Here is a 288,358-nt window from a genome sequence, read left to right as displayed (position 1 = left end):
TGTGAAAAATACAGAAAATAATATTTGAGTAACAGAACGGAGAAAGCTACTCCAGCTTCTCCAGATCCCACTCAGTTGCTCAGAGTTTGCTGAGAGGATCATTTTCTTTCCACCCCTAAGAGCCAACACAAGTTCCAAAGTGCCTTGTCACAGGGCTCAGAAGTCGTGCCTTCTGCAGCGACTAGCCTTTGGATGGGAAACGTTCCCCTCAAGGCAATGCCCAGGGAGTGGGGAATGGGCAGGGGGACAGGGAATCAAACTCTAGAAAAGAATGTGAGAGATTTTAAAATATATATATTCCTCAAAAGGTCTCATGAGAAATGTTGCATTTGGTATTTTTGCAGAAATACATAAATGCTTACTCAAATGTAAGTGAGAGGGGGATAGCATAAAAGCAAGGGCAGAGGATTGAGCTCAGGAGAGCTCCTGCAGCCGCCCACCCACCGCTTCCTCCCCAAGGCTGAGCAGCGTCCCAGGCATAATGCGTGACAGTATCAGCTACTGGTTATGGAGCTCCAACTAAGCAGTCTGCACTGGGCATAGAGCTTGATGCAAGCTGTCATAGCCTCTCAGCAACAACAGGAGGTAAATTATGATTGTCAGCAGCCTGTAAGTGAGGAAACTCGTAAAGTAAGTTGTCCAAAAATACCAGCTAGTGAGTGACTTTGCTGGATTTAGCCTGCATTTGTCTGACCCCAGAGGTTGCATTCTTAAATGTGATGCCAAATCCCTACCAAATAATCCCAAGCACCAGCTCTGTGCCTCACAAGTCTAAAGGCTTGATGGCATCAATTCATTCATGCCTCCAGACAGCTCCGTGTGTAGACAGCAGGGCTATGTTACAGTTAAGAAGACAGAAAGCACCTTCCCCAGAGATGTAAGTGCCAAAATCAGACCTCAAATTCTGATCTCCTTAAAGTCAAAGTCTGAATTATTTCCATATTTAGAGTCTTCCTTTTGTAAGTGAGAAAAAAAATAAAAACCAAAATCTAGAGGCTACTAAGCAGACCTGGACTTGCTAATTACGAAGGTGAGAGTTCGTCCTATGTCTCCTTCCTTTCTCCACATCCTTCCTCCCCTTTAGCCTTTTATCTTACCCCATCCCAGACTCATTTCCTTGAAGCACCTACATGCAAAACAATTCATCTAATCCCAGGTACTCAGAAAGCTAAGGGAAGATCACTTGAGCCCAGGAGTTCAAGGCTGCAGTGAGCTATGCTCGTACCACTGCACTCTAGCCTGGGCAACAGAGTGAGACCCCACCCCTAAAAAATTAAAATTTTAAATAATCGTCTTTTACACCTTGGTATACACTCAAGACAATACTTTACCTTTCTAGGGATATTCAATTTTAAGCCTCATTTCCAAACTGTGGAATAAACAGCCTCTCCCCCTGTTAGTTAGGGAATTTTAGGCAAAGATAGGTAGAAATTGATAGGAAAGACTCCAGAAGTTTTGCCATCAATTGTCAACTCACGTTTCTCTGGCTCTCTGCAATTGGCTGTCTAATAATTTTCTAAATAAGAATACTTATTATACATAACAGAAGTTTTGTTTTTGTTTCTTTTCAGGACAATTGGGAATAATGAGAAAAAAATATTATCTAGTCTTCTGTGTTAGGGCTTCAACTCCCCCAGTATCATTGAAATAATCCTGAAACATTCACCAAAACAAAACCCTGTTATTCTGCCCTTGGACACAACTTAGGCCTGTGCTGTTTTCTACACTGGTACAGCTTCTAGAAATTTTTCTAAACAGAGAAATGTTGGGTGTTCCCAGCTACAGTGGAAAAGATCAGCCTTCCAGAATGCTGGCATCTTCTCTTCTCGTTCTGCTTTAGAGACATCGTCATCACCTTCAGCATGATTTGACCTTACTGAGAGTCAGGCATTCAATGCACACAACCTTTCATCCTCACGCGCCAGAGCAACCTCCGGAATTACGAATTAGCTCATTTTATAACGAGGAATCTGAGACTCCTGCATTGAGAACCTGCCCTCTCTTCCACCTCTCTCTCACCTCACTCCAGACTAAGGGGCACATTAGATACAGGGCTCTCAGGGGAAAAAGCAACTTGCCTAATTAAGGAACAAAATTTGATCACTGTAGTTATTTGGCACCTGGTTGTCTAAATGAAGCTTTATTGACTGAAATCTCAAATCAAGTGTCCTGGACGGGGAGGGCACGAAAAGGCACTAAGCTTGTGTAAGACACACATCACACAGTAAATGCCCAAACTGATTATTCAAAACAAAGGGTAATTCTTTTTACGTTTCCATCCTCTCATTTATGCATAGAGGCTAATGTTTGCTTCTATTTCCTCCTTTTTATATTCTATTATATATTTACATATCTTTATAGAATATATTTTTCTATTCTGTTTCCTTGTTATATTGCTTCCTTTTGATAACAATGTCAGAGAAGGAAACGGCTGGTGAGTTGGTTTGCGCATTTGTGAATTGAGCCTGCCCTCCAGTGGTGAACATAGAAACTGCAGACACGCACAGTGTACGGTACGAGGTTAGGGCATGACAGTTAGTTAAGCCTGATTTTCCCAGAGCCATTTCTCCTTGTCTCTGCTAATTGCAACTTCCAGCTCCAAGACAGGAAACCATTTCTGGAAAACAGTTCCTTTAATCCCAAAGTACACTTATCTTTGACTTTGTTGAGCGGAAGAGAGAAAGCAGATGGAGAGTGGGGTTTAATGGATAGAGATGTCAGTGGAGAGAGACTCAGTGCCAAGTTTTAGGTTCCCCTTTCAGCCCTAAACCCTCCTGATATGGCTTGGCTGTGTCCCCACCCAAACCTCATCCCCAACTGTAGCTGCCATAATTCCCATGTGTTGTGGGAGGAACCCGATGGGAGATAATTGAATCATGAGGGTGGTTTCCCCCATACTGTTCTCATGGTGGTGAATAATTCTCACAAGATCTGATTTTTATAAGGGGAAACCCATTTCACTTGGTTCTCATTCTTTCTTGTCTGCTGCCATGTAAGATGCGCCTTTCCCCTTCCGCCGTGATTGAGGTCTCCCCCACCATGTGGAGCTATGAGTCCATTAAACCTTTGTTCTTTATAAATTACCCAGTCTCAGGTATGTCTTTATTAGCAGCTTGAGAACAGACTAATAATACACCTCCCTCACTTCTGCCGTCTCCATGCACTGAGGGTGTCAGCAGATGCCCGTCTGTCCAAAACTTCCACCTGCTGCCAAACTTCATCCACCGCCAACCTCCACCCACCACTGCCAGTGCTGCCCGAACAATCATTCCCTCACTCAATTCCTTGTAAGCACACAGAACTCAAATCCGCCAAGCTCATTATCTTTTCCCCCAAACTCATTCCTTCACTGGGGTTTGCTCTCTCAGCAAATGGCACCACCATCTGGTTACCCCATGACCTAGACATCTTCCTGTCCCACGGCACTCCCATCTGACCGGCATGAGTCCAGCCCAGGGGCCACTTGACTGTCCCCAGTTTCCCCATACCTCTCTTTTGCCACTATTAGTAAAGCCCTAAATGATCTTTCTGTCCCTATCCCTCTCCCATACGCATCCCTCACTCTGTTGTCTAGGTTGCTATCCAATCAACTTTGTGCAATCTGTGTTCCTTCTGTCTAACCATATTAGACAATGCAGCTAGGCATAATTTAAGGGGGGGAACAAATATTTCTCACAATATGTATGAGATCAACCAAAAAAGTGAAAATGTAGATGATTGATGCATGTGTGTATGTGCTGTACATATGCACACACAGACTGACACATAGGTGCATCAGAGTGGAAAAGACCTTTCTTAACATAATACAAATACAGAAGCCATAAGGAGAAGACCAATAAACTTGACTGCAGACCAATTTTAAAATTTAGTAAAGAAAAATTATATAATAAAGGTATGTGAGGGATTTCTTGGCCAAATATCAGAGGATATGCCCTTTCCTTTGGTATATTTTAACATAAATATATGGCAATAAAAAAATCAGAATTCTAAAAGGCATCAGTCAAAATCTAGTATTCAAATGATTAATATCTACTCAAATTATTATTAAGCAATAATCAGGTATCACAAAAGCTGCTTTCTCAAACTTCTGCTAAGAGGGGCTCTTTCTTTTCATCTATATGTCTGGATGATGGAGACCTCCATCCACCTGTCTTAAGAAGGACCAACGGAGAGGTTTGTCCACCACCTAAGCCCCAAGGATGAGAACGGTTTCTTCTTACCCAACAGTGAAGTTACCCAACCCCCTTTTAGAATCAAGTGGATAAGGAGGATGAGATGAAATTATAGCTCTTCTTACTGGGCTCACTTAAACCTGACTGAGCTTTCTCTAACAGTGATATTACAGAGTAATAATTCCTCAACGAGCAAAAGACTTTAGAAATTTGGAGTATATTTTATTCTTCTGTTATTTTCTCTTCTTATAACTTGAGTAAATTTATTTTTCAGAATGAAATTGCTCAGGTCTTGCTCAAAGAACAAAAAATGACAGTCTATGAAGACTCTCTCTCTCCAGGAAAAAAAGACTGTCAAGTGTATAATAAGGCAAAGAAATGTAAAAGGCCAATACCGTATGCCCTGGCCATGCAGGATTTTTCCAGAAAGAATCTCCTCACACAAATACCAAATTGTCAGCTTGAATAACAACTTCTCCACGAGCCCTGAAGGCCCCAGGAGAGGTCTGACCTGACTTAACTACCTACAGACATAACACAGAGAAGTTAAAACACAGGAGAGTACAGAACAGGGAAACCTGTGACACCAAACTGAGAAGACAAAGCTTAGTAAAAAGCTCTGTAGGAGCCGGAGACAGGAAACTATGCCATGCTTGAGCAGTGACCTCTGGGTAACTTAACCTCTCCTGACAGAAACACTTGATCCCAACAAGATGAGCCCCTCCCTGAAAGCAGGAATGGTGGAGGAGAAATTCCCTTCATAACAGCAAAAATTACAATGCAGAAGCCTTCCCTTCACCACTACCACCAGTAGCACCTCCCAATTCACACACGCACACATACACGCACACAGCCTTTCCTCTTTCACCTCAGCACCATAACAACCAAATTCAACATGGCTGCCTCTCTCAGGGGAGGAAGCCCACAGCATGTCAGGGAACTCTTGCTTCCTCTTTCAACCGACCTCTCCATCCATACCTAACCCTGATTCCTTGGGCTCATGTGGTTGAGATTTGTGTACCTAAAGGCTCTGAAATGGCCCAAACTGAATGTTTACTAAATTAACTTCAAGGCCAAACTGCACCCTGAACCAAAACTCACCCTACCTCTTTCCCATCTCAAATCATGCCTTGCTGCATGGTCTAATCTACCTCACCAAAAAGTGTGCAAGGAACACAAAGGACATTTTTAAATCCCCAAATTCTTTAGCAACTATATAACAGAATGTACCAAATTGAAACAATATGAATCTCTTCAAGTAGTAAGTGGATAGAGAGAAAACGGGCTCCAGAAATAAATCCTCTTATATATTATAGCTGAAAAAAATCAATCCCAAAATTTTCACCCTCTTCAAAATTCTTATTCTGCTTAGCCTTAGACAGGGAGTCTCACACTGATGCCTGGGAGGGTCAGGCCTCTGCTTCAGGAGACACAACCTGAAATGTCACAAAATAAGCGCCTTCATCACTTCCCAAGTTGAATTAACCAAACTCAAATCTCTCCCTTAAACTACTTATCCAAAGAATCAAAGTAAATAGAAAAATAAGACAGCAAGCCCTACCACCCCAGGCACAAACTGTAGAGAACACAAACAAATAACCAAGCCCCACCGTAGTTACTCCAAACAAATTATCTTCCCAAAATCTAGTATTTAACACAATCCAGAATCACATTAGGAGAAATATAACATAAAAAAAGCTAACTGTGGCCGGGCACAGTGGCTCACTTCTGTAATGCCAGCACTTTGGGAGGCTGAGGCAGGAGGATGACTTGAGCCCAGGAGTTCAAGACCAGTCTGGACAAGATGGAGGGATCCTATCTCTACAAAAAATTTTAAAAATAAAGCTAATTGTGAGGGGATGCACACCTTTTGCTAGGTAAAATAATTCACCTGTACATACTGCACCCTCTCCCAGAAGGACGTTTGAAACATCTCTGCCTTCCAGCAAAATACAGATATTTTTAAGGTGGTGCCTCCAAGTCTCCAGGTCTTCTCTGAGACTTCACTCTCCCAGCAATGCCCACCTTATCTATTTTAAAGCCTTTTCTTTTTTTTTTTTTTTTTTCCTGAGACAGATCCTTGCTGTGTTGCCTAGGCTGGAGTACAGTGGCACACTCTCGGCTCACCGCAACCTCTGCCTCCCGAGTTCAAGCAATTCTCCCTGCCTCAGCCTCTCGAGTAGCTGGGATTACGGGCACCCACCATCACGCCCAGCTATTTTTGTATTTTTTAGTAGAGACAGGGTTTCGCCATGTTGGCCAGGCTGGTCTTGAACTCCTAAACTCAGGTAATCCGTCCACCTCAGCCTACCAAAGTACTGGGATTAGAGGTATGAGCCACCAAGCCCAGGCTATTTTAAAGCCTTTTAATGTCCAGTTTCCCTTTGAGCCTTGTGTTCATACCACCTTCATACCTAATTGGTTCAGAATTCAGACAGGGAACAGTGACATTTATAAATGGGATGCCCTTCAAACAACAATCTTAACTATAATAAGATCCCCCTTCCCAAGCCCCATCTGTAAAGAAACACAGATATGACATATTTCATATCTGTCTGACCTGACTTGTAAGACCTCAACTTGTCTCCTAAGAAAATTCTTTCCTTCCTCCAGCTCAATTAACAACCTTTCCTTAGTTTTCCTTTCACTTCCCAAGTATTTCCATTCTAAAGTCAAACCCAAAGCCTCATTTTTAAACCATCTTATTTCTCCTTCAGTTTCAAGACAAACCTGATTCTTCCATTTCCTTTCATTTCCTTCTAAATTTTAGAGTTCAGAGTAATTCAAATGAATTTATTCTTGGCAGGGCATCGTGGCTCATGCCTGTAATCCCAACACTTTGGGAGGCTGAGGAGAAAAGATTGCTTGAAGCCAGGAGTTCAAGACCAGCCTGGGCATCATAGCAAGACGCTGTCTTGCTATGTCTTGTATAGACGTTGTATGTCTTGTATAGACGTTGTCTATACAAAAAATAAAAAATTAGCCAGGCATGGTGGCACACATCTGTAGTCCTAGCTACTTGAGAGGCTGAGGTAGGAGAATCACTTGAGCCCAGGAGTTTGAGGCTGCAATGAGCTATGATGGGACCACTACACTCCAGCCTGGGCAACAGAGCAAGACCCTGCCTCTTAAAAAATTTTTTTAATTTTAACAAATTTACTCTCATCTTCAGCATAAAAAGAAGAGGTAACCCCTATACTTCAATGACCTTCAGTGACCCTTGAGTTTATAACATTTGACACAAAACAATTGTAAAATGCAATGGTAACAGTAATTAAAGGAAATATGTGGGTTGTATGAGACCCGGCATCTCAAGAGGTAGTTTTGCTCCACCAATCAGTTTGTGCATATTTTTTTCCTCTAGAATTAATGGATCTCTTAAGCATATTTATACTGTCCTTCCTCAAAGGAAAGATCAGTATCTTCCCTTTTTTTATTTCCAGCTTTAAGCATAATATCCTACATGTAGAAAAGGCTCTGTGGAGTCAAGCACAGTGGCTCATGCCTGTAATCCCAGCACTTTGGGAGGCTGAGGCAGGTGAATCACTTGAGTTCAGGAGTTCAAGACCAGCCTGGCCAACATGGCAAAACCTTGTCTCTACTAAAAATACAAAAATTAGCCAGGTATGGTGGCAGGCACCCGTAATCCCAGCTACTTGGGAGGCTGAGACAGGAGAATTGCTTGAACCCAGAAGGCAGAGGTTGCAGTCAGCCGAGGCCGTGCCACTGTACTCCAGACTGGGCGAAAGACTGAGACTCCATCACAAAAAAAAAAAAAAAAAAAAAAAGCTCTGTGGACCAGGCATGGCGGCTCACAGCAGGACTACAAGTGTGAGCCACCACACCCAGCCCACAGCACTTTGGGAGGCTGAGTTAGGAGGATCGCTTGAGTACAGAAGGTTGAGGCTGCAGTGAGCTAAGATGGTGCCACTGTGTTTCAGCCTGGGTGACAGAGCAAGGCCCTGTCTCAAAAAAAAAAAAAAAGGAAATAAGAAAGGGCTCCGTGACTTGGGAAGCACTCCTATGCCTCCTAACAACAGCTAAAATCTGAGCCCTATATTCGTTGTGACCAATTTTCCCTGCACTTGTCTCTGAACCAAGAGAGCAGGGTCTGCTTTCTGCCCAGGAAGTAAGTGGTTGCATAACTCTGGAGGGTGCTTTCACCTCAGCAGGGCTTGCTTGCCTCAGTTATAAAATAAGTGGATGGAACTTGAGCTATCTCCAGCATCTCTTCCAGCTCTGTGTTGCCACAAGAATTACTCTTCCATCTTTTAAAGAAGTGGGTGTTATGTTTGGTTTTGTTTTAACAGCATCTCGCTCTGTCGCCAGGCTAGAGTGCAGTGGCGAGATCTCAGCTCACTGCAACCTCTGCCTCCCAGGTTCAAGTGATTCTCCTGCCTCAGCATCCCGAGTAGCTGGGACTACAGGCATGCGCCACCAGGCCCAGCTAATTTTTGTATTTTAAGTAGAGACAGGGTTTCACCATGGTGAGCAGGCTAGTCTCGAACTCCTGACCTCAAGTGATCCACCTGCCTCGGCCTCCCAAAGTGCTAGGGTTATAGGCATGAGCCACCATACCAGGCCAGAAGTGTGCATTTTGACAGTTAAGATGTTATACCTGTGGGAAGAATATAAGTCGTTGTGAAATTCTCATATAAGAACATTGATTGTTCACGCAGAGCAGTTAGCAGAGGTTCAAAAAGTACATATGTCATTAGACAGGGAAATATTGAGTTTAAAGTAGGAAAAAGTGGTACATGAATGTAGCTACCCTTCAGTAGAATTGTGAGCAGGCAACAGGCAGCCTGAGGCGCCCAGTGCTTCAGAAGGCTTATCCACAGAGGCAGAGGTTCTCAGGGGAAGGTAGCATGGAGACCTGGGCCATCCTCATGCTTGGCACAAGTCTACCAAGGGGCAGCCTTAGTTCTGCAAAGAAGAGGGAGTCGAACTGATTATTTACCTCTAACATGAACCAGGAAGCTAGCATTTGCAGATTCCCTTCCTTTTTTCTTTAGGTAGGTCAATAATTCTTTCATAACCGTGCTTTTCTGTCTTGCGTTCCTGCACTTTATCGGATCTGACTGTTGCCTTTAATAATTCAGCCCACAGTGGCATCCTCACACAGCTGGGTTCTCTCTAAGTGTTCTATAAATGGACATACTAATATCTATGGGGCTTCTCACAGCACATCTGCTTCCTTGGACTTTCAAACACCCCACCTTGGTGAGAATGCCCTCTCTTCCAATAAAGGACTAGGTGTCACGGCATTTCAAAATACAAGTCCTCGACACACACACACAGCACACTGTTGGTTCAGGATATCAAAGGGGCTACTGGGGAGGAAAGCTATTAGGGACAGCTGGCAGGCCTGATTCTATAAAACAGCAGGGTTAATGGCACATTTATCCAACAGCTAAGATCAGGAATTAAACCTTAATACTCTATAAGAAGAGCAAACAGAAACTCGATCAGGCTTAAAGAAAAATTGTGTATCACTGAGAAGTGAAAAATAAATCAATTCTTCAATCACATTCACAAAGTTTCCCAGGGAGAAACTCAGAGGGTTTTTTTTTGTTTTTTTTTTTTTTTAATCTATAGGCCCAAATTCTACTCACTGTACTCAACATGCACAAACACACAGACATGGACACACACATTCACATACGGCTACAAAATATTTAAATCCCACCAATTTCATTTACATACTTGATTATACCAGTCAACATTTTAGTGCTGATAAATACACAAAATTGTGTTTCAAATTTTTTTTATTCTATTTCTTCTTGCAATATTAAGTACACTGAATGGTGTTTTTGTTTTGTTTTGGTTTGGTTTTTTGAGACAGTCTTTCTCTGTCACTCAGACTGGAGTGCAGTGGAGTGATCAGGGCTCACTGCAGCCTCGACCTCCTAGTGAGAGGTGACAGCGTGCTGGCTGCCCTCACAGCCTTCCCTCACTCTCGGCGCCCCCTCGGCCTTCATGCCCACTCTGGCGCTCTTGAGGAGCCCTTCAGCCCGCCACTGCACTGTGGGAGCCCCCTTTCTGGGCTGGCCAAGGCGGGAGCCGGCTCCCCCAGCTTGCGGGAAGGTGTGGAGGGAGAGGCGCGGGCGGGAACCGGGGCTGCGCCCAGCGCTTGCGGGCCAGTGCGAGTTCCGTGTGGGCGTGGGCTCAGTGGCCCGCACTGGGAGCCGCCAGCAGCCCCGCAGGCCCCGGAAAGTGAGGGGCTTAACACCTGGGCCAGCAGCTGCTGTGCTGGATTTCTCGCAGGGCGTTAGCTGTCTCCCCGTGGGGCAGGGCTGGGGACCTGCAGCCCGCCATGCCTGAGCCTCCCCCTCCACCCACCGTGCTGTGGGCTCCTGCGCGGCGGAGCCTCCCCGACAAGCACCGCCCCCTGCTCCACATCGCCCAGTCCCATCGACCACCCAAGGGCTGAAGAGTGCAGGCTAACGGCAGGGACCGGCAGGCAGCTCCACCTGTGGCACCTGTGCAGGATCCACTGGGTGAAGCCAGCTGGACTCCTGAGTTTAGTGGGGACTTGGAGAACCTTTATGTCTAGCTAAGGGATTGTAAACACACCAATCAGCACTCTGTGTCTAGCTCAGGGTTTGAAAATGCACCAATCAGCACTCTGTAGTTAATCTGGTGGGGACTTGGAGAATCTTTTTGTACCTAAGGGATTGTGAATGCACCAATTGACACTTTATATCTAGCTAATCTAGTGGGGACGTGGAGAACTTTTGTGTCTAGCTCAGGGACTGTGAACGCACCAATCAGCACCCTGTCAAAACGGACCAATCAGTTCCCTGTAAAACAGACCAATTGGCTCTCTGTAAAATGGACCAATCAGCAGGATGTGGGTGGGGCCAGATAAGGGAATAAAAGCAGGCTGCCCAGGCAGCAGTGGTTACTGGGTGTGGTTCCCTTCTGCGGTGTGGAGGCTTTGTTCTTATGCTCTTTGCTATAAATTTTGCTGCTGCTCACTGTTTGGGTCCACACTGCTTTTGTGAGCTGTAACACTCACTGTGAAGGTCTGCAGCTTCACTTCTGAAGCCAGCGAGACCGCGAACCCATCAGGAGGAACGAACAACTCCAGATGCGCCGCCTTAAGAACTGTAATAACACTCACCACGAAGGTCTGCAGCTTCACTACCGAGCCAGCGAGACCATGAACCCGCCAGAAGGAAGAAACTCCGAACGCATCTGAACATCAGAAGGAACAAACTCCAGACACACCACCTTTAAGAACTGTAATATTCACTGCGAGGGTCCACAGCTTCATTCTTGAAGTCAGTGAGACCAAGAACCTACCAATTCCAAACACACTAGGCTTAAGCGATCCTCCCACCTCAGCCTCCTAAATAGCTGGGACTACCGGTGCACCAGCCTACCCAGCTAATTTTTTTATTTTTATACAGATGAGGCCTCACTTTGCTGCCCTGGCTGGTCTGGAACTCCTGGGCTCAACAATCCTCCTATCTCAGCCTCCCAAAGTGCTAAGATGACAGGCGTGAGCCACCGCACCCAGCTGAGTGGTGTTTTTTTAAGCTTACTGAATACTCAAGTCATAGGTCCCTCATCTTCATCAATAAGTCAGATCACATATTTTCCATGTAACCAATAGCTTTCAATTTAGTGTCCTAGATTACTACTTACAATCAAAAACTTCTCACCAGAAGAGGTTTTCCATTAGCTTTAGACTTCATGTAGAGTTTTGCCAAAACTCTGATGGAAATTCCAAGACAAACAGAGAGAGTGTCTTTCTCCATGTAGGAGATGGGGTCACTTGGAAGGGATACTTGTTAGATCAGAATCTTCATATGGAGGCTTTACTGTGAGACAGGGGAAAGGAAAAATGCTAAACACAACACTCTACGAGCCCTTCAAAGCAATAAACCCTCTAAACATAAAAAGTCACACAACCGGGCTGGGCACGGTGGCTCACGCCTATAATCCCAGCACTTCGGGAGGCTGAGGCAGGCAGATCACGAGGTCAGGGGTTCGAGACCAGCCTGACCAACATGGTGAAACCCCATCTCTACTAAAAATACAAAATTTAGTCGGGCTTGGTGGTGCACACCTATAATCCCAGCTACTCAGGAGGCTGAGGTAGGAGAATCACTTGATGCTGGTAGGCGGAAGTTGCAGTGAGCCGAGATCTCGCCACTGCACTCCAGCCTGGGTGACAGAGCAAGCCTGTTTCAAAGGTCACACAACCATGTGCAAATAACCAGAACACACACAGGAATAATCCTACACCAACTCTTACCAATCGTACATCCATCCACCACCTCAACTCCTTCCTCATGTCCCATCCAGTTGCAAAGATGTGACTGCCATCTGGTATGAAAAGACAATTATGATCTTGATTCCTTCTGGTACCTTCATACAGCCAGGTTCCTTCCATGTTTTCCATGAGTAACACACAGATATCCATGGGACTCTGCCAGCCACTTGCAGGCAACTCCCTCAACCATTGTACATCAGTGCAAAACACTCAGGACTTGATTCCACTCACTTCCTGTTAGTCAATCACATGCTGGAGGTAGGATCTTTAAGCCTGCTTATGAAAATAACACCACGGTTTGAACTATTCTGGGCTGAGGAACCCAGGAAAAGTAATCTCTTTTACAACTTCTTAACTGGTTAACATAAAACTTGCATTTTAGATATCATAGGATTGGGTATAAAACAATGAAGTTACTATTTAAACACTGATGCTCTTACAATCATAAGTAGTCTGACTACCTTATTTTTTTCTTAAAGTCACCCAGGCTGGAGTGCAGTGCCGCCATCATAGCTCACCACAGCCTTGAACCCCTGTCTTCAAGCAATCTTCCCACTCATACCCCAAACTAGCTAGGAATACAGGCACACACCACCGTGCCCAACTACAGGGATTCACTACATTGCCCAGGCTGGTCTCAAATGCCTGGGCTCACATGATCCACCCACCTCAGCTTCCCAAAGTGCTGGAATTACAGGTATGAGCCACCACGTCCAGCTATTTCTTTTCTTTTGGCTTATAAGTACACCCGTTATCTTTTTACAAAACGAGTAGCAGAATAGAAGTAATTCTTAAGCTGTATGTTAGTTATATCCGTATGCATGTAAATCAAGTTACAAATAATTAAATCATTTTAAGTGGTCTCACGAGAAGGTTTTTTTGAAAGTAAACACCTATAATTTGTGATACAATGATGCCCCTAAATTTATACCATTGATAAATTTCTATCTTTATTTCCTAAGATATTATTTTAAAGTAAAACCTGCTTGTATCAACTAAAAAATAAGGACCAATCATGAACTAGGACCTCTGACAACAAAAGAAAATTCATCTCTCTTATCCTCCAATGCCGGCAGTCATCTCAGAGAAAATGTTTTTGGATTTTAGGTGTAAGAAAATATAGGAAGGCCAAAGTAGGAGGATTGCTTGAGGCCAGGAGTTCCAGACCAGCCTGGGCAACATAGCAAGACCTTGTTTCCACAAAGAAACAATTTTTGATTAGCTACGCATGGTGGCATGCAACTGTAGTCCCAGTTGCTCAGGAGGCTACAGCAGGAGGATCATTTGACCCAAGAAGTTCAAAGATGCAGTGAGCTATGAATACACCACTGCACTCCAGCCTGGGCAACAGAGCAAGACCCTGTCTCAAAAAAGAAAGCAAAGAAAAAGAAAATATATGTAACTCTACTTTTTGCAACTAAAGATACAACAGGAACTTCCCCTGGAGAGCTTCGTCACAGTAACACTCCACTAGCAGAAAAGCCCACCATTCTGAGCCTCAAGGAAACTGAGAAAGACCTGAAGGATAGTTCCCACCTTGTTGCTGCAAAAGGCTAAAAAAAAATAAAAAATAAAAAGCAAAGTTCTGGATCACCCATCCTCACTTTTTTCTATGGCCTCTTAAAAAGAAGCTCCTTAAGACGTTTGCTCAGTTTAAAACTTTTAATAGTAAATGTTATTTAAAGCTATTTTAGGCCAGGTGCAGTGGCTCACACCTGTAAAGCCAGCACTTTGCGGGGCTGAGGCAGTCATATCGCTTGAGCTGAAGAGTTCAAGACTAGTCTGGGCAACATAAGGAAACCCCATCTCTAGAAAATATACAAAAATTAGCCAGGTGTGGTGGCACATGCCTGTAGCCCCAGCTACTTGGGAGGCTAAAGTGAGAGAATCACTTTGAGCCCAGGAGGTCAAGTCTGAGTGAGTCATGGTTGTGTCACTGCACTCCAGCCTGGGCAACAGAGCAAGACTCTACCTCAAAAAATAGTAATAAAATAAAAATAAAGCTATTTTAGAGCACTGTCATAAGGAACAAAGCTACTGTTTTCACTTCTGCAACTGTCAGAGGCGCTCAAACCAGAGCGACTCCATTTTGAGTGAGGGCTAGGAAAATGAGGCTGAGATTTGCTGGGCTGCATTCCCAGAAAATTAGGTATTCCTAGCCTCTAGATGTTTATGGTTAAGGGAACAAATTTATAATGTTTACTAAAACAGACCCAGACTTGGGAGTGTCCAGATATTTCTATATCTGGAGAACAAACGCATTCCTAATTTTGCTTTAAAGATAATACCGATTCTTACAAAATATAGTAATTAAGAAAATTAATCCTTTATCACATCACTCTTGCAGCAGAACACATCTCCGCATATATACAAGTATTGTACTTAGGGTGGACGCGTTCCTCTTCTTACTTTCAGGAACGTCTTACTCTGTCTATGGAGTAGCTGTCCTTTCACCACTTTACTTCCTTAATAAACTTGCTTTTACTTTGCACTGCAGACTCACCTTGAATTCTTTCTTGTGCAAGATCCAAGAACTCTCTCTTGGGGTCTGGATCAGGATCCCTTTCCTGTAACACAATTGCTGTTCTGAAGCAACAAGCAGGGGTAGCTGAAGCTGACCTTGAACCGTGTGTTGCTCGAGATCACAGGTTCTGGCTTTGTAAGGCATGGCATGTTAAACCTTAAAGCAGATGGCCTGGGCAATGTCACATCTGCTGAAGACTTTTCCAGTCATCAGTTCAGAGACTAAAGTGTCCATCCAAGAAATGTAAGTTCCAACGCTCTTGGGAAGTGAACCTTCTGGTGACCCCGAGTGGGTGCCAAAATGGACATTTGTTCTGCAGACAGATTCTCTTCTCGTTGCTTTCCTCATGACCTTCCCAGGAAAGCGTTTGGAGTTTGGATACTCACAAGATATTGAACAATTGGTGGGTTTCAAAGATGTGGAGGTTGGTGACTTACCACTATCTGAAAGAACATTAGTCTATGCTCCATAAACACCCTGGAAAATAGGAGACATCCACAGAGAACCCTAAGAAACAAGCATTAAAAGGCAGAAGCCTGCTTTTCCCCAAGAAGTGGGAACTTGTTTGAAAGAGAATGAGTCGTTCAGAAATAAAGATGACTTTCAGATGGAGTCTGAGGGGTTCCCCTGGAATCTGCTTAAGAAAGCTTGAGTGCCTTAAAAGTGGCCCCAGAAAAGGGAGTGAGTTACTCATTTCTCTCATAGATTAAGCACGAGGAAAGCCCTGGCAGGCACCATTTATCATGACAAAAGGCAAGAAAGCCTCTGCTAATTACAGCCCTGGAGGGAGGCAGCACTTCCTGCCTCTACACTGGGCTGTCACACAAGTGAATCACCCTCTGCTGTAGCCACCCTGGGAGGCAGCTCAGGGTCCCCTGAAACTGCACTATCTGGAATAGCCTAAGACCAAACGGTGACCGAAGTGTGCCCTCATATCCCCACAAAGTGTCCTTTCCCTCCTGCTTTCGGATCCTGGGCAGAAGCAGAACAGTAGCTCCTCTCACCTGAGATACAGGGCTTTTCTAGTTTGCCTTATTGCCAGGACATTTCTGGAAAAAAAAAATAGCCTAACTTCCACCTCTATACACTTCACAAGAACAGCTCCAATCCCAATCTACTTCTCTAGCCTGGAACTCACTCCTGAACTCCCAAATCTCTGTTTCCAAAGGCAGTCTCTTCTACATTGCTATCTGGATATCTTTTGGTGTGGGAGGGTTGTTGAGATTGTATGATTGTTTTGTTTTGTTTTTGTAGAGACAGGGTCTCCCTATGTTGCCCAGGCTGGCCTCGAACTCCTGGGCTCAAGTGATCATCTGCCTCGGCCTCCCGAATTGCCGGGATTACAGGCATGAGCCACTGCACGTGCAGTCAAAAATCCACATGTAATTTTTGACTCTCCAAGAACCTAAATACTTGTAGTCTGACTAGAAGCCTTGCTAATAACATGAACAGTCCATTAACATATTTTGTGTGTTATATGTATTATATACTGTGTTCTTACAATAAAGCAAGCTAGAAAAAAGAAAATGTTATTAAGAAAATCCTAAGAAAGAGAAAATGTATTTACCATTCATTAAGTGGAAGTGGATCATCCTAAAGGTCTTCACCCTCATTGTCTTCACATTGAGTATGCAGAAGAGGAAGAGGGATTGGTTTTGCTGTCTCGGGGTGACAGAGGCAGAAGGAAATTCAAGTATGAGTGGACCCTCACAGCTCAAACTTATGTTGTTCAAGGGTCAACCACATATCATAAATCTGGAAGAAATTTGACACTCATGTCTACCAGGCAGGCCAGCACTTGACACCATGTTGCAGTTAGGGCCTAGGCTGGATATCTTCTACTTATTCTATTATATTTACTCTCAATCTTTCCCCATACCAATTGAGCTCAGGAGATTGACCCCCATGAGACAACATCAATGGGATCCTTTGCCTTCTGGCTTGTGAGAGGATGTGACCAGTGGAAGGCACTGGGGAGTAATAGGGGAGAGGAATAAAAAGGGGTTTGTCACTGCATGTTCTCACTCACAAGTGGGAGTTGAACTATGAAAACACATGGACACAGGGAAGGGAACATCACATACCGGAGCCTGTCAAAGGGTGGAGGGCAAGGGGAGGGAGAGCATTAGGACAAATGCCGAATGCATGTGGGGCTTAAAACCTAGATTGAGGGGTTGATAGGTGCAGCAAACCACCGTGGCACATATATACCTATGTAACAAACATGTACATTCAGCACATGTATCCCAGAACTTAAAGTAAAATTAAATCAAAATTAAAAAAGAAAGATGGACAAAGGGCCCTAGGCAGTTAATTAGCACAAATAAACTATGCACTGCCAATAAACAGAATAAATATGAAAGAAAGAAAGAGAGAAAGAAAGAGAGAGAGAGAGAAAAGGTCTGTGGGGGGTAGAGCCAAGATGGCCGTATAAGAACAGCTCCAGTCTACAGCTCCCAGCATGAGCGACACAGAAGACAGGTGATTTCTGCATTTCCAACTGAGGTACTGGGTTCATCTCACTGGGGAGTGTAGGAAAGTGGATGCAGAACAGTGGGTGCAATGCACTGAGAGTAAGCCAAAGCAGGGCGAGGCATCGCCTCACCTGGGAAGTGCAAGGGGTCAGGGAATTCCCTTTCCTAGTCAAAAAAGGGGTGACAGATAGCACCTGGAAAATCGGGTCACTCCCACCCTAATACTGTGCTTTTCTAACGGGCTTAACAAATGGCACACCAGGAGATTATATCCTGTGCCTGGCTCAGAGGGACCTACGCCCACGAAGCCATGGAGCCACGCTCATTGCTAGCACAGCAGTCTGAGATCAAACTGCAAGGCAGCAGTGAGGCTGGGGGAGGGCGCCGGCCATTGCCGAGGCTTGAGTAGGTAAACAAAGCGGCGGGGAAGCTCAAACTGGGTGGAGCCCACCGCAGCTCAAGGAGGCCTGCCTGCCTCTGTAGACTCCACCTCTGGGGGCAGGGCATAGCCAAACAAAAGGCAGCTGAATCCTCTGCAGACTTAAATGTCCCTGTCTGACAGCTTTGAAGAGAGTAGTGGTTCTCCCAGCACGCAGCTGGAGATCTGAGAATGAACAGACTGCCTCCTCAAGTGGGTCCCTGATCCCCGAGTAGCCTAACTGGGAAGCACCCCCCAGTAGGGGCAGACTGACACCTCACACGGCCAGGTACTCCTCTGAGACAAAACTTCCAGAGGAATGATCAGGCAGCAACATTTGCTGCTCACCAATATCTGCTGTTCTGCAGCCTCTGCTGCTGATACCCAAGCAAACAGGGTCTGGAGTGGACCTCCAGCAAACTCCAACAGACCTGCAGCTGAGGGTCCTGGCTGTTAGAAGGAAAACTAACAAACAGAAAAGACATCCACACCGAAACCCCATCTGTACGTCACCATCATCAAAGACCAAAGGTAGATAAAACCACAAAGATGGGGAAAAAACAAAGCAGAAAAACTGGAAACTCCAGAAATCAGAGCGCCTCTCCTCCTCCAAAGGAACGCAGCTCCTCACCAGCAATGGAACAAAGTTGGACAGAGAATGACTTTGACGAGTTGAGAGAAGAGGGCTTCAGACGATCAAACTACTCTGAGCTAAAGGAGGAAGTTCAAACCCATGGCAAAGAAGTTAAAAACCTTGAAAAAAAATTAGACAAATGGCTAACTAGAATAACCAATGCAGAGAAGTCCTTAAAGGACCTGATGGAGCTGAAAACCATGGCACGAGAACTACATGATGAATGCACAAGCCTCAGTAGCCAATTCGATCAACTGGAAGAATGGGTATCAATGATGGAAGATCAAATGAATGAAATGAAGTGAGAAGAGAAGTTTAGAGAAAAAAGAATAATCAGAAATGAACAAAGCCCCCAAGAAATATGGGACTATGTGAAAAGACCAAATCTATGTCTCATTGGTGCACCTCAAAGTGACGGGGAGAATGGAACCAAGTTGGAAAGCACTCTGCAGGATATTATCCAGGAGAACTTCCCCAAACTAGCAAGGCAGGTCAACATTCAAATTCAGGAAATACAGAGAACGCCACAAAGACACTCCTCGAAAATAGCAACTCCAAGACAAATAACTGTCAGATTTACCAAAGTCGAAATGAAGGAAAAAATGTTAAGGGCAGCCAGAGAGAAAGGTCGGGCTACCCACAAAGGGAAGCCCATCAGACTAACAGCTGATCTCTCAGCAGAAACTCTACAAGCCAGAAGACAGTGGGGGCCAATATTCAACATTCTTAAAGAAAAGAATTTTCAACCCAGAATTTCATATCCCGCCAAACTAAGCTTCATAAGTGAAGGAGAAATAAAATACTTTACAGACAAGCAAATGCTGAGAGATTTTGTCACCACCAGGCCTGCCCTACAAGAGCTCCTGAAGGAAGCACTAAACATGGAAAGGAACAACTGGTACCAGCCACTGCAAAAACCTGCCAAATTGTAAAGACCATTGAGGCTAGGAAGAAACTGCATCCACTAACGAGCAAAATAACCAGCTAACATCATAATGACAGAATCAAATTCACACATAACAATATTAACCATAAATGTCAATGGGCTAAATGCTCCCATTAAAAGACACAGACTGGCAAATTGGATAAAGACTCAAGACCCATCAGTGTGCTGTATTCAGGAAACCCATCTCACGTGCAGAGACACACATAGGCTCAAAATAAAAGGATGGAGGAAGATCTACCAAGCAAATGGAAAGCAAAAAAAGGCAGGGGTTGCGATCCTAGTCTCTGATAAAACAGACTTTAAACCAGTAAAGATCAAAAGAGACAAAGAAGGCCATTACATAGTGGTAAAGGGATCAACTCAACAAGAAGAGCTAACTATCTTAAATATATATGCACCCAATACAGGAGCACCCAGATTCATAAAGCAAGTCCTTAGAGACCTACAAAGAGACTTAGACTCCCACACATTAATAATGGGAGACTTTAACACCCCACTGTCAACATTAGACAGATCAATGAGACAGAAAGTTAACAAGGATATCCAGGATTTGAAGTCAGCTCTGCACCAAGTGGACCTAATAGACATCTACAGAACTCTCCACCCCAAATCAACAGAATGTACGTTCTTTTCAGCACCACACCACACTTATTTCAAAATTGACCACATAGTTGGAAGTAAAGCACTCCTCAGCAAATGTAAAAGAACAGAAATTATAACAAACTATCTCTCAGACCACAGTGCAATCAAACTAGAACTCAGGATTAAGAAACTCACTCAAAACTGCTCAACTACATGGAAACTGAACAACCTGCTCCTGAATGACTACTGGGTACATAACAAAATGAAGGCAGAAATAAAGATGTTCTTTGAAACCAACAAGAACAAAGACACAACATACCAGAATCTCTAGTACACATTCAAAGCAGTGTGTAGAGGGAAATTTATAGCACTAAATGCCCACAAGAGAAAGCAAGAAAGATCTAAAATGGACACCCTAACATCACAATTAAAAGAACTAGAGAAGCAAGAGCAAAGACATTCAAAAGCTAGCAGAAGGCAAGAAATAACTAAGATCAGAGCAGAACTGAAGGAGATAGAGACACAGAAAGCCCTTCAAAAAATCAATGAATCCAGGAGCTGGTTTTTTGAAAAGATCAACAAAATGGATAGACCACCAGCAAGACTGATAAAGAAAAAAGAGAAGAATCAAATAGATGCAATAAAAAATGATAAAGGAGATATCACCACCAATCCCACAGAAATACAAACTACCATCAGAGAATACTATAAACACCTCTACACAAATAAACTAGAAAATCTAGAAGAAATGGATAAATTCTTCAACACATACACCCTCCCAAGACTAAACCAGGAAGAAGTTGACTCTCTGAATAGACCAATAACAGGCTCTGAAATTGAGGCAATAATTAATAGCTTACCAACCAAAAAAATTCCAGGACCAGATGGATTCACAGCCAAATTCTACCAGAGGTATAAGGAGGAGCTGGTACCATTCCTTCTGAAACTATTCCTATCAATAGAAAAAGAGGGAATCCTCCCTAACTCATTTTATGAGGCCAGCATCATCCTGATACCAAAGCCAGGCAGAGACACAACAAAAAAAGAGAATTTTAGACCAATATCCCTGATGAACATCGATGCAAAAATCCTCAATAAAATACTGGCAAACAGAATCCAGCAGCACATCAAAAAGCTTATCCACCATGATCAAGTGGGCTTCATCCCTGGGATGCAAGGCTGGTTCAACATACAAAAATCAATAAACATAATCCAGCATATAAACAGAACCAATGACACAAACCACATGATTGTCTCAATAGATGCAGAAAAGGCCTTTGACAAAATTCAACAACACTTCATGCTAAAAACTCTCAATAAATTAGGTACTGATGGGATGTATCTCAAAATAATAAGAGCTATCTATGACAAACCAACAGCCAATATCATACTGAATGGGCAAAAACTGGAAGCATTCCCTTTGAAAACTGGCACAACACAGGGATGCCCTCTCTTACCACTCCTATTCAACATAGCATTGGAAGTTCTGGCCAGGGCAATTAGGCAGGAGAAGGAAATAATGGGTATTCAATCAGGAAAAGAGGAAGTCAAATTGTCCCTGTTTGCAGACGACATGATTGTATATCTTTAAAATCCCATTGTCTCAGCCCAAAATCTCCTTAAGCTGATAAGCAACTTCAGCAGTCTCAGGATACAAAATCAATGTACAAAAATCACAAGCATTCTTATACACCAACAACAGACAAACAGAGAGCCAAATCATGAGTGAACTCCCATTCACAATTGCTTCAAAGAGAATAAAATACCTAGGAATCCAACTTACAAGGGATGTGAAGGACCTCTTCAAGGAGAACTACAAACCACTGCTCAAGGAAATAAAGAGGATACAAACAAATGGAAGAACATTCCATGCTCATGGGTAGGAAGAATCAATATCGTGAAAATGGCCATACTGCCCAAGGTAATTTATAGATTCAATGCCATCCCCATCAAGCTACCAATGACTTTCTTCACAGAATTGGAAAAAACTACTTTCAAGTTCATATGGAACCAAAAAAGAGCCCGCATCGCCAAGTCAATCCTAAGCCAAAAGAACAAAGCTGGAGGCATCACACTACCTGACTTCAAACTATACTACAAGGCTACAGTAACCAAAACAGCATGGTACTGGTACCAAAACAGAGACATAGATCAATGGAACAGAACAGAGCCCTCAGAAATAACACTGCATATCTACAACTATCTGATCTTTGACAAACCTGAGAAAAACAAGCAATGGGGAAAGGATTCCCTATTTAATAAATGGTGCTGGGAAAACTGGCTAGCCATATGTAGAAAGCTGAAACTGGATCCCTTCCTTACACCTTATACAAAAATCAATTCAAGATGGATTAAAGACTTAAATGTTAGACCTAAAACCAGAAAAACCCTAGAAGAAAACCTAGACATTACCATTCAGGACATAGGCATGGGCAAGGACTTCATTTCTAAAACACCAAAAGCAATGGCAACAAAAGCCAAAATTGACAAATGGGATCTAATTAAACTAAAGAGCTTCTGCACAGCAAAAGAAACTACCATCAGAATGAACAGGCAACCTACAAAATGGGAGAAAATTTTCACAACCTACTCATCTGACAAAGGGCTAATGTCCAGAATCTACAATGAACTCAAACAAATTTACAAGAAAAAAAAAAAAAACCCCATCAAAAAGCGGGCAAAAGACATGAACAGACACTTCTCAAAAGAAGACATTTATGCGGCCAAAAAACACATGAAAAAATGCTCACCATCACTGGCCATCAGAGAAATGCAAATCAAAACCACAATGAGTTACCATCTCACACCAGTTAGAATGGCAATCATTAAAAAATCAGGAAACAACAGGTGCTGGAGAGGATGTGGAGAAACAGGAACACTTTTACACTGTTGGTGGGACTGTAAACTAGTTCAACCATTGTGGAAGTCAGTGTGGCGATTCCTCAGGGATCTAGAACTAGAAATACCATTTGACCCAGCCATCCCATTACTGGGTATATACCCAAAGGACTATAAATCATGCTACTATAAAAACACATGCACACGTATGTTTATTGCGGTATTATTCACAATAGCAAAGACTGGGATCCAACCCAAATGTCCAACAATGATAGACTGGATTAAGAAAATGTGGCACATATACACCATGGAATACTATGCAGCCATAAAAAATGATGAGTTCATGTCCTTTGTAGGGACATGGATGAAATTGGAAATCATCATTCTCAGTAAACTATCGCAAGAACAAAAAACCAAACACGGCATATTCTCACTCATAGGTGGGAATTGAACAATGAGAACACATGGACACAGGAAGGGGAATATCACACTCTGGGGACTGTTGTGGGGTGGGGGGAGGGGGGAGGGATAGCATTGGGAGGTATACCTAATGCTAGATGACGAGTTAGTGGGTGCAGTGCACCAGCATGGCACATGTATACATATGTAACTAACCTGCACATTGTGCACATGTACCCTAAAACTTAAAGTATAATAATAAAAAATAAATAAATAAATAAATATATAAAAAAGAAAATGTGGCACATATACACCATGGAATACTATGCAGCCATAAAAAATGATGAGTTCATGTCCTTTGTAGGGATTTGTATGAAGCTGGAAACCATCATTCTCAGCAAACTATCACAATGACAAAAAACCAAACACTGCATGTTCTCACTCATAGATGGGAATTGAACAATGAGAACACATGGACACAGAAAGAGGAACGTCACACACCAGGGCCTGTTGTGGGGTCAGGGGAGGGGGGAGGGATAGCATTAGGAGATATACCTAATGTTAAATGACGAGTTAATGGGTGCAGCACACCAACATGGCACATGTATACATATATAACTAACCTGCACATTGTGCACATGTACCCTAAAACTTAAAGTATAATTTAAAAAAAAAAAGAAAGAAAGAGAAAAGAAAAAGGAAAAAACAAAAATGAAAACAAAAAAGGTCAAAGGGTTTACTTTTCCTGCTCCCTCCTTTGAGTAGCTTCCTCCTTCTCCCAAAGGCCAAGCTTTGACAGGCAGGTATCTGCCCAGAGCTTCCCTCTGCAGATCCAGGACCATCCTCCCCTTGCCTCTTCCAGCCGGTGCTGTCAACTCCCCACAGTTACTAACCCGTAGTCCTATAATAGCATCAGCTAGCTTCCTCAAACCTTACCTGCACCTCTAGACATAGTCCCCTATTAAATCCTCTTCCAAATAACTAGTTTGGGCATGCCATTTGTTTCTTGACAGGACCCTGACTGATAGAGTCATTGTTGCCTGGAGTGAAACTAGGAAAAAGACTTTCAAAACAGGATTCTTGGTTGAGCTTATCATACATATTTGAGAAGCTCACAAATAACCTCCTTGTTAACCTCCTTGTTAAAAGGAACTGGGGTTCTAGTAACCCATGGCATGTGTTGGCATCACCATTACTTAGATTATCACAGGTAGGGATGGGATGAACTGCAGGTAGGAGGCAAGTTGCTGAAAAATAAACTGTCTGGGATATATCATTGCTATGGCAACAACAGTACTTATAAAACATGTAGAGCTGATTAAAAAGATTATGGGACCAGCTGGCTTTTTCTGATTTCCCTAGAGAGGATACTTACGGGAAAGAAGAAATTGGAGTTGGTAATCATTCAACTCAAAACAAACATAGAAAACCAGGCCAGGCACAGTGGCTCACACCTGTAATCCCAACACCTTGGGAAGCCAGGAGGTTCACTTGAGCCCAGGAGTTCAAAACCAGCCTAGGCAAAGTAGACCCTGGCTCTACAAAAAAAAAAAAAAAAAAAAGTTTTTAATTAGTCAGGTGTGGTGGTACACACCTGTGGTCCCAGCTACTCAGGAGGCTGAGGGGGGAGGATTGCTTGAGCCCAAGAATTTGAGGCTGCAGTGAGCCATGATTCTACCACTGCACTCCAGCCTGGGTGACAGAGCAAGACTCTGTCTCAGTAGGAAGGAAGGAAGGAAGGAAGAAAGGAAAGAAGGAAAGAAGGTTGGTTGGTTAAGATTCCTTTGTCTTACACAGTAACAGAATGAATAGCTGAGGCCCAAGGGCAAGCCTGTTTTTAGGAGATGTAGAGTTGAAAAACCCACTAAGTGCTCAGCACTATCATGTCTGTTCACCAAGATAAGGGTATTGGTTGGTGATGAAGGAGGGGAAGCCTGAGATAGGGAGGAGGCCATCTGAGCAATCAGAAATGAGGTTGAGTGTGTTGAACCCCCAGATCTTTTTGAACCTTCCTTGAAAGTGGAATCAATCCCTCCCCACTCTGAGTTTCACTGCCTTTTTCCTGGGGCAGAAAAAAAAATTTAAATGATTGTACCGGGGGTAGTTGCTTCAAAAATGAATGTTTCTTATGCTCAGGACCTTGCCAGACCCTCAACCGTTCTTGTCTCCAAGTTCATGATGAGAGTTTGATCCTAACAGAGACAAGACAAAGAAGTGCAATGTCCCCTACAGGATTCTGAAGGGTATGTATGGGAGCAATTTGAAGGGCATGGCACCAAGAAACTGAAATATATAAAGCTGTTTGGACTGCATGCATTGATATGGGTATGCGTAACCCAGAATTAGAATTTAATAAACTGGCTTCAGTGCCAGGGAGTAGTGTTACCAGTCTACTGGATTGGTTAACTGAAGCCTGGACTCAAGAGTGAGAAGTAGTCAATGAGATTAACATGCTAAAAATCCTCTGGTTTACTGTAGAAGAAGGAATCCAAAAGCTCAGTGAGGTGGAGATATTGAAGCAGGTCTATTATGAGCGACCTCCATAGCCACTCCTACGCTTACCCACTAGAAGGACCTGAGGACACTGCCTTCACCAAGACATTACGAAATTAAGTAATTCCTTGATGAGAGGGGAAGACATTTGTTGGTGGGAAAGGCAGTAATCGGCATCTTTTAAAGATCTGCCGTAGCTCTTCTCCATAAGCCGATGATGATAGAGGGAAACGCTGCAGAAGAACCAATGCTCCCTGGCTTTGGTGGGGAAAATGGGACCCTAGCGTACTGGAGGACAGGCAGCAACCCTGACCACCACAGGCGAGGGGGGCACAATGATCACTAAAGCCACAAGAACTAAGTTGTTATCGGAGGGTTTAGACTCGCAGGATTCTGGGGTTGTCTAATAGATCGTGGAATCCCTGTCAATGAAAGGGGTGGACAGACTACAAGGATGCTGCTTGGTAATTATAAATGGAAGAATTCCAGGTCTGCTGGGCAGACACCTCACTCTAGCTGCTGTAGCAAGGAATTCAGGGCCTCTTAACTAGTTTCCACACCTAAGTGAGTTCACCTGGCCGGCCCAGTGGCTCACACTTGTAATCTCTGTGCTTTGGGAGGCCAAGGGGCAGGAGGATCAGTTGAGCCCAGGAGTTTGAGGCTGCAGTGAGCTTTAATTGCATCACTGCACTCCAGCCTGGGCAAGAGAGGGAGACCCTGACTCTAAAAAACAAATACATAGTATATACACCCAAAACCCTTTGACTGAGCAAGAACTTTGAGGAAGGATCCTGCAATGCAGCCACAGATATTCTCCCTAAATCATCTCCCAGGGCTTTCCCAGAGGGTCCTACTGCCATTTAAGAGACTATCTGGATATTGGGGAAAGTGAAATACCTGGCCTTCTGCGTTATTAGATATTGGCTGTGAAGACCAGAGACCCATTCTATCTATGGTCATTTCCCTAACCCCAGAATGTACAGTGGGAATAGATATATTTAGTAATTGGTAGACTCCCTACTGTGGTTCTCTGGTCTGCGAAGTGAGGGCTATTTGGGTAGGAAGGGCAGGGTAGAAACTTCTGGAACTGCTTCAGCCTTTACTGAGATCATAAACCAAACACAATGCTACATCCCCATGATAATTGCCACCATCAAAGATTTGAGAAATGCAGTGATAATTCTTTGATTGTTGTTTTGCTTTTAAAAAAATTATAAAAAACACATAACATAATTTACCATCTTACCCAATTTTAAGCACACAGTTCAGTTGTGTTATATATATTCACATTGTGTGATGGATCTCCAGAACATTTTCTTCTTGCAAAACTCAAACTCTACACCCATAAACAACAACTCCCTATCTCCCCCTTTTCCCAGCCCCTGGAAACCACCATTCTACTTTGTTTCTGTGAATTTGACTACTTTAGACACCCAGGGTGATAATTCTCAACACAACACCATTAAATGCATCTGTTTTCCCAATGCCAAAGCCAGAAAGGGCACAAAGATGACTACAGACTGTCACAAACAGTAGCAGATGGTGACGCCAACCACTGCTGCAATGCAAATGTGGTATCTTCACTAGAGAAAATTAACACAGCTCCTGGAAATTAGTGTGCACTTAGCAATTTTTTCCATCCTTATTAGCAATATAATCAGAGGTAGTTGCCTTCATATAGTAGAAAGAACAGTATACCTTTACTATCTAGTCTCAGGGCTGTATATATTTATAGATAGATATAGGTACCAACATTCAATAGACAGACAGGGAATAAAAAGACAAAGAAATTAAATATGAAAAATACAACTCAGTAAAAAAAGAAAGGATCAATCAGGAGATCTAAATCAGAAAAACAGAAATTCTTTGTAAAAAAAGGAAATAGAAAATAAATTATCTAAAAAGAATTTTTTAACATTCAGATTAAATAACATGAATTTCTCAATTTAAAATAGCCACAATTTATCATCCACACCGTGAATTTTTTTAGGAAAACATACACTAAAGCAAATCATCATGAAATTTCAGAAGCCCGGGGATAAAGAGGAGATCTTAAAAGCCTCCAGAAGAACAAAACAGTTCAATACACAGGATTTGTAATGAGGATGGTCTCAGACGTCTCAAAATCACTGAATGCTAGAAGGTAATGGAAACTTGCCTTCAAAATTTTAAGGAAAAAAATAATTGTAATCCCTAGCCCCCAGTGTGGCTATGTTTGGAGATGCGGCCTCTAAGAAAGTAATTGAGGTTAAATGAGGTCATTTAGATAGAGCACTGATGTGATAGGATTAGTGTACTTCTAAGAAGAGACACCAGAGAGCTCACTCTTGCTATCTCTGTCCCTGTGTCCACTCTTGGAAGAAAGACTTTGTGAGGACACAGCAAGAAGGCAGCCATCTGCAAGCCAGGAAGAGAGCCCTCACCAGAAACAGAATCAGCTGGAACTTTGACCTTGGACTTCCAGCGTCCAGAACTGTGAGAAAATAAATAAATGTCTGTTGTTTAAAACACCCAGTCTGTGATATTCTGTTAAGGCAGCCCAAGCTGACTAATGCAGAGTTGAAACTCATTCAAGTGTAAGAGTAGAATAAAATTATGTTCAAACATGCAAACTCTCAAAAAATAAACCTGTGATGTGCCCTTTTACATGATGTACCCTTTTACGAAAAGTTTCAGGGGGATGTGCTTGACAAAGTATAGCAATAAACCAAGAAAGGGTAAGGCATGGAATCCAATTCAGGAAAGAGGCAAAGGAAATTTCCACGGTGACAGTAGAAGGAAAACCAGTACTCAGACATCTTCCTGGAGAGAACTCATCCAGGTTGGAGCAGGGGAATCTGGGGCTACAGAATGAATGTTACCAGTGGGGGAAATGAAAAAAGAGAGAGAAGGGAGAGAGGAAAAAAGGGAGGGTAAGAGGGAGGGAGGGCAGGCAGGCAGGCCTGCCCACTACATTTGGATGTATTGTGGGGAAATTTATATTTTAACAGATAGAGTTTGGGACTAAATTAAGTAGGTGAGGCCAAGCATGGTGGTTCACACCTGTAATCCCAGCACTTTGGGAGGCTGAGATGGGCAGATCACTTGAGGCCCAGAGTTCAAGACCAGCCTGGCCAACATGGTGAAACCCCCCTCTACTAAAAATACAAAAATTAGCTGGGGTTTGTGGTGGATACCTGTAATCCCAGCTACTCAGGAGGCTGAGTCAGGAGAATCTCTTAAACCCGGGAGGCGGAGGTTGCAATAAGCCAAGATCGCGCCACTGCACTCCAGCCTGGGTGACAGAGCGAGACTCCGCCTCAAAAAAATAAATAAATAAATAGGCAAATAGAAAGGTTAAAAATGTAAAATAAATAGTATACTTGATCTATAGAAAGCAAAAAGTTGAATAAAAGTAAATGGAATTATAATACACTACAAGGCACAGCAATGGATACTATTTACATAGTCATAGTAACAAATACTGATTTATCAAATATGTAGTAATATTGGTAGAATAGGGTGTTACATGTGTGGAGGGGCGGGGGGAAAGTGTAAAAGTATGAAATCCTCACCTTCCATCATGGAAATTGGTGGGAAGGGAGGAAGAAGAAATAGTGATGTCTCTGCATTATTTAGAAATATGGGGGTGAATAGCAAAAAGAATAGCTAAAATAGCGAAAAAGAGAAGGTAAAGTGGAAAGTAGTCGGGCCTTGCCAAATGTTTTAATTTACAACTCTGGGCTTTTTCTGTTTTTAAATGTAATAATAATTATAATAGAGCACCAAAGAAAGAGAATCTTCCTTCAGAATTATCAAACAACAATTTTTAATGGTAGAATCTAATCCTTCCTCTTTAAGTTCTAACAGGAGCAATGTAGTTGATGGCAATTTTCTAAAAAGAGTAACTCTTTGAGTCCCAATGATTCTTTTGCTTAAATAAGCAAGAAGTTTAGCTTTTAGGATTTTTTATTTCAGATATTAAAACATCAGCACAAACACTTGTTTTTTTTTTTAACGGAAAGAAAAGAAAAAGGAATTCCCTCTGGTTAATTGTATGGCTTTAATGTCACAGATCAGGAGTGACAATAATATATACTTGGCCCTGCTATATATTGCTATCAGAAGGTGTTACTCAAGATCACCTATTCCAAAACAAAATCTGAGGTTGTGGTTCCATGTCTAAAAATCCCACATTGCGAGACTGTTTGGTTACTGAGGGGTATTTAATATAATCACTTCACCTTGAAGAATTCACCAAAAGCTAATATTACTTTCATTTAGATGTCTTCTTTTTCCCATTTATATTGGAAAGATTAAGGATATCATGATTATACTGTATTGTATAGAAACATGGAATTAATGGTTCCATTTGTTTTTGTATTGGAAAAACACCGACATTTTTTTATTTTATAAATAAGAATAAAATTACATCAAAATGGAATAAACAATGCACTTCATCCATGAAAACAACTTTTCTGAATTTGACATCTGGCTATGCCCACTGCAACTATCTAATAAAGTGTGTGTATCTTCCCCAAATTGGAAACCTAAAACACCATCCATCAAGAATCTATAAGAGTGTAATCTCACTATTCTGTCATCCAGAATATTGATCACAAGCTCAGTATCAAAGCAAGATTTCACGGGTAATTGCTTGATGATAAAAAGACCATTATTTCCTGATGATCAGAGAACTAGATACCAGGACCACATCACTTTTAATCCTCGTAGAATGACAAACACTGAATTGTGCAGTGGCATTGTGCCAGCTGCTTGCTTTGAAAGCTATAATAAGCAGCTACACAGAAGTCCTTATCATATCCATTTAACAAATTATTGATCAGCACGTATTTGTTATAAACCTCCTGATTCTGAAATATTTTTCTAAAAAATGTATAAACAACTTGCTCTAGGATACCGTTCCTGTATTTTCCCAATGTTCTGCATGCTATGATAAATTCTTAGGCAGTAAGAGTTGGCCCAACTCATGGTACCATCCACTCTCAGCCAATGAGCTCTAGCACACCACACTGCATCATTTAGTCAATGAGGGTGCTATCTGTGTTGTTATTCCATCTACTTTGTGTTCTAATGAACGGTTTTGACTCATGACAAAAATTGTGCAAGAGGCAGCACTCAACACTTCTGAAAGAAACAAAGGAAGACTATTATGGTGGATGTTAAAGAGGCAATTGCAGGCCAAGCATGGTGGCTTCTGCCTGTAATCCCAGTGCTGTGGGAGAATCGTGAGGCCAGGAGTTTAAGACCAGCCTGGTCAAGACAGTAAGACCCCCGTGTCTTCCAACTATATATATATATATATATATATATATATATATATATATCTGGGTGCAGTGGTGTGTGCCTGTACTCCCAGTTATTCAGGAGGCTGAGGTGAGAGGATCCCTTGAGCCCAGGAATTTGAGACTGCAGTGAGCTATGTTCACACCACTGCACTACAGCCTGTGCAACAGAGAAAGGCATTGTCTACGGGGGGGGGAATAAAAGAAACTTCATTGCATCTTAAGTGCTTTCAAAGAAACAACAACAAAAAAATAGAAAGATTGATACGTAATCAGAGGTTGCTGAATGCCCTCTTACATTTGCAGTGAATTATAATCATGACCATAGGACTGACCAAAAATCATCAGCAGAGAATCAAGACTTGTCACGGCTTCATGGCTTCCAGAAAATCTGAAGCAGCCCAATGAGCTATTGCCAGTGAATGATGGAGGGAAGAATGCATCTCCACAGAGACCGTGTTATAATAATCCTGTCTGCCACTGGCCAGGTTAGTGCTACCAAATTCAAAAAATTAATTTCCCACTACTCTCCAAAAGACAGATACCCAGACAGTGGTGTGAAGAGTGGATTAAGGGTGGCAAGACTGGAGGCGTGATTAATAGTTTGGCTGATTTTTAAAATGGGTTTACAATAGGGCTTTTATTAATCAGGGGAGGTTAACGTATGCTGCAGTAATAAACTCCAAAATCTCTGTGATTGAACAAGATAAGGATTAATTTCTCGCTCATGAAAAGTCCAAAGTGTGTTGAAGGTAGCTCTTACACCTCTTAAAACCGATGCCTTCCAAGATCTATGCAAAGGGGAAAGAAGAGCTGGAAAAGCGAAGTAGATGACATCACATCCATGACATTCCAATAGCCCATGCCCCACTGGCCTAACTAAAAGGGAGACTGGAAAATATAGTCCTCCTGTGAGCACAGGAAGGACAAATGGGGTTCATGAGCCTCTATCAGCCTGTATCACATCGATGTTGCTGAGGACATGAACACTAAGTCAATGAACTACTCTCTTTGTAAATCTCAGTACCAGGAATGGGCAACCTACTTTTAGTAGGGGGACTTGCATTTTCTTTTCCCTTTTTTTTTTTTCTTTTTTTTTTTTTTTTTTTTCTTGAGAAGGAATCTCACTCTGTCACCCAGGCTGGAGTGCAGTGGCACATTCTTGGCTCACCGCCACCTCCGCCTCCCAGGTTCAAGCAATTCTCATGCCTCAGCCTCCTGAGTAGCTGGGACTATAGGCGCCCACCAGCATGCCTGGTTAATTTTTTGTATTTTAGCAGAGACAAGGTTTCACCATGTTGCCCAGGCTGATCTCGAACTGCTGACCTCAAGTGATCTGTCTGCCTCGGCCTCCCAAAGTGCTGGGATTATAGGCCTAAACCACCGCACCCAGTCTAGGACATGCATTTTAGGGTATAATTTTACCCCAAGAGTCCTCTTTCTCTCCCTATCTACCCCCAGTTTCTTCACAAAATGCTTTGTTCTCTTGCTCTTTATTTTTATAAAGTATTTTAAGTTCTTTGGGAATGAGATTAAATACCAATGATTTTTTTTTTTAAATAAGCCAAACTGTTAATCCTGCCTCCATTCTTGTCACCTTTAATCCACTCTTCATATCGCCACCTGGGTGACATTTTCTAAGAAGCACATTTTCTAGTAAGCTGTTCAGTGGGTGGCTCCCTACAAAGTACAGGATCAAGTGTCAAGTCCTCAGCATGGCATTCCTAGTCCTGGTGATCCAGCATCAGCCTCCCCTTTCCACCCTTATCAACTGTCATTCCCAATTTTGAACCCTGTGCTTCATCCATACACACTAATCTTCCCAAGTGGTCTAGAAGTTGGGATAAAAAAAACTCTTTCCCTTTTTAAATTTTTATTTTTATTTTAAGTTCTGGGGTATATGTGCAGGATTGTTACATAAATATGTGCCACGGTGGTTTGCTGCACCATCAACCCATCACCTAGGTATTACGCCCCCCATGCATTAGCTATTTTTTCTAATGCTCTTCCTCCCCCAACCCCACCCTCCAACAGGCCCCAGTGTGTGTTGTTCCCTTCCCTGTGTCCGTGTGTTCTCATTGTTCAGCTCCCACTTATAAGTGAGAACATGCAGTGTTTGGTCTTCTGTTCCTGCATGGGTTTGCTGAGGATAGTGGCTTCCAGCTCCAACCATATCCCTGCAAAGGACGTGATCTCTTTCCTTTTTATGGCTGCATAGTATTTCATGGTGTATATGTACCACATTTTCTTTATCCAATCTATCAGTTATGGGCATTGGGGTTGATTCTATGTCTTTGCTATTAGGAATAGTGCTGCAATGAACACACATGTGGGTGTATCTTTGTGACAGAATAAATCTTGCAGTTTCTAATCATGACATGCAGCCATACCTCCACATTTCTCCATCATAATCTCTCTCCCTGGAGTACCCCCTTCTGCTTTATCCCAATTTCAAGACTCATATCTCTTCAAAGATTTTTTTTTCCAACCACTCTTTGCACTTTAAGGTAGCAGCTAGCACACTCTACTTGCTATTATTTGTCTACAGACTTTTATCCCATACTAGGCAGTGAGCTGCAAAGTCAATGGACAGTATTGTACCCATCTTAGAGCCTAACACAAAGAAACTGTTTAATAAATGTCTGGGGAATGAATGAGTGAATGAAATATAAATGAGGGGAATATATTTATAAAACCTTGAGGATAAACTACCTGACCTGAGAATAAACCTTGAAGTAGTTGAGGTTCAACCACTTGAGGTGCCATTTTGTTGTTTACAATAAACCCAAAAATATAAGAGAACCGTTATGGAATTGTTACAAGTCAGTTAATCACAATGCTTTCAATGTATGTTCTGTTCAGCTCATTAATCTTGGTAATACCATTAGAAGAAAGCCAGTGTGTGTGTGGTATGTCTCCAAGGGCAGGAAGGTGGCGAAGGGAGGCGAATCCGAGAGGGTAGAGGGAGGGGAAGGGCGGGAGGAGAAAAAGGTGGGAGGAGGACCAGCTGGGAGGGTGGTGGCTCACTCAGGACCCAGCAGGGGCAGCGCGATGAGGCGGGTGGCCCTGTTCCTGAACGGCAGCCCCCAAGAACAGAAGATCCTCAGACAGATTCTAAGCCTCCTGAAGGATTGTTAGGATTCCACACAGACTGGCTGACATTAAATGTTGCAGGGGCGGTACTTTACAACTACATGGAGCACTTCAGTGGATAAAGAACCTGACAGTATGCTGGCCCACATGTTTAAGGACAAAGGTGTCTGGGGAAATAAGCAAGATCATAGAGGAGCTTTCTTAATTGACCAAAGTCCTGAGTGCTTTGAACCCATTTTGAATTACTTGCATTTTAGACAGCTCATTGTAAATAATGGCATTAATTTATTGGGTGTGTTAGAAGCAGCAAGATTTTTTGGCATTTATTCATTGATTGAACACCTAGAAGTGGCAATAAAGAATTCTCAACCACCAGAGGATCATTCACCAATATCCCCAAAGGAATTTGTCTGATTTTTGCTAGCAACTCCAACCAAGTTAGAACTGCGATGCCAGGGTTTGAACTTCAGTGGTGCTGATCTTTCTTGTTTGGACCTTCGATTCACTAACTTCAAAATTGCCAATTTAAGCCACTGCAATCTTGCACATGCAAATCTTTGCTGTGCAAATCTTGAACGAGCTGATCTCTCTGGATCAGTGCTTGACTGTGCAAATCTCCAGGGAGTCAAGATGCTCTGTGCTAATGCAGAAGGAGCATCCCTGAAACGGTGTAATTTTGAGGATCCTTCTGGTCTTTAAGCCAGTTTAGAAGGTGCTAATCTGAAAGGTGCGGATATGGAAGGAAGTCAGATGACAGGAATTAACCTGAGAGTGGCTACACTAAAAAAATGCGAAGTCGAAGAACTGTAACCTCAGAGGAGCAACTCTGGCAGGAACTGATTTAGAGAACTGTCTGTCTGGGTGTGATCTTCAAGAAGCCAACCTGAGAGGGTCCAACGTGAAGGGAGCTATATTTGAAGAGATGCTGACACCATTACACATGTCACAAAGTGTCAAATGAGGATTTTAGGGGCTGGAGGAAGATGTAGAAAATGAAAATGTTTTCCTTATCACTTTTCTTTCTCCACCCACTCAGTTGTCTAGAAGAAATAACACTGTAAGGAAATTTTTAAAAAAACTTTCAGAGGATTATGCTTGTTCTCAGTGGTGCATAAGAGAAAAAACTGACTTTTTTTTCCATATTCTGATTTGTAACACAAAAGCACTCATTCAATAGATGTAGGGAAACTAGATATTGCTGCCTTTTGAACGGGGTAGGGGCGTTTACCTGGTTTTATGACCAGGAGTAGTATCTATTATATTTGCTTTTAAATAGGCATGATGTGGAAATACCATCTTGGTTTGAGAGGCATTTGAGGATTTTAATTTATGGAAAGCACAACATATGCAATTATATTTATTGAATACCTAGATGCAGTATGGATATTTAAATTGTTAAAACTTTATGAAAACTTGGAAAACGTTTTTCAGGTTCATAAATAGCTTTAGTGATCCCTCCCTCTTTAAATACCTGTCACACTGTATGAATATGGTGAGACCAGACTCCCTAAGATTTTTTTCAGGGCTCATTTTCATAATGTTTACTTTTTAGGACAAAACAGTAGCTAAATTAAAGTAATATCCAGTTCTTACTGATTGAGACAGAGTGGAAAGAAAGACATCGTTGTACATCACTGTCATTCCAAAGGTACAGTGGAACTCCGGATGGATGAAGAACTTACCTATCACTACAACACTTATAAATGAGAATTTCTCAGAATTTCATTCTAGGCAAGTTCCACTCAACACCAGACCAAGCAATTCTATCTATTTACACTATTAGCCTAGTTTTCTCATACAATCATCACAAGCATAGGAAGATACTTCAAAACCAAAAAACCAAGGTGCATCATTAATATTCATTTAATTCAAATACCAAATAGTTTATATAGGGCCAGCTTAGAAATAGATACTAAATTCAGAGCTACTGCAATCAAAACTTATATGAATGAAGATGGTAGAGTTGCCTGTTAAAAGGCAATGTAATATAATTGCAGCTAGAACCCCACAGTTGGGAATAAGGAATTTTAAATACATTTGATTACAGCCACCAAAAAAAATATATAAAGTAAAAATAAAGGCATTTGGCTGGTCCAAGATGTAATACCAATCAGTCAGCACCTGTGATTCTTTTACTTATTTTTTTGTTTTTTTTTTAAACAAATTTTAGCCCAGTTTTCTTGAGTCATTACCTCTCTGCAGCAGCAGAGGAAGGGCCTGTACCTCCCTACCAATGACCTAGTGTCCTTATTTCTACCCCAAGAGCAGGGATATTAGCTGTGTCCAAATGGGTTCTGAATTCTACAGACTCATCAACACGAGGCAAGGAATCATTGAAAAACCCATGCCTCCTTTGGGAGAATGACATATCTTTAGTATTTATGTAGCTTATTCTTCTATATCTACACATTCAAAGCTTTCCTTAACAGTAGAGGGTACATACACATAGTGGGAGGAGATCAGACCTTTACAAGTGAAGGAAAGCAACTTCAGAAATGAATTATTTTCTTTGCTTTATTATTTTTACCAAGACAGAGAAGTATTATACTGAGAGATAATCTATTTGCATAATCAATATGTGCCTAAATTATATTTAAATTATTTCACTCTATACTATGTTTTCAGGAATTATAGAATGTGTTATTCATTCACCTAAAGATACCTCTGTAGAAATAACCTAAAACTGCAGTAGGATATGAAAGATCTAAACATGGTGTGCTTAGAAACTGCAGATTTTACATCTAATGTATACTGTATTAATAAACAATATAAAGTGTTTTAAAAAAAAAAAGAAGAAGAAGAAGAAAACCAGCACCTGTTCACAGGAATACTAGGTGACTGTAGCTGATCTTGAATTCCATAAAAAGCAGAAATCTGATTCCCAGGGCTGACCATGAAGAATGTTACAAGGGGGGAAATGATTGTTGCCAGCATCAGATATCCCCCTGCCTTCTCACTCCCTTGTGGGATGACGCTAAATGATGCTAAGTGTTGGAGAAGGAATGCGCTTGACCACCCAAGTCAACCCAGCACTGCATTCTAGTCTCTGCCTTTCTCCAGCAACTGGCGGTGTGGGATCAAGGAGGTCACTTCTCCCTGGGCCTATTTTTCTCCCCTTAGAATGAAAGGTGCCCTAGAGATCTAATTCAAAATGCCAATTTTTACAGCCACACACCCAAATCTTTCTTTGTATTCTCTTTGACAGCAGACTCCTTCCTTGTGTCTCCCTGGAGGGCATTCATTTCACACTGATTTCTTGCCTCCGTAGGTTTCTGGCCAGGTGGAGTTGAGCACATGGTTGCAATGCCTCTCTGCTTTCTGTCCACCTCCACAAACCCTGAGCCCCTTACTTACTCCCTTATTTAAAATCCCTTTTCGCTGAATACCACGATAATCTTAGTGATCAGTTTCCATGATGAAAACAATTGCATTCTGTTTCTTAAAGGCTTGGTCCTGTTCATTTGAAAATTTGAGTCAATATTCGATCAGGTCTCTTTCTCTCCTTTGCGGCTCTAGTGGCTGAGGGTGAGAGGGTGGGGGATGCTGTAGGGGACACAGTCTGGGGTCTGTTCTCATGCACCTCCCCTTCCCTCTTTCTCTTCCTTGTACCTGCTCCTTTGGTCTTGGGATAAAAGGAGGAACAAGAGTGAACTTGGCATTCCCTCCCAAGGGCCATTAACTGCCCCCCTAGATCTCTGGTCTTTAGTGTCAGGTAGGTGGATAGACACTCCACAGGCCCCTCGGAGGGAGGGCTCATTCCCAAACAGATGGTGGCTCTTAGAGTGACTGGGCCAATCGCTGCTGGCTTTAATGTGCATTAATCTATCCCATAATGTAGCAGCCCAGGGCCTCTAGAGCCCCAATCTCTTCTTCCCTCATGGCCAATTCTTCAGCCAGTAGGCCCTTGTAATATCCAACTTCCGTAGTTGGCAATAACCTGAAGCTTGAGGCAGGGAAACATTGACTTCCTTCCCACCTGAAGCTTGAGGCAGGGAAACATTGACTTCCTTCCCACCTGCCACAGATCTCTCCCCAGAAAGCCTTTGTCCTGTTCCAGTAACACAGCAGCAGCCCAGCAAGTCTGCTAGATGAGCAGATGCCCGCTTAGAGACCCTACTGTATGTTACTTAACTTGTTATTAACTGAACTGTTCGTAAGAATATAAGGCAGCTCCTTCACTAATGGTTCTCTTGGGGGCTTCCCTGCCTTGGATTTGGAAAGAAAAAAATCCCCACTTTCCCTCCAGCTTGAGGAGGAGAAGGACAAGAATAGCTTCACACCTCAAACACTGCTGTCCTCCAAAAGGCAGCATTCCTCTTCCCCCTCCAGGTCCTCTTCTCATATCCAGAGGAGGGGGGCAGGTGTTGTGGGAGGCATTTAGGTCTGTTCTCTGAGTGCTTCCCAGGAAGTCCTGAGTGGTGTGGCTGGTCCAGAGCACTAATTGTCCCTCCAACTTAGAGTACAGAATGCTTGCTGTGGTTTTTCCTTATTGTGAGCCTTAGTAATCAAATTGAGAAAACAGGATCGCGTTCAGCACCCTACAGCATCTTGTTACATATTCGTGTGTGTTAATACTGCATTAATATCTGGCCAGGCCTGGCAGCTCACACTGATAATCCCAACACTTTAGGAGGCCAAGACAGGAGGATCACTTGAGGCCAGGAGTTGAAGACCAGCCTGGGCAACATAGCAAAACTCTGTCTCTACAAACAAATTTAAAATAAATAGTGGTCCCAGCAGTAGTCCCAGCTACCCAGGAGGCTGAGGCAGGAAGACCCATTGAGGCCAGGAGTTCAAGACTGCAGTTAACTATGACCACACCACTGCACTCCAGCCTGGGTGACAGAGTGAGACCCTGTCTCTAATAAATAAATAAATTTTACAATATTTCATTAATATCTGTCTTCCCTGCTATACCATAAGGCCATGACAGCAAGACCCATGTATGTATGCTTTGCTCAAGATTGAACTCCAGCTACTTAGAATACCTGGCCAAAACAAAATTTTTTGATGTTCAATATTTATTGAATGAATGACTGAATAAAACTCCTCTTACAGTCATTTTGCCCCCATGACCACAGCTGATTGGACCAGAGCTGGGGACATGACCTAAGAAGAACCAATACATGCCAATACCAATACTATGAGCCAAGCAAATGATGTCATGAGAGAACTGGATCCAAAAGACAGGAGGACCAGACAGCCTGTACTGAGTTCTTATTTAGTATCTAGAAGGCTACATGCAGCTCGGATGGGACAGCCATGTGCATGCTAAAATAGAAAATGCTGATCTAGGGCCAGGCACAGTGGTTTCCGCCTATAATTTCAGCACTTTGGGAGGCAAGGCAGGAGGATCACTTGAGGCCAGGAGTTCTAGACCAGGCTGGGCAACATTACAAGACCCTGACTCTATAAAAAATAGGTTAAAAAAAAAAAAAAGGTCCGGGCATGGTGGTTCACGCCTGTAATCTCGGCACTTTTGGAGGCTGAAGCAAGCGGATTGTCTGAGGTCAGGAGTTCAAGACCAGCCTGGCCAACATGACAAAACCCCATCTCTACTAAAAATACAAAAATTAGCCCAGCGCAGTGGCATCCACCTGTAATCCCAGCCACTTGAGAAGCTGACGCAGGAGAATCGCTTGAACCCGGGAGGTGGAGGTTGCGGTGAGCCCAGATTGCACCACTGCACTCCAGCCTGGCCAACAGAGTGAGACTCTGTCTCAAAAAACAAAAACAAAAACAAAAAAAACAAAACATCAACCAGGTGTGTTAGCACATGCCTGAGTGTAATTTCAGCTCCTTAGGGGGCTGAGTCAGAAAGATCACTTTAGTCCATGCATTATAGGTTACAGTGAGCTATGATCATGCCCCTTCGCTCCAGCCTGGGTGACAGAACAAGACCCTGTCTCAAAAAAATAAAAAAGAAAAGAAAATGCCAATCATGAATCAGGGAGATTAAGAAAAGCAAAGAAAATAGACTCCCTGGCTTCAGAGAAGAAGAGAGAATTTTCTTTCCTGATCCTCTAGTTATTGGTTTTAGCATCTATGAGGCCCATACCTACTTTCTCATTCCTGAGAGAGCCCAGTATCCTTCTAGTGATTTCTCTTTCAACCTAGTTTGATGGGACTATGATCCTTGCAACAGATCTTGACACTGAGAAATGGTGCTCCATGTCAGTGAATTCTCTAGGTTATTGAACTTGTCATTACTTGAATTGTTTGTAATAATCTGGTCTTTGTAAATTCATCCAATAGATGTATTCTTAGAATTTGTAGAATATAATTTAATATTTTTCTTAATCACTCAGAGTCACCTGTTATATTAAAGAAATAGTCCTTTGGTCTCCAAATTTGCTGTCAGCTGTCACTAGCAGAGCACCTTTTCTCTTAAAATGGTCCTTCTAATTCATTGCAAAGCTTTTCTTTTGAGGAACCAGCTCTGCAAGCTGATTCTACATGGGTGGAGACTGCAACAGGCCACTCTGAGGAAGGGTTTGCTTCCAAGTGGATGGTGGTTCTTGGCAACATTGCACTACCAGCTGCGTGCCACAGCTTTCAAGCCACACTATCACTGTTCTAAGCCATGTCTAATCACCTCCTTCTAGTCCTTCTTCCATTACAAACTTGTTACCTACATGCTCTTTTGCTTTGACTATTAAGAACTCACATACTGGCTGGGCACAGCGGCTCACGGCTGTAATCCCAGCACTTTGTGAGGTCAAGGTGGGCAGATCACTTGAGGTCAGGAGTTCGAGACTAGCCTGGCCAACATGGTGAAAACCCTAATCTACCAAAAATATTATTTTTAAAAAATTAGCCAGGTGTGGTGGTGCACACTTGTAATCCCAGCTACTTGGGAGGCTGAGGCAGGAGAATCGCTTGAACCCAGGAGGAGGAGGTAGCAGTGAGCTGAGATCATACCACTGCACTCCAGCCTGAGTGACAGGGTGAGAATCCATCTCAAAACAAAAAAAAAAAGAAAAGAAAAGAAAAGTATTCACACACTGTTAAAGTTCTTTTCTTCGATATCAACCTCCTTTCAATGAAGAGTTGATCTCACTTTCCCAAGGGGCCACCTGGTTGTCTACAGAGAGCAAAGCCCAAACCCTAATGCCTCCCTTTCAGAGTCCAAGCTTGATGCCAGCTGGCCTGCCATTAGGCTGCTTAGGTCAGAGATTAATTTTCCCTCCAACCAGCATGCAACTAAGTCCACTAGACATGCTTGCTTAAAAAAAAAAAAAAAAACGAATAGAGATGCCAAATCCAAACAAATCCTCGAGCTTCTAGGGGCAAAATTAAGTCAAGCTCATTAGCAATGAACCAGGCTCATCCCAACAAGACTCCTGTTTTCTGATGGGCAGCTTGAGGAAATAAGCTCAAGTACAGCTCAGGACCACCAGGGGTAATCTGAAGGCCAGGCCACGACCCTGACCTCTAGTGTGGTCCTAAAGTCTACCCTCCTTGAAGATCCAGGATATCAGTTATCAGAACCAAGGGCTCCAGGACCCAGGGAAATTAGAGCACCAGTGGCCCATCTTAAAACCCTCCAGAAACACTTTTACCAGTGTCCACTTTCCATAGGATCCACGACAATGTGAAAACAGGGCCAGTCTCCTAGAGCCCCCACATCAGCCACCATTTTCAGCAGTGTCTGTGCACAAGCTTATATGTCTAGCTGAGCTGGATTTTCTGCTATCTAGACCATAGGGGAAAAAGTCGGGAACTCATTTCTGCCAATATCACAGCATAATCTGGCCACATCAAGGGAAAGAAAATTCAGAGCCACTAATTGGAACTAAATTGGAATTCATACATATTCCCATAAACCCCCAAGTCACCAGTCTTAAATCCCATGCCGTCACCCTCCAGGTCAGAACTGGCTCTGTATAAGCGGCTGGTACAGACAACCAAAAGCAAAGGAATAAGCTTCAATGTGCTCAGGACACCAGAAGACCCAGGACAATCTGAAACCTAGACATGCCAGTTTTCTGAAGTAAAATTTTGAGCTTTTTCGAGTCCAAGGACAAGGCCTCATTTTGCCCCTAAGTCCCAGTCTGGAACACTGAAACAGATCAAGAGTAACTCAATGGACCAAGAGCCAAAGTTTCTGCCTGCTGTAATCTGGAAGTAGAAACCAGAGTTGCAAATTTCTCTACATATCTAGGTATTTTATAGGATAATTCTGGTAGGCTAATAGATCAGAGATATAAATGGGCATATATAGAATTTTATTGGTGTATGTAGAATTTCCTGGAGGAATTTTCCCATCAGACAAGGCTGAAAAGGATAGTGTAATTGACATGTGAACATGGCATCGTGATGGATAAAAGTAGATTATGGGATCCACAAAATAGTGCAACATGGGAAGAGAGCCTTCCAGAACCAAGGGTCTTGGGCCCAGAAGACAGATAGAATCAAAGGCATCAACAGGACACTTGAGAAATTAACACCAGAACCTACAGAGATGGGGTGTTGAAAAAGCCCTCCTGGAAGCCATCTGGAGCAAACGAAGAGACACCTGTCAGGCCTGGTGTCTGCTATAGAACCCTCTACCGACTATGTAGGTCAATTTCTCTACTTAAGAACTTGTGAAAATCAGGAGTCCTCAGAAATAAAAATGGATTAGGGCCAGGCGTGGTGGCTCATGCCTGTAATTCCAGCACTTTGGGAGGACAAGGCGGGCGGACCGCCTGAGGTCAGGAGTTCGAGACCAGCCTGGCCAACATGGTGAAACCCCGTCTCTACTAAAAATACAAAATTGGCCGGGCATGGTGGTGTGCACCTGTAATCCCAGCTACTCGGGACACTGAGGCAGGAGAATTGCTTGAACCCAGGAGGCAGAAGTTGCAGTGAGCCAAGATCGTGACACTGCACTCCAGCCTGAGCAACAGAGCTAGACTCCATCTCAAAAAACAAAAGTATTAATTAATTAAAGTGGATTCGTATAATAAAAAATACAGTATTAAACAAAACATGTGAGGAAATTATTAAGTCTGGGCATCACCTCTAAACCATGATCTGCTACTTATTTACTTTAAAGTATTATATAGCATTATGTGCCAGGCACTGTTTCCAAGTGGTTTACAAATGTTAACCCATTAACTCATTAACTGTGGAAATAAACAAGACCACCCAAATGAGAAAGCAAATGTAATTCCTGTGATTTGAATGTCCCCTCCAAAACTCACGTTGAAATTGTATTGCCATTGTAACAGTGTTATGAGGTGACACCTTTAAGAGGCTGTTAAGTCATGAGGGCTCTGCCCTCCTGAATGGATTAACACCATTATGGTGGGAGTGGGTTAGTTATCACAGGAGTTTGGCCCCTTTTTCTGTCTCACCCTCTTTTGTCCTCCTTTGTCATGTGATGCTTTCCACTATGTTATGATGCAACAAAAAGGTCTCTCCAAGATGCAGCCCCTCAAACCTGGGCTTCCCAGCCTCCAGGACTGTGAGCCAAATAAACTTCTATTCTTTATAAATTACACAGCCTGTGCTATTCTAACAGCAGAAAATGGACAAAGACATCTATTTATTCAAAGCTTGCTATAGCAAGGGAGTCAACCACTATCACTTGTGTTTTGGCAGAGACTCAAAGGCAGGCAGAAAAATGGGAAAGCTTCATAGTAGAAAGGGACAGCTTCTGGTATGCTCTGATTGGAGGACGTTGGTATGGGGAAGCTGTGGGTGGGCTGACTAGGAGCAGAGCATCCTATGGGGAGCATATTTAACTTTCCCTGGTTGGTTGCATATTGGAAGCAGGAACAAAAATTGGGGAAGCTGTCAGTCATTTATCAAGTCCTGGCCACTTGGGGCCAATTGTTACAGGAGTTATTGTTTGACTTCCTGGACTGTTTGTTAGAGATTGTGGTCTGATTTCATACAAAGCTGACTTGTAGGCAGGCTAGCTTCATGGGCCTAATGGGTTGATTTTTGGGCTGGTTGCTGCAGACTGTAAGGGTACTATTTCTGCATATGGTCTGGCCATTGTCTATTTGTACATTCAGTCTCTCTTAACCCTATAGAGTAAGTACTACTTCTGTTCTCATTTTACAAATGAGAGGAGTGTGGCATGGAGACACAGTAAATAGCAGAGCCAGAATGCAAACTAAGGCATTCTGTCCGCAGAGTCTATCCCCTTAGCCCCTGCATGAAGGTGCCTCCAATGTGGCTTGGTATTGAGTCAGTTCTGGAAATTTCTTTTCTATGAGAAAGTCTGAATCTCTGTTCTTCTACCCAGTTGTTTGGGGTTCTACCCACCCATTCTTGTAGCCCAGCCAAAGAGAATGAGAACTTGACCTTGGCATGCTAAAGCACCATCCTGTGTAATCTATTGTAATGCCAGTAATTTATGAGACTTTTTCTGTTTGGAGGGTTTTTACTTTTGTGTATGACTGTCTTCCATGGCAGAATTAAGAAAAGATAATTTGTACAGGTTAGGTTCCCTGGAGAGACTGTGAAACAGGGATTCACACGCAGTACGTTTATTAGAGAATGCTCATGGGATTAAGCCCTGTGAAAGGAGAAGAAGGGACCAGGACTGAGAGAGAGAAGCTGAGTAGCGATGCAGCCTCAACAAAGGCTTCAGCCCACTCCATGTGTTACCAGTGGAAGGTGACCAGGTTCTTGGCATTTTGAACAAAGAACTGGACAAAACACACAAAGCAAGGAAAGAATGAAGCAACAAAAGCAGAGACGTACTGAAAATGAAAGTACACTCCACTGAGGGGAGCCGGCTCAAGAGTTCTCCTTACAGAATTTTCTGGGGTTTAAATACCCTCTAAAGGTTTCTCATTGGTTACTTGGTGTACACCCTAAGTAAATGAAGTAGTGGTCTGCAATCAGAGGCTGAAGTTACAAAGATTACACCCTAAACAAGCGTCTGATTGGTTGTAGAAAGCAAGGTGGGGGATGCGGGGACGGGGGTGGGGGCGTTGCAAAGGAAGTAGCCTCTGGTCCTTTTGTTACTTCGGTGTGGAAAGTCGGGGCTTTCCTTTTATTTCTACGAAGTTGGCATGAATTGGCCTTGGTTTCCCTGCCTCCAGACCCTATTGTCCTGCCTCACATGGAGGCACAATAAAGCCAAAATGGACCTTCAGAATTGTCCTGCGTGGCAGCAGAAGCACCTGGCCTTAGATTCCTCCTAAATTAGTCACTAATGAAAGCTGCCCCCACCAAGAACAGCCATGGGCAATTTCCAGAGGGAGCTGCCGGCTGAGGGCTATCTTCTGACAACGTTATAGAAAACAGGTGTGGAGTATGTTTATGTCCTGAAAACATCATTCTCAGAAAGGAAAAGCTATAATTACTCCTCAGAAACTACAACTAATAAAACAGAAAGCACCAATTCCTGGCGGTGTATTTGGCAGCACTAAGACAGAGACAATCTCTGAGTGCTGATGTGGTAACCTCTGGGGAAAGTGAACCAAGAGAAGTATGAGCTCCAAAACGTCAGGGGTGGTGGAGCGGCCAGTTGGCTTCTTGCCCCAGCCTTTTCCAAAGATGCCTTGGGTCCCAGTTTAATCCTCATTCACACGACAAACATGGTGATTTCCTTACGACCAGTACAAGTGCATGAGACTTGGTTCCTAAACTGGAATTAGACCAGAGCATGAGCCAATCAATAATTTTTTGTAATTTGTGTATCTTATCGTGATCTCATTAAAGAGCCACTTTTCCACCTGCTCTGGGTTTAAATCTTGCGATCCCTGAGCCAGGGTCCTCTCCCTTGAACTCTGGCCAACTCAGGGGCAATCTGAAAAGAGGATGAATAATTTCCCTGAGAGGAAGGAGGAGGGACAAGGAAATGGCAGAAGGAAGGATGGAGTGGGGGGACTGAGAGGAGAAAAGGAAAAGAAGAACAGAAGGAAAATAAGACATTAAAAGACGATGCTTATGCAATGTTCTACCTGAACACAGGGGCAGATTAGAAGACACTTCAAGATTCTTTCCTCCTCTTAAGTCTAACAGTAAGTAGGTTTTGCAAGTAATTTCCAGTAGAGACCATATGCCTCTGTCCCCATCTACCAAGGCTGGCTGTGTATTTGGGAAACAAAGCATGTTTCTACCAACCAGTACCTTCCCACTAGAGAACATAGCAAAGCTTTATAATACTTTCTTCCTGTCCCTTTTAGCAGCTAATCTGCAGAAAGATATAAATCACACACTGATAAGAAACCCTGTCCACATATAATAAAGAAAATGGGCCAGACGCGGTGGTTCGCATCTGTAATCCCGGCATTTTGAGAGGCCAAGGCAGGCAGATCACCTGAGGTCAGGAGTTCCAGACCAGCCTGGCCAACATGGTGAAACCCCGTATCTACTGAAAACACACAAAAAAATTAGCTAGGCATTGTGGCGCACGCCTGTAATCACAGCTACCCAGGAAGATGAGGCATGAGAATCGCTTGAACCTTGGAGGCAGAGGTTGCAATGAGCCAAGATCGCACCCCTGCACTCCAGCCTGGGCAACAGAAGAAGACTTCGTGTCAAAAAAAAAAAAAAAAAGAAGAAGAAGAAGAAAGAAAAGAAAAGTAAAAGAATAAGAAAATGGCTGGGAGACAAGCCAGGAAGAGTGATACCCCATAACAACTGAGTAGTGAAAGCTGAAAGTATTTTTCAACTCACATTGCAAGTAAGACTATGAAAAAGAATCTTTTCAAGTGATTTGCTCTTTATAACAAAGTGTTAAACACACACACAGAAAATGCTTAACAGCTTGGAAAATAGCTTTGAAAGTTCACATAGGAGTATTTTCATTTTCTCAAAACATTATCTATAAAAAAACTGTATACCATTTGTTGGAGAAAACAGGCTATTTTCAAATGTTGCAGAGCCTGACATATATATCTCACTTTCTAAGTATCCTGATAGGAAATCCTTCTATTTTCTGAAAGATCCTTTCAGAATGTTAAGCATATGTTTCTTCCAAAAGCACATGATTTTGAAATTGGAATTTTTCCAATCTCACAGGTCTTTTAGCAAAACATTCAGGTTCTCTTGGCTTCCTGCTGACGTAGACAGCTGAAGCCTTTATAGGCTAAAGCAGGTTTTAGAAATTTGCTTTTTGCACTTACGAGACAGTTAATCCCATATTAATTTGTAATATGTCATTCTTACACAGATTTAGCTAAAACTCAGAAAACCTGAAATTCACACACTGGAAGGATGTTATAAAGTGTAGAAGAACAATTTATAACTTGTTTTATGCAACAGGATAATTTCCTCCTCTTAGTTTTATTGTTTGGAGTTCAGCTTATAAAAACTTAGAATATATGATGAATTCCTACAATGATTAAAAGTAGCTCAGATGTGTCAAAGATTTGGCAACCAATTAAATATTATTTATTCCAAGTTGTTAATTGTGGTCACCTCTGGAGAGAAGGTTGTTCATTTTCCTTTATTTTGCTGTTAGGAGTCTATTTGTTCATTTTCACCTTGCTATAAAGATAGCAAGACTGGATAATTTATAAAGGAAAAAGTTTTAATTTACTCACAGTTCCACATGGTTGGGGAGGCCTCAGGAAACTTACACTCATGGCAGAAGGCGAAGGAGAAACACATACCTTCTTCACAAGGCAACAAGAGAGAGAGTGACGGGGAACGAGCCCCTTATAAAACCATCAGATCTCGTGAGAACTCACTCACTATCATGAGAACAGCATGGGGGAAACCGTCCCTATGATCCAATTACCTTCCACAAGGACCCTCCCTCCACATGTGGGGATTATGGGGATTACAATTTGAAATGAGATTTGGGTGGGGACAGAGAGCCAAACCATGTCAAGACCCTCTTTCCTTTTTGCAGGGGAACTTTGATTTTTCTTATTAAGCCATTGAAGTGTTATTTACATACATAAACTGGAAATTTCACTAAAGAAATTTGTAAGGTTAAAGCATTTAGCTAAGAATATGCTGTAAGTTTTCACTGAAGGGGGAAAATATCAACAATTCATAATCCCCTTTTCTTTTAACACCATCCTTTTTTTGGTCTTTTCTTTTTTTTTTTTTTTTTCCTTGAAACAGAGTCTTGCTTTTTGCCCAGGCTGGAGTGCAGTGATGCAATCACTGCTAACTGCACCATCTGCCTCCGAGGCTCAGGTGACCCTCCCACCTCAGCCTCCTGAGTAGCTGGGACTACAGGCACATGCCACCATGCCCGGCTAATTTCCGTATTTTTTGTAGAGATGGGGTTTCACCATGTTGCCCAGTCTGGTCTCAAACTCCTGAGCTCATGCAATCCACCTGCCTCAGCCTCCCACCATACTTTATTTCTAACACCATCACTAAGTCTGCCTCAGCTGGGGATAATACCATCACTTTCTAAATGTAGCACATTTTGCTTCTCTTTATTTAGTGTTAGATGATAGTTATGTTGCTATTCCCCTAGACATAAAAAATGAGTTCACTTAGGCAACTCCATTTCCCAGACACCATAAAATATTACATAAGAAAAACACACTAGTTCCATCAGTATTCTGGGACCCTGGGATTTCACATCGTGGTGTCTCCAATTTAGCAACTTCTCCTTCTCAACAATGTCCTGAAATTTTATATGACCTATAACTTGTTCCATTTTGTGCAGTTTTATGTATCCCCTGCCAGATATCCCCTGGCAGGAAGAGGCCCTCAGAATAAAATAAAGTACTGTATCACCAGGAAGGCAAGCTCTGCAGAAAACACGGGGATAATCAGCACATGCAGTCTGTCACAGGCAGGGAGGGTAAAGAAAGAACCGTTGCTTCAACTGTGGTCCTGTTATCTAAATGCCAGTCTTGTAGAGGTGTGGACCCTTGCTGGGTGGTTTGTGATTTTAGTTCCCGAGGATGAGATTTTAATTTTCTTTTTCATCAAGTTTTGAAATGATTTTGGTCCACTTTTCCCAAGAGCACAGAGACTAATATAGATGCAAAAGAGACAACGGGGCTGGGTGTGGTGGCTCACACCTCTAATGCCAGCACTTTGAAAGGCCAAGGTGGGAGCATCACTTGAGGTCAATAGTTCGAGACCAGCCTGGACAGCATAGCAAAACTCTGTCCCTACATAAAAATTTAAAAACTAGCCAGGCACAGTTATGCACACCTGTAGTCCCAACTACTCAGGAGGCTGAGGTAAGACGATCCCTCGAGTCCGGGAGTTCCTGGCTGCAATGAGACATGATCACACCACTGTACTCCAGCTTGGGCAAAAGAGTAAGACCAGGTTTGTTTCATTGTTAGCAAAAAAACAAAAGAGAACAGGTTTAATTTTAGTGTTAGCAAATTATCCAAGATTTGCTTAGAATAGACTTAGTGAAATTTTGGGTAGAATTTGTGCTATGCTAAACCAATACTACAACCAAGATGCTAAGACAGTTTAGAGGGTTTAAGAAGTTTCCACTTGAGTAGATCTATGAAGGCTTCATGATGGAGGTGACGCTGGAATTTGGCCTTGAAGAGAGAGTAGGTTTCCCTCGATGGAGAGCATTCTGGGTAGACAGAGCAGCATAAACAAAGGTCAAAAATTGAGAGGCCGTGGGCACCATGGCAGGCACGTGGCTGGGTGCAGATAGACTTGACTTTCCAAACTCTTGGAAGATACAAAATATCCTTCATTCATTTTTAGTCGTAAAAATAGCCTCCATGCAAAAAAATCAAAATGTCTACTGTAATCCCATCACTTTGGGAGGCTAAGGCAGGTGGATCACTTGAGGTCAGGAGTTTGAGACCAGCCTGATCAACATGGCGAATCCCCGTCTCTACTAATTCTGGCTACTCAGGAGGCCGAGACAGGAGAATTGCTTAAACCTGCAAGGCGGAGGTTACAGTGAGCCAAGATTGTGCCACTGCACTCCAGCCTGGGTACATAATAAGACTCTGTCTAAAAAATAATAATAATAATTAAAATATCTAGTCTCTTATAACAGTAAAAGTTCTTAAACTTGGCAGGGCCAATGGCTTACACCTGTAATCCCAGCACTTTTGGAGGCTGAGGCAGGAGAATTGCTTGAGCCCAGGAGTTTGAGACCAGCCCTGAGCAAGACAGCAATACCCCATTTCTACCAAAAAAAAAAAAAAAAAAAAGGTGGGCATGGTTGTATGTGCCTGTAGTCCCAGCTACTCAGGAGGCTGAGGAGGGAGGATTGTTTGAGCCCAGGAGGTTGAGGCTGCAATGAGCCTTGATCATGCCAAAGTTCCAAAACTTAATTTAGCCTTAGATTTTTCTCCATCCCTCAATTTTTACTGGCTTCTCTTTGGTGGTGGGGAAGGGGGGTGTGGTTCCTCTGTCCCCTTCTCTCTCCCAGCCTACTTCTTCCCGCACTGGGAAGCTACAGTTCCAGACCTCTCCATGGTCAGAGCCACGTGGCAGCCAGTGAGGAAGTAAGGGATTCTTGCTGGCCTAGAATTCCCACGTGGGTCTGGCTGTTCATTGCACATAGATTATGGTGGTGCTTTCCATGGGAAATACAGAAGTTCCCATGACCTAGAGAACCTCTTACCCACCCCTCCTTCAACCCTTGGGCATCCTCTCTCTGCTGGTCAACCCTGTCCAACAGGCCCCAAGAGGACCCCATACCAGACCTCTCCCCTACTTGGCTTAAATGTGTCCACAGGAAATGACCCCACATCCCTTTCCCTGACGTTCTCTAGGAAGGCAGGCTGCAACCAGCACGGCAGCCACCCTCCCTGCTATGTCACCGGAGCAGCTCATTGGCCCTTCTCTCACCCTCTGGAGTTCCCACACAGGTGTGAGACCCCAGTCTTCTGTGTCTTCCTGCTGTGGTAAACACATTTCAAAATGATTCCATTGGCCTCATGGAAGCCGTCACAGGTTGGGGTCAGAAAACAATACCCTCTCAGCCCTTCACCAAAGGGGCCATTTATCTGTGCACATGTATCCATTGATGGATGAATAGATACAGATTATAGACAGATAGATAGGTAAAAGAAAGGACATTTACTTAAATGGGATCACACCGTTTTTAACAAAACCTATTTATTTAATTTCACTTGAATTTCACAAAGGAAAATCAACTGGAATTGTGAACATCAAATCGATGTTCTTCAGATATTATTTCTTAAAACAGACTTCAAAGGATATGAAAAAAGATTGAGGAAAACTTAGTTTTCAGTCATTGGGGTCTTTTTTCTTACATGTTTCCATTTTAAAGAATATTAACTAATTCCCTACTATGAAAGAACACATCCTCCCATATCCTCTCTCCAAACTCCTTAGATTTTTTTAAGATATATTGTTATTTACATTGTTTAGATTTATGCCACTTACTTCATTCTCTAATTATGACTCTTAGTGATTTTAGTAAGAGATATATATTTAAATGGACTCAATGAACCCTCAAGTCGTTTTATTACAGCTTCCCTCTTCGTTATTTTGGATCAATTCTTATTTTTCTAGATTCATTGGTAAAAAAATTTTCATGGAGGCTGTATTTTCTTCATGCTTTTATATTTATATTTTTAAGGTAACATACACTAGAAGTCTTTAGTTAAAGGACGTCTTTGGCCAGACGAGGTGGCTCACGCCTGTAATCCCAGCGCTTTGGGAGGCCAAAGCAGGCACATCACCTGAGGTCTGGAGTTTGAGACCAGCCTGGCCAACATGGTGAAACCCCATCTTTACCAAAAATAAAAAAATAAAAATTAGCCAGGTGTGGTGGCGAGTACCTGCAATCCCAGCTATTCAGGAGGCTGAAGCAGGAGAATCACTTTAACCCAGGAGGCAGAGGTTGCAGTGAGCTGAGATCGCACCACTGCCCTCTAGCCTGGGAGAGAGAGGGAGACTCCATCTGAAAAAAAAAATTATTCTAATAAATAAATAAAGGACATCTTCACTGAGTATATATTCTTGAGTCAAAATGTCTCCCCTCAGAATTTCATGGACATTGGAATTTCATTCCATTGTCACAGCATTCAATATTGGGGGCAGTGGAGATGGGGGGAGAGCAGCGGGGACCAGTCTGACTTTCCCTTCTAGGTGATTGGCTTTTTCTGTTAGGATGCAAAATAGAGATAAAGAAACAGGCATAAAGTTTGTCTGAAAAGAATAATTTGAAAGCTGTCACAGGTGCTGGGAAAGACAAGGGTCTTCACACTACAGCATCACCAGGGAACGGCTGTTGGTCTAGGCAGGCCCGAGGCATCCTCCACCTCTGTTCTAGGCTGTCTTTCTACAGAGGAGCAAAGGCCTGCAGAAGTATCACCCCAGGGCAAATCAGTGCCTCTCAGACCCTTCTGGCTAGTGGGGACAGCCCAGACAGAAATCTATCCCTTTCTGAAAGTTCTGACACATGCAGACTACTATAAATAGAATTTAAAAAGAAAATGAAGAACATTTCAATCAAGGCCTATTGAATATCTCTCAGTGGGAATATCCAATTCATCAGAATGATAGAGTCTTTAAACATTTGGGACAAATATCACTAAAACTAAAGCAGAAGTTTCTTTGATTCAGGCTTGATTTGAAAAAAATAATGCATATATACCCTCATGAGCCTAAAATTTACCAGTACACTTTATTCAAGGAAAAAAAATGAGGCCAGGTGTGCAGTGGCTCATGCCTGAAATCCCAACACCTTGGGAGGCTGAGGCGGGAGGATTGATTGAAGCCAGGAGTTCAAGACCAGCCTGGGCAATAGAGTGAGACCTTGTCTCTACAAAAAAATAAACAAAATTAGCCATGCATGGGTGGCGTGTACCTATAGTACCACCTACTCGGGAGGCTGAGGTGGGAGGATTGTTTGAGCCCAGGAGTTGGAGGCTGCAGTGAGTTATGATTGTCCCACTGCACTCCTGGGTGACAGAGCAAGACCATGCCTCAAAAAAGAAAAAAGAAAACAATGAGATCTAGGTAGTAGTAATTTTTAATAAGATTTATAAATTGAAATATTGTAATGAATTTCTAATGCAGCCCAAGAAAAAAATCAAGATTAAATAAAAATTGATTCAATATCTACAGTGACAAATTATTATAAAAATAAGTCCAAGTTGGCCGGGCGCGGTGGCTCAGGCTTGTAATCTCAGCACTTTGGGAGGCCAAGGTGAGCGGATCATTTGAGGTCAGGAGTTCAAGACCAGTCTGGCCAACATGGTCAAACCCCGTCTCTACTAAAAATACAAAAATTAGTTGGTGTGGTGGTGCATGCCTGTAATCCCAACTACTCGGGAAGCTGAGGCACGATAATCACTTGAACTCAGGAGGCAAAGTTTGCAGTGAGCCAACATTGTGCCACAGCACTCTAGCCTGGGCAATAGAGTGAGACTCAGTCTCAAAAAAAAAAAAAAAAAAAAATCTAAGTTATTACAGTACAAGCTCTTTTACAAAAAAAGAAAAATGCTTCTTTTTGTTTTCCATGTACTTGTTTTAACCACTCAAGCTGATCCTCTCTGGTGTTACCTGTAATTCCTAGTTGTGGGTTTTCTGTTGTCAGGCCACCGTTGCCCAGTCATCTGGCCAGGAGGAACAGGCTTTTCTTGGAGCTTTTTTCTTCTATGCCCGTTGGTGACTGTAGGTTGGAGCTTTCTGCAGCTCCATGTCCAGGATATAAGAGAGGTGACAAGGAAATCCAGGGAATTCACCACTGAATTGTTTTCCAAGTCCTGAGGTCCCTAGGCAGTCCACCTTCTCCTTTCACCTTTCAGAGCCTTCCACAACTTTCTGTGCTTTGTTCAGAATTTTTTGGCCACGAGGAAGAGGACCTGAGAAGAATGGGGTCATTCCTTCTTTGAAGCAACCAGAAGTCTGAAAATTTTTGATGTGTAAAATTTAGTTGTTGATATGGCTTTTATATAAATAAGCATCGGTGAGAAAAAAACAGTCCTGTGAGTGAAGATGCATAAAGTTAGGGAATAGCATATCCTCTGCAAAATATTCCAAACAATGAATTCAAGGAATTATAAGTGAATGGAATACTACTCAGCACTATAAAGAAATTAGCTATCAAGCCATGAAAAGACATGAAGGAATCATATTACTAAGTGAAAGAAGTCAATTTCAAAAGGCTACCTACTGTATGATTCCATCTCTATGACATCCTGGAAAAAGCAAAACAATGGAGGCAGTGAAAAGCTCGGTGGTTGCCAGGGCTTTCACAGAAGGGAGGGATGAATAAGGGGAGCATGGAAGATTTTTTAGGACAGTGAAACCATCCTGTATTCTGTATGACACTATAATGGTCAATACATTTCATCATACATTTGTCAATACTCACATAATGTAAACACCAAGAGTGAATCCTCACATAAGCTATGGAGCTTGGGAAATAATGCTGTGCTGACATAAGTTCATCGACTGTAACAAACATACCAATCTGGTGGGGGATGTTGATAGGGAGTGTATTAGTCCATTCTCACACTGCTAATAAAGACATACCTTGAGACTGGGTACTTTATACAGAAAAGGAGGTTTAATGGACTTACAGTTCCACATGGCTGGGGAGATCTCGCAATCATCATGGAAGACGAAGGAAGAGCAAAGGGACTTCTTACCTGGCGCCAGGCAAGAGAGGACTTGTGCAGGGGAACTCCTCTTTATAAAACCATTAGATCTCATGAGACTTATTCGCTATCATGAGAACAGCATGGGAAAGATTCGCCCCCATTATCCAATTACCTCCCACCGGGTCCCTCCCACAACACGTGGGAATTGTGGGAGCTACCATTCAAGATGAGATTTGGTGGAGGACACAGCCAAACAATATCAGGGAGGTTCTGCATAGGGGTACTATTTTTCTGGGAGCACTCTTTACTTTCTTCTCAATTTTGCTGTGAGCCTTAAACTGCTATAAAAAATAAAGTCTAGGTGTTTTTATTTTTTATTTTTAAGTGAGCAATAAACAGATGTCAACACCAAGATGAATTAGATACTGGAATTATATGACAAGTATTTTAAACGGATATTATAAAAGTGTTTCAACAAGTAATTACAAATTCTCTTGAAGCAAGTGAAAATTTCAGCAAAAATGGAAGTCATTGAAAAATAACCAAATGGAAATTATAGAACTGAGAAATACAATAATCAAAATTAAAACTGTGTGATTAGGCTCAATAATAGAGATGATAGAGGACAGAATCAGTGGACTTGAAGATAGATCAATGGAATTTACCCAATCTGAACAACAGAGAAAAGAAAGACCGAAATAAAATGAACAGAGAGTCTCAAAGACCAGTGGGACCATAACAAAAGAGAACATGGTATCATTGGAATACCTCAGGATGAGGAGCAAGACCATAGAACTGAAGAAATTCAGTAAAATTTGGTGGAAGACATAAACCTACAGTTTCAAAAAGCTGCGTGAACTATCATAAGCAGGATAAACTCAAAGAAATTCACACCAAGACATATCATAATTAAACTTGTAAAAACTAAAGACAAAGTCTTGAAGGCAACTAGACAGAAAACATCCATTACTTACAGGGAAATATCAGTTTGAATGAAAGTGGATTTCTCTTCTGAAATCATCAAAGACAGCAGAAAGTGGCATAACGTTTTTCAAGTACTTAGAGAAAAAAGAACTATCACTCACAAATTCCATATCCAGTGAAAATATCCTTCAGGAATGAAGGGGAAATAAAGACATTCTCAGATGAAGAAAAACTGAGATCTGTTGCTAGTTAATCTGTCCTTAAAGAACGACTAAAGGAAGTTCTTTAAACAGAAAGGAAATGATAACAGAAGAATGCTTGAAACTTTGGAAAAGAATGAAGAACATCAAAACAGGCAAAGATAGGAGCAAACATAATAGATGATCCTATTCTCCTGAGTGTCTTAAATTATATTTGAAGGTTAAAGTCAAAATAGCACTCTCTGGTGTGGTGATCAATCAATGTAGAGGGAATACTTGAGACACATGTTTTAAAAATGGGAAGAGTAAAGGAATCTAAATGGAGGTAAATTTTCCACACTTGCCTTCAACTGGAAAAACACTGACACCAGCAGAACGTGACTCTTGACATATGTATATGATAGCACCTAGGGCAACCACTAAGAAAACTGTACAAAGAGATGTACCCAAAATGCTACAAATAAATCAAGATGAAACCTTAAAAAATATTTAAATAATCCACCCAAAGTGAGAATAGAGGAATAAGAAACAAAGCAAATAAACAGAAAACAAAGAATAAAATGGGAGACAAGCTTTAACACATATGAAAAGACAAGCTACAAACTAGGAGAACATATTTACAAACCATGTATCCAACAAAGTACTAGTATCTAGAATATATTTTTTAAATTCTCAAAACTCAACAGTTTTTTAGAAATCCCGGGTCTTCTTTAAAAACATGAAGTATTTCACCAAGTGGATATACAGATGGCAAATAAGTACATGAAAGATGTTCAATATCATTAGCACTAGTGAACTAAAAATTAAGACCACAGTGATATTGCACTACATACATATTGGATCAGCTAAAATTAAAAAAAAAAACTGAGAACATCAAATGCTGGTGAGGATGTAAAGAAACTAGATTATTCATACACTGCTAGTAGGAATGCAAAATCATATAGCCACTCTGGAAAACAGTTTGGCAGTTTCTTATAAAACTAAACATACCATTGCATTCTTTGACATTGATTCATCTCAGAGAAATGAATCATATGTTCATAGCAGCTTTATTCATAATAGTTAAAAACTGGGAACAACCCGGATGTTTTCCACGAGGTGACTAATGAAACAAGCAATGCGGCATTCATACCATTCAAAACTAGGTGGCAATGAAAAGAATCAAACTATTGATACATGCAACAACTTGGATGAAATCTCCAGGGAATTATGCTGAGTGAAAGAGCCAATCTCAGCCGGGTGCGGTGGCTCATGCCTGTAATCCCAGCAAGTTGGGAGGCTGAGGCAGATCACCTGAGGTCAGGAGTTTGAGACCAGCCTGGCCAACATAGTGAAACCTTGTCTGTACTAAAAATACAAAAAAAAAATTAGCCGAGCATGACGGCAGGCACCTGTAATCCCAGCTACTTGGGAGGCTGAGGCAGGAGAATCCTTCAATCTGCGATTGGAGGTGGAGGTTGCAGTGAGCTGAGATCACACCAGTGCGCTCCAGCCTGGGCGGCAGAGTGAGATTTCATCTAAAAAAAAAAAAGAAAAGAAAAAAAAAAAAAACCAGGAAAGAGCCAATCTCAAAGATGAGAAACTGTATGATTCTGTTTATATAACATTTTTGAAACGACAAAATTGTAGAAATGGAGAACAGATTAGTGGTTGCCGGCATGAGGGATGGGGGTGGGGAGAAGGAGGCAGGTATGGCTATAAAAGAATAACACCAGGATCTTTGTGGTGATGAAAATGTAACTTGACTGTATCAAATGTATCAATGTCAATATCCTGGTTATTATATTTGTAAAATGCCCCCATTGGAGGAAACTGAATAAGAGAGGACACAGGATTTGAATCTACAATTGTCTTAAAAGTAAAAGTTCAGGCTGGGCGCGGTGGTTCACACCTGTAATCCCAACACTTTGGGAGGCTGAGGCGGGTGGATCACAAAGTCAAGAGATTGAGACCATCCTGGCCAACATGGTGAAACCTCGTCTCTAGTAAAAATACAACAATTAACTGGGCGTGGTGGCGCACACCTGTAGTCCCAGCTACTCAGGAGGCTGAGGCAGGAGAATCGCTTGAACCCGGGAGGCGGAGGTTGCAGTGAGCCATGATCACGCCACTGCACTCCAGCCTGGCGACACAGCAAGACTCCATCTCAAAAAATAAAACAAAGTAAAAGTTCAATAAAACATTTTTCAGAACATTTTTCTGAAGGTTGGGGTTACCCATTCCTATTTATTGGCCTATAGAAAAATTAATGTTTAGTTTCTAACCTAGGCACACGGAAATTCCAACGAGGCTGTTATTCTGGTCCCAGTGAAGGACAGTCAACTTGTTTCAACTCCACAATTGCCAAAATGAATATATATTATAAATAAGTTTTATGCAATACTTCCTAATCCTAATGGAGCCAGATGAAACCACCACCAATCACGAAAACACTGGGAGGCTGATAGCTTGCTTTTATACTCTTACTAAAGTCAGGAAGAGTAACACCCTCTAAAAAAACATAATTAGTGTGCAAGAAGACAGCATTCTGCTCTCAGCCGGGTGGCACTTTTGGCAGCACTCAGCTGATCACTTCTCCCAAAGCTGTTCCCGCCTGGCATCATTCTCTCATGATTTTTGTGTGCCTCATTGGTGCTCTTCTCAGTGTCTTTTACAGGCTCTTCCCCTTCTGCCCAACATGTCCATGTTGGAAATCTCAGAGCTCATTTCTGTATATAGAGCTCGTCTCTACACATAGTCTCTGCCTGAGTGATCCCATCTATTTCTCAGTATGTAGCTATCACCCTCATGTTGATGACCTTCACATTTTCTATATCCTGCCCATACGCCTCTTGCCTGAAGACCATACTCGTATCTCCGGCTTTCTATTCAATTATTTCACAGGCATCTCAACTTTAACATGTCTAAAACTAAAGACATAATTTACACACACACACACACGCAGACACACACACAAACTAGCCTGGCCAACATGGCAAAACCCTGTCTCTACTAAAAATACAAAAATTATCTGGGCACGGTGGTAGGTGCCTGTAATCCCAGCTACTCGGGAGGGTGAGGCACAAGAATCTCTTGAACCCAGGAGGCAGAGGTTGCAGTGAGCCGAGATTGCACCACTGCACTCCAGCCTGGGCGACAGAGCAAGACTCTGTCTCAAAAAAAAAAAAAGAAAAGAAAAAGAAAAAGAGTGAGGGCCCATTCTGCTTAGGGGAAGAACCTAAAATTCCCAGGAGAAATGAGGGTACAGGAAGAAGGAAAGGAACCTTAAAGCAGGGCACAGCATATGTACACACCCCTGGGAATGTGATGGCCTAAGGAGACTCTGGGGAAAACAGGAATAGCAAGGAGATGGGATTACTTGATGAGGAGCGTGCAGTGGAAACCCCTACACGTGAATACACACCTCCCTGCAGAAATCTTTGGAGTGGTCCACATGGCTCTTACAGTCTTACTGTGCGAATAAATTCTCTTGAGGGATAATAAGTTCTCTATTCAAACTAATTTGTGGGACAGGTGGTGGACAAAAGAGTCATGCCTTTTTTTTTCTGAGACAATGTCTTGTTCTGTCACCCAGGCTGGACTGGACTGCAGTGGCACCAGCATAGCTTACTGTAGCCTGGAATTCCTTGTCTCAGGCAATCCTCCCACTTCAGACTCCCAAGCAGCTGGGAATACAGATGTGCACCACCATGCCTGGTTTATTTATTTATTTAGAGACAGAGTCTCATTCTGTCGCCCAGGCTGCGGGGCAATGGTGCAATCTGGGCTCACTGCAACCTCTGCCTCCTGGGTTCAAGCGATTCTCCTGCCTCAGCCTCCCGAGTAGCTCGGATTACAGGCACACACCACCAAAAAATGCCTAGCTAATTTTTGTATTTTTAGAAGTGACAGGGTCTTCACCATGTTGGCCAAGCTGGTCTCAAATTCCTGACCTCAAATGATCCACCTGCCTCAGGCTCCCAAAGTGCTGGGGTTACAGGTGCGAGCCATGACGCCCAAGCTGAGGATTCTTGTCTTAACGCAGAAACGAAGTATATCATAAGAAGTTGGGATTCCTTTAAAAAAAAAAAAATGTGTCATGGAGAGAGTTCTCCAGTTTTCCAGCATGCACTCAGCGGAGAGTACAAGTTAATTACATTGAGATTACCGAGGAAAGGCAGGAGGTAGTGATCCACCAACATTTGGGGTACACTGTGTGAAGGTAGGAATTTGAAAAAAATTCAAAAAAACCTTTCCATCTTCAGGAGATTATACATTAAAAGAATTTAATCATATTTAGCAGTATCAGCATATTTAATACTGTTTATTGCTAAGTAAAGTAAAAATTAAAATTAGGTGAGGCCCAGCTGAATATCCTAGCATTCACACAGAGCAAGAAATGGCCCAAAACACTTCAGCACAACAGAGAGGACCATTCTTCCTAAGAGCAGAGCCATTGTCCTGCTAATAAGGGAAATATTTTTTCTTTATATAGGATTAGACTGTGATGTTTATTTAAAAATTGCCTTATAGGCTGGGCACAGTGGCTCACACCTGTAATCCCAGCACTATGGAAGGCCGAGGCGGGAGGATTACCTGAGGCCAGGAGTTCAAGACCAGCCTGGCCAACTTGGTGAAACCCCATCTCTACTAAAAATACAAAAATTATCTGGGCGTGGTGGCACACACCTATAATCTCAGCTACTCGGGAGTCAGCGGCAGGAGAATTGCTTGAACCTGGGAGGCGGAGGTTGCAGTGAGCCGAGACCGCGCCACTGTGCTCCAGCCTGGGAGACAGAGTGAGACTCTGTCTAGAGAAGAAAAAAAAAATTGCCTTGTATACAGTTGATTTGTTGATTGCCTAGCAGTTCTCCACACAGGAAAACTATGCTAAAAGTGAACCATTGTTCATCTTCCCTGGACTCCAGCCTGAAAACTTCTGCAGAAGCAAACATCATCTTTTTCAGTAGGCTCATGGACATGCAAGATGTACTCAGGTAGGAAGCAGGAAAGATCTCTTCTTGTGGAATGGGTATGGATTTCGTGAGGGAAGACAGGGTGTTAACTCAAATAAGAATCATAAAGAAGGCAGTATATAAGGCCTAAGGTAAGCCAGGCTTTGGCGGCTCACCCCTGTAATCCCAGCACTTTGGAAGGCCAAGGTGGGGTGACTGCTTGAGGCCACGAATTCGTGACCAGCCTGGGAAAAAAAGTGAGACCCCTGGCTGGGCGCGGTAGCTCACACCTGTAATCCCAGCACTTTGGGAGGCTGAGGCAGGTGGATCACCTGAGCTTGGGAGTTTGAGACCAGCCTGCCAGCATGGTGAAACCCCATCTCTACTAAAAATATAAAAATTAGCCGGACGTGGTGGTACGCACCTGTAATCCCAGCAACTTGGGAGGCTGAGGCAAAAGAATCGCTTGAACCCAGGAGACACAGGTTGCAGTGAGCCAAGATCACACTACTGCACTCCAGCCTGGGTGACAGAGCCAAACCCCATCTCAAAAAACAAACAAAAAAAAAAAAACACAATAAACAAAGTGATATCCCCATCTCTATAAAAAAAGAAAAGACCCATGGTAGGAGTCCGAGGGCAGGAGAGGCAGAGACAGAAAGACCCAATCTTTGTACTGCCTGTAGGCAGCAAAGGTCAACCTTTGGGAAGCGAAAAGGAAGGGGATCAAAAATAACAAAAAAGAAAAAAAAAAGAAGGAAAAGAAAGAGGATCAGTAACATCTGGAAAGGCTTGACACCACATTAGAGTTTTGTGTTTTATGTCTGACTTTGGCACTTGCTTCTGCCTACAGGCTCTAATCAAACACAAACAAAATCCTCCAATTCAGAGAGGCCGGAGCTTAAGCTGATGGTAACAAGGACTCAAAGCTTGGCCCTACAAGCAACTTAGAAAACAAAATGTACAAAGAGAGAGACACAGTGCCAACCTCATTTATCGTGGGTCAAGTGGAGTTGTTGCTGTGGGAGGCTCCTAATGGGAGTGGTCCAGGCACTTAGAGCAAGAGGCATGGTGTCTGCTGACTTTGGCTGCCACAATAAACATGGAAAAGAAGTCACTTGGCTCAGCTGTGAAGCTCTGGGCCATTCACCTGCCTTGAGCTATGGATCTCTTGATACTTCTCACAGTCAATTAGAAATTAAACGGCAAAATAAAACCACAGAAAAGATAGGCAGCCCTATTTCTCCTTTTCCTAAGACTGAAAGATTAAAACAGAGACTCATAGTTCTCTGAATCTCAAATTCTAACACTGGAAATACTGAAAATTATGTACCTGTAAGATTAAACTAACAAGAGAAAGTGCCCTACTTGTGGCTTAAAAGAAGTAGACCACTGGGAAACGGAAGTATATATCCATCCCCCTTTGAGATAACTTTTCTACAGGAAACATACAGAAACCTTCAAAATACCCTATTGCATTAACACTATAATTCAGAAGGACGTTGCATCTTAGATATAGGAGCAATTGGTTTTAGATATAAGGGAAATTATAGGTGATATGAAATATAATGGAAGCAGTAAATGAAGGAGTTTGATATCACAGGAAAATCCTGTAGAAAATTGGCAGTCCAACTTGAGAAACTTCCCCGGAACTCAGAGGAGAAAGATATCATGATGATGGATGAAAGAAGAGATGTGAAAGGCCATATCACAGTGGCATGGACTAGTCTAGGAGTCACTCAGGTCTGGGTTTGAATCCTGGCTCTGCCGCTTACTAAATAAGCAATCTAGGAAATTATGTAGCCTTCCTAAGCCTTATTTTCCTCATCTGTAAATTTGAATCAATAATAACAGGACAGGGGGTAGTGGTCACACCTGTAATCCCAGCACTTTGGGAAACTGAAGCAGGAAGATCACCTGAGCCCAGGAGTTTGAGGCTGCAGTGAGCTATGATCATGCCACTGCACTCCAGCCTGGGCAACAGAGCAAGATCCTGTCCCTAAAAAAAATAATAATAATTTTTAAAAAGAATAGTATCTGAGCAGTAGGGATTGGTGTAAGATTTAAATGAGAAAAACAGGGCCTGGCACTTAAAAACACTCAATAAATGTTACTGGTGATGCTGTCGTTGGTGCTGATGAAAATGATGACATGAATGACAATGAGCTTGTAAATATACTTGTAATAAGGATAGCAGAATGAGAGAATAAAGTAGATGGTGCCATAATAAATAAGATGTTTTGGCTACAAGTAATAGCAAACCCACTAAAGCAACTTAACAATAAGGAAACTTGTTAACTCACACACACAAAAAGAAGTCCCAAGGGAGGGCAGCCTCTCAACCGTATCAAGATCTAAATTCTTTCCATTTCTATATTCTACCAGCTCAGAGTCAGCTGCTCCCTTCAAGTTTGCCAGTTGGCTTCAAGAGCTACAGGCTTTATATACATCCCCCCACACCAAAATCCACACCAAGACAGGGACTTTTTCCTCACATTCCTCTTTTAGAAGCAAAGAAACCTTGACTAGAAGCACTTCTAACCCAATGGACTTCCCACGTTGTCTCATAGATCAAAATTAAGCTCCATGCTTACCCCTAAACAAAGAGAACAGAGAATTGGCCTGTTGTGATGTATATTTTGCAATCTAGGTGCTATAGCAGTTGGCATATCATTATTATTATTATTATTTATTTTTTGTTTTTTGAGACAGAGTCTCACTCTGTTGCCCAGGCTGGAGTACAATGGTACAGTCTTGGCTCACTGCAACCTCCTCCTCCTGCATTCAGGCGATTCTCCTGCCTCAGCCTCCCGTGTAGCTGGAACTACAGGCAGGAGCCACCATGCCCAGCTAATTTTTGCATTTTTAGTAGAGACAGGGGTTTGTCATGTTGGTCAGGCCAGTCTCAAACTCCTAACCTCAAGTGATCCGCCTGCCTCGGCCTCCCCAAGTGCTGGGATTACAGCTGAGAGCCACTCTGTCCAGCCGGTGTATCATGATTAATATACAAAAGCAGACTTTTGGCAAGCCGTATTCTCTGGCTGCAAGGTAATGTTTACATTAGCAATGCATTCAGCTGCAAATAACAAAAAACACAGCCAACAGCAGCTGGGCGTTCATTTGACTTATATCATCATCAGTCTGGCCAGTACAATGATGCCATCGGGGACACAGATCCTTTCTATCTTTCTGCCGTGTCATTCTTAGCCTGTTAGATTTTATCCTTATGCTTTCCTTTTCTCGTACCTCCAGACATAACACTTGCATGTCAGTGAGGACAAGGGGGAAAGGGCAAATGGGTTTTTTGCTGGTAAGCCTTTGCCTTTTTGTTCAGAGGGGACTCTGTCTCCAAGGACCTGCATCTCCATCTCTCTAGACAGAGCCAGGTAACTTGCCCTAACTAGCTGCAGGGAATACTTGAGCAATTTTAGCTGGAAAACATTGAGCAGTTTTAGCTAGTAGTTTGCTGCCTTCAACAAAACCTGAGCTCAGTTACTAGAGAAAAACAGAAGAAATGGGTGAGACTCAACATTAAAAAGGAGCCTAGCACTTTTAGAAGTCAAACTTCTTGCAAATTTAAAATCAGTCTCCTTAGTAATCCCTGGATGTAAGAAGGAGTAAGAACTATAATACCATCTATACCGATTGCAATAGTCATACTACATGCAGAAGCACACGGAAAGAATCCCACAGTACTCAGGAAAAGATTTGGGACTTTAAGTATTTTTATTATTAAGTTTTTTAAAAATGAAAAGAAATTAATTAATTGAAGAAACTAGAAAAAGAACACAAAATTAATCTACGAAAGCAGTGGTGGGAATTAGTCATGGTAAAAGCAGAAAACAATTAATTGTGAAATTAAAAAGAAATAGAATTGATAAATAAATACCAAGGCTGTTCTTTGAAAAGAACAGTAAAAGACACAAATCATAGGAAAGTCTAACCAAGGAAAACTGGAATGAAACGAAAATATGATGAATGAGAAATGGAATATAATCACAGAGATAAAGGAAAATTTTCAATTAGGAGATAATATCATTATACAATTTTTAACAATAAATGAAATGATTTTGATCAAACTAGTAATCTCTATACAGGTACAAATCACAACTGACTCAAGGATAAATTATTTTTTAAAACAAAAAAAAGTAGGAAATATCAATAAAGAAGAAAAACATCTCAATTTTTTGATAGAACTGGGATAGCCATATCCCAATTTCTTTGGCTTGTACATATGTGCATATGTATAAATCTGTATGGTTTATTTGGTTTGTATATATGTATAAATATGTACATATGTAAAATGATCATTACAAAATATATCAAAATATCACATAAATATAAATATAATTTTAAAAAATATAAATATTTATGTGATATTTTAATATAAGCATACAAGTTGTAATGATCAAATCAGGATAATTATGATAACCATTATCTCAAGTATTTGTCATTTCTTTGTGTGAGGAACTTCCAATTCCACTCTTTTCGTTATTTTGAAATATATAATAACCAGGCACAGTGGCTCCTGCCTGTAATCCCAGCAACTCAGGAGGCTGAGGTGGGAGGATTGCTTGAGCTCAGGAGTTCAAGACCAGCTTGGGTGAAGTAGTGAGACCTTGTATCTTAAAAAAAAAAAAAAAAAAAAAAAAAAAAAATTTAATTAGCTGGGCCCACCTATAGTCCCAGCTGCTTAGGAAGCTGAGGCAGGAGGATTGCTGGAGCCCAGGAGTTGAAGACTGCAGTGAGCTATGATTGCACCACTGCACTCCTACCTGGGGGACAGAACCAGACCCTGTCTAAATAAATAAATAAATAAATTTAATTCAATTGCATACAATAGTAAGAGACACTTTTTTACCTATCAGCTTGGCAAAATGCAAAAAGGTGATAACACCCAGAACTGATGAGGGTGAGGAAAAGACCACTTTCTGGAGGACAATTTGTTAGTACATATCAATAGCCTTCAAATGGGAAGTTTTGACCCTGCAAGTCTATATACAGGTACTTGTACCAAGAAGGTTTTTGTTTTTTAAAAGTATTTAAAAGGATGTCCATTGCAGCATTGCTTATAATAGTGAAAAGAAATAGGAAAATTTGAATTATCCAAAAATAGGACACGAGTTAGATAAAGCATGGTACATCATACAACAGAATGCTGTGTGACCATTACAAATGGCTTTGGGGACATGATGAGATATCAAAACATTTTTCAAAGTTGATTTCAAAACAAAACAGCTAACGTGCGCAGTGGCTCATGCCTGTAATCCCAGCACTTTGGGAGGCCAAGGAGGGCAGATCACCCCGTCTCTACTAAAAATACAAAATTAGCCGGGTGTGGTGGTGCTTGCCTGTAATCCCAGCTGCTGCTTGGGAGGCTGAGGCGGGAGAATCACTTGAACCTGGAGGTGGAGGTTGCAGTGAGCTGAGATCACGTCATTGCACTCCAGCCTGAGAGACAAGAGCAAAACTTTGTCTCAAAACAAAACAAAACAAAAAACACCAGCAAAACCCCTATTTGAAACCATGGTTAATTCTGAATGGGCTGATTATAGAAACTCATTTTTCTAATTGAACTTTTAATTTTGTATATTGTACTTGCAACTTTTAATTTAAGGAAAATTAATGAGTACATGAACAGAAAACCCTGCTCAAAAAAAAGCCTGTTGAGTCAGTTTTACAGGATGATTTGAACAATGAGAGACTCAGGGTGTATTAGTCTGTTAGGGCTACCACAACAAAATACCACTGGCTGGGTGGCTTGGACAGCAGACATTTATTTTCTCACAGTTTCTAGATGCTGGAAGCCCAAGCTCAGGAGGTCAGTAGGGTTGGTTTCTTCTGAGGCTTCTCTCCTTGGCTTGCAGATGGCTGTCTTCTCCCTGTGTCCTCACTCAGCCTTTCCTCTGTGTCTGTGTCTCTGTCCTAATCTCTTCTTCTAATAAGAACACCAGGCAGGGCGCCGTGGCTCACGCCTGTAATCCCAGCACTTTGGGAGGCCAAGGCAGGCAAATCACTTGAGGTCAGGAGTTCGAGACCAGCCTGGGCAACACGGTGAAACCCTGTCTCTATTAAAAATACAAAAAAATTAGCTGAATGTGGTGGCATGTGCCTGTAATCCCAGCTGCTCGGGAGGCTGAGGCAGGAGAATCGCTTGAACCTGGGAGGTCGAGGTTGCAGTGAGCCAAGATCGTGTCGCTGCACTCCAGCCTGGGCGACAGAGTGAGACCCTATCTCAAAACAAAAACAAACACAAAGGCACTAGTCATACTGGATTAGGACCCACTGTAATGACGTAGTTTTATTTATTTATTTTAATTTGTAGAGACGGGATACATGCGCAATTTTGTTACATGCATAGATTGCATAGTGGTCAGGTCTAGGCTTTTAGTTATGACCTCATCTTAATTCACTCTTTAAAGAATCTACAGTTACATCCTGACGCACTGGGGGCTAGGACTTCAAGATCAGAACTGGGGAGAGACACAAGTCCGCCTGTAACTCAGGGGTTATCCTGGGAGTGCAGTTGTCCCACCTGGGGATGGGTGGCCTGGTTCCATTCTAGGATGGTAAACAGCATGGCACTTACCCTGAGCTTCGGAAGCACTCTCTGCAGAAGTGCAGTTCTTTCTTCAAGGCACTTTAAAAATACATTATTATTATTTGAGACAGAGTGGAGTGCAGTAGTGCGATCTCCATTCACTGCAACCTCCATCTCCCAGGTTCAAGTGATTCTCCTCCCTCAGCCTCTGGAGTATCTGGGGTTTCAGGCATGCACCACCAGGACTGGCTAATTTTTGTATGTTTTTTAGAATCAGAGTTTCGCCATGTTGGCCAGGCTGGTCTTAAACTCCTGCTCTCAAGTGATCCACCCTTACCTCAGCTTTTCACAGTGTTGGGATTACAGGCATGAGCCACTGTGCCCGGCTCTTCAAGGCACTTGGAATCCAAGTTTGAAGACTAGAGGAGGCCATGAGGTTCACTGAACAAGGATTAAGCATTGTTCTCATGCTGTCTGTGAGGCTGTGGGCTGAGCTCTCTATGTTGGTTAGGAGACAAGGGAGTGGGGAGGAAAGTTAAAAAAAAACCCCTTTTTAGATTAGAGGGAGCCATAGAATGTTCTCACTACAGGTCAAAGGAAGTTCCAATTGAGAGCAGAGAAGTCAATTCAATTACACTCTGCACATAGGGACTGACAGACAGACTTCGATTCCAGTTCCTGTTGCTCTATAAATGAATGAACAAATTCCAGCTTCTCGGTGGCTGGTAGAAACTGGCCCACAGTGGACATCCCTCCCGTCCCCTGCAACTCTCAACACATCAGACACATACCCGAAGCGCAGAGCCTTCTAAAGCTCTGGGGTCCTAGACTTGCATCTGTTGCCTTTAAAAGACACTATTCCTTCTACATGATGCAAAGTAGTCATTTCAGGCAAAAATATCATCCTTAATTGCACACTGCTTTAAAGGCTTTGAAATGTATTCTCAAAAACAAAATCAATTATTGACAAGGCAAGGCCAGTCCTAGAACAGGAAACATTCACTTATTGTCTCTTTCCCCACAAATCAATACTTTCTTTCCCCCCAAAACAATGAATTTTCTCTTTCCCCACAAATCAATGAATTATCCTTATTGCATTCTGTTTTTTTTCTGCATGTGAGCAACACAATGAATGAAGTCCGCGACGTGAGAGTCAGGATTCTTTTTAACGTAATAAAGGTAGAGACAGGCATCTACGAATATGATTTCCCCAAAGCCTGCAGTGTGTTTGTCTGTGTGTGTATACATCTGTGCACATGTAGGTATACACACACACAGACACACACACACACACACACAAATGCTGATAACTAGAGAATCCTGCAACAGGGTGAATTTCAACAATGACTCCATGTTATCCTGGGTCTGCAGTTATTAAGGAGAGCATTTTCTTCAAGAGGGAAAAGAAGCCACTATCCTAAAGCAAGGAGATGCTAATTCTGTCCAGATTCCCAAACAAGCACTCATCTTTCTTTATCTTGCTATAATGACAGCCTCACTCTGATTCACTTTCCTGTTCTTGGGAGGCGGCTCTCCTCCAGCGCGGCCTTGGAAGGAGATCCTACGGCTGCCACCAGGCGCATCGCATTCCCTCCTCTCTATCTTGATGCCGAGTCTTCCCGGGTGTGATCTGCTTATCAAGCGTCCCCTCTAACAGATCTGAGACCAGCTTCCTTGACTTGCACTGTAATACCAGTGGCTGGTCTGTTTCTGTTGAGTGGGGGCCCTCTTGACTGACACAGTTCCTTGGTCCATTATTTCCCCTCCCCTTGAGAAGTCTACTGTCTAGGGCAGGGGTACCCAGCCCCCAGCCGCAAAGCAAGATGTGAGCGGCTTCAACTGTATTTACAGCAGCTCCCCATCCATCACATTACCACTTGAGCTCCACCTCCTGTCAGATCAGCAGCAGCGTTAGATTCTTATAGGAGCATGAGCCCTATTGTGAACTGTGTATGCGAGGGATCTAGGTTGCATGCTCCTTATGAGAATCTAATGCCTGATGATCTGCCACTGTGTCCCATCACCCCCATATGGGACCATCTAGTTGCAGGAAAACAAGCTCACAGCTCCCACTGATTAGACATTATGGTGTGTTGTGTATTTATACTACACACCATATCTATACTATACTATCTATACTACAATGTATACTATCTATACTACACACCATATCTATACTATACATATCTATATTACAATGTAATAATAATAACAAGGTACACAATAAACGTATTATAATGCACTTGAATTATTCCAAAACCATCCCCCTCTCCCCACCCATGGTCCATGGAAAAATTGTCTCCCAAGAAACCAGTCCCTGGTGTCAAAAAGGTTGGGGACCTCTAGTTTAGGGAATCAATGGAGTTCTCTCACTGAGGTTACCACAGGAGGACATCACCAAGGATGGGAGAGAGTTTCTCACAGGATAGTGCAAAGGTGGCTGTGATGGCACCCACAGGTACCTGGATCCTCCAGGGTCAAGCTAGGACTACACTTGAAGCAGCTGAACAGCTATCAACTAACTCCCTTCCCATGTTCTAGCAGATGAGAACTGATTCCTAAACATACATGTGCACTCCTCGGGAGTCTGGAAACACTTGGGAAGGAGAATTGCAAAAAATGACAGACTTCCTGCCAGTAAGTACTGGGGTTTCAAGCCATCGCAATGGCAGCATGATCATATTTTCTCATTTGTACTCATGACCCAGGAAAGCTGTGCATGATGACAATGTATTCATTCATTCATTCACACATTTGCTCACTCTACAAAGAATCACTGAGTTACTAGTATGTGCCAGAACCCATTTGTCTTAGTCTGTTTGTGCTGTTTTCATAACAAAATGCCACAGACTGGGCAATTTACAAACAACAGTAGTTTATTTCTCATAGTTCTGGAGGCTGGAGGTCCAAGATCAACGCGCCAGTAGGTTCAGTGTCTGGTGAGGGCTGCTCTCTGCTTCCAAAATGGAGGTTTGTTGCTGTGTCCTTCAGAGGGGACACACGCTGTGTCCTCACATGGCAGAAGGGAAGGAAAGGTGAACTCACCGTTCCTTATAAGAGGACTCAAGTCCTGTTATAAGACCCTAATCCCATCCATGAGGACACTGCCCTCATGGCCTAATTACCTTCTAAAATATTCTTCAACTGTTATGTAGGGGATTAAGTTTCAACATACATTTTGGAAGGGACACAAACATTCAAAACATTGCAGTTATGTTCCATTCTAGGTATTCGGCTGTGAATAATTCCAAGTCCCCACCCTCATCAAATTACATCCTAGTGGGAGAAACAGAGCTGTGCTGTCCAATACAATAGCCACTGGCCACATATGGCTATTTCTCTTTCTTTCTTTCTTTTTTTTTTTTTTTTTGGACAGAGTGTGTCTCTTTTGTCCAGGTTGGAGTGAAGTGGCTCAGTCTCGGCTCACTGCAACCTCCACCCCTCAGGTTCAAGTGATTCTCCTGCCTCAGCCTCCCGAGTAGCTGGGATTACAGGCGCATGCCACCACACAAGGCTAATTTTTGTATTTTTAGTAGAGATGGGGTTTCACCATGTTGGCCAGGCTGGTACTGAACTCTTGACCTCAGGTGATCCGCCTGCCTCAGCCTCCCAAAGTGCTAGGATTACAGGTGTGAGCCAAACATGTGGCTATTTCAATGTAAATTAATTTAAATTGCATTCAACTAAAATTGTAGTGTGTCAATTGCACTAGCCACATTATATAGTGCTCAATAGCGACTATATGAATACATGTGGCTCGCGGCTACCATATTGGACAGCACAGAAGTATAGAACATTATCACAGAACCTCAGGACCACAGGACGTGAGAGGAGAGGCTGGGATAGACGGTAGTGGCGCTGGAACCGCTTTTGGTATGGTAGTCAAGGAAGGCTTCTCTAGAGAGATGACAGTTGAGTGAAGGCCTGAACAATTACACCACTAAAAAAAAAATCTAATGATAACCTTAGCAAGAAATGCCAAGGACCTATATGAAAATAATGCTAAACTTTACTTATTGAACCGAATTTTGAAGGCCAAAGAAATCAAGAAGTGTAGCTGGTAGACCTGAAGTCTGGGCAAGGCAGAAAAATGAGTGGAAAGAAAACGAACAAGTGTGCAGGTGGGTAGCAGGATAGCAGGAAGGCCTGAGCCCCAGATCTCCACCCAGGACACCCCCTGTCCTACTTGCTGATTCCCGATCTTGACACACCCCACCCTGCACACCACGCTCTGGGTCAATCAATACCTTGTTACTAGCTGGGCGCAGTGGCTCACGCCTGTAATTCTAGCACTTTGGGAGGCTGAGGCGGGCAGATCACTTGAGGTCAGGAGTTCGAGACCAGCCTGGCCAACATGATGAAACCCCATCTCTACTAAAAATACGAAAATTAGTCAGGTGTGGTGGTGCATTCCTGTAGTCCCAGCTACTCAGAGGCTGAGGCAGGAGAATCACTCGAACCCGGGAGGTGGAGGTTGCAGTGAGCCAAGATTGTGCCACTGTACTCCAAACTGGGCAACAGAGCAAGACTCCATTTAAAAAAAACAAAAAAAACAAAAAAAACCTTGTTACTCCCCCACATGCCATTCCACGCCTTTTACGCCCCTGCTCTTCTGGCCTTTCCCCTGTTCTCCATCTGGCTATTTCTTTTCTTTTCTTTTTCTTTTTTCTTTTATTTTGAGGTGGAGTCTTGCTCTGTCGCCCAGTCTGGAGTGCAGTGGTGTGATCTCGGCTCACTGCAACGTCCGCCTCCCAGGTTCAAGGAATTCTCCAGTCTCAACCTCCCCAGTAGCTGAGATTACAGGTGCATGCCACCACGCCCAGCTGATTTTTTTTAAATTTTTAGTAGAGATGGGGTTTCATCATGTTGGCCACGCTGCTCTCAAACTCCTGACCTCTTCTTTATTCTTCCTTTTTTTTTTCAAGATAGGGTCTCACTCTGTTGCCCGGGATGGAGTGCAGTGATGCCATCACGACTCACTGCAGCCTCAACCTCTCAGGCTCAAGTGATCCTCCCACCTCAGCCTCCAGAGTAGCTGGGACTACAGGCATGCACCACCATACCCAGTTAATTTTTGTATTTTTTGTAGAGATGGGGTTTCATCATGTTGCCCCGGCTGGTCTCAAACTCCTGACTTTGTCAAGCGACCCACCGGCCTCAGCCTCCCAAAGTGCTGGGATTACAGGCGTGAGCCACCAAGCCTGGCAGCTATTTCTTATTTACACTCCTTAGATGGTCCAGATATCATCTTCTCAGAAGCCCTTCCTGCTCCAGCAGGCTAGGTCTGAGTTCTCTTTCCAGAAGCTGCTCTAAGCCCCAGAGCTACCAAATTTGGAGATGTGAGGTATTTGCATATTTGTCGGAAAGAGCCTCGTCTTCCCATCTATGTAACCAGAATGCCCAGCACACTAAAGAGGCAGAGCTACTTTCTTTGTGCCGGTTGTCAGGTTTGCTCTTCTCCAGACCAGCTGAGGTTAGAAGCTTAAAATCGGCTGAGCTCCCCATCTTCTATGACAGAGACATCCAATGCCCTCACCTGATTCCGCTGATTTTCACATTATTTTGTCCCCCCAAAAACCTGTATTGATAAATGGACCAAAACCAAACACAACCAAATCAAAATGCTCTTTGATTTTCCAGGGCCATAAAACCCGAAATTACCAAATCTGACCAGTAGATGGTGCTCTTGAACCAAAGAGGTAAAATATTCAGTTCCTCTCTGTGTGAGAATGAGACTAATTAGGGAAAAAGCCGAAGGGCTTCTGGTGTATGCTTAAAACAGTATACAATTCACGTGAGTCACTAAAAATAATAAACTGTCCCTATTAGGACCCAAAACAAAGAGGGTCTAGGGGGCTTGCCAAATCCTACCCATATCTTCTCTAAGGGTTACAGAGTTCCAGCAGCCACAGTCCTTGTTCTTCTTGCAAGTTCAGCGCTTCCTCCGCATCTTAAATGTCCCTCCCCTTACTCAGTAAGCTTTGGAGGAAATTTAAAGTAATTTGTATTCTGTGACTTTCAGACTGTGATTTACCAGATAACTAATTCATGAGCCAGAATATTTCACGAACTTCCAGTTATTTGATTATTCCAGTTATGTTCTTTAAAGGTTCTGCAATGCCCATATCTTGTATTCGTTGTTCATGAAAAGCAAGCATTACTCTGGCACCTCAAGAAATCTAGCCCCATGCCTTTAATTAAACATGAAAATTATCTAACTCCTCTTTCTTTGACCAAACCAGTAGGCAGCCTTCAGACTATAACGTGGCTTCCCCGATAGCTTTTCTATGGGCAAAGGATGAGAACAGCTGGCTTTTATTATTCCTGCGCTGTGCTAAATGCTGCACCACATTCAATTCTCCAACGACTTTAGCTAAGTCTCTATTTCCTCTTACACACAATGGTGTTAATAAAAGAGACTTAGAGTGGATCGACTTGCTCAAAGTTGCAGTTACATGTGGTCAAACCCAGGCTAATTCCAGAGCTCAACCCCCACTTTCTGAGCAAGGCGTTTCCTGTCCCAAATTGAAATAGTCCAAACCCCTTCCCTGCTGTGTCCTCCTATCGCTTTATCACCATCTAAGGAAGAATGTTTCACTTTTCTTGTTCATTGCTGTATTCCAGCACCAACAACAGTGCCTGGTGCATAGTAAGTGCTCAATAAATATTTGTTGAATATTTACTTCCGTCTCTGTCAACTTGGATAATGAGTCTGAATCTGCACCTGTAAGAAGGATCCACTTGGGGTGGATAATGAGTCTGAATCTGCACCTGTAAGAAGGATCCACTCGGGGTGTTGACACCCGATTTTTAATCAAGGCCAGTAAAGGGCCACACACCGGACTGCTGTGATTTTGCCAAGTAGTTGCCTGCCAAGTATTATCTAGCGAGACAGGCTGCTTCTCTCTGGACACCCAGCCACTGACACTGTGCCTTTTCTGTCTGCTATTTCCACAGCGACAGCTGAGTGAATACCAAACCATGTGTGACAGCAATTGTTAAATGGTCTGCAGGCATTGTATCTAATCCCAGCAACGTCCCTGCATGTTACAAACGAGGCTCAGAGTGTCTAAGTAACTTGTCCAAAGTCCCCTAGCTAGGAGATGGCAGAGCTGTGGCCTTTACTGAATGTGTGGCTGACTGCTGAGGTCCAGGGGTAGTAATAAAGGTATGCTATCTGGTCCATAGGATTGGAGACCAGATACAACCTGGACATCTTAACAGAGGTCAACATGAAGGGTAACTGGTCCAAGGACCAGATGGGATTGCGGATCTCAGTGGATACCTGCCTAGGAGGCAGAGATGATGAGGGTCCCTGTGAGTCCCTAGTTGCCAAAGCTTTGACCAGAATCCCGAAGCACTTAGGCATCCCCATTCATTGATTTATTCATGTTTATTTATTCAGCAGATATTTACTGAGTTCCTGCTGTGTGCCAGGCATTTTTCCAGATGCTAAAGACACAGCAGTGAACAAAACAGACAAGAATCCCCGCTGTCAAGGAGCTTACAGTCTAGTAGAGGGAGATAATATATCAACATCATAAATAAGTATTGGAACAGGTAAGAGAGAATGGGACAGGGCATGGAGATTTTAAGTAAGTTACTCATGGTATATAGTTCAAGACTGGAAGGAGTTGGCGGAGTTTGCCTGTGGTTATCTGGGGGAACAGCACAGCAGGTAAAAAGAGCAGTCAGGGCAAATGCATGTTACTTGGGCAGCACTAGTTGGTGAAATCACATTCTCCCCTAAGATGTAGCATGCCTGATGTCTTCCAGAAACAGTACAGGGTCTGGTATGGGTGAAGCAAAGGGAAGGACAGGGAGATGGAGTGACCGCAAGATGGTAGAAGATGAGTCCGAGAGGGACTGAGGACAGATCCCAGCAGGGCTTGCAGGCCTCTGTCAGAGCTTCAGGTTTTACTCACAGGAAGAGGAGGAGGAGGGGGAATCTTGAAGTGATCCAGCCTACCCAAAATAAACCAAGATGACTTTTTTTTTTTTTTTTTTTTTTAACTATCAGGAGGAATTGGGGTTTAAAATAGAGATTTCTGAGCAGGTATGGTGGCTCACACCTGCAATCCCGGCACTTTAGGAGGCCAAGGTGGGAGGATCGCTTGAGGCCAAGAGTTCAAGACTAGCCTGGGCAACACAGCAAGATCCTATGTCTACACAGAATTTAAAAATTAGCCAGGAGTGGTGGTATGCGCCTATAGTCCCAGCTACTCAGGAGGCTGAGATAAGAGGACTGCTTGAGCCCAAGAGTTCAAGGCTGCAGTGAGCTATGATTGTGCCACTGCAACTCCAGCTTGGGCAACAGAGAGAGACCCTATCTCTAAAAAATAAATAAAATAAAAGTGACTTCTGAGATATGGAAAGTAAAAGCAACATTTTTGAGTTGCTGAATTTGAAGCTTGTGGAATTCTATCTACCACGTACATAAAGGTAATATTTTACTTTTATTTTGCAAAATGTCTAGGAGGGAAGAAAATCTTTCCCCCTACAAAATCCACACATGGCTCTGATAGGCAATTCTAATAAGCTTGTTAGTCACGGTGTTCACTAAATAGCTTTTCATTGTTGGGTTGTTTGGGTTTTTGTTTTGTTGCAATTTCATAAATTTAGCACCACTATGGGAGGCTGGCACCAACATGTGATAAAAACATTGACTTAAGTTTCTTTTTTCATGTCTGCTTTTGCAAAGTTTAGTAGTTTGGAATGGACACCAAATGAGTCATTAATGGATAAGTGGGGATCTCCCTCTCTGAAGAAAATGTTCATGCCTGTTATTTTGTAACAAACGAACATGGATATGAATCATGGAGAAAAACATATTGCTATGTGGCTGTTTGTCTAGACCACTGGGTCTCACCACCTGTTGAGTTGGTATTGGATCACTTGACCCCAGGAGTTTGAAACCAGCGTAGGCAACATAGTGAGAACCCGTCTCTAAAAAAAAATTGTTTTGTTTTTAATTAGCCAGGCATGGTGGTGTGTACCTGTGGTCCCAGCTACTCAGGAGGCTGAAGCAGGAAGAACATTTGAGTCCAAGAGTTTGAGACTGCCGTGAACCATGATCATGCCACTGCACTCCAGCCTGGGTGACAGAGTGAGACCTTCTCTCCAAAAAATAAAAATAAAAAAGGGTTGGTATTGAATGAGTGGTGTGTGGCTGTAGACAGACAAACTTAGTGAGAAGATGAGGAAGGCAAAAAAACAAAAAACAGTATGCAAAAATAACGGTAAAATATATTGGTCCACTATATCAATATTGACTAAAAAAATCATACATTTTAGTCTTTAAAAAGTGGAAGTAAAATTGTAAATAACAGAAAACTAGGAATTCTCGTATACACAGAAAGCCAGGAAGGAAACATTCAGAGAACAGTGGAAGCTCGCTGAGGTCCTTGTGTCCAGGAGAACAGACAGGCCCACCTCTAATATATTTTTGGGACCCAAGGACAAAGGAACAAATGGAAGCCTAAATATGAAATATATAAATATGTCAGGCTAACCCCCTTTAAATACATTCTAGCCTCCTACCTAGACAAATACATAACAACCTGGAAGACCAGATTTGAATTTCAAATGCTCGGATTTCTTAGGGTTCTATCCTGTTGGTGCAGGGAGAATCAGCCCATGGACACAACCCACTCCTCCTCCTCTGGCTTCACTCTGCACCACCAAGAGGCTCCTGTGCATACGGACACTCGGCCTGGACATCAAGCCTTGTCCATAACCTCTGCAAACAGCCATTCTTTGATCGTCTTTTGTTGGAGGCCGAACTAGTGAGAGTCGTGATCAACTCAGTAAATCACTGGAGGCTATATGAGTAAGCAGCAAACTGTTCTCATGAAAGCAGGTTGTTAGCAAACTGTTCTCATGAAAGCAGGTTGTTAACAAACTGACAAACTGCATCTGCCGCCCAGAAGGAATGCTGAGGGCACCAGGCACAAGTGTTTCTTGTGATCAGGCACATCTGAAGCCTGTTAGCAATAATATGAACCTGTCATCAATCCAGCAGCTGACCAATCGTTACCTCCTCCTCCCTGCTCTTTCTACTCAATAAATACGAAGGGCTGTAGAAGCTCAGGGTGGCTGCCTTTGCTCATTAGAAGCAGGGAGCCCTCTTCTTCTTCCCTCGGCCCCTCTCTTTAACAGTTACTTTTGTCTTAAGTTTTCATTTCTGCATTCGTCCCCCTTCATTCAGTCTCGTAGTAACTGTCGCAATCTTTCAGACCAAGAAACGAACTCATCAGATGGGGAAACAAGGCCAGAAGCCCCTGCAGCCCCTGGAGGCTCAGGAATGTTTGGGCCAGGCATTCTGGGGTCCTGTGTACTGCAAGCATGGTCTAGAGGACAGAGACAGGTGTGAGCCAGTGAGCACGTCCCCTGGCTCCAAGGATTCTTCATCTCATGGAAAAGGTGGAGGACGTCTTCTCTTGAAGGCTCAGCTGCTGGAGAGTTTAGCAGAAGTAGGTAGTCAGGTCCATGGCTGCACCAGAATGATCACCCACTGGTGTCATAGAGTTCTCCCAGCCTCAGCGCTGGAAAGGATTTGGTCCACCTATTCAGCTTTTCCTTGATTCTTTGGGGGCCAAGAAGATCTAACATACTCTAGGAAACCAGGACCAATAGTTCCCTTGAGGTCCAAGAATCTCCTTAAAATCCTTCACGTTCATATCCTTGCCCTGGGGCTTTCCAGCCCTCCAGCCAGCACCCTAAGATCCTGCTTGCTTGCCAGTCCTAGGCATCAAGAGATGGCTCAAGAGAGGTGTATGGAGGCTGACATTCAGAATGGAGAGAAAGCAAATGTAATGGTTGCCCATCATCCCAGAAAGCCCTGCCCACTATATATTTTTTAAAAGCAGGGCCATGTGTTGTGGCTTATGCCTGTAATCCCAGTGCTTTGGGAGGCTGAGGCCAAGAGTTTGAGATTCATCCGGGCAACACAGGAAGACCCCATCTCTACAAAAATATTAGCTGGGTGTGAAGGCACATGCCTGTCGTCTCAGTACTCGGAGGCTGAGGCTAGTTGATTGCTTGAGTCCAGGAGTTTGAGGCTGCAGTGAGCTATGATCACACCACTGCACTTCAGTCTGGTGAGAGTGAGACCCTGCCTCTAAAAATAAATAAACAAATAAATAGGCTGGGCATGGTGGCTCATTCCTGTAATCCCAGCTCTTTGAAAGGTCAAGGCGGGAGGATCACTTGATCCTAGGAGCTCACAACCAGCCTGGACAACATAGGAAGATCCCACCTCTATTTTTAAAAAAGTTTTCAAAATTTAAAATAATAAATGCAATATATATTTGATTTAACAGAGACTATAGAAACTTAAACAGCTGGCCCTTCTACCTTTCTAATTGAGGTGGGAGGATCACTTAAGCCCAGGAGTTTGAGACCAGCCTAGGTAACAAAGGGAGTCCCTGTCTCTATTTTTTATAAAGTTCTTAAAATTTTAACTAAAAGAATAAATGCAATATATATTGATTTGATTTAAAAGACATGGAGATTATAAAAATGTAAATAGCCCTTTCCACCTTTCCAATTGCACTCCCCTAAAATAACAAATGTTAATGACTAGAGTGTTTCAGTCCATAACTTTAAAAAAAAATGCGCAAATCTTTCACATGATCTCTTTTTTTCATTCAGAGAGTCCATTTTTTCTCATATCTTATTATGTGAAGTAAATGTTTTCTTGTTTTCTTTTTTTTTTTTGAGTCGGAGTCTCGCTCTGTTGCCCAGGCTGGAGCACAATGGCCTAACCTCGGCTCACTGCAACCTCCACCTCCCAGGTTCAAGCGATTCTCCTGCCTCAGCCTCCTAGTAGCTGGGATCACAGGCACACACCACCACGCCGGGCTAATTTTTGTATTTTTAGTAGAGACGCAGTTTCACCATACTGGCCGGTCTGATCTTGAACTTCTGACCTCGTGATGCACCCGCCTCGCCCTCCCAAAGTGCTGGGATTACAGGCGTAAGTCACTGCGCCCGGCCGAAGTAAATGTTTTCTTTAAAATGTTTTGTTTCTTGTAGAAAAGTTTTTTGTGGATTTTTTTCATTGAATCTTCAGAGTAAATGTGTCCCTCTAAAGCATGACATCTGTGTTGCATTTTCTTCTATTTATTCCATCTTTCATGTGTCTAGCATGTTGTCTTGCATGCTACAAATGCAAATGTTTACTGAATGAAGACATAAATAAGTATAATACATACGTCAGTTTTTAAACATTGAGTTAGAAAATAAAGCTGATTGTGAGGCTAAAGTTTAATTAATTTTCTGAGACATAATTAAAGCTCTGGGTTTTAATGAATCGATATTAATAGAATATAGTAATTGTAGTAATTTAGTACTGATTAAGAGTAACCTATTAGATATCTTTCTCTTGCAAGTGAAATCTGTTTAAATACTTCTATGCAATAACAAAGTTAAACATTCATATGAAATATCTCCAGTAATAAAGGCAAATACCTTTCAAATGGCAGGGTTTCTACTTAAAAATCACAAGCAGATACTAATTTTTCAGTGATACATTTTACATTGGAGTCACAAGAGTAATCTGTTACTTGAGTAGGATAAATTATCTCAAGCATTACAAATGCTTAAATATCATATATGTACTTATTATGCCTTAATCCTAAAATATTACTACCAAAGATTTAATTTATTCTATATTCTACTTATTCTACAGTTTCTCAAGGTTTAAACACATTTACCCAGTAAGGAAACAAGTACATTATCTCAAATGATTTAGGGATTATGTTCCCAACCAAAATCTGGTAAATACCTTTTCAGATAGGTGAGACTGCTGAAGTCAGCTACCCCATCAAGGCTGTAACTAACCTTCTTCACTGTTCCTGTGGTTTTGCAATTCTTTTCCATAAGATACTTAAAGTCTATTAAGCTCAAAAACTACGTTGAGTTCATTCCATTGGATCTTTCATGCTCTTAATTATACGCAAACTATTTGAATAGGAAGAATCCTATATTCTTTTCTTATTCTATCTGGTAGGGCTACAGCTTTTTTGAATTCCATGTAACAGTCAGGGCTTTGTCTGAATCTACGGTCACAGGCTACACCTGGGGAATTCGCCTTCAGCTCACCTGTTCCTGTAGTAAATATTCCGTAATGTGCCGAGGTCCTTCTGGCCCAGCTACTTGCACCTGGTGATCAGGCAGGTACAAAGAGCCAGAGCCTCCAAACACACTCAGGTGGTAGGGACCGAGGGGAGGCAAACTTAGAAGATAATAAGTTGGTGCAAAAGTAATTGCTGTTTTTACCTTTAAAGTCCCGCCCCCACCGGACCTAGAAAACGATGGCGAGGGGGCCTCGTCTGACTCCGCCCTCCAAGGGGAGGGGGGTTTGCCTCTGAGCGTGGGAAGCATGACCAGGTTTGGATCTAGGGTGCTGGGGTCCTGGTGGCGCTCCGGTGGGCCCCCTCCCTGTACTCCTGTGACTCATCCAACCTCCCTACACCCTCAAATGACAAGTTCAGACCCCCAAAACCCCTGGTGACGAGTCCAGCCGTGCTCCCATTCTTCACACAGGGTGAGGACGGACTTTCAAAGATTCAGAGATCCCACGGGTGTGGGTTGGAGACCTTCCTCTGCCGGTTCCCAGCTCCCTTACCTGAGTACACGACTTATGCACCATTTAATTTTCCATAAGAAATCGCTCTCATGTACTTGTTCTGTGCCATTACTTCTAATGGCAAAAACACCAATTACTTTTGTTACCAGTGGAGGGTGTCCAGGCTCTTGGTGTCTTGAACAAAAAACTGAACAAAATGCACAAAGCAAGGAAAGAATGAAGCAACAAAAGCATGCATTTACTGAAAATAAAGTACCCTCCACAGGCTCCAGGACTCAAGAACCAATCGGAGGCTTAAGTGAAACAACCAATCAGAGGCTGAATAAAAATTTAAATAGCCCTTCCACCCTTCAACCACTTTGTGAAGTCACAACGGTTACACCCTATGCAAGCATCTGATTGGTTGTGGAAAGCAACCAATCAGAGGCTAAAGTGAAGTTACAAAGTTACATTTCTATGCAGACAAGACTTGGCCTGCAATCCGTCTGATTGGTTACAAAGTTACATTCCTACGCAGAAAGCAACCAGAGATACTTTCAATTTTCCATGTGCCACACAGAAAGTTGTGGGGGGAGGGGCAGTTGAAAGGGAGGAGCCATCTGGTACTTTTGTTATTTAGGTCTGGAAAATTGGGGTTTTCCTTTTGATTTAGTTCTAGGAAGTCAGTGTGAATCGGCCTTAGTTTCCCTGCCTCCAGACCCTATTCTCCTGCCTCACTTTTGCACCAACCTAATACAACAACCAATACAGAACTTGAAGATCCAGGAAGCCTCTGCCTCCATCCAGGAGCTGCTTCATCCTCTACTCGGTGTAACTATCTCTGAGATTCCATATCCTTTGAGATTAAAAACACTTTACATCTTCTGGGTCTGTTAACGGGTCCTTCCACCAATCACATCACCGTGCTTCTGTGACAACTGAACACAACTGGAAGTGAAAAACAACTCCTCATTCAAAGGGGTTTAACGTAAGTAAAGAGAAGTTAATGTCCCATGTTTCTGAAATATTCAGAGGTAGGGCTCATTTCAGGAAAGGCATGAACCAGCAGCTCAGCTGGCCACACACCTACCCCAGATCCAAACGCTGTTACTAGGGACTAGCTCAGAAGAGGTCACAGGTGCCAATCCAATATCCAGATAGAAATTATTCTCCTTGGAACGAACCCCAACAAAAATCAAGAGCCACGAAAAATGGGGAAAGAGAGAATTTATGCTGGGAAGGCATAAAGTCCACTACAGATAACATAACAACAACAACAAAATTCTCTCTCTCCCCCTCTGGCTATGATATGGTATGAGACTATACCATATTTCATTTCAAGAATGTTCAAAGCAGCTGGGCATAGCGGTGCACACCTATAGTCCCAGCTACTCAGGAGGCTGAAGCAGAAGTATCACATGAGCCCAGGAATTCAAGGCTATAGCATGCTATGATCATGTCTGTGAATAGCCACTGCACTCCAACCTGGGCAACACAGCAAGACCCTGACTCATTTTTTTAAAAAGGTCAAAGCAGTGCTGTTTAAAACAAAAAAAACTGAAAGCAACTTTAATGTGCAACAATATGAAGTAAGGTACATAATTCATGGTACACCTTTATAATAAAACATTACATCAGCATTTCTCAATCTCTAAGGTCTGAGAACCCTTCTATACTCAAAAAAAAAAAATCACTGAGGACCCCAAAGAGCTTTTGTTAATGTGGGTTATATCTATCACTACCACTTTAGAAATTAAAACAGACATTTAAAAATGTTTCTTGTTTTATTTAAAAATAGCAGTAGTAAACCAAGTACACAATAACATAAATACTTTTAAAAAACATATTTTTAAAAACTGAGAACAGCAGCCTTGTTTTACATTTAGCAAATCTCATTGGCTTAACAGAAGTGGCTGTATTCTCAGATCTGCTTCTGCATTCAATCCATTTTGATATGCTGTTTTGGCTGAAGTATATGAAAAAAATCTGACTTTACACAGGCACTTAGTTGGAAAAGAGAAGAGTATTTTAATAGCCTGTTCAGATAATGGTGGACATTGTTCTCTGAAATTTTACTGGACAAGTGATAGTTTCTTAAAGATTAGTTGCAGTGTGTAATCTGAAACTATATCAATAAACTTTTTCATACTCTGTTATATTCAAATCCATTGGTCCATCTTGTACTCTGAACAGATCTTTTACCCAGTCATGATTTCTTTTTTTATTTTTGACACAGAGTCTTGCTCTGTCGCCACGCTGGGGTGCAGTGGCACAATCTCAGCTCACTGCAATCTCCGTCCGCCTCCTGGGTTCAAGCGATTCTCCTGCCTCAGCCTCCCGAGTATCTGGGATTATAGGCGTACACCAACACACCCAGCTAATTTTTGTATTTTTAGTAGAGACGGTGTTTCACCATGTTGGCCAGGGTGGTCTTGATCTCCTGACATCGTGATCCGCCCGCCTCGGACTCCCAAAGTGCTGGGATTACAGGCGTGAGCCACCACGCCCGGCCTCAGTCATGATTTCTTAACATCACATATTAGTCATCCAGAACATACTGATTCACTGAGTTATACGGATCTTCTAAACACAGAAAAAATCTTTATATAATACCAAAAACTCACATTTGTTAATTACTATCCATCTCATTAGAAAAGGCTTTATGTAAGGCTGTGCATGGTGGCTCACACCTGTAATCCCACTATTTTGGGAGACTGAGGCGGGAGGACTGCTAAAAAGAAAAAGAGAGAGAGAGAGAAAGAAGGAAGGAAGGAAGGAAAGAAAAGAAAGAAAGAAAGGAGGGAGGGAGGGAAAAGAAAGAGAAAGAAAGGAAAGAAAGAAAGAAAAAGAGAAAGAGAGAGAAGAGGATGAGGAAGAAGAAGAAGAAAGAAGGAAGAAGGAAGAAGGAGAAGAAGAAGAATCAGAAGAAGAATTAGTAGTAGTAGTAGTGAAAGCGAAGAGAGAGAGAACTCTTTATGTTAAGGAAAGCTGTCAAGCTTCCAGTGGAGGAACACAACTTTTCCAAAATTATACATTTTGCTAGAAATCTCCAATTATCATTGGCACAACAAATACCAGTTGTTTTCCGTGAAGAGGCCAACTTAGTTCAATTTTGAGAAAATGTCTGCCAAACATCCAAATCTAATAACCAATCATCATTTTTCATTAGTCATTCTTTTCAGTGAAAATGGCATTCCATGAAAAAAAGCAGCAAATTCAATTGGCAACTCAAATAATCTAACAACTGCTTCTCCTGGAGACAGCCTGGTACCTAGGCATGCAGCAGACATGTCTGTGTGTACTTGCCACTCCATCACACAGAATATTCACAGGGTATTGCAGATGCACACACAAAAGCATGCAAATGCAGAAGCCATGGCTGGACAACTACATATCACATATTTAATAGGTGCCACTACCTTCTGGTAATGCAATGCAGAAAAATGGGAATATACGAGACTTTTATATTTTACCTAAAAACAAATGAATATAAAAAAGTCTGGCGGGATACACAAAAGAGGCTGACTGTGATTAGCTACTAGTAAAACTATGAATGATTTTTATTTTCATTTTTCTCACTTCCCTGGATTTTCTAGTTCTTCTATGACAGATATATTTGTTTCTTAACAAGTTATTTTTATTTACAAAAAAGCCAATCAAAGGCTTTGAAATGTATGGTGAACTGCTTAAATAATCATCGTTTACCCAACTCTGTCACAGTATAGGTTTTAAATTAAGTCACATGTGCTACATAAGAGAGATTAGAATCAAATTCTGACATCCTGGAAAAATAAAGGTACTTAAAGTAATTAAGTGAATGAAAGCTAAAAAATATATATATAATATTCAGTATGAAAAACATTGTTTTATTATTTGAAAAATAATAGAAATTGTATATAAAATACAAAATATACACTTGCCTAGTGCAATTGGTACCCATTTTACATTTTTTACATGTTTTTTCCCTATTTAATGGCACCCAAAATGTGGTTTCATTTTCATTGGCCTGGTCAACTAATACCATTTAACAATGTATTTAAGAGCTTCTTCAAAAGACAGTAAAGACAATTTGTAAAATAACTATGCTTTCTTACATTTACGAAACAGAATTTTGATAATATATGAGTATTTTATATCATATAATTACCATGTAACTACTAATCTGTTATCTATATCAAATGAGAGCACATAACATTTTCCAAATACACTGTTTTAATAAAGAGATTAGAAAATAGGACAGTAACAGTTCCTTAAAGCAATCTTACAGGAAGTCTAATTTAATATTCTGTTAGGTGATGTACTCACGTAGGCTCCCAGAAGACCCAGAAACTTTACATGAATTGTGGAAGGCTGATTTAAGATGCCAGTTCTTCAATAAACAGTGAACTTTGTAATTAGAATCACTTTTAAGCCAAAATACTATTCCTTACTCTTCAGAAATAAAATATAGCTATCTTTTTATAATACCGCAAGAAACATAATTGTTCTGGTAATTGCCAGCTTAACTAAAAAGACCTCCCCTTTTCGTTTTGTCCATTAATTTCTTGCTGGTATCACTTCCTTTGGCAAACCACACAGGTAATCATCTCTTTCTCTCTGCAGATGAAGTCTGTAGGAAATAGAAAGAAAAAGAAATCAAATCTTTGTACTACTGAGAAGGGGTATTAGTTGCAAAAAAGTAACATAGGTTCCTGAATATACACCCATCCTTTCTCCCCCATCCAAACAAAACAGTGGTATCTATATAATTTATTTCTGGATCAAAAAGTAAATAAATATAAGACACACAAAATCACCACATCATTTCTTCAGGCAATTACTTGCCATCTCATCATGTAGTCTTACACACTCAAGACACCTCATTCAGTAAGTAACAATCTGGACATTATTTCAGATCTGTGTCCCATGGTGTACTTGCTTTGAGTTGATCGAAATGGTGAATTTAATGTTCTGAGGAAGGAACATGCCTGGGTATGTATACATACACAAAGAGTTATATTAGGCATGTGAAAAGAATATAGCTTCTAACATCCACAGTGGTAGGTAGACAGACTGGTCCAATCAGCACCCTGTAGAGTGGCCAAGGCATAGTACACTTAACAAACATTTGCTAAATAAATGAAAAAAATAAAAGTTTCTTGTCTCATAGACTCATCTGAGAATCACTACAGATCCACTTTCCAGAAAAAAAGAAAAACATACACGTGCACAATACTTCCATACACATTTCAGCAGCTCACGTGCCAAAGAGCCTCTAACCCTCAGGTTAAACATCCTTGAAAAAAAATAATTTAAGGCTGGGTAAGCTGGCTCACGCCTGCAATCCCAACACTTTGGGAGGATCACTGGAGCCCAGGAGGTCAAGGCTGTAGTGAGCTATAATCACGCCACTGCACTCCAGCCTGAGCAGAGTAAGACCCTGTCTCAAAAACACACACACACACACAGGCGCACACACACACACACACACAAAGGCAGTGTTTGGGTACAATACCATCTGCACATGAAAAAAAATTAAATAATTTTAAGTAGCTAAGTGTTTCATAAGCCTAAAGTGGCATACATTTATGTTATCTCAGAGTACTAGATACTCAGGATAACATGATAGAGAAATCATTCCATCATGAGTACACCCTGGAATCCAGAGTTAATTTGGTTATTATTAATAAAAGTAACTGAGGGATTTTATGAGAAGGTTGGCCTTATCTAAGGTACAAGGTGTCTGTTGGCCTAAAATACAAAAATACCATTTATTCCATTTCAATAATGAAGACTATCTAGATATTGTTCATCAGCTGCTTGCTATGTTTGATTATATTTCCTATGTTTAAAAAAGGCTTTGAAATATTTAACAGTAGGAAAACAGCAAAAGATCCTTGGCAGAAGACTCTGAAACTTTATATTTAAAAAAGGTAAAAACTTAGCTGTTTCAGCTTAAGTAAAGAAATCCAGGGTAGAAAAAAGGGCTTTTTACACATCAGCAAAGGCTAAAGAAAAAACTGGCTAAGATTGCAACTTTGTTTCTAGGTACCCAATTGCAAGCAGGGGAGAGAAAATCAAAAGAACAGATGAGACTTATATACACTGTAAGATACTATGACTTAGAAATAATAAATACTGGGGATATAAGGTGGCATACAGAAAAGGCATTTTGCATTTTTCTAATGATCAGTGATGTTGAGCTTTTTTTCACATTTGTTAGCTACATAAATGTCTTCTTTTGAGATGTGTCTGATCAAGTCCTTTGCCCACTTTTTAATGCTTTTTTTTTTCTTGTAAATTTGTTTAGGTTCCTTGTAGATTCTGGATATTGGACCTTTGTCAGATGGATAGATTGCAAAAATTTTCTCCCACTCTGCCAAAAGAGGAGGACATCTGAACAGCAATAGAGCAGAGGAAGAAACCCTAAGTCATGTTGTAGCCTAATACCATGGAGTAGCATAGACTTTGAAACCAGGCAGAACCAGGTTTGAACTTTAATTGAGCCACTTGCTAAATGTATGACCTTATTATGCATGTTACTTAAGCTTCAACGTCTTCACAGAGAAATGGAAATAATAGTACATAACATCACTGAATTCTTTGGAGTTAAATAAGAATAAATGTAAAATCGCAAAACACATCCTGATTTCTTCTTCAAACTCATTAATTGGTAGCTAATATCATTTCAAGTCTTATCTTCTATATTTCTATAAATATGATCATCAGCATTTATAATGGAATTATAATAATGATCTTATTTCATTGAGAAAAGGGGGCAAATGCTTACTTACACTAAGTGTGTCTTTTGAGTGTCAACAATAAGTATTTCAAGTCTTCAGTATGAGATCTAAGTTACCTAATAGAAACGCCTTCCAGTGTCTATTTCCTTCATCAGTAGAAGACTAAAATTCCCAGCAACAAAATTTTAAGGGGCTCTTTACATCTTTTTAATACTCCCAACTCTGTTACCAAGCTATTACCATTAAGTTACGAATAGGAAACATCAACTCATTTGCTGATTATATGTGTACATACAGATGTAAGCAAATACAGAAATATGTAAGTTACGTTCACATTTAGTTTCATTTATAAACAAGATCAATCCATATATTTAGTTACCAAGCCTGATGCATTTGTCATGAAAACTATTTTCATAAGTCAATTTTACCTGTGAATAAGCATCTGTAAATAAATCTTCTACAAAATAATTTGTATAAAATATTGTGTATTTTAATTTATAATCAAACTCAGCAGTCAAGCAGGAAATGTCATACATTCTCTTAATACAGTCAAGAAAAATAAGAAGAAAAAAATGACATAGGAGGAGCGGGTACTGGGAAGAGGTAGCAGCAGCAGCAGCAACAGAGCTTTTAATCTTTCTGAATTCCAGAATTAAGACAGAACTAGATAGTAAAACCCAAAATCCATTGTCGACATTTACAATAAAACCAAGTTTAAAGGTATCCTTGGGAAACTAAAACTGTAAGAATGTAGGGGCAAACCACCAACAGCAATTAAGACCTGCACAGTACTGACATCTGTACGGGAGAACGCAGAGGCAAGCAGGGAGGTGTCTGATAACAAGAGAACCCCAAGATAGCCTACAGGCATACAATGGAAAGACAGATTAATGAGAGATTAATCTGATAATAGCATCTGAAAATGGGAGGGCTTTTGTCCAAGCCAATAGCAAGTGAGTACAAGGAATCCACAGTGGTCTCTTAGGTGAAGAGAGCAGCTGGCTACTCTGAACCCTGGGACTAGCCGAGGCTGCCTTCTAGGAGAAGGCTCCACATTCAGGAGAAACCACTGGGGTTCAATCAAAACCAAGCAGGACAGGTACAACAGAGACAAAAGGAAGAGAAAGCCCAGATTAAAACAGCAGAGTAGATCTCATAAACCAAGTTTCCATATTTTAGACATTACACAAAAACATTAGAGACAGATGTGAAATTGGGAAAGCCATCTTGAACCATGCCTTCTTTTGAAAGTACAGGAAAACTAATATCATACGAAAATGAGTAAAACAAAAGTATCAAGGTCAAATCTTTGACACCAGAAAGACTTGCTTAGATACAGAATAAAACTGTAGCCTTTCAAAATGAGCTGGAAAACATTAGGAAAATTATCTAAAACACAAAAGGACATCACAAATCAAAATTAGAAAAATTCAAAACTGAGGGGGAAAACTGAAGAATCAAAAATAAAAGAAAAAATTACAGAAGTCTTCAGTTAATAGTGTTGCTCCTTTGGTAAAAATAAAATAATATAGGTATATATAAATAAAAAAAGAATTTTTAAATCTAAAAAATGTTTTAAAAATAATTTAAAAATAAGTGAATACTAAGCTATGTGGAATATAGAAATAAATACAGCTGATTATGTTAAAAGAGAAATAGAAGGTGAAAAGGAAGAAAAAAATTTAAAGAGAAATGAAGAAATAAAAAGAATGCATGAAAAGTGACAAATATTGAAGCTGGGTAAAGAAGATCCAACATACATGTATAGCAGGAGTTCCTGAAGAAGAAATATGAAGTAACAGAACAAAACACTAAAAAGTATGATTTAAGAAAACTTTATAGAAATGAAATTTTAAAAAAACTATCATTTAAGAAAACTTTCCAGAAATAAAAGAATACTAAATATTTAAAGAATCCATCATGTACCTATGGATATTGAATCAGAATTATCAATGCCAAGACATCACCTTTCTGTTAAACAAAGACATGATTGAGCTTCTATCTTAATAGCAAACACAAGAGATATAAACATAACAATATGTCAATAAAAAGAAATTGTTCTAATGACTTTATCCTTTGTCATAATTATAAAATGAAATAGACTAAGGGGTATAAATCAAGTCAGTAGAGAAGATGAATGTTAACATATGACAGATTCTGAAAGTAGGCCTCCAACACTCTACAGAAATCAGCTTTTCATACAGGGAGGCTGATGAAGACATATGCTTTGGATGACTTACTCTCATCTCTTATCTACTTCCCAACCCCAACACCCTTGTTCCCCTAAATGGGGAAAAGGGGCCAAATAAGGTATACCTTTTAGAATCTAGCAAGCTTAGTAAAATTTCTTCCCACCCAACCCCCCCAAAATACCCCCCCATTCTCTTGTTGACATGTAATGTTACTGAAATAGGGAAAAATGTTACTGAAATAGGGAAAAAGCAAAAATGGCAATATATAGTTAAAATAATATTTCACTACAAATGTACTTCAATATTGAGGAAAAATAGTAAGTTACACCTTCTCCTGTACTGACAGGTTGAAGCTGGGAAAAAATAAGAGGGTCTTAGGTATCTGGTATAGATTACAGAAATAAAAGGCTGAGCATCAGAAGCTAAATTTCATTACCTCCACCCAAAATATGTTTTCTTTAATGTTCCTCTTATAGCTAGTTCAGTTATAAACAATATAAAGATTTCCAACTAATTAAGTTCCATTAGATTATCTAGGACATGACTTTATATACAAACGTAACTCAAGTACAGAATTTAAAAAGATCAGTTCCCTTATTTTTAAGCAATTCAAAAAAGTAGGGGTTTAATTGCTGGACATCCTATAAAGATTACCTTGGAACTACAGTGTAATTCCTAATTCTCTAATACAAAATAATCACCACCACCTACTACCACATTGAATTTACCAACTAAGAATTGAAACAATTTTTTAGTTAATCATTTCCAAAACATTTATAATGGAGTCATATAATTTTAGACCCGGAAGATACCGAAGGTCAAATTTTCAAATTTATGCCATCATTTAATAGAGTCATATTATTAAATAATATATCTGATTGCTATTTATCTCATGCCATACACAGAGCAATTATTTTTGAAGCATTTGATTTTAATAAAACATACCATCTAACATAATACTAAATTTGTAATCTTTCTCTCATCATGCAAAAGCACTAGGAAATGCTCAGAGCCACGAGCAACAATAATCCTTGTACCTCAGATATTCAATATCATAGTAACAGAGCATGAAGAATGATAGAATGATAATAAACCAGTTTGGGAGGTATTTATAATACAATTTGTTTTCACTTTCATTAACTACATAAACTGCCATATGCTTAAATCCATTAACTATACCTCCAAAAGAAAGATTTTCCAGGTTATATGGTCAATATGAGGTACAGGTAAAATTTAAGCTGACATTCTACACAATAAGCTAAACAGATGGACTAAACCTCCCTTTTACTGTCTTTTTTTTTTAATCACTTTTCTCAGATCATATTTATGAAAAGCAAAGGAAATGTAGCACATACAGAAAGTAATCATATCAGAATTCATAACAGTTCAAAAAATACAGCATTCTAGTACTAGGATATGCAAATTGAACAAACTGACACTGTATGAAAATTCTATATATAATTAATACCTCGGTATTGATGCCTACTTCTTCCTTGCTTCTCTTAGAACTTGAACAGATCTCTTCAGAACTGGGAAAACATCTCCTTTTGTTGACATCACATGAAGGTTGAAGTCTGCTGTCAGGACCATGTTTAAGGATCTCAATTGCCATGTGGATAAGGTACGTGTCAATGTTTTCAGGAACTAACATTCTGATTAGGTTAATTTTACTCATATCTGTAACAGATAAAAAAACTCCATTTCAAAATAAATTACAGATAATATTTTAGAAAACCTATGAGCTAGAAATAGTGAAATATTCTGTAGAAAGGAAGGAGGAAGGTTGCCAAAGAAAAGTTTCCTCTTTCAAATGCCTGTATCCTTACGGAATGGAAATGGAGTAAAAACTCCACTCGGGTATCACCTGAAGCCCCTGCCTCCAAGATCCAAAGTCAGGTCAGTACTACTGACACTGCATAAATTGTGTTTCAAACTGTCTTTTGTGGGCTGCCGTGAGAATCAAAACAACCATTCATGGAATTGTTCTAAAGGAAATTGTGCTTCCAATTCCAAATATCAATTATAATTAGTTTTCTCTTAAAATAATTTATTCTGATCACTTGGCCTTTTGCCTAAGATCAAGTATAAAAATAATTTATTTAAGTAGAAGCTAATCGTACCTGTAAATAAGATTCTAATAAAAAAGATTCTTTCAATGGCTATTATTGTAATAACAAGAGACATCAATGATTTTAAAAGCACATTAACTAGATGAGATTTCTGGGAACATATTTCTTATTTTCAGAATCAAGAAACTTTACATTTTTTGCAACTCAACAGAACTAATTCAGACTGTGTCAATTTCTTGACACCTTCTAAAATTATGCAGCACCCTCCTATAGACAAGCCAATAATTATGTTTCAGCACTTCCTTCCAACATCACATTCTTCTGCAATGCTCCAGAGTGCGGTAAACCCAAGCAGTTTAGAACCTACTCACTCATCTTCACCTAATTTACAAAACATAACAAACATTTGACACCCAATTCAAATCAGTGATCAGAAACCAAGTATTTTTCAAATGACAACCTGAAAAGACGTTCTTTAAATTATTAGTTTTCAGGTTTACATTTTCCTTTCTTCCAAAGATTACCTTGCTACTCCAAGACTCCTCAAAACACTGCAGTTAAAAAGCAAAAAACAAAACAAAACAAAACAAGAAAACAGGAAGAGAAAGTTACACAGCTAATAGAAACTAGGTCAGTGGGTTAACTAATTAAAGTTTCAAAATCTTAGAAAGGAAAAGATAACCTCTATACATAGTAAAATCAGCAACGTGATTATCACATCTCTCAACCAAACTAAAATTGTATTTGTCCCTTGGTCATTATATCATCCTAGTATCATCAAAATTCCCCCAATTTTACTATTTCATCATTTTTTAATGGCTGAGTATTCTGTTGTATGTATGTATCCAAATTTACTTTGAGTTCCCTTTTATTTGTCTTCAAATTTTAAAATATGTTTGGAACCACTTGGGCACATTAGTCCACATTGTTCAACAGTAAATTTTACAAAAGCTAAACACAGATCAAGTATTTCCAGTTAAAATTTAGCATCAGAAGATTTGTTGTATATATAAAGTATACACACCTGATTACAAAGGCTTATTACAGAAAAAAGTACGTAAAATATCTCATTAATAATTTTCATATTGATTACATGTTGAAATGATAACATTTTAAATATAGTAGACTGATTAAATTATATTATCAAAATAAATTGCATCCATTTACTTTTTAAAATATGGCTACTAGAAAATTTAAAATTGCATATGTAGCTCACATTGTATTTCTACTGATAGTGCTGTTTTAGAAAGACCATATAAATTTTCCCACACTCGAAACCAAGTAATACACAACTACATTCCATTAAATTCATTTTTTTCCGTGGGTATTTAGAAATTAGACAAATAAACTATGTATGATTAATTTCTTCATACTATAAATGTAATATTTATAAACCAATTTTTTAGGGAAAAATCACACAAGCTTGAGCTATTATCATGTAATGGGCTAAACAAATTAATTTTAAAAGAAAAAATAAGATATTTTATTCTCTTTTGAATCACTTTATTTCTAAAATTAGAATGTCTTTTGTTCATAAAATGATGATGCATAAACATCCGCTTATGGTGTTAAACCACTATTAATGATTTAAAGTTAAATGTATAAGGTTAACTTCTAGATATAAGTTAAAAATTCATATATTTTTCTAGTACATTTCTGTAAGTACCCTTTATATTTCTATGATAAATTCATCCTGCGTTTTATATATATATGCAAATAAGTGGCATTTAGCTTTACAGGTGCATCTTACTCTGCTCTAACTTCCCATGTAAATAAGTGCTGAAAATATCTACTGCAGAATTAACGACAACACCGGCTACACGCCTTTAGTGTTTTAAAAGAGATCATATTACCCTTACTTTTGTAGTAGATCCCTTGTAAGCCACTCTTAATTTTCCAGTTACATGCACATTAAGAATGGGGGAATAAAATTAATCAAAATACTGTCTAGGTACCTCATTCAATGCCTTAATTTATTATTAAGCATAGTTAGAATCCCAAATCCATAAACAGAGTTTAAAATTATATAAACAAGGAAAAACAAAAAGAATACAAAGGTACAAAGCTCCTTTAAATATGAACAGTTTTCCAGACAAAATCTACTTAACAAATAAGAGTATGAAATTAATAGCTATGCTTTCTCAATTCATAATTACTCTAATTTTAGGTAAAGATTGTGTCATAATAAAATACAGGAAACTTCTCAATTCAGGATTGTACAAAGTTTAGATTTCAATCAAACTTGTTCTTTAAAACTCTAAATTATTGTGGCATGGCTACAGTTAAATAAAATATGAAAATAACATATCTGAATCATTATTATAGTATGTATATCCTCATTCCTTGTTATATCATTTATAATCCAACAATGTTTTCTCCAGTAAGAGAACAAAAAGTATTTTATAAAGAAAAAATAAGAATCCAAAAGCACAATCTCACATCCAGAAATGATAGTTTAATGATTATGAGTGCACTATCAAAAGAAATAAAAGAGGGCTGGGCTCAGTGGCTCACACCTATAATCCCAGCACTTAGGCAGGCTGAGGTGGGAGGATCGCTTGAGGCTAGGGATTCAAGACTAGCCTGGGCAATCTAGTGAGACCCCATCTCTACAAAAATATTTAAAAATTAGCCAGGTGTGTTCCCAGCTACTTGGGAGGCTGAAGTGGAAGGCTTGCTTGAGCCCAAGAGTTCAAGGCTGCAGTAAGCTATGATTGTGCCACGGCACTCCAGCCTGGGCAACAGAGTAAGACCTTGTCTCAAAAAAAAAAAAAAAAAGAGCTCATGGTTATCACAACCTTCTTAACCTCCTCTATTCTGGATTTAAAAGTAGGCTACAAAAATACACTTTTTCATATTGTACGTACAACCTACATACAGTGTATTAACAGAAGGATAAGTTTTTAATAAGTATATCTTAAGAATTTTCATTATTATATTCTGCTTGATTTTAATATTTCTTACTTTAAAGGTAAGGGGTATTTAAAGACACTCAATAAATAAAGATATGAAACTGATTATAAATAAGTTAATTTGTTTCACTCATCAAGTTAGAGTTTACATACCCATATCCTATATCAGGATTAGAAATTGCATATTTCTTTCTTTTAAGTTAATTGGCAATACAACTTTAACACGAGTAAAAAGAGAAACTGGTTCAGTCATTAATCTTAGACATGGTATTAAAACAGTTTTATAACTCTCTAGGCTTCACATTCCTTCTCTCCAAAACAGGGTGGGGATAGGAAAGGGAAAGTGTAATGATTTCCAATTTCATTTCTAAATCTAAAGTTCCATAACTTTGTGCCTACATGATTTAGAAAGCAAATTAACAGCGCTTCAATTCTTTACCATAGGCAAATAAAACAGATGCTGTCAATACATGGCTGAATAATATAATATGAAATTTTTCTTTACCATTTCCCTCTGCCCATAATGAAGTGATGTTAGAATGTCCATTTAGGACATTCAGGAACATATGCCCAAGAATTCTTTAGTGTGAATGAGCACGCATGCGTGCGCACGCACACACACGCACACCCGCCCCCACCCCCTTACAACCTGTTTGAATTCTTAAATTGTATGTCTCTGTAAGATATATTTTGGGGAACATTCTTTCTTATATACTTATTAAGTTCATACATTCTTAAGTGCCTATTCAAAATGACAGACTATAAAAATAATCATATTTAGAGGGTACTTTTAAGACACCATAAAATTTTACCATCTGTGTCTTCAATCATCATCATCATCATCATCATATTCGCCACCACCATTTGCTATTACCAGTGTGCCAAAGCTTTCTGAACAGTATCTAATTTACAGTCATGCACCACATAATGATGTTTCAGTCAACGACGGACAGCCAACAGGAACAAGTATCCATTAGATTATCATGGAGCTGAAAAGTTCCTACCACCTAGTGACATCATAGCCATCGTAACATCACAATGCAAAGCATCACCCATGTGTGTGTGGTGGTAACGGTGTAAACAAACTCACTTTGTTGCCAGCTGTGTAAAAGTCTAGCATATACAATTATGTACAGTACATAATACTTGAAAATGATAATAAATGACTATGTTACTATGTTTATGTGTTTGCTATACTATACATTTTATTATTTTTTAGAAGTTCACTGTAAAACAGACAGGCCCTTCTGGAGGTGTCCAGAAGAAGGCATTGTTGTCATAGGAGATGACAGCCCCATGCATATGACAGCCCCTGAAGACCTGGTGGGACAAGATGTGGAGGTGGAAGATAGTGAGACTGACGATCCTGAGCCCACGTAGGCCTAGGCTAATGTGTGGGTTTTTGTCTTGGTTTTTAACAAAAAAATGTAAAAAGTAAAAACAAATTTAACAAAATCAAAAACAGAAAAAAGCTTGGAGAAGGATATAAAGAAAATATATTTGTATAGCTGTACAATATGTTTGTGTTTTAAGCTGTTATTACAAAAGAGTAAAAAAGATTTTAATTCATAAAGAAAAATCACTACAGTAAGCTAAGCTAAGGTTAATTTATTATTGGCAAAAGAAGATAAATTTTTTAAGTTTTATTTTAGTTTCAAGGGTACATATATGCACGTACGTTATACAGTAAGTAGACTCATATCACAGGGGTGAGTGTGGCCTAAGTGCACAGGGTTTATAAAGTCTACAGCAGTGCACAGTCCTAGGTCTTCACATTCACTCAGTGCTTACTCACTGACTTACCCAGAGCAACTCCCAGGGTGTAAGCTCCATTCGTGGTAAGTGCCCTATACAGATGTACCCTTTTTTATCTTTTTTTTTTTTTTTTTTTTGAGACAGAGTCTCGTTCTGTCTCCCAGGGTGAAGTGCAGTGGCACAATCTTGACTCACTGCAACCTCCACCTCCTGGGTTCAAGCAATTCTCCTGCCTCAGCCTCCCGAGTAGCTGGGATTACAGGCATCCACCATCACGCCCGGCTAATTTTTGTATTTTTAGTAGAAACGGGGTTTCATCATGTTGGCCAGGCTGGTCTTGAACTCCTGACCTCAAGTGATCTGCCTGCCTCGGCCTCCCAAAGTGCTGGGATTACAGACATGAGCCACCACGCCCAGCCTTTTTTTAAAAATCTTTTACACTGTATTTCTACTGGGCCTTTTCTATGTTTCACTATGTTTATATATACAAATACCACTGTGTTATAATTGCCTACAGTGTTCAGTAAAGTCACATGCTGTACAGGTTTGAAGACAGGAGCTATACCATACAGCCTAGGTGTGTAGTAGGCCATAACATCTAGGTTTGTTTAAGTCCACTCTGTGAGGTTCCCACAAAATGAAATCGCCTAACAACACATTTCTGAGAATTCATCCCCATCATCAAGCGATGCGTGACTGTATTTCTCACAATTCTATAAGACAGGCAATATTAACTCTCCCTGTCTTAGAGATGAGGAAATTGAGGATTAGGGAAATTGGGTCACTTGATGGAGGTCACATAACAATGAAATGCTAGAGCCAAGGTCTAAATACAGATCTATCTATTGACAAAGCCTTTGCTCTTACTGACTAGACCAACACCACCTGTAAGTTTCAGGAAATAAAGAAGACAGCTAAATGATAACAAAAATGCCAATAGAAAAAAAAAGGGGGTGGGGGGACCTGCACAAATTCCAAATTCCTTTTTTTTTTTGAGACAGTCTCACTCTGTTGTCCAGACTGTAGTACAATGACGCACTCTCGGCTCACTACAACCTCCACCTCCCATGGGGGTTCGAGCAATTCTCCTGCCTCAGCCTCCCAAGTAGCTGGGATTATAGGTGTGTGCCACCAAGCCCAGCTAATTTTGGTATTTTTAGTAGAGACGAGGTTTCACTATGTTGATCAGGCTCGTCTCCAACTCTCCAACTCCTGATCTCAGTGACCTGCCCGCCTCGGCCTCCCAAAGTGCTGGGATTACAGGTGTGAGCCACTGTGCCTGGCCTACACAAATTCTTTCAGAGAATATTGCCTATTACTCAACATCTCATCGAAAGATGCAAATGGCTTTAAGCCCTGAGACACAGTACATTTCTAAAGGAAGAAAAATTTCAGACTATAAGCATGAAGAAGACATCTGACTCTTTGGCTTTCCCTAAAATGCTCTCATTCTGCACTGGAGAAACAGAGGTTTTGACAACCATAAATCTAATCCTACAAAGTAATTACTATTTTCCTCTCTCTGCCTTGATTTCTGAAGTTAGGAAGATTAGAAGGTGACCAGGAGAGTTGGCCAGCTTTCTCATAAGATGCCTCTCTACCCTACCTTGGATGTTTTACAGCTTAGTTCAGGATTTGGCTAATTTAACCTTAGCAAATCGGTATTAACCAGGTTCACAAAATGCTAACTTATTAACTTACATCGTTAATTCATAAGTATCACACAGATAAATACTCAGATTAGCATGACTACTATGTCCATTCCTTACATACAGATCTGCATGGGAAGTTATCATCAGAAAGCTAGGAAGTGATATAGAAGCAGAATTCGTTGTTAAGATACTGTCAAATATAAATTTTTCCCAATTTTTAATGCCTTTCATTTCTTTTTCTTGTTGCTCAGATGACATTAGGTAATTTTTCTCCTTTTACCCTTATTGTGGTAATTAACATTTAAAGATTTTTCCAGTCTTGAGTCATTCTAGCATTCCTGCACAAACTAAAACTTGTCAGGGTACAAGGTCTTTTTTATTTTTATTTTTTTGGAGACAGAGTCTCGCTCTGTCACCCAGGCTGAAGTGCAGTCGCATGATCTTGGCTTACTGCAACCTCTGCCTCCGCGGTTCAAGCGATTCTCCTGCCTCAGTCTCCTGAGTAGCTGGGATTACAGGCGCGCGTCACCACTGCTGGCTAATTTTTGTATTTTCAGTAGAGACAGGGTTTCACCATGTTGGCCAGGCTGGTCTTGAACTCCTAACCTCAAGTCATTTGCCCATCTCGGCCTCCCAAAGTGCTAGGATTACAGGTGTGAGCCACCATGCCTGGCGCAATACCTTTTATATATATATATAAAATTTTTTTGGGGGGAGGGATTTATTGTGCTTATGGGTGGCTTTGGTCTTTTAATTTTCCATCTCAGACCTTTATTTTCTGATTTTATGATAATTGTTTTAAATTATAACTTTTATTTTAGATTCAGGTAGTACATGGGCAGGCTTGTTACATTAGTATATTGCAGGATGCTGAGGGTCGAGGTACAACTGACCCCATCACCCAGAGAGTGAGCATAGTACCCAACATGTAGTTTTTCAACCACTGTCCCTTCCCACCTTTTCAACCATTGTTCCTTCCCTCCCCTCAGTAGTCCCCAGTGTCTACTGTTACTTTTTTTTTTTTCTCCTTTTGAGACAGGTTCTCACTCTGTCACTCAGGCTAGAGCGCAGTGGCATGATCACAGCTCATTATAACCCCAAACTCCTGAGCTCAAGCACTCCTCTTGACTCAGTCTCCCGAGTAGCTGGGACTATAGGTATATGCCACCACAGCTGGCTAATTTTCTTATTTTTTGTAGAGATGGGGGTCACACTATGTTGCTCAGGCTGGTCTTGAACTCCTGAGCTCAAGCAATCCTTCCATCTAGGTCTCCCAAAGTGCTGGGATTACAGACACAAGCCACCACGCCCGGCCTGTTCTCATTTTTATATCCATATGCACCAACTTTAGCTCCTGCTTATAAGTAAGAACATGCAGTATTTGGTTTTCTATTTCAAACATGACATTGACATAACTTATAAATAGGTTATTTATTTACTGTACTTGAAGTCCCCTGGCCACTCCCCCGCATCCCTGGAACTTAGAGGAACACTACTCCAACTTGCCTCCGTGTCTGTCCTTTCCCTGTGCTTCCACCGTGATCAATGGAAGTGAAGGAGCTGTTCATTCTTTAGACCTTCAGTCAAGTCATGCTCAAGCCTAGAAATAATCCTGTCTTCTAAGTGACTTATTTTTGCTCAGATCCATTTAAGTACAGTATTGACTGTGCTTTCAGAGAGTGATCTTCCAAATTCTTGGGGGGAATTGTTCACAAGTTGTTCACAAGTGGGAAAGACTTTAAGGTAGTAAAAAGTATCTTCACTGCAGCTTTGGAGATGAGGCTGTTGGTATGGCCACTGCTCTATCCTAACAGTCTAAAGAAATTTATCAGATTTATTGAATTATAAGACCCCAAGTTTGTATTTACACATCTAGGAGAGAAAATCCTCTAACGTATCTCCTATTTACTTCTGTTAAAAAAAAAAAGGATAATAATTTAAAATATTTCTACAGGGCAAGCAAAGGGGCTTGCTCTCCACGAGCACAGCTGAGGTTCTGCAGCAAAGTGACAGGAAATCCTTCTATATGGCGGCCCACAGAACTTGGTCTGTCCCTTCCATGTCACAGTAACTGATACCAATGACTGTGCTGATTAGAAAGGCTACTCAAGCGAAACCAATGACAAGGACTCAGAAGGGTTTAGGGAAGTACTAGGAGTCAGGAAGCTACTGGGAATGAATGTGGAGAAAAATATGGTTTTTGCAAGTGATGAGGTAAAAATTAGAAAAAAAATGAAAGTGCACTGTTTTGGATGGTGGGGAAGTTGTAACCTTAATTAAGCTGAAAAGGAAAATAAAAATTTCTCAGTGTATTGGCCAGGTGCCATGGCTCACACCTGTAATTGCAGCACTTTGGGAGGCTGAGGTGGGCGGATCATCTGAGGTCAGGAGTTCCAGACCTGCCTGGCCAACATGGAAAACCCTGTCTCTATCAAAAAATACAAAAAATAGCTGGGCATGGTGGCACACGCCTGTAGTCCCAGCTACTCAGGAAGCTGAGGCAAGAGAATCGCTTGAACCCGGGAGATAGAGGTTGCAGTGAGCCGAGATCATGCCACTGCACTCCAGCCTAGGCAACAGAGCAAGACTCTGTCTCAAAAAACAAAACAGAACAAAAAAATTTCTCAGTATATTTTCCTCTGAGTGATAATGGGAAGAAAGATTGTTTTCCTAAAACAAGAAAAAGAATCACAAAAATAAGGTTTTCACAATAGCATAAAGGATTAATGCTGTTAAAAGTGAAAAATATAGTGGATTGCTTGTTTACTTCATCAAGTCATTAAGGGTGCAGAGCCAGGCCATGCTTCTCACCTGAGTTGACGGGAGGGTTTCGGATAACATCAGCAATAATCTTCTGAACCTCTGGAGTCAGGCCTGCTCGCTCCAAATCAAGGGGGCAGCCAGCTTTCACTGCTTGGGATAAGTGCATGCCAATTGTCATGAGAGGCAGAATCCTGCTCTCAGCTATGCTCTTCTAGAGAAAGAACAGCAAAAGAACCCAGTGAGTTGTAAAAGTGTCCACTCCAGTCATGGAAATAAAATGTCCAAAACATTCAGGTAGTAAATGCTCAGTGTGAAATAAACAATGAACTAAACCTTTACTTAAGTTTTTCATTTTCAGAATTTATTTAAAACTACCCCCATTATAGCTCTCTATAGGTTCTACCTTTTATACTTATTATAATGTATTGAATAAAACAAAATCACCCAGCTTTACCGAAGAATACAATCCTTGCCCCTCTCTATTCACTTTAGAAAGCCGTTAAGTGACAGAGAAGTCATTCTCTGTAAGTCTAACAGTTGTCACAACCTTCTGAAAACATAGTAAACTGCAACCCAATACTATATACACTTGAAATAACACATAGTGGTTTGGTTACACGAATTTTCAAGAAGACAAATCCTAAAATGCTTAGCAATAACATAAGGCTCTAGATGCATTCTATATAAGGTTCCTGAGAAGACTCTAATAGGTGTTTGAAATTGACTCTATTCATAAAATAATAATAACCACAGTTCCACAAGGGCTGTCAGCATTTTCCTACTATTGAACTTCACATGAACAGTGCTACATATTTATACAGTTCTTTAAACAAATGTGGCTCCAAATACATTTCAGATACTTATTAGGTAGAACATTCTTTTAAACACTCAGAAAGCTTTGTCACTCAGTTCTAACTTATTTCATGATCCTCTCTTTCAATACATTTTCAAAGTCTGAATTTAGACTGTATTTGCATAAATGTTGATACTTTCACAGAATAGAGCATTTAAGGCAATGTTTTTCATCCTTCAAACGTAGGTTTTAAATTACTTTCATTAAATGTCTACTAGAAAAGTGTGCACCATGTGTGCATAATATCAGGGTTATTTGATACCAGGTTTCAAATTACCTCCAACTAATTGTAGTACTGCTCCTGATTAATTAGTCCTAAGGATGTTTAATTCTGCGGTTAACTGGCAAGACCCTCTCAGACTCCTGGGAGGTAAGGATAATTATACCACCATATCACACAATAAAATACAACCAAATAATACCAAAAGACACAAATGAAGATATAACAGTCTTCACATTTTTAACCATGAATACATAAACTAACACATGAAACCCCATGTTACGGCTGAGCATTAGAATACACTTTATTCAGAAAATTTGGAGCCAATAACAAATTTTCTTAGTAACTGTTTTCATTTCTACTATACGTACATGGTCAAATTAGGTATATACAGGCATATTTAACATGTACATAGAAGTTATTATTTACATAAGAAACTGAACTTAAAATTCTGATTTATTATGTGTTCTATTTCAAAAACAGTATAATGGAATTATTTGGTTTCTTGGGCAATGGCCTTTGTAAGGAACTTTAAGAAACATGACTGTCAAATTAGAGCATTTATTCAGTAAGTAAGATAAGCTATGGACTGTTTATTCTTATTTACTTTAAATGATAAAACCTGAACAAAAGGTATGTAACACAGGCACTAGTGGAACAACAGACTATAGAAAAGCAGGCATTGGACCATATCACTTGTTCCAAATCAACGTTAATGTCAAGAGGATGTGAACTCAAATTAAACTTAACTGTAAGCCTCATTTTGTCCCATTCCATTAAAACTTACTCTCCATTTTGTAAACAAAAAACCTCAACAGCCTTAAAGATTTATCTTAGAACAATGAAGAAACATTACATATGGTCTTTTTTTTTTTTTTTTTTTTTGGAGACCGAGTCTTGCTCGGTCGCCCAGGCTGGAATGCAGTGGCGCACTCAGCTCACTGCAATCTCTGCCTCCTGGGTTCATGCAAGTCCCATGTCTCCGCCTTCCAAGTATCTGGGATGACAGGCATGCGTCACTACGCCCGGCTAATTTTTGTATTTTTAGTAGAGACAGGGTCTCCCCATGTTGTCCAACTGGTCTCAAATTCCTGGCCTCAAATGATCCGCCTGCCTCAGCCTCCCAAAGTGCTGGGATTACAGGCATGAGCCACCACACCCGGCCTACGTATGGTCATTTGTTACAGCAATTAGATTGTTTTCAAAGAGCATCAAAACAGTACTAGAAGAGATAGAATGAAAAGCAAGTTTTTAAAAACATATTTCCAGTTGCTTGGCTATGCTTCCAGAGATCCAGTGTGTATTTTTTGTACACATACAAGAATATGTGACTATATAAGCATGCATATGCACACACATTTACGTTTGTTTTTGTTTTGCACCTTCCTGTTTCTTAATGCATCTTGAGATTGTTTCTTAACACTGTGAATATTTATAGTTTTTAAACTATTAGTCCCATTTTAAAATATGGCTGATGCAGTATCCCTGAGCTATAAATGTGTTTATCAGTACCCCGATACAATCTCTAGAAGATAGTCATGGCCAAACTAAACCTGCTGCTATTACTTGACAAGGAGGCTTAACAGAAAAAGAAAACAACATTCTCTTTTAAAATTAAAGATAAACTGAGATTTATTGTAGGGTTGGAGGAAATTGATCCCAAGTCAGAGCTTTAATACTAAAAAGCTGATAAAACACAAGTTTAAATAAACTAAAAAAATTTCCTGTAACATGAAAGTCACACTTACCAAAGGCATCTTCTTTTCTTGGAATAAAGAGTATGTGATGGCCATAGACTGTGAAAGTGTGCATATTTTTTTTTTTGCTACCAGACTCGTCTTCTGTTCTTCTTGAGGTTTTGTACTTGAAAAGAGGTCTGTCTACAGAATTTTTAATGTAGCACAAATGATCAGTAATACCAATACAATAATAGAATATAAATATGATAATTAGCCATTAAGAAAAAAATAACACAAGTTAAACCTATAAGCAACAAATAATTCCCTTTTTATGGGGAGCTCAAAAAGAAGTTAGATTTTTAACGTATTGATTTAAAAAGGTAAAATAATGCTAGAGCACACAAAATTTTAATAAAATATTTGTAATAGCAAACATTTCCTAGTCTTCTCTTTAACCAATAAGAAGGACTAAAAAAAGGAACTATAATGTGAACCACTCTGTCTTTAAATAAGTCCCCAGTCCCCTGGAAGTGAATATTGAATGAATGAATGAATGAACAGAATCACTATTCAAATTTAGGTACTGTAACCACTAATATATCATAAGGAAATATATCATAACACTCTGTCTACATATCTAATTTTAAATTATACATCCCAACTAGAAATTTAAGTATTCTATAAAATCTTAAATATGGTTCCTTAAGAAATGTTTAAAAGAAAAAATGAGGAACGACTGAAAAACAAGATTAATGAAAAAATAATGTAATCTTTTTAAAGGCTGAAATAAAGGTAAAGAGATAGACAACTATGTTTTTAACTACACATAAAAGGTAGATGAAAACAGCATACTACAGTCATAATAAAACCTGTAACAAGCGAAATTAATAGTTTAAAGAAGAGCCTCGTCTCTTGATGAATGATATTGGTATGATTTTTATAAGGTTATTTATCATGTGTTCTACTATATTATGTATACATATATGAGGAAATGTGTCTATGAGCTCTTCTTTTGGAAAGAAATTTATTTTTTGTTTCCATACTCTGTTATTAGGGAGTTTAACAAATTTATTAGTTGAGTATTAATTTACTGCTTGGTGAGAAACATAAATGTTTCTGTTTTACTTTTTACATGCTATATAGATGATGCCTAATGTTTGAATTATCTGACCCAAGGCAATAAAACGTGCTTGCCAAATCTTTTGGGGGATTACATTTTACACGTGGAAGAATCTCAGAGCTAAACTCTCACATCAACACAAAAGATAATTTCAATCAAATAACCTTAGCAGTGGAGATTTCATGTTCTGAGCATATGGTGGGCCTAATAAAACAGTCCCAGGTGTTATATGTTTCTGTTTCTCTTTCACAGCTTCAGAATAGCTGCATTTTGCAATTTGTAGAAATCCCACCAAGACAAAATAGGTATTTATGAGGAAGCATTGTTGGCTGTTCAGACTGGTCACCCCGCTATGGCAATGCCATGGTCTAAGCCAGCATTTCAGCCCTCATCCTTGCAATCTCAAAAGTCTAATGTGTCTTGTTACAGGGTAGTTGGGTTTTGGGGAATAGAGCTGCACTACCCATCTATTGAACTTAGTTTTATGTGTATGTGCGTATAAATATCAGTGTATATATTAGAAAGCAAATTCATCAATTTATGAGGCATACAACTGGACAGTTTCACTTGCTCCAACCAGTATATTCTGTCCTACAGAAGAGTTATATAGGAAGCCAGCTCACCTGAAAGTTGAGAACAAGTTTGGAATATAACAAAGACACTTTTTTTTTTCCTTCCTATCACTCAGGCTGGAGTATTGTGGCACAATGATGGCTCAATGCAGCCTCAAATCCCCGGGCTCAAGCAATCCTCCTGCCTAAGCGTCCTAAGTAGCCCGGGATTATAGGCTAGCACCACCATGCCTGGCTAATTTTAAAACATTGTTTTTGTAGAGGTGGGGTCTCACTATGTTTCCCAGGTTGTTTTCTAACTCCTGGCCTCAGGCAACCTGCCTGCCTTGGCCTCCCAAAGTGCTGGGATTACAGGCATGAGGGATTGCACCTCGCCATGAGGGAACTCCTGATAGTGCCTTAAGTAGTCTCTTAACAAAGATGAAGTTGAGGCATTCTCCTTGACAATTAAACTATAATATTCAAATCTAGTTAGCAAAAATGTCTTTTTATCTGAAGAGTGCTTAGGTAAGCTTTGCCAACTTTTGTCCTTATTGCCTTTTCTATTTATATCTTCCTATAATTGACACTCATCTTTTTTTTTTAAGGTTTATTGTGGGATATATCAAACATATACACAAGTCGAGGGAATAAGATGGCTATCACCCAGTTTCATCAACTGTCATTCATAGCCAATATTATTTCATGAATATCCTTAGGTATTTTCTAACTACCCTGCCCCTACCCCTGGATTTTTTTTAAATAAATAATATTTGTACATATTTATGCCATACATGTTTATATAGTCTTTTTTTTTTTTTCTTTTTGAGACGGAGTCTCGCTCTGTCGCCCAGGCTGGAGTGCAGCGGCGTGATCTCGGCTTACTGCAAGCTCCGCCTCCCGGGTTCACGCCATTCTCCTGCCTCAGCCTCCCGAGTAGCTGGGACTAGACTATGATTTGATTAGATTTTTGCTTACTAGAATCACATTGTTGCCCTACCTTCCTAAAAGGATTATTTCAGATTACTTTGCCAAGTATTTTGGATATCCCTAAACCCTTTAATTGTACATTTATGGATTATATCATTACTTTGTTCCAGAAATTCTCAAAATTCTCAAAAAATGTATTTATAAAAAAAATTTTAGCATATTTTTCCTATATGGCCATCTTAATGTGTTTAATATATGTGTCATACTTGTAATTTTTAATGTGTATTGTAACAGCAAGAAATTTTACTTCAAAATTTAAAAAAATATATTAAAGGCTAATGAAACTCATGAATAACAATTTTGCTTAATAAACATTAAAAGTTTATTTTTTTTAAATAAATCGTTTCAATTTGCAGAATAACCCAAATATAATTTCTAATCACAGAAATCAGCAGTCATCTTCTCTATCCAGAAGGTTCATAAAGGTTTCATACCTATCCCTTGGGGGATTTACCTTTTCCCCTACTTCAGTTTCCTCTTCTGAAGGGGAGTTAGGAGAGATCATTCATTCATTATTAAATAATATCACTAATTCATGAAAGAAGATACTACTGTCAAGTGTCCAAAGAGAGGGAACTTACTCAATTACCGCTGGTAGGTATGATATTCTTTCTCAAACTATTAAGACATTATACTTTCATTTCCAAAAACTCAGAAAGAAAAAATAATTTTCACATGATGTCTTATATAAGAGTATGAAAAAGAAAATTTAAAGTTGCCAAAGATACTCTATATCAAAAGAGGGAAATGCTACATTCAAAAAGCAGAAGGGTTTTCTACTTATAGTTAGAGAAAGATTTTTCTAAAGTAGGATCCAACTGTGCCTGCCCAAAGCTTCCAGGAGCTTCTTGGAAGTAAAAAATAATCCCTTAATATTGCCTTGAATGTGTTTAACTCTTTCAACGTTTTATACTTATCCCATGTCTTCTATTTTTCTAATGTCATCTGTTGTTTCCTGGATGCCGGGGAGGAAGTGTCATTTCCATTGTGTAGCTGAGGAAATGGAGACCCAAGGAAATGAAAGGACATGTGCAGGTTCACCAGGTGAACAACTGTAAGGAAGAACTAAAGTCCTGATTCCGTGACTCCTAGTCCAGTAGTCTCCCCTCTACCTCCCACTGCCTCACCTTCTGCAGAGTACGCATCATAGAGTCTGCTACGTGGAGTTTAGAGAAAATCCCAAATGACATTTCTGGAAATGGTCACTCATGGCAGAACAAGCAATAATAAAAGGATATGAAGGAAACACTATTAAAACTGAAGAGAATAATATGAAATCCACTTATTATCAAAAGACAGCATTTCTGGAAGGGGAGGGAGATTAGAGAAGATGCTAAACCAAAAGAAAGTGGCTGAGCTCCTGACCAACCCATAGCAAGGATAACTTCCCAGCTTTAAATTCCAACTACCACATCTGAATGTAAAAATTATAATTTATCAACCTAAAATAATGTTTCCAATTTAAAAACAAAACCTCCCAATGAAATAGAAAGACATCAGCAGCCTGGACAACTACTTTTTAGTATCATCTTTAAAAGTAGATAACTGATATGTTTTTATAACAGATTGACTGTAAAAACAATTTTAATTCATTTTCTAAGTGTCCAGTATGGAAATGCAAATAAAGTGAGCAAATGTTGCTTCTGAAGGGTACTTTTGAAATGGTTACAAAAAATGCTTATTCTCTAAGAGCTCCTGCAAACCACAGTATTTTACCTGAACATTATTTGTTTGGCAGAAATGTTTGATGACTTCCAACAGAGGGGCCAACATGGCAGCTTTGCCTTCAGAAACACCATCAATCCTTTTTATGTTTTCAACTGTAGTTGGTCTGTGTTTAACAACAACAACAACAAAAAGGTCAAGAAACCACTGAAACAGTATCACTCCAGCAATATAGCTGATGTTCAGCTTCATAATGATTCTCTCAATAAATGTATAGATTTTCCAACAACCAAAACAACGTATAATACAACTAATCATGTTTTATAACTTCTTTCTTTGCTTTCCACCATTTAAAGATTTGTTTTGCCCCCATCACCACAAAAATACACTGTTAATTGGTAAACAGGACATTGTCGTAAAGGAACAGGTTAACATCTCATATATTCACTTTATTACTGATTTTATTATTATTTTTATTGTCATGAAAAGGAAAAATATGAGGCTCTAACTGGGAACAACTAAGAGGCTAAGAAAATCTCAAAAGAAAGTCTCATTCATTATTTTCTTCTACAAAGTGTTTACCTGTAACAGTATGTCTGCCAATTCCTTCAGACTTTTAGCTCAATATTTCTTATTGTGTCCAATATCCAAGAACCCATTCGATGCTCTCCTTCTAAAAATCTGCCAATCTAATGATTATTCTTTTTCATTAAATATCTCCTCTGGGCCAGGCACGGTGGCTCACGCCTGTAATCCCAACACTTTGGGAGGCCGGGGTGGGTGGATTGCCTGAGCTCAGGAGTTCAAGACCAGCCTGGACAACACAGTGAAACCTCATCTCAACTAAAATACAAAAAATTAGCCAGGGGTGGTGGCGCGCACCTGTAGTGCCAGCTATTCTGGAGGCTGAGGCAGGAGAATTGCTTGAACCCGGGAGGCGGAGGTTGCAGTGAGCCGAGATCGCGCCACTGCACTCCAGCCTAGGTGACAGAGTGAGACTCCGTCACCAAAAAAAAAACAAAAAAAATCTCGATTAAAGTATGGTCTTAGAATATTTATTTTTTAACAAAAGAATTAGTGTCAGATGTAGCACTGTGTAATGCCATTAGAAAATTCTGCACTCAAGTAACATCTATTGGATGTAATTTAGTGATAGAAACAATTTTTTAAAAGGAAGCAAAAGACAAATACAATTACCAAGCAACTATTCTTGGGAAATAATTTCTTCTAAATATTTAATGATCACCTCGTGTTTATGAGGCATTGTGCTAGGTGCTACAGGAGACACACAAAAAGATGAGGAGCTAGTATCTTTATTCAAAGTTTAAAATCTGGAAGATATAATAATACTTGCTTACCACTAATTACAAAAAAATAAAATATAGCATTGTGTGGTAAGTGCTACAGAAGCATCTTTAGAATTCATCTGAAAGTCCTCTATGAATTCAAGAGAGAGGAATTACTTTGCTGATAAGATCATGAAAGACCTTCTCATAGTCTTTATAGTAATAAAGCGAGAAAGTAATAAAGTGAGACCTTCAGGAATTTCTTAAAAGGAGTTTTGAGGAATCAAGGAAACTACAAGGACAAGCAACACTGTAAATAAATATGGAAGTTGAAAACGGGTCTTCAGCAAGTGATAAACAATTCAGGTAAGATAAACCATTTCAAATTTTGTAACTTAGATGGAAAAGTAAGTTTAAGTTCATAAATGGAGGGCCTTGAATTCTAAGCTAGAAAGAAACCATTTAAGCAGAAGTAAGATATGATAAAGGAAGATTTAGTTTGGTACTCATACATCGGATGAAACAGAAAGAGAGAATGAAGGGTTAATTGTTAAGAGGCTTCTGCAACAGGCCAAGGGAAAACAGTCAGAATTAACGTGGTGTCATTAAGGAGGAGGAGGAAGGCATAGACAGGCAACAAGGAACCCCTTTTACAAAAGGTATGAAAAGTATTTAAATAAGAAAAAGAGGCCAGGCACAGTGGCTCACACCTGTAGTGCCAGCACTTTGGAGACTGAGGCGGGAAGACTGCTTGAGCTTAGGAGTTCAGGACCAGCCTGGGCAATATGGCAAAACCCTGTCTCTACAAAAAATACAAAAATTAGCTGAGCATGGTGGCATGTTCTGTAGTCCCAGCTACTCAGGAGACTGAGGTGGGAGGATAGCTTGAGCCCAGGGGGTCAAGGCTGCAGTGAGCAGTGATCGCACCACTACACTCCAGCCTGGGCGACACAGTGAGACATGTCTTCAGACAAAAAAAAAAAAAAAAAAAAAAATGAAGAAGAAGAGGAAGAGGAAGGGGTTTTATATTGGAGGAGAGAAAATTCGGATCAGAGGTTTTAAGCATTAGGAACCTCTGACTAGGAGTGTGATGGTATGATAATCAAAAATACAGAATCCAAAAAGAGGAGTTTTGGCATTTGGATAAAATGCAGGGTGGGTAAATAATGAGTTAGATTTTATAAATATTGAATATGATTGCTGAAAATGTAACTGGTTTTTATTCATATAGAAACGTGGTACTAAAGCTTGGCAAAGAGATAAGCATCGCAGCAGGGGGAATCTAAGTCACCTCCCAGATGTGACAGTGGAAGCTATGGTCATATTATCAACTTAGATATATTTTCCAAATCTATTTTGTTAGAAGGAAATAAATGAGAACACATGCAAAAGATAGTTTACCTCATTTTGGCCATATCCACCAGTATCTTGTTTGTTGCCAGAATAGCTGGGGGAACATCCATTTTATTGGCATGTTTCTGCCTAGCTTCTACCAATTTGCCATATAACACAATCTGAACAAAAAACAAAGAAACAACACTTTCTAAAATGTACTTAAAAGATCTAATCCTTTATTTTTAGAGCTTCAGATACCACATTTTTCCTTAGAATGAATATAAACTGAAATATAAACTCAGACTCTTAGCTTAAGAACAATTTTTAAAATGCTGGCAAAATACAGAATTTTAAGCATGCATAGAATCATAACTACCCTATCATAAACTAATTACCTTTTTACAAAAGCCTTACCTGAGTTTCCTGCTCTTGTGACGAAATAGCAGGCTCTGAGGAACTGTAAGATTTTTCTGGTGACTGTACCATGATACTAAAATATTTAAAAGAAAATAAATAATAAAAGCTTTTCTTTCTCCTCATTTACTTTCTATTTCATCCCCTAAATGAGAATGTCTTTCCAAATCAGTACAAATATTTATTCTTCATGATACCAGTAAGGTAATTTGTTATTTAAATGACAACAGCCTAGATTTTAAACATTTTGGATCAAATACATTCATTATAATGGTAAAGCTAAAATTGCAATTTGAGTTCATCATAAAATTGGTGTGTTTTAAAAAGAGCATTTGTCCCATTCTCTTCCTCAAGCAACTGCTTTTGAAAGGAAATATTCTTTCATCCATACTGAAGATGACACGTAATGTCTTTTAACTTACTGGGATACAACAGATTTTAACCAAGGTTTCTTAACCTACTGGGATACAATGTATGATCCTTGCTATAACATCATAGATTTTTGGCTGGTGGGGAAGAAGAAACAAGAAGAGAACAAGAAGCATTCTTAGAAATTAAAAATTTGACAACTGAAATTAAAATGTCACTAGGTAAGAGGGGATAAAAGTCAAGGAACACTCCAAATGAGTAAACAAATAATGAGAGATTGCAACAGGAAAAAAGAAAATTAGTAAAAGGAATACTAAAAACCAAGAAAAGAAAACAAAGACAATCACCAACACAAGGAAAAAAACAAAGGTAGTGGTGGCCAGAATAACACGGTTGGGTTAGTAGTATAGATATAATATTTGTATAGTTATAATAATATAAATACAATATTATCATGTTATTATATTAAAAATATATATAAACAAATTATTAATATGACGAAATATAATTATATTGGAGGAGGAATGAAGGAGGGGAAATCTACCATAATAGGAGATGAGTAGAAAATTTCTAAAATTGCTAAGTCAAAAAAATAGTACTCTAAGCGTGTCATTCAGAAATAAGAAGGCACACGCCAGAGAAATCAGCTGGAAGATTTGAAGATGACAGCTTCTATGAATAAGAGCAAAGTGGATTTGGGAAGAGTGTGGGCTGATATGCTTGTCATAAGCCACTAATTTCCAATTAACTTTTTATATCAAGTATAGGTATTATTTTAAGGAAAATTTAAATATATCTTAAAATAATATTTATTCATATATAAGCACCCTGCTCACTTCTGTACACTAAGCCCATATATTTAAATTAATTTCTGGACTACTCCACAGGTATCCCAAACTCAGTATGTCTATCACTAAACTCTTGATTTTAATGAGAATCGACTTCTTCCAAATTCCTATTAATATTGATATTCTGACCTATTCTCCTGAATCACAAATATTTTTCATGACATCTAGAAAAGTGAATATTTTCCAGAAGGTTTTCTGGAAAACCTCTTAAAAACCTGTCTCTGATAATCACTATCTATGGAAGCTAAAGCATTACAAAATGTATTTCTTAAATAATAATACTTGAAAGGTTAATTTACTTCTTGATCCATGAGCTACAGAATGGATGTTAAGTGAGCAGGCATGAAAACAACGTTAGTCTCCTTGTATGTCTCCATTACGGATCTTGGTGACTAAGTGTTGTCAATGAGCAGTAACATTTTGAAAGGAATCTTTTGTCTAAGCAGGTTTCAACAATGGTCTTAAAGTATTCAGTAAACCATGCTGTAAACAGGTATCATCAAGACTTTGTTGTTACATGTATATAGCAAAGGCAGAGTAGATATAGCATCATTCTTAAGGGCCCTAGGATTTTCAGAATGCTAAATAAGCACTGGCTTCAACTTAAAGTCACCAGCTGCATCAGCTTCTAACAAGAGTCAGCTTGTCCTTTGAAGCTTTGAAGCCAGGCATTGACTTCTCTCTAGCTATGAAAGTACTAGACAGCTTCTTCTTCTGGTAAAAAGCATTTGGTCTACATTCAAAGTCTGTTAGTGCAGGTACCTTCATCGATGATCTTAGCTAGATCTTCCAGATAACTTGCTACAGCTTCTATACCAGCACTTGCTGTTTCACTTTGCACTTTATGTTATGGAGATGGCTTCTTTCTTTAAACCTCATGAACCAACCTCTGCTGGCCTCAAACTTTTATTCTGCAGCTTCCTCACCTCTCTCAGCTTTCAGGGAATTGAAGAGAGTTAGGGCTTTGCTCTGGATTAGGTTTTGGCTCAAGGGAATGTTGTGGCTGGTTTAATCTCCTATAAAGACCACTAAAACTTTCTCCATATCAGCAAAAAGCCTGCTTTGCTTTCTTATCATTGGTGTATTCGCTGGGGTAGCATTTTTAATTTCCTTCAGGAACTTTTGCCTTTGCAAACTAACTGGTGCAAGGGGCCTAGCTTTTGGCCTATCTCAGCTTTCGACATGGCTTCCTCACTAAGCTTAATCACTTTTAGCTTTTGATTTAAATTGAGAGACATGTGAATCTTCCTTTCACTTGAACACTTAGAGATGGGCCAGGCGCAGCGGCTCACACCTGTAATCCCAGCACTTTGGGATGCCAAGGCGGGCGGATCACCTGAGGTTAGGAGTTCAAGATCCACCTGACCAACACGGCAAAAACCCATCTCTACTAAAAATACAAAAATTAGCCAGGCATGGTGGGGGGCGCCTGTAGTCCCAGTTACTCAGGAGGCTAAGACAGGAGAATGGCTTGAACCCGGGAGGTGAAGGTTGCAGTGAGCCGAGATTGTGCCACTGCACTCCAGCCTGAACAACAGAGTGAGACTCAGTCTCAGAAAAAAAAAAAAAAAAAAAAAAAAACACTTAAGAGACTAATATAGAGTTATTAATTGGCCTAATTTCAATTTTGTTGTATCTCAGCGAACAGGGAGGCCCCAGGAGAGGGAGAGAAATGGTGAATGGCCGGTCAAGAACTACCAAAATATAACACAAAGACATGACAACAGAACGTGCTATTGGAAAATGGGGCTAATATGACCTGTTTGACACAAGGTTGCCACAAACCTTCAATTTATAAGAAATGCAGTATCTGCAAGTCACAATAAAGCAAGGCACAATAAAGCAAAGTATGCCTATATATATTTCATACAAAGAAAAATAAATAGTGTCTTGATGCTAGAGGTAGACAAACATAGATTTGAAAGCCAGCTCGGCCATTAGCTGTATGCTCTTGAACAAGTTTGTCAACTTCTTAACCCTTGGTATCTTCAACTATAAAATGGTGATAAATAATAACAGCTGTTAGGCTCTTGTAAGAATTAAATGAGATATCACATATAAAGTTCTTAGCGTTTAACATAATGCCTGACAAACAGTAATATCCAAGAAGTGTTAGCTATTAAATTAACATTATTATTTTATAGCTCACTTTGATCATTCTAATACTGAAAAGCTTATGTTTTAAATTTAACTTCCTTTTGCCAATGAAATAGCCCAACATCTGACAGTTCTCTCTCTTTAGAAAAAAAGTACTCATAAAGTAAGTATAGAACATAGAAATATGGAACTCTGTACCTTTTTTTAGAAATGTTACTCCCAGAAGAAATCTTATCACATGGTTTATAAGAATATAACTTCTCCAAGTTAGACTGCATTTAAACATATAAAGGTCCATTAAAAAAAGTTTCAAAAGACTTTTAAATGTGAAGAAAATAAGATACAAAAATCTCAAAATCACAATTTTTTCTTTGCCAAATCAAGCTGTCAAATTAATCACCTGAAAATAACCTCCTAAATTATCAGTTTCTAAAGTTCTAAAGGTAGTTAGAAATGCATTCCAATGTCTTATCCCTTCCAAAACTACAGAAAATAAATCATCAAAAGAATACTCTAAGATATAGCAAGTGCAAACTTATAAAAACAATTCAATTACATTCTGCATACTTCAATAAAGCAGAAAAAGTTCACCAGAAAATGTAATTCACTATGCTTGCCTATTATTCCAGTGTTCTAATTAGCTGAAGTCTGCCAGTGGATTAGTATTTAATCTGTAATAGTTATCTAAGATCTTAGATCAAAAAAAGCAAGAAAGTATGTGAGTGTGTGTGCGTGTGTGTGTGTGTGTGAGAGAGAGAGAGAGAAAGAATGTATGTGTGTGTGTGTGTGGGTCTTTAATAAGAACACTTAGGAATCAATTTTTTGATCAACTGTAAGTATTATAACGTGTGAATACTCTAAGCCAAATGAGTTAGAAGATAGGTTTAAAAGAACCCAAATTAATTCCTTTCTCAAATACCTCCAATTCTTTATTAGCCCCAGAAATTATATACCATAAATTTCAGTCTGTTCACATCACTTCCCTTGCCAAATTTTATGCTTTGTTATATATGCCATTTTCTCTTTAATTGGAAAGGAATTAAAATATAAAATTTTAAACAGAATTTGAATCAATAAAGAATGAAATAAATCAGAACAATTTCTTTAAAACAAACCTTCTTCTCTGTAGTTAATTCAACTGGTACTTGATTATAATAATGCTCTTTGGTGCCTGAAGATACAGTTTTCGAGCTGAAAAATAATAAAATTAAATTATTTCAAATGTTAAGATGCAAGTGTCTAATTCATGAATCATGATACTCCACTCTCAGAAAGATGAATAAGATATTACCCTTTTAGAACTAGTGATTCTTAAAACTGATTTTTTTTTTCCAGAAAAAACTCTGGAAGCTTTAAGATGTTTGAAAGAAAAAACTCACAAGTGACCAATCGCATGTAAAGGTACAAAAAAGTAAGCAACAAATGTATTCCCTTTCCACTTCTACACACAAGAAGTAAATACGATATATGGATTCCTCCGCATTGATTTCAATACTGCTTCTTTAATCAATGAGAAAGAAGTTTTCTAAATACCATGGTCAGCTACTTCCCATCAACCAAGAAAATGTTCTGGCTGGGAGCAGTGGATCATGCCTGTAATCCCAGTAGTTTGGGAGGCTGAGACAGAAGGATCACTTGAGCTCAGGAGTTCAAGACCAGCCTAGGAAGCGCAAGAAGACCCTGTCTCTACATAAAAAATTAAAATATATTAGCTGGGCATAGTAGTGCATGTCTGTAGTCCCAGCTACTCAGGTGGATGAGGATTACTTGGGCCCATGAGATCGAGGCTGCAGTGAGCTATGATCGCACCACTGCACTCCAGCTTGAGCGACACAGAGAGACTCTGTCTCTTAAAAAAGAAGAGTGCTCTATGACTTATCCTTTCCTCACAGATCCCTTCCCCCAAACTGACTAAAATAGGCATACAAAAACAAACAGGTAATTCATTTTACTTGTGAGAGGCCTATAAACTGGTGTAATTTGAATCTCATAGATAGCAACAAAAAACCCAGAAGTTACAAGAAAAAAAACTGAAAAATGAACCTAGGCAGAAGAAACTTCTTTGGACACAATTCTTCATTAGCTTGAAGGATGAGGCTCTGAGATTCTGTATTTGCTTTATGAAGCCAATTTCTACCCTATTAGAAGCAAAAAGGATATTTTAATACAGAGTGGGAAACAAAATTAAGTCAAACAGGCAGACTCCTACACTGTTTACCTTTCTCGTAAGGGTGCAAATCTTCACAAATTTGTTATACCCAGGAACTTCTACCAAGAATCCCTCAGTGATGAGCTGACGGGAAAAAGCCTTCCACCAACTCTCTGTTTGATCCTTGCCAGTGCCAAATAAACTGTGCCTGCGATATTGATCGGCAAGACGCCGAGAATTCTGAAATTAGGAATAAAATCAGTATCTAAAAATGCTAATTTAAACATATAGGTTAAGTAAAACACAGACTTGTCTATTGATTCTTTGGATTTACACTAAATTTCAACTTTAAAAACCTATAAAAATGTTATACCCATCATGCTCATTCTGAACACTCAACTCACAAATACATTATCAAAATAATGTTCCTTTTGTGTCTTAAATAATGGCAGGAAATTTCACATATAATTCAGATGCATTTCCCAATGTATAGGTTTGGATATGTGTTTGGAACACTTAGCTTTTGTTATTTAGACCTCTTAGCAAACTCACATTATTGTTTGAAACAGTGATCAAAATCCTACAGCTCGAGACTAGAACCATGAGAATTACACAAAACGCAACGCGTCATGCCTGTAATCCCAGCACTTTCGGAGGCCAAGGCGGGTGGATCACGAGGTCAGGAGATCAAGACCATCGTGGCTAACATGGTGAAACCCCGTCTCTACTAAAAATACAAAAAATTAGCCGGGTGTTGTGGTGAGCACCTGTGGTCCCAGCTACTCGGGAGGCTAAGGCAGAAGGATGGCATGAATCTGGGAGCTGGAGCTTGCAGTGAGCCGAGATCACGCCACTGCACTCCAGCCTGGGCAACAGAGCGAGACTCCATCTCAAAAAAAAAAAAAAAACCTGCAATGCGAACCAATAGCTACTCATCCATGAGTGCAGTGCAACAACTCACAGCTTCCAATGCATTTTTGTTTTTACTGTGCTTTTGCACATGATACACTGCAAAATTTACTTAATCATTTATAATTTAGCTGCTTCACTAAGATATACCAGGAAAAGCAGGTGCATGCTAAACAGCTGATGGTTTTAAGGTATGTTTTCCTAAGTGAAGGGAGAATTCCTATGGGAGGCTCTTCACAGCGATCAAGTTCTAGAAATGTTATGAAAGCTAGTCTGTCATGTGCAATTCTGTTGTTCTCTAACAGAGAGGACTCTCCTGCTTTCACTCCCTATAAAAGTACTTTTTCATTCACTTTGTCCTCTTACTGCCTCTTTCATTCATCCTACACATTTAAATACTACTTTAAATATATATAGTATATGGGCCAGGCACAGTGGTTCATGCCTGTAATCCCAACACTTTGGGAGGATCACTTAAGCCCAGGAGCTTGAGACCATCCTGGGCAACACAGTGAGACCCACATAGTGTGGTGGTTTGTACCTGTTGTCCCAGCTACTCAGGAGGCTGAAGCAGGAGCTGAGGCAGGAGAATTGTTCGAGCTCAGGAGATCGAGAATGCAGTGAGCTATGATGACACCACTGCACTCCAGACTGAGCAACGGAGTGAGACCCTGTCTCAAAAACAAAACAAAACAAAACAAAACAAAAAAACAAAGAAGTATACAAACATAGAGCTTTATGGAAAGTTACTCTTATTTAATATATTTGTGGTGAATGCGGCTGATTGTAATTCAAGAGTCATTCTAACTTCCATCTACTATGAATTCTTCTACTGCAGAATCTGGGACAATACAAATACTAGTTTTCAAACTCCCTTTCAGCTAGGGTTCTCGGTTCTGTATATTTGCATGACAGGTATAAGCAGGAAGTGAAGCCAAGGCTACTCCTCTGCTGTTTCTGCTGGCACGCATGACTGTGGAGGTATTTAATTTTTATAAGAAAGTATTAGCAAAGAACCCAGCATACAATGACGAGCTTCATAAGTATCAACAGGCATCCATTTTGTGGTTACAAATTATAGCAGGTTCACGTTGGTTTGCAGAGCATGCAAAGGTAGAAGCTTCCTGATTATTACAGCTTCCTACTCAATGTAGTCTGGGGTTAGGTGCTGTAGTGGAAGCTTCCCAAGTTGACAGATGGCTTCTTCATCACAGAAGAGGCCACAGCTCCCTTGGTGAACTACTTTGCAGTGGAACCTTGTCAACAATATTATAAGCCATTCAATACCTAGCAATAAATACCTTTCTGCTTAAATTCACTAGAATGATTATGAGCAATTTGAATTTCTATATAAAAATGCAGTATAAAATTTTAGAAAAAGGCAGATTATAACTCAACATTTTTACATTTCACATATATCCTAATGAAGGTTTAATAATCAGTTAAAAATCCAGGGATCAAAATTAAAAGAATATATAAAATGAGTTGCAGCAAACTTAGCTAAGGCAACTATAGGGCTCTCTATTACAAACATATTGGTTTTATTGAATTGATGAAAACATTATGATTACAGGTTTATCTTTTGGAATGTTAAAAATGTGAATACAAGCCTTCTAAAACAGAACAAGAACGACATACTTAAATGTAAAGATACATTGCTTTAATATTTGAGAATCTTCCCAAGTATATGACTGAAAACAAAAATAAATCACATCATAAATATTAATATGCTTATGTCATTTACTACTATTTCTAAGGTGTAGATTTGCCAAAAAATAGGCTAAGCAAGGGTGATCTTTCACAAAAAGGAAGCTGGGATGAAATTAGGTAAAGCAGGGTAAGTTCCCGACAGAGACAAACAGAGCAGTGCCTATATATTGGACTTAAAACATAGGCTTCTGATAGGCATAGTTAAGAGAATCTGTACCACGCTCTCCTAAATCTTAACAATAACAATAGAATAGAATTTTTTAATAGCTAAGGAATGAATTTTAGTGTCCTGATGATTATATTTATTAAAATATAATCAGAACAAGATTTAGAGAAATATAAACACCCAGGTACAATGTGGCACCCTCTTCCTTGTTAACAAGTCCTGTCTGTGCTAACCCTGACTTAGGGTTGATTTGAGTAGAATGTTTAAAAGTCAAACATACGTAGCATAAACAAGTCTAGAGATCGAATGTACGACATGAGAATTACAATTAATACAACTGTACTGTATTTGGGATTCCTGCTAAATGAGTGGATTTCAGCTGCATTTGCCACAAAAACAAAAAAATGGTTAACAATATAAGATGATGGATATGTTAATTAGTTTCATTATAGTAATCATTTTACTATAGGTAACCCATAACACCAAATTGTATACTTTAAATATACATAATATAATTTATTTTTATAAGTAAAATAAGATAAAACATCATAGAATTTCAGAGCTGGAGGGAATGTTGGAGCTCTTTGATCTATCTTAGTCATTTTTACCCATACTGTTAACAAATTATCAGAGGTTCAAAGATGTTAAATGGTAGCCTAATGTGTCACTGTGTAGCCATACTAAAGCTAGGACTAGAACACAGGCCTCCAGATAACTAGTTCTAATTTTTTTTTTTTGAGACACAGTCTCTCTTTGTCACCCAAGCTGGAGTGCAGAGGTCATCATAGCTCACCGTAGCCTCAATCTCCTGGACTCAAGGATGCTCCCACCTCAGCGTCCCAAGCAGCTGAGACTACAGGTGTATTCCACCATGCCCGCTAATATTTTTAAAACTTTTTTTGTAGAGGTGGGGTCTCGCTATGTTGCCTAGACTGGTCTTGAACTCCTGGGGTTGAGAGATCCCCGTGTCTCGGTCTCCCAAAGTGCTGGGATTACAGACATAAATGCTAATTTTTTCTTATTATACCACATGCATGCACAAGCACTTACACGCACCCCCCACACACACACCCAATATACATACATGTGGGGGCTCTTCAGCTACATTACCTGCGTTCAAGTCATAGCTCTGGCAAGTTACTTATCTTCTATTTCCTCATCTAATATGCAGGTATATTCATTTTTATCTCTTGAGGATGCTGTGAAGATTAAGTCCATAACCAGGACAAAGCCTGGCTCCGTAATATTAATCTGCTTTTTATTAGTTAACAGCTGATCCTTTAACTCGACCTGAATTTCTTAATCTAAGAGTAAAAAGCATGACTTGGTATCTAGGTGGGTTTCCTTCCCTGGAACACTTGTTAATGGTACTCTACGTCTGCTAGGGGTTACCTTGGTAGTAGTAGATTCTATTGCTTGCAAACTAATAACACCAAAGGTATTAAGTTCCCTAACTAGAATCACTAGCTCTCTAAACACTAAAAGTTACACTTCTGGCTTTTCCTTTCATAAGCATAAAAAAACCATTTATTAGTATGCAACAATGAGGTTTTATCTGATCAGCAGGGATTAACTGTCCCTTCCCCTCATGATCAATAACTATGAAAACTGTGTACTATTTGAATAAATTTACATTGTCTTGTTTCCATGGCAATCACCATGAAGAGGATGCTACACCTTTGCTTTAAAGCAGAGTATCTTTGTTTTAAAGGAAGCATATTCCTTTTTCAACTAGGAATCCAAACTAAAACAAGTAACATTAAAAAAAAAAAAACAGAATTAAAACAGAGTACAGTAAGAAATTTCAACAAGAAATGCTTAATGATTTCTCACTCTGAACAAGGCCTCCTCTGTTAATTGCTTAAGTGTTCAGTTAATTTTGTAGGTTGTCCACTGATAAGAGTAAAAACTGCCTATGATGAGAAAGCTGCTATACAGAACACAGCTTAGGGATTTGGGCATTCATTCATTCATTCATTCATTCATTCATTCATTTGAGACAGGGTATTGCTCTGTCACCCAGGCTGGAGTGCAGCGGTGTAATCATGGCTCACTGCAGTCCTGAATTCCTAGATTCAATCGATCCTCCCACCTCAACTTCCCACAAGAAGGACTACATGCACACACATCACCACTCGGCTAATTTTTAAATTTTTTTTGTAGAGACGGAGTCTCGCTATGTTGCCCAGGCTCATCTTGGACTCCTGGTCTCGAGCAATGCCCCCCACCTTGGCTTCCCACAAGTGCTGAAATTACAGGTGTGAGCTACCATGTCCACTGGGCATAAAAATACAAATTTAAAACTGTATGTTACAGCACAATAAATAGAAAAGACACTAGACTAGCAGGCAGGAAATCCATTTGCTCATCCTGACTCTGGCACAAAGTAACAGTATGACCTAGGACAGGTCATTCAGCTTTCAGTTTAACTCAATCTCAACTACAGTAAAATAAGGCAATAGGGTTAAATAGTCTTTTTGCCAGTGTTAGCTCTAAGCAGGTATACTTCTGTGGGATGCCATCTCAAAAAGAGAAATTTTCAGGCTGGCACAGTGGCTGACGCCTGTAATCCCAATATCTCGGGAAGCCAAGGTGGGCAGACCACTTGAGGCCAGGGGTTCAAGACCAGCCTGGGAAACATAGGGAGACCCTGTCTCTACAAAAAAGTTAGCTGGGCATGGTGGCATGCACCTGTAGTGCCACGTACTCAGGAGGCCAAGGAGGTAGGATCGCTTGAACTGGAAACTTTGAGGCTTTTGTGACCTATGATCATGCCACTGTACTCCAGAGCCTGGGTGACATATCACATTCTTTCCCTTTATAAACCAGGTGGAAGAATAAGGGTCACCAAAACTGACATATCATGGAATGTGGAAATCTAACTGATCGGTAAGTGTTAGAATAAAGAGAACTGACTGGCCAGGGTACATGACCCAACGTATCAGTTTCCGGTAAAAGCAAATTCTTTACAACCGTATCTGACAGAGTAAAAAAGAAAAAAGAAAAAAGAAAAAGAAGAGAGAAGAGAAGAGGAGAGAAGAAAGAAGAAAAGACTTGCCACTTCTCCATATTAACTTCTTTAAAAGTCATAATTGCTTTTTGTACTGTGAATGCCACATTCTTCTCCACCCTTCTTCCCTCATTCCTTCTCTGAATGAATGTCCAAATCCACAGTATCACACCAAAATCTACTATATATTCCACAAAAATAGGAAGTTCTAGTGATACCTTCACAAAGACTCCTCTAATTTCTCTAAACACTCTCTCTTCAGAACTTCAACAGCATTTATATGTATTCACATGTCCCTTAACTCATTCTCTGCTACATTACACTCATTTCTTCTTAAGTAACATCTTCCATAATAGATGATGCATCTCATCTAATTTAGCTTTGAATCCCCCCACAAAATGTAATACAGTGCCTTATACAAAAATACACGTTTAATAACTACTGGAAAAAATAGCCATAAACTCCAACTCAAGAAATTTTAAACTCAGCCTGGCACAGTGACTCTCGGTGCTTTGGGAGGCCAAGGGTGGGGGGTATCACTTGAGCCCTGGAGTTTGAGACAGGCAGGGCAACATGGGGAGACCCTATACCTACAAAAAAATTAAAAAATAAAAAAAATAGCTGGGTGGGGTGGCACCTGTGGTCCCAGCTACTCTGGAGGCTGAGGTGGGAGGATTGCTTGAACCCAGGAGTTCAAGGCTGCAGCAAGCTATGATCACACCACTGCATTCCAGCCTGGGCAACTCCTAAGTTCTTAAACTACAAAAAGCCCATAGCTATTGTTAAAAACACTTTAACTTTTTTTTTTTGGGGGGGGCGGTTGGGGGAGGACGGGGGTGCTTTTTCCCAGTCCCTACAGGCCAAAGAAGCTCACAGCTGCAACTTTAGAGCTTCAGAAAGTCATTGTGAACTATAATTCTATGTGCAAAATAAAACCAAAAGATGAAGTAGTGATAATTATCTCTAGGAATACATTTCATTCAGATGAAACAGCTTGTCTAGAAAACAGGATGGATAACCCTCTCCCGTTAGATAGTTTGAAAATTACAAGAGTGATTGAAACTACCAATAGTTTCAACAAATGTCTATAGTCAAATCATGCATTATCAAAACCACCGTCTAATTCTAGTGCTACGACAAGATTTGGCGGCATTCTGCTAATGTGATCAGAAGAGAAGTTTCACTTAATCTCTCAGTTATGCAAATTAATGAGTGTGTTTTTATTTTCTAATCTATAAAATTAAGGTCATTGCATATCTTATCACATATTTATACAGAATGTTTAAAGATTTTTACATAGCGGGTTGTTCAGACAGCTAAAACAAAGTTCCTTAAGTAATACCTTTACTGTTTAATTTCTAATCAAACTTGCAGCTTCAAAACAAAATTTTAAACTCTATTCACAAACTCCTAGATAGGCTACATAACTGTTTATACTATTCAGAAAAATCTTGTGTAAGAGAGAATTATATGCTGCTACTATATGTTATAAATTTATATACATTATCTCTTTAACTAAACTCCAATTATTCCCAGTTTAAAATGTTTATTTTACAGCTCAAAATCATGTACAAAGATATTAATTTTTCGTAAGTTGGTTAAAGGGAACATTTTACTAAATTCTCAAAGGAATTATAATGATAATTTTAAAAACAATATCCCAGGATACCAAGATCACTGAAATGGGGAGAAAAAAAAAACATTGCCTTATTTTCATTGCATTTAGTGTCTACAGATTTTCATTAAGTGGTACTTTTAGAAAAGTTTTATCTAGCAAGGGTAGTGTAATATTTCACAAAGGATAAACTTCTTAATTTGAGGACTCCCAGAAGAGACTGTCAGTGCAAGTGGTCTGATTTGGTTTTTTAATAGGTGAAATCTGATCTCTCTTGTGGCCAGTTCAAGTTTGTCAAGGAGCCTACTTAGACTTATTTGTTGATACTGGATATGGTGGGATTACACCAAATTAAAATAAGAATAATTTTTATAAATTATACATTCAACTGGGATACACAGGTTTTGAAGGTGATAGAGACAGAATACATTGTCATAGATCTCAATTATATTTAAGCTGTCCCTTACAACTAAAATTCTTGTTATAAAAAATACAGACAGTTTCACTCACAGCACCTAAAACAGTCCTTAGGCAACACTTCTACTATTAAATTTCTAATCCAACTTGTGATTTACAAACAAAATTTTAAACTCCATTTAGAATCTAAAAACATCAGTACATGAAAAATCAACAGAAGTTTTCAATATATTTCACTAAAAATATTTCACAACTAATTTAATAAATATGTTTCTTTTTTTTTTTATTGAGACGGAATCTCACTCTGTCGCCCAGGCTGGAGTGCAGTGGCACGATCTCGGCTCACTGCAAGCTCTGCCTCCCAGGTTCACGCCATTCTCCTGCCTCAGCCTCCAATATGTTCCTTTCTAAAAATACAAACTCAGAAAGTATTTACATGAAGCATTCGAGCATTTCACAAATAAATGCTTACCTATTCTACATTCAAAACGAGAATTTTAATCTCTATTTTAAAGTATATTTTTAATAAATATGCATATTTGCAAAGTATCCTATCTCTTGCTCTTGATTTATTCAGCCAATATCAGTGTGTAATCCTTAGCTTTGCTTTATAGACTTCTAAATCAGGGGAAAAAATCATATAAAGGAAAGGACTACAGAACAAGCTCTTGGACTGCAAGGGTCCTATCTTATTCACATTTGTACCCGTGGTTGTTTAGAAGAATACTGGAACATCAATCACTCCAAAAAAAAGTAGCTGAATTTAATTGATTATTTATTCATTAGTAAAGGCAAAAACCACAATTTTCTTATAACTTTAAATACTTCTGATAGGAAACAGAAGGAAAAATAAATATGTCCCAAATATTGTTACTGAAATTAGACATTTAAAAAAATAATCCCTATAACTAAAGTTTTCCTTGAAGAATTTAATAGTTTCCTGGACAAAAGGACAATTTTGTTCTACCTGTCCCTTGATACAATGAAAGTTAACTTTTCTTAATTATCCTAAGCAAGACTAGTCTAGGGATTCACCCAAATGCAATGTGATAAACTAACACAGTGCTTCCAGACTGAGCTGCAGAGCTGAACATCGGCTTGAACATGAAAACAGCAGAAGATGCCATACACACGGGTTTTATCCAAAGTAATGAATGTAGTGTTTAACTGGAACTTAGTAAGACTCTATGAGTTCCTAGTCACCCATCTGAAGTCAAAGCTACAATCATAATACTGCAAACCTCTGAAGAAAAGTGTAATAGAAGTAAAAGAAGATCTATGAAGGGAATTCACAGATATACTTACAGATCCTCGGAGAAATAAAATTGGAAGCCCAATTCCAAATTTTTCCTCTAAGATGTCCACAGCAGACAAAAGCTTAAATGCTTGTGGACCAAAGTCCCAGGATGTATCCTCTGAGTCATCCATGGAATAGTAATTATCCAATCTAAATAAAAATAATAACATTTGAAGAAAGCTTAGCAAAGGCATGTATCTTTAGAAATCAAAAGATTTAACATAACAATTAGCCAAGTAAAAAATAACTCAAATGTGCCAACTGCTTCAGAAGCTACGAATAAAGTTCATTATACCCGAGTATGTAAAGTATCTAAAATATGAAAAATAAACTATTGTAGTGTAACAGATATGTTATGTTGATGGTTCTCAATTCTAGTGCCCTAGAAGCAAGTTTCATGGGAGGCGCCTCAGACCACAGAAAGGAATAATGTTAATAATAGAACAAGCAAGCAGAGTTGCTGTATTTACAGCTAGAACAGCTCCACTTACTTGACCGATTATATAAATATTGGACTTTAGTGTTAAAGGTGTGTTGCACAAAAAAAAAAAAAAAAGCCTTTCAGCTTAGAAAAAACACATCTCAGTTGCTGCCTCTTTCTTCTGCCACTCCTGGTCCTGTTTAGGGGCTCACTCATTCGGGGCAGACCTGGTACCTCTTTTGTGAAGCAGCAGCTGAGGAGACTGCCACACTCACCAGGGTCCACAAAAAGCCCAAGGAAAGTCAAGACTGAGAACAAGGATAATGTTCATTTGAAGGTTCATCTTAAACTGTGGTGCAGTTTAAGATAAAGATAAGAGCTGAATGAGCAGGCCACTAGGGGACAAAGGGAGTCTTTTCACAGAACCAATGCTTCTTTTCCCCACCCCATCTCCACTGAAGTCAATCTAAACATATTGGCCATTTAGTTAAAAAAAAAAGAAAGAAAAGAAAAGCAATGTGCTTGTGGACATACACCAGTTACTTTATGTGCAATAAAAGAGTAGGAAGGGGAAAATGAAAGAATAGAGAAAACTATGTAGTCAGGATGTGGTGGAACCAAATTGCAACTTTCTCTTTCTTTTTTTTTTTTTTTCTTGAGACAGAGTTTTGCTCTTGTCACCCAGGCTGGAGTGTAGTGGTGGCCCCATCTTGGCTCACTGCAACCTCCGCCTCTCAGGTTCAAGCCATTCTCCTGCCTCAGCCTTTATACTCCAGGATGTTATTTTGCTGTCACAGTTTTAGCAAAAAACAATATAAAAATCCTTGCATACCTTGTTCAATTAGAGAATTTTAATGTTTTTCATTTATCATTGTAAAACCAAGGACAATTTTACAACTGTTTTTATGTAGCTGTTACTTGTGGGGCAATCTGTCTTTAAGTAGAAATAAATTAGTAATAATAACTCCAAGATAGTTTTCCCTTAGTCAAGTGTCTTGTTTAAATAAACTTCTTTAAAATGAAGAAAAAAAGAACCCAAATCCTATGCTATAAATTGTTAAACGCTAATGACTGTAAAATATGACACAAAGATTATAAACCTTTCATTTAAGTAGATTTAGAAGTTAAATTCCTAAGTCACCCTTTGGGTAGATCTGAAATTATCATAAATTCAAATGAGAATTATTTAAGTAGGTTGAGAACAAAAGGACTCATTAAAGAAAATCTACTATAGAGTTCAACTACCTAATTCAATTGCTTTCCTTAGAGTAAGTATCTTTGAAATAGCAATAAGAATGCATTCAATATTCCAGATAAAATAATGTTTGGGAAAAAAAAAAAACTATGCTTAGGTTTATTCTCCTAATCTCTTTAGTGAGATGCTTAGCTGATTAATTTTCCTTTCTATTATGAGTATTTCAAGCTATCAAACTCCCACAAAGTACTATTCAATGTTGCCTCTTACCAGTTTTTTTGTTGTTGTTGTTAAAATTTTGTAGTGATGGGGTCTCGTTATGTTGCCCAGACTGGTCTTGAACTCCTGGCCTCAACTGATCCTCTCTCCTCAGTCTCCCAAAGAGCTAGAATGACAGATGTGAGCCACTGGGCCCTCTTACTAGTTTTTGTTTTTGTTTTTGTTTTTGTTTTTTTGAGACGGAGTGTCGCTCTGTCGCCAGGCTGGAGTGCAGTGGCCCAATCTCGGCTCACAGCAACCTCCGCCTCCCAGGTTCAAGCAATTCTCCTGCCTCAGCCTCCCAAGTAGCTGGGACTACAGGCGCGTGCCACCACGCCCAGCTAATTTTTGTATTTTTAGTAGAGACGGGGTTTCACCATGTTGGCCAGGATGGTTTCAATCTCTTGACCTTGTGATCCCCCAGCCTCGGCCTCCCAAAGTGCTGGGATTATAGGCGTGAGCCAACGCACCCAGTCTCTTACCGGTTTTAATGTATATCATTGTAACTATCCCTAAGTTCTAAAAATGTTAATGCATATTAATGTAGTTATCCGTAGGTTTAAAATTTTTTTTAATTTCCAGTTTGATTTTTTCTTTGAATATGAATTGTTATTTTTAATTTCCAAATGCATGAGAATTTTATTGTTTATCCGCTTATTTACTTCTAACTCAAATGCATTATGGTCAGAAAATGTGGTGAGAAAACTTCCAAATTCATTGAAGAATTTTGAGACAAGCTAGTCTAGTACGGGGTCAGAAAACACTTTCTATAAAGGACCAGATAGTAAGTATTTCAGGCTTTATAGGCCATGATAGGCTTTGTAGCCAACTACTTAACTCAAGCAGCCCTACATAACACATAAACAAAAGGCATGGCTGTGTTCTGAGAAAACTTTATTTACAAAAACATTAGTCAAGCGTGATGGCTCATGCCTATAATCCCAGCGCTTTAGGAGGCTGAGGTAGGAGAACTGATTGAGGCAAGGAGTTTGAAAACCAGCCTGGGCAACATACTGAGACTCTGTCTCTACCAAAAAAAAATTTTTTTAATTAACTGGGCCTGGTAGTGCATGCCTGTAGCTACTTGACTTGGGAAGCTGAGGCGAGAGAATTGCTTGAGCCCAGGAATTTGAGGTTACAGTGAGCTATGGTCATACCACTGCTCTCCAGCCTGTGTGACAGAGTGAGACCCTATGTCAAAAAAATTTAAAAAAAAAAAAAAAAAAACAGCATGCAGATTTGGCCTACAGACCATAGTTTGCCAACCCACGCTCTAATACACAGTTTTTTTGTTTTTGTTTTTAGTTTTTTTGTTTGTTTGGTTGGTTGGTTTTTTTTGAGACAGAGTCTTGCTCTGTTGCCCAGGCTGGAGTGCAGTGGCGTGATCTCGGCTTACTGCAAGCTCTGCCTCCCGGGTTCGCACAATTCTCCTACCTCAGCCTCCCAAGCAGCTGGGACTACAGGCGCCCGCCACCACATCCAGCTAATTTTTTGTATTTTTAGTAGAGACAGGGTTTCATCATGTTAGCCAGGATGGTCTCAATCTCCTGACCTCGGGATCCACCCGCCTTGGCCTCCCAAAGTGCTGGGATTACAGGCATGAGCCACTGCACCCGGCCCAATACATAGTTTTTAGAAATATTCCATGTATGTTTGAGGAGTGAAGTCTTTCAGTGCTTCGCAATCAGTGTGCTACAAACAAGTGAGTTGTAAGAGTGCTGAAAGGTTAATCACTCCAGATCTTAGGGTTTTGGACAGAAACTGAACTCTGACAATTAGCCCAGTGTGTTATATACACATATCATTTGCTATGTGGGTCATGAAGTAAAAATACTTGAGATAGACTACTATAGTTGCTTGGTCTAGGGCTCTATATACTATGTATCTGATAAATCAAACTTATTACTATGTTGACCAAATTTTCTATAGTGTACTAATTTTTGGATTGTTTACCCTACCAATAACTTAAAATTATATCAAATTCTCCCACTTTGATGGTGGATTTGTTGATTTCTCCACCTCTTCTGTCAGCTTTGTGCTTTATGTATTTGCTAGATTTTTAAGTGTGTTTTTTTTTTAAATAGAGATGGGGTCTTGCTATGTTGCCCAGGCTGTTCTCAAAGTCTTGGGTTCAAGCAATCCTCTTGCCTCAGCCTTCCAAAGGGCTGGGACTACAGGTGTGAGCCACCACTCCCAGACTAGTTTTTATTATTATTATTTTTTTTTTTATGTGAGACAGTCTTACTCTGACGCCCAGCCTGGAGTGTAGTGGTGCCATCACAGCTCACTGCAACTGCAGTCTCGACCTTCCAGGCTCAAGCGATCTTTCCACCTCAGCCTCCAGAGTAGCTGGGACTAGAGGCACATGATGCTATGCCTAGCTAATTTTTTATTTATTTTTTATTTTTGTAGAGACACAGTCTTGGTTTTTTGCCCAGACTGGTCTTAAAAATCCTGGTCTCAAGTGATCCTCCCACCTCAGCCTCCCAAAGTGCTGATACTACAAGTGTGAGCCACCATGCCAGGCAAGTTACTGTTTGTTGGTTGTATTTTTTTTGTTTTTGTTTTTGTTTTTTTTTAAAGGTGCATAAAACAATTCTGCCTTCTTAGTGAAGGAACTATTTGTCATTACACAGAAAACAACTCCATCCCTAATAATGCTTCTTTTGTCTTACAGTAATGCAGCTATTGAACTTAGGTATGTAGCTAACCCAACCAGGTAAATAATTTGTTTTTATTTTATTTTTTCAATTAACATAGGCAAATTGGTTGTATGTATGTGTAAAGTTCTACAAATTTTAAGATATCCATAGATTCATCTAACTCCCATCACAATCAGGGCACGATAAATCTATCACTCCAAAATACTGCCTTGTACTATCCTTTGGAATCATACCTTCTTCCTCCCCCAATCTCTAATAACCACTGATCTTTTCTTCATCCCTCTAGTATAGTTTTATGTTTCAAAGACTATTATATAAATGGAATCATGCTATAGAATTGGTATTATTTTGTCTTCTAAATGTTTGGTAGAATTTGTCATTGAAACTCTTTGGGCTAGGGAATTTTATTTTCAGAGATTTTTAACATAGAATTCAATCCCTCTAATGGTTGTAACACTATGCAGGTTATCTAATTCACTGTAAGTTTAATTAGCTTGAGATTATCAAGAAATTGATCCATTTCATCTAAATTATTGAAGTTATGTTCTGAGTTGTTCATAGTGTTCCCTTATCATCCCTAGTAATACCTGGGGGGTCTGTAGTGAAATTCCCTCTTTCATTCCTGGTATTGGTCTTCTGTGTCTTTTCTCTTTCTGTCAGTCTTATTAGAAGTTTGTATCAATTTTATTGATCTTTACATAGAATGAGCTTTTGAGTTCTTTGATTTTCTCTATTGTTTTTCCATTTTCTATTCACTGACAATGAATGCTGCATGCTGCTTTGTTTTTAATTTTTTTTGACATAGGGTCTCACTCTGTCACCCAGGCTGGACAGCAGTGGTATGACCATAGCTTTTCTATTCATTGACTTATGTTCTCTATTATTTCCTTCTATTTGCTTCATTTTGATTCATTTTGCTCTTATTTGCTTGTTGCTTAAGATGTAAGCTTAGGTGTTGATTTGAGACCTTTCTTCTTTTATAACATAGGTATTTAATACTATAAATTTCCTTCCCAGTATTGCATTAGCTGCATCTCACACATTTTGTATTTTCATTTCATTCAGTTCAAAACATTTTCTGATTTGCCTTGAGACTTCCTCTTTGACTCATGGATTTATTTATAAGTGTGTTATTTAATTTCTAAGGTTTAGAGACTTTTCTGTTATCTTTCTGTTATTGTTTTCTAGTTTAATTCCATTCTAGTCAAAAAATATACAAATACAAGATTCTTAAATTTGTTAAGATGTGTTTTATGACTCTGAATATGATCCATGTTCATGAATACTGCATCTGCACTTGAAAAGAATGTGTACTCTACTGTTGTTGAGTAGAATGTTCTAAAAAAGTCAATGAGATCCAGCATGTTGATAGTCCTGTTCCTTTCTTCTGTCTTCTTACTGATTTTTTGGTCTGTCAGTTTTATTGATTATTGAGAGATGCTAGAAGTCACCAAATGTAACTGTAGGTTTCTCTATTTCTCCTTTCAGTTCTGTCAGTCTTGTTGTTAAGTAGATATATATATATCTACATATATATATGTGTGTGTGTATATATATATATATTTAGGATGATGTCTTCTTGGTTGTGATGATTAATATTATGCATCAACTTGGCTAGCCTATGATGCTCAGTTGTTTGGTCAAACACTAATCTAGATGTTGCTGTAAAATATTTTGTAGACATGATTAATATTTATAATCATGTATAGGAGAGTTACTGTCCTATAAGTATAGGAGATTACTGTCAATAATGTGGGTGGGCCTCATCCACTCAGTGGCAGGACTAAAGGGCAACAACTAGGTTTGCAAGAGAAGAAATTCTGCCTCAAGACTGCAACATCACCTCTTGCCTGAGTTCCCAGCCTACTGACCCGCTCTACAAATTTCAGACTTGCCAACCCTCACAATTTGATGAGCTAATTCTTCAAAATCAGTCCCCTCATCCCTCTCTCTCCATATTTGTTCTTCCTCTCCCTCCCTATATATATATATATATATATATATATATATATATATATATATATATATATATATATCTCCATAATATCAATGGTCCTGTTTCTCTGGTGAACCCTGACTGATACATTGGTGAAATGATTCTTTTACATCATATAATATCCTTCTTAATCCTGATAATATTCTTTGCTCCAAAGTCTCCATTGTCTGATATTAAAGTAACAACTCCAACTTCCTTTTGATTAATGTTTTCATGGAATGTAATGTTTCATTCTTTTTTAAACCTATCTACATAATTATAGTGGATTTCTTGTGGACAACGTACAGAACAGGGTCATGTTTTTAAACCAATTCTTACAATTTATGCCTTTAAATAATATTTTAGATCATTTACATTTAATATAACTATTGATATGTTTAGATTTAGGGCTACCATTTTATTGCTTTATCTATTTTTTAAGCAAAATACTTTAATATTGTTTGCTTTCTCTTATATCTAAACACACTCATTGTTTTGTTTAAAAAACTGAAATACTTATCATTCAACAAAAATTCAATTAAACATGAAAAGGAAGAGAAAGAAAGACTTTTAGAATGTCCATCTATAATAAGAAATCTTTACCTGGACCTGCAATTATCACAGCATTTTTCAGTTCCCATAATTCCCAAGGAGGCTTTTTGTACTTGTTTGTCCTCAAAATGAGACAAGATGATTCTACCCAAGACAAAATTTTAAATTAAATAAAAGAACAGAAACGTATATGTTAAGTTCATTCCTGAAAATAATGAGGTAAAATCATCATTAATTGATTCACTTGGGACTTCATTATTTGACTTCAGTTTACTCAGACACAAAGAAGTTAGCCTTAAAAATTCAGCACACATGTAACAGCAACAAAATATTTTTTCAAAATACTGATAATTATTTAGCCAAATTATTTTCTTAAAAGAGCATCATCCATAAATCCATACTATTAGCATAAAATAAATAATACATACTGTCTCCTACATCTGCTAGAATGAAGATACTTTTCCATCTTTGCCATCATCTTTAATTTGTATAATCGAAACTTCTCATTACGTATCTCAGTAAGAAGATGCCTGTCAATTAAAAACATCACAGGAATATGTAAAACTGTATTGGCAACTTTCTTACTTTTTTTTTTTACTTACTTTTTACTGTTTATTTTTCATTATCTACAAAACCCACACCCCATCAAGATAAAAAACATTTCTAGCATCTCAGAAAGTTCTGTTGTATTCCCTTCCAGTCAATGCCCCCAACAAGAGGTAAACATTTTTCTGATTTTATAAAAATTGCTTTTGAAAAAAATTCTTCCTGTGTCCAAGTATCAATTCTTTAGCTGCTTTGAAAAAGTATAAACTCTAAGGTTTTTCATTTCAATTTACATGTCACACACTTTTTGGCTTCAAACAATGCTTCTACAACTTATTAATTTTTACCTTTTCCCAGTAAAAAGGTTATTCTTTATTTTAATTTATTTTGTATGAGAAACTAAAAGCATTGAAGTAAGGAATACTGAAAGAAGCTCAAATTTGAACCTTTATCTCTATCAGCTCTTCAGGACTTCTCGCCCTCCAAAACTGTCTCTTAGTATTATGGGTTATTATGGGACACCAGTCAAGTATTAGAATTAAGTTCCTTTCTCAATCAATTATAACTGATTTGTTTGCCATATCAAATTTATTCAAAATTGTTAAATAACATTAAAGAGGTGTTTGTTTTTTAAAGTTAATGCAGCCATAATTCATCATGACTCTGTTAATTTCTACTCTTCTGTGAAGAAAGCCCATGAATATCAAATATCAGATGACGACGATCTCCCAAATAGCTTTGCGTATCTTTGCAAGAATAAATAAAAGTCCGTGTTAACTAGGTTTCAGATATTTCAAGGGACAGCATTAGTAAAATCCTCATCAAAATAGACTTCACTCACTAATAATTTCACTATTCAACCTTCTGACTGATTAAATACCTCTGCATAATTCTCAAGGAGTTCTGGAAAGTCTGAAGACACAAATGATCCGTTATTCAAAAACATTCTTGTCATCTGAAACCACCACCCACCATGCCCTTCCATGTAATTATCCCCGAAGTCTCTTCCAACTGTTGACTCTAGCTCCTAGGTTAACCATATACAGTTTCTCCTCATCCACAAGGGATACATTCCAAGACCTCCAGTGGATGCCTGAAGCAGCAGAATAGTACCAAATCCTGTATGTATTATGTTTTTTCCTATACATATATACATATGAAAAAGTTTAATTTATAAATTAGGCACAGTACTCTTGTGCTTTGGGGTCATTCTTAAGTAAAACAAGCGTTACTCGAACACAAGCACTGCGATACTGCAACAAATGACTAACAGACAGGGAGTAAACACAATGTGAATGCACTGGATAAAGGGATGATTCTAAGGGAGTCGAGGCCAACTGAGTGGGATGGCACAAAATTTCATTACAGTATTCAAAGCCACCATTGATTTAAAATTTATGAATTATTTCTGGAATTTTCTATTTAACATTTTGGACGTGGTTGTGAGTAACTAAAACATAGAAAGTGAAAATGCAGATAAGGGGGCCCACTGTAATCTCATTCTTTCTACCTCAAGGGATAAAAATCAGTTCTTTTTTGCTTTATTTTGTTTGTTTGTTTAGTTCACCTTGTTCCTCTCCTGTAGAAAAAAAAAACAAAAAAAAACAAGAAAAGAAACGCCCACACTCTCAGAACTGGGTCCTTCCTTGTATCTGGTTCAGATGACCTACATTTAACTAATCTCATCAGTGTCAGGACAAATTTGAGAAAACAAAACTACAACTCTTAATGCCAAATAAATAAATATTTATTCTTCTTTTGGGACTACAAAAATAAGTCCAGTATTCCACAGAATAAAAACAATTTGAAAATTAAAAAAATTCTAAACCATTCATGGAAATCATTTGGATCCACTGAAAGATCTATTGGACCGAGATTATTTTGCAAATTATTCTCTCTTAAAAAAAGATTACAATAACTTTGGGGTTTGACTATTTAAGGTAACAGCAAATGCAGACATTGGGACTTTGCCTGTGGTATGAATTCTGCAATTAAAAACATAAATTTACATGAAGATTACATGATGACTGGACAAGTTTCTTCTCTCAGTGATAGAATTATGGCATAAGATAGACTCTAAAAATTTTGTGAGTAACTGACCTTTCCAGGTAAGAACCAGCAACTTCATTTATTCTTAGACTTTCTAGTTTTTTCTAGAAGAGGGCTGTCACCAGGATGATACAGATCCCTCCTGAATCCTTGCTCAATTCTTTTTTATCCTGATTAATCCTATAGTTTTAGTTTCCTCAGGATTGATGCAAAGGGTAACCTGTCTGTACCCAAAATTCAAGTATGGGTTTCTGGCACCACTATTTGATTTGAATCACTGTTATTTCCTGTTAAATCTTAATGAGATAACCATTTAAAATATCTTTTAAGACCCAGAGAAACAAGAATTGTATTTATTGATGAACCTTAAAATGCACAATATAAAACTGGATATTAATGTCCTCAGTACCTTTAACAAAATACACAAATAAAATCAGAACTCGTAGGAATCAACTTATGTTTGATATATTCCATATTTAATAGTAACATGTACAGCTGTGTTCTATCCCAATTATTTAAATTAGATCATAAGAAGCTTGACAGATAAACTGTCTAAAGGAAAACAAGAATTGTTATGTACAAAAAAAGGATGGTTTTGTCATCTTCTATGTTAAGAAGGAAAAGCTACTGACTACTCAGAAGGAAAATCTTAAAATTTGCATCAAACATTTTTACCCAATTAATTCCTATTCTTCTTTCAGATTTGAACTATCACTTACACAAGGAAGCCTTATCTGACCTTTTTAACTTGGGAAATACCACACACCATTATATATTCTTACTATTCAATGCAATTTCCCTTCATTACACTTAACACAGTTATAATTTTAAATATGTTGCATGATTCCTTTTTTAAAAAATTTTGATTGTTGACATTTTCAAACACAAAAGGAGAACAGTAAAATGAAGCCTATGTATCCGTAGTTATGTGATTCTGTAAAGAATTACCATTCCCATTATACTGAATTCTATGGAAGCAAGTACTCTGCTTTTCTTTACTATTATATCTCTCACACATAGCATAGTTCATGGAACACAGTGGACACTCAAAAACACATTGTTTAATGATGCATAAAAAGAAAAACTGTAGTGGGAGGCACTCTCTTATCATTTTACTAAAATGAGCTAATATATCCATTCAAGATCTCAATTTATTCAGCTACACAAAGGTGTACTCTGAAAATACTTCATCAGCTTGGCAGCCCCATTGGTTACCATGCATAGGTTTTTCTCCTGAGATTCTTTTTCCTACGGATGAAGGAACAAAGTATTGGTAAATGCTGCCCCGAAATCTTTGCAGGATAATGTTTTCCTTTACAACAAAAAATCTCACAGAACTTAAGTGCCAACAAACTACTTGTTGAGTACTTAAGTAGAATGGTTCTCCTGCACTTAGATACTGAACACTTAATATTGACTTACGGCAGTCTATCAGTACAGTGCAACACAATGATTCATACACAGTCAAGGAGAACTGGCATGGTCTCATGGAACTAACCAAGAAAACAAATAGTAACAAGAGTCAAATAGGGACTGAGAGAGATCCTCTGGAATAATCACCACTGTAGCATGGGAAGAAAGAATCAGTAACAAAATCAGTGGTAGTTGAAGTAACTATAGCTGAAGACATCGCAACTTGACAGGATCTGAGGAGAGGAAAAGAACCTGTTCATTAATGCACAATGGTAGGAAAGTATTCCATAGGATCTCTGTGACAGGCCCAAGTATTGTCCTCATTTAGTTAATTCCTCACACTAACTAAGGCATGCTGAAATTAGCTCATTTCCAAGTGGCAACTCTTACCACAAATGTTCTTCTTACATGTCCTCTGGATTTGGGGAGGTTTTATTTTTCTTTTTTTTTTTTTTTTTTTTACTTTAAATGCACTCACAAATTACTTGGGATACTGGAAATAGCCTCAAACACTTTCGAGGTTTATATGGAAAGAAAGAAAGAAATCTGCAAGAGTAAAAACAATAAATATTTTTTTACCTATTTAAGTTAATGTCTGCAGGAGCCCAGAGGACGTGACAAGAACTTTGAAGTCCATCACGACCAGCTCTACCAATCTCCTGATAATATGATTCCATTTCCTTAGGAGCACCGTAATGAATGACTTGGCGAATGTCAGCTTTATTAATGCCCATTCCAAAAGCTATGGTAGCTATAACACACTGAGAATAAATCACAACACAGTTTGACAAACATATTTAGCAGAATGAAAACCTTACATTTATACCTTTTTGTAAGACTAATTTGTTCATTAACTTAAGTCCCTGGCACAAAGTGGAATTTAATGTGATTTCAACCAATCATTTATAGATTATCTGCCTGATTTACAGATTAAGGACTGGTGACTAGAAATGGGATGTCTGTTCACTCTCTATAAAAAATAGTAAATAAAGTGGTCTATCTGAACTCCTATGAATACAAGACACAAAAGAGGCTCAAAATATTTATTGTGTTAAAGAAAACTTTTGCATTATAATGAAGTTTCAAGCGTCCTTACCTGATTGCAGAGTTATCTTAACATTCTCTAATATTAATCTAAGATGGAAGCTTCTCATTAAAGATGGTGGGATGAAACACGATGCATTATCTCTGCATCTTTAAGAGGGTAAAATTGATAGAATGTCTCATATCTATGAATATACTGAGGTAAGTTTACACAATTGTGGGAAATTTTAGGGAAGAATTAGTGATAAGACACAGAAAATTTTTTTTTAGGTAATAACAATAAAAATACAAATAGATAAGAAAGAAAAATAGCCATAATATACTACATGGCTCAGAGATCATAAAAAGCATTTACAGAGTAATAATTATGTAAATCGTATACACTAATCTAGCCAAAATTATGACATAAACATATTAGGAGGAAAGGGGGTTAGAAATACATGGACAAGGTAAGAAAAAAGGGCAGTTAAGAATGTGAAAAAGAGCTAATCTTTCATCTTTCAGAGAGAGGAGTCAATAAATAATGCCTACAACTAATAAACAAATAAACAAAAAATGAAGTAGGAGCCATGTACGTAAACTATGGCAAGATATAGTGGTAAAGTACCAAAAGAATCAGCTAAAAAGGTTGTGAATGGGAAACAGAAGTGGGAAAGACATGAGGCCTTGAAGATTTTTACTGTAAGAACAGTAGACCTATCTGCATGCCATTTCATAAAGAAAGATTACATGCTAAGATGGACCAGGAATACGAAAGGAAGAGAAAAGAAAGACAAAAGAAAAGAAAGGAGGGAGGAAAGGAGGAAAATGCTGAGTAGGTAAAAGAAAGTATGAGTAACGTGAGAAAAAAGTAAATATAGGAATGAATATCATACTAAGTAAAAGCTCTGGCTAAGTAAGACTCAGCAATTTTTTACTATATGTAAGAGTCAATAAGCAACACAATAATAATTCTAATTTTAATTATATGATATTATTTTTAGGTGAGATCAACCTATTTTACAGACATGATTTTCAAACTATCCTTATAAACTCTCAGGTGTAAAGATATTTTATCAAATAACTTATTCACAACATCATTCGTAAAAAGAAAGGACTCAAGGCATCTTGAAAGGGGAAATGAAACACAAAAAGATACAAAACTAATAAAAGTGAGGATTAAAAGTAAAAATGAATGGTCAAGACTAAAAATGCCTATCTACGTGCAAATGTGGTTGGATCTGGTTATAAAAATAAGAAAGAAAAGTATACTTTTTTCTAAAATTATAAAAGAAAATTTAAGATTCTAAACATCACTCAATGTAAGACATTAAGAGCTACAGCTGTCACCTCCACTTTTAGAGCCACACTAAGGTATATAACAACTGTAAAAACACACCAAAGTGAATATCTAGAATTCTATACATTATGCACTCAGTAGGTATTCAATTCTTGGTAGCAAGTAATCAATTGCAAGAACACCTGACTATTCTACATAGATGATGAAACATATTTTCATCATCTTTACGAAGTGTTTGAGAACTTTCAATGCAAATATGAAGCTTCTGAATTCTTTATAATGGCAAAGTAGGAGTACATTGGGACAGCTGTCAGATAAAACAGAATATCTGATATCAACGTAGGGAGAAAAAAACAATATCAATTTTTAAATTTTCGTAATGTGGATAAAAACTTGTGACATCCTGCCACAGCAAGGGAGAATATTGCAACACATACATGCATATACTCTTCCAGAAATTAGGTGTAATTAATGATCACTGTGAAGTTTCCTAAGCCATATTTCAAAGCATTACTGTTTTAATGAAGCTGTGAATTGCCAGGAAAATCAGGCGCATCCAACAAAGTCTCCTGTCACAACGTAACATGAATAAAGTTTGTACTCTTTCATGTTCTGGGAGATGTTTTACTCTAAAAGAATAATTATTAACACATTAAGACAGAAGAAACCATTGGTCAGTTAATGGTTTGAAGATCGATTATTAAGATTCAGTAGTAGCAGTATCAGCTAATAAATGTTATTTGGCAATATTCAAGACACTGAAATAACAGAACAAAAATATAAACACTGAAGAATTTGGATAAAATTTCTACTCTAAACAGCTGTGAATGGTATTTCCTATCTTTGGAAAGAAGGGAAAGACAGACTAGATGCTTTCAGGCAGGTATGCATTACAGCATGGCTATGTGTAGTGAACTTTATAGACAGTGAATATGAATCATACTTAAGCTTTTCAACAACACTGATAACAACTAGATATCAGAAAAAGAGATGGAGAGAGAAGAAATGGATGACTAGTGGGACAGAAAATGCGAGAGCTGAAGTTAAATTCCTAACTTCAGGGGAGGGCTCTTCCCCAGACTTATAGTGACAGAGTGTGGATTTCATGTTGACAGTGTCAAGCTGTTGACTTAAACCTACTCATGTGCCTTGAACTTAAATCCTCCCAAATAAATCCTCTATGACACCCACTGAGCCAGTCCAATCAGGACAGGAATCTCAACTGTAGAATTTCACAATAGCTGCATCGATACCTTTTCCCTTCTTCAGTTTCTCTTCTTCAAATCAATCCAACTTATTGCTGCCAGTCTAATGTTTCTATAATCCTATTATCTTGTTTAAAAACACATGAACATTAAGTTGTTAAAATCATGATGGTTTTCAAATGATTCTGCGGCACTCCAAGGATTATAAGACCTCAACAGGAAGTGTCTTCAAGGTCTGGAGAGTCTTGGAACCCCTTTTCCCTCACATTAACTTCAGCCAGAGTTATTCTACTTTAATCCGTTTTACCTATTACATAAAATTGTATCTAAACTAAAAATTCTAAGGCTAAAGTAGTCAGGGAAAACTAACAGGTATATGACACCAAGCCCCGACTGCTTCTTCGCAAGTTTTAAAGCCATCTATAACCTGGCCAACCAACCCATTCAACTGTTCTCTCAAGTCTTGAACGGTTTCACCCTGCCTCTTTGTCCATACTTTGTGCCATTCCTACCCCACATTCTCTTTCCCTCCAACCATTCCAAACCAGTCACATTTCCTGAACCCAGTATGTGTTCTCATATCAAAGTGTCTTTGCACCTGCTAGTCCTTCTTCCTGGAATTCTATAACTAATTCCTTTCCCCTCATCACCTACTGGCCTGGCATACTTGGAAAAACTTCCATTTACATTTTTGGACTCTAATTGAATTTTCCTGGATGGACCACCCCCATTACACAACTACCTTGACAGAGCTATTCCTCCCTCCTGTGTGCACCTAAGCACTAGGTACAGATTGCTATTTATACTAATCTGCAAGTTTGTTCTCCCACATTTATCAGAGGGACTGCTTTATGTTCAACACAAAGAAAGTATTCAATAAAGATCTGGTAAATAAACATTTGAGAAATATCTACTTCCACTATGAGCAACAGAGAGCAATGATGATTGATCTTCATACCTGAATTTCATCTCTCACAAACCTATGATGAATGTCTTTCCTTGTGCTAAAACTCATGCCCGCATGGTATGTTCCACAGGATAGATTCAGTTTCCTAAGTTCAGCTGTAACTTGTTCTGTCATTTTTCTAGAAGGACAGTAGATGATTGTTGGACCTTCAAATTCCCAGTGGGAACTAAAGAAAAAGAACAAAAGAGCAAACATATATACTGTATACATGCTTCAGACCAGTTTGGTTTTATCTTATTTAATTCTTCCTTTCTACTTTCTAAAGAAAATACTAAAGGAAGAAAGCCTACCAAAAATAATGATATATTTAACTGCATGAAAATTTAAAACATTATGGAGAATCAAATATCCAAATGAATTGTGTGAAGTCCCCAAAACTCAGTTTTGACTGTTTCAGTTCAAATTAAAGCTAAAACCAGAAACAAATTTATTTGATAAAAACCTTGATAAAAACTTATAAACGACAGACACAAATACTTTGGGGAATGCAAGGCACCAGATTAACAATTAGTCTGGTGAGGGTTTACAAAGGAGTATGCATAAAACTTGTTACACTGTTCTTATTCTCACTTATGATAATAAAGTTGAGTTTCTAAATGTTTACTAAAGCAAGAGCTTTCTTATAATATTGAAAGATCGCTTTTACAGTTCAAAGAAGTATTTACTAGTAATCTTGAGACTGAATGTTATAGAAAACATCTATTAGAATGTATTTTGTAGAAACTTGTGCTTCTTTATTAAAAGTGTAAACAATTTCCATAGAAGTATAAACAACTGAAATGTTCAATTTCCATAGAACATTTTACTTAACACCTAAAAATATTAATTTACATAAGTGCATTCATTTATGCTGACAATATAAAAAAGACTATACTATTTTAGATTTAGGAAAAGTTAATCAATTTCAAATGCATGTAACTTTTGATCCAATTTCAATTTTAGGATTCTAATTTATAAAAATATTTGCTTATTGGCCAAAAGATAAATGTAAACAAATATTCACTGCAACACTATAATAGTAAAAAGTCATCTAAATGTTCATCATTATCTACATTCATACTATGAAATATCAAGCAAACATTTAAAAATTAAACATTAAAAAAATTATAAAACCTTTAAGGACTATGGCAAAAGCCACTGAAAACTTAAGCAGAGGAAAAAAGGCAATAATTTCACTACAAGAGTCATACTGAATAATCTGCTCAAATCTATCTTTGACAGCAACTAAATGGGCTTCAATATCAAAAATTCACAGTAAACTACTTAATGGAGTGAAAAAATATAAGTTTTTTTTTTAGTGTATAAAAATTTTATTTTAAGGCCAGCACAGTGGCTCATGCCTGTAATCCCAGCACTTTGGGATGCCAAGGCGGGCGGATTACCTGAGCTCAAAGTTCAAGACCAGCCTGGCCAACATGGTGAACCCCGTCTCTACTAAAAATACAAAAATTAACAGGGCATGGTGGCATGCGCCTGTAATCCCAGCTACCCAGGAGGCTGAGGCAGGAGAATCGCTGGAACCCAGGAGGCGGAGGCTGCAGCAAGCCAAGATCCCGCCACTGCACTACAGCCTGGGCGACAGAGCAAGACTCCATGTCAAAAAAAAAAAATCTTATTTAAAAAACAAGTTTTCAAAGAAGAAAAAACTACTCACCAAAACCTAAATATCGTAATATCCTATATATATTTAGGCTCTAATTTAAGAAAATGCAATATATGGAAAGATAGGAAAGATAGAAAAGATACTTCAAATGAAAAACATTTTGCATAAATAATGGATATAGTATGCAACTACTTCTGTATCAACTTAACAACAACAAAAAACTGCAACTGTATATCTGCACAGTAGTAGAGTCAGAGAAAGGAAGTCTATGTAACTAAATGCCAAAATACCAACAGTGATCACAACTGAAGTATGGAATTGGAAAACTGGAGTCCCTTTCAATTTATATGCAACAGTGTTGTTCAAACTGATATTGACCATATATCACTCTTTTTTAAAAAAGGTGGAAAATACGTAAAAATTTGAACTTATGTAACAGATAAATGAAAAGAGTAAAAATTCCTATTACAAAAGGAGTCATTACTTTGCCAAGTGATTTGCTAAAGACTGTTATTTCCTCTTAATTTTCTGAGGGGAGAAAATTCTAATCTAATCTAACCACTAAATTATATGAGAGGCTCATCTATCTCACTTAAATGTAATATGAATATATTATAATTAAGACTTTAACAAAATAGGGTTAGTTTAAGAAACAGCTTAGCTCAATGGATAAAAATATGCGAATACTGATAAATTAAAGGAATTTAGCAGAATTAAAGGAAGGGAAGAAGATGGAAATAACGGGCAATGCTCTGAAGCCTTAATTACCCTCTACCTCACTGCTCATGAAGAGGAAAGTTTCTGTTCACCTAAGATCTGTAGAAAGCGTTCTGACTCTCAGTGGTTTCCTGCTATCCTAAGTCTTCTTGGAGGATTAAAAATGGGTACAAAAACCTTTCTTGATCTTCTTTAAAAAAAAAATTCATATTAAATACCTAGATCTTCAATAGTGTTGAATGTCACACTGAGTCTGGTCTTTATTTCCTAGTAAGGAGTTCCAGAAGGGTATTCCAGACTTAAGGATGTGTTTGCAGATAATAATTTGTAAACTGCATAGAAAGCAACAAGGGGCACTGGGGAGAGGGGATATCTGTTGGGGAAATTATAATAGTCTGGGCTAAAAAGTAACAAAGACCTCAATTAGTAGAGTCAACATGAAAAACAGAAAGAAACATTTGCATAGGATATTATAAGAGGACCAGGACGTCAGAAAAATAGGAGAACAATATTACAAACAAAAAAGGCAAACTGCTTTAAAAAGGAGAGTGTTATTATGAGGGAAAGTGCCACAGAGAGTGTTATTATAAGGGAAAGTGCCATAGAGACTGAACACGATCGAAGATTACGAGGAGATAATGATCTGACTATGGAGACTCTAACCTAGGACAAATAGCCTTCTTCAAAAGAACTTTTCCTCTTTAGGATGAAAGGGAAGTGAAACATAATGAGTACTCACTTCAGAGAGCACTAGAATGGCCAGAACACTAGAATATATTCCATCCATTCTTGTTTTATTCTGAATATAGGACAAGAAAGCCAGGAGCAAATCCTACATTTAAATTATTCCTACATTTAAATTATTGCTTAAGGTCCTCAAGAATAACTCCAGGATTTTCTTGGCCTAGCATCAATCTTCCCTTTAGAGGAAAACACCAATGACATTCTTTAAACTCTATTTGTCTATGCATGCTTTGTGTTTGTGTTGGTAGAAGCAGCTTTTTTTTTTTTTTTTTTTTTTTTTTTTTGAAATGGGGCCTTGCTCTGTCATCCAGCCTGGAGTGCAATGGTGTGATCTCAGCTCACTGTAGCCCCAACATCCTGGGCTCAAATGATCCTCCTACCTCAGCCTCCCAAATAGCTGGGACTACAGGCATGCACCACCATGCCCAGCTAATTTTTGTATTTTTTGTAGAGACAGGGATTCACCATGTTGCCCAGGCTGGTCTCGAACTCCTGGCCTCAAGTGATTCTCCGACGTCTGCCTCCCAAAGTGCTGGGATTATGGGTGTGAGACTCCATGACTGGACAAGAAGCATTTATTTTAATGTTTAAAATTATAAACTGGCCAGGCACAGTGGCCAACACCTGTAATTCCAGCACTTTGGGAGGCCAACACAGGTGGATCACTTGAGGTCAGGAGTTCGAGATCAGTCTGGCCACCATGGTGAAACCCCGTCTCCACTAAAAAATACAAAAATTAGCCTGGCATGGTGGTGCACACCTGTAATTTCAGCTACTTGGGAGACTGAGGCAGGAGAATAGCTTGAACCCAGGAGGTGGAAGTTGTAGTGAGCCGGGATCACGCCACTGCACTCCAGCCTGGGTGACAGAGCAAGACACTGTCTCAAATAGTAAAATAAAGCCTTATAAAAAGTAAAATAAAGGCTTTTGAAAACTTAACATATATATTTAAAATGCCTTTAAACAAAATAAACAGAAAAACAGTACTAACATCAGTTTCCTCAACAGTAAAATGAAAATAACACGTAACTTACTGAGCAGTTACAGGGATTAAATTAGATCATTTATATAAAGCGCCTACAATAGTCTTTGGAACACAATACAGGCTCCACTGTGTTTGTAAGATGACCTTTTCTAAGCTCCTTAAGACTGAAGTCGTGTAATTAGTAAACTAGACAGAATTCAGATGAAAGAGTCATTTTATGTTTGCTTGTTTACTTGTCAATCATTAAGAGTATATGTCCTAGCCAGGCATGGTGGTGCAAGCTTGTAGCTCCAGCTACTTGGGAGACTGAGGCAGGAGGACTGCTTGAACCCAGGAGTTTGAGGCTGCAGTGGGTTGTGATCACACCACTGCACTCCAGCCTGGACGACAGCGAGACCCTGTCTCTACAAATAAATAAATAAAATTTTTAAAAATAAAAATAAACAGTATATGCCCTGTTTAAGCAACAGAATGGGGTATTAAAATATTAGGAGAAATAGTTTCTGCTTTTACAAATAGACTATTCTCAATCACTGAATTGATTATATAACATTATGCTTGACTTGAACCAAAACTAGGTGGAATTTGAAATATGTTAAATATGCATTAGAAGGAAATCGTAAATAACATAAAATACGTAAGTTGTTAAAAAAAAAAAGGAAATCATTACCAAAATTCATCAACCATTAAATCCTTACCTTGTTTTGACAAGAAATGGCTGCAGATCCTGAAGGATATTCCCTGTTTTTCGCCTAACTTCTAAATACAGGTTTGGTCGATCAAAACCAGTACAGGTGATCTGAGGATTTCTTAAATTTAAGCAACGTACAATGTCTTCCTGGATTGAAGAACTTGCAGTAGCAGTAAGTGCAACAATTGGAACCTGAATAATGTAAAACTGATATTTTAAAAAGGAAAGAGCTCATTTATTCCCAACATGTCTATTGCTTTCTTACAAAGAGACTGGTAGGACAACAGTTTGTGGTACAATGTTAAAGACACAACTGTAAAAATTTTTTGCAAAGAAAAAATCTCCCTACTAACTTGTTTCTCAGCTTTCTGGATACAACATTTACTTTTTAAAAATCAGAAATCATTTAAATAAAACATTAAATCCATGAGGTTTCCAAATGCCATTTACCTTGTCTTATTAAATTAAGCCTACTTGTTAGCTATTTACTTCTCCATTTATTATTTTTTAACATTACATTTGAAATGGTGCTGATATAAACAGGGGTGTATATTATGCCTTATATTTGATTAATGTATAATTACAAATGATAAACTCTCAATTCACTGAAAATCTAACTATATAAAGCAATGGTCTTTTTTTTTTTTGGGGGGGGCCTATTTTAAATATATAGGTTTATGGCTTCACAAATCTAGAAGCAAAGCTCCAATGACCCAGATAACCTCTCTTCAGTGGTACTGAGATAATCAATAACGTACTATATATAGGAAATATGTATAAATGAAACGTATTATTAATTGATTGCTAGCAAGGACTTCTTGACTGGACTGGCAGACAGAGCAGGAGACTCAGCAGTTATCAGGAAAAGCATGAATATGCCATCTTCCAGAAATTCTAAGGTACGGTAACAACATACCTCCCCTAAAACTAGATCTCGTGTTTTTATTCTATTATAGGAAATTACACTTAACTATGGTATTATTTCATAATCAGAAAAAGTGGACTGTCTTACAGTTGTTTCTAAATTATTAGCTGTTCTATCACCAAGAATATAACTTTCTTAAAAATATTCTTTTTGGCTCATGACAGATACAGGAAACAATATTCTCATAAAATACCTCTTCAGATGCACTGCATCTATTATACAAACCAACTATAGCAATTATCTTGTATGTAAGTGGAAATGTATGTGCAATTTACCAATTTGCAAAGAAGCAATTCTAGAATATGACTCAAAATTAAAACAAGATCAATTTATTAAAAATTATAAACTACTTTTTCAATCACTGTAACTTTACTGAATTAAAAATTATCTCCAAACTCATATTAAAAAAAAATCAATTAAGAGTAGGTTTTTTCAAATTAAAAAAATTAAATCAAAACTAATGTGACGAGATAATTGGCATCATTTTTGCATTCTTTATCCTTAAATTTTGTGACACTATTTTAAAAGGCAACCCCAAAATTAACTTCATTGATTTGTGGCTTACAATCAGATTGTTCTCTGAATTTACAGTGCCTGCCTAGCAACTTAAAGATGAACAAGCTAATCTACAAAGAGGTTGGTTTCTCTAATCAACCCCTAACATGGGTGCATCTGTGTTAACACACAGGTTTTAACAAATATAAGGCTGAGAATAAGGGAGGTTTAAAAATTAGAGGTTCTTAGAACATGCACATTCTCACTCTCACAGTAAAGCACTTTCACCAGTTAAGTGTTTTGGTTAAATAATTTATATAAATGCACTAATAAAATACTTGTTTAACTGCATATTAAAAACAGTGATTTTCAGGATACAGTCCATAAGAAAAGAGGGGTGGGTTTGTTTCTAAGCAATATAATGTATAAGTGGGCAGGTAATATATTTATGAAAATGAGGAAGTAAGCATGAAACATGACATATATTTAAGAAGTTAACAGGAAAACCAGGCAAAAGAATGGCAGCACAGTGGAAAAAGTCTGTTTTGGAATCAGATTGCTTGAGTTGAAATCCTGCTTTTGCCACTTACTAGATGTGAGATTTTGAGCTCTTTATTTAACTCTCTAAGCTTCAGTTTCCTCATCTATAAAATGGCTACAATAACAGTGCCAAGCTCATAAAGTTGTGAATATCAAGTGAGATAAAACATGTAAAGTGCTGAACGTAATGCATGAAATATAGTAAGCACTCAAAAAGTTTCAACTATTATAGATATTGTTATTAAAATAAATAAAATGAATTCTATATAAGAACTTCAGAGACATAAGTACTACCCCCAGATTTGCAACTGACATTTGCAAGGGCTCAGTTTTTTCAGCAAAAAAAATGAGATGGAGAGGGCTATATGATGTGTTAGACCCTTCCAACTTAAAAATTCCCATTTTGCTACCAGAAATTCCCTATTCCAGCAATCTGGTAACAGTGAAAATCACTATAAATTTACTCTTTTGCCTTAACATTCTAGAAAGATATAGCTAAGAATGTTGCTTCTACAATTAGAAAATAAAGTAACAGAATATATTAAAAATTAATGATAAACTTCCACTTCAGCAATGAATAGAACCTTTTCTCTTATAAGTATGTGGTATTTTATGACATTTAAAATATATAAACTAGAGTGAAGCTTAAAAACAACACACAGGCAGGCTGAGAAGGGTGACAATACATCCTCATTTGCTGGGACATTCCCAGTTTATGCCTGCAGTCACAGCGTAATTATTGATAGCTTGAACTCTTTAATTTTCAGAAGCAAACTGCTTTGGGTAATAAATTATACTGTCACTTAGTTCTTAACTCACAAAATGTATTCTTTAAGTTGGCAGGTCTTAATTTCTTTTTAACAGGCAGCAAGTTTTGCTAAATCAAACAACCAAATATAAATTAATCTTAGACATATATTTCAATGGTGTAGTGCCCACAGATTGAGAAAAGTATAAGTATCCCACCTGCTTCTAAATTCAGGTCATGTTGCTAATTCTAACTTTGTACTCCATAACATCACACATACTTCATTCATTCATGCACTCATTCTAAATAGTTACTGAGTACCTACTATGTGCTGATCTTTGTAATAGATACTGGGGAGAAAGTAATAGAAAAACCCCACGTCTTATGGATTTCACAGTTCCTCTTACTTGAAATGTAAAGAACTTTAAGACTGATGCAAAGCTTTCTGCCTGGCTGTTCTTTCTCAACACTCACTTTGTCTGATTCCTTCCAAATAGGAATCTTTGTGCCAAACAGCTTAGTGATTTCTGCTGTTTTTGAAATTATTGAAATAATATAGTGTGAAACATTCCAGGTTTATAGCAGTTGTCCTAGTATAACTGGAATCAGAAGGAGAAAAAAAGCACCAAGAACAGTGAGAAAAATGATAGTACTATAACCACCAGGTGGCATGTCTCACCACTTAGCTAATAAAGAGGGTTCTTGAAAACACCAGGGGAAAAACGTTTTCTCAGCCACTGCTCGGCCAACACGCTCCCTGCACTGGAGGCCCAACAGAAGGAATGTGCTTTATTAATCCTCCCAAGAAATGAAAATGATCCAATGACATCCATGGCCAGACATAATAAAAGATTTAATTCAAGCTTAAAAATGTTTAAGAACTGTATAAAATATTTAAAACTCCTTTAACACAATCCTTCTAGAATCAAAGGCCTAGGAAAGGATTACAGAAAGTAATCCTCCTAGTTTCCAAAAGCTTACTTTAAACCATTCTAAATTAATGAAAATCAGTCCTCCAGGTGCACTGTGCCTAGTGACTTTCACCACAGAAATCCCTTCTAAACACGTACTACTAACACTGTTCATCTTTTTGTATTGTTTGTACCAATTCATAATACCATATTTCATTTGGTGCTATTACTTCTACTGTTACAGGTATGAATCTAAACTCCTTTACTGAACTATGAGCTACTTGAGGGCAGAAATTACGTTTTATGCCTCTTTCAAATCATTTGCTTTAGAAACTAGCAGGATGTCGTATGGTGTAGCTATTTATGGCCCAACTCTATACTGCCCACTACCTGTTTTGGAAAGTCACTTTACTGATTCTCAGCTTTCTCATCATAATTCATTCATTCATTCACCCCATTATATATTGAGCACCTCCTATAAGCCAGGTATTTTTCCAGATTTTATAAACCAAACAATCAAAAACTCCTCCCTACAAAGAATATGCTAGTGAAGAAGAACCCACAGAAAATTAACAAAATATAACACAGTAAGTTAGACAGTGATAGTGCTATTTTTAAAACAGCAAAGATTTACAAGGAATGCTGAATGATGGGGGAGGGGGAACTAATCTGATATTTCAAATATGGTGGCCCAGGAGGCCTAAATGCAAGAGATCTGAGAGAAGTAGAGGAGAACATCCTATAGATAATGTGAGGGAAACGTATTCAGGGAGAGGAAGCAGCAGGCGCAAAGCCCAGGCACTGAAGCATGCCTGGAATGTCCGAAGAAAAACAAGGAGGGTGGTGTGGCTGCATCCGGTGAATGAGGAGACGAGTAAAGAATGAGATCAGAGGGAAAATGGAAGGCCAGATCACATGAGGATCGGTAATTCATCATAAGGACTTTTGCCTTTATTTAGAGTGAAATGGCATGCTACTAGATGGTTCTGAGCAGAAGACATGATCTATCAGACTTCATTTTTAAAGTATCACTCTGGACACTGTGTTGAAACAGAATGAGGGATGGGAAGAGTGAAAGCAGGAGGCTCTAAGGAGATGGTGGCTTGTACCTGGGGAATGGCAGGGATCAAGAGAGGTGATTTAATTTTGCATATATTCTGAAGACCTCACGAGATTTCCTTACTGTTTAAATAAACAGTAGAGTGTGAGAAAAAGAGAAAAGATTGAGGAAAATTCCAAAATTTTGGCCAATGGAGCTGCTGTTAAACAAGATGGAGGAGAGTGAGGAAAGAGCAGATCCGGAGTGCTATGCAGAAGTCAGTTAGGAAGAGGTTAAGTCTGAGATACCTGTTGGTCATCTCACCAGAGGCATGTTGAGTAGTTATATTAGATGTGTGCCTGTGTGTACACACATATATATGTACATATATTCTATTAAATGGCTAAAATGAACTAATAGTGACAACACCAAATGCTGGCAAAGAGGCAAAAACAACTGGATCACTCATATACTGCTGGTATCAGTCTATGATGGAGATAAAAATTTGGGAGTTCTCAGTATAGACTTGATATTTAAAACCGTAGGCTGGACATGGTGGCTCACATCTGTAATCTCAGCACTTTGGAAAGCCAAGGCAGGTGGATCACCTGAGGTCAGGAGTTCGAGACCAGCCTGGCCAATATGGTGAAACCCCCATCTCTACTAAAAATATAAAAATTAGCTAGGCATGGTGGCACATGCCTATAATCCCAACTACTGGGGAGGCTGAGGCAGGAGAATCACTTGAACCCGGGAGGCAGAGGTTGCAGTGAGCTGAGATCACGCCATTGTACTCCAGCCTGGGCAACAAGACTGAAACTCCATCTCAAACAAAAATAAATAAATAAAATAAAACTGTATGTTGGGTGAAATGACCAAGAAAATGAGTGTAAAGGTAGATCCAAAGACTAAGGGTTCTGGAAGGCCAACATTAAAAGGGCAGGGAGAGGAGAAGAAACAGGAGGCTGAGAATAAAGACACAGTAAGGAAAGAAGAAATCCAGGAGTGTGTGCTGTCCTATGTGACTACTAAAGAATTATTTCAAGAAGAAGTATGAAGATTTTAATAGCTACCTTGTTGAACCATGATACAAAAATCTGACCCAAGGCCAGCCACATCATTGGAGCTCAATTCACATGGTTTGATGTTCCCTCAATATAAACTTGCTAACTAGTCTATTTAATTTCTTTTTGGTTTGTTCTGTTTTAATATCTGCTCCAACCAAACTCTGTGAGATATGCTAACAAAAGATACTATTTTTGAGATACCTCTCAATTTGCATCTATAAGCAAGATTAACAAAAAATGAAATTGAACTAGACAACCTACCAAAAGAATAACAAACAATTTCTAACACAGTTTACTCACAAAACTGTGAAATCCTGGGCTCAGAAGGCACCATTGCCTCGCTACTACCAAGAAAACTTAAATATAAGCCAACTTTATTCGTTCAAAATTAATATAACAGGCTAGAGAACCCAGAAATAGACCCACACAAATACACCCAAATGACTTTCAACAAAGGGGCAAACGCAATTTAACAGGGGAAGGACAGCCTATTCAACAAAGGATCTGCAGCAATTTAATCTACTGGGAAAACAATGAACCTTGACTTAAACCTCACACCTTATACAAAATTTAACTCAAAATGGATCACAGACCTAAAACATAAAACTGTAACAATTTTAGGAAAGAACCACAGGAGAAAATCTTCAGGATCTAGGGCTAGGTGAAGAGCACAATCCATAAAAGAAAAAATGATAAACTGGATTTCACTAAAATGTTAAATATTTACTCTGTGAAAGACATGGTAAAAAGAATGAAAAGACAAGCTACAAAGTGAAAGAAATATTTGAAACCACTTATCTGACCAAGGACTCATATCTACAATGTATTTTTTAAACTCTTAAAACTCAACAGAAAAAACCAAGCACTCCAATTATGTAAGAAATTTCACCAGAGGCAAATTAGCATATGAAAAGACGTTCAACATCATTAGCCATGAGAGAAATGCAAATTAAAAGTGAGATACCACTTGACACCTATTGAAATGGCTAAAATAAAAAACAGTTGCAACAACAAACGGTGGCAAGGATAACTAGATCATTCACACACTGCTGACAGGAATGTAAAATGCTACAGCCACTTTGGAAAACAGGTCGACAATTCCTTAAAAACTAAAAATACACTCCTGGACATTTATCCCAGAGAAATGAAAACTTTTATATTTTCAGGTTATTTAACCATTCACCCATTAAAGAATCTCTGAAGGCCAGGCACAGTGGCTCACGCCTGTAATCCCAGCACTTTGGGAGGCTGAGGCAGGTGGATCATGAGGTCAGAAGATCGAGACCATCCTGGCTAACACGGTGAAACCCTGTCTCTACTAAAAATACAAAAAATTACCCAGGCGCGGTGGCAGGCGCCTGTAGTCCCAGCTACTCGGGAGGCCGAGGCAGGAGAATGGCGTGAACCCAGGAGGCGGAGCTTGCAGTGAGCCGAGATCGCGCCACTGCATTCCAGCCAGGGTGACAGAACCAGACTCTGTCTCAAAAAAATAAAAAGAAAGAACATTTGAGATATACACAAATGTTCATAGCATCTTTATTCATAATATTCAAAAACTAGAAAACATCCCAAAAGTTCTTCAACAGGTGAACAGTTAAACTGTGGTACAACCATACCATGGAATACTCTGTAATAATAAAGAGGAACAGACTGCCGAAAAACAGTCACTTGGTACTTAATGGGATTTCTGTCAATGACGGACCACATGTAGAACAGTGGTCCCATAAGATTATAATGGAGCTGAAAAATTCCTATCTTAGCATAAGGCACTGCTCACGTTTGTGGTGATGCTGCTGTCAATAAACCTACTGCACTGCCAGGCATTAAAAAGTATAGCACATACAATTATATATAGTATATAACTTGATGAATAATAAACAAGTATGTTACTGGTTTACGTATTTACCTATATCCTTTTCCATTATTTTAGAATATACTCCTTCTACGTATTCATTTTTTAAAGTTAACTGTGTAACAGCCTCAGGCAGGTCCTTCAGAAGGATCTAGGAGAAGGCATTGTTATCACAGATGACAGCTCCATGAGTGTTACTGCCCCTAAAGAACTTCCAGTGGGACAAGACGTGGAGGTGGAAGACAGCAACATTGATGATCCTGACCCTGTGTAGGTCTAGGCTGATATGTGTGTTTGTATTTTAGTTTTTAACAAAAAAGTTTAAAAAATAAAAATAATAAAATTTTAAAATAAAGCCTTATGGAATGCATTAATCAAGGAAGAAAAAATTATTGTACAGCTGTACAATGTGTTCATGTTTTAATCTAAGAGTTATTACAAGAGTCTAAAGTCAAAAAATGTTTTAGGTTTATGAATTAAAGTTACAGTAAACTGAGATTAATTTATTATTGGAGAAAGAAAATTTTTAAAGAAAAATTTAAAAATTTAGTGTAGCCTAAGTGTACAACATGTATAAAGTCTACAGTAGTGTACAGTAATGTCCTAGGCCTTTACATTCACTCACCACTCGCTCGCTCACTCAGAGCAACTTCCAGTCCTACAAGCTCCATTCGCAGGAAGCACCCTATACAGGTATACCATCTTTTATCTTTTATACTGTATTTTTACTGTGCCTTTTCTACATTAGACATGTTTAGATACACAAATACTTACCATTGTATTACAATTGCCTGCAGTATTCATTACAGTAACATCTGTACAGGTTTACAGCCTAGGAGCAATAGGCTCTATCATATAGCCTAGGTGTGCAGTAAGCTTTATCATGTAGGTTTGTGTAAATGCATGTTCAGACAACCACGAAATGTCCTAAGAACACATTTCTCAGAACATATCCCTGTTGTTAAGCAACACCTGACCACAAACAACTTGGATAGATCTCAAGGTAGTTATGTTGAGTGAAAAAAACTAATTCCAAAAGGTGACAAATTGCATGATTACATGTATATAACATTCTTGAAATAATACTTTAGAGATAGAGACCAGATTTGTGGTTGCCAGTGGCTAGGGCTAGGGGTGGGAAGAACAGCTCCAGGGGGCTTTGTGGTAAGGGAACATTTGGCATCCTGACTGCAGTGGTAGTTACACAAATGTACATGAGATTAAACTGTATAGAACAATACACACGCCATACAAAAGAGTACACTAGAGAAATAGGAATAAACTCTAGATACTGTACAAATGTCATATTCCTAGTTTTGATATTGTACTATAGTCACACAAGATGTTACTGTTCAGGAAACTGGGTGAAAGGTACACAGGACCTCTATATACGTTTTTTTTTTACAACTTCTTGTGAATCTACAATTTTCAAAATAAAAAATAAAACAGTGCTAGTTTGTGGATTTTTAAACCATTCATGTAAATATGCCGATCATGTAGAATATTCATGTAAAAATTTGCTTGTTTTTTGAGACAGAGTTTCGCTCTTGTTGCCCAGGCTGGAATGCAGTGGCACGATCTCTGCTCACTGCAACCTCCGCCTCCCGAGTTCAAGCAATTCCCCTGCCTCAGCCTCTCGAGTAGCTGGGATTACAGGCACCTGCCACCACGCCCAGCTAATTTTTGTATTTTTAGTAGAGACAGGGTTTCACCATGTTGACCAGGCTGGTCTCGAACTCCTGACCTCAGGTGATCCGCCCACCTCGGCCTCCCAAAGTGCTGGGATTACAGGCGTGAGCCACCGTGCCTGGCCAAAATTTGCTATTTTTTATAATGAGGGAAGAAAGGGAAATTCTAATACCGAAAGCTTTAATAAAATCTCTGTAGAATAGTTCAAACTTTAGGTTTTCAATGTGATACAAGAAGGGGTAACCAGGACTTCACAGCATCCTAGAGTAAAAGGACATATGGATGAAAGATCACTGAGAAGACATTCGGACAAATATGGCCCACGGCCTGTTTTGTCATGGCCCACCAGTGAAAAATGTAACTCTTTACATTTTTAAAGGGTTACTAAAAGAAAAAACAGAGAGAGGAATATGTGATACAGACTACATGCAGCCTATAAAGCTTGAAATACTTATTATCTGGGCCTTTCAGAAAAGGTTTGTCAAGCCTTGTTCTACCGTATTCCTCAATAGATTATATGCCAACTTTAGAATTTTTTATAAGATAGTTCTCTTTTTACATTATCCATTTGCTTTTTTATAGTGAAGTCTTCAGCTTTTTTACCACTCCCCAATCCTGAACACTCTCCTTATTAAGAATGTAATTTCAGGACATCAGACTTGGCGAAGCTTACCATTGGCAGTGCTGTCTTTAGGGAGCCCAACTTCCTGAATGAATTCCTAAAATCATGCCCCCACTCAGAAATACAGTGAGCCTCATCCACAGCAATGAGTGTGATACCTGTAAAAAAGAAAAACACATAAAGGAAAAGATAAAGCCAAAAGGAAAAAATAAACTCATCTACATCTCCAAAGGAGAATAAATAACCAAATCAAAGTATTTGGTTCCTATAAAAACAGAAGCATAAATATCATATTAACACCAAAAATCATTATTCGAAATAGGGAGAGGGGAGATATATGAATAAAAGGCTTAAGAATTTTAAAAGGAAATATTTATGTATTAATCCAAACAAGACATTTATTGGATCTCAGCTTTCATCACTATTCCTTGGAGAGACGAATTGCTTACTGTGACTTTGTCTCCAAAACTATCCACCTGCATTTCTCCTTGGTAATACCTTCAATTTTATCTCATGCGTTAGCTATTAAAAGAGATAAAAAGAGTCAGCAAATTTCTACTGAAATTAACTGCATTGCCATCCATGATTGATCACATATCATATTGCAAAGAGTCCTCCGAAATGCCAGTATTAAAGCACAGGAGGACAGCCACATTTTCTAATGTAAAATGGTATGGGAGGAGCTAAATCACATGATGCACAAAGTAGGTAAGAAGAAATGTAATTTGTTCTTTCTTCCTGTAGTAGCCTCTCTACTCTGCCCCTACACCAGACACACACATTGAAACAGAATCAATAGTGTGTTGTAATGCATGTCAGAAAAGGATTTTATTGTAAAATCATCCGTGACAATGTCTTCAGATTTTTCACAGTAGTAAAAGTAGTGCTTTTGTCCTCAATTAACAAATTGATACTTAAGAATAATTTTTTCCCTCAATGAGTATGATTATTCTTTGATACTTCTCTGAGCATTAATAATGTTCGGACACTAGGAGGAGGATGATTAAAAAGCTCTAAAGTCAGACTGCCCAGATGCAGAACCTGGCTCCACCATCTGCCATGTGTATTACCTTAAGCAAGTTACTTAAGCTTTCCAAGTCTCAGTCCTCTCACAAGTAAAATGTGGATAATAATAGTACCTAACATTTTCTAGATGCTCTAAAAATTAAATTATATCATTCACATAAAATGCTAAAATAGGGCCTGGCACACACACAAAAAAAAATGCTACTACTCCTATTATGGTTAATAAATATCTATTATTATCCAAACACTTTTCTAGGAATAAAAAGACTAATAAAATACAATCCATGACCTGAGGAGTTCACAATTCTAAAAGAGGAGACAGACATGCAAATAAACAATTACAATTCACTGACATTACAAGCTACAACAGTCTAAGAGAGTGTAGAGAGAAAGAAAGACAAAAAAAAACAAACAAACTACTAAACATGGGGGCAAAGTCAGTTATTTGTATCAAAATTCTCTGGGTACTACTGAGTGGCTGGAAAAAATTCAATATTATCACTATAATTATTTTGGCTTTTGAAACTAAATCTGAGTGAGTAACTGATTTTTTCCTTCCTTCCTTCCTTCCTTCCTTCTTTCCTTCCTTCCTTCCTTCCTTTTCTTAGGCTAAAGTGCAGTGGCGCAATCTCGGCTCACTGCAAGCTCTGCCTCCCGGGTTCACACCATTCTCCTGCCTTACCCTCCCCAGTAGCTGGGACTACAGGCACCCGCCACCACACCCGGCTAATTTTTTCTTTTTGTATTTTTAGTACAGACAGGGTTTCACCATGTTCGCCAGGATGGTCTCAATCTCCTGACCTCGTGATCCACCCGCCTCGGCCTCCCAAAGTGCTGGGATTACAGGTGTGAGCCACCGCTCCCAGCCCCTTCCTTCCTTTCTTCCTTCCTTCCTTCTCTCTCTCTCTCTTTCTTTCTTTCTTTCGTAACTAGCACTATAACAGGTAACATGCTCAGCTCATTTTTTTTTCAGAGATGGGGTCTCACTATGTTGCCCAGGCTGGTCTCGAACTCCTGGGTTCAAGCAATACTCCTACTTCAGCCCAGATTTTAAATTAAATAGGTTAAAACAGAGATGATGGTCTCTTTTATTTTAAAACTTTCCTTTTTTTAAAAGCTTTAGTTACAGGTTTTACAAACTAGCTTTTAATGGAGCTAAACCTTATCCCTCGAAATCAGTTTAGACAAGCTTTTGCCAACATTCACTTAAGTTAAAAGTCTGGTTGGTAAGGAGCCTCCCTATAAAACTATGTTTGCTGTTTCTGTTAAAAATCGAGACTACTTAAGTAATTTAACATTTACCTAAAAATGAGGAATCTGATTAGCTAAATGTCAGACTGCTGTACAAATAACATCTTGCGTATATTCATTTTTGCAAGCACTGTACAATTTCCCGCAACAAAAGGCAAAGGAAAATATTTCAAAAATAATTTTTATTTAATTTATCCCTTTTTATTCAACACTGAGTCAACCAGAGAACATTTTCATCCATCATAAGCAAAGTACGCTGTTCTAATAATTGCAGTGTCCATAATTCATCCATTACAAAAAAACAAAAATAGAGAGTTCTAACTACTTGTCAAAAGTATTAAGTATTTGCTTAAATACTTAAGCTTATTATTCATTTAACACTATCACAGAAACAAAGCAAACAGTAAAAACGTACCCAAACCACTGTGGACATAGACCCCAGCTTTTGTAATACAACCATGAAATTTATATATAGGGTAGTTATTCTTAATCCAAAGTGAAATATTCACAATAACTTCATACAACCTAATAGGAAATATATCAAATTCATTGTCCATTAAAGGCAAAAAATACAGTATGTCAATAAGGGAGTTTAAGACCTCATATATGTACTCGTTGCTAATATATTTAATGAAATGTTAATTGCTGCCCTCATTCTTTGGTTGGTTTTAACACATACTAAAAAAGATACAAGTTTGTTTCCATTATATTGTTGGAAAAATTATCAAATGCTTTCCTACAGTTATATGAAAGTAACCATTAAATGAGACGTTGCAATTCGAAAACCTAACCTATCTGGAATTATTTGAATATATAATTATACAAAAAGATAATACGATATTGAAAAATTAAATTTGGTTAGGCCAACTGAAGGTGTGAAATAGGGGCATTTGCAATAGAAGTCATGATTGCAATTCTTGGATAGTTGAGCCTAACAACCAAGAAGAAAAAAAAATTTTTTTTGAGGCATGGGCTCGCTCTGTTGCCCAGGATGGAGTGCAGTTGCATGATCTTGGCTCACCACAGCCTCCATCTCCCAGGCTCAAACAATCCTCCTACCTCAGCCTCCCAAGTAGCTTGGACTACAGGCATGCACCACCAGGCTCAGCCAATTTTTTAAAAAATTGTTTGTAAAGATGAGGTCTCACTATACTGAGGCTTAAAATATTTTTAAGTACAAAAAAAGTGCTATCAGCTTTTGACTAATTCTATATTTACACTTTCTAGGAAATAAACTGTGACTTATCTAAGTTTTTGGTTTTTGTAATAAATCATACTCACTAGTGGCAACTAATCAAAGGTACTGTGGTTTCCAACCCTGGCTATATATCAGAATCACCTGTGAGAAGCCACCAATGCCAGGTGCCACCCCAGGCCTGTTAATCAGAATTTTCAAGGTTGGGGGTTGGTTACCTACATTTTTTTTAAAGTTTGAAAAGTGATTCTTATGAACAAAGAGGGTACAAAACCACTACGTTGACTTAATTTAGATACAGAACATGAAAAACAAGTAAATTAAAATTTCATAGAACCTAGGATTCAACATTCATTCAACAATATGTTTAAGTGCCTATATGCTAAGCACTGCATTGGGGAAACATATATTTTAAAAAGTGATATTTTGCCCTTGAAAACAAGTTTATAGCCTAGCGGAAGAAAACAGATATATCAACAGGTAATTATGATAATAGAGCCTAATTTCTAAAGCAAAAGGAATTATAGAGTATCATGGGATAAGACAGGTGAAACACCAAGTTAGAGAGTCAGAGATTTCCTGGAGGAAGTAATGTTTGAAATAAACTTTAACAGAAGTGAAATCCAGTGTCCATCCATAGGTTTAACTTTAAATATTAACTCAGGAAGTATTTACAGAGATCTTTCTTTATCACTTACCAATATCAGCCTCAAGTTGCTGGAGCAGGCCCATGTTACCTGAACAGTATTCTGGAGTTATATATACAATCCGGTATTTACCTCTGTAAAAACAAACAAACAAAAAAGAAAAAAAAAACAGGAAGGGAAACATATTAACAATAAAGAAAACAATTATCTCAAGGAATTACAACTTAAAATCAAGATACCTTATGAATGTTTAAATAATACTTTATGTCACGAAAATCTAAAAGAATGCTATATATATGCAGAGAATGCTTATCTCTTCAGAGAGAAAAATGAGGAAGACTCACTAAAGACTACAGATAAAAAGAAAAACCTATTGTATTTTCCAAACCCAATTCCAGTCTCTTCCTAAGGGCTGGCTAATTTCTTTTGAGTGGGATCTATGAGACATTCCTTTATCCTTAATATAAATTTCAATATACACTCATGCTAGCTCAAGTTAATTTCTATTCTGGGTAGACAGAATCCTAATTAAGACAATGTTTGTAATAAGGCTAGGTCTGGGGCAAAATATTCACAGAGTCTGTTCTCCATTCTATGAAATGAAAACCTAGATCAAGTCAAATGTAATGAAACTTAATTTTCTATATGGAAAGACTTTAAAAGCATTCACCTGTCCATTCAACAGATAAGTTTAAGTGTCTATTGTGCACTAGGCATTGTGCTTTCACAAGGAGTCAAATAGGAACAAAACAGATATGCCTTTACCTTTATGAAATTAATATTGTATTCTAATTAACATAGGAAATGGTATAAAGAATAAGCTCTGATGTCAAACTGCCCAGTTCTACTTCTTGCAAGCTAAGTGATGTTAGCCAAGTTACTTTAGCATGCCCAGTTTCTTCGGTATAAAACAGTGACAATAATTATCAAGACAGCTAATTGTTTCGATATCTAGATTCAAGGTAAACTCAATCAAAATCCCAGCAGGCATATGGGTTGAAAAGGTGATGCTGACATGCTCACAGAAATACAAAGGACATAGAATAGCCAGAACAACTTTGAAAGAAAAGAGCAAAGCTAGAGGGCCTGCGCTACCTGATTTCCAGGTTTATTATAAAGCTACAGTAATCAAGACACCAATCAAGACAGACAAATAGATCCACAGAACACAGAATAGAGAGTGCAGCAATAGACCCACATATATGTAGTCAATTTATTTTTGACAAAGGTACAAAGTCAATTCAGTGTAAAAGCACAGTCTTTTTAAAAAATGGAGCTGGAACAATATGTGAAAAATACATAAACTGTAATCAATACCTCATACAATAGACAATATTTACTAAAAATGAATCATAAATCTAAATGTAAAACTTAAAACTATAAAACTTTTAGGAGAAAATATAAAAGCAGATCTTTGTGACCTTGGGTCAAAACACTAAAAGCAAAATCTCTAAAAGAACAAATCGACAAACTGGACTTCATCAAAATGAAAAACTGCTGCTCTTCAAAAGAACTGTGTGGAAAGTATGAAAAGTCATAAACTAGGAGAAAATGTTTGCAAAGCATATATCAAATAAATAATTTATATTCAGAATATAGAAATGACTATCAAAACTCACTAAGTAAAAAATAGGCAAAAGATTTGAACAGATACTTCCTCAAAGAAGATATACAGATGGCCAATAAGTGTAGGAAAAAATGCTCAATATAATTAGTCATTAGGGAAAAGCAAACTAAAAATACAATGAGATACTATTAGAATGGCTTAAATTAAAGATCAGCCAGACTAAGTGATAGCAAGGATGGGGAGGAACTGGACCTCTCATACACTGCTGGTGGGAATATCCCATGATACAATCACTCTCAAAAGCTTCATAGTTTCTTAAAAAATTAGCATATAGTCCAGCAATTCCACTCTTAGGCATATATGCAAAAGCGTTGAAAATGTATGTTCATAAAAAAATTGGTACACAAATGTTCACAGCATCATTATTCATAACAGCCAAAAAGGAAACAACCCAAATGTCCATCACTGATGAATGGATTTTTAAAATGTTTATGCCCATACTATGGAATATTATCCAGTCATAAAAAAAGATCGAATGAAGTACTGATATCATTATGCTAAGTAGAAGACGCCAGACACAAAAGGCCATATACTGTATAAGTTAATTTACAGAAACATCCAGAATAGGCAAATCATAGAGACAGAAAGTAGATTAGTGGTTGCAAGTGGGCAGAACAGAGACAATAGGCCGGGCAGAGTGGCTCACACCTGTAATCCCAGCATTTTGGAAGGCTGAGGTGGGACAATTACTTGAGCCCAGGAGTTTGAGAACAACCTGGGCAACATAGCAAAATCTCATCTCCACTAAAAATAAAACAAATTAGCCAGGTATAGTGACATATGCCTACAGTCCCAGCTACTCAGGAGACTGAGGTGGGAGGATCAATTGAGCCCAGGAAATCAAGGCTGCAGTGAACTAAGATCATGCGAGTGCACTCCAGCCCGGGAGACAGAGGGAGACCCTGACTCAAAAAAAAAGAAAGAAAAGAAAGGGGAAAATAGGGAATGACCCCTTAATGGGTATGGAATTTCTTTTGGGAGTTAGCAAAATGTTCTGGAATTAATTATGATGGTTATATATTATTACTATACCAAAACCCACTGGACTTTAGTAATGATTAAAATGGTAAAAGTTATGTTCCGTGCATTTTATCTCAATTAGAAAAAAGAAAGTTAAACATATATGCATCACATGTTCCAGTCATTCCGCTCCTTCATAAAATGAAAACATATGTCCATACAAAGACTTACATACGAATGTTCACAGCAGCTTTATTTGTAATAACTGAAAACTGGAAACGATCCAAATGTCTACCAGGTGAATGGATAAACAACTTGTTGGATATCCATAAAATGTAATCCACTTAACAATAAGAGGAATGAACTATTAATCAATGTAATAACATGAATGAATCTCAAAATAATTATACTGCATTATTTAAATCAGACAAAAAAGAGCACATAAAATATGATTGACTCCGTGTATATAAGTTTAGAAAATGCAAACTAGTCTACAGTAACAGGAAGGAGCTCAGCAGTTACCCGGTGACTGGGGTTAAAACAAAAAGGTAAACTTTGTGGGTGATGAATATGTTCATTATCTGGATTGTGATGATGGTTTCATGAGTGCATACCTGTGTCAAAACTTATCAAATTATACATTCTCAGCATATAAAATTTATTGTAAGTCAATTACACCTCAATAAAGGTGATTTAAAATCCTTAGAAAAAAAGAAAACATGTTCACAAAAAAGATTTTTATAAGGATGTGTATAGCAGTTTTATTAGTAACAGTCCAAAACTAGAAAAATAGCCTAGGTGTCTATCAATAAGAAAATGTAAAAACAAACTGTGCTATATTCAATGAAATACAATAAAATAATAATCAGATATTAAAACAACAACAACAACAACAACAACAACAACTGCATCAGGTGCGGTGGTTCACGCCTATAATCCCGGCACATTGGAAAGCCAAGGCAGGAGGATCGCTTTCTAATTTTGTCTCAGAAAAAAGAAAGTCAAACATATATCCACCACATGATCCAGTCATCCCACTCCTTGACATGTATCAATAAAATCAAAACATATGTCCATACAAAGACTTATATGTGTCTCAGCTTTATTTGTAATAATCCAAAACTGGAAACAATCCTGACGCCAGGAGTTCAAGACCAGCCTGGGCAACCAAGCAAGATCCTGTCTCTACAAAAAATTTAATAATTAGCCAGGCATGGTGGAACATGCCTGCAGCCTAGCTACTTGAGAGGCAGGAGGATAGTGTGAGCCCACTAGTTAGAGGCTGCAGTAAGCTATGATTGCGCCACTGTACTCTAGCCTGGGTGACAGAAGGAGACCCTGACTCTGAAAAAACAAAAACAAAACAAAACAAAACCAAAGACTACTGATACATGCAACAGCATGGAAGAATCTCAGAAACATTACACCAAATGAAAGAAGTCTTACACAAAAGAGTTAATATTGTGTGACTGCATTTATATGGCATTCTACCAAACTATGGTAGAGAAAATCGGAGCAGTGGCTTGCCTAGGATGGAGGATGGAAGGACAGACTGGGGAGGGACATGAAGAAACTTTCTAGAGTGTCAGTGATAGTCTGTATCTTGTTAGAGGTTTGGTTTATATCTTTGTATGCATTTATCAAAACTCAGTAAATATATGTGTATCTCGTGTGTATGTATACACTAATACATATGTAAAGAAAGCAACTGCTAATGGGCAGGGGTGTTCTTTTAGGAGTGATGAAAATGTTCTGAATTAAAACATGCATATATGTGCATATATATTAATATATGTTTGTGTATGTATATATATGTGTACATGTTTGTGTGTGTGTGTACATATATATATACACACACACACAAAATGGGTGTGTGTATGTGTATCTGAGATGACATTCTCCTTAGGAATTATATCACGATAGAATTGGTTGGGCAAGAGACCTAGAATCCAGTCCCTGCTCAGCCAGTCATTGTGTGATTTTGGGCAAATTACTTGTCTCTGAGCCTCAGTTTTCTCATCTATAAAATGAGACAAATCTTGATACTCTCCAACTTCTCTTCCAAGACCAAAATTTTTATAATTCTGTGAGTACAATGCTAATCTTACAGCCCAAGAACTGAGAATAACAGATTCCTTCAAGTTTGAAGGATTTAAAAAGTAACAGTCCTGCAAAGGTACAAAAGAAAGTGCATTTTAAAATTATGGACTTTTTTTTCATGCATTTAGTAAAATTTGTTTGTGTATAAAATTCTCTCATATACCACAGACATCTGACCACGTGATTAGAAATCACATAAATTACTCACAACTTCCTCAGCAACATGTAATTCACCCACATAACAAACTTGCACATGCATCCCCATAAATCCAAAATAAAAGTTGAGGGAAAAAAAATTACTCACAATTTAATATCTGTTAGAACATTTTCTGACTGTGCTGATCCAAGGAAGCAAGCTGGGACGTTGGACATTCTATAAGAAGAAAAACAAATATTGTGGCACCATGTACACACTACACATATCAATTTCATTCTTAAGTGAGAAAGAATAAAGAAATATAATAATTTATATTCCTGTTCTTTGCAATTTTCTTTTTTGTCACTTACTAACTTGATAAGCAAATTCCTTCAAGGGCCTTATCAGAATGCAAGTTTTTAAGGTAGGTCTTTGAAAGAGACTGCAAGCTCAGGGCAGCAGGGGATGACGGGGGTTAAAGAATAGGTTGCTAGAACCTATTCCTTCTATCTAACTGTATGTTTGTACTCATTAACCAACAGTAGGGTAACTATAGTTAACAACAATAATACTGTATATTTCAAAATAACTCAAAGAAAAGATTAGAAATGTTCCCAGCACAAAGAAATGATAAATGTTCAAGCTGATGAACAAATGCCCTGATTTGATCAAGTGTATTTGATATGAGTGTATCAAAATACTACAGTACCCCATGAATATGTAAAGATATTATGTATCAATTTAAAAACAGATTGCAAGCTCAGGTTGAAGAAGCTGAAAAGTTTTTCATAGATAAAAAATATACTTTCATGTATACACTTCTTATCAAGCTAAAAAGCAAGGGTAACAGAAAGAGAAAAGAATTTTGAGATATTCAATGTAAACCAGCATAAATAATGTTTTTTAAAAAAATTTTATCAGGGCCACCTGGTAGCTTTGAATTACAGAGAACATAAGAAAGAAGATAAGCTCTTCCACTAAAGGGTCATTTATTACCAATAAAGATAAAGCAATACCTGCAGAAATGTGTTATTGTGAACTAGATTTTAACATGCATAATGGATCAGATGTTTCACTCACAGAAGAAAAAAAGAGGGTGATGTTGTGGCAATGATAACATGACTTACTTAAGCTGTAGCACTTGGTCTTCCATCAGAGAAATAAGGGGAGAGATGACAAGGCCAATCTTGCCTACATAAACAGGTGGATACTGGAAGCACAAACTCTTTCCATATCCTTGAAATGAAAAAAATATGATCATAGAAATAAAAATAAACCTTTGATGCTTTCATTTCTTTTTATGATGTACTTATACAGATGAATGGTCAATACTAGTATGCTATCATCCTAAAAGCTAATTGATACATAAATCTGAGCATGTTCTTTGTTCACTCTCTTCTATATTTTACATCATTTGTAGTTGCATTTGTATTTTGAGAGTTTAATGAAAGATTAAGCATTTCAAACTCTTTATGTTTTATTTTTTTAAAGGATTAGGTTATTTGCTTAAGTACAACTTACCAGTTGCCATGACAGCAACATTATCTCTTCTTTCTTCTAATACTGAATGAATCACTTTCCACTGAACTCTTGAAGGTGAAAAGCAAAAAGCTATTTTGTTTTATTAATAAGACACCCAAGGTACAAATTAAAATCCATTCAATTTTTCATTTCCTCTTATAGAATTTATTTTCGAACTTCATACATAAATGCACAAACCTGGAACTTTAAAACAAACAACGCCATTTGACCAACCTCCCATTCAAGCTAACTAACAACTACCATTTGGTATAAGTATTAAATTTCACTATATACATCTAAAGTGAAAAACAAATTCTAAGCTTCATACTAGATATCCAAAAGAATCAATACTTTAAAATAATAAGAGAAATGCTCAGGGACAAGGACTGACTGAAAAGGGAAATAAGGGAACTCTGTGAGGTGATGATAATAATATCTCTTGATAAGAATTTGGGTTCCATGGGTATGCACATGTATATTTAAAGTTTGCAAATGTACACTTAAAGTTTTATATTTCCTTATGTGCAAATTTTACACCAAAGAAAAAACTGTAAGTAAATATTTAACTCGTTAATAATTTACATGCTGAAATACTTAGGTGGAAGTGTAATGGTGTCCTCAATTGACCCTGAGATGCATTTTAAAACTGGAATGAATGAATGGATGGATAGAGAGATATGAATGGATGGATATGTGATAAAGTAAGTATAGTAATGATAGTTGAATTTAGGTGGTGGGAATACAGACATGCACAGAAAAAAAGTTCTTTCAGCTTTACTACATCTTAGAAAATTTTCTTAATAAAATATCATGGGAAAAATCAATTGGAGAGGTGGTCTTCCGGCATGCTGTTACTGACCTATTCTTAACTAAGTGCTGGCTACAGGGTGCCCAGTTTATGAAAATTCATTGATCTCTACACCATGTGCACTTTTCTGTATGTAAGACATAAATAAAAAATGTTTAAGATCAAAAGAAAAAAGGAAAGAAATACTTCAGTGGATTATATTTTAAATTCTCAGAATAGGAAAAATCCAGTCTAGATTTTCACATGCTTATTAGTTTTATTCACATTTACTTGTTCATCTCATTCTTATTCATCTCATTTAATCCTTACAAAAATGTGCCTGTTAGATGTAAACAAATTTTGAGTACATTAAAATAGGTAAGATTATCACTATTCCTCAAATTGTTGTATTAAGAACTTCTAGTACATCTGCATGTTCTGGGTAATATGCACAAAACAGGCACATAGACACTCATTTAATGAAAAACAAGTCAGTATTAAATTAACATTTATTTATAAGTATCTTTAAACTAGTTTCTACTCAGAACCGCTCAGTTAAAGGAAAACCATTTTTCCTCACTTATAAAAACAATTTGCAGAAATGAATTTTATATAAATATCACCTTGAAATAATTTTGTAGTCACATAGAAAATACAGTGTGGCATGTATAACCATAGTGAAGTTGTGCTGTTGCTGTTAAGCAGACAGATTATTTGCCTTTTCCCTTGTTTTAAAGAGAATACTAAATATGTGATTTGATTAACTGAGATTATACTCACGGTTTAAAACTGGAATGGCCAAAGTACATCTTCAGGCAAGTAACTTGCTCTTCATTGGGTGCTGGCAACAAAGAGTCTTGAAATAAAATAAAATGGGCATTTATGTTCAAACAGAAAAACACCACATAGAGGGAGAAAACAGTTTATTTCATTGGCTTCTTTGAAAGAATACAGTGATAGCTACCATGGGTTAATGCTTTCTATTTTTTAATTCCAATACAAATTGGTCTTCTGGGTACCATCTGTGACACTTGGATTACTTTTAAGTATTAGCATTTTGTTGTGATTCACACTTTGCCAGGACTATTTAAAAAAACTGATGTTTTCGAATCAGGAATACTTCTAAAGGCTAACATTTAGGACAAACCATGGCAAGCAATATACCAATCCAAATGTTATAATATAACTAACCTTCAATTAATGGTAATCAGAAATTACATTAGTCCTGTACTAAAAAAGTCCACAGATAAAATAAAATCTTCGTTTTAGTTACCTAAAGCTAAATGTAGTTACACCTAAATTTAGTTACCAAAATCTCGTTTAGTTTAGTTACCTAAATCTAATTTAGTTAGGAAAAGTTAGTTACCTACATCTTTGGTCAAAATTCTAACTGCACAGCACAATGAAGTTATGTTAGCTCTACCCAAGTCACTTTCCCTGTCCACAGTGAGCTTGAAAGATTCCTGAGTGGCCAAGAAAGGGCAAAACAAAGAATCAAGATAATTTACCACTAAACAATGAAAGTTCATTATTAGAGTTCTCAGCTTTAATAATTCTAAATGAGAACTATAATGATTTGGAGAAATACAACAACAAAGGAAAAGACATTTTTATCATCATAATGCTACTATTACTCTATTTTTCTAAGTAGTAAGATTATGCTTTATGGAGACAAAAGCACTAAGGAGACAAAAGCTTATAAGGATCCAATAATTAACTATACGCCACAAAGTCCCTGACCTCTAAACCATCCAAAACTGGATCCTAAGTTAAAGTCAGTGGTAGGTATCACAGGTGAGTCATTTCAAACATACTTCAGTGCTTACCCTTATCATCATCTTTTTCCTCTTCATTAGCTTCATTTTCATCATCATCTTCTTCTTCTTTAGTAGGAAGACCCAGATTTCTTTCCATTTTTAAGCATTTAGAATGAGTTGGTTCTACCGTGCCACTATTGAGGTTTTCTAAAGACTGAAAGTTTAAAAGAAATTTTAAAAGCAAAACCACTGACAGTGTCGTATCTTTTTCACCAAACACAAAAGGACTATTATTAACAGGGCCTACAATTTTGTTGAAAGCTGGCAGATGTGCAAGCCATACTACAAAAGAACATGTGTGCTCCAGTTTAAATATGTGCTCATGAATGGTTTCTAAGGCGCAAGGCCAAAGATGGAACACTTCCAGCACAAACAAGGCTCATTAATAGCATATAATAAACTGCCCCTGGGGAAAGCTATCATAAATTTTAAATTTGGATAATTTAAAACATTTTTTCTTTATTGCACCTCAATATTTTTGATTCTCAAGTAGTAAACATGGATTTTAATGTTATTTTTGTAACAAGTTTCTCTATATCATGTGTCAGTCGCATTCTTTCTGAATAAGGCTGAAACTATGAGCAAACAATAAATGTGTTTTGGAATTGTCAAAACAACAAAAGATTCAAATCATTTTAGAAAAGGAATTTTACAAACGTGAAATAAAGTTATTTGTTTTTATTTTGGCTTGACAGCATCTGACATTCTCCCCTAAATAAAGATTATCTATTTCAAGAATATTTCAAAATTGTTTCACCTATAACATTTTTTTAACTATGAAGAGACAGGAAGACTTTATTAAACTACAGTTTTCACTTTCTCTTTTTATTAAACCTTTCATTTAATATTTTCATTTTGAAGGTTTTATTTTTAAAAAGTATGTTCATTTCAAGCCTGAAGGCAGAAAAAAGAAGTGTTTCTGTTTCTGTTTGTTTTATTTTATTCAAGTCCACAAACATACTTAGAATGCATTTTTAAAATAGAGTTCTCTAATACGGGCATCCAGATTGCCTTCTAAGAAATTTAATGTATACGTTTGTAGACATCCACAAGTTTCCTATAGATGTACTATTGGAACAGTACTTCTCAGAGAAATGGATAATTAATAACAAAATACAATTCAGTATTTATGTTCTAGTTTTACTGTTAGCTAATATTTATTAAACACTTACTAAATGTCAGGCTCTATACTAAGCTCTTCTCAAGCAATACCTTAAATAATAATCACAACTGTTAACTGAGTATCAAAGATGCTAAGAAACTTTCCCAAAGTCACACAGATACTAACTGGAAAAGCGGGGATTCAAACCTACATCTGAATTCACAATCTACTTTTTTTTTTAATTTTTTAATTGAGACAGGGTCTCACTCTGTCACCCAGGCTGGAGTGCAGTGGCATGGTCATGGCTAACTGCAGCCTCAACCTCCCCAGGCTCCCCAGGTGATCCTCCCACCTCAGCCTCCCAAGTAGCTGGGACTACAGGCGCATGCCACCACACCCAGCCAATTCTTGTATTTTTCTGGAGAGACAGGGTTTTGCCATGTTGCCCAGGTTGGTCTCAAACTCCTGGAATTAAGTGATCCTCCTGCCTCGGTCTCCCAAAGTGTTGAGATTACATGAGTGAGCCACCATGCCTGGCCCTAGAATATACATTCTTACTCACTACTCATTACTTGGCCTCAAAACTAAAAAAGTCAAGAAATTAATCTCATTTCATAAAAATAAAAAAATCTCATCAACCTAAAGATTAGGAATAAAAAAATGCATAATGGTGAACTTCTGTGTTTTTCTTCATTTTTTACTTAATTTAGCTACATTGGCTTTTCTTATTATACATCTTTGGTTAATAACACCTGACAAAGAAATTAGAGGTAAAGGAATAGAAAATATATAAATTATAAACTAGTATTTTCAATCTCAATAAGAAATGAGAGTAAAACTGAACCATTTAATCCATTTGAAAATTATATAATATAAAATATCCATAGTAAATAATACCAAAGAAAGTAAAGATGATTATTGAATGTATAAAAACAAAACTTCCAAATAAAAACAGATGCACATGAATTGGAAGAAAGCAAACTCAATTTCAATACTGGAGAGCCAAATCACTATCCATATTACAGGAAAAAATTACAAGAAAGTAACACAAGAAGGAACATAGGGCTGGATGCGGCAGCTCACACCTGCAATCCCCAGCATGCTGGGAGGCTGAGGCCAGTAGATCACTTGAGCCCAGGAGTTTAAGACCATCCTGGGCAACATGGTGAAATCCCATCTCTACAAAAATACAAAAATAAGCCGGGTATGGTGGCGCACGCCTATAATCCCAGCTACTCGGGAGGCTCATGCAGGAGGATCACTTGAGCCCTGGAGGTGAAGGTTGCAGTGAGCCAAGATGGCACCACTACACCCCAGCCTGGGTGACATAGTGAGATCCTGTCTAAAAAAAAAAAAAAGAAGGAACAAAGAAAGCACATTTAAATCAGCATATTACCTCTAACCCATTACTCACAGACTGCATAAAAGAAACATGAATTGGAAAATGTGAAATCTAATGTTACATAATTAGTAGCAATTTCATTGTGGTGGAACCTGGTTTAGAATTAGTTAATATTTTACTTAATTAAATGTCCTTTGGAAAGAACTTGAAGTAATGTTTTTATAATTGTAAACATACCTTAAGCATCTCCATTTCTAAATCTTCATCGCTCTCAATTACATGGGACGTATCGTTTTCATTATTATTGGGAGATAAATGCTTTAAAAAAAGTATTAAGCATTAATTTCAAATATAACTGACTCCATATCCTCTTTTCTGCAGAACAAAGCTCCTATATACTAGATATCTTTAGACAACTTCCTCTTCCCTAATGGATATATAATATGTACTTACATATTTATATGATAGATAAAAAAGGGAGACAGAGAAGAATGAACAAAGAAAAAAGAACCAAAGAGAAAGAAAGAAATACAGTTAGGAATACAAAGTTAGATAAAGAGACAAAATAAAATCCTTGCTCTAAACAAGAATACAAAATGACAAGTTCAACTCAGGTTAAACAATGTCAAACTGTGCCTCCCAAACTTTTTGAGTATAAGAACTCTTCACAATGTTGAAAAATGCTGTACAAAGAACAATAGCTGTTTTTGACATCCACTGATTTAAAAAAGATTGCAAAAAACTACTATGATTGTTAATATATTTAAATAAATCAGTATTTTACAAATAGCATTCTCTATATAATTGAAAAATAGTGTCAGAGATGTTATTTATTCAGTCTATTGCCAATGTTTGGGTATGAGGAAACTTTTCAATAATTTGGCAATCTCCAGGAACCAAGTGTCCAACGAGATGGGATCCCCCACAAAAATCCATAGAAAGAAAACCCTCAAAAAATGCCATTTAAACAGAAAGTAGGAAAAGGAAGTACAGCCTTAATTAACCTGCAAAATTTAAGCAATAAAAAAATTGAAAATAAGCTTTTTACTAGGAAAAAAGTTCTTTTTTTAAAAAAAAGTTCTTTTACTTCTTATTTAACGAATAAAGAACACAATACTAATAATTGGTATGCAATAAAAAAAATGGCAATAATTTGTGTAAAAGATGTCAGTCAAATCATGAAATCCAAGGCCAGGTGCGGTGGCTCACACCTGTAATCCCAGCACTTTGGGAAGCCAAGGCAGGTGGATTACTTGAGGTAAGGAGTTCGAGACCAGCAAGGACAACATGGTGAAACCCTGTCTCTACTAAAACTATAAAAATTAGCCGGACGTGGTGGTGCACGCCCATAATCCCAGCTACTCAGAAGGCTTATGCAGCAGGATCACTTGAGCCCAGGAGTTGAAGGTTGCAGTGAGCCAAGATGCAGCAACTGCACTCCAGCCTGGGTGATAGAGTGAGACCCTGTCTCAAAATAAAAAATAAGAAGGAACAAGGAAAGCACATTTAAAATTAGTATATTACTTCTAACCCATTATTCATAGACTACATGAAAGAAACATGAATTGGAAAATGTGAAATCTAATGTTACATAATTAGTAGCAATTTCATTGTGGTGGAACTTGGTTTAGAATTAGTTAATATTTTACTTAATTAAATGTCCTTTGGAAAGAACTTGAAGTAATGTTTTTATAATTTTAAACATACCTTAAGCATCTCCATTTCTAAATCTTCATCGCTCTCAATTACATGGGACGTATCGTTTTCATTATTATTGGGAGATAAAGGCTTTAAAAAAAGTATTAAGCATTAATTTCAAATATAATTGACTTCATATCCTCTTTTCTGCAGAACAAAGCTCCTATATACTAGATATCTTTAGACAACTTCCTCTTCCCTAATGGATATATAATATGTATTTACATATTTATATGATAGATAAAAAAGGGAGACAGAGAAGAATGAACAAAGAAACAAAGAACCAAAGAGAAAGAAAGAAATACAGTTAGGAATACAAAGTTAGATAAAGAGACAAAATAAAATCCCTGCTCTAAACAAGAATACAAAATGACAAGTTCAACTCAGGTTAAACAATGTCAAACTGTGCCTCCCAAACTTTTTGAGTATAAGAACTCTTCACAATGTTGAAAAATGCTGTACAAAGAACAATAGCTGTTTTTGACATCCACTGATTTAAAAAAGATTGCAAAAAACTACTATGATTGTTAATATATTTAAATAAATCAGTATTTTACAAATAGCATTCTCTATATAATTGAAAAATAGTGTCAGAGATGTTATTTATTCAGTCTATTGCCAATGTTTGGGTATGAGGAAACTTTTCAATAATTTGGCAATCTCCAGGAACCAAGTGTCCAACGAGATGGGATCCCCCACAAAAATCCATAGAAAGAAAACCCTCAAAAAATGCCATTTAAACAGAAAGTAGGAAAAGGAAGTACAGCCTTAATTAACCTGCAAAATTTAAGCAATAAAAAAATTGAAAATAAGCTTTTTACTAGGAAAAAATTCTTTTTTTAAAAAAAAGTTCTTTTACTTCTTATTTAACGAATAAAGAACACAATACTAATAATTGGTATGCAATAAAAAAATGGCAATAATTTGTGTAAAAGATGTCAGTCAAATCATGAAATCCAAGGCCAGGTGCGGTGGCTCACACCTGTAATTCCAGCACTTTGGGAAGCCAAGGCGGGTGGATTACTTGAGGTAAGGAGTTCGAGACCAGCAAGGACAACATGGTGAAACCCTGTCTCTACTAAAACTATAAAAATTAGCCGGACGTGGTGGTGCACGCCCATAATCCCAGCTACTCAGAAGGCTTATGCAGCAGGATCACTTGAGCCCAGGAGTTGAAGGTTGCAGTGAGCCAAGATGCAGCAACTGCACTCCAGCCTGGGTGATAGAGTGAGACCCTGTCTCAAAATAAAAAATAAGAAGGAACAAGGAAAGCACATTTAAAATTAGTATATTACTTCTCACCCATTATTCATAGACTACACGAAAGAAACATGAATTGGAAAATGTGAAATCTAATGTTACATAATTAGTAGCAATTTCATTGTGGTGGAACCTGGTTTAGAATTAGTTAATATTTTACTTAATTAAATGTCCTTTGGAAAGCACTTGAAGTAATGTTTTTATAATTTTAAACATACCTTAAGCATTTCCATTTCTAAATCTTCATCGCTCTCAATTACATAGGACGTATCGTTTTCATTATTATTGGGAGATAAATGCTTTAAAAAAAGTATTAAGCATTAATTTCAAATATAATTGACTTCATATCCTCTTTTCTGCAGAACAAAGCTCCTATATACTAGATATCTTTAGACAACTTCCTCTTCCCTAATGGATACATAATATATATTTACATATTTATATGATAGATAAAAAAGGGAGACAGAGAAGAATGAACAAAGAAACAAAGAACCAAAGAGAAAGAAAGAAATACAGTTAGGAATACAAAGTTAGATAAAGAGACAAAATAAAATCCTTGCTCTAAACAAGAATACAAAATGACAAGTTCAACTCAGGTTAAACAATGTCAAACTGTGTCTCCCAAACTTTTTGAGTATAAGAACTCTTCACAATGTTGAAAAATGCTGTACAAAGAACAATAGCTGTTTTTGACATCCACTGATTTAAAAAAGATTGCAAAAAACTACTATGATTGTTAATATATTTAAATAAATCAGTATTTTACAAATAGCATTCTCTATATAATTGAAAAATAGTGTCAGAGATGTTATTTATTCAGTCTATTGCCAATGTTTGGGTATGAGGAAACTTTTCAATAATTTGGCAATCTCCAGGAACCAAGTGTCCAACGAGATGGGATCCCCCACAAAAATCCATAGAAAGAAAACCCTCAAAAAATGCCATTTAAACAGAAAGTAGGAAAAAGAAGTACAGCCTTAATTAACCTGCAAAATTTAAGCAATAAAAAAATTGAAAATAAGCTTTTTACTAGGAAAAAAGTTCTTTTTTTAAAAAAAAGTTCTTTTACTTCTTATTTAACGAATAAAGAACACAATACTAATAATTGGTATGCAATAAAAAAAATGGCAATAATTTGTGTAAAAGATGTCAGTCAAATCATGAAATCCAAGGCCAGGTGCGGTGGCTCACACCTGTAATCCCAGCACTTTGGGAAGCCAAGGCAAGTGGATTACTTGAGGTAAGGAGTTCGAGACCAGCAAGGACAACATGGTGAAACCCTGTCTCTACTAAAACTATAAAAATTAGCCGGACGTGGTGGTGCACGCCCATAATCCCAGCTACTCAGAAGGCTTATGCAGCAGGATCACTTGAGCCCAGGAGTTGAAGGTTGCAGTGAACCCAGATGCAGCAACTGCACTCCAGCCTGGGTGATAGAGTGAGACCGTGTCTCAAAATAAAAAATAAGAAGGAACAAGGAAAGCACATTTGAAATTAGTATATTACTTCTCACCCATTATTCATAGACTACACGAAAGAAACATGAATTGGAAAATGTGAAATCTAATGTTACATAATTAGTAGCAATTTCATTGTGGTGGAACCTGGTTTAGAATTAGTTAATATTTTACTTAATTAAATGTCCTTTGGAAAGCACTTGAAGTAATGTTTTTATAATTTTAAACATACCTTAAGCATTTCCATTTCTAAATCTTCATCGCTCTCAATTACATAGGACGTATCGTTTTCATTATTATTGGGAGATAAATGCTTTAAAAAAAGTATTAAGCATTAATTTCAAATATAATTGACTTCATATCCTCTTTTCTGCAGAACAAAGCTCCTATATACTAGATATCTTTAGACACCTTCCTCTTCCCTAATGGATATATAATATATATTTACATATTTATATGATAGATAAAAAAGGGAGACAGAGAAGAATGAACAAAGAAAAAAGAACCAAAGAGAAAGAAAGAAATACAGTTAGGAATACAAAGTTAGATAAAGAGACAAAATAAAATCCCTGCTCTAAACAAGAATACAAAATGACAAGTTCAACTCAGGTTAAACAATGTCAAACTGTGTCTCCCAAACTTTTTGAGTATAAGAACTCTTCACAATGTTGAAAAATGCTGTACAAAGAACAATAGTTGTTCCTTGACATCCACTGATTTAAAAAAGATTGCAAAAAACTACTATGATTGTAATATCTTTAAATAAATCAGTATTTTACAAATAGCATTCTGTACATAATTGAAAAATAGTGTCAGAGATGTTATTTATTCAGTCTATTGCCAGTGTTTGGGTATGAGGAGACTTTTCAATAATTTGGCAATCTCCAGGAACCAAGTGTCCAACGAGATGGGCTCCCCCACAAAAATCCATAGAAAGAAAACCCTCAAAAAATGCCAAATATTTAAACAGGAAGTAGGAAAAAGAAGTACAGCCTTAATTAACCTGCAAAATTTAAGCAATAAAAAAAGTTGAAAATAAGCTTTTTACTAGGAAAAAAGTTATTTTATTTTTTAAAATTTCTTTTACTTCTTATTTAACAAATAAAGAAAACAATACTAATAATTAGTACTCAATAAAAAATGGCAATAACTGGTGTAAAAGATGTCAGTCAAATCACGAAATCCAAGGCCAGGTGCAGTGGCTCACACCTGTAATCCCAGCACTTTGGGAGGCCAAGACAGGTAGATCCCTTGAGGTCAGGAGTTTGAGATCAGCATGGCCAACATGGTGAAACCCCGTCTCTAATAAAAATACAAAAATTAGCCAGGTGTGGTGGTGGGCACCTGTAATCCCAGCAACTCGGGAGGCTGAGGTAGGAGAATCACTTGAACTGGGGAGGCAGAGGTTGTAGTGAGCCAAGACTGTGCCACTGCACTCCAGCTTGGGCGACAGAGCTGGATTCCGTCTCAAAAAAAAAAAAAGAAAAAAAAAAAGAAATCATGAAATCCTGATAATCCTATAATATTTTATGAAACATATCACTTAAAGTGTATACCTAATAAGAAATTCCTAGAAAATCAAAGGGAAATGCAGATGTTAGCAAAAACTGATATTTCCCAGAAGGGGAACATCCTTTATGAATGGTTGGTATGAGAATATTTTGAAAACCATTTGAAAATGAAATGCATGTATATACTGATAGAAGCGATTACTAATAGTTACCAAAATACAGAGAATTACTCAAATGGTAAAATTATTGTTGCCATTAGAAAAATGACGGGGAAATAACTCAAATGGTCAAATCTAATTTTTTAAACTTATTTATCGTGAAATAAAATATAAAATTTCAGAGAATATAGGCATCTTAAGTAATTTTGTAAACTAATGCAAAACAAATGAGAAATTAAGAAATTAATTTAATGATGAAATTAAGGAAAAAATCTGACTCTGAGATGACGGTAAAACTATAGGGTCAAGCAAAAGCATCAGGAGTTTATTAGAAACCCTCTCACATGAGCAAGTAAAGAAATTCTGGGCCAGGCACAGTGACTCACACCTATAATTCCAACACTTTGGGAGGCCAAGGCAGGTGGATCACTTGAGTCCAGGAGTTGGAGACCAGTCTGGGCAACAGAGCAAAACCCCATCTCTACAAAAAATACAAACATTAGCTGAGTGTAGTGGTGCAGGCCTGTGGTCCCAGCTACTAGGGAGGCTGAGGTGAGAGGACTGTTTAAGCCCAGGAGTTGAAGGCTGCATGGAGCCAAGATCGCACCACTGCACTCCAGCTGGGGTGACAGAGCAAAACCCTGTCTCAAAAAAAGAAAGAAAAAAGAAAAAAATTCTGTATAAAGAAATAAAATACACCCCCAAAAATCAAAGTTGGAAGAGTAAACACTAGCAGATATGAAGAGAATCCACAAAAAGCAGAGATATCTATTACGAAAAAAGCATACGAAATTATAAAATAGCAAACTCCTACAAATGTCTGTTGATACTATAAAATCTTTCCACTACACAATGCTGCATATCATACTAAGTCAGGAACAGCAAACTACAGCTCGCAAGCCAAATGTGGCCCACTATCTGTTTTTGTAGATAAAGTTTTACTGAAACACAGACAGGCACATTTGTTTACATTTGTCTGTGGCTGCTTTCACACTACAATAACAGAACTGAGTAACCGCAACAGAGACTGTATGTCCCACAAAGCCTAAAATATTTACTATCTGTCCCTTTACGGGAATAAAGTCAGCCAGACCCTACTAAACTAAAATTGTGCTTCCTCTTTATTTAGTACCTCAGTAGATTTATAAGCAATATCACTAAGATATTCTTCCTGAGCCTGCTGTTCCAAAATTTGGAGTTCATGTTCTGTAATATCTAACGACATCAAACAAGCTCTTTCCGTATTCTCTTTCAATTTATTGTCTTCTACCCCATCTTCAAATCCATCTTCTTTTCGTTCCACTTTATTTCCAAGTACATCTTCTCCATCATGTTTAGCTAAATGATCAAGTGTTGGATCCCATGTTTCATCTTCAACGTTAATTAAAACTTCATGTTCTCTAATTTGTTTCTGTTGTACTCGCCCAGTAGTTGAATCTTCAAAGGATAATAAGTTTAAATTATTGCTGGGCCTCAGTTCAGTCTCAATGTTAGTAGACCCAATTATCATCTTCCTCAGTGAATATAGATTTTCTGAAATATCCTTCAGTAAGATAGAAACCCTAAAAAAAAATAAAGAAAGATTAATTCAACTTTAATTGCATTAACTACAAGGACAAATTGTGAAGCTTTTTAACAAGTAAAAGCTTTCTAAGCTGACCTTCACTTAAAAGATCAATAGTATTAAGGCTGTTCTTCATTCCCTAATGCCCATATGTAATTACAGCCTGCAGGCTACTCTCTAGCATCGAGGCACTTCTGCACCAACAGTTGACTTGTATGTTTACTATGAGTCAGTAGTGCTTGGTCCCAAATTTGTTTATGCCAACTATATGTGTTTTGTTGATTAATTTAATTAAATGTAAAGTAAGTTGATGATACATGACCACCGAAAAAACAAAAAACACCCTATTTCATTAAATTCTAAGTTGAATACATGGAAAGACTTTGTAAATTTCTTTTTTGTTAAAAAAAAAAGGTGTTTGATAAACTGTGATAAAAGAACCCTAAAAGTCTCAAGGAAAATCATAATGCCTAGGACTGTGCACTCAGATTGCTTCAGGTGTCTTAATTTTTCACTCTGTCTTAAAGAATTAGAAATTGTAGATGGTACATTATAGGTGCGGTTTAAACAAGAAACACTATGCAGAACTCCAAAGAGCTGGCCTGTATATAATGAAAAAGCCTTGACATATACAAAAAGATTGGGAACAAACAAACATTAACATTTTAAGTTAAAAGAAAATTTGGGGCGGGCGCGGTGGCTTATGCCTGTAATCCCAGCACTTTGGGAGACTGAGGCAGGTGAATCACTTGAGGTCTGGAGTTCGAGACCAGCCTGGCCAACATGGCAAAACCCTGTCTCTACTAAAAATACAAAAATTAGCCGGGTGTGGTGGCATGCGCATGTAATCTCAGCTACTCAGGAGGCTGAGGCAGGAGAATCGCTTGAATCCCGTAGGTGGGGGTCCCAGTGAGCTGAGATCATGCCATTGCACTCCAGCCTGGGCGACAAGAGCAATACTCATCTCAAAAGAAAAAAAAGAAAAAAAAAAAGAAAAAATTTTGATGATACCATTTTGCCTAATTTTTTCACTTCACTGATCAATTACTAGTCTCAATTGCAACAAGTAAGATTGTTTGTGCTCTAATTTGAAAATGATGCTGTTTTGCATCTCCAAAAATCTCGAAACTCTACATTTTTGGAACAGAAAAAATCAATTTGCCATCAGCAGGCAAATATAACAAGTGAGAAACTATAGATAAGATGCATATAAATAAATACGAGCTGAATTTCTTAGCTCCTTAATTGCAGTTGCTAATGTATAACATTTTAACCAAGTAAGTTTAAATGACTATATTATAACCCAATCTAGTTAGCTGGAATGGAAAACCACTGCTAGAGTGTAAAATGAGGCACAATGTCTTGTTTATTTGTTGTAGAGCTTATTAAAGTACTTCATAAAAGCAGAAATCAGTGAAAGTGAAGGAAGTATGATAGGCAGGGACATGTTTTACTCTTTCATTAGTGATTTTGTTTATGTCTTCTAATATTTATATATTTAAAATCCATGCTTAATAAAATTTCACGCCTTTTAAAATTTTATATTAATGACTCAAGTAAAAATTTGATCCTTCATGGGAATAAACTACCAAAAGTACTAAGTGGTTTCATAAGTTATTTCCAGTTACTTCCATCACTGAAAACACCACTCCAAAGTTGGGCTCAAGCTTAAGTAGAAAAAGTCTACATTAACACAAACAAAATCAAGAGCAAAATTAAATTCAAAAACTAAAAACACACTAATGTTATCTAATTTAAACATTCTAAAATTCTATAAATCTTATAAAGAACTTTTAGCTTTATATACAGCCACTCAAATGTTAAAATTATATGCAAATAGTTTAGTAGGAACAGATATGTGATACAGTTTAATTGTTACATGGACAGGAAATGGTGTAACATACAAACACAGCAACAGTGGCACAGATTGACTATCAAGAGTGTAAGGGCTCATTTATCAGGCCTTGACATCAGGGAATATAACATGCTTTATGTAAGATAACTAATATTGACTCTAACAAATACCAAAGGCTGTCCTGCCTTCTTCAGTAAGGCACAGTGTACTTTTCCTTCTTTTTCAGGATTGTTATTATGCATATTAGTAGCCTGCAGACAGCCTTAGCACCCAGCAGAATGTCAAGTGCATGACAGCAATAGAAGAGATATATACTGAATTTAAATCAATGACTAAGCAGTACTATACACTGCCAATACCTTCAGAGTCCACTGAAGCATAAAGCTGCTCCCTTCTGTAACAAACTTCAAACCGTTCTATTTTAAGAGTTCTTAGTTCTAATTTTTATAGTTTTGTCCACTCAGATTGTCAGCTGTCACTTCCACCTACTGTCATGTGCATATCATTACTTATTTACACCATTTTCACTTTAACTCAGTACCCAAGCTTGTCAAACTGGATCTATGAACAAAATGTGGCCTCCTGCACTCCACAGAAATGCCGAAAGTAAGCTGGAATACATGCTTATAGCATTATTTTGACTGCTCAGAGGTCTTTTTTGTTCCCTCCTGGTTCTGAGGTGTCATCTAGATACATTAGATATTACTGTAGACTTGTTACAAAGAGCATGAAATAAGAGGCTAGTTATTGTTTTCACACTAAAACTTCACAGGACCCAGTATTTCCCATTTCCAAGTTTTAAGAAAACCTATTTAGCTTCAATATGTAAAAAGTAATTATATAAATTGATAATTCTTGTCATACCCAACTAAATCAGAGTCAAGGGCCAAGGGGAAAAAAGCACTCAAGACACATAACATTACTCTAAGAATGTAGTTTTCTGCGAGCCTAGCTGCTGAAACTGCCTACTGTAACCTAAAACCCGTTTTATCTAATAGATACTGAAACAACCTGTTGCGACTCTAAGACTAGTTTTACCCACCACAGTCACTAACCAATCAGAGCTTCCAACTCCCCAAAATTTACTAGTGTCAAAGAACTTTCTGGAAAAACAATATGTCACATTTTCCTTTTTCTATAACCTCCAAACTTCTCTTTGTTCTTCAGAGATACCAAAGACACCCAGTCTGTGTACATGCCCCAAATTTAATTCTTGCTTCCCAAATAAAACATTTTCAATTTAAAGATCTGTCTCTATATTTTAACTGACTTCAACAGATATTATGAAGCAAAGCATTAAGCATATGTGATTTACATGCAGTAGATATTTTAATTGCTAGTACAAAAATCTGAAATACATGTAAAAGTCATGTAAAAGGTGGCTGCTCTAATTTCATGGAGGGGAAAATGTATAAATGAGTTAGTAATGGCTTTACTAGTATCCTTCCCCATTTTAAAGTTACATCTTTCAGGCCAGGGGCAGTGGCTAATGCCTGTAATCCCAGCACTTTGGGAGGCTGAGGTGGGCAGATCACGAGGTCAGGAGATCAAGACGATCCTGGCTAACACGATGAAACCCTGTCTCTACTAAAAATAAAAAAAAAAATTAGCCAGGTGGGGTGGCGGGCGCCGGTAGTCCCAGCTACTTGGGAGGCTGAGGCAGGAGAATGGTGTGAACCCGGGAGGCAGAGCTTGCAGTGAGCCGAGATCATGTCACTACACTCCAGCCTGGGCAACAGAGCGAGACTCCGTCTCAAAAAAAGGAAAGTTACATCTTTCAGAAATTCTCCAAGTTGCATTAAAAATTACCAAAACAAATTCTAGGGGGGCAAATTACTTTGACAGAAAAGCTAAATTTATATATCATGGTTTTAAATCTCAATCAAAATCTATCACAAATCTTATCCAGAAAAGCATACATTAACTGCACTTTTTCGAGTCAGAATTCTTTCTATTCCAAATAAGAGCTTCACATTTCTACAAAGTATTTTTTGGCCCCAAATTACATTACCACTTTCTAATTGTTCATTATTCCAGAGCATTCCTGCGTTTAGAGATTTAATAAGGAAGTCATCCTGCAATTAAGGCCAGGACAAGGTCTGATTCCAAAAAGACATAGCCCCTGTATTCCAAGGTCTATTAATCTGTATAACATTTGATCCAAATTTTTTAAGTTACCTAGTGCTTTAACTATAAAATAATCTCTAAAATTGGAATGGCTTTTGTTCTAATAATCTATTAATTAAGTAGAATTCTTAAGTAATAATCAGATAATAACAGAAATGAGGCTACTAAGTATGAAGTTGCTTTTGGTCACTATAGATTTCAACTGACCAAACTATAAATGTTATTAAATCAAAGATGCTCATTAACAGAAAGAAAATGACAACTGTGAATCTTAAATATTTTCCTTAATGTATAATTTATTTTGCTTTGACAAAAAATATAATATAGATATAATTTCAAAATGTATAATATGAATACAATTTCTATTCCTTTGTTTCATAAAACATCCTACAAAGCAAACAGAAAAGGCTTAAACCTTTGGATTTACTATTCAACAACTAGAAAGATATTTCTCAAATTTATACATCAGTCTGTGTGTGCGTATTCAAACAAATTTCTATGAGTCAGCCTTAATGGCTAGTATTCTTCACGTATAGGAAAATGTGATAAAAAAAATAAACAGAATTGATTTAAGTTAAAAAAAAAAACGGTAATATTTAACCTCCGTGGGTTTTCCAATTTACTGAAAGCATCAGGAAGATGCTTAGCCAGATCCATCACTTCCTCAGAGATTGAAGTCAACTGTTTGTTCATGTTGCTAAGTAGGATTTCTTCCTCTAGGGGGAGAAAAAAACACCAATATTAATTTTCAAACCACAAAGCAGAGATATTCATTTAGCCACTTCATTAAATAATATTAGGGCTCAAATTTTCATTTTCTTTCCTTAAATGAATTCCAACAAAAAGACCTTCTTATTCAATCCCCAAATTGCCTCAGTCGTTTTCCCTCTCTTTCAAATTTTTACTGTTTAAATTTAAAGTAAATTCCAAATGATCTGCAGTCATATGTATTATAACCCAGCAGTTATTCGCCTAGGCAGAAGGAGAAGGGGGAAATGAGAATCTGAACCCGTCTGTACTACTGCAAAATCAGAAGTCAGCATAACACCATGTATGCTGCTACTTAATAATACTGTTTAGTAATAAGCACAGCCTTCTCCAACAGTCATCTCTCATTGCCTTCATTCCCAGTCATCACCAAAATAAAATGTAAGCCCTTCCTTTTTTTTTTTTGAGACAGAGTCTCACTCTGTCTCCCAGGCTGGAGTGCAGTGGCGCGATCTCGGCTCACTGCAACCTCCACCTCCCGGCTTCAAGCTATTCTCATTCCCTAGCCCCCGGAGTAGCTGGGACTACAGGCATGTGCCACCACGACCAGCTATTTTTTTATATATATATTTCTAGTAGAGACAGTGTTTTGCCATGGTGGCCAGGCTGGTCTCCAACTTCTGGCCTCAAGGGATCCGCCCACCTTGGCCTCCCAAAGTGCTGGGATTACAGGCATGAGCTACCACCCCCGGCCAAAATAAAATGTAAGCCTTTCTAATCAGTGATCATCTTCCAAGTTCTCAACTTCATCCTGTCTAGTACGTCATTTGCCATCAACAGCACAAAGCCTGCCCTGCTTTCCCAAACACTTCCCCTGCTTAGAATTTATTCATCATCATTTCTCTTGTCCTTCAAAAGCCCATCTCCTCTGAGGCCTATGAGACAGAGCTACAAAACCTGCTATTCCTGATTACTACAGTTATCTTGTCATCTGCAAACTGCATCCTTTCATCCCTTAGAGATCTTAGTGCCTGATTCATTAACTGACTTTCCCCCCCACTACTATTCCTGTGATCACTGCCAGTGACTTCAACATCCACAGGCCAGTTCCTTGACCCCTGCATTTCCGACAATCTTTTCTTCAACAGACCTTAGCCACTCAATTCCATAGTCATACCATTGACCTTATAATTGCCAATAAAATCACCACTTCCAGACTTCAACTGTAAGCCTTCCACCCTGAGAACACCAGCATCCCTATCTTTCCTTCCAGCATGCTTTCCCCAACAATACTTTGACACTTGCAGAACCAAATGCATTGATCCTATCACCTTTTCCTTACCTATCGCCATCCCTACTCTCACTCCCCACTGAGCCTTCCATCCATCTCTTACCCACATTACAGTAATCATTCCTTTGTATCTATAGACTCTCAACTCCTTTGCTCTTCCCTCCCTCCACGGTAATTACCTGGCAAAACCTCTACTCATAATAAAACCCACTTTTTTTTACCTATCTGATGCCTACACCCAAGCAGTTGAATACAGTTGAAAATAAAGCACATCGATGATGACACAAGTTATTTTAAACTCATGACAGATTTCAAACGCACCCTCAGCAATGACTGTTAATTCTTCTACATTTCCCACTCTCAAAATGACTATTTCAAACCTCTTCCTTTCTTTGTGAACTTCTAACACCTGTTTGACCCTCCTATTGCTCAGAGAACAACTTCACCTCTTATTTCACTACGAAAAATGAAATAAGAGAATTACCTTGTCTTCCCACTTTTCAATTTGCTAATTATTCAGTCTTCAGATCTCTACTCCCATTTATAGCGAAATTCCTTGAAAGAGTTGTCTATACTCACTCTCTCAAATTTTCTGCTCCCATTTCCTCCCAAACCAACTGCAACTAAGCTTTTACCCAAATCAGTAGAGCAAAGCTGCTTTTGAAAAGGTTACTGATGGGCCAGGCGCGGTGGCTCACACCTGTAATCCTAGCACTTTGGGAGGCCGAGGCGGGTGGATCACGAGGTCAGGAGATCAAGACCATCCTGGCTAACGTGGTGAAACCCCGTCTCTACTAAAAATACAAAAAAAAAAAAATTAGCCGGGCATGGTGGCGGGTGCCTGTAGTCCCAGCTACTCGGGAGGCTGAGGCAGGAGAATGGTGTGAACTCAGGAGGCAGAGCTTGCAGTGAGCAGAGATTGTGCCACTGCACTCCAGCCTGGGCAACCGAGCAAGACTCCATCTCAAAAAAAAAAAAAAAGAAAGAAAACGTTACTGATGGCCTCCACACCATCGAACCTCACTGTTAATTCTAGACTCTCATCTCACTCAACCTCTCCGAATGATTTAAAGCAACTGACAACTTCTTCCTATTTCAAACATTTTCTTCAGGTGACTTCAGAACTAAACACCTCCTGTACTTCCCTCCTTCATTAGTGGCCCTCCCAGTCCTCTTTGCTGCTCTCTCCTCGTCTTCCCAACCTCTAAATGCTGGTGTGCCCTTGAGGTCAATATGACATCTATTATTTATTTCATTCACTCTCTATTTTATCTCATTCAGTCTCACTGCTTTAACTACCATCGGATCTGAATTACATCTCCAACCTCAACCTTGAACTTTGGGATCATATTTCCAACTAAGATATTCTCTTAGATATCAATAATCATCTAAAATGTAGGATATCCAACACTGAAATCTAAAGTTTTCTCACCCAAACCTGTTATTCTCATAATCTGTCTACTATAACTGACCTTTCCATTCATCAGATGATCTGACCAAAATATCTTAATGTTCTACGAATCTTTACGTCTCACCCCTTACAGGGAATTCATCAGCAAATCCCTCACAATATGTATCTTCCAAATACCTATAGAAGCTACCACTTCTCATCACCTCTACTGCTACCCACCTAATCCAAACAATTATTGTCAATTGCTTGGGCTGTTAAAATAGCCTCCTCTCTGCCAAAATGCCCTGGGGCTAAACATTTTTCCTCTTACAACAACCAGAAAAATCTTTCTAAAATAAAATTTTAATTATATCATTTTTCTGCTCCAAACCCTCTATGGGTTTCCCATCACCCATCATCCCATCATCGTATTTATTTTCATTAATAAGAAATGAAGTCAGATTCACAGCCTACAAGGCCCTACGTGATGTGGCCCAAGCTCCTTTTCTAGCCTCATTTCCTGCCACTCTTACCCTCACTCATTTCATTCAGTTATAGGCACTGTTCCTCCAAAAGAACCAGCCAATCACCCTAGGAGGCTTTGCACTTTCTTCCCTCTAATCCTGCTATGCTATTCCTTCAGATAACAACATGGCTCCCTCACTTCACCCAAAGGAAATGAAGGGGCATGGTTTGCTTGGTTTGTAAATTTTCCCAAGCAACTCTAACAGTGCCTGACACATAAGCACCCATGCATCAATAAACATTTATGCATCAATAAACGTTCCCTTTCCAAACTAAGCTTCTAGAACAGTTGTTTACACATGCCTTAGTTATTTCTAAAACAACTAAAACAAGCTTCTAAGAAAATGTTTTCAAGCCAGATGCAGAGGCTTGAAACCCGAGGTATTCAGGAGGCTGAGGCAGGAGGATCATTTGAGGCCACGAGTCTGAGCCAGGCTGGGCAACATAATGAGACCCTGTCTCTGTTTCCACATTCCTCACATCTAACTTACTCCTCTATTCACGTTATTATGACTTCCACCCACCTCATTCTCTTGCTATAGTTATAGGACCTTCATGTTACCAAAGCCCGTGGACTCTTCTCTGTTTGAATAGCATATGCTCCAAATGACCACTACTCAAAACACTCCTTTGCTACCCAGTACAGCAAAACTATTGTTTAAAAGATTACAAATGATAGGCACATTGCCAATGATGAATTCTAAGTCCTCAGTTTCTCAAACTCTCAGCAGAATTTAAAACAGTTGATAGCATCCTCCTACTTAAAACATGTTCTTCACTTGGCTTTCTGCACACCACACCTCCTAATTTCCTCGATGTCTATGGCAACTCCTTTGGTGTCCCCTCCTCCACACAAATGTTCAACACTAAGAGTTCCTCGGGATTCTCAGTCCCAACTCTCTTAACTCAAACTGTCCTCTGCGCTACAGCCAACACAACTAATTCTTGCACCACCTCCACTTTGCTGTCTTACAGGTCTCCCTCCCTTAACATAGCTAAAAATCAACTGTGTAACAACGCATCCCAAAATCTTGCTCTTCCTCAATGCTTTTCATCCCTGTTGCTTATGCCAACAACACAGGAATGATCCTTGACATGTGTCTTTCATCATTACCTCAAATTCCATTGGTTTATTAAATGTATTTTGAGGCTGGGCATAGTGGTTCATGCTTGCTCTATTAAATGTATTTTGAGGTCAGGTGTGGTAGCTCATGCCTATAATTCTAGCACTTTGGGAGGCTGAGGCGGGCGGAAGACTTGAGACCAGGAGTTCGAGACCAGCCTGGCCAACACGGCGAAACCACATCTCCACTAAACATACAAAAATTAGCTGGGTGTAGTGGCAGGCGCCCGTGATCCCAGTTACTCAGGAGGCTGAGGCAGGAGAATCGCTTGAACACAGGAGGTAGAAGTTGCGGTAAGCCAAGATCACATCACTACACTGCAACCTGGGTGACAGAGTAAGACTCAAAAAAAGAAAAAAAATGAATTTTGAATCTGTCAACTTCTCTCGATTCTCAACACAATTAACCGACTCAAGTTGCCATTACCTCTCACTTGGATTATTGTCACAGCCTCCCAAAAGATATTCCTACTGTGACTCCTGCCTTCCTCCTACCATTCGTTTTTTATTCTAGAGCCCAAGTTCTTATTTTTGTAATGTAATTCACTTCATTGCTGTGTTTAAAACTCTCAGTCACTTCGATTGCTCTTGGGAGGATATATAAACTCCTTACCATGGCCCATCTGCTTTCCTTTTTCTGCTTTGCCTTCATCCGCCCAGCCCTATTCAATGTTCACTATACTGAACTACTTTCAATTACCTATAGATACCATAATTTCTCTTACCTCTATAACTTGGCACCTGTAATTTCCTGTACCCATTCTTCCCTATACTCTTCAGCTAGCTAATCTTTTTTTTTTTTTTTTTTTTTTTTTTGAGACAGAGTCTCGCTCTTGTGCAGGCTGGAGTGCAATGGCGCGATCTCGGCTCACTACAACCTCCGCCTCCTAGATTAAAGCAATTCTCCTGCCTCAGCCTCCCAAGTAGCTGGGATTACAGGTGCCCGTCACCACACTCAGCTAATTTTTTGTATTTTTAGTAGCAATGATGTTTCACCATTTTGGCCAGGCTGGTCTCGAACTCCTGACCTCAGGTGATCCACCCACCTCGGCCTCCCAAAGTGCTAGGATTACAGGCGTGAGCCACTGCGCCTGGCCTTAGCTAACTCTTGCTCAGGTGTCAGGTCTGGCTTTTACCTGCACTTTCTCCAGGAAATATTCTAGAATATTTCCCCCAATATGTGTCAGATGCCTCTCGGTGTGCCAACTACAGCACCTTATTTTCCCATAAGGTAAGTCCCATAAGGTAAGTCCCATAAGACTCATCTCCCTATACTGCAATTGCCTTCTTCACTCATCTACATCCCCAATAAAACTGTAGGCCCCTCAGGAAACAGAGTATGCCTGGCTTGTTCACTACTGTATTCCCATATCGTAAAATGCTCAACAATATTTAATAAATGAGTAAATGTATCTTTAACTACTATATCATTTGGTGTTTATTAGCTACCATCTTGGGAATAAGTCAATGGGGAAACAATGTGTAAATATCCTTTTATGTTCTAATCTTTTTATCCTTTAACAAGAAGAAAAAACAGTCTAATAATAAAAAGCAAAAGAGAAAAGTGGTCATTTGAAAATATCATCCATACGTACATGAAGAAAATTAGAGAACAGTGATGCTGATACTTCTGGCTGAATAACAGAAAGGAAGGAAGGGAGGAAGGAAGGAAAAAAAGATGGTCATCTTAGTTATTAGGTTGGTGCAAAAGTAATTGTGGTTTTTGCCAATAAAAATTACCAAAACCACAACTATTTTTGCACCAACCTAATACAATTCACTGGAATCTGAGTCAAGATGTCACAATATACTCTCACATATAATGTAATAAAGGGAAAAAAAAGTGAAGATCAAATAATGTAGCATTACAATGACAGGTACACAGATACCAGGACTTCCAGTACTATGTTATTAATATATGTTACTTTAGTGAAAAATATCATGAACATTCCTTGGAAGCATTTTCATCAAAATTGCACATGTAACAAAATTGTACATGTAACCTACATGCAATTCCACAAACCATAAAGCCAAAAAATCATAACTCTCCTCTGTTGAATTTTAGTTTTATTATGAGTTAAGTAAGTTCTTATATACTGTTTCCCTAAACAGCTTAAAAAACCTATCACCTGCCTCCGTTAATTAACATACAGTCATTCCTCTGTATCCTTGAGGGATTGGTTCCAGGAACCTCCCTCCCACTGATATCAAATCCATAGATGATCAAGTCTCTTATATAAAATGCTGCAATATTTGCATATAACCTATACACATTGTCCTGTATACTTTAAATCATCTCCGGATTTCTTATAATACCTTATACAATGCCTACGCATCACTTCATTCATATAGATTCAATGTGGTACTCCATGCAAGAAATTCAACTTTTCCTTTTTTAAAACTGTGAATTTTTTTTTTTGGCTTGAATGTTCTCAATCTGTGGTTGGTTGAATCCACAGATGCAGAACCCAGGGATATGGAGGCTGACTCTAAGTTACAGCCACAAGACCTCTGACTACAGAGAACCAGCAGGTATTCATAGGAAGTGGCTCTCCAGGGAGAAGAAGTAAGAATAAAGACTATTCTACCTTAACAATATAAAGGAGGGCCTGCCACCCACAGAGGCTCAACGACAATTATAAAGAATATCATATCATTTTATATGAGACAGTCATGCCATATTTTAAGAGTATTTAGCAAAATGGCCTAATTTAATTAACATCTTAACAAACAATCATTTAAAATCTCCAAAAGGAAGCTACAAGAATAGTAATAACTTTATATCAATATAGATGCTTCAAATAGTTTGTCCCTTTAAGTCTTCACAGTTATTCTATAAAACGGTAAAACGGACATTATGCTAGTATCTACATTCCACGCTTGGAGAAACAGGTACATCCCAGGTCACACGGCTGGGATTCACATTGGTCTGTGCAACAAAAAGCCTGGGCTCACCCACTCCACTACGTGGCTCCTTCTGCTCTCACTGGCCTATCAAGACCTCTAAAAACAGCACTGAGGTTAGATGACATGTCCATTATTTTTGGAGAAAAATGACAGAAGAAAATTAGAAACGTAAATCAGTATGTTAGAAAGCACTGTAAAAGGCTCAACAATATTTAATAAATGAATAAATGGATCTTTACCTACTTCATCACTTAGTGTTTATTAGCTACCATCTTGGGGATAAGCCATCTTATATGTTTTAAAGCATTATATAGAAAGCATTTTAAATACTTATAGCAAGGATGTATAATCTCTAGACTAGGAGAAAGCTGGTTGTGTCACTGCAATAAAAAGCCACAAAGCCCCAACTCTAGAAGCCAAATACATAGCAATGCTACAAAGTAAAAGAAGCAAGGGCTGCTTTGCCACAAGTAACAAAGATGAAACACTAATCTTGGGCCCTGATGGATCCCATCCTAACGTCAGGACTGCTCAGACATTCAAGAAGTTACAGTACTAAATGCTTTGCAAATATGTGAATATTGCCTTTTTTGGAGATAAACCTCACAACAGAGTGAATTCACATTTTATTTATGGATCTTAACATACCTTTATTTATAGCAAACCTTTGCACAGTATCATCCAAAATTTCTAAATTTCGGTAAATAATAAAACCAGCCTATAAAAAAACAGAAAAATTTTAAAAGTATGCTAAAGATCACCGAAATAAAACAGTAAGTCCCATCTTCAGAAAAATCGAAGAGAATGATTCGCAAAGCACCCAAACATGGAATTCAACCTATTATGTGACACAAATATCAATACGTCCTCATTTAATAATCATACCAATTGTGAAAATTGAGAAACGTCCCTGAGCCTTAAAAGTTTGTTTTCACTTTTTCACACTCAATATTACACACAATATCCAAATAAAATAACCTATAATGGAATCTAACAAAATGCAATCTAGTAAGAGAAATCCTACTTAAATCAGCTGAGAATATTAGTCTCAAGTTTGGGGATATCTTTTAAAGGAAAATTATCATCCAATTTCCCTAACAAAAGTGAATAGTTTGCTGGTTACAATTCAAAGGAGTTTCCATTCCTTTGATAGATGCAAAGGAGAAACAATAAAATATTCATCTACAAATGAAAGCATGAGTTAGGAGAAAACAAATTCACTGTGGAATAAAATACGTTTCTTAAAAAACACACAATAGTGCTATATATAAAGATAAGCCCAGATTTCACTACATACAAACATGTAAACATAAAAACATATCTAATGGCAGCAACAAGCTAAATTTGGAGGCAATTTTTCTAAAATTTCACCACATTTTATATATAAGAAATAATGCCAGTTTCAAAATAGAAACTGTACTATAATTATTTTCATTCTGAATTGTTTATATATCAATTCCATCATCAGTACTATTTATGCTTGCTCAGCCTGGATTTATTAGCCTTTCATGTTTTCAGCAAGTTCACATTTTTTTAACATACAAATTAGACATTAATTTGGCTTCATGACAATGAAAATAACTAGCATTGAACAATCTGTTGATTGGTACTTGCTAATTAATATCGAGAATGAACAGTTTCACTAAATGTCTTCCTAAGCATTTTTCAATGCCAAATTGATATAAAATATTTTGGTAGAGTTTCTGCCACTACTACAATAAAATTTTTCTAAAGTCATTTATAATAATGTTTTTAAAACACATCACAATTTCTAAAGATCTTTAAGCACGTACATAAGCATCAGTGGCTGCATACAGTTTCTGGTCCTCAGTGAGAGGAAATTTACTCCAATTGCTACAGCGGATAGACTTGTCTTTCAGGAGCTGTTTACCTAAGAGGTGTTTAACCAGACTGTTGAGGCTCCAGGTCTCTGTACATTTCAGCTAGAAATGATGAAAAAGCAACATAGTAAAATCAGTTCCTGTTTTCAGGTATTACCAAATGATACCAAATGAACATACCACAAATAAAATTAGGAAATGTTATACCAAAATACAACCCACAGATAGCCTTCAACAAATTCCCTGTCACTAAAAGCCTCATATGCAGTCCACATTGTAAGAATTTAATTCTAGAATTTCCCTAATGTAGGTATTAACAATCTTGGACTTTAAAAATATTGTTCATGAAAAAAAGTTGGTTAGTAGGCTTTCTACCTCCCAGCCAAATGAATACTTGGCTAAATATGAGAATTTAATTTAACAACTTCATTAATAAAATATGTGAAATATAGGTGATGGAATTGATAGCCAAACTTGCACTAAGAGCACTGTATCGCAAGAGCTCCATTATGCTCTCCCTTAAAAAAAAAAAAATTTTTTTAGTTACTGGTATACATGGATTAAAAATATACACCTAAAACACAATTTTACATTTGCAAATATATGAAAGTGAAAGAGTACCAAGAACTGGGAGGAAGGAAAAGAAAAGGCTTGCTTAAAGAAACTGTATGTAATCCCAGCACTTTGGGAGACCAAGGCAGGTGGATCACGAGGTCAGGAGATCAAGACCATCCTGGCTAACATGGTGAAACCTCGTCTCTACTAAAAAAAATACAAAAAATTAGCTGGGTGTGGTGGCACGCCTGTAGTCCCAGCTACTCGGGAGGCTGAGGCAGGAGAATCGCTTGAACCCAGGAGGCAGAGGTTTCAGTGAGCCAAGATTGCACCACTGCACTCCAGCCTGGGCAACAGAGCAAGACTCTGTCTCAAAAAAAAAAGAAAAAAAGAAAAAAAGAAACTGTCTGCCGGCCAGGTACAGTGGCTCACACCTGTAATCTCAGCACTTTGGGAGGCCGAGGCAGGCAGATTACCTGAGGTCAGAAGTTCGAGATCAGCCTGACCGACATGGAGAAACCCCATCTCTACTAAAAATACAAAATTAGCTAGGCATGGTGGTGCATGCCTGTAACCCCAGCTACTCAGGAGCCTGAGGCAGGAGATCCACTTAAACCCGGGAGGCGGAGGTTGCAGTGAGCCAAGATCGCACCATTCCACTCCAGCGTGGGCAACAAGAGCGAAACTCCATCTCAAAAAAAAAAAAAAAGAAAAGAAACTCTATGCCAAGACAGTGGATTAGAACTAAAGGTTTTCCATTGTGGAAAACTGTGTAGCAATCTTCAAAGACCTAAAGAAAGAAATACCATTTGCCCCAGCAATCCCATTACTGGGTATATACCAAAAGGAATATAAATCATTCTGTTATAAAGACACATGCACGCATATGTTCACCGCAGCACTATTTAACAATAGCAAAGACATGGAATCAGCCTAAATGCTCATCAATGATAGACTGCATAAAAAAAAAATGTGGTACATATACACCATGGAATACTATGCAGCCATAAAAAAAAAAAAAAAAAAAAACAAGATCATGTCCTTTGCAGGGACATGGATGGCACTGGAGGCCATTATCCTTAGCAAACTAATGCAGGAACGGAAAAGCAAATACCATATGTTCTCACTTATAAGTGGGAGCTAAATGATAAGAAAATATGGACACATAGAGGGGAACAACACACACTGTGGGAGGTGGAGGGTGGGAGAAGGGAGGAAGAGAATCAGGAAAAATAACTAATGGGTACCAGGCTTAATACCTGGGTGATAAAATAATCTGAACAATAAACCCCCATGACACAAGTTTACCTGTGTAACAAAAATGCATATGTACCCCTGATCTTGAAACAAAAGTTAAAAAAAAAACTAAAGGTTTTCATTAAAGAACATTCACTTGGAACTTTTTTATTGCTACAAAAACATTATATAACAAGCTTTTTCAAAAAAAATCTAACATTCAGATAGAAAGTACATTCTGTGTAACACAAAATTACCTTCATTATGACAATTATATATATGTTGCTTTTACCTTTTTATTGGCAACATCTGCCAACTCCACAAAATTCTTCAATTTGATATCAAAGTCACGTAGAAGTTTCCACTGATCTCCTTCAATTCCTACACCTGCCTTTTTAACTGCTTTATTTTCAAGCAACATTTTTAATCCCTGGGGAAAAACTGTAACATTTTCTTGTTATTTCCATAAGTTCTGTCAAGTATGATGGATTTATGTCCTACTTCTTATATATACCATGTTTATGTTTAAATTTGTATTTAACAGTAACAGTAATTTTAAATTCAGAAACACATTCACCTTGAGTATTTCTTAACTAAAGCCAACAGTCCTGATTGATAAATGACAAGAAAAAATAATCAGTTTGAATGCCACTCCTGCTAGCAAAAGAGGTACATATCCTGGTCATTTAGCCTCTTAAAATTTCAGTTTTCTCTTCTCTAAAACAGAAAAAAATGTCAATGCCTCACAGGTATGTTGTGAAAATTAAATAAAACAAGGAATGTGAGTAAATCAGGTAGAACATAAATACTTAAATAAATTTGAGATAATGAGAGAACGGCCAGCTAATAAAAGAACTTAATTTTATAGCGATAAAGTTGACATATTACAATTATCAGCCATATAAAAATGAAACGAAGAGCTACCAACCTGACATGGAAGAAATGTGGAACAAGTAACATTTGCTCTCAGACACACACAACTGAATTAGTGCAACTTTGCCAAGTTTCCGTTTCTTGTATAATGGTGGCCACTCCATGTCAAATCCCACCACATCCCCATCTGATAGACTCATGCTAAAGGGAGAAAAATAGTGTAAATTAATTATGTGAAAATTTTAAACTTCTGCATAACTAAAGACATAATTCAAAAATTAAAAGGCAACTACAGACTGTTCAAGTTATCTGCAGCACATACAACTGATAATGAACAGCCAGAAAATATGTAAAATTTCTTGAAAAATAAGAAAAGACAAATTATTCAGCAGAAAAATGGAGAAAAATATGAACAAGTAATTCCCAAAAGAAAATCCAAATGACCAACAAATCCAAAAGATATGGCCAGGTATGGTGGTTTACCCCTGTAATCCCAGCACTTTGGGAAGTCAAGGCAGGAGGACTGCTTGAGACTAGGAGTTTAAGACCAACCTGTGCAACACAGCATGTCTCTACAAAAAAAAATTAAAAATTAGCTGGGCTTGGTGGCACACACCTGTAGTCCCAGCTACTCAGGAAGCTGAGGCAGTAGGATCACTTGAGTCCAGGAGTTCGAGGTTAGCGTGAGCTATGATCGCATCACTGCACTTCAGCCTGGGTAAAAGTGCAAGACCCTGTCTCTAAGAAACACAAAAATAAAAAATAAATTTTAAAAATCCAAAAAATATGTGAAGACACTACTTCTCACTAGAAGTCAAAGAAATGCAAATTAAGTCTACATGATTTCACATCTGACTGGTAAAAATTAAAGTTTCAGAATACCACATGTTAAGAGGATATCTATCTATCTAACTATCGGTGGTGAATGTATAAATTGGTAAAATCCTTTTGGAAAAAAACTTAGACAACAACAATATCTAGTTGAAGGTGCATAAACACTATAACCTGGCAAGTTTTGTCGCAAATAAATGAAACCCTCAGATGTGTACAAACAGAAATGTTTAAGAATGTGCATTGCAACACTGTTTCTACTGGCAAAAATTAGAAACAAACTAAATTTCCATCAACAAGAGAATGGATTGAACCAACTGTTGCATAATGAAACATTGTAAGATATAAGTTAAAATGTAACTACACAGATCAACAAGAAAAATTCTCAAAAACATAGTGTTGAGTAAAAAAGACAAGTTACAGAGTACACATAGTTTGTTAGCATTTTTTAAAGTTTTTAAATGGGCAAAATAACATTATATAATATTTTCAGATATAAAATTATTAAGTACTATTATAAAAAACATGTGAGCAGCCAGTGGCTCACGGCTGTAATCCCAGTACTTTGAGAGACCAAGGCAGGAGGATCACTTGAAGCCAGGAGTTCAAAACTAGCCTGGGCAACATAGTGAGACCCCATCTTTAAAAAATATAAATAAAAAAATTAGCCAGGCATGGCAGCACACACCGGTAGTTGTAGCTACTTGAGAGGCTGAGGCGAAAGGATCACTCAAGCCCAGAAGGTTGAGGCTGCATTGAGTATGATCTCACCACCACACTCCAGCCTGGATAACAGAGCAAGACCCTGTTTTTATTAAAAAGAAAAAAAAATGCACAAAACTCATAGAAGTTATCTCAGAGGGGCACAGGGGGAGAATCAGAAAGAACAAACATGGGGCTTCAGCTGTATTTTATTGTTTCATTTCTTAATAAAGAACTGAAGAAAACAGGCCAGGCGCAGTGGTTCACACCTGTAATCCCAGCACTTTGGGGGGCCAAGGCAGGCAGATTGCTTGAGTCCAGGAATTTGATACCGCCTGGGCAACATGGCAAAAACCCCATCTCTATAAAAAATGTATATAAAAATTATCTGGGCGTGATGGTGCATGCCTGTAGTCCCAGCTACTCAGGAGGCTGAGGCAGGAGGATCACTTGAGCCCAAGAGATGGAGGTTGCAGTGAACCAAGATCACACCACTGTCACTCCAGCACGAGCAACAGAGTGAGACCCAATTAAAAATAAATAAATAAATTGAAGAAAATTAAGATTTGATAAACAAAGTGGGAGGAATGTGCATATTTATTATATTGTTATCTATTGTTGTTGATACTTGCCTATTTAATAGTTGTTAAAAATTGAAAATATATTTAAAAAATAAAAGAAACTCAGCTTCTGCTTCAGGCCAACATGATATAACAAGGGAGGCCAGACTCACCCTTCCGTCACAAACAAATCTAAACTTGGACGAAACATATAAAACAACTGTTTCGGATACCAGACAACAGGCAGTACAGGACTATGATCTCTAAGGGAAGGGAAATGAAGGGTGAACCTTACAGTTGCCCCACATTCTTCCTGGGACCCATTGCAGACAACAGAACAGGCAGAAGAATCCCAAGGAGAGCACTGAGTTGGGGAGACAGAGTTCAGAGCCCTGGAAGCTGAAGGACCTGGATTGGAACTCACGGGGCAGAGTTCTGGAGAGGAGGAAGCTAGGCAGGAAAAGAGCTCCAGAAATCTCCCTAAGGGACTCCTTTGGTCTTTGCAGAATACGAAGACAAGCATGCATAGACTAAAACTCCATGGGGCTGGGCAAACAACCATAAGCTGAATGATTCTTAGGACCGACTTACACAAAGGTAAGAGGCATTAAAGTTCTGAAAAGTCAGAGAAGAGATCGCTGATCACCAGAGGCAGTCTACAAAGACTCCAGAAGTGTCACATCTTATTATAGGGCTAAATTACCCTTAGACTAAAGGCAAATGTAGACTTTCCCTGGTCAAGCTTGAAAACAAGCCTCAAAACATAAAGTTGATCTTCAAGTAACTTAAATGTCTGACAAAGTTCCTTTCTTTAAAGGAAAACAGTAAAATCTAACATTCCACAAAGTAAAATCACAATGCCTAATTTAAAAAAAAAAATTAACAGCTGTAAGAATAAACAGGAAAATATGACCCATAACCAGGAGAAAAATCATCCCATAGAAAGAAAAAATCCTAGAATAATGGAATTAACAGACAAGTACATTAAAACAGCTATTAAAAATATGCTTAAATATGTTCAAGAATTTTGAAAGAAACATGAATAATGAAAGCCAAAATAGAAAAAAAAATTAAGAAGCAAATGGAACTTCTAGAGATAAAATATGTAGTATCTAAAAAGAAATTCACAGAATGGTATAAACACACCAGACATTACAGAATAAAAAAATATAAATGAACTTGAAGACAGGAAACAAAACCATTCAAGCTATTCAAAATGAAGCACAGAAACAAAAAAAAGGAAGAAAGAAGAAAAGACTGAAAGGAAAGAGCCTCAGTGGCTTGCGACACAGTATCAAGCAATCAAACTTGTGTGTACTAAGAGTCCCAGAAAGAGAAAAGAATAACAGGATAGGAGGAAAAAAGATCTGAAGACATTTTTCAAATCTGATTAAAGGTATAAGCCCACAGATCAAAAAAATTCAATGAACTCCAAGCCGAATAAACACCAACCACATTACACAAGGGCACATCATAATCAAATTGTTGGAAACCTGTGGTAGTAAAAATTTAAAGCGTCCAGAGGAGGGGAAAGCAAACACAAAAACTCTGCCTGCCTTTTATAAAATACATACAAGTCATCAAAACTACAATTCTTCAAGTCAATTGTGCTAATTGCCTTCAGATATGACATATTATAGCAATGCTGAAGGTAAAATGGTAGAGTTAATATGTAATCATAAACAACATATTTTACCTCCTCTGTGAAACTAATTCAGTATAATGAGTCTCAAAGTGGCCAGATAACTGTAGTAAAAGTAAAAACACTTGAATGTTATTTCTAGCTTATATCTACACCAGTAGAAGACCATTAATAAATAGCTTAACCTATCTCTGCCTTTTGTTTGTTTGTTTGTCTGTTTGAGACAGGGTCTTGCCCTGTTGCCCAAGCTGGAGTGCAATGGTGTGATCAAGGCTCACTGCAGCCTCAACCTCTCAGGCCCAAAACCTAGGCCTGCTGAGTAGCTGGGACCACAGACACCTGGCTAATTTTTAAATTTTTTTGTAGACATGGGGGTCTTACTATGGCTGGTCTCAAACTCCTGGGCTCAAGCGATCCTCCTGCCTTGGCCTCCCAAAGTGTAGGGATTACAGGCATGAGCCACTGTGCCCAGCACCTCTGCTTTTTTTAACCCAATACATAACAAATTTTTTTTTCTTTTTTTTTTAAAAGGACAGGTATAACCACATCAAAAAAGATATGAATGAATTCCTTATTACCTGTTTTATGCTTTGAGAGCCTTAGATTGCATTATTGCAGTCCTAATTTTACAAGGCAACCTTTAAAAGTACTAACAGACATTTCTAATGTTTTTTGTTTGTGGGTTGTTTTTTTTTATTTTATTTTATTTTTTTTTGAGATGGAGCCTCGCTCTGTCACCCAGGCTGGAGTGCAGTGGCACAATCTTGGCTCACCGCAACCTCTGCCTCCCAGGTTCAAGCGATTCTTCTGCTTCAGCCTCCTGAGTAGCTGAGACTACAGGCGCATGCCACCACACCTGGCTAATTTTTTGTATTTTTAGTAGAGACAGGGTTTCACCATGTTAGCCGGGATGGTCTTGATCTCCTGACCTCGTGATCCACCTGCCTTGGCCTCACAAAGTGCTGGGATTATAGGCCTCAGCCACTGCGCCTGGCCTCTAATGTTTAGTTAGAACATTTTTTAAGGATTATTTGCTACAATTGTTGCTAATTAAACACAACAGAGCCAATCATAGCCATTATTCAATATTACTATGTTGATATTTTTAAGGAAGTATAAAAGTGCATTTAAAGGTTAAATAAGTTTTGCATTTTTTCCCTAAATTGGTAAAATAAACACAGCATGTTCAGTAGCTGTATATATAACATCTTAAGTACTGAAAGTTAAAAAACTGTCGTGCTCGCTTCAGCAGCACATATACTAAAAAAGTTTAAAAAAACTGTCTGAAGTAATAGAAAAGCTTATGAATGAACAAACTGACAGATTACAAATTAATTCAGTGACTTTTTATTTGAAACGTAAAACTTGGTGGTAGTCTATACATAGAAATAATTATCTATTGAACACACCTCACCTGTAAAACTCAGTATGTTCACAAACATTACCATAATAGTACCTTCTAAGGGTCCAAATTCAAATAAAATCAGGAAATTCAAATCACTTACCTAATATCTTCCGACAGGAAAGAGCAATCACTAGCGTCATAACTATACACAATGGATCCAGTGAATTCTAAGAAGGGGAGGTCGTCTTCAAAAACACTCTTCCGAACACATGCCTTGAGTTTAGTAAATTTCAAAACAGGAACAAAGTTCACATCAAATAACAAATGTTCACTGAAATAATAAAGATCACTGAAGCATTCAATTTATAGTTCTAAGTTTTATCAATTAATGTTTTATAAACTAATGAAGTCATAAAGAAAACTTAACAAAGAAAAAACCATCCCATTGTAAAATTATTTCTCCTAACAAGTTTATTTTCAAACCTCTAATCCCATTTTCATAAAAGCATTTATTTTCCTGAGTTTTTTTTCTGGTAATTATATTTGTATTGTAGCTGTAATAATAATGCTGCCTTAAAATGCTGAAGACTGGCTGGCAAACAAAAAATTCAACAAAGTTAATGTTGTCTACATTATCTGAACTAGAACAAACTGGTAAAGTCAACCCGAAAAAGAGAAAATATACAGTAAGAATTCTCAAGTTGTAAACCCAATTAAACTTTATTCCAGTTTACCCTTTCAACAACTAGGTCCTGGTGCATTTAGACAACAGCAGCTCTGACCTAAACAATGACTTGAAGTTTACAAGTAACAAGTAACTCTTTGCACAGTCAAATATAAATTAAATTTCCCACCTGAAAGAATAGTCAATGAACAACATACCTTTCTTTCTTCTACAGCACATCTTTTATTCTGCGCATTCATCCATTCGGGACATTTCCGCTGCTGTGGAGTTGTTTCCAATTTTTTTTCACTCATCTTTGAAATGTCCTATTTGCAGAGTCCAAAAAACAATGTCTTCATGGGTAAATACAAAACAATATCTGAAAGAAAACTGAGGGGTAGTACTGTCAATATGAATGAAAACCAAACATACATATTTAAAGTAAGTTATGACACCTAGGTCCAAGCATAGGTTATGAGAGCTAGAATCACAAAAGAAAACAGATACAATACGCTGCATCTAATCATTATACATTTAGTATTTCTTCCTCTTAAAACAAATCAGCCATTTTAATTGACTTGTATAATTCTGGTAGTTTCAAAATTCTATTATTCTATGACTTTGAGTCTTTCTCAAGAATAACCTTACCTCACTATCAATGAAAATCCTTGGGTATATGAATCATTATGAATTCCTGACATTTTAAATTTTCTACATGATTATTCTGTCTTAAGATCTTAGTAAATTCAGCAAAACTATTAGATTTATTCACAAATCTACTCAAAGACTTAATTTTGAAGACAGATAATAGCTCTTCTATGTTAAGGATTTTTATTTTGCTCCTCGCCTAGTAAATGAACAAATTTCCCTAAGAATGAGTTTTTTAGAGGATTTTTAAAAAATTTGTTAATATCTTTGAGGGCACTCCTCAATGTAAACCAAAATTCAAGTATAATTAAAGAAAATTCAGTAAATAAGAATCTCTCAAAGGTGGTGTGTGCATTTAAAAAAAAAAAAAAAACAGAACATATTTGTTTTGTTAATAGTAAAATGGATCCGTACTCTGATATGACTCACACTCAATTAAAATAGCCTTAGTTCAAGGCTTAGTTCTTAGCAAATTCCTCAAACTTCAACTTTAGTTCCTATTTGTAATAAGGAGGTAGCAGTTTTTTTGTTTTTTGGTTTTTTTTGTTTTTTTTGAGACGGAGTCTTGCTGTGTCGCCCAGGCTGGAGTGCAGTGGCACGATCTCAGCTCTCTGCAAGGTCCACCTCCTGGGTTCACGCCATTCTCCTGCCTCAGCCTCCTGAGTAGCTGGGACTACAGGCGCCTGCCATCACGCCCGGCTAATTTTTTGCATGTTTTAGTAGCGACGGGGTTCACCATGTTAGCCAGGATGGTCTCACCCTCCTGACCTCGTGATCCGCCCACCTTGGCCTCCCAAAGTGCTGGGATTACAGGCGTGAGCCACCACGCCCGGCCCAGGAGGCAGCAGTTTTTAATGTAACACTGAAGAGTCTCATGAAGAAACAGGATGTTAATTACATTAACTATTTATGATTTGAGGATAGTCTGTTGTATTTGATATTTAACAATATAAATTCTGACAAAATTAAACAATATGCAGCAACTATCCCAAGCATGAATCAGAAACTGAAAATACTGATAATTTATGGAACAAAAAATTGTAAACAATACTTTATCAAACAAATTTTCCATATACAACAAACTCCATCGCTATTGTGCATTGGGAAGGAAAGGGTTAACAGAGCAGGTTTGTAACTCATTCTTTCACCACTGGGGGAGAGAGACTGAAAGACCTCCACCAAAGTTCCCAGTAAACATCCCAATGACATCAAACCAGCAGGGAGCTTACTAAGGGTCTTTATTAGTAGAAAAATACCAAACAGTCCATATCTAGAAAATGTTAGCAAGAAAGAGTTCAACTATCTAGATTGTTTATTGCTAATAAGCCTGGAATTACAGATTTATTAATTTATGCTTGAAAATGTGGGGTAGTCAAATAAACCACATAATTAAAAATAATAATACAGGAGTCCTAAAATTAACACAACTTCCTTTGTGCAATGTTTTTGCACATATTGCTTAAAACTAGTGTGTTAATACAAAACTACAACGTGTCCTAATGCAAAAGAAAGGTACATTTCTGTAATTTGTTTCTCACAGTTTGGGACTCAAAAAGAATGTTCTGTCTGCAATTGGTACTTGCCTATAGTCACAGAATCATGATCAAAGTTTGCCGATGGGTACAACTCAACTCTTGGGGTTGCCACATGCATCATATGTAGTGAAAAAATATGTAAAGTACATATGCTTTACTAATTGTAAAGCATTTTATATATGTCACTGGTTATCAATAAGTGTATATTTTGTCACAAATTCAAAATCCTTGATAGGAGAAGTCAAAAGTTGATCCCAGATTATATAAGTAAAATCAGTTCTTAATCTTAAAATATATATTTATAAAGCTGGAAAACAAATTTCTGCTATACTTAGAGTAGACCTCATTGGCAAAATGCCAGAAAACTGAGGTTTCCACAAATAACACAAACTTTATAAAAACACCCATAGACTTCTGAAATTTTGTAAGTAATTCATTTACACTGCCAAAACAGAAATAAACTTCAATAACGCTTTCCTTCTATCTATAACACTAAAATCATTTTAATTTGAAATATGTAATTTTTTACATGTAAATACTCTTTTGCATGCAAAATTCTATCTAGATACTTCCAGGCAATGATTTGAATGTAAATTTGTTTACAAACCTAACATCTTTGTCAAATTTACTTGTATCTTCGGATAGATAAAAAGCACACAGAAAATTAATGTTGTGGAATAATTTGCAATAGGGAAATCCTTGACCATACATGAGGATTGTAATTCCTGACGAGGTAAAGGTTATTCTTGGTCAAATTCACAGCATAAAATAATTTTTTATTTACATATGTACTCGCTATGTCATTGAGCATGTATGACTTTGACATGTCTTTTTCTAAAATCATGTCTTTTAGCTTCTGCACAGCAAATCAGAGTGAACAGACAACCTACAGAATGGGAGAAAATTTTTGCAATCTATCCATCTGACAAAGGTCCAATATCCAGAATCTACAAGGAACTCAAACAAATTTACAAGAAAAAAAAAATCCCATTAAAAAGTGGGCAGAGGACGTGAACAGACACTTCTCAAAAAAAGACATTTATGCAACCATCAAACATGAAAAAAAGCTCAACATCACTGATCAGTAGAGAAATACAGATCTTTTTTGTATACAAATCAAAACCACAATGAGATACCATCTCATGCCAGTCAGAATGGCGTTTATTAAAAAATCAAGAAACAACAGGTGCTGGCAAGGCTATGGAGAAATAGGAATGCTTTTACACTGTTGGTGGGAACGTAAACTAGTCAACCATTGTGGAAGACAGTGTGGCGATTCCTCAAAGACCTAGAACCAGAAATACCATTTGACCCTGCAATCCTATTACTGGTTTATACAATTATATTACTGGGTATATACCCAAAGGAATATAAATCATTCTATTATAAAGATAACAAGCACACACATGTTCACTGCAGCACTATTCACAATAGCAAAGACATGGAAAAAACCCAAATGCCCATTAATGATAGACTAGATAAAGAAAATGTGGTACATATACAATGGAATACTATGCAGCCATAAAAAGGAACAAGTTCATGTCCTTTGCAGGGACATGGATGGAACTGGAATCCATTATCCTCAGCAAACTAACAAAGGAACAGAAAACCAAATACCCCATGTTCTTACTTATAAGTGGGAGCTGAACAATGAGAATACATGGGGAATACACACTGGGTCCTGGAGGAGGGACAGCATCAGGAAAAACAGCTAATGTATGTGGGGCTTAATACCTAGGTGGCAGATCGATAGGTGCAGCAAACCACCATGGCACACATTTACTTATGTAACAAACCTGCACATCCTGCACATGTATCCTGGAACTTAAAATTAATTTTTTAAAAAAACATGTATTTTATCATTTCATAATGCTTCATATTGTACCTTTAAAGGATTTTAAACCCCCCTTTAAAATAATGTATTATGATTTACTTCGGTTTGGACTTTTCTGAAATCTTATCTATCTACCACTATCTACAATTTTTCAACCTTTATCATTATTTTAAAGGCTGGCTGGAATTTTTGTTGTTGTTGTTTTGTTGCTTAATTTTGGTTGTGGCCAGGCACAGTGGCTCATGCCTGAAATCCTAGCACTTTGGGAGGCTGAAGCAGGAGGACTGATTGAGGGCAGGAGTTCAAGACTAACTTGGTCAACATAGTGAGATCCCATCTCTTACAAAAAAAAAATTGTTTTTTTTTTTAATGGCTTAATTGGAATATATTTGTCTTTCAGTATGGAAATGAAAATTAATCTCATTCACAGGTGGTATAAACCACCTTTCACCTTACTTTCATTAGTTACTTTCTTCAGTTTCCTCTTTTTCTTTTTCCATTTTTTTCTGACTTGATGAAATTATCATGCATTCCCTTTTTCCTCGTTATTAATGTTAAAATGCATTGGGTTTATGCTACACTCTACTCCTGACCAAGACTTTTTAACAATATTTTCGTCGAATTCTACATAGCAACCATTACAAAGAAGCAAATGGCAAAAGAGAAGGCTTTGCTCTCATAGACTGAAAACTCCTTTATCACCATTAACCAGTATTCCAACAACTTAATCTCTTCAAGTTGTATGTATTTCAAGGGTGCAAAAATTCTTTAAGTCTAATAGCTTCTCCTTTTAATTACGAAATACGTTAATTTATTCTGATGATTTAAGTAAGCTTTGAGCAAACGTGAACTTTTTTATATCAAGTATTTCAAAATAATACTAACGCTTTGTCACAGACACACTGACTTTCCTCTACTCGTACTATTAATTCTTCTTTAGGATTCAAATAACACCAATTAAACATCACTTATAAAACCATTTTAACTTCACTTTTCCAAAGTTGAATTTTTGCTCTGAATCCATAAACTCTGTCATATACCTTAATGTATTTTCCACATGATCATTGCATTTTTTTATTGAGTGAATTCAAGTGCTCAAAATGTCAGTTAAGGATACCACTTTTTGAAGCCAGTAACTACACTGCAACAAATCTGCAAAGTAAGAATCACTCACATGGAATAATTTAAATTTTTCCTTTTCACTTATAAACCTTCCTTTGGACTGTCCACATAATCAGTAATAAAACAGCTCATGGCATTTCTTCACCTAAAGGTGAAAAGAAGGTACTGTAGGAGCTTGGATTTAGTTAGGCTCACCATTTGAATTTTTAATGTAATCATTTAATGTGAAATTCCAAACCACAGGCAAGTTTTAATTTACAACTGCTTCTCCATGAATAAGACAACCTGTTACTTGGAATAAAGTTTTAGATTGAACTTAATGTAAAGCTTTTATATCTTCCTGTCATTACCTGTCCCAAACTTCCACTCTTTTTCCATAGTATCTTGTATGTTTCAAAGTATTCATTTATCTCTTCGAATATTTCATCCCCAGTTGGTTTGGGGACTTCTCTTTGCCAAGCAAATAATGTCTTCCAGTTCTTCAGGGATTCTATACAGTCTTCAAACTGAGGATCATTACAAATGTTTATGAATTCATATCTGAAATGAATGCCTTTTTGATTAAACAATCTTCTGGATTAGTGTTGTGTCTATGTCATTTGACAAATCTTCAATGTATCTTCTAATAGAATAATTGAAAATGGCAGCTCTTCAATTTCCTTTGCCTCATTGGTCCCAAACACAGTGTTCCAAACAGGCAGGAAAAAAATAGCCTCAGCAACCCAGCGAGGTACCCGGGATTCATTAATTATGCAACCCTATAACTAGCTTCTTGAGCTCAATCTGATTATCATGTTTATCAACCTCATAATAATAAATTATGACTAAATAATTAAGTATGGTACATCCATAAAACAGAACACTACACAGTCATTAAAAATAATGTTCTTAAAATTATTCAAGTGAAAAAAGGAAATTAAAAAATTAAGGCGCGGTGGCTCAAGTATGTAATCGCAGCACTTTGGGACGCCAAGGCAGGCAGATGATTTGAGGCCAGAGGTTTGAGACCAGCCTGGGCATATAGCGAAACCCCGTCTCTACTAAAAATACAAGAATTAGCTGAACATGGTGGTGTATGCCTGTAATCCCAGTTACTCAGGAGGCTGAGGCACAAGAATCACTTGAGCCCAGGAGGCAGAGGTTGCAGTGAGCTGAAATCTTGCCACTGTACTCCATCCTAGGCAACAGAACAAGACTGTCTCGAAAAGAAAATTAGACTCTAATTGTATAAAATAAATACGCATGTGTGTATGTGTGTAAGTCTGGAGCAATGTATACCAAAATATTAGTGGTTATCGCACAATTGCAAATGGTTTTTCATATTCTTCTTTATGCTTTTCTATATATTCCAACTTTTCTATAAGAACATGCGTTCCTTTTAACAATTAGGGGACAAAAGTATGTCAATAAAATGGGAAAATAATTTTTTAATGAATAATCAAGGCTATATTTTCTCATATTATAGAACAAGGGCCAGCAATTTTTTTCTCTATAGGGTTAGATAGTAAATATTCTACGCCTTACAGGCCAGACGATCTTTGTCAAAACTACTCAAGTTTGTCACTATAGCGAAGAAGTCATAAACGATACTTAAGCATGACAACGTTACAATGAAATTTTACCTATAGACACTGAAACCTGGATTTATTTAAATTTCATAAAATATTATTCTTCTTTTGACTTTTCAACCACTGAAAAATGTAGAAACCATTTAGCACGTAGTACAAAACACAAGCAGCAAGTCAAACATGACCCACTGGACACCTTACCAACTTCAACTACAGAACACAGATAAAATGCTCTAAAACTGAAAGTCCAAGGCTGGCGTTACTAACAACCCATTGTAGTGATTTTTAACCTCCATAATGCATTCTAAAATATCAGTAAGATATGCAACTTCTTGGTGAAGGCTTTTTGATAAATTAGTTGCAAAATGGTCCTCATGATAGCTACATGAGTGGACCTACTCCATATGGTTGGTAATATTAGTCAATTAAATGCTAAGAGATTTCCTGTCAAAATTGTGAACTCTGTTTTGGAAGAAATTCATCTTAAGTGATTCAATTTGACAGCATGTAGATATTGGGACAAGTTGTCTGCTGAAGTCACTTCTAGTTCATGTCAATAGAAATCACACCAATAAGACTTTAGTTAGAACACATTTAGAAAAATTAAGACCAATTACATTCCAAATTAGCTAAGGAAGGGTAGCTTTTTAATCACTTAACTTTTTTTTTTTTTTTTTTTTTTTTAGGTTTAATCACTTAACTTTTAAACCATACTCTACTTCACTCTGATAGAGTATAAATTCACCTCAAGAGAACCGCATTTTCCACTTAGAATAGTGTCATCTTCTAGAAAATAGACAGATTTAACACCAGTCTCAAGAGGCCAGTCTCAAGAGAAAGTTGGGTTTTGGTGGATGAACTCAGAGATTTCTTTGTTCATAAAACCTCTAACTAGGTAAGGAAATTAATACCTACTGTTACCATGGTAACTGACTTGCCTAATTGCTTCAGGGCTAAACTGAACAAAGTATCCCACTCTTTTTGAAAAGCACTAAAAAAAAAAAAATTGTCAAGTTATATGACACATACAGATAATAATCTGAAGTTCAGGAAAAAATTATTAGTTAAATAATGCAATGCTTAACTCTGCTTGCCCGTTATACTGTTTAATGTGGAAAAATTTCCACTTACTATTTAAAACGGTTCTATTCTATTTTATTCAAAATATGTAAAGGTTAATGTGATGAAATACACTGTTTTATAAATACTGATTACAATAAAAATGCAAGAATATTTATAATTACTCTGAAATTTGCTAACAAAATATCCTAAAAGAACAGTTGCAATACTTGTTATAATTTCAATTTCTCACATTGGGCATGTATGCAAATTTTACAAATATTCATTGAATTTCACAATGTTTCTCTGAAGAAGAAAGCTGTATCTACATCACTTTGCACAAAGGAAAACTAATAAGAAAGGCTAGCTGATTTTGCAAAAGTTATGCAGACTGCTCTAGTGTTGAAAATTATACTATGAAGAAGCAGGAAGTAGAGTGGAAAGAAATCTGGACTGAAAGTCAGAAAACCTAGGTTCCAATGCTGCTTTGTGTCAAAAAAAAAAAAAAAAAGTATCCAAAACTTAGAAGACAAAAAGAGGGCAGTATGTCATTTCAATGTCATATAGGAGCACAAGCTCACCCAGCGATTAACAGTATTTCATTAGGGGACATATCTTTATTTGACAGTTATTTACTAATAATTTTAAAACTCAGACTCTAATATCCACATGTTAAATACTAAATTTTGGTCTCATAAAGGTGTAACTGAATCCTGTCCAGTAAAAAAGATAACCTCAAAGTCTACGGTTTTCATTGCCGTATAACGCAGCTTTGTATCTAACCTAGCAATCTTATTTCCAACTTTTTCCTCCAATGTCTATATTTATCTTTGCATCTCTCTGAACCAATGTTGTCATCCTGCTGGTTCCCTCATTAACACAACACATATGACATGTGTTCATTCTATATTTGTACAAGAATTATATTGAAATTATTTGGAAAATTCTGCTTTGACACTTGGTCACTTAGTATCCATGTGACCTTGGACAAGTCACTTTATTTTTCTAAATTTTCATTTCCTCATTTGTAAAATGGGATTATATTCCCATTATTATATTACTTGTTTTATGATATTATATCATTATTATATATTATATTATTTGCTTTCTTGACCACAAGATTAATGTAAAGACAAACAGCAATACACATGATATCACTTCTTTTAAACTATAATTACACATGAGTTGGAATGATGACAGGACTAGAGATAGGTCTTTTACTGCTATTATACCTCATTCCCTATAGTATACTGGGATCCCTTTAGAGAGGTCAAGAATCTGTAGGTACAGATAAAAATAGCAAATCCATATGAATTAGATAAGATATATAAATTCACTGACAGCTAATTAAGCACTGAAGTACTTTATAGGTAGAATATTCTTTCAAACTACAAATTCAAACAGAGAAGAGAAAATGGATTCATTTATCCAATGCTTCTTTCTGACCCGTTGGACCTCACTCAAAAAAAGACTGAATTTCGAAGCACATCTCTTTTTTTTTTTTTTTTTTTTGAGACAGAGTCTAGCTCTGTTGCTCAGTCACAGCTCACTGCAGCCTCAACCTACCCAGGCTTAAGCAATCCTCCCACTTAGCCTCCCACGTAGCTGGGACTACAGGCACATGCCACCATGCCCAGCTAATTTTTGTATTTTTTGTAGAAATGGAGTTTCACCATGTTGCCCAGACTGGTCTTGAACTCCTGGCCTCAAGCAATCCTCCCTACCTCAGCCTCCCAATGTGCTGAGATTACAGGTGTGAGCTACCCTGCTGGGCCTATTTTCTTCCTCTCTCTCTCTTTTTTTTTGAGACGGAGTCTCGCACTGTTGCCCAGGCTGGAGTGCAGTGGCGCGATCTTGGCTCACTGCAAGCTCTGCCTCCCGGATTCACGCCATTCTCCTGCCTCAGCCTCCGGAGTAGCTGGGACTACAGGCACCCACCACCATGCCCGGCTCATTTTTTTATTTTTTTTTAGTACAGACAAGGTTTCACCGTGTTAGCCAGGATGTTCTTTCTCTTTAACTATACTGCACAAACTATATTTAGGAGGTTTCCAACTAGTCTGACAACAGAAATTCATATACTCATCTAACTTTTCATGTGTGTGGAAAAGAATATTCAAAAAGAGATTTCAAGGATAAGTTACAAGACTGGATTACTAAGTGTTTTTCAAATACTCTGACACAGAAAGATTACAAAACCAAAGCAGCTTAAGTACTCCAGCAATTCAGTTTGGTTGTCGATACCCTAATTTTCATTAGAATCTTTGGGCTTCACCAACACAATTATGTTATTTTTACTGAGAAGCAGCTTCCAGTCAAAAAAGCCTTTCATTTTTAACAGAAAACACAATAAACTTTTTTAAAATTCTGGGCTTGATTTATTATATTACATATTTTCTCAAAATGTAACCTTGCACATTGAGTTTTTATACTTACCTATATACTAGTAACTAATTTATACATTTATACACACACATGCATATATATACACACACACAGATTGTGTATCTAGATACATATACATGTATACAATCTATAGTTTATTGCAGAAGATATCATTTATAAGGTATTCTCCTGTATGGTTTTTGAGAATTTCTTTCTACTTTTCTATGAACCAAAAAGAATAAGAAGGGGTAGAGGAAAACAGAGAAAAACCAAAGAATGCATGCCAAAGCCCTCATTAAATTCTCTAATTAAAGAAGCTTTCAAGACTTTCATGAATCTATTACTACATTGCTGCTAATCTTAACTTCCCTCCAAACAGACCAAGCGAACAAACCAGAAAAGCTAAATAAAACTACTCATTCACATCTAGGTTAACTGTAGTAAGACGATGTAGTTTTTAAAAGTAGTAGGATAATTTTTGAGAGACATGTTTCTTTATAGGTATCTAACAATTTTTCCTAACTGTCAAATATTATATAAAGAACAATTTTGTACTAATAAAACCAAGTGAAATAAACTGTAAATGGAATCAAACAAATAAACACAATAAAATGCCATTAATTTGAGTTAGCAACAAGGGTAAAGGATAAAAGCCACGTTCTTTGCTGTGTCATAGTGAGAAGCCGCACTGCCCATAAACCAGGAACATCACTTGACCTGAACTGAATCCATGGCACAGCAAAGTGCTTTATAACTGGATTTCACTACCCAACTGAATAATTCATTATTTTTAATGAATTTCCTCTGTTCTCTAAGTAGCTATAGCCAGTCAGCTGAAATCAACCATTATAAACTGGGAAACTGCAGAGAAAGTTTTCAAGTAAGTCAGTTTAAAAAGTTGCTTAGGCTGTCTATTTTTCCTTTTATATTTATTACTGTTACTTCGTATGGCCTGAGATAAAATTTTACAGGATTCATCAGTAAGTGGATGTTGACAGTTGCCTTGCTAGCATCTGTTCCACCCTGGACCCTTAATACAGTACCGATAAATTTCATTCAGGTAAAGATCAGTTACCCACAAAGCCAATGTCCAATGTGCTTTAAGGAAGGTGTCCCACTCCCAGCCCACAGTAGAGCCAGTGGTCTAAAGGTAATCCAGTTTCTCTTGCTGCAATGATGATTCAGAAACTCAGCCCTGGCCGGACACAGTGGTACATGCCAGTAATCCCAGCACTTTGGGAGGCTGAGGCAGGAGGATGACTTGAGTCCAGGAGTTCAAGAGCAGCCTAGGCAACATCGCGAACACTGTCTCTACAAAAAATACAAAAATGAGCCAGGTGCGATGGCACACATCTGTAGTCCCAGCTACTTGGGGGACTGAGGTGGGAGGATCGCTTGAGCCCAGGGGTTCGAGGCTGCAGTGAGCCACGATCTTGCCACTGCACTACAGCCTGGGTGAAAGAGTGAGACCTTGCCTCAAAGGAAAAAAAAAAAAAAAATCAGCATTGCCAGGTAGAACGAGAAATGCGTAAATTTTACAATAAGACCAATATAAGTATGGGGGAAGAGGGAAAGGTAAAAGTGGAGACTGGGTAAAAAAGAAACTGGAAAATTAATACACAATTCTGGAAGCAGCCATAAATTTACCTAATGCAAATCTTACATAATAAGTTCAAATATAGTCTCTTCGGACAGGATAAGTTTATGTAACACAAATAAGAAGAAAAATCAGCAATTTTGTGATTGTGTAATTCCTGGAAGGAAAAAAGTTATCCTCCAGTCTAATTATTTTTCTACTGTATTTCAGAGACTCTGTTTTATGAATGAACAGCAAAAGCAAGTCAGGTACCAACAGGTGATGTCTCCTGCTTCACATCAAAACTTCCAGGAGGAGCTACAAAGCTTTGATATTTTTTTCTGATGGCTTCTATTATTCTTACCACAGGCTACGAAGATCTCATACCTCTATCTTCTTGGTTTCAAAGACAGCTAAAGAGAAGGTGAATTTCTGCCCTCCACTGAGGAGCTACCCTAAAACACTAACACCAGAAGAGATAAGAAAAATGCAGAGATGAGAACAATAGAGTCAGAAAGAAACAGAGGCTTGAACTAGGATCAGGAGGGAAGGTCATTGTTCTCCTTTTTTTGGAGAACATGAAATTATTCTAATTTCTTATTTCCCCATGAAGAAACTGTTCAAAAGCCATCCTCTTTCTTAATCCTCCCTCATATTAAGCATTTTATCAAAGGAAAGAAAAAAAAATCACCTTTAAAAGAGTCTGATTGCTATCACTAACCAGCTTTTACAAAAGATAAGCCTAATTTTTATCAAAGCTCCAAAGTCTCCTAAAATAAATAATTTTTCCACAGTATCTCTTTGAAGACAAGTAATTTTATCTATTTGTTTAACAGGAGCAAGTAAGGTACCAGATTCAAAATAAGGATACTCAAATTATTTTTATCCTAGGATAAATTATTATCCTATCTCATTTTTATACATGAGACAGAATCAAGTACAATTATATCCAAGTCCAAATTATACAATTATATCCAAAATTTATATCCAAAATCAGTAACAGCAAAAATGACAACCTACCTGGGAATAAACCTAACATAAAATATACAAGATCCATTTTAAAGATAACTAGCAAATTTTATTAAGACAGTTAAAAAAGGACCGGATAAGACACACTGAGTTCCGGCACAGCCAGACCCAAAACTGTAAATATATTAATTAAATCAATACACTCCAGAAGCAATACCAAGAAAAAAAGTCATCAGAATTTTTCATTGAACCACATGAGTTTACATTAAAGTTCACTGGGAAGAGAAAATACTCAAGAGCAGCAAATTTTTTTTGAAAAACAAGACCAACAAGGAAAAATTCACCCTACTAAATATGAAACTTTTAAAACTACAGTAATTAAAATAGTGTGTGCCAGGTGAGGTGGCTCACACCTGTAATCCCAGCACTTTTGGAGGCAGAGGCGGGCAGATCACCTGAGGTCAGGAGTTCAAGACCAGCCTGACCAACACGGTGAAACCCCGTCTCTACTAAAAATACAAAAATTAGCCAGGTGTGGTAGCGAGTGCTGTAACCCAGCTACTAGTGAGGCTAAGGCAGGAGAATTGCTTGAACCTGGGAGGCGGAGGTTGCAGTGAGCAGAGATCATGCCATTGCACTCCAGCCTGGGCAATAAGAACGAGACTCCCAGTCAAAAAAAAAAAAAAATTAGTGTGGAATTGGTGTAAAAATACAAAAACAGATCAGACATAGCATGTCTAATCCCATATAGAGAAAACCTTTTAGACTGCAGAGACTGTGGAAGGTGGTGAACATGTTAATTTGTTTGACTGTAGGAATCATTTCACTATGTATATGTGTATCAAAACATCATGTTGTACACCTTAAATACATACAATAAATAAATAAAACTTGCCATGTCCAGAAATAGATCCATGTAAATATGGAAATTTGACATACGATGAAGGAGGCATTTCTTATCTTTGAGAAAAAACAAGTTATTCAAGAAATGAGGCCAAAAAACTGGTTATAATTTTGATATATCATTACCAGCAAAAATTTAAAAGATTGACCATATGCAGTAATTACAAGAGAGAAGAAACTGGCATCACCATTTTGAAAGATGTTTCATAGAAGGCATCAAAATTTTAAATCTGCATAATCTTCAAGTCAGTAATTACATCTATCCTATGGAAATATCTGCACATGTGCACAAAGACATATGTAAAGGATGTTCATTACATCCCTTTGTAAAAGCAAAAATACGGGAAGCGTTATAGGGTAAATTAATAGGTAAATAAACAATGACACATCCAAAATATGGCATACTAAGCTGCCAGTAAAAGAATAAAATAGAACTATATGTAATAAGATCATTCTCTAAGATAAATGCTAAGTAAAACAGAGGGAAAACGAAGTGTCAGTGGTAGTTTAAATTTTAAAATAGAAAATGAAATTGGCCGGGCACGGTGGCTCACGCCTGTAATCCCAGAACTTTGGGAGGCTTAGGCAGGCAGATCACGAAGTCAGGAGTTCGAGACCAGCCTAACCAACATGGTAAAACCTCATCTCTACTAAAAATACAAAAATTAGCAGAGCATGGTGGCGGGCGCCTGTAATCCCAGCTACTCAGGAGGCTGAGGCAGGAGAATCGCTTGAACCTGGGAGGTGGAGGTCGCAGTGAGCCGAAAACATGCCATTGCACTCCAGCCTGGGCAACAGAGTGAGACTCCATCTCAACATCTCAAAAAAAAAAAAAAAAAAAAAAAAGGAAGGTTGGGCGCGGTGGCTCACGCCTGTAATCGCAGCACTTTGGGAAGCCAAGGCGGGCGGATCACAAGGTCAGGAGATTGAGACCATCCTGGCTATCACGGTGAAACCCCGTCTCTACTAAAAATACAAAAAATTAGCCAGACATGGCAGCATGCGCCTATAGTCCCAGCTGCTGGGGAGGCTGAGGCAGGAGAATGGCGTGAACCCGGGAGGCGGAGCTTGCAGTGAGCCGAGATCGTGCCACTGCACTCCAGCCTGGGCAACAGAGTGAGACTCTGTCTAAAAAAAAAAAACAAGAAAAAAGAAAATTAAATTCTATGTATATATAAATGCAAAGAACAATCCAGGAGGACCCACAGACAGGGTAAGTTTACATAATACAAACAAGAAGAAAAATCAGATATTTTGCAATTATGGATTTCCTGGAAGGAAATAAGTTATCTTGTAGTCCAATTATTTTTCTACTGTACTTCAATGACTCAGTTTTATGAATGGACAGCAAAAGCAGGTGAGGTACCAATTAATACGGGCCCCTACTGGTAACTGAATGGGATTGAAGTCAGGTATATGAAGGGGGAGTTTCAATACTCTATAATTTGTTTCTCAGTAAGCATGATTCCCCCCTCCCTCACTCCCTGTCTACCTCTTTCTTGCTATCTGAGAGTACTATGAAGGGCTTCTGTAAGTAAAAGTAAATAACAGTCTATATTTTTTCAAATTGGAGTCCTGAGGTTAAACGTGTCTCATGGTTTTAGTAAAGTCAAGCATAGGAGGAGGAAAAAGAGGCTGATTACCTTAACACTAAGAAAGACGACGATAATGATCCATTGTGTATAGTAAATTTCAATAGCATCCTTATCTCCATTCAGCCCTCCTCACCCCATCCCAAAATGTGTAACAGCAAAGTTTTATGGATGGAAATGACCTTATCACCAAGACTACAGGTGAAATCCAACTGTCCTAAGGCCAATAGGAAAATCCAATTCCCCTTGCTATATAACTGATTCAAGGATAGGAGCTATGACCCAGGTCTCAGTTCTCTAGCCTCCATCTCCTGGCCATAATTATTGGTTCCAAGGCAGTCCAGTTGCAACAAAGCTCGGGACTCTCCTCTGGTAAGGGAAAGGATGCTTTTGCTCCTGCTAGATGTAGTCATGGTTGATGCAAGTAGCCATCTTACAAGCATACAAGAAACCACCCTGAAGGTGGTTTCATAGAAGAGGGCCAAGAATAAGGCCAGAAAAATAGTCAGATCCCTGAGTGAACTTGCCTGAAGGCCACTCTACCTCAGATGTCTCCATGAGATAGACCAATAAATAACCTTCTATTGCTGAAGTCAGTTTGACTGGTGTTTCCATTACTTGCAACTGAAGGCACTCTTGTTGACAGGATGGGATAATTAAAATGTAATACCACTTCTTGATCTGACTTTTTGAAGATTGAATAGAATTCCATTTTATCTATCATAATTTAACAATTCCCTATTGATGATAACTAGGTTGCTTGTGAATTTCACCAAAAATAACGTTCAATGAATACCCTTGTGGATATGTGGGTATTGTTAGGCATTCCTATCATTTCTATAGGATAGATTCCTAGATATGAAATTACTAGGTCATAGAGTACTCTACTTCTCTGCTTACCTTCTCACCAATAAATCATTCACAATAGTATGCTAACCCCAAAAGGTAAAACTAGACAAAGAACCAGCCCACACAGAAAGCCAAGAGAAACTTCCACAGTAGCAGGGTTAAACTAAACCACTGGTGAAGGATTTCAATCTGACAACTATGAAAAGGTGCTTTAAGGCACCTACTACTCCTACAAGAAGAGTCTCATCAAAGAATAGAAGTCCATGAAGGGTTGACTATTAGTTACAATATAACCACATGGTAACTCAACACCTAACTTTGTGGTGTTAGATATAAATCAAATTGATGGTATTTGAGTTGAGTGTTAATGGACCATCATCATCACCATGACCATCACCATCCAAACTATAGCCATTAATATCTATATCCTACCCTTTCCCCACTACTTATCTAGTAGATCACAATCTTTGATGTATAATAACCAAGGGAGACAGTGCCTCCCAGTCTTCTGACTAGCCCTCCTCCAGTGATCTTGTCTGCATCCTGCTCCACCCATTTATTCCTACAAAGATACTATGTTATTACCAATGACTGAATCCTTCCATAATCTCAATTCCATATATCCCACTCTCCAACCAACACCTCCTGTTTTTCAAGTTCATTCCCTCTAGAAACTCAATTCCAAAAATATTTTCATCTAACTGGGGCCTTTAAGGGCCCTGCTACCATATCATTGTCCTCACCCCTTGGGCAGTCCTTAATTCTCTTCTTGACCAGTTTAAACTCCAAGTTAATAGCCACTTCCTTGCATACTCCCTCAAATTCATTGCCCTTCTGGCTTTATTACTATCTCCCGGCAAAACTCTAACCCCAAATAAAAAAGAACTCTTGACTTACTCCGTGCCTGTACCTATGCAGCTGAATGAATGTAGCAGGTGAAAAGCACAACCATTTTGACTGGTCTCACCTTAAATTTGTGACCACCAGCCTCAAGTGGGCCCTTAGTGCTTCCTGGCAATCCTACAATTTTTCCCTAATCTATTTACTATCCTCCCCTACTAAGACTATTTTATACCTTCTCCTCTCCACTTAAACTTCATATCTCCTCCACCGATTGTCACTCTTAGCTGATGATCTTGCTTCCGATTTCACTAGAAGCAATCAAAAATGAATTTCCACAAGCTCTTACCCTGAAATCTATGTCACATAATTATATTTGTACCCATATACTCTACTGTGGTGGTTAATTTTATGTGTCAATTTGAGTGGGCCATGGGGTGCCCAGATATTTGGCTAACCATTATTCTGGGTGTGTCTGTGAGGATGTTTCTGGGTGAGACTAACATTTGATTCAGTAGACTGAGTAAAGCAGATTGCCCTCCCTAATGTGGGTGGGCCTTCAATTTGTTGAAGGCCTGAATAAATAAAAAGGCTAAGTAAGAGAAGATCTGCTCCCTCTGCCTGTCTTTGAGCTGGGACATTGGTCTTCTCCTGCCTTCAGACTTGGACTCAGACTGGAACTTACACCATAGGCTCTCCTGGTCCTCAGGCCTTCACAATTGGCCTGAAACTATACCATTAGCTCCCGTGAGAATATCTCCTGGCAGATCTTAAGACTTTTATAATCTCTTGATAGATACAGAGACAGAGATACAGATAGAGAAGGACACAGAGATATAAAGATCTCCTATTGGTTCTGTTTCTCAGGAGAACCCTAATACATCTACCTTTTCTTATGTAACTATGGATGAACTATCTGTACTCCTACATTCAACCTCTCCATGTGTGCAAACCTCTCATCTACTCAAAGATATTTTCTCAAAGACATCTACTCAAAGACATTTTCCTGTCTCCTACATCATCAACTTTTTCCTCTCTACTGGTCTGCCAGAAAAGACCCATCAACATATATGCAATTTTTCCCAACCAAAAAAAAGAAAAAAAAAACTCAACTTTTGGCTAACCGCTCCATTATTATTCTCCCCTTTGTAGGAAAACTACTCAAACGAGTCATCTATACTAGCATCTCTGTTTCCACTCCTTTAATCCTCTCTTAAACCCATTGTAACCACTCCACTCTGAGAAAAGGGCTCATGTCAAGGTTTCCAATGACTTTTATGTTGTCAAATCCTATAGCCAATTCTCAACGCTCATCTGAGTCAATGTACCGGCAGTAAGTGACACAATTAATCACACCCATCTTCTTGAAACATTTTATCAGGCTTCTGTGATAATTCTTGAGTCTCCATCTATATCAGCAACAACCCCTTTTCAGTATACTCTGCTGCTCCTTCTTACCTCCCCAATCTCTAAACATCACAGCATTCCAGGATTCAAGTCACAGACCTGTTCTCTTCTCCCTCTACACTCACTCCCTTAGAGTCTGCTGGCTTTTAAATTAGCTGTTATACACTAATGACTTCCAAAGTTATATAAACAGCCTAGACCATTCCTCTTAACTTCAAACTTTGATAGCCAATTATTTATTGAATATTTGAATCTCTAATTGGCATATTCCACTCAATAGATATAAAGTTTCCCCAAACTGCTCCTTTTGTATATTTCCCATCTTAGTAAGTCACCTTCATCTGTCTGGTTGCTCATGCCAAAAGCCTTGGATTCATCCTGACTCATCTCCTCCTTTCACATTCTGCATCTAATCTGTCAGCAAATACTGTTGGTTCTGTCTTCAAAACAAAGCCAAAATTCGACCTCCTCTCACCACTTCTGCTGCTACAATGCTGGTTCAAGCCATTTACCTTTTACCTGCTTTTCCCTATGGCCTATGCTCAAAACAGTAACAGAGTGATTCTGTTACAAGATAACTCAATTTAAAGGACTATATAACATGAGCGACTGAAATTTACCCCAGAAAGGCAAGGGTGGTTCAACATAAGAAAATTAATCAATATAACACATTACATTAAGATAAGGGAGGAAAAATACATGATCATTTCAATTGACACAGAAAAGGCATTTGACAAAATCCAACACCCTTTCATGATAAAAACTGAAAACTAGGAATAAAAGGGTATTTCTTCAACATGATAAAGGGCATTTATGAAAACCCACAGCTAACACCATACTTAATGGTGAAAGACCGAAAGCTTTCCACCTAAGATAGGAAGCAAGACAAAGATACCCACTTTCACCACTGCTTTTCAACATCATATTGAAAGTTCTAGCCAGAGAAATTAGACATGGAAAAGAAATAAAAGGCATCCATAATGGAAAGGAAGAAGTAAAACTATCTCTATATACAGATGACATAATCCCATATAAAAATCTCAAAGAAAGCTACTAGATCTAATAAGTAAATTCAACAAAGTTTCAGAGTACAACATCAACACTGAAATATCAGCTGTTGTTATACACCAGAAATGAACAATCTGAAAGGAAACTAAGAGAGTAACTGCATTTACAATAGCAGCTAAAAGAATAAAATACCAGGAATAAATTTAACCAAGGAGGTGAAAAACGTGTACTCTGAAAACTACAGAATGCTGCTGAAAGAAATTAAAGAAAACACAAATAAATGGAAAGATATCCCATGTTCATGCATAGAAAAACTTAATACTGTTAAGATGTCAATACTACCCAAAGTTATCCACAGATTCAATGCAATCCCTATCAAAAGGCTTTTCTGCAGAAATGGAAAAGGTGATCCTCAAATTCATCAGAATTGCAAGGGACCCCAAATAGCCAAAATAATATTGAAAAAGAAGAATAGAGTTGGAGGACTCATGTTTCCCAATTTCTAAACTTACTACAAAGCTACAGTAATCAAAACAGTGTGGTACAGGCATAAGGACAGAAACATAAATAAAATAGAATAGAATTGAGATTCCAGAAGTAAATCCATACATTTACGACCAATTGATTTTTGACAAGAGTGCCAAGTCCATTCAGTGGGGAAAGAATAGACTCTAAAACATGTGGTGCTGGGACAACTGGATCTCCATATGGAAAAGAGTGAAGTTGGACCCCTACCTCACACCATATACAAAAATAACTTAAATGTATCACACTAATATACAAGAATTAACTTAAAACTCCAATAGACAAAGTAAAACTATAAAACTATTAAAAGAAAACATAGCAGAAAATCTTCATGGCCTTGGATTTGGGAATTAGGTATGACGCCAAAAGCATAGGCAACAAAAGAAAAAATAGATAAATTGGACTCTATAAAAATTTAAAAGTGAATCAAAGAACACTATCAAAAAGTGAAGAAAACCCACAAAATGGGAGAAATTATTTGCAAATCATATACCCAATAAGGGTTTAATATTCAGAAATATACAAAGATCTCCTACAATTCAACAGAAAAAAAAAAACTCAATTAAAAAATGGGCAAAGGACTTAACAGACAGTCCCCCAAAGAAGATATATAATGGCCAATAAGCACATTAAAAGATGCTCAACATCATTAGTCATTAAAGAAATACAAAACAAAACCACAGTAAGATACCACTTCCCACCACCTACTAGGATAGCTATAATTTTTAAAAAAGGAAATTAAGTTTTGGTGAGCATATGGAGAACTGGAACACTTGTACACTGCTCCCATGGAAAAACAGTTTTAGCAGTTCCTTAAAAAGCTAAACCAAAAGCTTACCGTATGATCCAGTAAGTCCACTCGCAGGTATATTCCCACAAGAATTGAAAATAGGAACTCAAACAGATTCTTGTACACCAATGTTAATAACAGCATTATTCACAATAGCCAAAAGGTGGAAACAACCTAAGTGTCCATCAACATATGAATAAATAAATATGGCATATATATAATATAAACAGTGGAAAATTATTCAGCCATAAAAAGAAATCGAGTTCTGATACATGCCACAACATGGGCGAACCTTGAAAACATTATCCTCACAAAAGACTCTGAATAGCCAAAGCAATCTTGAGCTAAAAGAACAAAGCTAGGGGTATCACACTACCTGACTTCAAAATATACTAAACTCTAGTAATCAAAACAGCACGGTACTGGCATAAAGAGACACACAGATAATAGAACAGAACAGAGACCCAAGAAATAAAACCACACATTTATAGCCAACTGATTTTTGACAAAAGAGCCAAGAACTCACAATGGGGAAAGGTCAGGCTCTTCAATAAATGGTGTTGGGAAAACTGATAACCATATGCAAAAGAATGAAAGTAGTCAATTATCTCTCACCACAGACAGCATCAACTCAAAATGGACTAAAGACTCAAATATAAGACCCAAAACCATGAAACCACTTGAAGAAAACACAGGAAAAAGCTCCCTAACATTGGTCAGGGCTAGAGGTTCCCAAACCCGGGGCCACAGATTAGTACCAGTCCATGGCCTGTTAGGAACCAGGCTACAAAGCAGTAGGTGAGCAGCAGGCAAGCAAGCGAAGCTTCATTTTTATTTACAGCTGCTCCCCATTCCTCACGTTACCACCTGAGCTCCACCTCCTGACATATCAACTGTGGCATTAGATTCTCATAGCAGCGCAAACCCTACTGTGAATTGCGCATGCAAGGGATCTAGGTTGTATGCTCCTTAGGAGAACCTAATGCCTTATGATCTGTCACTGTCTCCCATCACTACCAGATAGGACCCTCAAGTTTCAGGAAAACAAGCTCAGGGCTCCCAGTGATTCTATATTATGGTGAATTGTATAATTATTTCATTATATATTACAATGTAATAATAATAGAAACAAAGTGCACAATAAATGTAATGCGCTTGAATCATCCTGAAACCATCCCCTCCCTCCTGCGGATGGAAAAATTGTCTTCGATGAAACCAGTCCTTGGCACCAAAAAGGTTGGAGACTGCTGATCTGGGCAATGATTTTTTGGATACAACCTCAAAAGCAAAGGTAACAAAAGCAAAAATAGACAAAGGGATTACATCAAAATAAAATGCTTCTCTGCACAGCAAATTCAACAGAGTGAAGACGGAATCTACAGAATCGGATAAAATATTTGCAAACTGTACATCTAATAAGAGGTTAATTTCCAAAATGTTTAAGGATGTCAAACAACCCAATAGCAAAAAAATAAAAAAATTAAAAAACATTAAAAAATGAGCAAAAGACCTGAATAGACATTTCTCAAAAGGAGATATACAAATAACCAACAGGTATATGAAACATTGCTCATCAATAGCCATCAGGGAAATGTAAATCAAAATTACAATGAGATATCAACTCACACCTGTTAGAATGGCTATTACCAAAAAGACAAAAGATAAGTGTTGGCGAGGATGTGGAGAAAAGGGAACTCCTTCCTCACTATTGGTGGGAATGTAAATTATTACTACCACTATGGAAATAACTCAAAATATTAAATGTAGAACTACAAGCGGGTCCAGCAAATCCACTACAGGGTATATATGCAAGGGAAATGAAATCAGTATGTCAAAGAGCTATCTGCACTTCCATGTTTCCCGCAGCACTGCTCAACAATAGCCAGAATATGGAATCAAGCTAACTGTCCATCAACAGATGAGTGGATAAAGAAAATGTGATACACATATACAATGGAATATTATTGAGCCATAATAAAGAATGAAATCCTATCATTTGCAGCAACATGAATGGAACTGGAAGACATTCTGTTAAGTGAAATAAACCAGGCAGGGAAAGACAAATATCGCATGTTCTCACTTGTATGTGGGAGCTAAAAAATTTCATGTCATTGAGGTAGCAAGTAGAATGGTGATTACCAGAGGCTGGGATGGATGGGTGGTGGGAATGAAGACAGGTTGTTAATGAGTACAAACATACAGTTAGATAGAAGGAATATCATAGGGTTTGATAGCTATATAGAGACAAAAAAATAGGTAAGTGATTGCCTAGGAAAGCGTGTGGGATTGAGTATTAATGGTTATAGAGATTCTCTTTTGGGTAATGAAAAAGTCCTAAAGGTAATTGCGATAAAGGTTGTACAACTCTGAAGACAAACTAAAAACCATTGTATTGCACACTTTAAATGAGTGAATCATATGATATATTAATTATATCTCAATAAAGCTGTTTAAAAAAGAATTCTGAGTGGAATTGGCCAGATACAAAAAAAGACAAATATTATATGGTTCCACTTATGTAGACTATCTTGAATAGGCAAATTTGTAGAGGAAGAATGTGCATTTAAAGTCACTAAGGGCTGGGCAGATGAGGCAATGGGGAGTTATTGCTTAGAAGTTATAGTTTCTGTTTGAAGTCGTTAAGGTCTTGGAAATAGTGGTGGTGATGATTTCACAACATGATGAGTGTAATTAATGTCACTAAATTGAACACTTAAAAATGGTTAAGATGGCAAATTTTATGATATCTTACTCCAATTTTTTAGAAACATAATTCAGATCACGTTTCCCTAACAACTCTCCAACAGCTTCCCATCTCCCTCAGAATGAAAGCCCAAATTTTCAATATAGCCCATAAAGTCCTACACATTCGGGCCCCTTTCCCTTTCTGGCCTGACCTCTGACCTCGTCTCCGCTCTGCTCCAGCTCACTAGGCCTCTTAAGTTGCTCTCTGAATATAAAGAGGCAGGTTCCCCCAGGGCCTTTGTACTTTCTTCTCCTCCAGAGAACGTCAAGGTAAGTTCTCTCACTTCCTTGAGCTCTGGACTCAAAAATTCCCTTCTCAGAGAGGACGTCCCTGACCACTTACTGTAAAACTGCAGCTCCCTACAGCCCCCCCAACCCACAACACACACACACACTCTTCATCCCCCTTTCCTTTTTAATCTCTATTTTCACCTTCTGTCATCCTATACATTTTACTTTTTGCCTGTCTCTTTCCACTAAAATGTAAGCTCCAAAAGGAGAGAGATGTTTGTCTGTTTTGTTCATTGTTGGTATCTCTAGTGCCTAGAGCAGTCCTTAATAAACATTTGTTGGATTGATAAAAGGAGACCACTGTGGGGGGGAAAAAATAAAAGAAAATAAAATTTTAGCTGAAGAATGCAAGCCCCTTTAAATTATCAGGCCCAGAGAGGCATTAGAATGAAAAAACAGTCCCATCTCACTCCCCGTCTGAGCTGGATAATTATCTCTTAAAGCCCACCTGCTATGTGGGCTCTAGACTGGCACCAAGAAGCCATAAAACGCCATATGCTGGACACGATAACTCATACCCTATGAATTACAGTGTACAGCCAATCACTAAGCAATGGTTATCTCTGTAAACCAATAACAATTCCTGACCAACTCTGTCTCAGCCCACTCTTTCCCTTCGCCTTTAAAAACCTGCTTGTAACCAAGGCTGAAGGAGCACTCCCCAAGGCAATTGGGAAATGTGTCCTGGGCAGCTGTCCTCATTTTGGCTGAAATAAACATTTTAAATTATAATTTTGTGCCCCAGCCTCTTCCTTTTAGGTAGACACCACTATTCAATGACATCAAGATCTGAACTGTCCTACTTATCCCGATCTCCCACCCCTAAAAAGAAATGTACCAAACCATAAAAAGCCTGAAGTACTCCGACTTACAGACTCCTGTATTAGCATCCTAAGAATTATATTACCTTCTTCAACAGGAAGTAGTATTTTTCATATCAAACCTAGCCCGAGAACAACTGAGATTCAACTAGGAAAAAAAGAAAAGAAAATCCATTAAAGACTGAGTGATTTGAACTCAAAAATATCCATCATCACTTGCTAAATCATAGACAGCAGGTTATTTCCCTCGACTTTGCTGTGCAGACCTGGAGTGGCTCAATTTCTGCCATAATAAAGGCCGTACTGGAAAGAGAGCAATCCTAAGCGCGCAGGGTAAACATCAGGCTGGGGCGGTCAGGGGCGGGGAAGCACTTCTGAATGGCGGAAGCTCCGAGAGAGGCCTTTCCCAGCTGTTCCAGAGGGGAAAGGGAAAGGGAGAAAGTCTGTTTTTCCAGAATCTCCCAAACACAGCCCAGGGGCCTGCTCCGCGGGCCTAAGCACCTCCACGTTGTCTCAGAAGCCTAGCACGATAGATACCCCGGGGCACGGAGCTGGGAAAACAGGAATGGGAAGACACGTTACCCCGAGAAGATCCAGTCCAACAGGTCTTCTCCTTCAGCCGGATGACTGTGGAGCGCCACCACAAGCAGGGCCTGCAACCCAGGCATCCAGGCTTGACACCAAATCAGCAAACTTTATTCCCGCGCTGCCGAGTACAAGCCAGCGCCTCCCCGGCGCACACAGTACACATCAGCTCCGGGAGACTGACCCGCCCCGCCCCTCCAGCCCGGTCCCCGCCCCCGCTCCTGCCCCACCCCTTTCCCCGCCCCCGGCCCGGCTCGCCTTTCGCGCGGCGCTGCAACCCTCCCATCACAGCCCATCCAGCCCCGCCCAGCGCGCCGCGGTGCGCATGAGTGGAGGCCCTCGCTGCCGCTGAGCACCTCGGGAATTGTAGTCTCTTTGCAGGTGCCGCTGGGCAGCTAGAGTCCTGCATCCCGGTGGAATCCGGAGAAGTGAGAACACTCCCGTCGCCCGGTCCTCATTGCCATCTTCACACCTGTCCAGTCCCCTCGCACTCCTGCTGCACCCCACGCGCCGGGCTTCCGTCAGAGAGTGCACTGAAGAAAAGCGGAGACCCCCTCTTCCCCTCAGCGGGCTGTGCCGGGGGAGGCGGGGTCCACCGCCCGCCCCGCGCCGTCGCTCTCCCCGCCTCCCCTCCCCTCCCCTCCTGGCGGGTGTGGGGCCGGTGTCCGAAGCCAGGCGGCTGCCCCCGCAGCGGCCGCAGGAGGGGCGGCTGCGGTGGGCGCCGCGGGCGATGCCCCTGCCCGGCTGCTCCGGCGGGGGGCAGTGCGAGCGGCGGCGGCGGGGGAGGAGGCGGGGGGCGGCGGCTGCGGCGGCTGCAGCAGAGGGGCCGAGAGCTGGCGGCGGCGGCGGCGGTGGTCGTGAAGGGCATCGGCGGCGGCGGTGATGGCAGAGATGATGTGAGTGCCCGCCGGCTGGGGACCTGGGGCCGCGGAGCGCGGGACGGGCGGCGGCGGCGTGCGGGAGCGGCCCCGGGGGCGGCGGAGGGATGCGGGGAGCGCGGGCAGAGCCGGAGCGGCGGCCGTCAACCGACCGGCAGTGGCTGGAGCCCCGCGATGCGGCGCCGGGGGAGCCGGGCCCGGCGTGGGGGTCGCGGGCAGCGGCGGGGGCGGTCAGGCCGAGGGGCGTCTGCGATTGTTCTCAACACCCCTCCCCCACCCCACCCCGTGTGTCTGTTTGTCACTTGCAGCTGAAGATGGAAAGAGCCAGGCGAAGGGGAGGCGGCGGCGGCCGCGGCCGCGGAGGCAAGAATGTAGGGGGCTCTGGCCTAAGCAAGAGTAGACTCTATCCCCAGGCCCAGCACTCCCACTACCCCCACTACCCGGCCTCAGCCACCCCTAATCAGGCCGGGGGCGCAGCCGAAATCCAGGAGCTGGCCTCCAAACGAGTGGACATCCAGAAAAAGAGGTTTTACCTAGACGTGAAGCAAAGCTCCCGGGGCCGCTTCCTAAAGATAGCCGAAGTCTGGATAGGGAGAGGCCGGCAGGACAACATCAGAAAGAGTAAACTGACCCTCTCCCTGTCTGTGGCAGCGGAGCTGAAGGACTGTCTAGGGGACTTCATCGAGCACTATGCCCACCTGGGCCTGAAAGGCCACCGGCAAGAGCATGGCCACAGCAAAGAGCAAGGCTCCAGGAGGAGGCAGAAGCACTCGGCACCCTCCCCACCAGTCTCGGTGGGGTCCGAAGAGCATCCTCACAGTGTCCTGAAAACAGACTATATCGAGAGGGACAATAGGAAATATTACCTAGACCTAAAGGAAAATCAGCGGGGTCGCTTCCTACGGATTAGACAAACCGTGATGCGGGGGACTGGCATGATCGGTTATTTTGGCCACAGTTTGGGCCAAGAACAGACTATTGTCCTCCCAGCACAAGGAATGATTGAGTTTCGTGATGCCTTGGTTCAGCTGATTGAAGACTATGGCGAAGGAGACATAGAAGAACGAAGAGGTGGAGACGATGACCCGCTTGAACTCCCAGAGGGGACTTCTTTCAGAGTGGACAATAAAAGGTTCTACTTTGATGTGGGCTCTAATAAATATGGAATTTTCCTGAAGGTAAGTGAGGTGAGACCACCTTACCGTAATACTATTACTGTTCCATTCAAAGCTTGGACAAGGTTTGGGGAGAATTTTATCAAGTATGAAGAAGAGATGAGGAAAATTTGCAACAGCCATAAAGAAAAGAGAATGGATGGCAGAAAGGCCAGTGGTGAAGAACAAGAATGCCTCGACTAGAGTGAAATTGAACTCCATCAGGCAAAATTTAAAATCACAAATTGGCTAAAAGTACTGATCCATTATCCTTTGAAGAAGTTTTTCCTCTTTTTTGGCCCGTTGTTATTAGTAATACCTCTAGTAGTTGATACTTCAAGAAGTCTGATTCTCATGTTATGTTACACATAGATCACTATAATTCTTACGGGAATTCCAACCTTCCCAGAGCTAAATAGTTTAGCTGCTTCAACTGCTCCAGACTATTGAAGTATGCAAATCAGCACAAAATGTGACATTCTGACATTCTAAATATCATAACTAAGATTTACATTGCACTATGACATAATCCTGAAAAAAGATACATATACTTAAATAGAAGTGTGACTTTCTATTTAACAAATTCCCCCAAAAGTATTTCAGTCCTACTTCATTAAAAGCTGCTAAGCTTGCCTGTAGGGCAGTTAACCACAGAAACAGAAATTGACCTCCGGTATATATAAATATTTACTTATAAAACTACAAGTAGACATATATTGTCCGTTGGATAACTGAATATACCATCAAAGGATCAAATCTTATTATCTAATTAAACCTTAAAAATACAATGTCATAATATTTCTTAAGAATACTATAGTATTCTATAATTTCAAACTTTGTGGTAACCCTACATTTTATAGTTGCCATATCAAAGCCATGGGAGAGTTTTAATTGGTTATTCTAAGTTTAGTTACAATCCCTTCTTTACCTCTACTTAATGTTCCATATATTTTTATTGACTTTCCAAAGTTTCAGGAATTACTTTTATGTCACATTGAGTGGGAGGCTTCATCCAATGGCTTTGCTATGGAAATCTTGGTGGTGTAGCTTTTCATGCTAATTTGAAGATTGCAAGAGGTTTCTTCCCCAAAATATATCATGGACTCAAGGTGTTATACTTTATGCTTCTTCTTTAACACTATTTCAGAAGGGTTGGTGCACCAATTAACTGATATAAAAATATACCTGTAATAATATATTTTAGTAGCACTTTTGCAACTGCTACCCTTAAAACCATGTCAACACTTCCAATATAAACCTGAATTTTGCAGGTGTTTTAATTCTGGAGGGGGTGGGGATTTTTTTTTCTAGAAAGAATTTAGAATACAAATTTCCAGTCTGAGAAAAATATTATTTGAAGATTGGTTATGAATATATTTGAAAGGAAAATTCAGGCATTTTCCAAGGTGCTCTTTCTGACTTTACACAAGACTCACCCATTTACCTGTATTAAAAATTACTTTCCAGGAAGTGCCGCAGCAATTTTTCAACACCTAAGCAATTTTTTAAACAAGTGGGTATAGTGTTATATGTGTACCAACCCATCCTGTATTAACTGACTGAAATTACATCTATTCAGCTATATTTTCTTCTGAATGAAATTATTGTCTTTTATCTTGGCTTTATTCACCTCCCACACAATAAGTCCATCTGATCATATTTAAGAGCCAGAACACTGATTTCAACCCCCAAATATCACTCTCATTGATGAGAGCTGGCTGCATGGATTCAAATCAGAATGTAGCTCTTCTTTTATATGCTAAAAGTAATTTAAAATTATATCAGCAATTTTTTTCTTCCAGAGTTTTGTCCCCCAATACATTTACGTGAGGTCACTAAGAAAATTTGATGGTATGAATTAAGAAAATTAATTTCATTGGTTTATGTTACTTAAGAACAAGCAATCAGTAACCCCAACATATATGCTAGTGTTGGTTTGCAGATTGTATTTCACACTTCCTCTAGTAGCGTGAAGGAATCTCATTAGTTCATTATAATTGTGGACCATCTGGATCACTATGGAACAACTGAAGGTTAGGAGATAATGTTAGTACTAGAGCTAATAGCACATGGTGGGTGTTGAGACTCTAAAAGTAGCAAGGATTTTTAAACAGTCCTAACTGTAAAATAACTATGTAGGCTTGCTAAAAAAGTAGTTTTTGGTCTATGAAGGAGTGATGTGCACTTGAATTACTGTACTACTGATTGTTATTGCTGCCCATCATAGTGCCTATTAATAATAATCAACGTGTCAGATTTTGGCAAACTGGAGCTGTGAATATTCTAGTATTTGATTGTTCCTATCGCTATTGCTATGAGTGTATACACTCTCTTAAAGTCTTCCTTTCTAAAATATTTATATCCATTAGGTCTAAATGATTTCCTTTTACCTTTTGGGTCTGATAAGATTTGGGTATGTGTCTATATCTATATATATACACACACACATATGTATATACATGTATACATATATATGTGTGTATACATACATACAATACCATGTCAGACTTAAAGATAAATATCTTTAAATCATTGTATATAAACATTATTAAATTTAGTTTTCCATTAATTATTTAAGTAAAGAATTAGTTAAGCAGCCAGATTTTCTACTTTGTATGTATACTTCAAAGTTTTTACCATCTCAAAGCTGCAGATTAAATAGATGCATATATACTGGCAATTGAGTATACTCTAAAATTATTAAGCCTTCTGCCAGTCCTTTTGTTTCATTTTTTTCATAGTTAATCATTGAAAAATGAGATGATGCTATGACTTTTTGATATTTAAAATTCCCAAGAATTCATTAGCCATAATTAAATATGATCCAGTTCAAAACTCTGGTCTTAGGACATGTATTGCCATGTATCTTATAAAATAAGCTACTATTCTTATCTGTGCAATATGCGTTTTATTTATTGTCATTTGTAACATACATGGAACTGCAAGTGTTCATGGTATCCTTCAAAATAACAGAATCCCTGCCTTGAAGACATTAAACTCTTAAGGCAACTGGAAGTTAGAAGTTAAAAAATGAGCATGAAAGTTAGTTACCAAAAGTACTAGTTCACTGTATAATTCTAAAACACTGATGATGTTTGCACATAATAATCCAAGCATAATGTGGTACAGGCTCAAAACTGTAGTAATATAAGCTAATAGTATGAAATTTGGAAACGGGTTCCTCTTGATAGTTGGCAGTGTGCTCCTAGCAATTGAAAGCAGCACTAATCTGTTGCTTATATGCAAAAGATGCAATGTATTATAAAGATATTAAAGTTCTTCTACATTTTATAATTTTCCTTGTTAAAGCCCGAGATTGCCATGTCCCTGAAACTTGAGTCAAACACAAGCTTATTTGCACTAAAGAGCATGGCCAAAAAAATAAATGACAGGGTGGAAAAGCTAGTTGGAACCTCTTGAAATAATTGGTTCTAATAGGAGAATTTCACATTTGTCTATTTGAAAGCTGTATGGTCCAGGCAGACAATCTGTCAGTTCACTAATTTAATAATGCACTTTACCTTTTGTATATAGAAGATGTACATTTATGCCACTTGACAGGTGGGATGTGTTTCAATAACTATGTAGCTAGAATCTATAAGGTGATCCCGTGCATGCATATGTTTGTGTTGGAACTGTTGTTGTAACAGGTTTCCATTAAATCAGTGTAATGGAGAAGGGTAGAAGATGCTTTTGAAACAAATCCCAATATATTTAACAAAGAATCTTAAAGTAGAGTTCACATTTGATGTCTTAAGAACTAGAATAAATAAAATACTATTTCTAACGCAAATTCGTATTACAGTTGAAACTATATTTAGTTGAGATTCCCCACAATGCCCTGACAGTTAATTTGGGGAATTTGTCTAGACAAAATTTTTTTTCAATCATTGTTTCATTGTTGATATGTGTTTAAGTAATGAATAAATATGCAGTACATAATATTATACTCAAATTAAAAGTGTGGTTAGCTGATGTGGCATTATTTAAAGAACACTCAGACTAAAGAGGTAAGGTTTCAAGTTAAGGAAATGCAAGGAACCTATGAACAGTCACTAACACAAATATGATATCTCAGAATTCACAGAAGTACTAACCTTCACCAACTAAAAAGGGTATTGGGGGATTTAGTGTATCCTTCCATCTTAAAAGCTTCTTAAGATGTACATTTGAAAACTAGATAACTGTTGCTTAATAATACTTTACTGAGAAACACTGTGTACTAACAATTCATCAAGAGTGTGCTATATTTACTGAGTTCATTTTATATCTATAGATAAGAATAAATTATATAGTCATCCTACCTTAATATAATCATGTATTTATATGGTAATTTTGCAAATATTTTCCATAAAATAAACATTTATCTGAGCTGCACAATTTGAAGAGGATGAAATTGGAATATACCCTCAGATGCTCATTTTAAATAAGCAGCTACCATTGAAAGCTGATGTATGTATTATCATTCCTTTAAATTTGAGTTTATGGTATATTTTAATATTTAAATGAATAGGACTTAATTTGAATTTTAAGTGGTTTTCTGAAAATAATTTTTCGTAAGTGTGAGCTTTTTTTCCTGCTTATCTCCAAATGTTTTTCATTGGAACTATTTATGAAATCCTATTCAAAGCTTTATGTAAGGGGTTTGCTTAGTCACCACTTAGTTTGAAGTCTGTCTTTACTAAAACACCAAACATCTTTGACAACATACAAAGAGGAGTTAACATTGATTCTATGCCTACAGAATAATACAGGTGTAATACTTATCACGGCCTGAAAAGGATCTTAAATCCTTCTGAAATTTCCTTAAATATTTCTTGAATTTCAAAGAGAAATGGTGGCTAATGGCTAGCCCATCAGAGAAAAAGAATAAGCATGTTAACATGCTGTTGAAACAACTCATAGTCCACCATACTGTAGCAATGAAGTTCAGGGAAAATGTGTTTTTCCCAACTTAATATCATGTGAAAATTGGGTTTTCAGATCACAGTAACTCTGTCATAAAGAAAATATACCCAAATTTAGTAGGTAGAGCTTAGAAAAATAATATATGTATAAGTATATATTTTCATGTATAATGGAAAAAATCTGTACTTGTTATTAATTTGACATGCTATTTTAAATCATTTAAATTTATTTTGGTAATGAGATTTTAATCAATATTTTTGAATAGGGAAAAACATACATATAGTACAAAATGGAAACAGTACAGATGGGTAGAGGGTGAAAAGTAGCAACCAATGTTAGCAATTTCTTGTGTATCCTTCTAGAGTTACTCTGCATATACAAGTATATGTGTATGTATATATATATATATATATATATATATTCTTTTTAAAACATACAGATGAAAACGTATTATATATACTATCTTGTACCTAGTAGGTTCAATTTCAGATCTGTCATTTTAAGTGACTTTTTTTTAACTTAGATATCATACTTGAGCTAGTTAACATATCACTTAATTTGAAATATATTAACTATACCAAGGAAATATCAAGGAAATTTTGAATGAATCCCATTGGTATTTACTTAAAGTGCAAATATATGTGTATTTTAAATATACAGATATTCAGTTTATCCTACTAGTTTCCTTTCTCTCTTCCTAGCCATCTTGCCTTCCTATATTCCCCTCACAAATATATTGGTCTTTTTCCTGAAGTAGTGCAGTTCAGGAGTGCCGGGATATTAAATAATTTAACCAAGTGTTATCTTAAACCGTATTCCCTAATGAAAAACACCCACATTTAAAAGCTTTAATAAAGTATCACTTTCAGTCAATTTTTACTAATTCTGTTACTATTATCTTTATCCAAAGACCTTGCCCTTATAAGAGCAAATGAGTATTAGAACTATAGTAAAAATGTATGTTATAATTCTGTTGAAATACTTTATTAGCATGAAGCCTTTATCTTTATGAGAAAGGTATAATGTTCATTTAGCAACCTCATCAAATCCAAGTTTAAGCAAATAGGTGACTCTAGACCCGATTGTTTAAAGCATTGATTTTTCACTGAAGGACCAAGAGTCTGTCAGTAGTCTTGGGACCAAAGGCGCTGGGATGATTTGGGGAATGAGTAAAAATTGGGGTGCTGTGAGGTTACAAGTACAGCTAAACTGTCTCTGCTGGAAGAATATAAAATGGTCAATGTAATTTTTTAATGAAGTTAGCATTATTACTAGTCCTATAAACATAAACAAAACTGCTTTAATAGTTTTGTGAGCACCCGTCCCCAAAAATCATAATTCTCTTTTCATTCCCATCAAGAGTGCATTTTGATATGACTTTTCTATTGACCACCGAGAAAAAATTATCTGAAAAATGAAAGATCCCATACTTGAGTCCTGAAAGATGCTATCTAATTATGAATTAAAGCAACCAGAGTAAAAGATCCAATACAATTGTAAATATCTTTTAAAATGTGGGTTGAGGAAGAAGAATTTTTTCATGAATTGGTATCCGTGAATTTTATGAACATGTCATAAGATTTAAAAATTTAAAGCATTGCTTTAAACCTTAGAATAATAACTCTATATTTGATAGCATAATGTCCTGTTTACAAAATGAAAGAGGTGTTGTTAAAAGATAAGATCCTCTTAAACATATTTTAAAAGCATAAAAGAGTTTGCTCCCTTTATTTTCATGCTGAATAATTCATTATAAAATTCATTAAAAATTCACCTTTAGGAATGAATTTTGCTTAAATTTAGGCTAAAACATATTAATAATTTCCCATCCTTAATTGAGCTTCCCATGTTGGTGCTTTCTGGTAAATTATATTTTTCAAACTTTATGTTCTTTTGAATATTTCTTATGAAAAATTACATATTTTTATTGAGGCCAGTGACATCCACCAGTAAAAAAAAACAGTAAATAAAAAATAATTCATTATAAAATTCATTAAAAATTCATCTTTAGGAATGAATTTTGCTTAAATTTAGGCTAAAACATATTAATAATTTCCCATCCTTAATTGAAGAGCTTCCCATGTTGGTGCTTTCTGGTAAATTATATTTTTCAAACTTTATGTTCTTTTGAATATTTCTTATGAAAAATTACATATTTTTATTGAGGCCAGTGACATCCACCAGTAAATAAAAACATAATGAATTAGTGCTGCTATAGTGAAGTTACTTTGTGATATGAATATGAAGAAAAAAAAACTCATTTAAATGGAATATACACTTTCCTGTTTAATATTGTTAACTCATTTCTGATTAAGTAGCAGTTCTGTGTCTTCACATTTTACCCTCTTAAACTTAATTTTTGCAAAAAATTTTTTTTTCAGTTTTCATTTTCCTAGGGAAAGGGAAAAATAGTCCCTAATGAAAAGTGTTTATAGTATTTAAAAGAGTTGCTCAAAGTGTAAGATTGGGGAAAAAAAGCTTATGTTGGTTTTTTTGTCTTTATCAAAATAATGGTATAAATCTGATTATCTTACTTGATCTGATTAAAGTCCGGATTACTTTTATCAGAAACTTTTATATTCAAAACATATTTAGTATTTTATTTTTCTTAAAAAAATGGTTCTATTGGATAATACAGAAATCTTCAGGATTTTGTTGTGGATTTGATGAGGTTGTTGCCTAGAGGTAGCAAACAGAAAAGAAGAAATAGAAAAGAGAAAGATAGTAGCTGATTATTTTGCTTGTCTATAACAAAATTCATCTAAGAGAAATAAGTCATTCTCAAAACTCAATCTCTGTTTAACCTTTAAAAGAGCATTTGAGAAAGAATAATAAGACGTAATTCTGCCAAGGTGCGGCATGACCCTGAGTAAATCATTCAACTTCTGTTGGATGATTTCCTCATGTGAAAGATGAACAGTATTGTGCTGGAAGCTAAGGTTCTCTCCTACTCTAAACGTTTAAAATTCTGTATCAGTGGACTGTGAAAGGAAAAATAGATGGATAATACCAGAGTTGGAAAGTGTGAGAGTTTATCTGTTTACATTAGAAACAACTATAAAGATGCAGCAACCTGTGATGATACCCAACGGAACAATGCAAAAAAAATGTCAGTTTTATAATATGTATGTATTTCTTTAGCCACACAAAATAAAATTTTGTTTCTAGTCCTTATTAAGACCACGTTGTTGTATACTAACTACATAACTATACTAAACTTTAATTTTTTAAAAGGAATATTTTTAAATATTGATTATCTCCCATCTCCTTATCATATCAAATATCTTATTATTTGGAAGGAGCATTGCTTGTTTCTGCATATTCTGTAATCATTTTTTATATTCTGCATGGCAAAGGAATTTTACAGATTAATATCACTTCCTGAAATGCCATTGTTCCTAAAATAACCATAGATCACATTGCCAAATAATACTGCAGCTGTCATGGTAGTGGTCCCTACTGTCTTCGATTCCTTTTTGTTGATCCTGTCAAATATCCTGTGCTAGAAATAATGATGTCTGACAAAGACCATCAGAAAGGATACTGACCTGTGAACAGTATGGTTCTGTTTTAGAGGACCTGTAACTACTAGGGTATGCAAAGATTAAACATCTAATGGTTTGGGGTTTTTTTTTTTAGCCTTAAGAAATGTCAAAGGATGGTGATTGGAAAAGAGAAGAAGCAGCACACAAGGTTTTTGTCTTAGAAGCATTTATTTACTTATTTATTTATTTATTTATTTATTATTACTATTTTTTTTTTGAGATGGAGTCTCGCTCTGTCGCCCAGGCTGGAGTGCAGAGAAGCATGTATTTAAGCACCCCATTCCTCAGCTATGCAGTGCCCCGCCACTGCCAGTGAAGAGGTTTATAAAAGAGTGACATGTTTCTCCCTAGACCCTTCTTTTGGTGCCTATTTGTTTATCAAAGACTCCATTTAAGGGTAACTTAAGTGTATTTTCAAGTGCATATGCATGTGTATTTTGCTAATTTCAAGTTTCTGTGCACATAAATTCCATTACGGAAACATTCCATATGATAACTAATCTTTGCCCTGGTGGTGGTTCAAAATAGCAGTTTGGTTGGTCTGTTTTCAACAAATTCTATAGAATGAATTGGCTGTTGTTAGAAAATGTTTTCTCTCTTTTCTCCTCCCTCTTCTCAAAATAGCAGATACATTTTAAATCCTTGATTGCTTCTTTTTCAGTGGTGTTTGAAATCTAAGTGGGATTTGAGAGAATAGTTTAGTTTGGCAGTTCTTTACCCTTGCCATTTTGTAGAAACTTTCCTCAGCTTCCCATCAGATATTCTAAGCAACTTTACCAAAAGAACTCACCTATGTGCCAAAACTACCGAGCAAAATGAAACAATAGAACCATAGAAAATGATGTAGGAGTAAGAATAAAGATATATACAGACACCCAAATTCACAACATTCCTTATCATTTGCTAATTTACTTCTAGGTTCTTCAAACTAGCAATGTGGTTTATTCCAATGATTTGTCAGTCTAGAATGTCAATAGAACAAAATCTTTTGCTGCTTAGTAAATGCTCCAAAAAGGGTATCTCATGTTATAATTAGTTGTAAAAATAGAATTCTAAAATTACATTCATTATAATCCTCTTTCCTTCTTCCCTCCTGTACACTGTACCCTACTGGAAGTGGGTAAGGGCATTAATTTCTTTCACTATCACATGGACCCACTCCATCCTATTTATTTGTTCAGAAGACAATTGAAACACAATAGAGACCAGAGCTGCTCTTTGAAAATCTAGAAATTGCCCTGTGAGCTAGATCTATAGACTCTAAGATTAAAGAAGGGCTACTACTTCACTGAACTGTTCTCCACACTCTTGCCAGATTTCTATATAACAGTTTAGGATGAATAGAAAACAGATTTGACTTGGGATGACATGAACTGAAAGGTCAATTGCTCCAACTTTTCAACACACAGTGCATCTTCAGAAAATATTTTTGACTAGCATGATTGACAGGTAATTTCAGAAATGAATTTAGGTTGGGCGTGGTGGCTCATGCCTGTAATCCCAGCACTTTGGGAGGCCAAGGCAGGCGGATCACTTAAGTTCAGGAGTTCAAGACCAGCCTGACCAACATGGTGAAACTCCGTCTCTACTAAAAATACCAAAATTAGCCAGGCATGCTGGCACGCTCCTGTAATCCCAGCTAGTCAGAAGGCTGAGGCAGGAGAATCGCTTGAACCCAGGAGGTGGAGGTTGCAGTGAGCTGAGATGGCACCACTGCACTCCTGCCTGGGCAATGGAGTGAGACGCCATCTCAAAAAAAAAAAAAAAAAAAGAAAGAAAGAAATGAATTTGGTCCCTAGAGAAGTTTCACCATGACCGTTTTAAAAGAGAAGGTAGTAAGAAAAGGAAGAGTCAATTAAGATTTATTAGTAGTAATAACTATTACTTATTGACCACCCACTGTATACTAGACATAGCTGGGCCCCTTATAGCTACTATTCCTAATCCTTATAACAACCCTATTATCATCCCCATTTTCGTATGACTTTCCAGAGGTTTATAAACTGGTTCAGAATATCAGAACTAATGTACTTGAACCCAAATTTACACCAAAGCCAAAGATTGTGCCCATTCAGTTAGGCAAAACTGCCTTTCAGACTTCCTATGAAGCTGATCCTTCCAACTCTAATAAAGCACAGTCTACCCCCAGCCACCACTATACATCTGCCTCAGCTTACTGGGAATTATTTTATCCAAAACCATCCCCCTATATGTGGGAGTAGTCTCACCAAAGAGACACTTGGCTTATGTGAGGATTCCATTGGTTAAAGTTGTTGCTAATAAATACAAGTTATTTAATCTTTAGTTTACAGATAAAACCTCTAATCTTGATCAACTATTTCCAATAAATGTCACAACTTTTTAAAGGGATCAGATCATAAGAATGTAGAAGAGCTTCACAGGTTCATCCCTAAGGGCAGAGAGGAGACAAATTACTATTCACCATGGGTCTACAATTTCATTTTCATGAACCAAAAACAACTGGTTATGTTATCTTAGTTTCAAAATAAATCTTATCAATATTTTTGGAAGTTTTATTGATTTCTTACAACTTTTCCTGCCATCTTATTGATGTCTCACAACTTTTCCTGCCATACTCCTCGCTATATCATTCCACTCATTTTCATATTTAATTACCAAATTTCCTCCTCTTTCTCTTAATTCCAGTACAATAAACAGATAATTGCTCCATTTACAGATAGATATTTTTCCCCATTACTATAGGGCACTAATTTTCAAACTTCAATGTGAATACAAATCATCTCGATGGTTTGTTAAACCACAGATTGCTGGCCCCAGCTCAGAGTTTCTGTTCAGTAGGACTTGTGAGGTGGGGAGAAGACCAAGAATATACATTTCTAACAGTCCCAAGGAGAGTGGATGCTGTGATCTAGGGGGACCACACTTTAAGAACCACACCGCTGTCAGCTAAGGAGATTTTTACCTTAGCTACAAAAGATAGTGATGGAAAAACTCAGTCAAAACAACTAGGGTATCTGGGTAGAAAGAAGACTCTGAGAGCTACTCCTTCTGCCTTGACAAGCTTACAAATCTTGAAACAAGCAACTTTTTTAATAAGTTGACCGGAGTTTTGTAAAAAATTATTTTCTTCCCTTTTGAATAACCTTTCTGATTCCCTCTCATTTTTCAACAGCTATCTTGAGAGAAATCTGATAGGAATTAACAGTTATGAAGCCTCATGTGAAAAGCTTAGCTTTTAAATATATGGAGACTGATGCATATTTTTAATTTATTATGTAATTATGGTATATAAATCTTGGTAAAGAAAAGTGAACAATTTCTCTACCTAAGAATTATTAATACAAGTTTAATGACTATTAAATATTAGGACTTGAAAGACCTTGGAATTAATTTAGTCCCTTAGTTTTCCATTTTGTGACGTACATCATGTAGCTCAAATTGTTCATAATTACTAGAATACGCTAAGTAAACAGAATTTAAAGGCTAGAGCTTAAATTGCTGATTACCTCTTAAGATATGTAAATGGTGAGAAATATACTAATTTCTTCTAAAAGCATATCACATTTTTACCATCTTCCTGTATCCTCTCTGTACATATAGAATGGAGGAACTATATACTGTAGTGTGTTTACAGTACCTTTTTTTGTCTGCAAACTCTGCCTCCCGGGTTCAAGCGATTCTCCGGCCTCAGCCTCCCGAGTAGCTGGAATTACAGGCGCGTGCCACCACGCCCAGCTAATTTTTGTATTATTAGTAGAAACGGTTTTGCCATGTTGGGCAGGCTGGTCTCGAACTCCTGACCTCAGGTGATCCACCCCCCTTGGCCTCCCAAAATGGTGGGATTATAGGCATGAGCCACCACCCCCAGCCTACAGTACTTTTCTTTAGATTAACAATTAAACTCATTGCTTTAAAATTAGAGATATTGGGCCGGATGTGGTGGTTCACGCCTGTACTCCCAGCACTTTGGGAGGCCAAGGGGGGCGGATCACCTGAGGTCAGGAGTTCGAGACCGGCCTGCCCAACATGGCAAAACCGTTTCTACTAATAATACAAAAATTAGCCAGGCATGGGGATGACAGAGTGAGACTCCATCTCACAAAAAAAAAAAAAAAAAAAAAAAATTAGAGATATTGGCTGGGCATGGTGGCTCACGCCTGTAATCCCAACACTTTGGGAGGCGGAGGCAGGAAGATCATTTGAGGTCAGGAGTTCAAGATCAGCTTGACCTACATAGTGAAACCTCGTCTCTACTAAAATACAAAAATTAGCCAGGCATGTTGGCAGCCTCCTGTAATCCCAGCTACTTGGGAGGCTAAGGCAGGAGAATCACTTAAACGCGGGAGGTGGAGATTGCAGTGAGCCAAGATTGAGCCACTGGACTCCAGCCTGGACAACAGAGCAAGACTCCCTCTAAAAAAAAAAAAAAAAAAAATTAGAGGTGTTTCACCTGAATACTCATTGAGCCCATTTTCTATAACTAACATATTTTTAAATAATTTATTCTATGCTTGACAACCTTGTAGATATTCTGTACTATAATTAATATGTTGATCAAAATTAATAAAACCATATATATATATATATATATTTTTTTTTTTTTTTTTTTTGAGACAGAGTATTGCTCTGTCGCCCAGGCTGGAGTGCAGTGGCGCGATCTCGGCTCACTGCAAGCTCCGCCTCCTGGGTTCATGCCATTCTCCTGCCTCAGCCTCCCGAGTAGCTGGGACTACAGGCACCCACCACCACACCTAATTTTTTCTATTCTTTAGTAGAGACGGGTTTTCACCATGTTAGCCAGGTCTTGATCTCCTGACCTCGTGATCCATCCACCTCAGCCTCCCAATAATAAAACCATATTTTATGTCTAAATCTATATAATATCTATAATTATATATAAACCTTAATGCTGTCATTCTAGTGGATTACATTGTATTGAAGTATTAAATTAATTCATACATAGACATTTGGGTTCTGCAAGTTCATTGACTTCTCTTAACAGCTACTACCTTTGAATGATTAGCACTCCAGAACACTGAATGAGTTCCTAATTGTGAAAATGATTAACTAACTGCTGACATAACAGATAGTCACAAACTCAAATGGATCATTATAGGCAATGTAACTTTTTAAAAATTTCTCTATTCATCTGTATTATGGCTACAAGATAAATTTTAGATTTAAAAAAATTAAGTGTTAGAATTATCCTTTGAGTAGGCTTCAGGCAGAATAAATTTATAGTAGGCTTCAGCTCAACATTAGGGCAAACTTTAAGGATTGTGTGACTTCTCTGCTCCTGGAATTATTTAAGGTAGAGACTAGGCACGCGCTGAATGTGGGATGCATAAAGGGAATTAATAAATCAGAAAAGGTGAATCGTTATGGCTCAAAGATTCTTCTCCACTCTGAAGGATTCAGAATTTATTGGAAATAATCATTGGAACTTTTGCCTTCAGGCCTTCTGTTAATTTACTGGTTTGGATAAAGAAGTGTGATTTCAAATTTTCTACTATTATTGTGAAAACATATAAAGAAAAGAAATCCTTCTTCCCATCCTTTGTTATTGCAAAACAATGTAAGAATTAGATTTTAAATTTACATGAACTTTATTAATTAAATGACTGGTTAAATAGTATTTATGAAATTTATTCTGCAAGATTAAGTCTACCTTTTATAATTTTCAAAGAAACTTTTCACTTTCAATCTTTTTTCAAAAATACAAAGGAATAAATTTAGTATTTATAGTGCTATTTCAAAAGTGCCTGCTATAGATTTATTTAGAACAACACAAGAGGCAGTAGGGTAAATCGGAAAACCAAATTATTGGATATTATCAAATTTTTTCTTTATAAAAATTCACATTAAATTATTTTTAAAAGTCGAAACATCTATAATATCTTTCTCCATTTTTTCTTGCACTGCTAATTAAGGTGGAAAGAAGCAACATCGTTTGCTAATTTCATCTTAAATTTTTTGTTTTAGACAACAGGTTTCCAAGTAAGTTCATTATTGCTACAAATGCAATCATATCTAAATTCAGGACCTAGTGAATTCGTATGAAACTCGATTCTCCCTGGTGGTGTCCACTTTTTTCTTGTCACTTCTTCTAATCATCTGTGCTTTCTTGTGATACTGTAACATTTCCAGATTTCAAGTGGGCAAGTAGTAGCTTTTATGGAGAGATCTGAGTGATTTAAATGTTATCACACAAACATCTATAAACTATATTGCACATTTCTAAATATTTGGCTAAGCAAATTTTATTCCTCCAGATAAATATTACGTACACTTTATATATAATAGATAGATATGGATATAGATATATAATCTCTCTTATAGAGAGTATGTGTAATATATATTAAACATACATATATTGCACATGCATAGATATACAATTTTTTACATATATATGTAAAAAATTTTTAAAGAGATCCCAATCTTATTCACCTTTTTCTTGTCCCTGGAGAAGTAGTGGCAAATTGGTTTCATCTCGCTTGTATCTACAATTGATTGGCTGCCCTAAAGTGCTGTGTTCGTATCTACAGGGAGAGGGAAAAATCAGCATTCATGCCAAATATTTGCTATTTGTCATTCCTGCTTTAGAGACATAAAAGTTCTTATTGTAGCTCTAAAATTTCTAGCTTAGCCAGATAGCTGGCAGTTGCAGCACAAACTACCATATGACTCACCTGGAATGTGTCTCTTCTAATATGTGAAAGAGATTGTTTGAAATCTCTTTCCTTTTTTTTTTCTTTTGATCATCTCTCCTTTAAAAGAGCAGAGCATCTCCACTATGCCTCTGAGAAACTAGCATGATGGCCATGATGATGTCATCAAAGATACTCTTAAGTATTAAACTCTACATTTGCTTCTAATGAGTTCTAACCCCCATTAAAATGACAGCAGTTGCATCCTTTAAAATTTAGTCCAGTGATTCTCAAACATAAGTGTGCAGGTGTATTAAATAAAAATACAGGTTTGGTCCCCATCCTCAGAGATTCTGATTGATTGGTTCAAGAGAGGGGTTCAGAAATTGGCATTTTTCATCGTCTTACTCATTCTCATACAAGTGGTCTGGAAGCCACTCTTTGTCATTGACTTAGACTGTGGACTTGCGTTCTTTCTTTTTTTCTTTCTTTCTTTCTTTCTTTTTTTTTTTTTGTTTTTTGTTAGACTTGCATTCTTTCTTCCGTATCATTTTTCCAGCACAAATTGCTTAAGTTTTCAATACTGTCAGTCATGACACCATGGAATGATGATTTTTTGGTTACAATATTAATAAGTAGTATCCGGGGCTCACTTTATTTTATTTATTTATTTATCTATCTATTTATTTATTTATTTATTTTTGAGACAGAGTCTCACCCTGTTGCCCAGGCTGGGGTGCAGTGGTGCGATCTCAGCTCACTGCAACCTCCACCTCCCAGGTTCAAATGATGCTCATGCCTCAGCCTCCTGAGTAGATGGGACTACAGGCATGTGCCACCATGCCTGGCTAATTTTTGCATTTTTGATAGAGACAGAGTTTCACCATGTTGGCCAGGCTGGTCTCAAACTCCTAGCCTCAGCTGACCTGCCCGCCTCGGCCTCCCAAAGTGCTGGAATTACAGGTGTGAGCCACTGTGCCCAGCCTTGGTTTGTTTGTTTGTTTTTGTCGTTGTTTGTGTGTTTTTGTCATTGTTTGTTTGTTTGTTTGTTTGTTTTTGAGACAGGGTCTTGTTCTGTCACCCAAGCTGGAGTGCAGTGGCCCAATCACAGCTCACTGCAGCCTTGACTTGGCAGGCACAAGCAGTCCTCCCACCTCAGCCTCCCAAGTAGCTGGGACCATAGGTGCATGCCACCATGCCTGGCTAATTTTTTTTATTTTTTGTAATGACAGCATCTGTTTATGTTGACCCAGCTGGTGTTAAAGTCCTGCGCTCAAGCATTTCTCCCATCTCAGCCTTCCAAAGTGCTGGGATTACGGGCATGAGGCACTGCACCCGGCCAGGGCTCACTTTAAACACAGAGAGGCTAAATGCATAAATCCAGGTGTTTAAGATTTTGTATGCTATCATATTGGCCAGCTTTCTGGGCAGTGATTACTGGAAATGCCAGTTTCTCACCCGCCTCCTAAACTCAAGTTCTGTCTGTCTGGTCTTACTTACATCAGTCCACTGGTTTCATACTCCCTGAATTTCACAACCAGACATTCAGAGTCTTTAGAGCCAAGCGACTGGTCTTTCAGTCTCAAAAGTTGACCCTTTAAGTCTCAAATGACATTTCTCAACCTCTTTTTTTTTTTAATATATATACAGTATAAACCTATCATTTATCAGGAGTAGAAAAAAATTGCCTTAGTCAATCTAGTCAATGTTTGAATGCCTCACTTCTGGTGGTGGTGTGTTTGTTTGTTTGTTTGTTTGTTTTCAATTGTGGTTAAAAAAATGCATAGCATAAAATTTACCATCTTAAGCATTTCTAAATGTTCAGTAATGTTGTGTTCAGTAGCATTAAGTATATTCACCTTGTCATGCAACCAATCTGCAGAACTTTTTTGTCCTGCAAAACTGAAAAGCCATATCCATTGAATAACTCCCCATCTTCCTTTCCCCCGCAAGCCTGGCAACTACCATTACACTTTCTTCTCAACCTTTTCTTTAAATAAGCAATATATTTTCTTAACCTTTCTCCCATCCATAATGGGTTTACAGTTATTGCTATTTAGCTCTCCAAGTATAAACCTTATCTCCTGTATTGTTAGAATTCTCACATGCAAAAAGATTTACACAAAGCAGTTATGCTTGTATTAAGATAAGATATGCTTATAATCTTTGAGTGAAGGTATTTTATCCTGGAAGCTTTTCCACTGATTTACAGGGGGAGGTAAGCCTTTATTCCTCTTGAGACCTATGGATCTCACTTTATGCTTCCTGGCTGGTTTGTTATTTTATTTGTTTGCTGAAGGTTTAAGGTTAGAGTTACCAGGGCAATTAGGCTTAAATCCTAGAATTTCCTTGGCTTTTTCCTGTCTACATTCTAAGACTGTTTTACCATAACACTTTATAACGTAAGTAGTAGATTGGAAGTTTTTCTGGAATTTGACAAATTAATGTTTACTAAATGATTTCATAATCTTTGCTTATTCAGTATAAAACAGTTTACCTTTAAACAGCTTTAATAGAAACACAATTTGGGAGGAAATAGATAAAAAATAAAAATGTATTTTTCTGCAAATGAACTGTTTCAAATGTTATTTTCAAAATCTTTGGCAGTAAGAAAATACTGAACCCGAGAAATAAATTTTTTAAACTCTTATTCTGTAAAAGTTTTTCTTTTGAAACATTTCTCTTCCTCTGTTATTAAAATTTTTTTAAGAAATCAATAAAAGCTTAAAGTCTTTAAGCAATATACATCTAAATAACCAAAAATGCTATAATTATGAGTATGCTGCTTATGATCTTCCCATAGGGAAAAAAAATCTGTCTTTTCTTGGCCTAAATTATTTCAGAGCTAGCACAAAAACTGATTGATCGTGACTCTTGGATAATGATAACTAAGTCTTCGTTTCATGAATTTAACAATTTATATCAATGCTACCTTATGAGTTTTTCAGACAAATGCTATTTGTATTGAACCATTTTAAATAATTCCTTAATCCGGAATAATTCGGATTTTTTTAATGATCTGCTGCAACATATTGGTATTATTGAATCTCATTTTTTCTTTGATTTCCATTATAAAATTAGAAATATTTTCTGGGGGAAAAAATACTCCTTGAGTTGAAAAGATTTAGTGAAGGAGATGTGTTGCAGCTGATTCAGTAATGTTCCAGGCAATTACCTTTTTTTGTTTTCAGCGCTCCCCTCACTCTTTAAGATCTTTCCTCGTTGATCACCATACCACCCCGAAATCACAGAAGTTTATTTAATGCTATGCATTCCTCAGAGCACGTGATGCCAGAACTTAACCTCCCCTAAATTTTCAGCTTCTAACCTAAGCTGGACACTAATATTTTGCCAGTAGGAACCTTTTTTTTTTTGAGACAGAGTTTCGCTCTTGTTGCCCAGGCTGGAGTGCAGTGGCGCGATCTCGGCTCACTACAACCTCCGCCTCCTGGGTTCAAGTGATTCTTCTGCTTCAGCCTCCTGAATAACCGGGATTACAGGCGCCCGTCACCATGCCTGACTAATTTTGTGTTTTTAGTAGAGACGGGGGTTTCACCATGTTGGCCAGGCTGGTCTCGAACTCCTGCCTCAGGTAATCCTCCTGCCTCGGGCTCCCAAAGTGCCGGGATTACAGGCGTGAGCCGCCGCGCCCGGCCAGGAACCTTTATATAGTACAATGAATTCCAGCCTGAAAATTCCCAAAGTTCTGAGCCTTTATTTCATATGTATTTACCTAATATATCAATTATTATATTAAACTTAGAATAAAGAATGCCTGTAAGATTTATAATGACTAAAGTTAGTTTGCATTGTTGTTCTTCAAGCGTTATTAAACCGTACTCCTCTTTAAGCAAGTTTTTGGGTCACTAGGTAACTATGTGATTTGGTTTGTTGATCACCATTTATTGTTTGACTCACTTTTTCAAAGACCCACTATTATATTTAATGACATACCAAGCTCTAATTCAAGCAGTGCCCTCTATTAAGGTGATTTGCATCTGACTTGAAGCATATTAAATAAAATCTACATTTTATTTGATGCAAATGTTATATATTTATATTAAAAAATTAATCAATCTTAGGTAAACACAACTTGATTCTTAAATTAGATTCTTAATAACTCAATTCTAAATGATTACTTAGCAAATTTGTCACAAAATAACTATAAAGTGTATGTGAATGCTAAATTACTCAGTATATCTATGCTTAATTAATAAACTCCAAAAATTAGTTGTGTATTATTTGCACTATTTCAATCATTCAGAAAATTGTTTTAAAAAATCCTTGCAGTCTTGCTGCTGACCTCATGGTGTGCAGTAGTGTGATATAGAGATGATGCACTGTCTTTCAGAAGCCTTGGATCTATGCCTTCTAGCTGGGCCTGGGGCAAGTCATTTAACCTCTGTGGATCCCAGCTTGCTTATCCATAAATTGAGGGAATTGGATCAGAGTGATGATCTCTAAGAACCCCTTCAATTTCTGTATCCCTGAAGTCAGTGAAACTTCTCTTAAAGTTAGTTTCTACTTTCTTCTTTGGGCTTTTCTCATTTTCCTCCCACTCCCCTTGGTTTCATCTCTCATCTGACATTTATTGACCATCCTTTCCTTCTTGGCATGATTCATATTTAGTTATGGCCACTTTACAGTGTTGCAGTATGCTGCTTCTCTGCCTAATTTGCCCAGTTCCCTTTTTCACCCTGCCATTTTACATATAAATTATCTTGGAACTAACACAAAAACTAGTTGATCATGATATATTATATATATAATCAATAAGACTTATCTTTTGGCCCTGTACACAAAAGTTTTAAATAGGCAATTCTTCCAGTTCCAAGAGATTTTTTTAGACACACAACCTAAAACTTGTTGGAGTATATTTTAAACTTAAGTTTCCCATTTGAAAAATCCTAACTCCTTAACTTGAATTTAAGTTTAAAAGCAGAGACTGTTTCCTCCTCTTTTGTATTCCCCTCTCCACCTTGCACTGGGCTGATTACTTAAATCATCTCTTTTCACTTAATCACCAGCATTCCTGTTCCTGTTTTGTCTTTGAAATCTTGTTGCTTCAGAATCACGGTACTTAACAGACAAATCTAAATGGTGACAATTGTTAACGAAAGCGATAGTTTTAAAACCTAACAAAAAATGCTATGTCATCTTTATTTCAAAGATGACTCACAATTAAAGGATGATTTGTTGCCTGCACACCCTAAATTTTATTTCAGAAATATTCTTTCCCTTGCTTAATGGATAAGTGATGCTGTTCCTCTACTCATTCAATGGACATTGAGTAGCTACTTTTTGCCAGGTTCTGTGCTAGGGTCTAGGGATACAATAACTTAGGAAAGACAAATATTTCACTGCCATTAGCTTTAAGTGTGCCATGTCCAAAGGTATTTGATTCAAAGCAGCTTTTGGAGCCTAATTACAGTATCATTTTGTTCATTCAACAGATATTTATTTGATTATCTGCCATGTGCTAGACAGTTTGTTGGTATATATGCAAGTGTATTTGAAGCTATCTAGTATAAAATGCTATGCATTATTTTTCCCTTATCAATTTATCCTTTGAATATGATTAACTATCTACATACTGTCATAGTGCTCAAAATATATTTCATTGATGCAGATTTAGAGAAATACAATGATACTATTTTAAACAATAATTCTGTCTTCCTCATTCCAAATCTGCCTTGATGTCCTACGGTGAAAATAACTATTCTGTTTCATTTCATGTGCCATTGTGTTCAAGTGGTAACGACTACCTGAGTCCTAGGTTGGAGATGATTGTGAAGCTCCATTCAGGCCCATGGTAAAAGACTGCGATGATTTCTGTATGTTGATGGGGCAGTCAGATGAGGAAAGCAAGGAGTAGTTATATACATGTCACATGTTAGCCCTTCCTGCCCCAGGCTTTTGTATTCATCCTCACTAATTTTATTTCACTCTCATTGCATATACAGTATATTCACAAATTCTTTTTCTCCTCATATGTTTGGATTGACAAAAATCCATCAGTGTTCTCAGCTATGATGACTATCTCACCAATGTGTTAGCCAACCAAATGAGATTTACTAACACCTCTGTGTTAGTAAATACACAGTTGTAATAATTTTCACTGTAGAGACATTGCAATGAAGACAATTAATAGATAAATTCAGTTAATCATGAGTACAAAAAATTTGTCCTGAAAGTTTTCCGTAACTGGTCATTAATTATGAAATATTTTCTAATTCAATTAAATATAAAAAGAATATGTAATTTTAAATTATAATAATTTACATATAGGTTAAAATCATTTTCCAAGTTTTTTTATATTATACCTCATTTTACCCTGATGAAATTCCTGATTTAGATTAGTTCAGTGTCACTATCCCCACTTGACAGATGAAGAAAACCAAAGCCCAGCAGGTGAAATGATTTGCTGTAATCACTTAGCTGCCTAATAAAAATACCAGGGTTTTAACAAGCCCACTGCTTATCGAAGCCTTTTATATTAATAATAACATAGAAATTTAAAGCGGTAAACTTGAAATCAAAATTTGGCAAAATTAAGCATGTATGTTTATAGCTCATTTAAAGAGTTTTTTTTGAAATGCATTCTAGGTATTTTGTTGCTTTCATCACATCTTTAGGCTCAATTCTGCACTCAGTAAACTCTTGGTTTTGGCCCTGGCAGAAGACCTAGCAGCTCATTACATTGGTGCTCATGTCTGTGCACCAGCTGCTTGCCGACCTCAGCCTCTGCCTCAAACTCTGAGCCTTTGTCCTCTGTGCTTAAGATTCCCCGCCTGAGCTTCCCACCTTAGCTAACCTTCCAGAACTTGACGTTTCCTCACCTGTTAACCCAAATCTTGTCATGGCATCTGCACTGCAGAATAGCCCTCCAAAAGTGATATAGTTTAGAGGATTTAAGAGGTAAAACTACTTCATTTGCATAATAAGTTTGGTTAATTAAACAGCGAGTAAATCTTTTCCTTGCATTCCATTTTTTTTATTTTTTTTTTATTTTTTATTTTTTCGAGACAGGGTCTTGCTTTGTCACCCAGGCTGGAGTGCAGTGGTGCAGTGACGGCTCACTGCAGCCTTGACTTCCGGGGCTTAAGTGATCCTCCCACCTCAGACTCCTGAGTAGCTGGTACTACAGACATGCACCACCATGCCCAGCTATTTTTCCTATTTTTTGTGGACACAGGGTCTCACTATGTTTCCTAGGCTGGTTTTCCCTCTACATGCTTATGAACAAGAGATAAATGACCACATGATAAGTTAGAAGCAGACTTTTTCAGAAACCTTTTTGAAAGGAATGATCCAGGTTTTTATGAAACCAACTGAAGAACCCACTGTTCTTCATCTGCATCAGTACCATGATTACAGTTGTTGACAGTGAAGGCCCTAGAGCACTGCAGTATTCTCATTTGCGAATGCAAAATTTAATCACGTTTATTATGTTGTATTTATTAAAGCAGAAAATCGAAATAATACATATTAGAAATATTTCCATTTCAATAGGATTAAAAGCATACTGTTAGCTAGGAATTGCTGTTAAGTAAATGACTTCGCTCCCTGATATTCCCAGTTAACCATGGTTTTGTAGCATCACTGAGGAACTAGCAGGCTAAATTCTGAATTCTTACATGCAGATTGAATTATTCTGGTGGTTTTTGTTGTTGTTGTTTTGTTTTGTTTTGTTCTGAGACAGAGTCTCACTGTGTCACCCAGGCTAGAGTGCAGTGGTGTGATCTCGGCTCACTGCAACCTCCACCTCCCGGGTTCAAGTACTTTTCCCACCCCAGCCCCCCGAGTAGCTGGGACTACAGGTGTATGTCACCACACCCAGCTAATTTTTGTATTTTTTGGCAGAGATGGGTTTCACCATGTTGGCCAGACTGGTCTTGAACTCCTGACCTCAAGTGATCCACCCATTTTGACCTCCCAAAGTGCTGGGATTACAAGTGTGAGCCACTGCACCTGTCCGAATTATTCTGTTTCTGTATTTATGGCCATAGAAGTTTCAGATTGGCTAAATCTGCACAAATTATCATATAGTTATAAAAGTCAGATCAATATGGCTAAGATTATCATAGAGGAGCTTAATAGGAGTTCCACACTTGCCTTTTGCCGGGAGAAGGAAACAAGTGACTTTAATCCACTTCCTCTACCCCCTTAAGCAATGGCAGTAATTTCAGCTGTATTTTTAGGTATTGGATCCCCTAAAGTTATCAGGCAATCTCAGTGGCCTAGTATAAAGTGTAAACAGAACAGACCTTGGTGTCAGCCAGTCCTGGGTTCAAGTCCAAATTCTGTCATTTATTGTGAAATTTGGAGCAGTTTATATAACTGTATAGAGTTGTGAGAATTTATTCATTCATCATTCATTGTATATTTATCAATCACCTACTATGTGCTGGTCAATCTTTAAAGTTCAGGGGATTATATTGATAACAAAACATAAGGTTCCCTGCCCTCACAGAACCTAGAGTCAGCCAGAATTCTCTTAAAAAAGTTAAATGCGACCAGGCGCAGTGGCGCACGCCTGTAATCCCAGCACTTTGGGAGGCCAAGGCGGGCCTCACTTGAGGTCAGGCATTCAAGACCAGCCTGGCCAACATGGTGAAACCCCATCTTTACTAAAAATACAAAAATTAACCAGGCGTGGTGGTGTGCAGCTGTAATCCCAGCTACTCGGGAGGCTGAGTCACGAGAATCGCTTGAACCCAGGAGGCGGAGGTTGCAGTGGCAGCGAGCCGAGATCATGCCACTGCACTCCAGGCTGGGCAACAGAGCAAGATTCCATCTCAAAAAACAGAAAGTTAAATGCCTTCAGGTACATAAGGCTGTTAACAAAATGTCACATAATCAAAGCATTTAACAAATATTAATTAACATCATTATTAATTCTTCCCAACCCGTGAAATGGATGGTTCCCTGGAAAGTATAACAACATTATGCAAAATTCAAAGGGAGCCTCCTTTTACCATAGGAACCTTTAGGTGTAGCAGCTGCAAGGGAATTGGGCTGCTTATAATCTCATGAAACTGTTTTCGGTCAAATATAAAAGTGCACAATTGTGCAGGCAAAAATTTCTTGCACAGGAAACAAAAAGCACTAACTATAAAAGAAAAAAAACAATACATTAGACTCCATCAAAATTAAAATTTCCTACTCATCCAAAGACACCATTAAGAAAATGAGTAAACTATCCACAGACTGGAGAATAATTGAAGCATAGTTTTATTCCTGGAGGAAATCAGAACAGCTTTGTTTTTTTCTTTTTTTAAAAAAAGATAATCATTAGGCTGTTTGCATGATTGAGGGACCAGTTGCTGCAGCGCTGAAAGTATTACATTCACCTATTTCCTAGTACCTACAGTTTTTCTCGTCTAGATCTACCATCGACTTTGATCGTTTTTTGCCTGAAGGTGTCTTTGGGGGTAATATAACACCCTCATTTTACAAGAGGTAGGAAAAATATTTGCATGACTTTGACATCATTTAACTAGTCATTTCAGAACTTGAACTAGACGTTATTAAGTGGTACTTCCACTGTTCAGTGTCTGTTTTTCTGATTAAACTGATTTTGCTTCAAAATCAGTGAGATTATATAGGCGTCATTCAGAATATTTGTTTTTATTCTTCAACTAGAAGAGTTTTCTCACCTCTTTATTTTCAAGTTGAAACCATTATTATAAGATTATGTTAATGGGTCATTTGACTCTGAAAAAAATAGCTTTTTAAAGGTTGATCACACTTTAATCTTCAATTTCAGGATAGTAAAGAACCATTATAATTTAGGCCCCAGTGACTGTCATAAAACAGATTTTACCAGACCACCATCTTAATACAGAGATTTTCCTCTTTCATATTTGAACTATATTTTTTCTATCATCTAGCTCTTAGAACTCTATTTTCCTTTAATACTAATGATTCCTCTCGTCCTCAGAAATGTTTACATGAAACAGCACATGACTGTCCTTTTTGTTGATCCCAAAACTTTTTATTGTTCACTCTAGAGAGGCAAATAATGTCCTTCAGTGTCACTAATTGAGTTTTTAAAAGGAATATTTGATAGCTAAGAATCTGTTGTCTTGTATCAATTTATCATTTTTACAATTGGGTCAAGATATATTTATGCAATTTTTATGTTAATAGCATAATAGCAGTAGCAATATAATGTGTGGCTTGGGAGTTTCAGAGATTTTTTTAAAAACCTAAGTATGTGCCTATGCTTTTCCTTTTTAACCATATTGAATGTGTAATGTTGAGTTAGAAGACACTGTGTGAGGTACGAAATGGCAATTCAAGGGGAATGAGAACATTCGTTTATTCAGTGAACAAATATGTATTGAGTTCCTCCCATAGGCCCAGCATTGTACTAGGGAAATTGCTCACTATTTTTGTTTTTCCCCTCTAACCTAAGGTGGAGATGATAATGAATAGTAAAATTACATGTTTTAGATGTCTTTGTATGTTATAGGTGGATTTGGGACAGCAAAAGCCTTTGGTGGGTTTCACTTGGAATTACAAGAAGAAGTAAATTAGATAAATAATTGTCTGACTTCTGATGATAGGGTGTTTTTGTTTTTGTTTTGAGATGGAGCTATTCTCCTGCCTCAGTCTCCCGAGTAGCTGGGACCACAGGCGCCCACCACCACGCCTGGCTAATTTTTGTATTTTTAGTAGAGACGGGGTTTCACCATATTGGCCATGGCTGGTCTCGATCTCCTGACCTTGAGATCCACCCTCCTCGCCTTCTCAAAGTGCTGGGATTACAGCCTTGAGCCACCACACCCAGCCTTCTGATGACAGTTTTAATTTTGTAGATGAATTTGGCATGACGTGGATAAATTCTGTCGAGGTCATTACTGTTTTCTTCTCAAAACCAATAGAATTTCCTCACTTATTTATTTTTAGAATTGTCAGGTTGTGTAATAAAGTTATTTCTGTAGGAAACTGGGAATTCATTGGCTATTTGACTCTGAATGTAACGTCTTTAAAGCTGATGAAGGAGTGGCCCCTTAGATTTGAAGTGGTAAGGTAGTCATAAGTTAGGCTCCCAGACACTGGCATTCGACATGATTTTGAAGTGTGATAGACCAGGTATACACTTGATTGTGCACCAAGAGGCATAAGGTAAAATCTTGTTTCCTTCCCACCTGTAAGTTTTAAGTGCGTCAGTCTCCTTTCTCTACTGGTGGTATCCTGTTGCTCCACTAGTAGCCCCTGATATAAAACCCGTGTCCTCCATAGAGAATTAGTCATGAATCCCTTTCCAGGGCATGTTGTTCTCTGTGTGGTGATTTGAAGGGAGAAGTTTTGAAATGAAAAAAAAAAAAAAAGAAAAAAGAAAAATGCTAAGCAACTTCTGATGCTTTAGAAGGAATGTTGTGTTTCATTATAATGCATTTTAACATCTTTATTAAGATATAACTTAATAAAATGCTCAGATCTTAGCATGTCATTCAGTCAGATTTGATGAATATGAAGACACATTTCTGTCACCCCAGAAAGTTCCCATGTACCCCTCCCCAGTCAACACTCCGCTGACCCTGACTTCCAAAAGCAACCACTCATCAGATGTCTATCACCACAGATTAGTTTTGTGTATTCTGGAATCCCCTGTTAATTGCATGTATTTTTCTTTTCTTTTCTTTTTGTTTTGGTGACAGGATCTCACCCTGTCACCCAGGCTGGAGTGCAGTGGCACAATCTCAGCTCGCTGCAACCTCCACCTCCCAGATTTCAGCAATTCTCATGCCTCAGCCTCCCAAGTAGCTGGGACTACAGGCACATGCCGCCACGCCCAGCTAACTTTTGTATTTTTTGTAGAGATGGGGTTTCACCATGTTGCCCAGGCTGGTCTCAAACTCCTGAGCTCAGGTGATCTGCCCATCTCGGCCTCCCAAAGTGCTAGGATTATGGGTATGAGCCACTATACCTGGTCTGTGTGTATTTTTCTCTGTTTGGCTTATTTCACTCAACATAATAATTTTGAGATTGTCCATGTTTTTGAGTCTGTCAGTAGAGTGTTTCTTTTATTGCCTGATGATACTTTTTTAAAACAGGCAAGAAATAAGCAGATCGTCACTGAATATCTTGATTGACACATAACTACTATTAAAATCATGGCAGCAAACCTGTAGTAAGAATGCAGGGGGAGAAAATACCCTCTTATATTAATATTAAGTGACAGTACTTCTAACATCTGAACAACTCTCCCACCTTAATTAGCGTTATATGCATCAAGAGCTACTCTTTTGGAAGACTCTAAATTACTAAAAACAGAACCTGAGTTCACATCAGCAATTGTAATAGCTGTAAAACTATTACTGTTTCCATCGCTTTATAGTTCTGCTTTGACTTCAGAAACTAGTTTGAAAAATAATCCCATTTAAGGATATTCTTTTTTTTTTTCAGACAGAGTCTTGCTCTGTTGCCCAGTCTGGAGTGCAGTGGCACAATCTTGGCTCACTGTAACTGCAACCTCTGCCTCCCCGGTTCAAGCAATTCTCTTGTCTCAGCCTCCCTAGTAGCTGGCACCTGCCACCATGCCCAGCTAATTTCTGTATTTTTAGTAGAGATGGGGTTTCACCGTGTTAGCCAGGCTGGTCTCGAACTCCTGACCTCAAGTGATCCACCCACCTCGGGCTTCCAAAATGCTGGGATTACCTGCGTGAGCCACTGTGCCCAGCCAAGGATATTTTTCTTGTAGTATCTCCATTATCAAAACGTGCTGGAAATAATGCTTTACTTGTTTATCAATATGATGATGCTTCAGGAGCTTTTATGCCCTCTTAAAATTATGTAATATAGACCTGATGAACTCAGTTTTATTATTAGAAACTCATTTTGATCTGTAATTCCAAGCAAATATTATATAAATGAAACAAGAGTAGATACAGTAAGAGCAGCATCCAGATTGCATTTTTCTTCTTTTGAAAGTCCTAATTAAATTGTTTGCCATGTTATACAAAGATTCATTGAGATTCTGGGGAGTGGCAGTAAATTTAAGCAAAGATTATACTGTGATTCTGGGGAGCCATAGTAAATTGTGTACCAACAAATCTAAAGGGTGAAATTTTACTTTCTGCTTATTGTCTTTTTCAAGAAAATTCTATAGTTACCAAAAAGGTGGCTGAATTTTGATATAATAAAGGAGAGGGTTGAGCTGGCCTTTGGCTAGTCCACCCCCATTCTTACCATCTTCACCTTCAAGACTGAAATAAGGAGCTGCAGGAGCACAAAGAGATCCCAAAACATTGTCACATACCAACAGCCACTTTCTTACTTTTACAAAAAGTTAGTATGGTTTTTTGTTTTGTTTTGTTTTTTTGTTTTTGTTTTGAGATGGAGTCTTGCTCTGTCACCCAGGCTGGAGTGCAGTGGGGCGATCTCGGTTCATTGCAACCTCCACTTCCCAGGTTCAAGCGATTCTTTTGCCTCAGCCTCCCAAGTAGCTGGGATTACAAGTGGGCACCACCACGCCCAGCTAATTTTTGTGTTTTTAGTAGAGATGGGGTTTTGCCATGTTGGCCAGGCTGGTCTCAAACTCCTGACGTCAAGTGATCTGCCCACTGTGGCCTCCCAAAGTGCTGGGATGACAGGTGTGAGGCACCGTGCCTGGCCAGTTTTCTATATTTATACAATTATTCAGCCAGAAAAAAAGTAGCCATGTAGTACTATAATGCTTATATCACTTCAGTGGGAAAAAAAAAATAATGGTACCCAAAAGAAATAAGAAATATAGCCTGATTACTGAGAGAACACTGATAAAGTTTCAGATTATTCCCGTTCTTGAAATATTTCTCATTTGCTTTTCTCATTTCTTTCACCTACCACTGAAATACACGTGCTTTCCTTTTCCCCATCATACTTACTTTTTTCTTCAGGTTCATAAGTTGTTTTACCATCTTCATATTTCCTTCTGATAATTCCAAAAATACTGAAATGAATCCCCCTTTAACATGACCTACTTTAGTGTAGAATTTGGCCTAAGTCATTTCTCATACAAAAGCAGTTACATTTGAATTACCGAGAGAATCTTGTTGGTATAATTTAACCCAGAAGGGCAACTCACAGTGCTGTCATACTAAGCCTCAAGGATATATCTTCTCAAGATTGACAAGTGCTTTTGAGTAATCGCTCAAAAGTATGAATTGAAGTCTCTAAACGGTTCATTATCGTTTTGGTTGTAGTAACTAATTTTAATTAAACTGCCGATAATGTTTGTTCCAGATGAAAAAATGAGGATATGGTCTTTGTTCCCACTTGAATATGAACACTGCTATCCATTTAATGTTAGAAAGGTAAAAGAGATCTCGGCCGGGCGCGGTGGCTCACGCCTGTAATCCTAGCACTTTGGGAGGCCCAGGCAAGTGGATCACCTGAGGTCAAGAGTTCAAGACCAGCCTAGCCAACGTGGTGAAACACCGTCTCTACGAAAAATACAAAAATTAGCCAGGCGTGGTGGTGGGTGCCTGTAATCCCAGCTATTTGGGAGGCTGAGCCGGGAGAATCACTTGAACCCGGGAGGCAGAGGTTGCAGTGAGCCGAGATCATGCCATTGCACCCCAGCCTGGGCTTCAGAGAGAGACGCTGTCTCAAGAAAAATAAAAATAAAGTAAAATATTTTACATGGTATCATTACAAAAGAAGGAGTAATGGTGGTTTAAAGAAAATGTTTAATACAGTTGTTCAAGAGTTCCAAAACATCAAACTTTTTGGATTTAACTATCCTTTTTTTTTAAAAAAAAAAAAAAGAAAGAAAATATATTTTGAATACTGTACGGATTCCCATCTTATCAGAGGAAGAACCAGTTAGCATAATACAGAATTTTAGAGCTAGAAGAGACTTTCAACATCATCAAATCTTACCTCTCAGTATTCAATAGTTCAATATAATTATTATCTTTTTACAGGTCTTAGCTTTCCTGCCCTAATTTCCAAAACAATGAAGAACTAGTAGTCCCCAGATCCCCTTTGTGTATATGTATAACTGCCTTTTCATTCCCTCTGATAGTCTCCATATTCATGTTAATGATTGCAGCTATGAGGATTATTTCCTTGATCATTATGCCTGAATTAGCTTAAGAAAAGAATAGTCTACCAGATGCACAACTTTTAATTTAAATGTTTGGCAAAGGTAAAGATGAGTAATTCAGAGTTTTAGAAGTAGTTGTAGTAATAGTCATTTGTGTCACTGGTTCTCTGGAAAACATATCATATGGGTTTTGCCATAGCGATTCAGGAGTGAGTAATACTACCCTATTCAAGAGTAATACCACCCGATTCAAGAGTACCATTTCAAGAGTGAGTAATACTACCGTATTCTTTAAGACAAGTAATACTACCTACCCTATTGTATGGGTGAAGCAAAAGTGGACCAGCACAGCTTTTTGTGGGGGTTAGGGGTAGGAGAGTGTTATAGTGAAGTTCTTTGTTCTGTTTTCTCAGTCTCATTTCTCATTCATTCATTAAATCAATAGATATTTATTTTGCCTGTGGTATGAGCTAACCATTTCTCAGTGTCTGGATGATATAGCAGACAACAAGATCCAGTCTTTGGCCCCAAAGAGCATGCAGTATAGGTACTCACAACATGGACAATGCTAGATAACTGCCCAGAGAGCAGAGAAGCTACATGACATCTTTATAAACCTGTGCACCCAAACCACTGCACAAGCAATGCATTAACTTTGCCTTGCTCATTGGGATATGGTGAGAAATAACTGTTATAATTAGTTGTGAAGCATTTTGGAAATGAAAAGGGCTACAAAGCAACTGAATAAAAGAAAACAATATTAAATTATAGGGTAGAAATGATTATCATAGGTATGTTCAGTATTTATGTCAACACTATAGGACCATTACCAGGGAAAAGCTATTTTAGGTAAATACAATTGCCTAGCTTTTACAAAGTCAAGAAAATACCTGTATGTATTAACAAGATAAATTGTGGAATGTTGTATTATTTTGGGTATTATGTGAGCTAAATATAGTTGGAATATCACACATACTATGAAGTTTCTGTAAATCTGCAGCTTCTATTAATAATTTCTGTATTTCAATGTTTATTGGAAGTATTTCCCCAATATTTAAATGCTGAAACTATCTAAGACTATTATTCACAAACAACAGATTATATTTTAATACTCAGAAACTGTAGGAAGGTTTGTTAAATAAGATGAATATCCTGTGATTAACTTGCCAGTATGTTGGGTTTGGGGGAGTGATCAGTGATTTATTATGCCTGATCTTTTCTGATTTTAGTTATGTTTTTAAAGTTTGTTAATTCTCTCAGAAGTTGAGGATGCCAATTTATATCCTGTTATACACCCTCAAAAGATGAATTTATAGAATGGGCCATGTCTTTAAGATGCTTCTATGTAGTCATTCTTATACCTGAGATTCAGATGCTCAAGGAAGGGACCCATTTAGACAGTTATTTAATGTTCTTTGACTATGAACTAATCCTAATTTTAACTTTAGTACTTTTATGTTCTTACCAGCTTTCACCCTAATTAAATGGGGCGCTACACCACAGAGTTTAGCCTGTGGCGTAGCAGAGCCCAGGTCATCTGTCACAAAGAATCATAATCTTACATTCTCTCTCTCCTCTGAACAATAGAATTTTGAGGTGGGGAGAATCTTAGTTTATAATGAGGCAACTCTGGTTTTATCACACTCAGAAACAACAAAAATATTCAAAATTTAACTTTCCGTGCATTCCATTTATTTGCAAATATATATCAACATGATTATTACATGAGTAAGAGATCTTCATTTTTTATTGTCATCCCTGATTTGCCAAATTTGATGGAGAACCTCCACAGAGTTGCATATTATTTTATTTGTTCCACATGTTGGTGCTTTGTTCTCTACTGTCCTTTTGTCATTATATTATCTCTGAAAATTTCCATTTAGTGTTTCTATTTAGAGTAAAGAAATAGAAGCATGAAAATTAATAACCCATGCATCAGACATTTTGGCTGGACTTTATAGGAATGACCAGTTAAGGCTAGAAACCTCAGTGTTTAATACTGTTTTCAAAACTTGATTGTTACACATATTGTCATTTCAGTGATTGGAGACAAGATGTATATATAGACAAATAGATAAAAACAGCGTAATTAAACCAGTGTGGTTTTTTTTATTTTAAAGGAGAACACATATGACTTATGTACATTGCATGGCAGAGTATTACTAAAATTCGCCTAAACAAACTGTCATGATGTTTTCAGGTTTTATGGTAATGCTTTGACTATACAGTACTTGGATTTGAATCCTCATAATCACAAAGTCTCTTAACAGTTGTTTAAAACAAAAAACAAAGACTATACTGCTTCTAGAAAGTATCATCTTCTTGGTTATATTTGTGCTAAATGTATGAATCTGTACTATACCAGTATGAAAAAGGTAAAACTGTATATGTATTTAGATTTTGAAAAGTAGCATTGTGCATTTTAGAAAAATATTTGTCAACTTGTGGCACTTTGGTAAAGGAATGTGCAATTATAAAGGTTGATGCCACTTTATTTTTTTCTAATTCCCAGTAATTATTCTTACTAGGCTTTAGAGTCAAAACCAAACCCGATTTTAAGACTAGCACTTTTTTCCTACTGGTAATTCCTGTTTTTCTAATTACACAGAATGTTTAACTTAAACCGTTCTTTGCAATGAGTTTTAGCTGTCCTCCTCTACCCTAACTTCAAAACCTTTAAATTAAGAACCATTTTAAATTAATCCAGTGGTAACCAGAAGAATATTTTAGGTATCATGACCACTTAATCTTGTGCCTGATTTTAGTAATTTTCTGATAAAAATAACTGTATTCCTGAAAAAGAATATTCAAACTTTTTAATTAGTTTTCATTGGTCATAAATAATTGAGTAGTTGATGTCCATATAGTCATAATTTATCTAAACTCTGGAGCTGCCAAGACAACTAAGTACACAGAAGTGCTTAAAACACACCCATATCCCCTAAAGAGAAATGACAAGACTTGGAAGCATCAGAATTCTGTATTATTATGAGTATCACATATGTATGCTATTTTATATATATATATACCCATACACATACATTCTGTTAGGTTACCAGTATTTTACTGTCATGCACCCATGGGTAGTAGAAGCAAAATAAAAATAAATATAAATGCTTAACTTTAGGTGTTGGCACCAATATAGATTATGCATAAACTGTTGCAATAAAAGATATTCATTGTGCCTGCACCTGAAAAATTTACCTTAGGTTTTCTCTGGCCCTTTTTGTTTAGGCCTGCATGATCATTTTAAATGTAAAGATAGCAGGATATATGAATGAATGGATAAAATGATGGCCCTGTTTGCCATGGGATTAAATATTCTGTTGAATTTTCTGAGGGGCATTGGCTGCTGTATATTACGCCATAAACTATATTGTTCAGAAGCAACATGAATCTATCACAGCATTTAGAAATTACATATCCTCCGCTTTCCCCACAAAATGAGTTCAGAATCGACAATTCAAGTTTATAATTTTAAGCTGCTAATTATTAAAATATATTAATACCTGATGGATTGAAGATTACATGAAATAAGAACTACAAAAGAATGCTAATTAATAACATAACTCCATATGCTATCAAACTTCTGATAGCATTGAGTTTCTTATAAAGCCTTAAAATATTTTAATGATAAATTAATTACCTGGAAAAGAAGGCACTTTATTACCTTGAACTAGCTATTTGTCTGTATAGAATATGTCAAAAATCCCTTAAATTATTCTTTATCCTTTTATAAATTTATCCTAGTTACATGTTTTTCTAAAGCCTCTTATGGTATAATGTGTTAATTCAAACTATTGTAACTTAACAGAAAAATTGTTACCAATATAACCAATGAACAATACAGAAATAAAACTCAAGAATAACAAAAGTATATGTGATAACAAGACTGTTAGTCTAAGTTAGTCTACAATAATTTGAGATTTTAAAATGTTGTAAAATTTGAAGACTTTTTCATTGAACAATTTTTGGACAGTTTTTATTTTTAAATCTCACTTTTAAATGGTACTACCTTGTCTTGAAATGTTGATCAAATGTAAAGGCAATCATAATTATTAAGCCAGTCCATTATAATTCAATTTTGTTTTAGTTGAGATTTTTGGTGTAATTCTAAAACATTAAAACATCTGTTTGTTTGTTTGTTTTTGCTCAAGTCAGCCATGCCTGGTGAACTATCAAATTTAAATCATCAACATGGATGTGCTGCTGTGTATAGCTGTTTCCTCTTCAGAAAATTAGTACTTGATTTATACAAGGAATTTAGTTCAGCAGAAAAAGCACAGGATAATTTTTTCAAAAGGGTTCAACCCTCTCAAGTTAAACCTTAACATCTTTCTGACATTCATAAGGATAGGCTTTTATCCAAGAAATTTTTTCAACAGAAAATTATTTCAAAGTGGACAAACTCCACTTTCTTTTTTGCTTGAGGGGCAGTACACTTTTACAAAAACATATTTTTCTGTAAGTTTGCTTATCTTTAAGTCATTCTCTGTGGTGGCCATTTTTCCATCTCTAATTTTAAATGTTTTACTAAATGTACATGCAGTTTCATAGACAGTCTGATCATTACATGATACAGAAAGGAGTCAAGTTTATCAGAGGTCTATCTTTGTGAAGGGGAGACCAAACACAAATTCCATGTCAGTTGTTTGGTTTGGTTCTTTGTTTTCTTTTAAAAATAAGATCTATTAACCCAAAGGTGTGTTAATGTCATGGCATGAACAATCTTCAGTGTAGACCTATTGAGTATTTTGTGATGCTGAGTAACAGATGTTTCTCAACTCTCTGTGATGCTAAATATTTTCCTTAGGAAGTTTTGTTTAATGTCAGATTGTTGTTCTGAAAGATGTTGGTCCTAGTGGGATTTTTTTAAACTTGGAAAACCAATTAACGCATGTATTACAAATATAGAAATGGTGAATTGTAAACTTACCATATAGTACTGATTTCTATTTTCAAAAATGTTTTGCTGTTAAATATATACAACATAAAATTGCTGCCGTACTGTAATTGAGTACTTTTTCCTAAATGACCCTGTTATCACTATTCCAGAATTAGAAGGTGGGCAGATACATGATTGATTCATGTGTCTGCATAGATGCTTCAAGGTATATTCTTCTCTTGGTGAGTAAAGTTATATTTTCCTTGGCATCAATGCACTGAGATCTGAATATACCTGTATCTATCAATCCTTATTACACATTTCTTATGCAGTAGCTTCAAATATGCCAAAATTGGCCTACACACAACTAAAAATTGAGGGTTTGTTACATGCTTTCTAACAGAAAGGTTTTCAACGAGTTTAATTATGGGTTTGTACTGTGAAAATAGTGGAACTCCCTTGAAAACTTCATGTTTGCTAAATTCAAATTAATATTTTTTCTTTAGCTCACAAATTACCCCAAATCCAGAGAGAATATCAACCTTTTTCACTGTTGTCAAATCAAGCATAAGGAACAGCCCCATGATACTACAAAAACAGTTGAGGAATAAGGAATAAATCTCTTATGTTACACCTCAGAATAAAGGCATTCGGTGAAAGAAATGAACTGAAGTTCATCATGAATGCAAGGCCTCAGTACTTGACATTCCTCCACGGAAGGGAAGACAAGTATCAACACCACTGGCATCATTTCCAAACTGATCTTATGTTGAATAATTTCCACCACATTGAAGTACCTTTCGTCTCTATCCAGTTTTTGAGTTTTGTTTTTTTTAATTCATCAAGCTTTCGTTTTCAAACCACCATTTGTCAGCCTTGAGGTAGAGAGACGTATAGATTTGAAAATACTTTCTTAAGAGATCATGTAACTATATAACTCTGAATTTAAAAATTGAGGGGGGAGGGATAATTTCACCCCACTGCCTCTTACCAGAAACATTTTTTTAAATCTGTAACTGCTTTAGTGTTAACAGGGTGCAAGGTGGTTTTTGTCCCGTATTGTTCTTAAAAGGTTCTCATTTATTGTGATTGTATTGTACTGTATGAGAACAAATCATAAATTGCCTTGTATTGTTTATAATAGACCATACCACGTATTACTTCGGTTTTTATGTTCCAAGTCGTTCAGTGATGCATGTTAACAGTTAGGTCCTAAAATTCGGTGGTGCTAATTCTCCCATAGCCAATGGTGCTTTTGTGGATGCTAACTGCACACATGCTGAACAAAGCTTGAAGTTTAGAACTTTCCTCCCTTCCTCTGTTTATATGAAGTAAAATAAAATAACTTGAATTTGTCTCAAAGTATCACTGACAATCTAATAAACTTGTTTATATGTGTGATTAGTTTGGATTCTTAATTATTTTATGGAAAGCATCTCAGCTCTATTGGGCCCCAAAAGTTGATTTTGTGTTTATTTCATTATATCATTTGTGCCCCCAAATTCGTGGTGTCTTTATAAATTTCAGTGCAATTTGTCTGGCTTCCAAAATCACGTTTAGGTAGGATCTATAGAAACTAGACCTATCAGAACTGGAAATAAGTAAGTTGAGAAGATCAAAAATGTGCCAATCCAGTCTATTACAGTGCCTTTATTGTAATTTATTAATAAGGTTTTATCACCTGGTTGAGCCAGGAGATAACACTTGCATGAAAGCAAGTATGCCTTCAAAACCTTTATTGCAACTCAAATGACATTGAAAAGGCCATTTCTATATGCTGATATTAAAAGTTCCACTTCTCATGTATGAAAATAGGGACAAAAAATTAATTTTGAATTTTCCAGGACAAACTGACATCGTATGCCAGAATGTCATAATAGATAAACTCATGGCAATGGTTTTATTGGATTTTTAGCTTCTGCATCTATATTAAATCACAACAGAAGGCCAAGTGAACCTGCTAATATCTTCATGAGGGCAGAGGGCTGTTTCTCCCAAGCCAGAGATAAATTCAATATAAAGGCACTATGGTAATTTGCATTCCGACCTTGGTACTTTGCCTAACTCAAGGTAGTGTTAAAATTTGAAAAGAAAAAATCGAAACAAATGTATTAACACCCCTTGAGCAACAATCATTTACCTTAAATAGAAGATGATCAAACCTATCAGTCTAAGAATCTAGCAGGTATGATGACTGAAATGATATTCCCATACTACTATGGTTCTTTATTATATAAGGAGTTTCAGGCCCAGTAATTTTTGCCTGAAATAGCTATTAAATTGTGTCTAACTTCTAACATCAGAAAGTGAAGTTTAGAGAATAGTGCCAGTGTGAACCCTAAGCTTGCTTCTGTGACTATCTGAAATAAATGCAATATTTACTAAATCACAGCCTCTCACCAAAGATATTTCTACAATATATTTTTGTAACTACCTTAACTGTATTCCATTTTATGAAAACTGGTAAATAATAAATGTGCTACAAATTAATTGCACATTTTCTTTTGGAAGAAAAATCTGTTTAATCTACATGAAAATATCTCTAATTTTACACCCACAGTCAACCAGATTTCTGTATTAATTTTCATCATTGTCCCATCAAAAAGATTATCCTGAAAAATGCTTATCAGCTTTCGTTGGTAGTAGCGAAATTTTTTTAAAAACTTATCAGCCTTAAATAACATGAATATACTTTGTAAGTTTTGTTCCTCTATAAAGATAATGTAGTCCCTCTCTAAGTGAAACCATTTTTTAAATTACGTAATTATATCCATTTTTATAGCATTATTAGCATTATTTTGGTAAGTTGTCTTTTCTGTTCCTAAAACAGTAATTTTCCCTTAGAGACCTTATGCTGAAGGTGTTTTCCCTAAATCCTTATGGGAAAGCATTTTCAAAAACAGACCCAAATGTTCTCTTTCCAGTAAGGAAAATCTTTCATAATAAATTCCATGTACACTAAAAGCATAACAGTACTTGTATTAGGGAAGTAATTTTTCTCATCAGAAATTGTTTTGAGTTTGAAAATGGCCAATAATAATAATAAGCCAATCTGCAGTCTACATAATTTCAGATTTGTCTTCATGCGATCTTTTAAAAAAACTGTTGAAGTAGGTGCATACTGACTTGCACTAGGACTAAAGTTATTTTTCTTACCTCCTACTTTATCCTTGGCAGGGATTCAAGGGAGGTGAAAAGACTTTCGGAAAATAACTAAAAAGTAATACAATACACACAAAATAAGGGAGTGGTAGTTCATAGGACTGAATAAATCATGAAATTCAGTGAACTCAGCACTACACATATTATGCCAAATTATTCTCCTCTTACACTTTTCGCGAAGCAAATTTCCCATCATAAAAGACTTAACAAAACACTGGCACGTGAAGATCAAAAGGACTGAATGAAAAGGCTGGCCCTCAGTTTTGTGTATTTGGAAGTTCAGGGTATTTTTTAGCTAAGAAGACTTTGATGAAGGAAGAAGTAAAAAAGAAAAAGAAAAAAAGAAACTCAGTTTTGTTAGTTCATTCTGAGTGAATTCACAAGAGATTCCTTTTAAACAAGGTCATAAAGAAAACATCTTGAATATCAGATATTCAATGGAGAAACCAATTAACTTACAACAAAAAATAAAGTGGTACACCCAGAGAGTGGCTTGGAAAGAAGCTGTGCATGAGAAATGAACTTTGAAGTTTGCTTTTATACTTTTTGAATATTATTTCGTGATAAGCTTGTATTATTTTATAATTTATAAAGGACTTTTTTTTTAAAGGAAAGAAATCAAATGCTAGACTGACTAGAATACCTATATCAACTGGTCAGCACATTCTCTTTCCAGTAGGAAAATCTGCCTTTTCTTTCTTTTTTTTTTTTTTTTTTTTTTGAGACAGCGTCCGACTTTGTCGCTCAGGCTGCAGTGCAATGGCAGGATCACAGCTCACTCAACCTCCCAGGCTCAAGCAATCCTCCCACCTAAACCTCCCAAGTAGCTGGGACCACAGGCACGTGCCACTATGCCTGGCTAATTTTTTATTTTTTGTAGAGACAGCATTTCCCTATATTGCCCAACCTGGTCTTAAAGTCCTGGGCTTGAGCAATCCTTCCAAAGTACTGGGATTACAGGCATTGAACCACTGCACCCAGCTGGAAAATCTACTTCTAAAACCTGCTTAATGTCAGAACATTGATTGGCAAGCATAAAATCAGGTAAAGGGAAATGACTAATATTCATGAATGGCATCATGTTATGATGGGTTTCATGATACAGACCTGCCAAGAAACAGGAATAACCACATCAGCATATTGGCTCAGAGCACAGTCACCCCAAGTCAGAGATGGAAACCACTAACAAATCCTTATGCTTTAAATGTTTTTTTCTAGATTCCATGTGACCCACCATCTTTCAGTGTGAAAATTATTGCTTATGTGATTAAGCCACATATTATCTTGCATTTAGTATCACTTTAGGATTTTCAGTGATAGAATACTGTTTTATAAATATCATTCATCATTAAGCATTATCATTAATCATATTACATAATCATATCATTACATTAATGTATAATCATTGTTATTATTTTGCTTGTTTGTTTTTGAGAAATGGAGTCTTGGTCTATCTCCCGGCTGGAGTGCAGTGACGTCATCATGGCTCACTGCAGCCTCAAACTCCTGGCCTCAGGCAATCCTCCTGCCTTGGCCTCCCAAAGTGCTAGGATTACAGGCATAAGCCACTGTGCCTGAGCTATTATTTTTTATAATCATTATTATTAATCATTAAGTATCATTAATCATTCACTCTTATTATAAATATCATTCATCGTTAACAAAAGTTTTACATACAGTAGCTCTCTGACCACGACCCTTCTTAATAGAGATTTAGGGAACATCCAAATTCAGCAGAAGTGACTAATGAAAGATCAAGATGTTCCTCCTTTAATCCTCATGGTAGACCTTGCCAATAAACGATAGCAACTGGGAGCAGCTCACACCTGTAATCCCAGCATTTTAGGAGGCCGAGGCAGGCAGATTGCTTGAGCCCAGGAGTTAGAGACCAGCCTAGGCAACATGGTGAAACCCCATCTCTAGAAAAAATACAAAAATTAGCTGGGCTTGGTGGCATGCACCTGTAGTCCCAGTTACTCAGGACACTGAGGCTGGAGGATCGCTTGAGCCCAGGAGGTCGAGGCTTCAGTGGGCTGTGAACATGCTACTGCACTCCAGCCTGGGCAACAGAGCAAGACCCTGTCTTAAAAAAAAAAAATGGGCCATAGTATTTATTTCAAATGGCCAGATACAGCTCTAGAGTCTTTCTCAACTCAGCACTCTCCTGGCAGCTGCTCCCAGTTGACTACACTTAGCATGCAAGATTGACATAGTTGCCTTTCTACCTTAGACACCCACCAGCACATATACATGCCATCTGTGTTAGTCTGGGTCCTCCAAGAAGCAGATTCGAAGATGGAATTAGATGTGCAAGAGATTTATTAAAGGAAATGCCAGTGAGGGAAAATGGAGAAGGAGCTGGTGGAGGAGACATCAGACTCAGATGCAAGTCTGCCCACTGTGAAGAAGAGAGGAGGAAAGAGGAGGGAGGTAGAAAGGAAGTTACTTCTTAGACTGCAGCGCAATTATAAGCAAGTTTCAGCCAGGCCTAGGGGGAGTCCTTGAGCCAAAGTCACTCTTCAGAAGAGGCCAGCATCTTGCGGGTTCAGCCTGCTTAGTATCCCTGTCACACTCAGTTATTGGCTGGGAGCAGCCTAGGAGGAGCCCACCTGCAGGGCAAATGTGACGATAGATTTCAGAGCACCACAGCTGGATCTGTGGGCCAGTTAGGTGGGGACTTAGAGCTGTTCAGTGCCCATAGGAATCTGTGGTGGCCATGAAAATGCATCTCTCAAATTTCCTTCTACCGGGAGCGTAATTGACTCACGGGCTATTTCTGCATTCTGTGATGCTAGTTTTTGGATGGTGTGGTTTTCATGTTCTACCTACACCATCCACCTCCTTTGCTGTGAAGTGGTCCCTTAGTTGGATGCCTCTGTCTCTGCTGCCATGGCCACTCTATTGATGTGCCCATCCTGCCGATTCCGAGGTGGCCAATGGCAGTCTGATTCAGGTCAACTGTCCGAGTCACTTTGTCAACTTGGTTGTTCAGTGCCTCTCCCATGATGGATGGCTTCTGGTGGACATTAACATGTGATACAAAACTCTTCACAGTCTGGGCTGCGTGTGGTGGCTCATGGCTGTAATCCTGGCACTTTGGGAGGCCGAGGTGGGCGGATCACTTGAGGCTGGGAGTTGGAGACCAGCCTGGGCAACATGGTAAAACCCCATCTCTACTAAGAATACAACAACAAAAAACTAGCCAGGCGTGGTGGCGCATGTCTGTAATCCCAGCTACTCAGGAGGCTGAGGCAGGAGAATTGCTTGAATCCGGGAGGCAGTGAATCAAGATTGCACCACTGCACTCCAGGCTGGGTTACAGAGTAAGACTCCATCTCAAAAAAAACAAAAAAAAGTTTTCACAGTCTGTGCCTGCTCCCATATGTGCACCCACAAGCCTCTACCCCAGGCCTCTTAGATCCTATCTTCCAGTCCTTTTCCTCCCAGGCTTCTGGCCAGATAGCCAGACCATCGATCACTGCTCAGGAACTGTAAATATGCTTACCCAGGCCACTTCTTCCTTGCAAAGTAGATGACCAGGTGCACTGCTTCCCATTGGGAAGATTCTCCCTCTCCACTGTCTTTCAAAGCCACCTCACCAATTTTCAGTTTGCATCTACAGACAGACCCACCTCATCTATAAACCTCATCTATAAACCAAGTTCAGTCTTTTCCTTCCTCCTTCAGCTGGTCCTATGAGAACTTCCACATGGCCATACATGTGAGATGGGAGAGGGTGCTGATGCATCTATTGAAGGTGAAAGGAATAAGGCGGTTTGGACTGCCTATGCGATCATAGCTCATGGCAGCCTCAACCTCCTGGGTTCGAGGAATCCTCCCACCTCAGCCTCCTGAGTAGCTGGGACTACAGGCACGCACCACCATGCCTAGCTAATTTTTTTTTAATGGAGACAGGGTCTCTCTGTATCACCCAGGCTGGTCTCAAACTCCTGCCTCAAGCGATCTTCCCACCTTGACCTTCCAACGTGCGGGGATTACAGGCATGTAATAACAACTTCTCAAAAGGTGTGTAGTTCTCTGCAGTGGTTGGCATGATCTTCTTCCAGAATCCCAGGGGCTAGAAGGTGATTCTCTCCCTGGGGTTTGATACAAACTCTGTCTTTTCCCACTGCTTCTTTTCCCTACACTGACTTTCCGAAGGCTTGGATATGCTCAGTCATGCAGACTAAGAACTAAGGCCATTTCACCTGCTGCAGTGCCCTTTCCTGCTCTGAGACCTACTCAAAGCCAGCAGTATATGTGGCAGAGCAGTATTCTTATCTGTGGAATATGTTGTCTCTCCTGAACCCAAAGAGGTTTGCCAGGATGCTCAGCTTCCTGTATGGAGTAGGGATGTAAGAGGTGCCCGCTTCTGTTTTTTTTTTTTTTTTTTTTTTTTTACTTTGGAGAAGATGTCCTGGCATGCCCTAATAGACCTCCTAAATAATGTCACTGAAGTGGCAGGAGCCTGAATGTTCCTAGGGTTCATTCTCAAGCCCCCACTTCCCTCAGCCTCTTTATCCCTTCCTCTGATCCTATGGACCAATGAGCAGTGTTGCTTGCACTGCAGCCTGGACCTGTTGCAGAAGTCTTTCCTGCTAAAGGCAACTCAGAATTTTCCCCTTCACTGTGCATTGGTCATCACTCTTCCCAGACTTCTAAGAACCACCCTCACAGTGAGTTTGCCCTGTTCCCTGGGGTCCTGGCCAAGGTGTTAGATCTCAGTTTCTGAGAAACTTCCATTCCAAGCCCTTTGATCAAGCACTCTCAAAGTACAGGCCAAGGTGCCCTCCTCTGGCTCCCACTGGCTCATTCTTATGGCTCATCTGGTGCATAGTCTCCTTTTTACTTAATCGTCCCCAGCAGGTACCCACCCATGTTATGCTGGGACTGAACCTTAGTTATCAGGCAGGAGAGATGAGGGCACCTACTGGGAAACATGTGTTGCCTTGTGAAGGAGGGGCCTCTGCAGCATCTTCTTACACAATAGAAGCACTAGCTCTTACCAGAAAGGATGGGGCACTTGTGCAAGCCCAAAGGATTGGGAAAGAAGGTGGCAGTCTGCCTAGACAATATATTCAAGGGCCTCCATCACATACCCTCATCCCGGTTTTCAGGGTCCCAAGTTTTTCCAGAGTCCCAGGTGTTCCCTGAAACCCCCAGCCCCCACTGCTGGCAACCTATTCTTCACTGAATATTCAAACATCTAGGAATCTCTTCAGTTCTAACTATTTGATTTTCACCTGTTCCACTGTGTCTGCTCTCCCACACTTCAGAAGGTAAGGGCCTTCTTGTAAGATGCCAAAAAGCCTCTTGCCTCCCACACTTAGCCATTTACTGCTTGCTTAACTGCTCTCATTATCCCTCAGCTAGCAGCAATACAACTTAGCAGTAAACAGCCAACAATTCTGCTATCTTTGAGGATATTTTTCTCTCCATAAGTTTCAAATCCTTCAATCATCACACCTGCAACATCTTTCCTCCCCACCAGGACATCTTCCCAGGTCACCATCGATGAAATCTTTCACCTTTGACTCATCACCTTATGCTACCGACTATCCACACCCCACGTATCAACCAAGTTAATATCCTCTTTGCCCACTGGAGGGTTAGTAGGTCAATTCCAAATCACAATCTTACCACCTGTTTTCTTGGATCATTCTTGATACTACTTTTGGTAGCACAGGACATCTGAGAAGCCAAAGCCAAGATAGGATTAGACACGTAAGAGATGTACTGGGTCAAATGCTGGTGAGGGAAATTGGAGAGCTGGAGGAGGCTGGGTGAGACATCAGACTCCATTATGATCCCACCCCTATAAAGGAGAGAACAAAGAGCTTAGTTTGCAGCATTGCAATAAGGAAGATTCAGCAAGGCTAACAGGGAATACTCAAGCCAAAGGTGCTTTTTAGAGGAGTCCTGTGTCTTCAGAAATGGGCCTGCCTTAGTATCCTGCCATGAGCAGTCAATGGGAACAGTGCAGGGGAAGCGGAGCCCCGGCCTCAACACAGGAATGGAAGTCAGAACACAGCAGTTTGTGCCTTTAGTTACCCTCCCTGAAGTAGGAGATCAGAGAGACACACTCCCAGGGCTGCCATGCCATTGCATGGAGGCATTTGAGATCACGAAGCGAATCTCGGGCATTAATGAAATGGTCAGGCTTATTTTGCTCAGTTTGAGAGGGAGATAATTTGTATTCCTATACTCAAAAGAATCACCCTGATTAGAATCTGAACTGACCATAAGTAATAAACTTAAAAGTAATATTAAAGTATTAGTGAATACTCTTAAGCTCAATTGTCGATTTTCTATTGCAAAAAAAAATCAAATACTTTAAAACTTCAGAGACTATTTTGGGAAGCTGAGGTGGGAGGATCCCTTGAGCCCAGCTGTTCAAGACCAGCCTGGGCAACATAGCAAAACCCTGTCTCTACAAAAAAATAAATAAATAAATTAGCTGGGTGTGGTGGCACATGCCTGTGGTCCCAGCTACTCAGGAGGCTGAGGTTAGAGGATTGCTTGAGTTCCCAGTGGTCAAGGCTGCCGTGAGCCGTGATCGCACCACTGCACTCCAACCTGGGCAACAGAGCGAGACTCTGTTTCAAAAAGAACCAAAAAAACCCAAACTATTTTAACATACAAATATCTCACATGTATATCTTATCTATTGAATGAAAACCATTTCTTTCAATATACAAAAAGCTAAGTTTGTACAAATAGTAAGTATAAAATGATTTTCACTTAAAAGATGATTTTAAAATGATTTTGATATGACATATTTAATGGCAAAACTCTACTATTCATTTTCCACAGTTCAATGAATAGTCCTCCAAATTAATTATGTACATATATTAACATGTGAATATAATTTTAAAAATCTTTTTGTATGACCAAGCATATATGTGTATGTATATCAATTAATTTGGAATATATATACATTTTGAGACAGAGTCTTGCTCTGTCACCCAGGCTGGAGTGCAGTGGTGCAATTTTGGCTCACTGCAACCTCCACCTCCCACGTTCAAGTGATTCTTCTGCCTCAGCCTCCCGAGTAGCTGGGATTGTAGGCATGTGTCACCACACCCAGCTAATTTTTCTTTTTTTTTTTTTAGTAGAGATGGGTTTTTGGCATATTGGCCAGGCTTGTCTCAAACTCATGGCCTCAAGTGATCCACCCACCTTGGCCTCCCAAAGTACTGGGATTACAGGCATGAGCCACCACACAGGGCCTTAATTTTTAAGTAAAATTATGTTTTACTATACCCAATTATACTATATCCAAATTACTTTTCTTAACATACAACTTTTGCTCTTCACAGCTTTTTAAAAATAATACTTTAAAAAATTGATTAGCCAGGTGTGGTGGCGGGTGCCTGTAATCCTGGCTACTCAGGAGGCTGAGGCAAGAGAATCGCTTGAACCCAGGGGACAGAGGTTGCAGTGAGCCAAGATCATGCCATTGCACTCCAGCCTGGGCAAAAATAGTGAAACTCCATCTCAAAAAAATACATATATATATATACACACAAAATTAGCTGGGCATGGTGACATGTACCTGCAATCCCAGCTACTTGGGAGGCTGAGGCAGGAGAATCACTTGAACCTGGGAGGTTGAAATTGCAGTGAGCGGAGATCGCACCACTACACTCCAGCCTGGGTGAAAGAGCTAGACTCTGTCTCAAAAAAAAAAAAATAAAAAGAATGGGGAAAAGATATTAAAGCAATTTCAAAAGATGAAGCAGTGATGTTGGTGAATCATCAGGCTACAGCAGATGTGTGCACACTGATGATGTGCCTCCAGGACAAAGGACTGGGTGCTGCTCAGATGATGTGGTTGATGGATCATATTTTTAATATACAAACTTTGGAATTGTTTCTCTAGTTCAGGGAGACTTTTTTATAAGACAGGGAAGATCTAACTTATCATGACCAACAGCTGCTGCTTCTCAAGAAGCACTTAGAAAGTAATTACAGGAGCAGAGATTGAAAATGGATTATTTCGTTTCCAGAAAGGGGCTTCCTCAGGAAGAGGTGAGAAACAAGTCAGGCATTTGCAGAGCAAAATAACTTGCCATTTCTTACACATGTTACTCTGTAAAGGTCTGGGGCAACAAAAATTATTCTGAATGCACTTGTAGCACAACAGGGAAATGGAAGTCCAGCAGGAGGAGATGCTAAAGAATTAGCAAATCAAAAGGCCTCTAGTGGATAATAGATACAACAATAGCTTATCCTAAAGCTGAACCTATCAATATTCAAACCTGAATCCTTGGGTTCAGGAAACCAACAGTCACACATGTACGTTACAGGATCTTTCCAGTTAAAGATGTATCTCTGGAGACTGATGACCTTACCAATGGGATCTATCTACGGTTTATTGAAAAAGAGGACCTCTTATCACAATTTTATGAAACAGGAGCTTTTCCACCTTCCAAGGGCCATAAGGAAGCTGTTTCCACAGAAATGACCCTCAGAAACATGTGGATATTCCTCACACAGTCTTTTGCATTTTTGTCAGTCTGTATGTGGTACAACATCATTCAGTATTTTTACCATTGCCTGTTTTAGGAATTGGCTTGGACTTGTGAAGGTCACCGTAGGAGTTCAGACTTTCTTTCATAAGTGTGCATTATTTTACATGGGCGAATCAGAATATATTTTAAAAAGCAAAAGAAATTCTGTGGATGGATTAATATTTATTACCCTTTAGGATATTTTAAAACTCTACTGAAATGAGGATTAGTAATAAAAAGAAATTGATATGTACTTCATATAACATAAAATTCACTATTTGAAAGTATGCATTTTGTTGTTTTATTATATTCACTGTTTTGTGTAACCATCAACATATCACCTAGAATATTTTCATCCTTGCAAAAAGAAATGCCATATCTATTAGCAATCAGTCCCAATTCTTCCTCTCACTCAGCCTCTGTCAGCCACTAATCTACTGTCTCTAGGGGTTCCTCATTCTGGACATTACATATGAACGGAATCATACAATATGTGGCTTTCTATGTCTGGCTTCTTTCAGGTTAACCCATGCTGTAGGATATACCAGTACTTCATTCCTTTTTACTCCTTTTTATGAATAATATTCCATCATATGGATATAGCACTTTTTGTTTATCCATTTATCAGATGGACATTTGGGTTGTTTCCATTTTTTGACTATTATGAATAATGCTGCTATGAGCATTCATTTACAAGTTTTTACATGAACATGTATTTTCAATTCTCCTGGGTATATATGATACCGAGGAGTGGAATTTCTGGGTCATATGGTAACTCTATGTTTAATTTTTGGAATAACTGTCAAACTGTTGTCTACAGTGGCTGTACCATTGTATATCTCCAGCAGCAAGCAAATTATTTATTTATTTTGAGACAGGGTCTCACTCTTTCACATTGGCTGAAGTGCAGTGGCATGATCACGGATCACTGCAACCTTGACCTCTGGGGCTCAAACAATCCTCCCACCTCAGCCTCCTGAGTAGCCGGAACTACCAGAATACTCTACATTTGTTACTTGATTTGGGGTAAAATTTAACAAAATGGGAACTAGAAGTGTCCCCCTACTACCTTGGAATGATAGTAAGTTAAAAAACAGTATCATATCCAGGCAGGAATGTCAGAGATTAATTCTATTCTTAAGAGACCTAAAGGATGCAAGGATTAGTGGTTCACATCAAACAACCACTTACTTCTTCAATCTAGCTCCTACAAAAAATTGGATCTTGGAACATGACAGTGGACTACCTCAAACTCTACTATAGTAGCCCAAATTGTACCCGCTGTGTCAGATGTGGTATCTTTGTTGGAGCAGATTAACACTGCTTCTGGTACATGGTATGTGGCCATTGAACTATCAAATGCCTTCTTTTCTGTCTCGGAAACACAGATTCGAAAATTTACATTCACTTGGGACTATGTTTACTGTCCTGGCACAGGGCTATGTCAAAATATGGCCCAAAGGGAGCTGAATTCTCTGGCCATTCTTTAGAATATCACCTTGGTCCACTGGATTGATGACAGTATGTTGGTTGGCCCAGATAAACAAAAAGTGGCAAGTGTGTTGGAAGCTTCAGTAAGACACACATTCCAGACAATACAGAAAAAAACCCAGCAAAGTTTCAAGGGCCTACTACATCAGCAAAGATATTCAGGGTCAATAGTCTAAGGCATGATGGGATATCCCCACAAAATTGAAGGACACATTAATGTATGTCACACTTTCCACCAGTAGCAGGGAACCAAAACACCTAGAAGGGATCTTCAAGTTCTGGAGGTATCATATTCTACACTCAGAAATACAGCTCTGGCCTATTTTTTTTTTTTTTTACCAAATAACAAGGAAGCTTCCTGCTTTGAGTAAGGCCCAGAGTAGTAAAGGGTTCTGCAGCAGATCCAGCCTGCAGTACAGATCTATCACTTTGCCATTTGACCCAGCTAATCCCATGCTATTAGAGAAATCTGCTGTAGGCAAAGATGCCATATGGATTTTATTCCAACATAAGAATCACAATGCAGATCCCTAGGGTTCTAGGCCAAATCATGCTGTTGGTAGCAGGTAACTATAAACCATCTGAAAAGCAGCTCCTGGTATGCTATTAGGTCCTGGTAGAGAGGAAATGTTTAGCTGTGGGACAGGAATTGACCATGTGTCCAGAACTACCCATCACAAACTGGATCTGTCACACCCACAAAGTTATAAGGTCAGGTGCATTCAGCAGTATTCCATTCTAAGATGGAAGCTACACATTCAGGATCAAGCACATGCGAAGGGCAAAAAGAAAAAATAAGCTATACGAGCAGGTGCCCCAGCCCCCATGTCATTCACCACTATTGCACCAGCACCTTTCCCTCAGCTCACACGTGTGACTACATAACAGGGCCCTTGTGAACAGTTCACAGAGAAGGAAAAAGACAGGGCTTGGTTCATGGATGATTCGGCTCAATATGTGGGTACAAGTGAAAAATAGAGAAGGGAGATCCTCCCAATGGAGAGAGCTTCTGTTGGTGCACCTGGGGTCATCCACTTTGTGCAAAAGAAAAATGGCCCAAGCTAAGACTATTCAGACTCATGGACAGTGGCAAATGGTTTGGTTGTTTGGTCAAGACCTTGAAAGGAGAAGGACTAGAACACTGGGAAAAAGAAAATCTGGGGAAGAGGTTTGTAGATGGAAAGACTGGAGTAGTCAAGACGTGTTATCCACCAGAGAGCATCAACCAAGGAAGAGGCACTACAAGACCAAGTGGCTAGAACAATCCACACACATGACTCAGACACACAGAACCTTTTCCCCAAGGATCTTATCTACGACAAATACACACACTTTGGTCTTTTATCTGATTATATTCAGTACCAAACAGTGCATTTTCTCCCAAATTGCAATTCTGATCACAGAAGAACTTCAATACTTTCCCCTCCATATTTAGTATGGTATCATTTACATAAAAAGATAAAAAATATTACTGCCTATACTTGTATTTGCTTTAGAACTTGTATTTTAAAAAATATTACTGCATGTACTTGTATTTGCATAATATCTGACATGATTTGGATCTGTGTCCTCACCCGAATCTCATGTTGAATTGTAATCCCCAGTGTTGGAGGTAGGTCCTGGTGGGAGATGATTGGATCGTGGGGGTGGGTCTTTCATGAATGGTTTAGCACCATCCCTTTGGTGCTGTTCTCATGATAGAGTTCTCACGAGATCTGATTGTTTAAAAGTGTGTAGCACTGCCCCCCACTCTCTCTCTTCCTCCGCTCTGGCCACGTCGTACGTGCCTGCTGCCCGTTCACCTTCTGCCATGATTGTAAGTTTCCTGAGGACTCCCCAGAAGCAGATGCTGCCATGCTTCCTGTACAACCTGCAGGACCGTGAGCCAATTAAACCTCTTTTCTTTATAAAGTGCCTCTTGGGTATTTTTTACAGCAGTGCAAAATGGACTAATACAATATCCATGGGAGGACATACAAGAAACGAACACAACTGGTGCCTTAGGAAAGAGTAACTGTGTGTTAGACTAGGAAAGAGACATTTTCTACTGTATACACACTTACTTTTTTCTGAAACCAAGTATTATCAATTCAAAATAAATTTGACCAAAAAGAAAATTCCAAAAGAGTGAGTCACTTATTCAAACAAAATATGTCTATTCTTTTTTCCCTTCTTATGCCTTCTTTTTCTAATTCTACACTTACAGGAGTTGGCATGAAAGCTCTCAGCTGTCCATCTTCAAGATCTTCACAAATAGTTTCAGGCAAACTCAGCTTTTGCAAGCTCTTCTCTCTCCCTTACTACTTCCCTTTTACATAGCTATTCTTTTTCATCTTCCAGTAAAGATTTCTTTTTTTTCCGATGCAATCCTACTAATCTTAACATGTTCTCTAGTTTGTTTGTATATTTCTTTGTTTCTAATTTGACCATTATCCCTATTAACCCGGGCCAATAACAATCTACGCTTCTTCCTCATTTTCTTTCCTTCTTTTTACATCCCCCTCTCAGCGTCACTACCAATTTTAAATATCTTCATTTAATAGAGTATCTCCATGACCTAAGACAGAGTCTGGCACATAATAGATGCTCATTATTTTTTGAGCTGAATGAAATTAGTGAATGAATAAACGAATGAATGATACACCCTGCCCAGAAGAGGTCAGCTCATTTTTTTTCTATGCAACCTTAAAACGAATGCTGCTACTCTCAGATTTTGGAAGGCTATAGACCTTGTGTCTGTCCTCAGAACTCCCTTAAAAGTGATTTGGAGATTCCCCACTCCTGGCTGGAGGAACGTGTTGTTAGTTGCCTGCCCACTATGGGGATGTTTAATGAAATTGTAGAGATGGCTTGCTGTGCTTCATGTTTTCTCTGAATTCTCTAATCCCTCTGTCTCTCATTACTGTTGCGGGTCAAAGCAATTTGGCATGGTGTCTGGGCACTCAACACCTCTCTCAAATCAGCTTGAAGGCTGAGGCTACTAAGTTGAAAAGTGTCTTTGTCTCTCAGGACAATCTCTTCTTGATTCACGGATCTCAAAGCAAGAGAGTGAAAATTAAAAATTTTCCTGACAGTTCTCCAAGGAAGCCAGAGAGTAAAAGGTTAAAAACACCAAGAACCACCAGATTGAATGTTCTTTTCCCCATACTCACAAAGTGTAAGCACTAACAAAAAAAATAGATCATCTCCTTTCTGCATTCTATCCTCTTGCCCCTGCCCCAATAAGCAAAAGTCTAAATACTGAAAATAACTAATTATATTCTGAATCTCTCACATAGTGAAGTAGTAATTATGCATTAGTGAAGAGCTTCAAGCTGAAGCCTGCTCTCTATTTAGCAGGAAACAACCCCCTCCTATTTATTAAGAAGCTACTGTATCATTTATTTATCACATACCCACCATATGCTAGACACTATGTTATTTTCTTTCACATATGTGATCTCCTTTCATGAATCTTTTTGTGTGCATTTATTCATTCATTGCTCAACTGGTAGCAGGAGAAAAAAGATTCCAACAGACGAATTATCTTCCTGACTTGCCTGAGTCCTCAACAACGAGGGCATAGAGAAAATGAAGGGTTAGAGTAATTGGCTTTGATTTTCTACAGATGGAGCATTGTTATTTAAATAGAATTTCTTTCTTTATGTTGTAGTTCCTGGTTTTAAAAGATGGTTTTGTGGTTGAGCTAAAACTAGACACACAGCATCAGTCATTTACATTCTCACTTGTTAATTACACCAGAAAACATCGCACTCTGTGTATGGATTTGAAATCACTGGCCACCCTCCAACTCTGTGAAAGATGAGATATAAACAGTAGCATGTCTCACCGCTGAATAACTCTGAATGCAACTATGTGATTTTGCTATGTCAATACTTAAAGTGGCATGTACTCCCACATGCAAATTTGTTGAGGTTTAAATGGAAATAAAAGAGGATAGTTCACAAATATCCCTACAATCTAATTTTAGAACATTTTCATCCCTCATAAAAGAAACCCCATCCCCATTAGTTGTCAGTCCCTCGTCCCCACTTATCAGCCTTAAGCAACCACTAATCTACTTTCCGTCGCTATAGATTTGCCTGTTCTGGACATTTCATATAAATGGAATTAAAACTCATCCATGTAGTATGAATCAATAGTTAGTTTGTAAAGAAGGCTTTTTAAATATCCAAACATCAGATAAATTCTGTGTGAGGTGATGAATAAGGTATATTGAAGATGAACATGTAATTTAGTTATGTACTTAAATATCTTATTTTGATAGTGTCAAAGTAGGAATTTTTTATTTGCACATTTTGATAGACAGCCATATAATTTACGTTCAGAAAATGATAATTAAAGAGAAAGGCTAAATTAAGTAGAACATATTTTACACTTTATGTATATAAGTAGGACACATTTTATACTTTAAATTTGGTGATATATTTCTCCATTTTGGCAAATTCATAGATATCATGTGTCAAAAGATACTCACTATGTGAGTATTCAAGTACAAAAATTTCACTTGAATATCTTTTTTTTTTTTTGAGACGGAGTCTTGCTCTGTTGCCCAAGCTGGAGTGCAGTGGCGCCATCTTGGCTCACTGCAAGCTCCACCTCCCAGGTTCATGTCATTCTCCTGCCTCAGCCTCCCAAGTAGCTGGGACTACAGGCGCCCGCAGCCACGCCCAGCTAATTTTTTGTATTTTTAGTAGAGATGGAGTTTCACCGTGTCAGCCAGCATGGTCTTGACCTCTTGACCTCGTGATCCGCCTGCTTCAGCCTCCCAAAGTGCTGGAATTACAGGCGTGAGCCACGGCACCCGGTCTCACTTGAATATCTTAATTGGCAGCTGCTTCTGAAATCCCAGCACTTTGGGAGGCTGAGGCAGGCAGATTGCTTGAGCCCAGGAGTTCAAAACCACTCTGGGCAACATGGCAAAACCCTATCTCTACAAAAAATACAAAAATTAGCCAGGTGTGGTAGTGTGTGCCTGTAGTCCCAGCTACTCAGGAGGCTGAGGTGGGAGGATCACTTGAGCCTGGGAGGTCAAGGCTGCAGTGAGCCGTGATTGTGCTACTGCACTCCAGCCTGGGAGACAGAGCAAGATCCTGTCAAAAAAAAAAAATCTTAATTGGTTTATTTGCAATTCTAGAATCCAACAACTCTTCATTCCATTAAATAGAATAAATGTTCTAATGATCCAAGCAGACAAGTTTGGTTTTATAGACAGGGCTGAAGAAAACAGAAAGAAAGAACAAAAAGCATATTGGTCATTTCAAAGTTACTTTCCTTGTAAGGCAGGAACAAGAAAACAGAACATTAGAGAAATAACTGATTGGTTAACATCCAGTTACCTCAGTTTACCTTTTGTTGTGAGAATTAAAGCAGAGGGAACTTTATCGTCATGCTGATTAAAACTGACCTGTCTGGAAAATTATGCTGTTACATCTCTCTCCTGATTTCTCCAAAGGTCAGATAACAATTTAATTTGGTTTGGTGATATGGAACCTTGGGCATGAGTGACACCATTTTGATTTTTAATTTGATCTGTTGGGGCTTAGTGCAGGAGCTTAGTCTAAAGCAATAACCTCCTATAATTTCTACTTAACACATGGAAAGTTAATAGTTTCAATGTATTCCCAAAGAAAAAAATTGGAAGGACTGAAAAATTGGGTGCTTGAAATCTGTAGAGATTGCTTTTCTTTAATCAAATACCAGAGGTATGGAAACTCATTTTAGAGTAAAAATATTCAGTTGCCTCATACATAAAGCAGAGTCATGGGTTTTCTGTTGTGTAAAAGGAACATGAAAAATATCATGCCAATTGTCAGCTGCTCTTGGGGCACCACGCAGTGGTATCTTTCAACAATTTGCTCCTAACTCTTCTCAGTCTTTCATAGGTCCCTTCAGGTTTCCTGGTTTTTACCCTCCTTTGACTTTCAGTTGCCTTCCCTCTCTCTATCCATGAACTGCTCTCTTAGCATCAGACACATCTTACATAGAGAAAGATAATACAAGTAACCAGGCACAGAACACCTAAGCAACTTTTTCTTCAGAAACCTACAGTGATAATCACATAATTGTTGGCTTTGCTGGACTGTACAGTAGGTAACTGAGTGAATTCAACTGCTCTAACGAAATAACGAAATACAGTATTCAGGAAAAAAAGGAGTTATTTAAATCTAAGGCATGTGGGGTCTATTCTTATTAGGTTTTTAATATCGAGTCACGTGTTTTCCTAGGCATTTTGGGAACTCAAGTTTTAGCAAGCATGAGCTCTTCCACAGCATGTCTTATACGTGGCTTTGACGTTCACCAACCTGGGTTCAAATTGCAGCTCTGCCTGCATATTAGCTGTGCGATCTTGGACAAATAACTTATGCTAGTCTCATTTCCTCATTGTATTGGGTTGGTGCAGAAGTAATCATGGTTTTGCATTACTCTTTTTTTTTTTTTTTCTTGTCGCCCAGGCTGGAGTGCAATGGTACCATCTCGGTTCACTGTAACCTCCGCCTCCCGGGTTCAAGCAATTCTCCTGAGTAGCTCAGCCTCTCGAGTAGCTGGGATTACAGGTGCCCACCACTACACCCGGCTACTTTTTGTAATTTTAGTAGAGACGGGGTTTCTCACCATGTTGGCCAGGCTGGTCTTGAACTCCTGACCTCAGGCGATTCACCCGCCTTGGCCTCCCAAAGTACTGGGATTTACAGGCATGAGCAACTGCGCCCAGCCTGCATTACTTTTAATGGCAAAACCACAATTACTTTTGCATCAACCTAATACATTGAACACAATAATAATGCTCACTTCATTAGCTTATTGTGGGATTAGATGTGGAATAATGGGTGGCACATAGCAAACATTTAAAGAATAATAGCTTCTGTTACCACCAGCAGCACCACTGTCCATCACTGGGCTAGCAGTCTGTTCGTTGGCAAATCTTAAGTTGTTCCAGCCGATGCAAAAACAATCATTCATTGTAGTCAATTCATTAACAAATATTTTTTAGAAACAGGCAAACTCCAGTTGTCTGTTAGGTTTTTTTTCCCCTGCTACTGTTCGGCAGACTATTTTTTGGCATTACAGAGGAATAGCAATGAAAATGAACTTTTCTTTCCTTCCCCCCAGTGTTTTCTCTCTTTGTGAAAATCGCTACCAGCATGAATAGTCACTTAAACAGCAAGGGATGGTTCTTGTGTTTCAGGCAATGCCTGCCTGTTCTGGACATCATTGGCCCACTGATTAGATAGCGGTAGAAACAGGTCAGCGTAAAAGTTTAGCATTTGCATTTGAGGTTTCCTTTCTCATTCTCATCACTATATGGCAGAAAGTTGTTGGAGTGAAGAAAATTTATTCATTAAAAAATGCTTCTGTCTTTAATTTCTGCCCATTTGTACCTTGATAGGATAATTTCAAACAAACTTTGCTTTTTCTGTGAAGATGAAGCAAATTTGTTGTGGTCTTTGACCTGTATGTCATGTTTGACCTGTATGTCCTACTTGCACAAAATCCAGGCTACATCTTCCGTCTTGTTGTTGTTGTTGTTGTTGTTGTTGTTGTTGAGATAGAGTCTCACTCTGTCGGCCAGGCTGGAGTGCAGTGGCACAATCTCGGCTCACTGCAACCTCCACCTCTCTGATTCAAGCGATTCTCCTGCCTCAGCCTCCTGAGTAGCTGGGATTACAGGTGCGCACCACCATGCCTGGCCAATTTTTGTACTTTTAGTAGAGATGGGGTTTCGCCATGTTGGCCAGAGTGGTCTTGAGCTCCTGGCCTCAGGTGAGCCGCCCACCTTGGCCTCCCAAAGTGTTGAGATTACAGGCATAAGCCACCACGCCCGGCCCCATCTTGTTTTTAAATTTAAAGAATGCCATTCTTTGTGTGTTGTATGTTATAAACAATGTTCCACCTTAGGGTGAGGGAATAGCAGCCATTCTAAAGAATGATGCTTTTAATCCCAGACATGAGCTTCTTGACCACAGAACTTCCTGCATTTTCAAGCTTGTGGAAGTAAGAGTGAATGCCCTTCCTTGGGAAATCTCACCTTATGTCTTTATTCCTCACTTCTCTGCATCTTTTCACCAAAAGCAAAATCTCAGCTTGATGAATTTCTCACTTGGAAACTGTTCATTTACAATATTTACAACTTGTTTTTAGGATAAGCTTGTTGATTTTTCACTACTGTGTCCCTGACACCTACCACATAAGTATTTGTTACATGAAAATAATAATGCTGAATGATTTATTATGTTTTAAAGAAAGATATGTAAAATGTAGGCATTTGATCAAGGAGAATTCTGAGAGAGAAATTACTTGAGTACTTGTAAGTAAGACAACACAATCTTGCAAATTACCATTCTTCTACTTGCTTGGGTGAAGTGACGATTTATTAAAGACAAATGTAAGAGGTTCAATTAGTAGCTATGCTAAGCACTCGCTAAAATAGGAGATGACTCCCTTTTTTTGGACTGGGCCTAATTTGGATTCTTTAAAATAAATTATAGATAAATTTTTAAAATGCTGAAAGACTCGGAGACTAGCAAAAAAAATTTTGTACCTATTTATTCTCTAACCGAAAAAAAATTAACCAACATTTAGATATTATCACATTATTTTAGCCTTCTGCCTAAGGGAATCTTTACTTTTTTCACCTGTTCAGTTAGATGTAGCTCTCTCTACATTCCATCAAAAAGACAAACACAGTTTTGTTTTGTTTTGTTTTGTTTTGTTTTGTTTTAGATGGAGTCCTGCTCTGTTGCCCAGGCTGGAGTGCAGTGGTGCAATCTGGGCTCACTGCAATCTCCGCCTCCTGGGTTCAAGCGATTCTCCTGCCTCAGCCTCCCGAGTAGCTGGGACTACAGGTACCTATCACCACGCCTGGCTAATTTTTTTGTGTTTTTAGTAGACACAGGGTTTCACCATGTTGGCCAGGCTGGTCTCGAACTCCTGGCCTCAAGTGATCCACACCCCCCAGCCTCCCAAAGTGCTGGGATTACAGGTGTGAGCCACTGCACCTGGCCTAGTTTAACAAATTTATTGGCTGTATAGTGAGTTTTTTCCCAAGAGAATATCAATGGATAGAAAAATTGTAGTTTGCTATGGAATGGTATACTATGCTGAATGGAATACTTACTCAGGAATGAAAAAGACCAAATTACTGATTGAGAAATTACTTGCTCTGGCAACATCCCCCTCAAAGGACTGTTATGACACAGTCATAACACAAAAAAAACATTGTTTTGTGAATTGACCACAAAAAAAACATTGTTCCAGGCAATGGCTAGCCACAGAAAGCCCTCCGCTCCCAACACTGAACACTCTTTTCTCTTTTTTCTGACACAGGGTCTCACTCTGTCACCCAGTCTGGAGTGCAGACGTGTGATCAGAGCTCACTGCAGCCTGAAATTCCTGAGCTCAAACAATCCTCTTGCCTCAGCCTCCCAAGTACATAGGACTACAGGTGCATCACCATGCCTGGCTAATTTTAAAATTTTATGTGGAGACAGGATCTCACTGTGTTGTCCAGGCTGCTCCTAGCTTCAAACAGTGTTCCATCCTCAGTTTTCCAAAGTGCTGGGACTACAGGCGTGAGCCACCATGCCCGGCCTTCCTCTTTTGAACTGTTCCTAAACTGCTCCCACTGGCTCCCTTTCAACCAACTGAGAACTGCCAAATGTACCTGAAAACCAATTAGAAAGTCTCCCCTGCTTCCAAAATTCCCACCCTAACAGAATATTTGCCAATCAGAGACTGTCCCAAGATTTCCTCTTTTTGCTCTATAAAAACTTACTTTTCTTTCTAACACCTTTGAACCCTTGCTGACACAAAAGTGATGGCAGATGGGTTCCCTTGCCACAAGTTTATGAATAATGAGCCTTTGCTAATTTTGTCTCAGACTTAGTTTTGTCTTTGACATGATACCAACAATGTGGATGAATCCCAGAAACATTAAGTTGAGCAAAATAAACCATATCCTGTATAATTCCATTGATATAAAATTCTAGAACAAGAAAAACTAAGTTTTGATGATGGAAATCAGGATAGTGGTTGCCACTGGGAGTGGAATTGACTGGAAAGGGGACGAGGACCTTTTCTGGGATGATGGAAATATTCTATAGATTGGCTGGTGTGATACTTAACTCCAGTGCATTATATATGTTTTTCAAAGCTTATTGATCTATATGATTAAGATTTATGCATTTTATGGTATGCAAATTGTACCTCAATTTTGAAAAGTGAGAACACCTCTCGTTTAGAAGAGTCAGAGATTATGGCATTTGGTGTCTAACCACAGTCAACGTAGATAACCCAAAGCTCTTTCTGTGCCTTATAAGGAAACCAACCGTCTCTCTAATAAATCCAAGCTTTTGTCCCTCAAAGTTGGCAATGGAGAAGGAATTCTTTTTTTTTTAATAGAGACTGGGGTCTCGCCACATTGCCCAGGCTGGTCTTGAACTTTGGGGATCAAGGGATCCTCCTGCCTTGGCCTCCCAAAGTGCTGGGATTACATGTGTGAGCCATTGCACCTAGCCAGAGGAGGAATTCCTAGACTTAAAATTGTGATCACTACTGTTCTTAAATGTTTACCATGTGCTTGATATACTTTAATCTCATTTAATCCCCTTAATAACCCTCTAAGGTAATATTGTTCTTCAATTAAAAAAAAAAAAGAAAGAGAGAGAGCCAAGACCCAGGGAGATTAAGTAAACTACTCTGTTTATTAGTAAATTGAAACTAAAGTAGAAAAGCTATTGTTCAAACCCAGGTTGTTTCACCACAAAGCCTATGATTTTAATCATCACATTGTATCGGAGAATGGGCCAATTAGACATCACAGCCCTGATATTGACCCCCAAGGCTCATTTCTCTTTAGGATCTCTCACTAGTCTGTTGTTACAAGACACCAAAAAAATAACATGACATTTTTTAAAAGTTTATTTCTATCCCTCACAGCAGTCCAGAATGATGGTCTAGGTTGATGGGCAAATCTATCCACATGATCCTTTAGGGAGCCAGGCTAATAGCTGCCCTGCAGTCTCAGTGTGTGACTTCCAAGGGCACTCTGGTCTTCACCATATCAGGTAACTGGCAGGAGGAAAGAATGGTTCACCAAGGCTGGGGATTCCATCATAAACAAGTGAGGAAGAAGTTGCACAGACTGCTTTTGCTCATTCCACTGGGAACACTTGAGTCACACGGTCATACCTAGCTGCAAGGGAAGCTGGGAAATGTGGCCACTAGCTGTGTAGCTATGGAATACCACAATAGCACATCTTTTTTTTTTGTTATGGAAAAAGCAAATAATGGATTTTGTTGGACACTTAGTAGTCTCTGCCATATTACCCTATATGTATTAAGTTGGCACAAAAGTAATTGTGGTTTTTGCCATTAAAAGTAATGGCAAAGGAGGCCAGGTGCAGTGGCTCACACCTGTAATTCCAGCACTTTTGGAGGCCAAGGCAGGCAGATCACTTGAGATCAGGAGTTCAAGACCAGCCTGGCCAACATGGTGAAAACCTATCTCTACCAAAAAACAAAAAAAAAAATTAGCCGAGTGTGGTGGTGGGCCCCTGTAATCCCAGCTACTTGGGAAGCTAAGGCAGGAGAATTGTTTGAACCCACGAGGCAGAGGTTGCAGTGAGCTGAGATCACACCACTGCACTCCAGCCTGGGAGACAGAGTGAGACCCTGTCTCAAAAAAAAAAAAAGAAAAACCGCAATTATTTTTGCACCAACTATACATATACACACACACACACACACACACACATAATTCTTAATTTTCCTAAACACACCTAACATGTGGCTGGCTGGAATATTAGTAAAACTAACTTAGGGGAACAATAAAAGAGAAAAAATAAATGCACAATGTACCACAAAATAACATAATCCTGCAAGATACGGTTTGCTTGCTGAAGCCCTCAGGCCCCATCTTTTTCCACCCCATAGTCTATTTCATGAGGTAGGTATTATCTCAATCCAGGCTTTTTACGATTGTCAGAGGAAAAAAGAATCACAGTCAAATTAGCTCTAGTCAAAAGACTTTTTTTGGAAAGAACACACAGGTGCTCAAGAA

The 288,358-nt window shown here is 38.3% G+C and overlaps 2 protein-coding genes and 2 pseudogenes across 5 annotated transcripts; 3 read left to right on the top strand and 1 right to left on the bottom strand.

The window, feature by feature from the left end:
- The first annotated feature begins 34,231 nt into the window (after window positions 1-34,231).
- LOC129042235 (BTB/POZ domain-containing protein KCTD9-like) lies at window positions 34,232-35,124 on the top strand (annotated as a pseudogene).
- Window positions 35,125-84,282: 49,158 nt separating this feature from the next.
- Window positions 84,283-226,309, bottom strand: WRN (WRN RecQ like helicase). 2 transcript variants are annotated; one of them, XM_054497956.2, is made up of 38 exons: window positions 226,090-226,288; window positions 225,594-225,655; window positions 201,259-201,430; window positions 200,537-200,649; window positions 195,352-195,497; window positions 194,716-194,864; window positions 192,585-192,734; window positions 191,440-191,509; window positions 183,449-183,563; window positions 178,434-178,863; window positions 175,865-175,945; window positions 174,394-174,474; window positions 172,925-173,005; window positions 171,455-171,535; window positions 168,783-168,927; window positions 167,737-167,812; window positions 166,170-166,237; window positions 165,776-165,884; window positions 164,817-164,885; window positions 159,877-159,959; window positions 155,758-155,864; window positions 145,826-146,010; window positions 141,070-141,244; window positions 137,163-137,344; window positions 133,004-133,105; window positions 132,627-132,719; window positions 125,520-125,661; window positions 116,457-116,627; window positions 116,282-116,376; window positions 115,354-115,429; window positions 114,437-114,510; window positions 110,925-111,000; window positions 110,577-110,689; window positions 107,941-108,055; window positions 103,633-103,764; window positions 100,860-101,022; window positions 91,129-91,337; window positions 84,283-85,355 (listed from the first exon to the last, which is right to left on the bottom strand). In XM_054497956.2, exons 3-38 carry the CDS (start codon window positions 201,352-201,354, stop codon window positions 85,329-85,331), a joined length of 4,380 nt encoding a protein of 1,459 aa, XP_054353931.1. In that variant the 5' UTR covers window positions 201,355-201,430; window positions 225,594-225,655; window positions 226,090-226,288; the 3' UTR covers window positions 84,283-85,328. The 2 variants fall into 2 exon arrangements, with proteins under 2 accessions (XP_054353931.1, XP_054353932.1); XM_054497957.2 differs by lacking the exon at window positions 225,594-225,655 and having other exon boundaries at window positions 226,090-226,309.
- Window positions 226,310-226,708: 399 nt separating this feature from the next.
- PURG (purine rich element binding protein G) lies at window positions 226,709-263,794 on the top strand. Of its 3 annotated transcripts, none has more exons than XM_054497955.2 (3): window positions 226,709-226,988; window positions 227,279-228,148; window positions 263,638-263,794. In XM_054497955.2, the coding sequence occupies exons 2-3, from the start codon at window positions 227,285-227,287 to the stop codon at window positions 263,740-263,742; spliced, it is 969 nt and encodes a 322-aa protein (XP_054353930.1). In that variant the 5' UTR covers window positions 226,709-226,988; window positions 227,279-227,284; the 3' UTR covers window positions 263,743-263,794. The 3 variants fall into 3 exon arrangements, with proteins under 3 accessions (XP_054353930.1, XP_054353929.1, XP_063524681.1); XM_063668611.1 differs by lacking the exon at window positions 263,638-263,794 and adding an exon at window positions 236,672-236,742 and having other exon boundaries at window positions 226,852-226,988; XM_054497954.2 differs by lacking the exon at window positions 263,638-263,794 and having other exon boundaries at window positions 227,279-236,206.
- A 4,829-nt stretch (window positions 263,795-268,623) lies between these two features.
- On the top strand, window positions 268,624-274,861 carry LOC129042052 (acyl-CoA:lysophosphatidylglycerol acyltransferase 1-like; annotated as a pseudogene).
- Window positions 274,862-288,358: the final 13,497 nt, after the last annotated feature.

Source organism: Pongo pygmaeus, chromosome 7, assembly GCF_028885625.2.
Source record: "Pongo pygmaeus isolate AG05252 chromosome 7, NHGRI_mPonPyg2-v2.0_pri, whole genome shotgun sequence".
NCBI classification, from domain to species: Eukaryota; Metazoa; Chordata; class Mammalia; order Primates; family Hominidae; genus Pongo; species Pongo pygmaeus.
This window is presented reverse-complemented; position numbering and strand designations above follow the sequence as displayed.

Coding starts and splice junctions, on each gene's coding strand:
- PURG (XM_054497954.2), top strand. CDS start 227,285: ATGGAAAGAGCCAGGCGAAGGGGAGGCGGCGGCGGCCGCGGCCGCGGA.
- WRN (XM_054497957.2), bottom strand. CDS start 201,354: ATGAGTGAAAAAAAATTGGAAACAACTCCACAGCAGCGGAAATGTCCC. Junction 115,430..116,281: donor AAGAAGTTTCTTCTGCCTAG/GTTCATTTTTCA, acceptor ATTATTTTTCAG/CTCGAAAACTGTATCTTCAG. Junction 103,765..107,940: donor GCCAAACAAATAATGTTCAG/GTAAAATACTGT, acceptor AAAATTCTGTAG/ACAGACCTCTTTTCAAGTAC.